General features: G+C 49.8%; 1 protein-coding gene across 1 annotated transcript; it reads left to right on the top strand.

Annotated features, from left to right (window-relative positions):
• Positions 1–56583: 56583 nt before the first annotated feature.
• On the top strand, positions 56584–178976 carry LOC138565942 (zinc finger protein 345-like). The gene is made up of 7 exons (XM_069643048.1): positions 56584–56709; positions 63696–63779; positions 124950–125039; positions 128745–128828; positions 134234–134326; positions 151507–151581; positions 172380–178976. The coding sequence occupies exons 2-7, from the start codon at positions 63701–63703 to the stop codon at positions 173933–173935; spliced, it is 1977 nt and encodes a 658-aa protein (XP_069499149.1). The 5' UTR covers positions 56584–56709; positions 63696–63700; the 3' UTR covers positions 173936–178976.
• The last annotated feature ends 109382 nt before the right edge of the window (positions 178977–288358 follow it).

Genomic DNA, 288358 nt, shown 5'->3' with positions numbered 1-288358 from the left:
ACAGACAATCCGAATACTGGACCTGGTTTGATGACCAGGATTGGCAATGAGATGAGGGGTGTTTTTATGATACTGATTTGATTTGAGTCATTTGTATAGCGCACCTAAATGGACCAAATCGTGCTCGGGCTCAGATGAAATCAACGAACCGTATCATAGTGTGTATTAATATCTATGACCTCCCCCCCCAAATCAAAGAGGCACAGACGGAAATGCTAAAACAGTGGGATCTATCATACTGAAATATTCGCACCAATATCCTTTATGGATGGTCGGTGACTTTAATGCAAAAATAGGCCTCACACAATCTGCCCACAATGAGAAAGGTATGACCGCCTCGGAACCAGTTTGTGAAAACATATCTAACCGCAAAGGTAGACCATGGGCTAAAATTATTGAGGAATTTGGTCTGCCCAGACTAAATGGTAGTTGTCCAAGTGACTCGCACATGGCACATACAAGAACTGATGGGCATGCAATGTCTACAATAGATTATCAGGGTAATTCATAGAATTTCGCACAAAAGTGGCGCACGCGGCTGGCGCAGAGTGTCCCCGTGCGATACACTGCGCCAGCCGCGTGCAAAAAAATCCTTTTCATCGCACAGCATATTCATGGATTTTAGCCTCAAAAACCAGCCGTGGCGCAGAGTGGCGCAGCGACCCTGCAGCAGCGCCAGTTACGCCCCCAAGAACACCCGCGTGCAAGGAAAAGCCTTCAAAATTCCTAAATCATCACAAAGGGCTGCGCTAACCCTGGACCAGTTCACAGGGCTGCCAAACAGCAAACGCCAAGCGGGGAACGTGTATTCCAGTGGTTCGCGGGAAGTTTCACACGCGATTTTCCTGGGTACGTGTACATCAGGAGAGCGCGGGAAGTAACACACGCGATTCCATCAGGACACATGTATTCCAGGGGTGCGAGGGAAGTATCACAGGCAAAAACAGCAGGGTACGTGCATTTCAGAGGTGCGCGGGAAGTATCACACGCGATTCCATCAGGGTATGTGTATTCCAGGGGTGCGCGGGAAATATCACACGCAAAAGCAGCAGGGTACGTGTATTTCAGGGGTGAGCGGGAAGTATCACATGCGATTCCATCAGGGTACGTGTATTTCAGTGGTGCGTGCGAAGTATCACACGCGATTCCATCAGGGCACGTGTATTTCAGGGGTGCGCGGGAAGTATCACACGCGATTCCATCAGGGTACGTGTATTGCAGGGGTGCGCGGGAAGTATCACACGCAAAAGCAGCAGGGTACGTGCATTTCAGGGGTGCGCGGGAAGTATCACACGCGATTCCATCAGGGCACGTGTATTTCAGGGGTGCGCGGGAAGTATCACACGCGATTCCATCAGGGCACGTGTATATCAGGGGTGCGCGGGGAGCACTACACGTGAATTGCCCGTGTGGGTCCTCCCAGGTGTTCCCTCTACACCCTCCACGGCTCCTGCAGGCGGCCCACACCACAGGGGACTACGCTGCACATGTCCCGCAGGCAGCCCATCCACCATGCCCCCCAGCCAACCCACATGTCACCTTGCACTATTGCCCACCAACGCATGTCCCCCTGCACCCCAACCCCCCCAGCACTTTGGTGCACCCTCCACCAGGCCCCCACTCATGTCTCCCAGCACCACCACCCCCCTGCATCCAGGGGCACCCTCCACCAGGCTCCCACTCATGTCCCCCTGCACACCCACACCCCAGCACAGTGGGGCACCCTCCACCAGGCCCCCACTCATGTCGCCCTGAACCCCCACCCCCCAGCATCCAGGGGCACCCTCCACCAGGCCCCCACTCATGTCTCCCAGCACCACCACCCCCCTGCATCCAGGGGCACCCTCCACCAGGCCCCCACTCATGTCCCCCTGCACACCCACCCCCCAGCACAGTGGGGCACCCTCCACCAGGCCCCCACTCATGTCTCCCAGCACCCCCACCCCTCTGCATACAGGGGCACCCTCCACCAGGCCCCCCACTCATGTCTCCCAGCACCCCCACCCCCCTGCATCCAGGGGCACCCTCCACCAGGCCCCCACTCATGTCTCCCTGCACCCCACCCCCCAGCACTGTGGGGCACCCTCCACCAGGCCCCCACTCATGTCTCCCAGCACCCCCACCCCCCAGCACTTTGGTGCACCCTCCACCAGGCCCCCACTAATGTCTCCCAGCACCCCCACCCCCCTGCATCCAGGGGCACCCTCCACCAGGCCCCCCACTCATGTCTCCCAGCACCCCCACCCACCTGCATCCAGGGGCACCCTCCACCAGGCCCCCACTCATGTCTCCCAGCACCCCCACCCCCCAGCACTTTGGTGCACCCTCCACCAGGCCCCCACTCATGTCTCCCAGCACCCCCACCCCCCTGCATCCAGGGGCACCCTCCACCAGGCCCCCCCACTCATGTCTCCCAGCACCCCCACCCCCCTGCATCCAGGGGCACCCTCCACCAGGCCCCCCACTCATGTCTCCCAGCACCCCCACCCCCCTGCATCCAGGGGCACCCTCCACCAGGCCCCCACTCATGTCTCCCAGCACCCCACCCCCCAGCACTTTGGTGCACCCTCCACCAGGCCCCCACTCATGTCTCCCAGCACCCCCACCCCCCTGCATCCAGGGGCACCCTCCACCAGGCCCCCCACTCATGTCTCCCAGCACCCCCACCCCCTGCATCCAGGGGCACCCTCCACCAGGCCCCCACTCATGTCTCCCAGCACCCCCACCCCCCTGCATCCAGGGGCACCCTCCACCAGGCCCCCCACTCATGTCTCCCAGCACCCCCACCCCCCTGCATCCAGGGGCACCCTCCACCAGGCCCCCACTCATGTCTCCCAGCACCCCCACCCCCCTGCATCCAGGGGCACCCTCCACCAGGGCCCCACTCATGTCCACCTGCACACCCACCCCCTGCATCCAGGGGCACCCTCCACCAGGCCCCCACTCATGTCCCCCTGCACCCCCACCCCCCAGCACTTTGGTGCACCCTCCACCAGGCCCCCACTCATGTCCACCTGCACACCCACCCCCCTGCATCCAGGGGCACCCTGCACCAGGCCCCCACTCATGTCCCCCTGCACCCCCACCCCCCAGCACTTTGTGGCACCCTCCACCAGGCCCCCACTCATGTCTCCCAGCACCCCCACCCCCCAGCACTTTGGTGCACCCTCCACCAGGCCCCCACTCATGTCTCCCAGCACCCCCACCCCCCTGCATCCAGGGGCACCCTCCACCAGGCCCCCCACTCATGTCTCCCAGCACCCCCAGCCCCCTGCATCCAGGGGCACCCTCCACCAGGCCCCCACTCATGTCTCCCAGCACCCCCACCCCCCAGCACTTTGGTGCACCCTCCACCAGGCCCCCACTCATGTCTCCCAGCGCCCCCACCCCCCCTGCATCCAGGGGCACCCTCCACCAGGCCCCCCACTCATGTCTCCCAGCACCCCCACCCCCTGCATCCAGGGGCACCCTCCACCAGGCCACCACTCATGTCTCCCAGCACCCCCACCCCCCTGCATCCAGGGGCACCCTCCACCAGGCCCCCCACTCATGTCTCCCAGCACCCCCACCCCCCTGCATCCAGGGGCACCCTCCACCAGGCCCCCACTCATGTCTCCCAGCACCCCCACCCCCCTGCATCCAGGGGCACCCTCCACCAGGCCCCCACTCATGTCTCCCAGCACCTCCACCCCCCAGCACTTTGGTGCACCCTCCACCAGGCCCCCACTCATGTCTCCCAGCACCCCCACCCCCCTGCATCCAGGGGCACCCTCCACCAGGCCCCCACTCATGTCCACCTGCACACCCACCCCCTGCATCCAGGGGCACCCTCCACCAGGCCCCCACTCATGTCCCCCTGCACCCCCACCCCCCAGCACTTTGGTGCACCCTCCACCAGGCCCCCACTCATGTCCGCCTGCACACCCACGCCCCTGCATCCAGGGGCACCCTGCACCAGGCCCCCACTCATGTCCCCCTGCACCCCCACCCCCCAGCACTTTGTGGCACCCTCCACCAGGCCCCCACGCATGTCCCCCTGCACCCCCACCCCCCAGCACTTTGGTGCACCCTCCACCACTCCCCACTCATGTCTCCCAGCAACCCCACCCCCCTGCATCCAGGGGAACCCTCCACCAGGCCCCCACTCATGTCCCCCTGCACCCCCACCCCCCAGCACTGTGGGGAACCCTCCACCAGGCCCCCACTCATGTCTCCCAGCACCACCACCCCCCTGCATCCAGGGGCACCCTCCACCAGGCCCCCCACTCATGTCTCCCAGCACCCCCACCCCCCAGCACTTTGGTGTACCCTCCACCAGGCCCTCACTCATGTCTCCCAGCACCCCCACCCCCCTGCATCCAGGGGCACCCTCCACCAGGCCAACACTCATGTCCCCCTGCACCCCCACCCCCCAGCACTTTGGTGCACCCTCCACCAGGCCCTCACTCATGCCTCCCAGCACCCCCACCCCCCAGCACTTTGGTGTACCCTCCACCAGGCCCTCACTCATGTCTCCCAGCACCCCCACCCCCTGCATCCAGGGGCACCCTCCACCAGGCCAACACTCATGTCCCCCTGCACCCCCACCCCCCAGCACTTTGGTGCACCCTCCACCAGGCCCCCATTCATGTCTCCCAGCACCCCCACCCCCCTGCATCCAGGGGCACCCTCCACCAGGCCCCCACTCATGTCCCCCTGCACACCCACCACCCTGCATCCAGGGGCACCTTCCACCAGGCCCCCACTCATGTCCCCCTGCACCCCCACCCCCCAGCACTTTGGTGCACCCTCCACCAGGCCCCCACTCATGTCCCCCTGCACACCCACCCCCCTGCATACAGGGGCACCCTCCACCAGGCCAACACTCATGTCCCCCTGCACCCCCACCCCCCAGCACTTTGGTGCACCCTCCACCAGGCCCCCACTCATGTCTCCCAGCACCCCCACCCCCCTGCATCCAGGGGCACCCTACACCAGGCCCCCCACTCATGTCTCCCAGCACCCCCACCCCCCTGCATCCAGTGGCACCCTCCACCAGGCCCCCACTCATGTCTCCCTGCACCCCCACCCCACAGCACTTTGGTGCACCCTCCACCAGGCCCCCACTCATGTCCCCCTGCACCCCCACCCCCCAGCATCCAGGGGCACCCTCCACCAGGCTCCCACTCATGTCTCCCAGCACCCCCACCCCCTGCATCCAGGGGCACCCTCCACCAGGCCCCCACTCATGTCCCCCTGCACACCTACCCCCCTGCATCCAGGGGCACCCTCCACCAGGCCCCCACTCATGTATCCCTGCACCCCCACCCCCCTGCATCCAGGGGCACCCTCCACCAGGCCCCCACGCATGTCCCCCTGCACACCCACCCCCCAGAACTTTGGTGCACCCTCCGCCAGGCCCCACTCATGTCTCCAGGCACCCCCACCCCCATGCATCCAGGGGCACCCTCCACCAGGCCCCCACTCATGTCCCCCTGCCCCCCCACCCCCCAGCACTGTGGGGCACCCTCCACCAGGCCCCCACTCATGGACCCTGCACCCCCATCCCTCAGCACTGTGGGGCACCCTCCACCAGGCCCCCACTCATGTCTCCCAGCACCCCCACCGCCTGCACTTTGGTGCACCCTCCACCAGGCCCCACTCATGTCTCCCAGCACCCCCACCCCCCTGCATCCAGTGGCACCCTCCACCAGGCCCCCACTCATGTCTTCCTGCACCCCCACCCCCCAGCACTGTGGGGCACCCTCCACCAGGCCCCCACTCATGTCTCCCAGCACCCCCACCCCCAGCACTTTGGTGCACCCTCCATCAGGCCTCCACTCATGTCTCCAAGCACCCCCACCCCCTGCATCCAGGGGCACCCTTCACCAGGCCCCCACTCATGTCCCCCTGCACACTCACCCCCCAGCACTGTGGGGCACCCTCCACCAGGCCCCCACTCATGTCTCCCAGCACCCCCACCCCCCAGCACTGTGGGGCACCCTCCACCAGGCCCCCACTCATGTCTCCCAGCACCCCCACCCCCCTGCATCCAGGGGCACCCTCCACCAGGCCCCCACTCATGTCCCCCTGCACCTCCACCCCCCAGCACTGTGGGGCACCCTCCACCAGGCCCCCACTCATGTCTCCCAGCACCCCCACACCCCTGCATCCAGGGGCACCCTCCACCAGGCCCCCCACTCATGTCTCCCAGCACCCCCACCCCCCTGCATCCAGGGGCACCCTCCGCCAGGCCCCCACTCATGTCTCCCTGTACCCCCACCCCCCAGCACAGTGGGGCACCCTCCACCAGGCCCCCACTCATGTCTCCCAGCACCCCCACCCCCAGCACTTTGGTGCACCCTCCACCAGGCCCCCACTCATGTCCCCCGGCACCCCCACCCCCAGCACTTTGGTGCACCCTTCACCAGGCCCCCACTCACGTCTCCCAGCACCCCCACCCCCCTGCGTCCAGGGGCACCCTCCACCAGGCCCCCCACTCATGTCTCCCATCACCCCCACCCCCCTGCATCCAGGGGCACCCTCCGCCAGGCCCCCACTCATGTCTCCCTGTACCCCCACCCCCCAGCACTGTGGGGCACCCTCCACCAGGCCCCCACTCATGTCTCCCAGCACCCCCACCCCCAGCACTTTGGTGCACCCTCCACCAGGCCCCCACTCATGTCCCCCAGCACCCCCACCCCCTGCATCCAGGGGCACCCTCCACCAGGCCCCCACTCATGTCCCACTGCACACCCACCCCTCTTCATCCAGGGGCACCCTCCACCAGGCCCCCACTCATGTCCCCCTGCACCCTCACCCCCCAGCACTGTGGGGCACCCTCCACCAGGCCCCACTCATGTCTCCCAGCACCCCCACGCCCCTGCATCCAAGGGCACCCTCCACCAGGCCCCCCACTCATGTCTCCCAGCACCCCCACCCCCCTGCATCCAGGGGCACCCTCCACCAGGCCCCCACTCATGTCTCCCAGCACCCCCACCCCCCTGCATCCAGGGGCACCCTCCACCAGGCCCCCCACTCATGTCTCCCAGCACCCCCACCCCCTGCATCCAGGGGCACCCTCCACCAGGCCCCCACTCATGTCTCCCAGCACCCCCACCCCCTGCATCCAGGGGCACCCTCCTCCAGGCCCCCCACTCATGTCTCCCAGCACCCCCACCCCCCTGCATCCAGGGGCACCCTCCACCAGGCCCCCACTCATGTCTCCCAGCACCCCCACCCCCAGCACTTTGGTGCACCCTCCACCAGGCCCCCACTCATGTCTCCCAGCACCCCCACCCCCCTGCATCCAGGGGCACCCTCCACCAGGCCCCTACTCATGTCCACCTGCACACCCACCCCCCTGCATCCAGGGGCACCCTCCACCAGGCCCCCACTCATGTCCCCCTGCACCCCCACCCCCAGCACTTTGGTGCACCCTCCACCAGGCCCCCACTCATGTCCGCCTGCACACCCACCCCCCTGTATCCAGGGGCACCCTCCACCAGGCCCCCACTCATGTCCCCCTGCACCCCCACCCCCCAGCACTTTGTGGCACCCTCCACCAGGCCCCCACTCATGTCTCCCAGCACTCCCACCCCCCTGCATCCAGGGGCACCCTCCACCAGGCCCCCACGCGTGTCCCCCTGCACCCCCACCACCCAGCACTTTGGTGCACCCTCCACCAGGCCCCCACTCATGTCCGCCTGCACACCCACCCCCTGCATCCAGGGGCACCCTGCACCAGGCCCCCAGTCATGTCCCCCTGCACCCCCACCCTCCAGCACTTTATGGCACCCTCCACCAGGCCCCCACGCATGTCCCCCTGCACCCCCACCCCCCAGCACTTTGGTGCACCCTCCACCACTCCCCACTCATGTCTCCCAGCACCCCCACCCCCCTGCATCCAGGGGCACCCTCCACCAGGCCCCCACTCATGTCCCCCTGCACCCCCACCCCCCAGCACTGTGGGGAACCCTCCACCAGGCCCCCACTCATGTCTCCCAGCACCCCCACCCCCCTGCATCCAGGGGCACCCTCCACCAGGCCCCCCACTCATGTCTCCCAGCACCCCCACCCCCCTGCATCCAGGGGCACCATCCACCAGGCCCCCACTCATGTCTCCCTGCACCCCCACCCCCCAGCACTGTGGGGCACCCTCCACCAGGCCCCCAACCATGTCTCCCAGCACCCCCACCCCCCTGCATCCAGGGGCACCCTCCACCAGGCCCCCACTCATGTCCCCCTGCACACCCACCCCCCTGCATCCAGGGGCACCCTCCACCAGGCCCCCACTCATGTCCCCCTGCACACCCACCCCCCTGCATCCAGGGGCACCCTCCACCAGGCCCCCACTCATGTCCCCCTGCACCCCCACCCCCCAGCACTTTGGTGCACCCTCCACCAGGCCCCCACTCATGTCTCCCAGCACCCCCACCCCCCTGCATCCAGTGGCACCCTCCACCAGGCCCCCACTCATGTCCCCCTGCACACCCACCCCCCAGCACTTTGGTGCACCCTCCACCAGGCCCCCATTCATGTCTCCCAGCACCCCCACCCCCCTGCATCCAGGGGCACCCTCCACCAGGCCCCCACTCATGTCCCCCTGCACACCCACCCCCCTGCATCCAGGGGCACCCTCCACCAGGCCCCCACTCATGTCCCCCTGCACCCCCACCCCCCAGCACTTTGGTGCACCCTCCACCAGGCCCCCACTCATGTCTCCCAGCACCCCCACCCCCCTGCATCCAGTGGCACCCTCCACCAGGCCCCCACTCATGTCCCCCTGCACACCCACCCCGCTGCATACAGGGGCACCCTCCACCAGGCCAACACTCATGTCCCCCTGCACCCCCACCCCCCAGCACTTTGGTGCACCCTCCACCAGGCCCCCACTCATGTCTCCCAGCACCCCCACCCCCCTGCATCCAGGGGCACCCTACACCAGGCCCCCCACTCATGTCTCCCAGCACCCCCACCCCCCTGCATCCAGTGGCACCCTCCACCAGGCCCCCACTCATGTCTCCCTGCACCCCCACCCCCCAGCACTTTGGTGCACCGTCCACCAGGCCCCCACTCATGTCCCCCTGCACCCCCACCCCCCAGCATCCAGGGGCACCCTCCACCAGGCCCCCACTCATGTCTCCCAGCACCCCCACCCCCTGCATCCAGGGGCACCCTCCACCAGGCCCCCACTCATGTCCCCCTGCACACCTACCCCCCTGCATCCAGGGGCACCCTCCACCAGGCCCCCACTCATGTCTCCCTGCACCCCCACCCCCCTGCATCCAGGGGCACCCTCCACCAGGCCCCCACGCATGTCCCCCTGCACACCCACCCCCCAGCACTTTGGTGCACCCTCCACCAGGCCCCACTCATATCTCCCAGCACCCCCACCCCCATGCATCCAGGGGCACCCTCCACCAGGCCCCCACTCATGTCCCCCTGCACCCCCACCCCCCAGCACTGTGGGGCACCCTCCACCAGGCCCCCACTCATGGACCCTGCACCCCCATCCCTCAGCACTGTGGGGCACCCTCCACCAGGCCCCCACTCATGTCTCCCAGCACCCCCACCGCCTGCACTTTGGTGCACCCTCCACCAGGTCCCACTCATGTCTCCCAGCACCCCCACCCCCCTGCATCCAGTGGCACCCTCCACCAGGCCCCCACTCATGTCTCCCTGCACCCCCACCCCCCAGCACTGTGGGGCACCCTCCACCAGGCCCCCACTCATGTCTCCCAGCACCCCCACCCCCAGCACTTTGGTGCTCCCTCCATCAGGCCTCCACTCATGTCTCCAAGCACCCCCACCCCCTGCATCCAGGGGCACCCTTCACCAGGCCCCCACTCATGTCCCCCTGCACACTCACCCCCCAGCACTGTGGGGCACCCTCCACCAGGCCCCCACTCATGTCTCCCAGCACCCCCACCCCCCTGCATCCAGGGGCACCCTCCACCAGGCCCCCACTTCTGTCCCCCGGCACCCCCACCCCCCAGCACTGTGGGGCACCCTCCACCAGGCCCCCACTCATGTCTCCCAGCACCCCCACCCCCCTGCATCCAGGGGCACCCTCCATCAGGACCCCACTCATGTCCCCCTGCACCCCCACCCCCCAGCACTGTGGGGCACCCTCCACCAGGCCCCCACTCATGTCTCCCAGCACCCCCACCCCCTTGCATCCAGGGGCACCCTCCACCAGGCCCCCCACTCATGTCTCCCAGCACCCCCACCCCCCTGCATCCAGGGGCACCCTCCGCCAGGCCCCCACTCATGTCTCCCTGTACCCCCACCCCCCAGCACAGTGGGGCACCCTCCACCAGGCCCCCACTCATATCTCCCAGCACCCCCACCCCCAGCACTTTGGTGCACCCTCCACTAGGCCCCACTCATGTCTCACAGCACCCCCACACCCCTGCATCCAGGGGCACCCTCCACCAGGCCCCCACTCATGTCCCCCGGCACCCCCACCCCCAGCACTTTGGTGCACCCTTCACCAGGCCCCCACTCACGTCTCCCAGCACCCCCACCCACCTGCGTCCAGGGGCACCCTCCACCAGGCCCCCCACTCATGTCTCCCATCACCCCCACCCCCCTGCATCCAGGGGCACCCTCCGCCAGGCCCCCACTCATGTCTCCCTGTACCCCCACCCCCCAGCACTGTGGGGCACCCTCCACCAGGCCCCCACTCATGTCTCCCAGCACCCCCACCCCCAGCACTTTGGTGCACCCTCCACCAGGCCCCCACTCATGTCTCCCAGCACCCCCACCCCCCTGCATCCAGGGGCACCCTCCACCAGGCCCCCACTCATGTCCCACTGCACACCCACCCCTCTTCATCCAGGGGCACCCTCCACCAGGCCCCCACTCATGTCCCCCTGCACCCTCACCCCCCAGCACTGTGGGGCACCCTCCACCAGGCCCCACTCATGTCTCCCAGCACCCCCACGCCCCTGCATCCAAGGGCACCCTCTACCAGGCCCCCCACTTATGTCTCCCAGCACCCCCACCCCCCTGCATCCAGGGGCACCCTCCACCAGGCCCCCACTCATGTCTCCCAGCACCCCCACCCCCCTGCATCCAGGGGCACCCTCCACCAGGCCCCCCACTCATGTCTCCCAGCACCCCCACCCCCCTGCATCCAGGGGCACCCTCCACCAGGCCCCCACTCATGTCTCCCAGCACCCCCACCCCCTGCATCCAGGGGCACCCTCCTCCAGGCCCCCCACTCATGTCTCCCAGCACCCCCACCCCCCTGCATCCAGGGGCACCCTCCACCAGGCCCCCACTCATGTCTCCCAGCACCCCCACCCCCCAGCACTTTGGTGCACCCTCCACCAGGCCCCCACTCATGTCTCCCAGCACCCCCACCCCCTGCATCCGGGGGCACCCTCCACCAGGCCCCAACTCATGTCCACCTGCACACCCACCCCCCTGCATCCAGGGGCACCCTCCACCAGGCCCCCACTCATGTCCCCCTGCACCCCCACCCCCCAGCACTTTGGTGCACCCTCCACCAGGCCCCCACTCATGTCCGCCTGCACACCCACCCCCCTGCATCCAGGGGCACCCTCCACCAGGCCCCCACTCATGTCCCCCTGCACCCCCACCCCCCAGCACTTTGTGGCACCCTCCACCAGGCCCCCACTCATGTCTCCCAGCACTCCCACCCCCCTGCATCCAGGGGCACCCTCCACCAGGCCCCCACGCATGTCCCCCTGCACCCCCACCACCCAGCACTTTGGTGCACCCTCCACCAGGCCCCACTCATGTCTCCCAGCACCCCCACCCCCCTGCATCCAGGGGCACCCTCCACCAGGCCCCCACTCATGTCCCCCTGCACCCCCACCCCCCAGCACTGTGGGGGAACCCTCCACTAGGCCCCCACTCATGTCTCCCAGCACCCCCACCCCCCTGCATCCAGGGGCACCCTCCACCAGGCTCCCCACTCATGTCTCCCAGCACCCCCACCCCCATGCATCCAGGGGCACCATCCACCAGGCCCCCACTCATGTCTCCCTGCACCCCCACCCCCCAGCACTGTGGGGCACCCTCCACCAGGCCCCCACTCATGTCTCCCAGCACCCCCACCCCCCAGCACTTTGGTGCACCCTCCACCAGGCCCCCACTCATGTCTCCCAGCACCCCCACCCCCCTGCATCCAAGGGCACCCTCCACCAGGCCAACACTCATGTCCCCCTGCACCCCCACCCCCCAGCACTTTGGTGCACCCTCCACCAGGCCCCCATTGATGTCTCCCAGCACCCCCACCCCACTGCATCCAGGGGCACCCTCCGCCAGGCCCCCAGTCATGTCCCCCTGCACACCCACCCCCCTGCATCCAGGGGCACCCTCCACCAGGCCCCCACTCATGTCCCCTGCACCCCCACCCCCCAGCACTTTGGTGCACCCTCCACCAGGCCCCCACTCATGTCTCCCAGCACCCCCACCCCCCTGCATCCAGTGGCACCCTCCACCAGGCCCCCACTCATGTCCCCCTGCACCCCCACCCCCCTGCATCCAGGGACACCCTCCACCAGGCCAACACTCATGTCCCCCTGCACCCCCAGCACTTTGGTGCACCCTCCACCAGGCCCCCACTCATGTCCTCCTGCACACCCACCCCCCTGCATCCAGGGGCACCCTCCACCAGGCCCCCTCTCATGTCTCCCAGCACCCCCACCCCCTGCATCCAGGGGCACCCTCCACCAGGCCCCCACGCATGTCCCGCTGCACCCCCACCACCCAGCACTTTGGTGCACCCTCCACCAGGCCCCACTCATGTCTCCCAGCACCCCCACCCCCCTGCATCCAGGGGCACCCTCCACCAGGCCCCCACTCATGTCCCCCTGCACCCCCACCCCCCAGCAATGTGGGGCACCCTCCACCAGGCCCCCACTCATGTCTCCCAGCACCCCCACCCCCCTGCATCCAGGGGCACCCTACACCAGGCCCCCCACTCATGTCTCCCAGCACCCCCACCCCCCTGCATCCTGTGGCACCCTCCATCAGGCCCCCACTCATGTCTCCCTGCACCCCCACCCCCCAGCACTGTGCGGCACCCTCCACCAGGCCCCCACTCATGTCTCCCAGCACCCCCACCCCCAGCACTTTGGTGCAGCCTCCACCAGGCCCCCACTCATGTCTCCCAGCACCCCCAGCCCCTGCATCCAGGGGCACCCTCCACCAGGCCCCCACTCATGTCCCCCTGCACACTCACCCCCCAGCACTGTGGGGCACCCTCCACCAGGCCCCCACTCATGTCTCCCAGCACCCCCACCCCCCTGCATCCAGGGGCACCCTCCACCAGGCCCCCACTCATGTCTCCCAGCACCCCCACCCCCCTGCATCCAGGGGCACCCTCCACCAGGCCCCCCACTCATGTCTCCCAGCACCCCCACCGCCCTGCATCCAGGGGCACCCTCCGCCAGGCCCCCACTCATGTCTCCCTGTACCCCCACCCACCAGCATTTTGGGGCACCCTCCACCGGGTCCCCACTCATGTCTCCCAGCACCCCCACCCCCAGCACTTTGGTGCACCCTCCACCAGGCCCCCACTCATGTCTCCCAGCACCCCCACCCCCCTGCATCCAGGGGCACCCTCCACCAGGCCCCCACTCATGTCCCCCTGCACACCCACCCCTCTGCATCCAGGGGCACCCTCCACCAGGCCCCCACTCATGTCCCCCTGCACCCCCACCCCCAGCACTGTGGGGCACCCTCCACTAGGCCCCACTCATGTCTCCCAGCACCCCCACGCCCCTGCATCCAAGGGCACCCTCCACCAGGCCCCCCACTCATGTCTCCCAGCACCCCCACCCCCCTGCATCCAGGGGCACCCTCCACCAGGCCCCCACTCATGTCTCAATGCACCCCCACCCCCCAGCACTGTGGGGCACCCTCCACCAGGCCCCCACTCATGTCTCCCAGCACCCCCACCCCCTGCATCCAGGGGCACCCTCCACCAGGCCCCCCACTCATGTCATGTCTCCCAGCACCCCCACCCCCCTGCATCCAAGGGCACCCTCCACCAGGCCAACACTCATGTCCCCCTGCACCCCCACCCCCCAGCACTTTGGTGCACCCTCCACCAGGCCCCCAAGCTACAAAACCATTATATTAAAAAAAGACAGTCACAAGTGTGTCTCCCAGCACCCCCACCCCACTGCATCCAGGGGCACCCTCCGCCAGGCCCCCAGTCATGTCCCCCTGCACACCCACCCCCCTGCATCCAGGGGCACCCTCCACCAGGCCCCCACTCATGTCCCCTGCACCCCCACCCCCCAGCACTTTGGTGCACCCTCCACCAGGCCCCCACTCATGTCTCCCAGCACCCCCACCCCCCTGCATCCAGTGGCACCCTCCACCAGGCCCCCACTCATGTCCCCCTGCACCCCCACCCCCCTGCATCCAGGGACACCCTCCACCAGGCCAACACTCATGTCCCCCTGCACCCCCAGCACTTTGGTGCACCCTCCACCAGGCCCCCACTCATGTCTCCCAGCACCCCACCCCCCTGCATCCAGGGGCACCCTCCACCAGGCCCCCACTCATGTCCTCCTGCACACCCACCCCCCTGCATCCAGGGGCACCCTCCACCAGGCCCCCTCTCATGTCTCCCAGCACCCCCACCCCCTGCATCCAGGGGCACCCTCCACCAGGCCCCCACGCATGTCCCGCTGCACCCCCACCACCCAGCACTTTGGTGCACCCTCCACCAGGCCCCACTCATGTCTCCCAGCACCCCCACCCCCCTGCATCCAGGGGCACCCTCCACCAGGCCCCCACTCATGTCCCCCTGCACCCCCACCCCCCAGCAATGTGGGGCACCCTCCACCAGGCCCCCACTCATGTCTCCCAGCACCCCCACCCCCCTGCATCCAGGGGCACCCTACACCAGGCCCCCCACTCATGTCTCCCAGCACCCCCACCCCCCTGCATCCTGTGGCACCCTCCATCAGGCCCCCACTCATGTCTCCCTGCACCCCCACCCCCCAGCACTGTGCGGCACCCTCCACCAGGCCCCCACTCATGTCTCCCAGCACCCCCACCCCCAGCACTTTGGTGCAGCCTCCACCAGGCCCCCACTCATGTCTCCCAGCACCCCCAGCCCCTGCATCCAGGGGCACCCTCCACCAGGCCCCCACTCATGTCCCCCTGCACACTCACCCCCCAGCACTGTGGGGCACCCTCCACCAGGCCCCCACTCATGTCTCCCAGCACCCCCACCCCCCTGCATCCAGGGGCACCCTCCACCAGGCCCCCACTCATGTCTCCCAGCACCCCCACCCCCCTGCATCCAGGGGCACCCTCCACCAGGCCCCCCACTCATGTCTCCCAGCACCCCCACCGCCCTGCATCCAGGGGCACCCTCCGCCAGGCGCCCACTCATGTCTCCCTGTACCCCCACCCACCAGCATTTTGGGGCACCCTCCTCCGGGTCCCCACTCATGTCTCCCAGCACCCCCACCCCCAGCACTTTGGTGCACCCTCCACCAGGCCCCCACTCATGTCTCCCAGCACCCCCACCCCCCTGCATCCAGGGGCACCCTCCACCAGGCCCCCACTCATGTCCCCCTGCACACCCACCCCTCTTCATCCAGGGGCACCCTCCACCAGGCCCCCACTCATGTCCCCCTGCACCCCCACCCCCAGCACTGTGGGGCACCCTCCACTAGGCCCCACTCATGTCTCCCAGCACCCCCACGCCCCTGCATCCAAGGGCACCCTCCACCAGGCCCCCCACTCATGTCTCCCAGCACCCCCACCCCCCTGCATCCAGGGGCACCCTCCACCAGGCCCCCACTCATGTCTCAATGCACCCCCACCCCCCAGCACTGTGGGGCACCCTCCACCAGGCCCCCACTCATGTCTCCCAGCACCCCCACCCCCTGCATCCAGGGGCACCCTCCACCAGGCCCCCCACTCATGTCTCCCAGCACCCCCACCCCCCTGCATCCAGGGGCACCCTCCACCAGGCCCCCACTCATGTCTCCCTGCACCCCCACCCCCCAGCACTTTGGTGCACCCTCCACCAGGCCCCCACTCATGTCCCCCTGCACCCCCACCCCCCAGCATCCAGGGGCACCCTCCACCAGGCCCCCACTCATGTCTCCCAGCACCCCCACCCCCTGCATCCAGGGGCACCCTCCACCAGGCCCCCACTCATGTCCCCCTGCACCCCCACCCCCCAGCACTTTGGTGCACCCTCCACCAGGCCCCCACTCATGTCCCCATGCACCCCCACCCCCCAGCACTGTGGGGCACCCTCCACCAGGCCCCATCTCATGTCCCCCTGCACCCCCACCCCCCAGCACTGTGGGACACCTGCCAGCAGGCCCCCACTCATGTCCAACTCATGTCCCCCAGCACCCCCACCCCCCAGCACTGTAGGGCACCCTCCACCAGGCCCCCACTCATGTCCCCTTGCACCCCCACCCCCCAGCACTGTGGGACACCCTCCACCAGGCCCCCACTCATCTCCCCCTGCACTCAGGTCCTGACAATCCTCAATCATGGCTGTTATGGCCAGCCTCCCCAGCCAAAAGGCCCAACCAAGTATCCCATCCACCCACATAGAAAAGGCAATTACATGATACACCCCAATCTAAAGTATGTAAATGAACACATGTCCGTCACATACACACAATGGTTGCAAGTGAATGTGAAAACCCATATCATGACATGCATGAAACCAATGAGACGATACCACACATCAAAGTATGAATCCAAAAAATGTATTTAAAAAAACATGAATGGGAATAAAATGAAAAAAGCAACAGTGGGGATGAAAAAATGAAACCTGCATGTCCCTTTTGAAATCAAAAACAAGAAATCAGAATCCAAATGAATGTAGACCTAAATCAAAGTAAAAAAAAATGTAAATCAAGGGAAAAACCATAAACAAAAACATTGCTCCATGGTGAAACCCCCTGTGGAGGCTCACCCATCCCTTCCGCTGCAGCCGTGGGGCTTTGCTCCACAGCACCGTCTCCGCCCTCTTCTTCACTTGCCGCTGTGTAGAAGGAGACATAGAACACAAGCATCAGGGTACTGTACAATGGTCCCCTAGACAGGAAGCAATAGCAGATGAGTGGTACTGTCAAAGATCACTTCCATCATGTCCCTCCACAACACATGGGTCAGTGCAGGCAAGACACATGCAGTAACAGGCATGGCGCATGCTATGTACATTAGCATACATTGGAACTCACATGCATCATGGGTCATGCCTATCACATGCACACACTTCACCGTAGTTTCATCCATCTGGCCTTGTACACCCCAGACACAGTGGATACAAGGATAACTAGGCTGCATCATTGAATCTGAACATTGTCACAGACATGTGTCATGCATCCATGGCATTCACAAGTCACAAACACGCAGGTCAGACACACAGACATGGACACCTTACATGTACATGGCATCATCACCCATCCCTCACCCCCACCCATGTCCAGGAACACAGACTGGCATGCTCTCATGTGTCCATTCCGTGTAGGGCTCCCCATGTTGCTTTTAAACACATGCACCAACCATGTGGTACACACATTACTGGCCTCACATGCATGACCATGATGTCCCTGCACACATACATGCGTACATGGCCTATGTCACACATACAGGCAAGTATCAGACAACCAGCACACTGCAACATGCCCCGTCTCACACAGCAATGCTTGGCCACTTACCACTCAACTCCAGACTGGTCTGCCTCTCAAGGATCTGGGCTTGGTGCGCTGGGCATACGCTTTCCAGGGCCCTCAGCTGGATGGTACTCATGCGGCCCCGGCCCCCCTCCACGAGGTGCCGGGCCTTCAAGAGGGTCCTGACCTCAAGTCCTCCCAGCGCTTCTTGACTTGCTTGATGTTGCGGGTTGCCACCCCCTCGCGTTGATGGCAACCACAAAGTCGTCCCAGATCCTGTCCCGTCCTTCCTTGTTGGCGCGTGATGATCCGAAGAGGGCATCATACTGCCCCAGGACTTGCTCCACCAGGACACCAACTTCGGTGGCAGTGAAGCTGGTGCCCCTCTGCCTCTCTGGCCGGGGGTTGCCAGTGGTGCCAGATGTTGCAGTGCCCGACATGGCAACCCCAGAGGCAGGAGTGGGTGGGCAACTGGGTCCTGGGGCTGGGCTGTGGAGCGATGGTATACCAGTCGGGAGTCTTCTATTCCAGCAGGGGTGGACAGAGCAACTGGACCCCTGCAGATGCGCAGGCACAAAATGGAAGGGCACAGTGGCAGCAGGCAGGCAGGCAGCAGCAGATGGCTCGTGGGAGGCTGCTCGGGGTTCTGGGGGGCAGTAATTCGGCCTTTTGGGCAGGAGCGTGGTCTTCCGTGTGTTTTCGTGTGGCCAGCTTGATATTGGATGCATGTGACAGTGGGATGTGGAAGCCTGATTGGCAGATGTGACATTGTTAGGCGGAAACCTGTGCAGTTCCCTGCAGATTTAGGACTACAGGTGTTTGGCAGTAAACCCACTTGGTAGCAGTCTGTACCACACAGATTCACTTGGTAGCTGTGGATGAGCAGTCAGACTTCCCTCAAGAAGAGTTAGGCAGTATGTGGAGTATACAATCTAGGGCAATCTACACAGTAGAACAAGCAAATACGGAACAAGGCTTCGGTGTAAAGATATAAAGGTATTTATTTATAACGACACATCTACAGAAAACACTCTGGCGCTAATATGGCAAACAACTTCAATCACAATACTATACGAAGAAAAAGATCCATCCCCCTAACAATAGTTCGACAAGTCTAGGTTTACCGGCATCACTTATTTACAGACAGAGGTTTATGCTTTAACCTAGATGGCACTCTAGTATTCGTTAGGTAGGGAGAGAAAAAATAAGACAGGTTATGAAGTCAACTCGGTACCAATACTTTACGGACAAATGCAAGGCAAGTAAGGCAGGGTCTACTGCAGATCACAAAGTTCAGAGGCCAGGCCCACTCGGAGAGAGGCAAGGCGATATGTCCCAAAGTGTCTCAGTGGAAATGCGCTTCGAGTCTTTATCGCAAAGTGTTATGGAAATTTTGGAACCAGTTCAGAACCACACGTTAAAGAAAGCTTGGAGGCGACCCAATGGAAAGGCGAGGATTAAGACACCTCACTCTATCCGGCAGAAAGGGAAGGCAGGCGGACACGGTACCTTGTTTGTGGAGAGACAGCTCCGGTGGGGGCAGTTGTTCCTGGTGGTGGATGCACGTCGGGTCTTTGCCAAGAGTAGAGATGATCTCGTTGTTGAAGAAAAGTGAAGTCCGGTGCACCACAAGGGAAGAGACCAACCGCGGAGTGCTCCGTCACAAGGCACCACCTTTTGGTCACGGTACAGGGGTAGTGGCTATCCGGTTGCCGAGGTGCTCTGCACGGGCAATTCGACCACTGCTTCCTGGAGTGAAGAAAAAGCAAAGGGGACTGGTTGTTCCCACCAGTCAGGGGAAGAGACTCTCCGGCAGGGAGATCTCCTCTGTCGTCGGGAAGTGGTGAGTCGGTTCCGCAGGGCTCCACCGGAGGTGTCGTCGTTGCAGGTCGGCTCAGCGTTACCCTCGTCGGATTCTTAGGTCCTGTGGTGACTTCTGAAGATCCAGGCCCAAAAGCCCTGCTTTTATGCAGAAAACCCCCATTCATTCAGCCTAGCTGTCAATCAACACACGCTAAGTGGTGAGCGGGGAGGCTCACCACTTGGGCCAATCACACCAGAGTGCGACCGGAGTTGGCAAGGCAACTCGGTCCAGGGTGCCTAAACCCCCTCCCACACCCCTGTGGTAACCCAGACAGAATGGCACCACTTTGGAGGGTTTCTGTACAGAAGCCCGCCAAAAGTGGAACAAAGGGCTCAACCTTTGGTTTAGGAGTCACAGAGACGAACACAGACGCCATTTTAAAAACTGAGTTCTGGCAGAAAATACCATCCGATAAACTTATTTAAGATAAGTAAACTGGTGGTATGTTAGAGATTAACAAGGAAAAGTATCAATCTCCAACAATGGGAAGAATCCCATAGGGTTATGTTCGGGGTCGGACATAACAAGTAGTTTCCACTGCCACCAGCCAAAACTCGACGAGGGGGGACGGGACAGTGCCCCCTCGAGTAACAGACCTAGGAGTAATCGAATTACCCCTACTAGCACGTCCACAATAGGATGGTTTGTACTAGTTCTGTTAGTAAATTTAGGTCTAGTAAAGCCAATGGTGACTTTACATGCCCGGGGAGACAGTAGTCAGTCCCCGGGTATGGAGTCTATGATGGAGGTCCGCTAGGACGCCCCAGTGTTACGGCACGTAGGGTGCGGTGTAACACACATAGAAAAACATATGAGACCCTATGGAGTAAAAGACCCCATAGCCCATAGAACACATGGACATTCAAAGGAATTACACACCTTCATGTCCAAGAGTGGGAGAAAAAGAGTCTCACTCTTGGCAGGATGGAAAAAAACAAACTCCAGAAATCCAGCAAAGCTGCTGGGGGACTCACTAGGTTAGGAAATTCAGCCTAAACAGAGAATTCTCCCTAACAGACATGGATGCCAATCTGAACACTGCGACAGTTGGCAGAGGTGTACACATGCATGCAAGTGTGGTGGTGTGTGTGCATGTGTAGTGCACTCCCTGTGTTGCATAAGATGTCTGGCTCACCTTTGCCTGCTCATGATGTTGTATGTGTATGGATGGTGCTGGCAGTTGTGATATGGCTGTGGAATGGCTCATGTGTGAAAGTTGAAATGACATGTGTGTTGGCGATTGTGATGCCATGTCTGAGGTTTGCCAATGCCACTCATGTACAACTGTCATGTGTGTATGTGTCCATTGTACAGTGCCCTGATGCCTGTGTTTTATTTCTCCCTGTCTGCAGCATCAACTGATGAAGAGGGCAGAGAAGGTGCTGTGGAGCATAGCAGCGGGGATCGCACCGCCAGCCGGAGACGCAAGGCCCAGCTCCCCTCCTAGGTTGTGATCTCGTCGGGCAGTGAGGAGTCCGGTGCCGCGTCCCAGGCTGCAGCTGCCGGGGGGAGGTCCAAGAGGCGGAGGTCGGAGTTGGACTCTTCGGCAGCAGAAGGGGCAGCTGGGACCCCACAGGGCCCAACGGGGGAAGATGGCACGGAGTCATCCAGGTTGGTGGGGGGTTTGGTGGAGGAGGAGGCCGTGCAAGTAACAGAGACGGGGTCAGGAGGTGGGGATACCACTGTTGCTAGTGGTGCAGTGCAGGACCAAGGACAGGAGGCAGCACAGGTCACCGCGGAGGTGCCTGTGTGCAATCCTGTCCCTGATCCTGTCACTGCATCATCTTGCACCAGCAGGGATGCCTACTTCCAGACCCGTTTTCAGGCAGGGAATGAGCTCACGACAACTGGCATTCCTCTGCCTGCGGGCGTGGCTATCCGGGTCCGGGATGAGCCTGTCCTGACTGGTGTGGCGTTGCGTCAACGGGCCATGCGAGTTGACCTGCAGTCTTTTCATGAGGAGACTGCACGTCATCTCGAATGGCTCGTTAACCATGTCGGCCTACTGGGACAGGTCACCCAGGCCGGATTCCTCCGTTTGATGGGGCTTGTTCCGACCCCCTCCTCAACTGAACCCCCTATGCGCCAATCGTCCTCCGTGCCATCTTCCCATCCATTAGTCACCTGGGGGCCCTGTGGAGCTGCCTCTGATGGTGCGGCCAAGCTGGTGGCGGAGGCATCCCTGCCACAGTCGGGAATCGGACGTCCAGCAGGGGTGGCCACATCAACGACTGCACCCCAGCCGGTGGAGGATGTGCAGGCAGCAGGAGCCAGGGCACGGGAAGAGGCACAGCAGCAGCAGCAACGAGGTGGGAGCCATGATGGCTCGGGGCCTTCAACATCGGAGGGGCAGGCATCGGCCGGAGGGCAGGAGGACCCAGGAGGGGAAGTATCTTCCGTGTGGCAGCGGTTGGGCCACGCCATAAATGCGGAGCGGCAGCGGGCGGAAGAGGCACGGCTCACGATGGTCAGGGCGGAGAACTCCATGCGGAGGGCCCTGAGGCGGGCCGAGTGCCTCGAGGCAATCCGCAGGGAGTTGGAGGTGAACATGTCGACAGCCCTGCGGACCCTCGGGGCCATGGAGGAGGACCGCCTCCAGTGTTAGGTTTCCTTTGGTTTTGCATTTTTTTTGGACCTTTTGGACAATGGGCCACATTTTTGTATATAGTTTTTTGTATTAGTTAGTGTTATTAGATAGGTTTCATTTCTTCAGTTGGGATCATGGACCCTGGATTGTTTCTGTATATAGTAGACTGTTGGATTTTCTATTTTTTTTTAGGATTTACCCACTGTTAGGGAGAATTCTCTGTTTAGGCTGAATTTCCTAACCTAGTGAGTCCCCCAGCAGCTTTGCTGGATTTCTGGATTTTGTTTTTTCCATCCTGCCTAGAGTGAGACTCTTTTTCTCCCCCTCTTGGACATGTATGTGTGTAATTCCTTTCAATGTCAATGTGTTCTATGGGCTATGGGGTCTTTTACTCCATAGGGTCTCATATTTTTTTCTATGTGTGTTACACCGCACCCTACGTGCCGTAACACTGAGGCATCCTAGCGGACCTCCACCATAGACTCCATACCTGGGGACTGACTACTGTCTCCCCGGGCATGTACAGTCACCATTGGCTTTACTAAACCTAAATTTACTAACAGAACTAGTACAAACCATCTTATTGTGGACGTACTAGTAGGGGTAATTCGATTACTCCTGGATCTGTTACTCGAGGGGGCACTGTCCCGTCCCCCCTCGTTGAGTTTTGGCTGGTGGCAGTGGAAACTACTTGTTATGTCCGACCCCGAACATAACCCTATGGGATTCGTCCCATTGTTGGAGATTGATACTTTTCCTTGTTAATCTCTAACGTACCACCGGTCTACTTTTCTTAAATAAGTTTATCGGATGGTATTTTCTGCCAGAACTCGGTTTGTAAAATGGCGTCTGTGTTCGTCTCTGTGACTCCTAAACCAAAGGTTGAGCCCTTTGTTCCACTTTTGGCGGGCCTCTGTACATAGACCCTCCGAAGTGGTGCCATTCTGTGTGGGTTACCACAGGTGTGTGGGAGGAGGTTTAGGCACCCTGGACCGAGTTGCCTTGCCAACTCCGGTCGCACTCTGGAACGTTTTGGCCCAAGTGGTGAGCCTCCCCGCTCACCACTTAGCGAGTGTTGATTGACAGCTAGGCTGAATGAATGCGGGATTTCTGCATAAAAGCAGGGCTTTTGGGACTGGATCTTCAGAAGTCGCCACAGGACCTAAGAATCCGATGAGGGTAACGCTGAGCTGACCTGCACGACGACACCTCTGGTGGAGCCCTGCGGAACCGACTCACCACTTCCCGACGACAGAGGACATCTCCCTGCCGGAGAGTCTCTTCTCCTGCCTGGTGGGAACAACCAGTCCCCTTTGCTTTTTATTCGCCACAGGACGCAGTGGTCGAATTGCCCGTGCAGAGCGCCTCGGCAACCGGATAGCCACTACCCCTGTACCGCGACCAAAAGGTGGTGCCTTGTGACGGAGCACTCCGCGGCTGGTCTCTTCCCTGGTGGTGCACCGAACTTCACTTTTCTTCGACGACAAGATCATCTCTACTCTTGGCAAAGACCCGACGTGCATCCACCACCAGGAACAACTGCCCCCGCCGGAGCTGCCCTCCACAACAAGGTACCGTGTCCGCCTGGCTTCCCTTTCGATCGGTTCGAGTGAGGTGTCTTAATCCTCTCCTTTCCGTTGGGTCGCCTCCAAGCTTTTCTCATTTATTGTTCTGAACTGGTTCAATCTGCCAATAACAATTTGCTACAAAGACTTGAAGGCCTCTCCACTAGAGGCTTTTTGGGACATATCGCCTTGCCTCTCTCCGAGTGGGTCTGGCCTCTGAACTTTACGCTCTATTGTGATTCCTGCCTTCCTGCCTTGCATTTTACCCGTGAAGTATTGAACTGTGTTGATTTCGTAACCTGCCTATCTTTTTTCTCTCCCGTCCTAACTAATATTAGAGTGCCATCTAGGTTGAGGTATACACCTCTGTCTGTAAATAAGTGGTGCCGGTAGAGCCTAGACTTGTCGAAATATTGCTAGGGGGATTGATTGTTTCTTCTTCGTAGAGTAATTGTGTTTGATTTGTTTGCCGTGAAAGTGCCATAGTGTTTTTGATAGATGTTTCGTTATAAATAAATACCTTAATATCTTTACACTAAGCCTTGTTGCGTGTTTGCTTGTCTTGCTGTGAAAATTGCCCTATTTTGTATACTCCGCATACTGCTCAACTCTGCTTGAGGGAAGTCTGACTGCTCAGCCACAGCTATCAAGTGAATCTGTGTGGTACAGACTGCTACCAAGTGGGTTTACCGCCAAACACCTATAGTCCTAAATATTTTGCAGTGGTCCCAGAGGGAACTGCACAGGTTTCCGCCTAATACCCACGGAGCAATGGTTTTCGAATTTAATTTTCCATTGGATTTTCTTTTGTGAACTGTGACTTTGGACACCTTTCCTTTGGATTATGATTTGTGGTTTTACATTATTTCACAGACATGCTGCTTTTTTTTGTCAATTCCCATTTTCGTTTGTTTATTTTTGATTCAATTTATGTTGCTTTTAATACATATTTTTTCTTCAAACTTCAATGTCTAGTATCATCTCATTGGTTTCATACATATCATGATATGGGTTTTGACATTCACTGACACCCATTGTGTGTATGTGAGGGACATGTGTTCATTTACAAACTTGCCATTGGGGTTGTGTCATGTAATTGCCATTTCTAAGTGGGTGGATGCAATACTTGGGTGGGTGTTTGGCATTTGGAGGCTGCCCATAGGGGCCAGGGATCTAGATTGTGATGACATGTTGGCTGGGAGACATGGGTGGGGGCCTGGTGGAGGGTGCCCCTGGATGCAGTGGGGTGGGGATGCTATGAGACATGAGTGGGGGCCTGGTGGAGGGTGCCCCTGGATGCAGGGGGGTGGGGGTGCTGGGAGACATGAGTGGGGGCTGGTGGAGGGTGCCCCTGGATGCAGGGGGGTGGGTGTGCAGGGGGACATGAGTGGGGGCCTGGTGGAGGGTGCCCCTGGATGCAGGGGGGTGGGGGTGCTGGGAGACATGAGTGGGGGCCTGGTGGAGGGTGCCCCTGGATGCAGGGGGGTGGGGCTGCTGGGAGATATGAGTGGGGGCATGGTGGAGGGTGCCCTGTACTGCTGGGTGGTGGGGGTGCAGGGGGACATGGGTGGGACATGAGTGGAGGCCTGCTGGCAGGTGCCCCACAGTGCTGGGGGGTGGGGGTGCAGGGAGACATGAGTGGGGGCCTGGTGGAGGGTGCCCCTGGATGCAGACGGGTGGGGGTGCTGGGAGACATGAGTGGGGGCCTGGTGGAGGGTGCCCTGCACTGCTGGGTGGTGGGGGTGCAGGGGGACATGCGTGGGGCCCTGCTGGCAGGTGTCCCACAGTGCTGGGGGGTGGGGGTGCAGGGGGACATGAGTGGGGGCCTGGTGGAGGGTGCCCCACAGTGCTGGGGTGTGGGGGTGCTGGGAGACATGAGTGGGGGCCTGGTGGAGGGTGCCCCTGGATGCAGGGTGGTGGGGGTGCTGGGAGACATGCGTGGGGGCTGGTGGAGGGTGCCCCTGGATGCAGGGGGGTGGGGGTGCTGGGGGACATGAGTGGGGGCCTGGTGGAGGGTGCCCCTGGATGCAGTGGGGTGGGGGTGCTGTGAGACATGAGTGGGGGCCTGGTGGAGGGTGCCCCTGGATGCAGGGGGGTGGGGGTGCTGGGAGACATGAGTGGGGGCTGGTGGAGGGTGCCCCTGGATGCAGGGGGGTGGGTGTGCAGGGGGACATGAGTGGGGGCCTGGTGGAGGGTGCCCCTGGATGCAGGTGGGTGGGGGTGCTGGGAGACATGAGTGGGGGCCTGGTGGAGGGTGCCCCTGGATGCAGGGGGGTGGGGCTGCTGGGAGACATGAGTGGGGGCATGGTGGAGGGTGCCCTGCACTGCTGGGTGGTGGGGGTGCAGGGGGACATGGGTGGGACATGAGTGGAGGCCTGCTGGCAGGTGCCCCACAGTGCTGGGGGGTGGGGGTGCAGGGAGACATGAGTGGGGGCCTGGTGGAGGGTGCCCCTGGATGCAGACGGGTGGGGGTGCTGGGAGACATGAGTGGGGGCCTGGTGGAGGGTGCCCTGCACTGCTGGGTGGTGGGGGTGCAGGGGGACATGCGTGGGGCCCTGCTGGCAGGTGCCCCACAGTGCTGGGGGGTGGGGGTGCAGGGGGACATGAGTGGGGGCCTGGTGGAGGGTGCCCCACAGTGCTGGGGTGTGGGGGTGCTGGGAGACATGAGTGGGGGCCTGGTGGAGGGTGCCCCTGGATGCAGTGGGGTGGGGGTGCTGGGAGACATGAGTGGGGGCCTGGTGGAGGGTGCCCTTGGATGCAGGGGGGTGGGTGTGCGGGGGACATGAGTGGGGGCCTGGTGGAGGGTGCCCCTGGATGCAGGGGGGTGGGGGTGCTGGGAGACATGAGTGGGGGCATGGTGGAGGGTGCCCTGCACTGCTGGGTGGTGGGGGTGCAGGGGGACATGGGTGGGACATGAGTGGAGGCCTGCTGGCAGGTGCCCCACAGTGCTGGGGGGTGGGGGTGCAGGGAGACATGAGTGGGGGCCTGGTGGAGGGTGCCCCTGGATGCAGACGGGTGGGGGTGCTGGGAGACATGAGTGGGGGCCTGGTGGAGGGTGCCCTGCACTGCTGGGTGGTGGGGGTGCAGGGGGACATGCGTGGGGCCCTGCTGGCAGGTGCCCCACAGTGCTGGGGGGTGGGGGTGCAGGGGGACATGAGTGGGGGCCTGCTGGCAGGTGCCCCACAGTGCTGGGGGGGGGGTGCAGGGGAACATGAGTGGGGGCCTGGTGGAGGGTACCGCTGGATGCAGTGGGCGTGGGGATGCTGGGTGACATGAGTGGGGGCCTGGTGGAGGGTGCCCTTGGATGCAGGGGGGTGGGTGTGCGGGGGACATGAGTGGGGGCTTGGTGGAGGGTGCCCCTGGATGTAGGGGGGTGGGGGTGCTGGGAGACATGAGTGGGGGCCTGGTGGAGGGTGCCGTGCACTGCTGGGTGGTGGGGGTGCAGGGGGACATGATTGGGACATGAGTGGGGGCCTGCTGGCAGGTTCCCCACAGTGCTGGGGGGTGGGGGTGCAGGGAGACATGAGTGGGGGCCTGATGGAGGATGCCCCTGGATGCAGGGGGGTGGGGGTGCTGGGAGACATGAGTGGGGGCTGGTGGAGGGTGCCCTGCACTGCCGGGTGGTGCGGCTGCAGGGGGACATGAGTGGGACATGAGTGGGGGCATGGTGGAGGGTGCCCCACAGTGCTGGGGGTGGGGATGCTGGGAGACATGAGTGGGGGCCTGGTGGAGGGTGCCCCTGGATGCAGGGGGGTGGGGGTGCTGGAAGACATGAGTGGGGGCCTGGTGGAGGGTGCCCCTGGATGCAGGGGGGTGGGGGTGCTGGGAGACAGGAGTGGGGGCCTGGTGGAGGGTGCCCCTGGATGCATGGGGGTGGGGGTGCTGGGAGACATGAGTGGGGGCCTGGTGGAGGGTGCCCCTGGATGCAGGGGGTGGGGGTGCTGGGAGACATGAGTGGGAGCCTGGTGGAGGGTGCCCTGCACTGCTGGGTGGTGGGGGTGCAGGGGGACATGAGTGGGACATGAGTGGGGGCCTGCTGGCAGGTGCCCCACAGTGCTGGGGGGTGGGGGTGCAGGGGGGCATGAGTGGGGGCCTGGTGGAGGGTGCCCCTGGATGCAGGGGCGTGGGGATGCTGGGAGACATGAGTGGGGGCCTGGTGGAGGGTGCCCCTGGATGCAGGGGGGTGGGTGTGCAGGGGGACATGAGTGGGGGCCTGGTGGAGGGTGCCCCTGGATGCAGGGGGGTGGGGGTGCTGGGAGACATGAGTGGGGGCCTGGTGGAGAGAGCCTTGCACTGCTGGGTGGTGAGGGTGCAGGGGGACATGAGTGGGACATGAGTGGGGGCCTGCTGGCAGGTGCCCCACAGTGCTGTGGGGTGGGGGTGCAGGGAGACATGAGTGGGGGCCTGATGGAGGGTGCCCCTGGATGCAGGGGGTGGGGATGCTGGGAGACATGAGTGGGGACCTGGTGGAGGGTGCCCTGCACTGCTCGGTGGTGGGGGTGCAGGGGGACATGAGTGGGACATGAGTGGGGGCCTGCTGGCAGGTGCCCCACAGTGCTGGGGGTGGGGATGCAGGGGGACATGAGTGGGGGCCTGGAGGAGGGTGCCCCTGGATGCAGGGGGGTGGGGTGCTGGGAGAGATGAGTGGGGTCCTGGTGGAGGGTGCCCTACAGTGCTGGGGGGTGGGGGTGCTGGGAGACATGAGTTGGACATGAGTGGGGGCCTGGTGGAGGGTGCCCCTGGATGCAGGGGGGTGGGGGTGCTGGGAGACATGAATGGGGGCCTGGTGGAGGGTGCACCTGGATGCAGGGGGGTGGGGGTGCTGGGACACATGAGTGGGGGCCTGGTGGAGGGTGCCCCTGACTGGTGGGGGGTGGGGGTGCAGGGAGACATGAGTGGGGGCCTGGTGGAGGGTTCCCTGCACTGCTGGTGGTGGGGGTGCAGGGGGACATGAGTGGGACATGAGTGGGGGCCTGCTGGCAGGTGCCCCACAGTGCTGGGGGGTGGGGGTGCAGGGAGACATGAGTGGGGGCCTGATGGAGGGTGCCCCTGGATGCAGGGGGGTGGGGTGCTGGGAGACATGAGTGGGGGCCTGGTGGAGGGTGCCCTGCACTGCTGGGTGGTGGGGGTGCAGTGGGACATGAGTGGGACATGAGTGGGGGCCTGCTGGCAGGTGCCCCACAGTGCTGGGGGGTGGGGATGCAGGGGGACATGAGTGGGGGCCTGGTGGAGGGTACCCCTGGATGCAGGGGGGTGGGGGTGCTGGGAGAGATCAGTGGGGTCCTGGTGGAGGGTGCCCCTGGATGCAGGGGGGTGGGGGTGCTGGGAGACATGAGTTGGACATGAGTGGGGGCCTGGTGGAGGGTGCCCCTGGATGCAGGGGGGTGGGGGTGCTGGGAGACATGAGTGGGGGCCTGGTGGAGGGTGCCCCTGGATGCAGGGGGGTGGGGGTGCAGGGGGACATGAGTGGGGGCCTGGTGGAGGGTGCCCTACAGTGCTGGGGGTGGGGGTGCTGGGAGACATGAGTTGGACATGAGTGGGGGCCTGGTGGAGGGTGCCCCTGGATGCAGGGGGTGGGGGTGCAGGGAGACATGCGTGGGGGCCTGGTGGAGGGTGCCCCTGGATGCAGGGGGGTGGGGGTGCAGGGGGACATGAGTGGGGGCCTGGTGGAGGGTGCCCTACAGTGCTGGGGGTGGGGGTGCTGGGAGACATGAGTTGGACATGAGTGGGGGCCTGGTGGAGGGTGCCCCTGGATGCAGGGGGTGGGGGTGCTGGGAGACATGAGTGGGGGCCTGGTGGAGGGTGACCCTGGATGCAGGGGGGTGGGGGTGCTGGGAGACATGAGTTCTGGCCTGGTGGAGGGTGCCCCTGGATGCAGGGGGGTGGGGGTGCAGGGGGACATGAGTGGGGGCCTGGTGGAGGGTGCCCTACAGTGCTGGGGGGTGGGGGTGCTGGGAAACATGAGTTGGACATGAGTGGGGGCCTGGTGGAGGGTGCCCCTGGATGCAGGGGGGTGGGGTTGCAGGGGGACATGAGTGGGGGCCTGGTGGAGGGTGATCTACAGTGCTGGGGGTGGGGGTGCTGGGAGACATGAGTTGGACATGAGTGGGGGCCTGGTGGAGGGTGCCCCTGAATGCAGGGGGGTGGGGGTGCAGGGCGACATGAGTGGGGGCCTGGTGGAGGGTGCCCTGCAGTGCTGGGGGGTGGGGGTGCTGGGAGACATGAGTTGGACATGAGTGGGGACCTTGTGGAGGGTAACCCTGGATGCAGGGGGGTGGGTGTGCAGGGGGACATGAGTGGGGGCCTGGTGGAGGGTGCCCCTGGATGCAGGGGGGTGGGGGTGCTGGGAGACATGAGTGGGGGCCTGGTTGAGGGTGCTCTGCACTGCTGGGTGGTGGGGGTGCAGGGGGACATGAGTGGGGGCCTGCTGGCAGGTGCCCCACAGTGTTGGGGGGTGGGAGTGCTGGGAGACAGGTGTTGGTAATCAGTAGTGCAAGGTGACATGTGGGTTGGCTGGGGGGCATGGCCATGGTGGATGGGTTGCCTGTGGGAAATGAGCAGGGGTGCAGGGTAATCCCCTGTGGTGTGGGCTGCCTGCAGGGGCCGTGGAGAGTGCAGATGGAACACCTGGGAGGACCCACATGGCCAAATCACGTGTAGCACTCCCCGGCACCACCGAAATACACGTACCCTGCTGAAAGCGTGTGTGAAACTTCCCGCGCACCTCGGAATACACGTACCCTCCTGAAATCGCATGTGGATCTTCCCGAGCACCCCGAAGTACACATACCCAGGCCAATCGCGTGTGGAACTTCCCGCGCATCCCGAAACACACGTCCCCAGGCCAATCGCGTGTGGAACTTCCCACGCACCCTGAAGTACACGTACCCAGGCCAATCGCGCGTGGACCTTCCCGCGCATCCCGAAACACACGTACCCAGGCCAATCGCGTGTGGAACTTCCCACGCATCCCGAAACACACGTGCCCAGGCCAATCACGTGTGGAACTTCCCGTGCACCCCGAAGTACACGTACCCAGGCCAATCGCGTGTGGAACTTCCCGCGCACCCCGGAACACACGTACCCAGGCCAATCGCGTGTGGAACTAACCGTGCACCCCGAAGTACACGTACCCAGGCCAATCACGTGTGGAACTTCCCGCACATCCCAAAACACACGTACCCAGGCCAATCGCATGTGGAACTTCCCGCGCACCCCAAAACACACGTACCCAGGCCAATCGCGTGTGGAACTTCCCGCGCTCCCAGAAACACACGCACATGCTATTTTTCACACAGCGGGTGTCCGTGTTTGTTGGTACCCCTTTGCACCTCATTTGAATGAGGTGCAAATACAGCTATGATGAATAGTCCACTGTATGGACATTCATCATAGCTGTATATGGGTGCTTTTTGTTAGCGCACATTTTGGCGCACATTTATTTCAGGCGCAGGGACGCTACCGCCTGCTTTCTTGTGGCATACTTGTTTGGCCCTGTGCGCGTCTTTCACCGTGCGCTGGTTTGCCCTATTCGATTCCATGAATACGCGTTGTATATGAGCGTGTGGGCATTCCGCGCACTTGCCTCCTGTACTTCCCCCGTGACGCCCATATTTTCACGCGTTGTTCCCCATTCCGAGTGTTACGCCCCGTGTTACGCCTACTTTTGTGATGTGCGCAGCGCTATGTGAGATTTCGCAGTGGCCGTTGCGCACGCCGTTGGATGACCTGTGCGCCAGCGTGCGCCGCACACTTTTTCAGCGCACATCTGTTAGGCGGAAACCTGTGCAGTTCCCTCTGGGACCACTGCAAAAGATTTAGGACTACAGGTGTTTGGCAGTAAACCCACTTGGTAGCAGTCTGTACCACACAGATTCACTTGGTAGCTGTGGCTGAGCAGTCAGACTTCCCTCAAGAAGAGTTAGGCAGTATGTGGAGTATACAAAATAGGGCAATTCTACACGGTAAAACAAGCAAACACGCAACAAGGCTTCGGTGTAAAGATATAAAGGTATTTATTTCTAATGACACATCTATATAAAAAAACTCTGGCACTATTACGGCAAACAACTTCAATCGCAATTACTATAAGAAAAAGATCAATCCCTCTAACAATAGTTCGACAAGACTAGGTTCAACGGCATCACTTATTTGCAGACAGAGGTGTATGCTTTAACCTAGATGGCACTCTAGTATTCGTTAGGTTGGGAGAGAAAAAGGCAGGTTAAGAAATCAACTCGATACCAATACGTGTAAGAACAAAGATGCAAGGCAAGAAGACAAGAACCACTGTAGATTCCAAAGTTCAGAGGCCAGGCCCACTCGGAGAGAGGCAAGGCGATATGTCCCAAAAAGTATCTTAGTGGAAATGCGTTCGAGTCTTTGTAGCAAATTGTTATCGGCAGATTGGACAAGTTCAGAACAACACGCTAGAGAAAGCTTGGAGGCGACCCTATGGAGAGGCGAGGATTTGAGACACCTCACTCTATCCGGCAACAAGGCAAGCCAGGCGGACACAGTACCTTGGTTGTAGAGAGACAGCTCCGGCGGGGGCAGTTGTTCCTGGTGGTGGATGCACGTCCGGTCTTTGCTAAGAGAAGAGGTGATCTCGTCGTCAAAGGAAAGTTGAAGATCGTTGCACCACCAGGGAAGAGACCAGCTGCGGAGTGCTCCGTCACAAGGCACCACCTTTTGGTCACGGTACAGGGGTAGTGGCTATCCGGTTGCCGAGGTGCTCTGCACGGGCAATTCGACCACTGCGTCCTGAGGCAAAGAAAAAGCAAAGGGGACTGGTTGTTCCCACCAGTCAGGAGAAGAGACTCTCCGGCAGGGAGATCTCCTCTTTCGTCGGGAAGTGGTGAGTCGGTTCAGCAGGGCTCCACCAGAGGTGTCGTCGTTGCAGGTCGGCTCAGCTTTACCCTCGTTGGATTCTTTAGGTCCTGTGGCCACTTCTGAAGATCCAGTCCCAAAAGCCCTGCTTTTATGCAGAAAACCCCTGTTAGGCGGAAACGTGTGCAGTTCCTTCTGGGACCACTGCAAAAGGTTTAGGACTACAGGTGTTTGGCAGTAAACCCACTTGGTAGCAGTCTGTACCACACAGATTCACTTGGTAGCTGTGGCTGAGCAGTCAGACTTCCCTCAAGAAGAGTTAGGCAGTATGTGGAGTATACAATATAGGGCAATCCACACAGTAGAACAAGCAAACACGGATCAAGGATTCGGTGTAAAGATATAAAGGTATTTATTTATAACGACACATCTATAGAAAACACTCTGGCACTAATACGGCACACAACTTCAATCACAATACTATACGAAGAAAAAGATCAATCCCCCTAACAATAGTTCGACAAGTCTAGGTTTTACCAGCAACACTTATTTGCAGACAGAGGTGTATGCTTTAACCTAGATGGCACTCTAGTATTCGTTAGGTAGGGAGAGAAAAAAAATAAGACAGGTTATGAAGTCAACTCGGTACCAATACTTTACGGACAAATGCAAGGCAAGTAAGGCAGGGTCTACTATAGATCACAAAGTTCAGAGGACAGGCCCACTCGGAGAGAGGCAAGGCGATATGTCCCAAAAGTGTCTCAGTGGAAATGCGCTTCGAGTCTTTATCGCAAAGTGTTATGGAAAGTTTGGAACCAGTTCAGGACCACACGTTAAAGAAAGCTTGGAGGCGACCCAATGGAAAGGCGAGGATTAAGACACCTCACTCGATCCGGCAGAAAGGGAAGCCAGGCGAACACGGTACCTTGTTTGTGGAGAGACAGCTCCGGCGGGGGCAGTTGTTCCTGGTGGTGGATGCACGTCGGGTCTTTGCCAAGAGTAGAGATGATCTCGTCGTCGAAGAAAAGTGAAGTCCGGTGCACCACCAGGGAAGAGACCAGCCGCGGAGTGCTCCATCACAAGGCACCACCTTTTGGTCACGGTACAGGGGTAGTGGCTATCCGGTTGCCGAGGTGCTCTGCACGGGCACTTCGACAACTGCTTCCTGGAGCGAAGAAAAAGCAAAGGGGACTGGTTGTTCCCACCAGTCAGTGGAAGAGACTCCCCGGCAGGGAGATCTCCTCTGTCGTCGGGAAGTGGTGAGTCGGTTCCGCAGGTCTCCACCGGAGGTGTCGTCGTTGCAGGTCGGCTCAGCGTTACCCTTGTCGGATTCTTAGGTCCTGTGGCGACTTCTGAAGATCCAGTCCCAAAAGCCCTGCTTTTATGCAGAAGACCCCCATTCATTCAGCCTAGCTGTCAATCAACACACGCTAAGTGGTGAGCGGGGAGGCTCACCACTTGGGCCAATCACACCAGAGTGCGACCGGAGTTGGCAAGGCAACTCGGTCCAGGGTGTCTAAACCCCCTCCCATAGCCCTGTGGTAACCCAGAGAGAATGGCACCACTTTGGAGGGTCTCTGTACAGAAGCCGGCCAAAAGTGGAACAAAGGGCTCAACCTTTGGTTTAGGAGTCACAGAGACGAACACAGACGCCATTTTAAAAACCGAGTTCTGGCAGAACACACCATCCGATAAACTTATTTAAGATAAGTAAACTGGTGGTATGTTAGAGATTAACGAGGAAAAGTATCAATCTCCCACAATGGGAAGAATCCCATAGGGTTATGTTCGGGGTCGAACATAACAAGTAGTTTCCACTGCCACCAGCCAAAACTCGACGAGGGGGGACGGGACAGTGCCCCCTCGAGTAACAGACCTAGGAGTAATCAAATTACCCCTACTAGTACGTCCACAATAAGATGGTGTGTACTAGTTCTGTTAGTAAATTTAGGTCTAGTAAAGCCAATGGTGACTTTACACGCCCGGGCAGACAGTAGTCAGTCCCCGGGTATGGAGTCTATGATGGAGGTCCGCTAGGACGCCCCAGTGTTACGGCACGTAGGGTGCAGTGTAACACACATAGAAAAACATATGAGACCCTATGGAGTAAAAGACCCCATAGCCCATAGAAGGTTTATAGTCATAATATCGAAAAAATAATGTCGAATTACAAAAATGTTGAAAAAAAAATGTCGAATTCAAAAATGTCGAAAACACATACATATAATAGAAAAAGTCATTAATTCGAAAATAAAATGTCGAAAAAAAATCGAAAAACCAATGTTAAAATAACTATGTAAAATATCACATATACTAACTTTTTTTATTGGGGGGGTTCCCCCAAAACCCCCCATCCCAAACCCCTACCCCAACCCTTCACTCCTCCCCATCCCCCCCAACACCCCCATGGATATACCTTTAATTTTTTTTAAAAAGTATTTAATAAAACATTAATTAAATAATTAATTATTAAAAAACCCCATCACAAACCCCTACCCCAACCCCCCCTCCTCCCCATCCCTTCCACTCACCATGGATATACCTTTAACCATATAAAAAAATATGTTTTATAAAATATAATCAATTAATTATTTATTTAAACATTATTTCGAAAAAAAATCGAAAAAAATTCTACATTTTTGTAATTCGACATTTTTATTTTCGACATTTTTTTTTTCGACATTTTGACTTTCAATATTATTGTATTCGACATTATGACTGGACACCCCCATAGAACACATGGACATTCAAAAGGAATTACACACATTCATGTCCAAGAATGGGAGAAAAAGAGTCTCACTCTTGGCAGGATGGAAAAAAACAAAAACTACAGAAATCCAGCAAAGCTGCTGGGGGACTCACTAGGTTAGGAAATTCAGCCTAAACAGAGAATTCTCCCTAACAACCCCCATTCATTCAGCCTAGCTGTCACTCAAACACGCTAAGTGGTGAGCGGGGAGGCTCAACATTTGGGCCAATCACACCATAGTGCGACCGGATTTGGCAAGGCAACTCGGTCCAGGGTGCCTAAACCCCCTCCCACACCCGTGTGGTAACCCAGACAGAATGGCACCACTTTGGAGGGTCTCTGTGCAGAAGACCGCCAAAAGTGGAACAAAGGGCTCAACCTTTGGTTTAGGAGTCACAGAGACGAACACAGACGCCATTTTAAAAAGCCGAGTTCTGGCAGAAAATACCATCCGATAGACTTATTTAAGATAAGTAGACCGGTGGTGCGTTAGAGATTAACGAGAAAAAGTATCAATCTCCAACAATGGGAAGAATCCTATAGGGTTTCATTCGGGGTCGAATATAACAAGTAGTTTCCACTGCCACCAGCCAAAACTCGACGAGGGGGGACGGGACAGTGCCCCCTCGAATAACAGACTCAGGAGTAATCGAAGTACCCCTACTAGTACGTCCACAATAGGATGGTTTGTACTAGTTCTGTTAGTAAATTTAGGTCTAGTAAAGCCAATGGTGACTTTACATGCCCGGGGAGACAGTAGTCAGTCCCCGGGTATGGAGTCTATGATGGAGGTCCGCTAGGATGCCCCAGTGCTACGGCACGGAGGGTGCGGTGTAACACACATAGCAAAACATATGAGACCCTATGGAGTAAAATAGCCCATAGAACACATTGACATTCAAAGGAATTACACACATTCATGTCCAAGAGTGGGAGAAAAAGAGTCTCACTCTTGGCAGGAAGGAAAAAAACAAACTCCAGAAATCCAGCAAAGCTGCTGGGGGACTCACTAGGTTAGGAAATTCAGCCTAAACAGAGAATTCTCCCTAACACTCGCCCCCCCAGACTAAGGGACAGGAAGATTTAATCCACTCCTGGATGAATCTCATACCTCTAGTCGATGACATACATCCTAGAGAGACCATCAGCATTTTGGTGGTGACACCCTGACCTGTGCTCAATGGTGAAATCAAACCCTTGCAGGCAGATCGACCATCTCAATAGTTGTGGGTTTTCCCCTTTCATTTGCATTAATCATCTCAAGGGTTGGTGGTCAGTCTGAATGACAAAAGTAGCACCATACAAGTACGGCCTAAACTTCTTCAGAGACCACACAATAGCAAAGCACTCTCTTTGATTGTTGCCCACCTTGTTTCAGGATCCTTCAGCTTGCGGCTGATAAAGCAAACGGGGTGCTCCCTACCTTTCCCATCCAGTTGACTGAGTACGGCACCTATCCCTACATTGGAAGCATCTGTCTGCACAATGAAGTGTTGGCGGTAATCAGGAGCTCTGAGTACTGGGGCTTGGCAAAGAGCCTTTTTCAGGTTTTCAAAAGCCTGATTGCACTCCTCGTTCCATCTAACCTTTTTAGGGAATTTGGGCGAGGAGATGACATTCAGTGGAGAAGCTATGGTCCCATAGTTCTCTATGAAATTCCTGTAATACCCAGTGAGGCCTAGGAAGGCTCTCACTTGGGTTTGAGTAGAAGGTGTTGTCCAATTTTGCACAACTTCAATCTTACTGAGCAAAGGCCTTATTTCTCCACCTCCTACCTCATGTCCAAGATAGACTACCTTACTCTGTCCAATTTGGCATTTACTCGCCTTTATGGTCAGATTGGCTCATCCAAGAGCCTGCAAAACATCTCTCAGGTGGGTTACATGTTCTTCCCAGGAATTGCTGAACACTGCGATGTCATCCAAGTATGCCATGCAGAAGTCCTCCATCCCATTCAGAACCTGGTTTACCATCCGTTGAAACGTAGCAGGTGCATTCTTCAATCCGAAAGGCATTACCTTAAACTGGTATAAGCCAACAGGGGTAGAAAATGCAGTTTTCTCCTTGACATGGTCTGACAGGGTTATTTGCCAATAGCCTGACGTCAAGTCAAAAGTGCGGAGGAACTTGGCGGCGCCAAGTTTATCCACCAACTCATCTGTTCTTGGCAAAGGGTGGCCATTAGTCTTGGTGACTGCATTAAGAGCTCTACAATCCACGCAGCATCTAAGCTCTTTAGATCCAGCCTTTGGTACTAACACAACTGGGCTAGACCATGGACTAGTAGAGGGCTCTATTACCCCGAGATCGAGCATCTTGCTGACCTCACCTTTGATGTGGGTTTGTACGTTCTCTGACTTTCGGTATCCTCTGATTTTGACTGGCAGACAGTCACCAGTGAGTATGTCATGCTGGCCCCAAGGGGTCAAGCCTGGTGAAAACGTGAACAGAGAGGCAAACTGATTCAACATAGATTTGCACTCTTCTTGTTGCTCGGGTGTCAGATTTGAAGAGACAGTTACTCCTTCAACTTTTTTGTCCAAAGGTAAGCCTTTGAGGAGATCCGGAAGAGCTTCACTCTCTTCTTCTTCCTTGGGTGATGCTAGAAGCAATGCCCCTACATCAGGTCTTGAGACATACGCTTTGAGTCGGTTGGTGGGGAAGACGGTCGGAGCCTCCTTGGGATTGCCCAAGTCCACCAGATAGTTGACCTCTCCGAGCTTACCCACAACTCTGAAGGGTCCCATCCATTTGTCTTGCAAGGCCCTCTGCCTTGTTGGGATCATAACGAGAACGAGCTGGTCTTGAGCGAACTCAACCATGTTAGCCTTTTGATCGTGCCAGTGCTTGACCAATGCTTGTCCAGCTTTCAAGTTATCGCTTGCTTCCGTCATCATGTGCGACATTCTCCTCCGGAGACCTATCACGTAGCCAGTCACTCTGACTGGCTTGGGGGAAGGATCACTCTCCAACCCCTCCTTAATCAGGGCTAATGGACCTCTGACGGGATGACCATAGAGAAGCTCGAAAGGAGAATAACCTACTCCCTCCTGAGGGACTTCTCTATAAGCAAAGAGAAGGCATGGTAGTAGAAGGTCCCACTTACGCTTAAGGGGTTCCTCTAAAGCACCTATCATGCTCTTCATGGTTCGGTTGAACCGTTCTACCAATCCATTGGTTTGGGGGTGGTAAGCTGTTGAGAACTTGTAAGTAACTCCGCAGGTTTTCCACATGGTTTTCATGTAGTGGGACATAAAGTTTGACCCCCTGTCAGAGATTACTTCCTTAGGAAACCCGACCCTAGTAAAAATACCAAGGAGGGCCTTAGCCACAGCCGGAGCCATAACAGTCCTCATAGGAATTGCCTCAGGATACCTAGTAGCATGGTCTACTACAACAAGTATAAACCTGTTGTCTGAGGAGGTTGGAGGATCAATGGGACCAACAATGTCAATCCCTACTCTCTCAAATAGGACTCCCACAACTGGGAGAGGCACTAATGGGGCCGCATTCTTGGAGCCAACCTTACCAGAGGTCTGGCAGATGTGGCAGCTCCTGCAGTGTTTTTCCACTTCGGCCCCCATCTTCGGCCAATAGAAGTAGAGGGAGAGCCTTTCCTTAGTCAAGTGACCAGCTAAAGGAATCTCGTGGGCTAACTGCAAGAACTGTGGTCTGTTCTCTTGGGGTACTACAAGTCGTTTGTAGTCTCCAGGTGCAGACTCGGTCGGTTCACTGTAGAAGAGGCCATCTTCCCAGTGCAACCTGTATTTCCCAGGCTCTTGCCCTTCAGCCTGAGCTTCTGCCTGGTGGCGAAGACCTTCCAGAGTTGGACATTCTCTCTGTCCCTTACTGAAGTCTGCCCTGCTGGGTCCACCTTCTGCCAGTAAAGACTGCAGCTCATGATGGTCAACAGGATCCAGATCTCCAATGAGTTCCTGGCCTTCCATTAGCTCTTCCTCAGAGTCTAACTCTACCACACAGGGTTGTACCTCCCTCTCAGCCTCAGCTGGAGGTGGAGTTACGGGTGTAACGTTGGACAACCACGGGGAAGTCCTCGTTGGCTGCACCGAAATGCTGGCCGCTGGTTTCGGGGTAGAAGTTTTAGGTTTCCCTTTCGCTTCTGATTTCTTCGAGTCAGCTGCCGACAATTCCAGTGGAGCAGGAGTGATTTCTTTCTTCATCATCTCCTGGAGAGTACCACGCATGGTCCTCTCTCTTGCGGGTCTTGTTAGCTCCTGTAACCGTTTACTAGGAGGTCTGGGAGTATGCGATACAACTCTGAGAGTTTTCAAATCGTTACCCAACAGTACGCGTCCCGGTACCTCACTCTGTATGCTGACAGGTATCTTCACAGTCATGTCGTTACACTGGATGAGAACTGGTAATTGGGGAAGCATCTGCACAGGCCCTCCAGCTAACTTGGTGAGGCGTTTGGGTGCCTTAGCAACATCCTCAGCCTGAAAAAATGATTTATCCACCACAGTTATGCTGGCTCCAGTGTCCCTAATGGCAGGAGTCTCCTGACCATTCACCTGGATACTGTCCTTATAATACTCTTTAGTATTATCTGGGATAGAATTATAGACATCTAAATTCTGTTGTTCCCACAACCCCAGAGATACTAAAGAAACTCTGGCTGAAACTCCAATGGGTTTGTCAGCTAGCAGTAGAAAGTTTCCACTTACCATTTGGACTTCCTCCTCTGGAGCGAAGGCTAAGGAGACAAGCTGGACCCCTGAAGGTTTACCCTTACATCTGGGATCTCCTTTCACGTGGTCAGTCGAGCCACAAACAAAGCATTTACCGAATGCTTTCTGGAATGGTGGCTTGTTCTGGCCTCCTTCCGGTTTGGCACCAAAAGACACACTATTCTGCTGCGGTTTTCCTTGTGGCTTACCCTTCTGGTTTTGTTTGGGGCCCTCTTTGGAATTGGAGTTATTCGAATTCTCTTTCGAGTCTTTTTTAGGCTGTTCTCCCTCATCCTTTTTCTGAGTTGCCCCAGAATCCTTATGAGTAGCCCTGTTGGCAACCCATAAGTCAGCAGTATTAGCTAGCTTCCGGGAATCCAATTCCTTCGAATCAGCCAAGTGCTGTCTGAGCTCAGGAGAACAGGCATCATAAATAGACTCCAACATAAAGAGATTCTTCATACCCTCATAAGTTTTCACTTTGTAACCTTTAATCCATCCCTCTAAGTTTTTCAACCCTTCACTCACCCAGGTAGCCCAAGGGGTACCATCATGTTTTTTGAGGGTTCTAAACCTCTTAGGATACTGGGAAGGGGTCTTCCCGAACCTAGCTATCAAAGCTAGTTTCACACTTTCGTAATCCGTCTTATCCGCCTCCCCCAACTCCATTACCACATCAGTCGCAACAGGAGGGAGCCTAGAGAACAACCAGGGAAGTAAATCATTCCCGGTGATGTCCTGAGCCCATGATTGTACTCATACAGTTTTAACCAATCCAACACATCCAATCTCGGTTCATACATACCCACTAATTCCTTCGGCATCCGGGGTCTTTTGGGACTGGAGCTCCTAGAGGAACCAGAGGAGAGTGAAGCATTTTCCACAGACAACTATTTCATCTCTAACTCGTGATTAAGTTCTATTTCCCTGAGTCTTAACTCAGCTTGCTTCTGCTCAGCCTGGGCATTCATCCGTCTGAACTCGAGCTCTTGGTTTCGTTCAGAATGAGCCATGAACCATTTGTATTCTAATTCGAGCTTCATTTTTTCATTTTTTCAAGTTCAAAATAAGCAGGGTTACATGTGGGACCTGGTATGGGCCCCGTAGGTACAGCTGATAAGGCAGGTAGAGGAGCAGGGGAGACAGGTTCGTTAGCCTCTCCTTCCTCTTCAGCCTCTTCATCACTATCATCAGAATTATGATTTAGATCAACACCATTACTGTCATCTACATTTGCTGGAGAAATTGGTTCCTCTGAACCCGTACCCAGACTTTGGTTCGCCAGCAATCTCTCTATCAGTTCTAACTTCTTGCCCCTTACAGGAAGATGCTCTTGCCTACAGAGAGCTTGTAACCTCTCAGTATTTTCACCTGACAAGGATTCTTGACTGTAAGCTTCCATAGTAGACATGTTTTTGAAAGTTGCTTTTTAGTGCTAAGCTTTGTGGTTAGTTATCCTAAAGTGTCGAAAAGCACTCTGTATACTCGATACAAATCCCACCGCTGTACACCAGTGTTAGGCGGAAACCTGTGCAGTTCCCTCTGGGACCACTGCAAAAGATTTAGGACTACAGGTGTTTGGCAGTAAACCCACTTGGTAGCAGTCTGTACCACACAGATTCACTTGGTAGCTGTGGCTGAGCAGTCAGACTTCCCTCAAGAAGAGTTAGGCAGTATGTGGAGTATACAAAATAGGGCAATTCTACACAGTAAGACAAGCAAACACGCAACAAGGCTTCGGTGTAAAGATATAAAGGTATTTATTTCTAACGACACATCTATATAAAAACACTCTGGCACTATTACGGCAAACAACTTCAATCGCAATTACTATGAGAAACAGATCAATCCCTCTAACAATAGTTCGACAAGTCTAGGTTCAACGGCATCACTTATTTGCAGACAGAGGTGTATGCTTTAACCTAGATGGCACTTTAGTATTCGTTAGGTTGGGAGAGAAAAATGCGGGTTAAGAAATCAACTCGATACCAATACGTGTAAGAACAAAGATGCAAGGCAAGAAGACAAGAACCACTGTAGATTCCAAAGTTCAGAGGCCAGGCCCACTCGGAGAGAGGCAAGGCGATATGTCTCAAAAAGTATCATAGTGGAAATGCGTTCGAGTCTTTGTAGCAAATTGTTATCGGCAGATTGGACCAATGCAGAACAACACGCTAGAAAAAGCTTGGAGGCGACCCTATGGAGAGGCGAGGATTAAGACACCTCACTCTATCCGGCAACAAGGGAAGCCAGTGGTACCTTGGTTTTGGAGAGACAGCTCCGGTGGGGGCAGTTGTTCCTGGTGGTGGATGCACGTCCGGTCTTTGCTAAGAGAAGAGGTGATCTCGTCGTCGAAGGAAAGTTGAAGATCGTTGCACCACCAGGGAAGAGACCAGCCGCGGAGTGCTCCGTCACAAGGCACCACCTTTTGGTCGCGGTACAGGGGTAGTGGCTACCCGGTTGCCGAGGTGCTCTGCACGGGCAATTTGACCACTGCTTCCTGAGGCGAATAAAAAGCAAAGGGGACTGGTTGTTCCCACCAGTCAGGGGAAGAAACTCTCCGGCAGGGAGATCTCCTCTATCGTCGGGAAGTGGTGAGTCGGTTCAGCAGGGCTCCACCGGAGGTGTCGTCGTTGCAGGTCGGATCAGCTTTACCCTCGTTGGATTCTTTAGGTCCTGTGGCGACTTCTGAAGATCCAGTCCCAAAAGCCCTGCTTTTATGCAGAAAACCCCCATTCATTCAGCCTAGCTTTCAATCAACACATGCTAAGTGGTGAGCGGGGAGGCTCACCACCTGGGCCAATCACACCAGAGTGCGACCGGAGTTGGCAAGGCAACTCGGTCCAGGGTGCCTAAACCCCTCCCACACCCCTGTGGTAACCCAGACAGAACGGCACCACTTTGGAGGGTCTCTGTACAGAAGCCCGCCAAAAGTGGAACAAAGGGCTCAACCTTTGGTTTAGGAGTCACAGAGACGAACACAGACGCCATTTTAAAAACCGAGTTCTGGCAGAAAATACCATCCGATAAACTTATTTAAGATAAGGTTACCGGTGGTACATTAGAGATTAACGAGAAAAAGGGTCAATCTCCAACAATGGGACGAATCCCATAGGGTTATGTTCGGGGTCGAACATAACAAGTAGTTTCCACTGCCACCAGCCAAAACTCAACGAGGGGGGACGGGACAGTGCCCCCTCGAGTAACAGATCCAGGAGTAATCGAATTACCCCTACTAGTACGTCCACAATAAGATGGTTTGCACTAGTTCTGTTAGTAAATTTAGGTCTAGTAAAGCCAATGGTGACTTTACATGCCCGGGGAGACAGTAGTCAGTCCCCGGGTAGGAGTCTATGGTGGAGGTCCGCTAGGACGCCCCAGTGTTACGGCACATAGGGTGCGGCGTAACACACATAGAAAAACATATGAGACCCTATGGAGTAAAAGACCCCATAGCCCATCGAACACATTGACATTTCAAAGGAATTACACACATACATGTCCAAGAGTGGGAGGAAAAGAGTCTCACTCTTGGCAGGATGGAAAAAACAAACTCCAGAAATCCAGCAAAGATGCTGGGGGACTCACTAGGTTAGGAAATTCAGCCTAAACAGAGAATTCTCCCTAACAGCGCATTTCAGGCAGGTAACTATATCTTCTACACAAGGACCCAGCAGCACAGGTAAAAGATGAGTGAAATAATAAAAAATGTGCTCATATTGTCGTCTCTCTTATTTCCAAGTGGAGTATTCATATTGATATTTTGGAGAAATTCACTTGTTGCTAGCGAATACGCAGTATCCTCTACTAATATTACCCCGACCCCACCAGGTGGAACGACCATGTCAGGTGGACAGGAAAGAACTGCAAGCACAGTAAGGCATAGCTCTCAACCATTTGTCTCGCAAAGGCGGGTGAAATCACCCGATTTTGTTTCTGGCGGGTGAGACTCCCATTGGAATGAATGGGCGTGCAGGAGTTTTGGCGGGTGAGTCAGCCCTTTGCAAGGCGGGTGACACCCGCCAAAAGCGGGTGAGTTGAGAGCTATGGGTAAGGAGAGGTAAGCACAGTGTTGACACAGACACTGCTCAAGTGTCTAATAACATGTGGTCCAAGCACATGACCAAAGTAGGTAAGGAAACCACTGGGGAGAGTTGTTATGCTTGCTCATTAATCCCTTATGCCATGAGTGCCTCCAGAACGTTAATAGCAAATTAAATACCAGCAGCAAGGGCACAGTGCCTGATGTACCTGTTTATGGTAACAACTCGAGGAAGATTTCAAGGGAAAACTGCGACATTGAGATAGATGTCTCAAGCGGCGTTTCTGTATGCTCGTTGGTACATATCAATATGCCATCATTGGTTGTGCCACGGATAGGATGTAAAGTTTGATGTCTTCCTGAAGATGGACACTAACAAAAGGAAGAAAAGGTCAGTGGAGGAAGAACACCAGGAAAAGAGAAGAAGTTGGTGTAAATAAGTAGAGTGAAAAGAAGAAACTATTTCTCAGAAAAATCAGAAGCAGCTCTAGATGAAGTGTCACCAGAACATAGGTTATTCAGCAGAACGCAAATGTTTTTTGCATCAGTAGTTCCATTTCTGCAGACATATACGAATGCAAAATGGCTGCAAATTACCCGATGGGAGCCGATGATGACAATTAACTCTACAGTGAATGGGTTCAACACCATAAAAGAAGAGCTCTGAACAGTAAGGTTGATGGTGCTCCAGAATAGATATGTTCTGGATCTGCTCACAGCAATCGAAGGAGGAGCTCCTGTTGCACATTCATACCTGCCAACAACGAAGATAACGGCACATTGACCAAAGCGGTAACCCAGCTATCTAAGATGCATGCTAAAATGCAGGAAGAAGCCAAGGGGACTGGAAAGGACCAGAGCTGGATATCATACATGTGGTCATGGATGCCATCATGGCTGTCAGATGTGATGAAGGCAATAGTTCACTGAAAAAGTGACTTTTTTGTGAAAAGAATACTTCCCAATTGTAACTAAGTAGTCCATATTATTAATGCAGCAATCCTAAAATGCTAGGAGAATAAATATGCATGCAAAAAGCTCCTCTGCTTCAGAGAAAACACAGCAGCAGTTGAAAAGAAACCATTTCTCATCTCACTGTGTTCCCTGGGAAGCGCAGAGCACGCAGTTCAGAGATAAACATCTGACCTGCTCCACCATGGCCTGCAGTTTCATCCATGCACATATGAATCAAAAAAGCATGTGATCTGGCTTTTGTTATACCTGCCCTTTGCAGTGACCTCTGCTCTCAACTGTGTGTAACTGGTATGCATAGAAGGATAAAAGATGTTGTATTTTGCAAGATTTTAATGCCTAAAAAGGCCTGGCATGACACTTATCTGGAGGCATATCTGTAGTACTGGGAGGGTGCATCCGGCTGCTGTGGCCCATATGAACTGTACCTCTGAAAATTAAGAGAATATATCCAGCAACAGCAAGAAGTGCTTGTCATACTGGATTGTGCCAAGGTCCACGCTTCTCCACATGTTTATCTAGGTCCAGGAACCAGATTTTCTCACTCAGTCTGGCCTTTGTGTTCATGGCCCTTGGTGTACCATGTGTGCGATTACCAGTATGCTTGGTATCAATACTGGAGACACCGCGATCCTGGGCCCTCTTAGCAGGACGTCTTCTGCCCCTACCGACAGGTCTGCTCTTACTCTCCGCGGGCCTGCCGTGAAGGTTTTAGTGTCGGCCGTGTACCGAGCCTGTTCCCGGGAAACGACTTCCACTGGCTGCCATTAAGTTGCTCGACCACCTGCTGCACTTCGCTGTGTCAGTGGGTTGCTTCTGCGATTTGCACTAGGGATATTATTTTGGAACAGCCGTGTTGCACACCATCAGTACCAGTGCATCTACTTCTGGAGTTTAAGCTTCTGGATCATGTCCCTGAGCCGCGAGAGGTAGTCTGCCAGGTTACTGACCCCCGGCTGGAACTAGAATATCACTCTCTAATCTCGAAGCTGTAGCATGCACCGTTTCAGCCTTAGCCATGGTCGCAGCACTGGACCATTCAGGATCAGCAGTAGCGGCTTGTGATCTGTCACTACAGTGAAAGTGATGCCCCTCCCATAAAACCGCCAGTGCTTCCCTTTCTATCTGGGAGTAATGTTTCTCCATGGGTGACATCGCTTTGCTTCCATACGCCAAAGGTGTGCACACTCCATCACCTTTTGTCTGCACCAGTACCACCCCCAGGCCTACGGGGCTTGTGTCGACCTATATCTCCATCGACCCCATGGGATTAAAGAACGCCATCTTGGATTCCACTGTCAGAGATGCTTTGGACTGTTTGAAAGCCTGCTTGCCCACAGTCGACCATGCCATTCTCCTTCCTTTTTCAAAAGGGCTCTGATGGACTCTGTAACTGTCACCAGGTTTTGGATGAACATGCCGCAAAGGTTCACCATTCCCAGATACATACATGCCAACCCTCCTGATTTTGGTACCCACCTAAAATAATGATAACCCCAATGCAATCCTAAGGGAAAAATAAATGTTCCTGATTGCTGTGGTGAAAAATCCCTCTCAGGGGTCCCCAAATGTTGGCATGTCTACAGATAGCTCCTCACTTTCGACGGGTTTGTCGGTGGCCAGAAGTCCGTTTTGGCTGCTACCTTTTGTGGATTGGGTGAGATCCCCTCCCCTTCGAATATGAAGCCAAAGAATTGTACTCAGGAATAGAAAAAAGTGACACTTTTCACTATGTAGCGGGGGGCCTTTTTCCCTGTTTCGCTGAAATATGGTTATCAGGATGTGCAGGTGTTCCATTTTGGTCTTTGGGTAGATCAACATGTCATTGCTGACATTGGTCACAGCTGTTAACCCTGCTAGCATCCCCCTGATGGCAGATGAAACGCTGATGTCCAGCCTTTTATATTGGAACAGACCAATAAGGGAGGAGAACATGGTGATGGATCTCAACTCCTCATGCAGAGGTACCTAGTGATACCTTGGTCTCATGTTTATGGTGTAGAATACGGCTGCCCGTTATAGGCCGGCTAATATATCATTGAGTGTGGGTGCCATTCCCTCTTAATCGCTCTGTTGGGGAGCTGCATATCCACACATATTGTAACCTCTCCTTGCTGCTTGGGCTTCATTGCGACTATGATCGCTGACATCCAGGGTTTGGGCCCCTGCACTCGTTCATTGATATCGGCCTGTTCCTTGAGTAACACCTGCTCTACCTTTTTCCTGAGCTGGAAAGAGATGAATCTAAGTCGCAGCACCACAGGCTGGATTGTTACATCCACATGTAGCCCCCACTTCTTGACCTTTTAGGCAACGTATGCCTTAGAATAGGTTGTTGTATTCCCTACACAGCCTCTACACATCTGTGAGATATACCTCAAAGGTGAAATGCACCAGGCAAAGTATTTCCACTATCAATGTATTCAGGTGGGTGTCTTTCGCTTCTCTGGTGACGTAGAAGGTTGCTGGCGTGCTTTGGTCCCTGTAGGTCCCCATCGCCTGGAATGCTGACTCCACGGAATGGGTGTTAGGCTCCTGTAGGTGAAAATTCTTATTTTTGGAGGTGCGAGTCTTGGTGTGGTGCATAGCAAGGTGTACTGGGCTACCAGCATGACATTGACAGATGCCTCAATATCAATCAGCGCCGATGCCTAAATAGACATGATAGATATGGCTGCCATCTCCTCTGTTGTGTTCCCAGTGCTAGCACTGAGATAAAGAATACTTCTTCGATGTTGCTTTCATCTATGGAGCAATTTCTGCGTCTAGGTAGTATTCAGTCATTGATGCTGTGTCAGGTTATGAGTGGTCCTCTGATAAGGCGGACAGTTTTGCGGTTCTGTCCCTTGGTGGTGGGCATCTTGGGGCTGTCCCTATCGACCATGGGGCTCTGCAGACATTCACAAAATGCCCCAGTTTTCCACAACGGCTGCACTGGTGACCAGATGCTGGACATCCTTCACTGTATGGTAATGCCCCTCTGCAAAACATGCATGGACGTCGGTTGTCCCCTTTCCTTTGTGGACCCTGTGTTGGGTGAGGTTTGGTGTTCTTATATCTCATGAACCTCTGGGGTGACGTGTTGATCGCTTGCACTTCCTCTATCTTGAGGCCTTTTATTGCATCCTCCATGTGGATGGCCCTTGATCCGGCAAACTCCTGTGTCTGCCCCAATTCCAATATTCTCATCAGCAGCAACCCTGATTACTTGAAGATCTGCTTTCACACCTCATTGAAACTGCACTTTTGTATGATTTGCCCACGCAGGTACCCTTTCTCGTGCAGGAATGCGAGGATCACCGCTAGTAGTCGGATCTGAGTGAAGAAGCCATCTAGTGACTCATTGGGCCCTTGCACCACTTGTCCGAGTTGAAAGCGTTCGTAGACTATGTTGGCTATTGGGGTGAAATAGTTGCTTAGGGCCCTGTCCGCATCATTAAAGGAGCCATCGACCTGTGGAAGTGTCTTAAAAGTTTTGTGCACCTCGCTTCCCCCGTAGAACAGGAGCATGGCTTTCTTGCGTGCACCATCCAGCACGCCAGCTACGTCGAAGAACATTTCTAGACTCTCCACCCATAGTGTCCATTTGTGCCCTATCATTGCTGGGGCACCTTATATGTCAAATTCAGGGTTGGGGCTACTGTGGAATTGTGGGGTGTGAGGTTGGTGATCCACCTTTGGCGGGCGGCCGTGTGTTTGCATCGCACTCTTCTCTGGGGTGGTGGATGACAACACCATGTCCTCCTCTTCCCTGCCGTTCATCTCAAAGTGCCTCCCCCGTACATAGTGTTGTACCCTCAGGGTGAGCAGGTGGCAGCGATCTATGGATCCTTGAGCAGGCATTTCTCTTGTTCCTAGAGGTCCAGGGATCACTGGGTAGGTGTCCCCCTTGGTCCATCGTGCAGAAAAGAGAGCCACCAGTGTCTTTGACCAAAAAGTGTATTAATGGTCACTAGGTGGTGCTCTGGCATGTCATCTATGCCTCCTGGGCTGGAATCCTTGGCCTGTAGCTGTTGCCAATTGAGCCCCACCACACAAGCACTCTTCTTGTAGAGCCGTGACTGGGAGCTTCACCTCTGTGTGAGGAAGGAGAGGCCTGTGCTCCCGGTGGACTGCCTGGGAAGTGTGCGTTCAGCATCTGCAGCCCTGCGTGAGTTGGGATGGCCTCGGGTCTGTTCCTCCGACGAACAGATGCTCTGTGCATCAGACTCTTCAGGGTCGGGTGTGATGGTGTGAACCTGGATACAGTAGCTGGCTGGAGTTCAATGACATTTTTCTTCAAACCCCTCAAATCAATGCACAATCTCACAGTTCCATTGGCTTTCCTTGCCACTACAATGGGGCTCCCCCATTCTGATGCCTCTATCGGTTCGATCACTCTCTCCTTCTCCATTTGCTCAAGTTCCACTTCCACCTCTTTCCTAAGAGCAAGAGGTACTGTGCTTACTTTTCCTATGACAGGAATAGCATCATTTCTCTGTCTGATCTTATTCATAAATAGTTTCAGATGCCCTACCTCGTTGGCAAATATTTGTGGCACTCAAGGGGAGATTTCTTTATTCACGGTAACACATTTGACTCCACTCTGAAAATGTTCACTCTCCTTGCTTTTTGCCCTAGACCCATTCACAACTGGTGTGTATGCAGGACATTTAGCGTTAGGATCAAGCTTGATTCCAAATGCTGCTTGACTACTCCATGAAAGTTAATCTCCACCTTCATTATTCACATACACCATGCCAGTGGAGCCCCGGCCCTGAAAATTCCCTTCAGCATGTATCCCCCCAATTATGTGTGTAGGATTCTCTCCGTAACCATTAGATTTGAGAGTGGAGCCCCGGCCCTGAAAATTCCGTTCAGCATGTATCCCCCCAATTATGTGGGTAGAATTCTCTCTGTAACCATTAGATTTGAGAATTGCTTCATTTAGAACGCAATATTTGAATTTAGACAGCCAAGTGTCTCTCCCAAACTGATTATAGTCAGCGCCACTGTCTAGTAACATCAACACCATTGATGGTGACCAAAGTTCTGGTCAATCTTATCCCATCACTGCTTTCAGGAACTCAGTCGCTCTCGAACTGTCATAGTAATCTGAATTTGAATCTCTATCGTCACCAGAGGTCAAAGTGGGAGGGAACTAAAGGGTATAACGTACCCTTACTTTTCTTCGTTATCCATCATCGTTCCCTTACTTTAAGTGTCCTGGTACACCGCTCCAGGACGTCAGGGCAGACCGCATTTGTGAGTTTCATCTTAAACTTTTCTCCTGCTCTGTTTATTTGAATAGATTGCCATTCCAAAAGCGCTAAAACGCCCAGCTCGTCAACGATCTGCCTTTGAATTCCTATAGGGAGAGGGGTCTTTGCAAGTAATGTGGGGGAGGGGGGGTCTCTGTCTCTATTGTCATGGTAAGAGGAAGACCGGATGGGTGGGTGAATAGAAAAGGAAGGCTGCATGCTTTGTGGGTAATGAAGGTAATTTAAATGCATTTTCTTGTTTCCTTCATCCTTCATAGCACTATTGTAAAAGAGCATCTTGGAGTGAAGGAACCGAAGGACCCAGGTACCTGGTTTGAATTGGGGGAAACGGTTGAGTGGTGGCGAGTATAGGGTCTGGGTGGGGGAGAAGTTACATAATTTCTCTGCTTTTTTTTTTACACTTCGACCGTCACACTCGTTCTTTGAACATTCCCAGGTTTACTAGACATCCTGCAACACTTCGCCAGATGTCCTCTAAGCCCACACAGGCGACATTTCACATATCCTGCTGTGCACTCCTTGGAGTTAGTGAAATGCTGGGTAGTCCTGCACCTAAAACATGTCGTCTGTTGCTGCCCTGGCTGGAGCCCCCTCCCCCTTACCTCATCACCATGTGTTATAGGGGCCTCAGGCCCTGCAGGAGTACCACACAATGAGACACCAGGTTAGGATGGTAGATAACTGTAAAGGAATAAAGGGGACGAATGGTACACGCTCACCATGGTGACCACGTACCACTCGTCCCCTTTCACTGATGGGACACGCACCAACACATTGATGACACAGTCACCACACTGAGTGCTTGACATATTAAACTTCAGTATCCCTGCTTAAAACCCATATTTGTATTTATTGTTTTATATAGCGCCTTAATCCATCTCAATAACTGTCCCTGCAGCCTTGAGACCATTGTTATACTGGGTTGAAAGAAGCTGCATGAGACTGGGTTATGAATAGCACAGCAATGTGATGGAAGAGCAGCCATGCAGCTTAAGGGACCAACAAATTCCTTGCACAAGTGGAGTAACATGCTCCAGATCTGGCAGGTGTGCTGTGGGTGAACGGTCAATAGATAGCTAGCACCCGTGGTACTAGTACTGCTGCCTGGGCCGGGTTGTAGAGATATCGCGAGAGCGCGCGCTCTCGCGAGATCTCGCCGCGGACCTTAGTTCCGCCCCCGCGCACTTCGCCCGCACTACGGGACGAGCGGAGGACGCGACAAGAAGCGCCCTGCTGAGCCCTCCTGATACGGGGCCCGCTCCTTATTAATCTGGAACGCAGACATTAAGGCCATATCCTCCCAGCCACCTTCAGCCCGTTGGCTATTATTATTAAGCCACACATGTTGTGTGTATCCTGCATGAAACTTGTGAGAGAATAAATACGACGTTACAAGACCAGTGGCTCCTGTCCTTATTACAAGTAATTTACTACATAAATTGGCGACGAGGATCACCACCAGAACCCACAGAGGAGCATGCAAGGAGCAACGCCACCGCCACCATTTCTCCAAACTCCAGGTAGGCCTGCCATCCCATGGCCACAATGGCAGCCCCTATTCACAACATATGTGGAGGCCCTAGGTGGGGCAGGGTTCTCAGCGGCAAGGCGCAGGGCCATGCTACTAAATGCCCTGGGAGTGGAAGGACAGAGAATATTCGAGAGTCTCACCCCGATACCGGTGGCTGGCGACAATGACTATGTTTTCAAGGAAGCGGTCAGGAGAATCATAAAAAGGTTTGCCAGTAAAGAGAACACAGTGCTCCACCGGATACGGTTTTACACGCGAAGGCAAGAAATGTCTGAACCAGTTGACGATTACGTCACCAAGCTGAGGAAATTAGCAGCGCTGTGTAATTTTGGCAACAATGCGGAGAGTCTCATATGTGATATGTTGGTCGTCCACACTAACAGTCGGAAAGTCCAAGATAAGTTTATTGTCGAAAAGGAACTGCAGTTGGAGAAAGCGATTGAGATCGCCAGAGCAGTCGAGGAAACGGCGGGAAGACGAAAGGATCTTACTGGGGCCCAGAGTTCCGCAGAAATACAAGCAGTGAGTTTCCATGCAAAAAAAGAAAGGCCGGCAACCGACACGAGAGAAGGGAGAGGGAACAGGAAAGAACCCCTAAAGTGTCACAGGTGCACCAGCACCAAACACCTGGCGTTTAACAGGGAGTGCCCAGCCAGAGACAAGGAGTGCTCCATTTGTAAACGCATTGGCCATTTCTCTATTGTTTGTCGGTGGAGGAACAGGAAAGTCTCCAGCCTTAATGCAGATCGCAATACGGAGAAAGAATCATTCTCAGAAGATGAAGGAAGACCCACTGTCATCATGGTTAACAGCACAAGAGCAAGGAGAGAGAAACCTCACTGCATGCTCAAGATTGATGGCATGGAAACAAGGGTCATGGCAGATTCAGGGTCGGACCTAACGATCATTCCCCTTCGCACGTACAAGGACATGGTGGGAAAGGAAAAGGTGCAAGTGCTAATAACGAAGCACAAACCCACGGTGTTTGGAGGGGCGTCAGTTGAACTGTTAGGATACATCAAAGCCAAAGTAGAATTCAAAGGAAGGGAAACCACAACCAGGGTCTATTTCAGTCACGAAGGCCCAGCAGTGCTAGGGTGGGACGACCAAGACAAGCTGAAAATCAGACTGGATCCCAGCACCGAAGATCATGTCCTGTCAGTCAGGGTGACGACCGGACCTGTTGTCAAAAGCGACTACCCAACACTTTTCTCAGAGGAGCCGGGGCACATCAAGGGTTTTCTGCACAAAATAGTGCTCAAAAGGAATGCGGTCCCTGTAAAGCACCGAGTGAGGCCAGTACCAGCCACGGCAAGGGACATCCTTAGAAGTCAGTTAGAAAAGATGAAAATGGAGGGTATCATAGAAGAAATCGAAGCATCTGAATGGCTGAGCCCTGTCGTGCTTATAAAGAAACCCCAATCACAGGAACTCAGGGTATTCATAGATCTACGCAGCTTAAACTTGGAAGTCATCACAGATAACTACCCTCTTCCAAGCATAAATGAACTCATTCTGTTAATGAAAGAAGCCAGAATATTTTCAAAACTGGACATGAGGAATGCATACCACCAAATACAGCTACATGAAGAGTCGAAACCCCTCACGGCATTCATCACTCCATTTGGCACATACCAATTCACCAAAATGCCATTCGGGTTGTCATCAGCAGCGTCGGCTTTCCAATGCATGATGGATGTTTTGCTAAAGAAAGTCAAAAACGTTGTGTACTTCCAGGATGACATCCTCGTGTATGCGGAGGATGAACAAACGCATGACGCCACGTTAAGAATTGTCCTAAACAAGCTACAAGAAGCAGGGGTGCGGTTACGGTATGAGAAATGCCTGTTCAGAGTGAAAGAAGTTGAATACTTAGGATATAAGATTTCAGAAAAAGGTATCAGTCCCAAACAGAATCTCATGCAAGCAATCATTAAAGCACCGGATCAAACAGCAAAGAGGAAGTAAGGTCATTTCTGGGGCTGGCTGAGTACTATGCGAAGTTCATACCGAAGTTTTCCGAGACCACGGCACCCCTTCGAGATTTACTCAAAAAGGGCTCGGAATTTGTATGGCAAGAACCCCAAAAGACGGCGATGGTGAATATAAAACAGCATATCATAGATGCACCATGCCTTCAACCGTTTAATCCGGCGTGGGTAACAGTCGTCACCACCGACGCCAGTGCTTATGGGCTAGGAGCAGTGCTAACACAAAAGAAAGGTGACACTGAACACGTTGTGGCCTTTGCATCGAAGGCATTATCGGAGGCGGAACAGAACTACTCCACCATTGAAAAAGAGATGTTGGCCTGCGTATGGGCAGTGGAACATTTCAGGACGTATGTATGGGGCACCAAATTCAAGTTGGTGACTGATCATAAGCCCCTTATCCATATGCTCAGCCCGGGAGGCACAAAAGTATCCACGCCCAGATTGGCACGCATTGCAGCCAAGCTGCAAGAGTACACGTTTGAGATCCAGCATATCTCAGGCTGGAAAAACTCACAAGCTGACTGCATGTCGAGACTGCCGGAGGGTAAGGATAAAGCCACCACGTTCCTTCATGGAGAATGCATAGTTGCATCCATCATGGACTTGAGAGCGCCAGATTACCTGGAACTCAGTGAGAGACACTGGGAAGAGGAAGACGGGAAAGACCCCACCATGGCCATGATTCGCAAATGGACCAAGGAAGGTTGGCCAAGTGAAAAGGCGTTACCCGAGGGCATGAGACCCTACTGGAAGGTGTCAGACGAACTATCTGAAACGGAGGGGATAATTATGAAGTCAGACCAGATTATTCCTCCCACAGGAATGAGAAGAATCATCCTATGTAGAGCCCACGCGGGCCACTTGGGAAACACCATGACCCGTCGCAGAGTGAGAGAGGCCTACTGGTGGCCATCCATGGACCAGGAAATTCGATCCATGATAGAACGTTGCCATGAATGTCTCAAAAGCGACAAGAGACTTAAGGTCCGCCAAGCACCCCTAATACCCACGGAAATTCCAGAAGCTGTGTGGTCAAAGGTTGGCATTGACTTCATAGGGCCTTTGGAAGCAATGGCACCTGAACACCGGTACGGCATAGTACTGGTCGATTACCTATCCAAGAGGGTGGAGGCTGCGTTCGTCCGGAACATAACCACGGCAACCGTTATAGAAGTACTTACAGAAATTTTTCAGAGGGAAGGCCTCCCCAAGGAAGTAGTCACAGACAAAGGGGTGCAACTAGTCTCAAAAGACATGGAGGAATTCTTAAAAAGGAATCACATAAAACAAAAGAAAGCGGCCCTATATCACCCCCAAGCAAATGGGCTTGTAGAGAGGGCCAACAGGTTCATAAAAGGCGCCATCCAATTGGCAACGGCTTCGGGCATGGACCCGCTCAAAACCACCAAGGAGGCCATAGCGGCCCACAGACTCACACCAAATGGGATCACCCAAATATCCCCGTTCAAAATGTTGAGAGGGAGGAGTGCGGCATCCACGCTGATTCCACCATGGTTGTCGAAAATACGAGAAGATGAAGCGGTGGACATGGCAGAAGTAGTCTGGAGAATCGAAAGCAATAAGACACGCATGAAGTCATGGAGTGATCGGAGAAGAAGAACCAAACAAACGTCTGACATAGGAAAAGGAGACCTGGTTAAAATCCAGTTACCGAAGAAAGATCAAGTCACAGGGTCTCGGTTTAGCCGACCCATTAAAGTGATTCACAAAGGAGCAAATCATGTTCGCACGGAAGACGGGCGAGCGTGGAATCTCGAAAGAGTGGCACTATACCAGAAGACTCGAGGAAGAGCGAAGACCCCGGAGAGATCACGAACGGAAACCGAAAGAGACCACGGAGCAGGTGAAGAAAGAGAACCAGAAGGAGACGACAGAGAGAGGGTGGAAACCGAGGTCGAACCAGAAGCACTGGGTGCAGATCCCGATCAGGAGCAACAGGAGAATTGCACCCGAACTGATGATCGGCCCAGAAGAGAACACAGAAGACCGGTGAGATACAATGACTATGTTTTACAATGATTTCGCTGTGCATTGAAAAAGGGAGATCTCGCCGCGGACCTTAGCTCCGCCCCCGCGCGCTGCGCGCGCACTACGGGTCGAGCGGAGGACGCGACAAGAAGCGCCCTGTTGAGCCCTCCTGATACGGGCCCGCTCCTTATTAATCTGGGACACAGACATTAAGGCCATATCCTCCCAGCCACCTTCAGCCCGTTGGCTATTATTATTAAGCCACACATGTTGTGTGTATCCTGCATGAAACTTGTGAGAGAATAAATACGACGTTACAAGACCAGAGGCTCCTGTCCTTATTACAAGTAATTTACTACACGGGTGCTCATGGGAATACTTGTAAAAGTAAGGCACGTGGTGAGTATTTATATTACTTTGGAGGTGACTGTTGCCATGGCTACGGGCGTGTCCGCGTGTCACTGGGGATGAGTGACTGCTCAGGATTGTCGCGCATGCTCAGGAGAGTCGTGCCTGCTCAGGAGTGTCGCGCATGCTCAGGAGAGTCGCGACTGCTCAGGAGTGTCGCGCATGCTCAGGAAAATGGCGCTGGCTCGGGAGTGTTACGCATGCTCAGCAGAGGAGTACGTGCTCTGGGGAGGTGCGCATGCTGTGGGGTAGTTTTCCGCATGCGCAGGAGAGTGAGGACATTCGGGAGTTTTGCGCATGCTCAGCAGTGTCGCGCGTGCTAAGGACAGTTGCGTTTGCTCAGGAGAGTCGCGCATGCTCAGAAGAGGAGCGCGTGCTCAGCAGAGTCGCGCATGTTCGGGAGACTGGTGGCTGCTCGGGTCAGTTGCGCATGCTCGGGAGAGCGGACCTCCAGATTCGCGCATGCGCAGTAGGGAGCTCCCGAGCGCGAGCCGAATGGCTGCCTTGAGTTCGGGCATCTCCGGGGTGCGAAGCCCGTCCTCCCCTTTGTCAGCCGAGGCTCCATCCCCGGGCGGGAGCGCACGCCCCCGCAGCGTCCTCTAGGTGAGTGCTCTGCGCTGGCAGGCAGCTGGGGGAGGGGCGACCAGGTGTGCAGAGCCTCCCGTCACTGCATAGCCAGTGCGCATTACACAGCAGGCCCTGCCAGGTTACAGTGCTCCACTTCATCCTGCCAATATCTGGGGCACAGGTCTCAAACCGCAGCTCTGCGGGGGCTCTGCACTACGATGCCCAGGATCCCTCAGCATTGCCTATGCAGGCAAGGGCTGATGGGAGTTGTAGGCCAACACATCTGGCGAGACAAAGGTTGCAGAATAGTGATGTGGCCTGTGGGAGTGGATGCTGTGAACACATGTCCTTCATGGGTCAGGTTGGTACAGCACATGTAAGGAACATTGTCAATGTGTTTGGACGTAATCCAGTATAGACCACTGTAAGGCATACCTACATACACAGTATGTAAAGGGATTGACGAAGAGCACCCAAAGTGAGGGGGCAGCAGGGGAGGAGAGTAGCACAAAAAACTTGAGTACATTGAGGCCCCCAAAGAAAATGGAATCAAGACATCCATAACAGGAATAACAATAAGGGACTCACACAGAGAAGGAGAGCTAGAGACCCCCGAGAGCATGAAATCAAGACATCCCTAGAGGGAATGACAACAAGAGACTCACACAGAGAAGGAGAGCTAGAGACCCCAGAGAGAATTAATTCAAGACATCCATAGAGGGAATGACAACAAGAGACTCACACAGAGAAGGAGAGCTAGAGACCCCCAAAGAGGATGAAATCAATACATCCATAGAGGGAATGACAACACAAGACTCACACAGAGAAGCAGAGCAAGAGACCACAAAGAGGATGACATCAAGACATCCATAGCGGGAATGACACCAAGGGACTCACACAGTGAAGGAGGACTAGAGACCCAAAAGATAATATAATCAAGACATCCGTAGAAGAATAACAACAAGAAATTCACAGAGAGGAGCGCTACAGACCCCATACAGAATAAAATAGAGACATTAGGGAATGACAACAAGAGACTCACACAGAGAGGGAGTGCTAGCGACCCCCAAAGATAATTAAATCAAGACATCCATAGCGGGAATGACAACACAGGGCTCACACAGAGAAGGAGAACTAGAAACCCCAAAGAGAATAAAATCAAGACATCCATAGAGGGAATAACAAGAAGAAACTCACTCAGAGTAAGAGAGCTAGAGACCCAAAGAGAATTAAATCAAGAAATCCATAGAGGAAATGACAACAAGAGACACAGAGAAGGAGAGCTAGAGACCCCAAAGAGAATGAAACCAAGGCATCCATAGTGGGAATGACAACAAGAGACTCATTCAGAGAAGGAAAGCTAGAAACCCTAAAGAGAAAAGGAATGAAACTAGACATCCATAGACTGAATGACAACAAGAAACTCACACAGAGAAGGAGAGCTAGAGACCCTAAAGAGAATGGACTCAAGACATCCATGGAGGGAAAGACAACAAGAGACTCACGCAGAGAAGGAGAGCTATCAACCCCAAACAGAATGAACTCAAGAAATCCATTGCGGGAATAACAACAAGAAACTCATACAGAGAAGGGGAACTAGAGACCCCCGGAGAATGAACTCAAGAAATCCATAGCGCGAATGACAACACGAGACTCACGCAGAGAAGGAGAACTAGAGAACCCAAGGAGAATGAACTCAAGAAATCCATAGCGGGAATAACAACAAGAAACTCATACAGAGAAGGAGAACTAGAGACCCCAGAGAATGAACTCAAGACATCCATAGCGGGAATGACAACAAGAGACTCACACAGAGAAGAAGCGCTAGAGACCCAAAAGAGATTAAAATAGAGACATCCATAGAGGGAATGACAACAAGAAACTCATAGAGAAGGCGAGCTGGAGACCCCAGAGAGAATGAATTCAAGACATCGATAGAGGGAATGTCAACAAGAGACTTACACAGAGAAGGAGAGCTAGAGAGCCCCCGAGAGAATGAAATCAAGACATCCATAGAGGGAATGACAACAAGTGACTCACACAGAGAAGGAGAGCTAGAGACCCCAAAGAGAATGAAATCAAGACATACATAGAGGGAATGACAACAAGAGACTCACACAGAGAAGGAGAGCTAGAGACCCCAGAGAGAAAGAATTCAAGACATTGATACATGCAATGACAACAATAGACTCACACAGAGAAGGAGAGCTAGAGACCCCAAAGAGAATGAAATCAAGACATCCATAGCGGGAATAACAACAAGAGACTCACACAGAGAAGGAGAGCTAGAGACAACAAAGAGAATATAATCAAGACATCTGTAGAGGGAATAACAACAAGAAACTCACAGACAGAAGGAGCACTACAGACCACAAACAGAATGAAACAGAGACATTAGGGAATTACAACAAGAGACTCACACAGAGAGGGAGAGCTAGAGACCCTAAAGAGAATGGAGTCAAGACATCCATGGAGGGAAAGACAACAAGAGACTCACGCAGAGAAGGAGAGCTATCAACCCCAAAGAGAATGAACTCAAGAAATCCATTGCGGGAATAACAACAAGAAACTCATACAGAGAAGGAGAACTAGAGACCCCAGGAGAATGAACTCAAGAAATCCATAGCGGGAATGACAACACGAGACTCACACAGAGATGTAGAACTAGAGAACCCAAGGAGAATGAACTCAAGAAATCCATAGCGGGAATAACAACAAGAAACTCATACAGAGAAGGAGAACTAGATACCCGAGGAGAATGAACTCAAGACATCCATAGCGGGAATGACAACAAGAGACTCACACAGAGAAGAAGCGCTAGAGACCCAAAAGTGATTAAAATAGAGACTTCCATAGAGGGAATGACAACAAGAAACTCATAGAGAAGGCAAGCTAGAGACCCCAGAGAGAATGAATTCAAGACATCCATAGAGGGAATGTCAACAAGAGACATACACAGAGAAGGAGAGCTAGAGACCCCCGAGAGAATGAAATCAAGACAATCATAGAGGGAATGACAGGAGACTCACACAGAGAAGGAGAGCTAGAGACCCCAAAGAGAATGAAATCAAGACATACATAGAGGGCATGACAACAAGAGACTCACACAGAGAAGGAGAGCTAGAGACCCCGGAGAGAAAGAATTCAAGACATTGATACATGCAATGACAACAATAGACTCGCACAGAGAAGGAGAGCTAGAGACCCCAAAGAGAATAAAATCAAGACATCCATAGCGGGAATGACAACAAGAGACTCACTCAGAGAAGAAGAGCTAGAGACCCCAAAGAGAATATAATCAAGACATCTATAGAGGGAATAACAACAAGAAACTCACAGACAGAAGGAGCACTACAGACCACAAACAGAATGAAATAGAGACATTAGGGAATTACAACAAGAGACACACACACAGAGGGAGTGCTAGCGACCCCCCAAAGATATTAAATCAAGACATTCATAAAGGGAGTAACAACATGAGACTCACAGAGAAGGAAAGCTAGAGACCCCAATGAGAATGAAATCAAGACATCCATAGAGGAAATGACAACTAGAGACTCACACAGAGAGGGAGAGCTAGAGACCCTAAAGAGAATGGAGTCAAGGCATCCATGGGGGGAAAGACAACAAGAGACTCACGCAGAGAAGGAGAGCTATCAATCCCAAAGAGAATGAACTCAAGAAATCCATTGCGGGAATAACAACAAGAAACTCATACAGAGAAGGAGAACTAGAGACCCCAGGAGAATGAACTCAAGAAATCCATAGCGGGAATGACAACACGAGACTCACACAGAGAAGGAGAACTATAGAACCCAAGGAGAATGAACTCAAGAAATCCATAGCGGGAATAACAACAAGAAACTCATACAGAGAAGGATAACTAGATACCCGAGGAGAATGAACTCAAGACATCCATAGCGGGAATGACAACAAGAGACTCACACAGAGAAGGAGAACTAGAGACCCCAGGAGAATGAACTCAAGAAATCCATAGAGGGAATGACAAAAGGAGACTCACACAGAGGAGAGCTAGAGACCCCAAAGAGAATATAATCAAGGCATCCATGTAGGGGAATAACAACAAGAAACTCACACAGAGAAAGAGAGCTAGAAACCCCAAAGATAATGAAACCAAGACATCCATAGAGGGAATGACAAGAGACTCACACATAGAAGGAGAGGTAGAGACCCCAAAGAGAATATAATCAAGACATCCATAGAGGGAATAACAACAAGAAACACACAGAAAGAGAGCTAGAGACCCCAAAGAGAATGAAATCAAGACATCCATAGCGGCAATGACAACAAGAGACTCACACAGAGAAGGAGAGCTAGAGACCCCAAAGAGAATGAAATCAAGACGTCGATATTGGGAATGACAACAAGAGACTCACAGAGAAGGAGAGTTAGAGACCCCAAAGAGAATGAAATCAAGGCATCCATAAAGGGAATGACATCAAGAGACTCACACAGAGAAGGAGAACTAGAGACCCCAAAGAGAATGAACTCAAGACATCCATAGAGTGAAAGACAACAAATGACTCACACAGAGAAGGAGAGCTAGAGACTCCAAAGAGAATGAAATCAAGACATCCACAGCGGGAATGACAACAAGAGACTCACACAGAGAAGGAGCGCTAGTAACCCGAAACAGAATGAAATAGAGACATTAGGGAATAACAACAAGAGATTTACGCAGAGAAGGAAAGCTAGAGATCCAAAAAGGAATGCAATCAAGACATCCATAGAGGGAATGACAACAAGAGATTCACACAGAGAAGGAGAGCTACCGGCCCAGAAAGCAAGCTCTTCTTCTTACCCCACAATAATGTGAGGGTTAGGGCAAAGGACTGGCAGAGAGAGAAGTGAGGAAAACACTGTGAGAGAAAGAGTGACCGAGAGAGAGAGAGCAAGACAATTGAGAAAGAAAGAGACCAAGAGAAGCCCACGCAGAGAAGGAGAACTCAGACCAAGAGACTCCTAGAGAGAAAAGCAACAATGCACTGTGAGAGAAAGAGTGACCGAGAGAGAGAGAGCAAGACTGTGTGAGTCCGCAGGGAGAAAAAGACCAAAGAGAAACTGAGAAGAGCCCACCACCCCCATCACCCATAGAGAAAGAGAGCAAACAACTACAAGAGAGAGGACAATGCCCTAACTAGTGCTGGAAATGAAAGGTAAAGTTCTCTGAGAGTGCCACCCCTTCTTCTGAGAGGGAGAATGGAGTCAAAGGGATATAGACAGTGCTAAGGGCCGAAGCACCCACCCAGGTCCATCAGCCTGATCTCAAAGAAGCTAATCTCTGCATTTTCGATTTATAACATACTCCCCCTAACAGAAAACTGTTTGTAAACCACACAACATATATACGCCTCTGGACAGGTTATGACCACATTAGGTTTGGGCTGTTTCCTGACAGAGCCCCTTAGATTAATCACTCAGTTTCACTTACTCCTACTTATTCATGGGTGACAAAATATCTCACAGTTACAAATGTCCTGTTCTGTGGACAAGGACCAGGTAGGCTGCAGATCAGACTCCCACTCTTGGACTCAGCATTCCAGTGGCTCCTTCTTCCAAATGTTTTGTGTTGTTATCTCCTGAATAAACTCAGAGAAGCATACAGGCTGCAATGTACATGCTGTGCACTATCATGGTGTTTGTTATTCCCACCTGATGGCACTCGCTGAGACCAGGGAGCTGCAATGGGATCCATGTCATTTCACGGACAGTAATTACTTCCATGTAATTTAATTGGAACTAATTACTTCAACATTTTACTTTGATTGTTTTCTTTTTTAAACTGGGCGCCCCATGTCCCTCTTCACCTTCATTACTATCCATCCCCAAACCCCTCCCCACCCTTTGTTACCCTGTAACTCACAAATATCTATATTATGCAAAGTCATTTCCAAGTAATTACTTCAAAGTAAATTACCTCAAAATAATTAACTGTCGTTGAAACCATGGTATACGGCTGGAATGAACACACTGTGCACTGTCAGAATGTCTAGGCCACTCACTGAGGCCACTGTGCTAGGATTCCCATGCTGTGTACTATGAAGCTGTGGTGGGGTTTAGCATTCACTCGCATGGACACTCAATGAGGCCCGCAAACTGGAATATGCACAAAGTGCAGTGTCAAACTCTCATTGTGTTTGGCCTTCTCTCCAGAGGACACTCACTCATGCTTGGGAACTGGAATGTACACACTGTGCACTGTTATGGTGTACATTCTTGCAATATTAGGAGGGACAAATATTCCTCTGCCCATTCCTTGCCTGATAGGATGCGGTAGTACAGCATTTATCATGAGAGTGAAAGAATATGCTTAGCTAGAAACATTGCAGCATGTAAGCCAGCCAGGAGACAAAAACTGAAGTTGCAAGCTACACTCCAGCCACAAAAAAGTCACTCGCCACCTCAATTCAATACACACAGCGTGCTATTTCTCACTCACCAGGAGTCAAATATCACTCGCCAATGCCTAGCGGCGAGTACACATTTTGCACTATGATCTATGCTCCATTGAGCTCCCCGGAATGAGGCAACATCTGCCTCACTCTATACCCTCTCTCTTTTTTTCTTTTCTTCTCCCCTCCTTTCCCACTCATTCTCTCTCACACATAGTTTATCCCACATTCCCTGAGGCGCCCTATCATACTCTATCTGACATTTTCTTTCCCCTACTCTTCCCCCTTTTCCACCCACTCCTCCACACCCCCTCTGAAAACCTCTTGTGCTTCTGTCCTTCTCCCTGCCCCACATCTCTCTCCTTCTCGTGGTCTCTGTCTTTCTTTCCCTCATATTCTTGATCTAAGTCACTTGCATTTATAGATATGTGAGTCTCCAGTTGATGTTACATGTTATAGTTTGTATATGAGTTTAGGGGAAGGCCAGTGGTGCACATTAAGAGTGAGTGTTTAAATGTAGAGCTGATGCCCCCTGCTAGCATTTCACTCTAACCAATATATGCCAGCCTGGCAATGTTGTTTTCAATATTCCTCTTTCTTTCTGTCCAGGAACCATGAAATGTGCAGGTAGTGATAGTGCTGTGACATGTGATGGTGTTGAAGACGGAGAAAATATGGACGACTTCAACATGGGTGAGAAATCAAATTTAAGAAAAATAAATTTTCTTTTTACTTTACAGTAACAACAAGGAGACCACACTCTCACAGGGGCATACACTAGAAATCAATTAAGTCTTTGTGCAGTGGTTTAGGGGTGAGGGATCTTTGTATTCTTACATTCTGATTTTGGGGCATGTTGGCTCTTGTATTCTCATGCAAAGCCTCCCTCTCTCTTTTGTTCTTTCTCTGTGCACACACTCCCATTTTGGACATGAAGGGAGAGAGAGACTGAAACCCCTTTCACTCCCTCTCCCCTTTTCCTTGAATTTGGTCTGCCATAATTTTCTCCTATTCTGCTCCCCTGCCTTTCTCATCTGTTGTGGCCACTGACTAGGAGCGAAAAACATCCTGCGCCAGAAACCTGCTACCAGGCTATCAGGCCGATTCATGGAATAATTAGCGCGGCGCAAGTGGGCAAAAACGTGCGAATCGCAGTGGAATAGCGAAAATCGCAGTGCAAGTGCGAAAATCGCACGAAAAGCAGCGCACGTCGATTCATGGAGGTCCGTGCGCGAGAAAACCAGCGGATGTGCGATAAAAAGTGCACCGTGCACGTTGGCGCACAGGCCATCTAACAGCGTGCGCCAGGTCACAGCGAAAATCGCACAGGCCACAGCGAAATTCGCACATAGCGCGGCGCACGCAACAAAAGTAGGCGGAACACGGGCGTAACACTCGGAATGGGGAACAACTTGCAAAAACGTGGGCGTCACGGGGGAAGTACAGGGCACAAGTGCGCGGAACGCCCACACGCTCGCCTACAACACGTATTCATGGAATAGAATAGGGCAAAAAAGCGCACGCTCAAACCAGCGCACAGGCACAAACACGACCGCCACAAGAAAGCAGGCGGTAGCGTCTCTGCGGCTGTAAGAAATGTGCACCAAAAGGTGCGCCAACAAATAGCACCCATATACTGCCATGATGAATGTCCTATACTGTGGCCCTCCAGGACAAATGACGTGCAAAGGGGTACCCACAAACACGGACACGCTGACAAAAAATACGTGTTCGTGTATACCGGGGTGCGCGGGAAGTCTCACACGCGATTTGGCCGGGTACGTGGATTTCAGGGGTGCGCGGGAATTTCCACACACGATTCCATCAGGGTAGGTGTATTTCAGGGGTGCGCGGGAAGTTCCACACGCGAATAGCCTGGGCGCGTGTATTTCAGGGGTGCGCGGGAAGTCCCACACGCGATTACAGCAGGGTACGTGTATTTCAGGGGTGCGCGGGAAGTTCCACACGCAAATAGCCTGGGCGCGTGTATTTCAGGGGTGCGCGGGAAGTTCCACACGCGAATAGCCTGGGCGCGTGTATTTCAGGGGTGCGCGGGAAGTTCCACACGCGAATAGCCTGGGCGCGTGTATTTCAGGGGTGCGCGGGAAGTTCCACACGCGAATAGCCTGGGCGCGTGTATTTCAGGGGTGCGCGGGAAGTCCCACACGCGATTACAGCAGGGTACGTGTATTTCAGGGGTGCGCGGGAAGTTCCACACGCGAATAGCCTGGGCGCGTGTATTTCAGGGGTGCGCGGGAAGTCCCACACGCGATTACAGCAGGGTACGTGTATTTCAGGGGTGCGCGGGAATTTCCACACGCGAATAGCCTGGGCGCGTGTATTTCAGCAGTGCGCGGGAATTATCACACGCGATTTGGCTTGGTACGTGTATTACAGGGGTGCGTGGGAAGTTACACACGCGATTAGGCTGGGTGGGTCCTCACAGGTGTTCCCTGTACACCCTCGACGGCCCCTGCAGGCAGCCCACAAAACAGGGGACTACCCTGCACACCTGCTCATGTCTCCCACCACCCCCACCCCCCACCATCCAGGGGCACCCTCCACCAGGCCCCCACTCATGTCTCCCACCACCCCCACCCCCCAGCAGTGCAGGGGCAGCCTCCACCAGGCACCCACTCATGTCCCTTATCACCCCCACCCCCCCGCCACCAGGGGCACCCTCCACCAGGCCCCCACTCATGTCTCCCACCACCCCCACCCCCCACCATCCAGGGGCAGCCTCCACCAGGCCCCCACTCATGTCTCCCACCACCCCCACCCCCCTGCCACCATGGGCACCCTCCACCAGGCCCCCACTCATGTCTCCCACCACCCCCACCCCCCAGCAGTGCAGGGGCAGCCCCCACCAGGCCCCCACTCATCTCCCCTATCACCCCCACCCCCCCGCCACCAGGGGCACCCTCCACCAGGCCCCCACTCATGTCTCCCACCACCCCCACCCCCCCAGTCACCAGGGGCAGCCTCCACCAGGCCCCCACTCATGTCTCCCACCACCCCCACCCCCCCCAGTCACCAGGGGCAGCCTCCACCAGGCCCCCACTAATGTCTCCCACCACCCCCACCCCCACCATCCAGGGGCACCCTCCACCAGGCCCCCACTCATGTCTCCCACCCCCCCCACCCCCCCAGTCACCAGGGGCACCCTCCACCAGGCCCCCACTCATGTCTCCCACCACCCCCACCCCCCACCATCCAGGGGCAGCCTCCACCAGGCCCCCACTCATGTCTCCCACCACCCCCACCCCCCACCATCCAGGGGCACCCTCCACCAGGCCACCACTCATGTCTCCCACCACCCCCCAGCAGTGCAGGGGCAGCCTCCACCAGGCCCCCACTCATGTCTCCCACCACCCCCACCCCCCTGCCACCATGGGCACCCTCCACCAGGCCCCCACTCATGTCTCCCACCACCCCCACCCCCCACCATCCAGGGGCAGCCTCCACCAGGCCCCCACTCATGTCTCCCACCACCCCCACCCCCCTGCCACCATGGGCACCCTCCACCAGGCCCCCACTCATGTCTCCCACCACCCCCACCCCCCAGCAGTGCAGGGGCAGCCCCCACCAGGCCCCCACTCATCTCCCCTATCACCCCCACCCCCCCGCCACCAGGGGCACCCTCCACCAGGCCCCCACTCATGTCTCCCACCACCCCCACCCCCCCAGTCACCAGGGGCAGCCTCCACCAGGCCCCCACTCATGTCTCCCACCACCCCCACCCCCCCAGTCACCAGGGGCACCCTCCACCAGACCCCCACTCATGTCTCCCACCCCCCACCATCCAGGGGCAGCCTCCACCAGGCCCCCACTCATGTCTCCCACCCCCCTGCCACCATGGGCACCCTCCACCAGGCCCCCACTCATGTCTCCCACCACCCCCACCCCCCAGCAGTGCAGGGGCAGCCCCCACCAGGCCCCCACTCATCTCCCCTATCACCCCCACCCCCCCGCCACCAGGGGCACCCTCCACCAGGCCCCCACTCATGTCTCCCACCACCCCCACCCCCCCAGTCACCAGGGGCAGCCTCCACCAGGCCCCCACTCATGTCTCCCACCACCCCCACCCCCCCAGTCACCAGGGGCAGCCTCCACCAGGCCCCCACTAATGTCTCCCACCACCCCCACCCCCACCATCCAGGGGATCCCTCCACCAGGCCCCCACTCATGTCTCCCACCCCCCCCACCCCCCCAGTCACCAGGGGCACCCTCCACCAGGCCCCCACTCATGTCTCCCACCACCCCCACCCCCCACCATCCAGGGGCAGCCTCCACCAGGCCCCCACTCATGTCTCCCACCACCCCCACCCCCCACCATCCAGGGGCACCCTCCACCAGGCCACCACTCATGTCTCCCACCACCCCCCAGCAGTGCAGGGGCAGCCTCCACCAGGCCCCCACTCATGTCTCCCACCACCCCCACCCCCTGCCACCATGGGCACCCTCCACCAGGCCCCCACTCATGTCTCCCACCACCCCCACCCCCCACCATCCAGGGGCACCCTCCACCAGGCCCCCACTCATGTCTCCCACCACCCCCACCCCCCAGCAGTGCAGGGGCAGGCTCCACCAGGCACCCACTCATGTCCCCTATCACCCCCACCCCCCGCCACCAGGGGCACCCTCCACCAGGCCCCCACTCATGTCTCCCACCACCCCCACCCCCCCAGTCACCAGGGGCACCCTCCACCAGGCCCCCACTCATGTCTCCCAGCACCCCCACCCCCCCAGTCACCAGGGGCACCCTCCACCAGGCCCCCACTCATGTCTCCCACCACCCCCACACCCCACTAACCAGGGGCACCCTCCACCAGGCCCCCACTCATGTCTCCCACCACCCCCACCCCCCAGCAGTGCAGGGGCAGCCTCCACCAGGCACCCACTCATGTCCCCTATCACCCCCACCCCCCGCCACCAGGGGCACCCTCCACCAGGCCCCCACTCATGTCTCCCACCACCCCCACCCCCCCAGTCACCAGGGGCACCCTCCACCAGGCCCCCACTCATGTCTCCCACCACCCCACCCCCCCAGTCACCAGGGGCACCCTCCACCAGGCCCCCACTCATGTCTCCCACCACCCCCACCCCCCACCATCCAGGGGCACCCTCCACCAGGCCCCCACTCATGTCTCCCACCACCCCCACCCCCCCAGTAACCAGGGGCACCCTCCACCAGGCCCCCACTCATGTCTCCCACCACCCCCACCCCCCACCATCCAGGGGCAGCCTCCACCAGGCCCCCACTCATGTCTCCCACCACCCCCACCCCCCACCATCCAGGGGCACCCTCCACCAGTCCCCCACTCATGTCTCCCACCACCCCCACCCCCCAGCAGTGCAGGGGCAGCCTCCACCAGGCCCCCACTCATGTCTCCCACCACCCCACCCCCCTGCCACCATGGGCACCCTCCACCAGGCCCCCACTCATGTCTCCCACCACCCCCACCATCCAGGGGCACCCTCCACCAGGCCCCACTCATGTCTCCCACCACCCCCACCCCCCAGCAGTGCAGGGGCAGCCTCCACCAGGCACCCACTCATGTCCCCTATCACCCCCACCCCCCCGCCACCAGGGGCACCCTCCACCAGGCCCCCACTCATGTCTCCCATCACCCCCACCCCCCCAGTCACCAGGGGCACCCTCCACCAGGCCCCCACTCATGTCTCCCACCACCCCCACCCCCCCAGTCACCAGGGGCACCCTCCACCAGGCCCCCACTCATGTCTCCCACCACCCCCACCCCCCACCATCCAGGGGCACCCTCCACCAGGCCCCCACTCATGTCTCCCACCACCCCCACCCCCCCAGTCACCAGGGGCACCCTCCACCAGGCCCCCACTCATGTCTCCCACCACCCCCACCCCCCACCATCCAGGGGCAGCCTCCACCAGGCCCCCACTCATGTCTCCCACCACCCCCACCCCCCAGCAGTGCAGGGGCAGCCTCCACCAGGCCCCCACTCATGTCTCCCACCACCCCCACCCCCCAGTCACCAGGGGCACCCTCCACCAGGCCCCCACTCATGTCTCCCACCACCCCCACTCCCCAGCAGTGCAGGGGCAGCCTCCACCAGGCCCCCACCCATGTCTCCCACCACCCCCACCCCCCAGCAGTGCAGGGGCAGCCTCCACCAGGCCCCCACTCATGTCCCCTATCACCCCCACCCCCCCGCCACCAGGGGCAGCCTCCACCAGGCCCCCACTCATGTCTCCCACCACCCCCACCCCCCCAGTCACCAGGGGCAGCCTCCACCAGGCCCCCACTCATGTCTCCCACCACCCCCACCCCCCACCATCCAGGGGCAGCCTCCACCAGGCCCCCACTCATGTCTCCCACCACCCCCACCCCCCCAGTCACCAGGGGCACCCTCCACCAGGCCCCCACTCATGTTTCCCACCACCCCCACCCCCCAGCAGTGCAGGGGCAGCCTCCACCAGGCCCCCACCCATGTCTCCCACCACCCCCACCCCCCAGCAGTGCAGGGGCAGCCGCCACCAGGCCCCCACTCATGTCCCCTATCACCCCCACCCCCCCGCCACCAGGGGCACCCTCCACCAGGCCCCCACTCATGTCTCCCACCACCCCCACCCCCCCAGTCACCAGGGGCAGCCTCCACCAGGCCCCCACTCATGTCTCCCACCACCCCCACCCCCCACCATCCAGGGACAGCCTCCACCAGGCCCCCACTCATGTCTCCCACCACCCCCACCCCCCTGCCACCATGGGCACCCTCCACCAGGCCCCCCCTCATGTCTCCCACCACCCCCACCCCCCCACCACCAGGGTCACCCTCCACCAGGCCCCCACCCATGTCTCCCACCACCCCCACCCCCCAGCAGTGCAGGGGCATCCTCCACCAGGCACCCACACATGTCCCCCTGCCCCCAGGTCCTGACGATACTCAATCATGGCAGTAATGGGCAGCATACCCACCACAAACACCCAGGCAAGGATTGCATCCACCCACATAGTGAATGCAATTACATGATACAACCCCAATGGCAAGTATGTAAATGAACACATGTCCGTCACACACACATACACAACGGGTGCAAGTGAATGTCAAAACCCATATCATGACATGTATGAAACCAATGAGAAAATACCACAAGTGAAAGTTAAAAAAACATGTATTAAAGATGAAAAATAAGTAAACAAATCAAACATACAACAATGGGGATAACAAAATAAATGGTCCATGTCCGAGAACAAATGTAAAAATAAAAAAAAAAAAGTAATCCAAAAACAAATGTTGTCCAAAGCAATGTCATGTGGAAGGAAAATAATGAAAAACCATTTCCTCATGGTGAACACAATAATCAATAAAAAAAATGTTTCTTCAAAAAGCAAACTATATACACGAATATTCCAGGGTCCATGAGCCCAACACCATAAATGAAACCTACTACTACCTAATGAAAGAAATATATACAAAAAAGTGGCCATTGTCCGAGCGGTCCAAAAAAATAAAAATGAATAAAGGAAACATAACACTAACTAACTAAATAACTATATACAAAGGCAGCGGGCAAGTCCTGCGGCTCACTCGGTGATGTTGCTGGCCAGGGCATCATCGAACTCCATGTCGATGTCCTGGAGGCGGGACTCTGTCCTGGCCCCGAGGTCTCGCAGGGATAACCCCATGTTCAGCTCAAACTCCCTGCGAGCTTCCTCGAGGCACTCAGCCCGCCTCAACGCCCGACGCATGGAGAACTCCGCCCTGACCATGGTGAGCCGCTCCTCTTCCGCCCGCTGCCGCTCCGCACCTATTCGCTGGACCAACTGCTCCCACACGGAAGACACCACCATCCCAGGGTTGCCCTGCCCTCCGGCCGATGCCTGCCCCTCTGATCTTGATGGCCCCGGGCCATGATGCCTCCCACGTCGAGCCTGCTGCTGCCTCCGACGCCACTGCCTCTGCCAGCACGACGGCATCCAGGCTGGTGGAAACCACCGACGCCGTCATGCACGTGCCCTGCCTGATGATGCTGTCACATCTTCCATCTGCTGGGGTCCAGTTGCTGTGTTGTCCACCCCTGCTGGACCTCCGACTCCCAACTGTGGCAGGGATGGGATCCCCACCGAGCTGGCTGCATTGGTCGGGGCAGGTCCACAGGGGGCCCTGGTGGCATCTGGGCCGGAAGACGGCAAGGAGAACGACTGGTGTATAGCCTGCACAGAGGAGGAGAGGGCCGCCAGATTGGCCAACACATGCAGCAAACCCCCGAACATGGCCGATCCCAATTGGGCCACGTCGGCACGGTGCACTTCGTGATGACGTGCGTGCTCCTCCCGGGAAGCATGCACGGCATCACGAATCACAGCCGTGCGCATCGCGACCCCAATCAGGACCTTCTCCACACGGCCAGGGGTTCCCACGTCCGCAGGTGGAGGGGAGTCAGGTGACATGGACATCCCCTCTACCTGCGGACGGGCCTGGGACGGGGCATCCCTGCTGGTGCATGGTGGTGCACTCACAGGGTCAGGGACAGCGACATGCACAGGCCCCTCCACGGTGACCTGTGCTGCCTCCTGCCCCTGGCCCTGGACTGCACCACTTGCACCAGCAGGGATGCCCCCACCAGGCCCCATGTGTGCCCCAGTGGCGGCCTCCTCCTCCTCTGTGCAAACCACCAACCTGGATGGCTCCTCACCGTCTCCCACCGTAGCAGGCCCCTGTGGGGGCTCACCCACCCCTTCCGCTGCAGCCGTGGGGGCATCCCCGCCGCCTTGCTCCACAGCGCCGTCTCCGCCCTCTTCTTCACTAGCCGCTGCATAGAGGGAGACAAAGAACACAAGCATCAGGGTACTGTACAATGGTCCCCTAGACAGGAAGCAATAGCAGATGAGCACCACTGTCAAAGTACACTTCCATCATGTCCCTCCACAACACATGGGTCAGTCCAGGCAAAACACACACAGTAACAGGCATGGTGCATGCCATGGACATTTCCATGCATGTCCAATGGACTCTTGAAACATTCAATGATATGTAACTCACATGCATCATGGCTCATGCCTATCACATGCACACACTTCACCTCAGTCACATCCATCTGGCCCCAAACACACCAAACACAGCGGATACAAGGGTAATTTTGCTGCTTCACTGAATCTGTGCATTGTCACACACATGTGTCATGCATCCATGGCATGCACAAGTCACAGACACGCAGGTCAGGCACACAGACATGGCTACCATATATGTACCTGGCATCAGCACCCATCCCTCACCCCCACCCATGTCCAGGTACAGAGACTGGCATGCTCTCATGTTCAAAATCTGCATAGGGCTCCCCATGCGGCATTTGAACACATGCAACAACCATGTGGGTCACACATCACTGGTCGCACATGCATTACTATGATGTCCCTGCACACATACATGCATACATGGCCTATGGCACACATACAGGTAAGTATCATAGAACCAGCACACCGCAACATGCCCTGTCTCACACAGTAATGCTTGGACACTTACCGCTCAACTCCAGACGGGCCTCCCTCTCAAGGATCTGGGCGTGGAGCGCTGGGCGTACGCGTTCCAGGACCCTCATCTGGATGGAACTCATGCGGCCCCGGCCCCCCTCCACGAGGCGCCGGGCCTTCACAAGGGTCCTGGACCTCAAGTCCTCCCAGCGCTTCTTGATCTTCAGGACGTTGCGGGTTGCCACCCCCTCCGCGTTGATGGCAACCACACAGTCGGCCCAGATCCTCTCCCGTCCTTCCTTGCTGGCGCGAGACGATCCAAAGAGGGCATCATACTGCCCCAGGACATGCTTCACCAGGACACCAACTTCGGTGGCAGTGAAACTGGTGCCCCTCTGCCCCTCTGGCCTGGGGTTGCCACTGGTGCCAGATGTGGAAGTGCCCGACATGGCAACCCCAGAGGCAGGTGTGGGTGGGCAACTGGGTCCTGGGGCTGGGCTGTGGAGCGATGTAATCCCAGTTGGGAGTCTTCAGTTCCAGCAGGGGTGGACACAGCAACTGGACCCCTGCAGATGGCTGATGTGCAGGCACCAAATGGCAGGGCACGGTGGCAGCAGGCAGGCAGCAGCAGATGGCACGTGGGAGGCTGCTCGGGGCACTGGGGGGCAGTAACTCGGCCTTCTGGGCAGGAGCGTGGTCTTCCGTGTGTTTTCGCGTGGCCAGCTTGATACGGAGTGATTTGGCACGTGAAAATCCTGCACGTCAGCGTGAAATCCGAGGAAAGGCCCTTAGCGCGTAAGCGCGTCAGCACGTATACGCGATTCTATTGGACCAGAGTCCCTCAGCGCGTAAGCGCGTCTGTGACGTGACCCGCACGGGTGTTCCCCACTCAGCACGTGATGACGGAGCACACTTGGAAATACTGCACGTCAGCGTGTAATTGGACAAAAGTGCGCGTACACGCGATTGGCCTATGTACGTGTATTTCATGGGTGCGCGGGCACTTACACACGCAAGTACGTCAGCGCACCTGTATCCCGTGGTGCGTGGGAATTTCCACACGCTATTGGACTGGGAACTGGATTCCAGGGGTGCGCGGGTCACACGCTCGCCTAGAACACGCGCAAAGCATAAATTTGCGCACTTTAACAATAACAAGCTCAGACGCCAGGATGAACATACCGTTCCTAGCAGCAGTGGCAGTGGGCTACCAAAGGAGGAGGAGGAGGATAGTCAGGGCCAGAATATTCACACCCAGAACCAGCCTTTTCGGGATGCCTGATGACCAGGTGTATGGGAGGTACAGGTTTCCACCACACATAATACTGGACCTGGTGAGTGAGTGGGAGGATGACCTCACATCACCCACCCTGTGCTCCCAAGCACTCAGCCCCCTGGAGAAGGTCCTCAATGTACTGCACTTCTTAGCCACTGGATCATTTCAGCGGACAAGTGCCATAGTGGGTGGGGTGTCACAGGCCACCCAGTCACGCTGCCTACACCAGGTCTTGAACATCATCACTGCACGCCCATCAGTCCGCAGGCACATATACCTGCCCAGAACACCTGCAGAAAGGCATGCTGCCGCCCTGGATTTTTACGGTGTGGCACGATTCCCCAAAGTGCTAGGTGCCATCGACTGCACCCATGTGGCTCTACGTCCCCCCAGGGCATCTGAGCACATCTATAGGAACCGCAAGCACTGGCATTCCATCAACGTGCAGGTAGCATGTAATGCCAAGGGAATCATCACCTCAGTATATGCCAACTATCCCGGGTCCACCCACGACAGCTTCATTTACCGAATGTCCACCCTAAGACGGGACCTAGAAGCTGGGCGGCATGGCGATACATGGCTGCTTGGTGAGTATGTATGCCACTGCACATGCATGCATGTTGGATACTGAGCAAGGTCACAACCCCACCAATGATACCAATCACCACCTCCACAGGGGACAGTGCCTACCCTCTCAGCCCCCACATGATGACGCCAATTCGGAACCCCACCACGCCACCCGAGGTAAGATATAACACAGCCCACATTACGACCCGGGGCATAGTGGAGCGCACATTCGGATTGCTAAAGTCACGCTTTCGCTCCCTTGACCGTTCTGGCGGCCAGCTGTTATACGCTCCCCCAGTAGTGTGCAGGATCATAGTGGCAGCATGTGTCCTGCACAACGTTGCAACACGCCGGGGCCTGGCCGTGGACATGGTGGTGGCCCCACATCCCCAACCACATGTACAGCCGCTGCGCATGGGAGGGGAAAGGGCACGGGGGGAGGTAGCCCGTACACAGCTAGTGGCTAATTACTTCACATAGAAATCACACCCCTGTGGAGTGCACACTGCCCTGGCACATTCCATCTGACAATCAATGATGACTCAACCTGACACTGATCCTGAATGTCTGGAGAATGAACCGTGAATACCATATCAGCCTGAGATTGTTCACCTGGAAGTGTCACAATGTGTGCATCCCTACCCACACAGACACCACCAATGCAGTTTTGTGGAGTTACACATTCAAGCAGCTAAAAAGAATACCCACTTGCAAAATGCAACAAGAGGACAGTGCCATGTCAGCCAACCCAACCCCAGCACCGCCACACGACACACCGTGCCATGTCATGCTATTTGCAGGTAAACAAAGTAATCCCCACAACATGACACTAGTGTCACTATGGACACTGTCCCTATTAGAAACCTCCAACACCTGAAATGCTCACAGCAATGCCGGACCAACAACATACTTGAGCACGTACTACCATTAACATGACATCACAAATGTTACATATTAGTAGTCTCACCACCTGGAAATGCCTGCACTCCCACCACTACCAACTGTGCAGTGTTGGCGCCATGTAGAGTTGTAGGTGCACTGCTGCCAACATGGACCCCATCTCCAGACTAGAGGTCCTTGTGTAGACATGAGGAAGGGACCTGCAAATTGGGAGGTAGACACAGAAGATGAGTTACACATCAATGCAACATGCAGTGTACAACACAACAGCAATATGCACTAGGAATGTATACACAGTATTGACTACAGACTGGCCACACAGCTCATGGGAGTCCAACGTCACTGTGTAATTCACTGTCACTTGGGCACACCCTTTGCAAGCCCATGGAAACGGGAAGCAGGAGGGGTGTGTGTGACTCAAACCCAAGCATCTGAACCAAATACATTACAAGCCTGCATGTTCCCAGCCACAATGCAGCGTATGCCCACAGGAACCACGGAAGCCAACAAATCGTCCCAAAAAAATAGGGAATAAAATAAATATAAATAAAAATAAAAATAAGAAACAATCAAAAATGGCCATTGATGGGCCCGGGGGGGTTGGGGAGGCCACCCAGGAGGTCCGAGGACAGGATGCACACCAGAACCCACCTGCGTGGATCCTGGGAAGATAAAACACCTCCATGGGCTCATGGCCCACACGGCTACCCTATTGTGGGAGTATCACTGCTGTCGCTACTATCACCCTGTGCAGCTGCATCCGGAGGTGGTTGCACTATGGGAGGCAGCCCACGCAAGGCCCTAGTCTGCTCCTCCATGGCTGCAAGCATGCGGGTGTGGTAGGTCTGGTTCTGGAGGATGAGTGTGCGGAGGTCCCCATGCAACAACTCACGGGATGCCCGGACCTCCGCCCTCGTTGCCTGCATCTCAGCTGAGAGCGTACGGGTGAGACGCTCCAGCTGCTGTTCTGTCCTTTGGTTTGTTGAAGCCTCAAGCTCAACAAGAGTCGTCCTGAGGTGAAGGAGCTCCTGCCTCAGGGCTTCCCTGTGGCCCTGGGACTCAATGGAGATGGCCTCCTGCAGAGTCGCCAGTGCCGCCCGCCTGTCCCTGTTGGACCCCAACATGTCCTCCCTGTGTGACTGGCAGATGGAGTCGGTTGCCTGCTCTAGTCGCTCCATCAGCCTTTCTGGGGGGACAATGGAAGTGGCCACCCTATCCATGGCCTGAGCCATCATCTCGGATGATGCAGCCTGTTGGGTTGCCATACCGTAAATGGATTGCTCCCATGCGGTATTGCCAGGTGGCGTACGGCCACCACGTCGGCGGGCACCACACCTGTCTGGGGCAAGGCGAACTGCGCCTTGCTGTGCCGGCACTGCCTGAGGCTGCAGGACTGCATTCCCCCTCTGATCTGCTGGCCCAGGAACAGGATCAGATGTCGCGGAGTGTGACCCTGCATCCGTAACCACCAAAGGCGTAGCTGCCAACACTGACATCCCCATGGAGGGTTCTGACCCTGGTGCAGGTGGGTGAGACAGAACAGAATCCCTCCCTGGAACACTCACCTGCGACGGCACGTAGGTCTCATCCGAATCAACACCTGAGTACAGCTCGGGGGAGGTGCAGCCAGAGACACCCCTTGAGAGCACGACCTGCAGCACTTGTGGGTTCTCCCCCACCAGCACACCACGTCCCTCACTGGTGGTTGGTCGGCCCTCGGACCCCTCCTGGGTCTGCACCATCTCCACAACCCCAGCAGTATCAGGTGCGTCTTCCCCTGCAAAGACATGAAAACAAAGAAATGGAAACAGGCATTAGCACCATGGCACACAATGAGGGCTGAGAAGCAAGAGAACCAGTACTTGATTGACACATGTCCCACATGACTAAAACCCTCCCATGCATGCACCCTCACTGCGTATGAAGTGCAGGCAAATGGCACACACTGATGACACCAAGATGGAAGATGAACACATTTTCTGCATGCTGCCTGGCAGTGGCATCACACATTGGCCTGTGATTGCCAGGTGAAACACACATGCCATCACACAGATGGCATGTACCATTGCTATTGAGTGAAGATGGAGAGGAGGGCAGCACCTATTCATTCAGTCCAGTTCCCGCATGTAATTGCTTTTCTAATTCTAACAGGTCAGATTTTTCACCTGGAGCTGCCAGTCTGAAATGGTCCAATTGCACAGGGACATGTGTGTACAAATGATATCCAGGTAACAAAGTCACTCCACTTTACCATAGCCATGTCAGACATGTGACTAGTGGACAGCGACATGGCTAGTAAAAGTGGGGGAATGCAAACAATCTGACTGAATGAACAGTGAAAAATAAGCAACTATGTTGTGGCAAGGTGACACTTCAAGGGCAACTGGCGTGCAGTTGGGCTAGATGTCTACTGTTGGCAGAAGGGATACTGCTATGGCCAAATGCAGCTGCGCAGGAAGTATTGCATGAAGCACATGGCTGACCCATACGACTCAGGCGCACACACTCTCACCTGGCACACAAACAGAAGCCCTCACACACACACCATGCACATGGATGACACACACATGCATGTGCACTCACCGGACAATGCCTCGTAATCAGCCAGATCTCCCACGCCTTGGATCTGTTCCTCCGTGACGTAGGTCCCAGCGACTGACTCATGTGGAGTGAGTTCCATGTCTACTACTGGAGACCCACCTCCAGTCACTAGAGTTGCGGCATGACTTGAGGCCAGCTTACTCTTTGCCCTGCGCTTTAGGTCATTCCAGCGCTTATAGAAATCATTGGCTGTGCGCCTCACGATTCCAAGGGCACTTACGATGTCCGCAACGGTCTGCCAGTGTGCCTGACGTTGTGCAGGTGTGGTCTTGGATCCTGCAACAATGACCATCTCGTTGTCATGTCCGGACACATACTCGACAAGTGCATTCAGTTCGTCATCCGTGAAGCTGGGCTTCCTGGACGGGCCGGACTGTGTAGCCGTGTCTGGGGCATCAGCCTGTGCCGGACGAGCACTCTTCCTCTTCCGCTTGGAAGGTGGTGGTGATCCTGAGTGTCCTGCGCCGCTCTGGACACTAGGGGCAGGAGCCCTGGTGGACTCTGTATCAGGAGTGTGGGATTGCACACTCAGCATGGGAGTTGGTGCAGGCATTGGCTCTAGTGTGATGGTGTCAGGGGGAATGTCAGCAGTATGGACTAGGACCGACACTGTCCTGGCTGGGTGTGTGAGGGCTGGGGTGGATGGAGCCGCAGCTGCCCCTGCAGCCTCTCCGCCCTGCCTCCTTGGTGCAGCAGATGACCTTGCTGCCCCAGATCCACGTGGCATGAGGGCATCAACGTGCACCAGCGCACGTGTCGTAGCCCTGCTGACCTGGAAGTCAGCCATGGAGTCAGCCAGGTCTGGTGCCACAATGGGCTGGTCCAACAAGGGCTGAGCATGGATGGTGTCAGCCACATCAGCCTCAACGGGAGGGGGGGGGATTATGGGTGCCCGTGACTGGTCCTCCACACATGGGGGGACAGGCTCACCCTGCAAGTTACGACCACGTCCCCTACCGGATCCACCACGGCCACCACTTGTGGCTCTTCCACCTTTGCCACCCTTACGGAATCCTCGCCTCCCAGCCATGGCACTGATGTTAATGTGCGTATGGGAGTGGATGTAGACTATTGTCCTGGGCAATTGGGGGTCAAAGGGGTTGGGTACCAGATGGTAATTGTACCCTAGTGCTCTAGCAAGGCTGAATGTAACCCCTGGGGAAAGATGACGGGTCACGCAACGCACAGGAGGCCCAAAAAAGGGAGATGACGTGCACGCAACCCCTCCTAGACCACGTGTGCAGAAAGAAAAACCTGCACTACGCTGTGGCACCCAGTAACACAAGAATGAACGTATGCGTGTCACACGCAGCCTAGAATGACCTCTGAAGGGGTAGGCTACACACGGGGCAAGCACAGATGTTAGATACGTGCGTGACTCACCGTCTGCCAGGTAAATGAGCGTGAAAAATGAGCGCGTTTGGTTGGCAACACCCCGCCAAAAGAAGATATGTACGCTGTCTGAGGAGACAGGACAACAGTAGAAGGGAACACTGTTTGAGGGAACAGGCCCAGGTAAACCAGTACAAGAGAAAAAATAGAAAAAGCTGTCAGAGGTAACAGGGAGTACGAACTTGAGAAGCCGTGAAGTAAATCGCGTGTGAAACGACAAGAAGCACAGAATTCACCCACTCGCTCTCCACGAAAAGCAGTACAAGGAATTGGTGTTCTACACGTACCTTATATGCAGGCCCACACGTACAGCGTCACTTACGCGGCGTGTACGTGCTAGGCCCATTCCCACCAATTACACGCTTTGTCACTTCTGCGTGTAGGTCCATTTGCACCAATTACATGCTTTGTCACTTCTGCATGTATGTCCATTTGCACCAATTACACGCTTTGACACTTCTGCGTGTAGGTCCATTTGCACCAATTACACGCTTTGACACTTCTGCGTGTAGGGCTATTTCCACCAATAACACCCTTTGACACTCGGACGTGTCACGCAACTTTTTCCTACGCGTGCACGTGACTTCATATACGCGCATACGCGTTTACGCGCTAAGGGCCTTTCATCGATTTACACGCAGACGTGTGGGATTTTCACGTGCAAAATCACTCACTACGTATCAAGCTGTCCACGCGTTTACACACGAAAGACCACGCTCCTGCCCAGGAGGCCAAATTACTGCCCCCCAGAGCCCTGAGCACGCTCCCACCTGCCATCTGCTGCTGCCTGACTGCCTGCTGCCCACGTGCCCTGCCATTTGCTGCCTGCACATCAGCCAGGGGTGCTGTTGCTGTGACCACCCCTGCTGGAACCAAAGGCTCCCGACTGCTTTTCCGTCGCCCCACAGCCCAGCCCCAGGACCCAGTTGCCCACCCACTCCTGCCTCTGGGGTTGCCATGTCGGGCACTACAACATCTGGCACCAGTGGCAACCCCCGGCCAAGGAGGCAGAGGGGCACCAGCTTCAGTGCCAGGGAAGTTGGTGTCCTGGTGGAGGATGCCCCTGGTGGCTGGGGGGTGGGGGTGGTGGGAGACATGGGTTGGACATGGGTGGGGCCCTGCTGGCAGGTGCCCCACAGCGCTGGGGGGTGGGGGTGGTAGGAGACATGGGTGGGGGCCTGGTGGAGGGTGACCCTGGTGGCGGGGGGGTGGGGGTGGTGGGAGACATGGATGGGGGCCTGGTGGAGGGTGCCCCTGGTGGCGGGGGGGTGGGGGTGATAGGGGACATGAGTGGGGGCCTGGTGGAGGGTGCCCCTGCACTGCCGGGGGGTTGGGGTGGTGGGAGACATGGATGGGGGCCTGGTGGAGGGTGCCCCTGGTGGCGGGGGGGTGGGGGTGGTGGGAGACATGGATGGGGGCCTGGTGGAGTGTGCCCCTGGTGGCGGGGGGGTGGGGTTGATAGGGGACATGAGTGGGGGCCTGGTGGAGGGTGCCCCTGCACTGCTGGGGGGTGGGGGTGGTGGGAGACATGGATGGGGGCCTGGTGGAGGGTGCCCCTGGTGGCTGGGGGGTGGGGGTGGTGGGAGACATGGATGGGGGCCTTGTGAAGGGTGCCCCTGGTGGCGGGGGGGTGATAGGGGACATGAGTGGGGGCCTGGTGGAGGGTGCCCCTGCACTGCTGGGGGGTGGGGGTGGTGGGAGACATGAGTGGGGGCCTGGTGGAGGGTGCCCCTGGTGGCTGGGGGGGTGGGGGTGGTGGGAGACATGAGTGGGGGCCTGGTGGAGGGTGCCCCTGGATGGTGGGGGGTGGGGGTGGTGGGAGACATGAGTGGGGGCCTGGTGGAGGCTGCCCCTGGATGGTGGGGGGTGGGGGTGGTGGGAGACATGAGTGGGGGCCTGGTGGAGGGTGCCCCTGGTGACTGGGGGGGTGGGGGTGGTGGGAGACATGAGTGGGGGCCTGGTGGAGGGTGCCCCTGGTGACTGGGGGGGTGGGGGTGGTGGGAGACATGAGTGGGGGCCTGGTGGAGGGTGCCCCTGGATGGTGGGGGGTGGGGGTGGTGGGAGACATGAGTGGGGGCCTGGTGGAGGGTGCCACTGGTGACTGGTGGGGTGGGGGTGGTGGGAGACATGAGTGGGGGCCTGGTGGAGGGTGCCCCTGGTGGCGGGGGGGTGGGGGTGATAGGGTACATGAGTGGGTGCCTGGTGGAGGCTGCCCCTGCACTGCTGGGGGGTGGGGGTGGTGGGAGACATGAGTGGGGGCCTGGTGGAGGGTGCCCCTGGATGGTGGGGGGTGGGGGTGGTGGGAGACATGAGTGGGGGCCTGGTGGAGGGTGCCCATGGTGGCAGGGGGGTGGGGGTGATAGGGGACATGAGTGGGGGCCTGGTGGAGGGTGCCCCTGCACTGCTGGGGGGTGGGGGTGGTGGGTGACATGAGTGGGGGCCTGGTGGAGGGTGCCCCTGGTGGCTGGGGGGTGGGGGTGGTGGGAGACATGGGTGGGGGCCTGGTGGAGGGTGCCCCTGGATGCTGGGGGGTGGTGGTGGTGGGAGACATGAGTGGGGGCCTGGTGGAGGGTGCCCCTGGTGGCGGGGGGGTGGGGGTGATAGGGGACATGAGTGGGGGCCTGGTGGAGGCTGCCCCTGCACTGCTGGGGGGTGGGGGTGGTGGGAGACATGAGTGGGGGCCTGGTGGAGGGTGCCCCTGGTGGCTGGGGGGTGGGGGTGGTGGGAGACATGGGTGGGGGCCTGGTGGAGGGTGCCCCTGGATGCTGGGGGGTGGTGGTGGTGGGAGACATGGATGGGGGCCTTGTGAAGGGTGCCCCTGGTGGCGGGGGGGTGGGGGTGATAGGGGACATGAGTGGGGGCCTGGTGGAGGGTGCCCCTGCACTGCTGGGGGGTGGGGGTGGTGGGAGACATGGATGGGGGCCTGGTGGAGGGTGCCCCTGGTGACTGGGGGGGTGGGGGTGGTGGGAGACATGAGTGGGGGCCTGGTGGAGGGTGCCCCCGGTGGCGGGGGGGTGGGGGTGATAGGGGACATGAGTGGGTGCCTGGTGGAGGCTGCCCCTGCACTGCTGGGGGGTGGGGGTGGTGGGAGACATGAGTGGGGGCCTGGTGGAGGGTGCCCCTGCACTGCTGGGGGGTGGGGGTGGTGGGAGACATGGATGGGGGCCTGGTGGAGGGTGCCCCTGGTGGCGGGGGGGTGGGGGTGATAGGGGACATGAGTGGGGGCCTGGTGGAGGCTGCCCCTGCACTGCTGGGGGGTGGGGGTGGTGGGAGACATGAGTGGGGGCCTGGTGGAGGGTGCCCCTGCACTGCTGGGGGGTGGGGGTGGTGGGAGACATGGATGGGGGCCTGGTGGAGGGTGCCCCTGGTGGCGGGGGGGTGAGGGTGATAGGGGACATGAGTGGGGGCCTGGTGGAGGCTGCCCCTGCACTGCTGGGGGGTGGGGGTGGTGGGAGACATGAGTTGGGGCCTGGTGGAGGGTGCACATGGTGGCTGGGGAGTGGGGGTGGTGGTAGACATGGGTGGGGGCCTGGTGGAGGGTGCCCCTGGATGCTGGGGGGTGGTGGTGGTGGGAGACATGAGTGGGGGCCTGGTGGAGGGTGCCCCTGGTGGCTGGGGGGTGGGGGTGATAGGGGACATGAGTGGGGGCCTGGTGGAGGGTGCCCCTGCACTGCTGGGGGGTGGGGGTGATAGGGGACATGGGTGGGGGCCTGGTGGAGGGTGCCCCTGCACTGCTGGGGGGTGGGGGTGGTGGGAGACATGGATGGGGGCCTGGTGGAGGGTGCCCCTGGTGGCTGGGGGGTGGGGGTGGTGGGAGACATGGATGGGGGCCTTGTGAAGGGTGCCCCTGGTGGCGGGGGGGTGATAGGGGACATGAGTGGGGGCCTGGTGGAGGGTGCCCCTGCACTGCTGGGGGGTGGGGGTGGTGGGAGACATGAGTGGGGGCCTGGTGGAGGTTGCCCCTGGTGGCTGGGGGGTGGGGGTGGTGGGAGACATGGGTGGGGGCCTGGTGGAGGGTGCCCCTGGATGCTGGGGGGTGGTGGTGGTGGGAGACATGAGTGGGGGCCTGGTGGAGGGTGCCCCTGGTGGCGGGGGGGTGGGGGTGATAGGGGACATGAGTGGGGGCCTGGTGGAGGCTGCCCCTGCACTGCTGGGGGCGGGGGTGGTGGGAGACATGAGTGGGGGCCTGGTGGAGGGTGCCCCTGGGGGGTGGGGGTGGTGGGAGACATGGGTGGGGGCCTGGTGGAGGGTGCCCCTGGATGCTGGGGGGTGGTGGTGGTGGGAGACATGGATGGGGGCCTTGTGAAGGGTGCCCCTGGTGGCGGGGGGGTGGGGGTGATAGGGGACATGAGTGGGGGCCTGGTGGAGGGTGCCCCTGCACTGCTGGGGGGTGGGTGTGGTGGGAGACATGGATGGGGGCCTGGTGGAGGGTGCCCCTGGTGGCGGGGGGTGGGGGTGATAGGGGACATGAGTGGGGGCCTGGTGGAGGGTGCCCCTGCACTGCTGGGGGGTGGGGGTGGTGGGAGACATGGATGCTGGCCTGGCGGAGGGTGCCCCTGGTGGCGGGGGGGTGGGGGTGGTGGGAGACATGGATGGGGGCCTGGTGGAGGGTGCCCCTGGTGGCGGGGGGGTGGGGTGATAGGGGACATGAGTGGGGGCCTGGTGGAGGGTGCCCCTGCACTGCCGGGGGGTGGGGGTGGTGGGAGACATGAGTGGGGGCCTGGTGGAGGGTGCCCCTGGTGGCTGGGGGGTGGGGGTGGTGGGAGACATGGGTGGGGGCCTGGTGGAGGGTGCCCCTGGATGCTGGGGGGTGGGGGTGGTGGGAGACATGAGTGGGGGCCTGGTGGAGGGTGCCCCTGGTGACTGGGGGGGTGGGGGTGGTGGGAGACATGAGTGGGGGCCTGGTGGAGGGTGCCCCTGGATGCTGGGGGGTGGTGGTGGTGGGAGACATGAGTGGGGGCCTGGTGGAGGGTGCCCCTGGTGGCGGGGGGGTGGGGGTGATAGGGGACATGAGTGGGGGCCTGGTGGAGGCTGCCCCTGCACTGCTGGGGGGTGGGAGACATGAGTGGGGGCCTGGTGGAGGGTGCCCCTGGTGGCTGGGGGGTGGGGGTGGTGGGAGACATGGATGGGGGCCTGGTGGAGGGTGCCCCTGGTGGTGGGGGGGTGGGGGTGATAGGGGACATGAGTGGGGGCCTGGTGGAGGCTGCCCCTGCACTGCTGGCGGGTGGGGGTGGTGGGAGACATGAGTGGGGGCCTGGTGGAGGGTGCCCCTGCACTGCTGGGGGGTGGGGGTGGTGGGAGACATGGATGGGGGCCTGGTGGAGGGTGCCCCTGGTGGCGGGGGGGTGAGGGTGATAGGGGACATGAGTGGGGGCCTGGTGGAGGCTGCCCCTGCACTGCTGGGGGGTGGGGGTGGTGGGAGACATGAGTGGGGGCCTGGTGGAGGGTGCCCCTGGTGGCTGGGGAGTGGGGGTGGTGGTAGACATGGGTGGGGGCCTGGTTGAGGGTGCCCCTGGATGCTGGGGGGTGGTGGTGGTGGGAGACATGAGTGGGGGCCTGGTGGATGGTGCCCCTGGTGGCGTGGGGGTGATAGGGGACATGAGTGGGGGCCTGGTGGAGGGTGCCCCTGCACTGCTGGGGGGTGGGGGTGATAGGGGACATGGGTGGGGGCCTGGTGGAGGGTGCCCCTGCACTGCTGGAGGGTGGGGGTGGTGGGAGACATGGATGGGGGCCTGGTGGAGGGTGCCCCTGGTGGCTGGGGGGTGGGGGTGGTGGGAGACATGGATGGGGGCCTTGTGAAGGGTGCCCCTGGTGGCGGGGTGGTGATAGGGGACATGAGTGGGGGCCTGGTGGAGGGTGCCCCTGCACTGCTGGGGGGTGGGGGTGGTGGGAGACATGAGTGGGGGCCTGGTGGAGGTTGCCCCTGGTGGCTGGGGGGTGGGGGTGGTGGGAGACATGGGTGGGGGCCTGGTGGAGGGTGCCCCTGGATGCTGGGGGGTGGTGGTGGTGGGAGACATGAGTGGGGGCCTGGTGGAGGGTGCCCCTGGTGGCGGGGGGGTGGGGGTGATAGGGGACATGAGTGGGGGCCTGGTGGAGGCTGCCCCTGCACTGCTGGGGGCGGGGGTGGTGGGAGACATGAGTGGGGGCCTGGTGGAGGGTGCCCCTGGTGGCTGGGGGGTGGGGGTGGTGGGAGACATGGGTGGGGGCCTGGTGGAGGGTGCCCCTGGATGCTGGGGGGTGGTGGTGGTGGGAGACATGGATGGGGGCCTTGTGAAGGGTGCCCCTGGTGGCGGGGGGGTGGGGGTGATAGGGGACATGAGTGGGGGCCTGGTGGAGGGTGCCCCTGCACTGCTGGGGGGTGGGGGTGGTGGGAGACATGGATGGGGGCCTGGTGGAGGGTGCCCCTGGTGGCGGGGGGGGTGGGGGTGATAGGGGACATGAGTGGGGGCCTGGTGGAGGGTGCCCCTGCACTGCTGGGGGGTGGGGGTGGTGGGAGACATGGATGCTGGCCTGGTGGAGGGTGCCCCTGGTGGCTGGGGGGTGGGGGTGGTGGGTGACATGGGTGGGAGCCTGGTGGAGGGAGCCCCTGGATGCTGGGGGGTGGGGGTGGTGGGAGACATGGGTGGGGACCTGGTGGAGGGTGCCCCTGGATGCTGGGGGGTGGGGGTGGTGGGAGACATGAGTGGGGGCCTGGTGGAGGGTGCCCCTGGTGGCTGGGGGTTGGAGGTGGTGGGAGCCATGGGTGGGGGCCTGGTGGAGGGTGCCCCTGGATGCTGGGGGGTGGGGGTGGTGGGAGACATGAGTGGGGGCCTGGTGGAGGCTGCCCCTGCACTGCTGGGGGGTGGGGGTGTTGGGAGACATGGGTGGGGGCCTGGTGGAGGCTGCCCTTGCACTGCTGGGGGGTGGGGGTGCAGGGGGACATGAGCAGGTGTGCAGGGTAGTCCCCTGTTTTGTGGGCTGCCTGCAGGGGCTGTGGAGGGTGTACAGGGAACACCTGTGAGGACCCACCCAGCCTCATTGCGTGTGATAATTCCCGCACACCCCTGTAATACACGTACCTGGCCAAATCGCATGTGAGAATTCCCGCGCACCCCTGTAATACACGTACCCAGCCGAATCGCGTGTAGAACTTCCCGTGTACCCCTGTAATACACGTACCCAGCCAAATCGCGTGTGATAATTCCCACGTACCCCTGTAATACACGTACCCTGGCCAATCGCGTGTGATAATTCCCACGCACCCCTGTAATACACGTACCAAGCCAAATCGTGTGTGATAATTCCCGCGCACCCCTGTAATACACGTACCTGGCCAAATCGCATGTGAGAATTCCCGCGCACCCCTGTAATACACGTACCCAGCCGAATCGCGTGTAGAACTTCCCGTGTACCCCTGTAATACACGTACCCAGCCAAATCGCGTGTGATTATTCCTGCGTACCCCTGTGATACACATGCCCTGGCTAATCGCGTGTATAACTTCACGCGTACCCCTGATATGCACGTTACCCACTTTGCGTTCCTTGTTTGGCAGCCCTGTAGACTGGTCCAGGGTTAGCGCAGCCCTTTGCGATGATTTAGCGATTTTGATGGCTTTTCCTTGCGCGAGGGCGTTCTTGGGGGCGTTACTGGCGCTGCTGCAGGGTCGCTGCGATACTCTGCGCTACGGCTGGTTTGGGAGCCTAAAATCCATGAATACGCTGTGCGCGGAAATCGGTTTTAGGGCATGTGCCTGGCGCAGACAATCGCACGCGGACACTCTGCGCCAGCCGCTTGCGACACTTTTCTGCGAAATTCTATGAATTACCCTGTATATCTTTTTCTTCCATTATTGTCCCTCGTCCCGCTTTAGATGGAACAGCTGATCACCCTAATGTAGCCTGCTCTGACTGGGCAGTTTATAATGGTCTATGGTTTATGTTTCAAGTTGGTCTCGTAGGACCAATTGTTCTTTGTAGGAGGCCGGGGAGGGGAATTATATGACCTGTTTGTTGCAGGTAAAAGAAGACCTGGGTTAATGTTTTATGTCATTTATTTATTTGACAAAACTTGAGATAAGCAGTTCAAATACTTTTATGGGGATCTGAACTCACTTACGCAGCCCCAGTTAAAATACAGAACACCCACCTCTCCAAGCTGCACTTGGACCCTTGCCTGGGCACAGCAGGCCTACAAAGACTTCGACCCAGAGTGGCTGGCCCTCCTAGGCCCCCCCCAAGTTCAAAAACCACCAGTCCCGTACAGACACCCCACACACCTCAGGCACTGCAGCTATCACCAAACCTTCCTCCATCCTCCCACCTCTCCGCAAGCCCTCACCTGGCATTCCCACCTCCAACATCCCTCACACCACCCTAGAAAGCACAGAACACCTTGCTTGTGCACTGATAAATGCTTGCTCAATCTGTCCCCAGGCCCCTGACATTCATTGAGAGGACTGAGAAGTGATGAAATCAGTTGTAAAATGTGGGTGTGCATTTATAGCCATAACAAAGGTAGATGGGGAATGGCTAGATCCTCAATAGCAGCCTTTAGTTATCGGATGAGGGACGGGTTCTGGGAGGAATTGTCAAAGAGTCGCAGGGTTCATAAGAATCAGAAGTCAGCTTGTGTGAATGACTGGAGCGAATTCTGCGCGGGACTCAGCGGTATTCTCTTGTAGGGGCCACTCTATCCCAGAGTGTGCACATTTATGATGCAGGTTTTCCAGTCCTCTGTTGTGAAGAACTTGATGGGTGAGGCACATAGCCTTGAAGCTGGATCATTGCCCATGACATAATGACTTCTGCTTGATGGAGTATTAGGATGAATCATGGCCAAACCGCCTACTCAGCCATCACACTTCTGCAATCCAAGAGTGAACCCAAAAATGAAGGTAAAACGAGATATAACTCCTTTGCCGTTTCTGGTAATGTGGTCCGAGGGCAGGCTATACTCCCAAGAAGGGTGTGAGTGCGAAACAATAGCAATCCAAAGAACAAAGTATACATTGCAAAATAAAGGAATGTCCAATCAAGGTCCCATACAAAATGTATATACTTTAATTAAACACTCCATATGCAAAAATCACTAAACAGAATACACTGCCAAAACCCACCCCTGTGGAAAGAATGGAGAATACGTAATGATAGAAAGACGCAACACGCTGGATAGTGAAAAAGGGGTGAAAGGTAATCAATTACCACACTGTGCTTAAAAGGGGTTAAACGGGACCTAACCCATCTCTAGGACCTGAAGTTGGACCCGGGCAGAAGGTAGGAGTCAATAGCACCTTCCCTCTGTACTTGACCTCATGTGACAAGCGCTTGCCATACATCTGGGATGGCCTTGGGGAACAGGACCCCCAGGAGGATGGGACCAGGCTTGAGGGGGAGGACTGTTTGAGTGATCTGTTCGACAGTGGTTAAGCATGACTTCTAGAATTGTTGATTTTTTGGGCATGTCCACCACATGTGAAAGAAGAAGCCCGGTCTGCCACACCCCTTCCAGCAGGTGTGATCGAGAGAGTGGTTCATGGGATGGAGCCTGAGAGGGGAATAGTACCAGCGCAGCAGCACTTAGTATGCACACTCTCTGTTGGTAACACAGGTGGAGGATGTATGTGCTCGGGTTCAAATGTCCACCCAAGTTTGGTCTTCGATCGGATGTCCCAGGTCTGCTTCCCATTGGGCCATGTATCGGGTTTTTGAAATGAGAAAGTCTCCCAGAAATCGTCTGTATAGAGTGGAGATCCTGCCCCGAATTGGGAGGTCCTTAAGAGGCCGTTTGGAGGGTTTGTGGGTGAGAACACCAATGCCGAAGCTGAATGTATGTCAATCTGTCCCGTTCCTGGAGTCGGAACTTCTCCTTGCATTGTGCAAACGTGCAGGGAAGGTCTCCCACATATAGCTGATCTAGGGTCTCAAGGCCTCCCGCAATCCAGTTCTGGAAGTTCCGGGGGGTTCGTTCCGGGTGAGAAGGTTGGATTATGGAAGATTGGCGATAGGGGGCTCAGGCCCTTTGGGATTCCCCTATGTTTCAGTGCCCAGTCCCAGGAGTTCAGGGTGTGCTTGGTCGCCAGCAGGAGTCCCTCCGTGCCTAACATTGTTTTTGAGGGGATCCTGGCCTTCTTTCCTCTCCAGATGAATTGGAGCATTTTCCTCTGTAGGTCGTGGAGGGCGGGGCCAGGGATCCCTCCCAACAGGGAGGGAGGAGCAGGCGTAAAGAAACCTTGGGAGTAAGTTCATTTTGCAGGCCATTATGCGTCCCATCAGGGAGATTTCCAGTTCTTTAAAGAGCTGGGGAAGTTGGTTTGATATGTGTTTTTGGATTCGTGGGTATAAAGACCCCCAAGTAGGGAATCGCCCTTGCCTTCCATGTGATCGGGCACATCTGAATCAGTGTCTCTTGCTCCTCTAGGGAGAGGCCCACGCCAAGGGCCACCGATTTATTGAAGTTAATAGAAAAGTCAGTGACCTCCCCATAGCTAGATATTTCAGCCAAGGCATGTTTTAGTGAGGAGCGGGTGATCTGCGTATAGGGCAATTTTATGTTGGGATGGGCCAACCTGGGGACCCTTGATATGGTCATTCAGTCTGATTTTCTAGGCGAAGGGTTCCATGATGAGTGCAAATAGCAGCAGGGACAACGGGCAGCCCTGTCTGGTACCGCTGGTCGGGGGAATTGGGGCGTAGAGCGAGCCATTGATTCTTAGGAAGGTTTTAGGTGATTTTTAATTGGCCAGGACCATTGCTGGGAACGCCGGGCCAAACCCAAAGGCCTCCAGGGTGAGGCTCATGAAATACCAATCCACCCTGTTGAATGCCTTGGTGGCATCTAGGGCAATCCACACCAGTTCCTTAGAGCCCCCAGAGGCGAGGTCCACCAGATCCAGGGTTCTGCGGATATTGTCTCCCGCCGATCTGTTCATAATAAAGCCTGTTTGGCCAGGGTGGATTACCTCGGTTAATATGCGTGCCAGGCGGTTAGCGAGGAATTTGGAGCACAGGTTAGCGTCAATGTTCAGAAGGGCTATTGGCCTATTGGCCTATAGGAGGCCGGATCTCTCGGGTCTTTCCCTGGTTTGGGGAGGAGAACTGTGGTTGATTCCTGCATTGAGGGATTCACTGTGCCTGTTTCCCTGAAGGAGTTGAAAAGCGTTACGGGGGGGAGGGGTGGGGGCTCAGTTGGGGTTTGAAGATGTTATAGAACCTGGGGGAGAATCCGTCCGGAGCCCGGGATTTAAGGGATTTAATAGCTTCCTCAACCTCCTCACCTGTAATCAGTGCTTCCAGGTTCTCTCTGGCCGAATGTAGTAGCTGAGGAAGGGCCGCTAATTGCAGGTATTTTCTTTGCTTAGTCTGGTCTCGCGGTGGCGCCGTCATGACCTGAACCATGTGGTCCGCCGCTAGCTGTTGTTTTTTAGATTCTGCGTATTGTATTACTGCATGTGGATCACGGAGCCCTTTAATGGTACTGCTGCACTTTGCCGTAGCTAGCTTGGCCACCAGCAGCTTGTTCGCCTGGTTGTTTTTCACGTAATAGAATTGTTTAGCTTTGGTCAACAGCTGTGCTGTGTGTTTGGCGTAGTGGGCCTCTAATTTCTTCCTGGCGATACTATTTTGGGGGACCAGCCTTTTTCTTTGTGGGCTTCTTCCTCTGTTTTAAGTTCTTCTTCACGGGCCAGACGGGCCTGTCACTTGTTTCGATGGAATGATACTCCTTGTGCGATCAACTCCCCTCTGATCACCGCTTTCAGGGCGTCCCAAGTGTTTGCCGGGAGGTATCTTCGGCCGGGTTTTCCCTGAGAAAGGTTGTGATTGCAGTAGCGATCTTGTCCCGTAGTGGCATTTTGTTGAGGATCGGATCGTAGAGAGTCCATTTATGTGGCGCATTAGGCTTAGATTCATGTGCCCGGATCTCAAGGATTACCGGGGCATGGTCAGACAGGATCCGTGGTCCGATGGATACTTTGTTGGCATAGGCAAGCATCTGGGGGGACGTTAGGAGGAGATCGATCCTTGAAAAAGTTCAATGCACATAAGAATAGAAGGAGTAGTCTTTTACGGCGGGATGAAGTACTCGCCACAAGTCCACTACTTCCAGGGATCTAAACAGGCGCAGCAGGCTGAGTGCATGAGTGAAGTCTCCGGGGGTGGGAGGACGAGATTTGTCTTTTGTGGGGTCTGGTACTCTGTTAAAGTCTCCCCCTATTATAACTTGGCCCTCTGTGAAGGGGGCGAGGGAGGATCCCAACGAGACATAGAAGGCTGCTTGCCCGGAATTATAAACAAATTCAGAGTTTCGAACACTGTATATCAAAACTGGAATGGCCGACAAAACTATCAAAGAAGGACAGACATAAGTCCTACCTAAACCAGAGTGAAAGGAAGATGAATGCTCTGCAGCAAAGACAGCAAAATGCATGAAATCACAGAAACCTGTATTATCTGAGCAGACAGATGTCCTATGATATATTTTGGGAGTGAGAAATGAAGGAGCCACAGAACGGTGGGGAGTTACAACGCCACAAAGGTGGGAAAGAAAGAAGTGTCTTTTCAAGTAATCCTGGAGGGATTGGAACATTTAAAAATAAGAGACCATTTTCTTTATTAACCCATACAGAAGATAATTATAATTTTACCCGAAGGACCTGATAAGAAGATTGTGAAGATTATAGCATGATGTACAAGTTTGGGCCAGGCAGATGCCCATACTAAGGCTATTGTGCAAGCCTCACCTTTTTCTTTTAGTTAGGAGATTTCAAAAGTGGTAGTGCCAGTTAGTTGGTTAGGATTTGGACATGGTCATGCACCCTTAGCTTTAGTTTTGCTCAGTAGGGAACTTCACTCATAGCGATAGGGCTAGTTAGGCTTTTTTGGTTTTTATTTAAATAAACATTGTTAACTATAACTCACTGTAGTCCGGGTACTTCTTCTGGTTCACCACAATGTGTATAGGAGTCAGCTTTTAGGAGCCTGGTGCTCAGCTGCAAATTGTTTGCTTGTCAGAGGTTAAGGGAAAGTTAGAGGCAAGCAAGTCCTTTCTTACCCAGCCTGGATTCTTATCTAAGCCATCAATTTTGAAAAGGCATGACAGGAGTGCTGGAGCACACATAATGACTAAGAGAAATGCAAACACAGCGCTCGCTTCTCAACATGCTAAAAGGAAGCCGACGGTTATCCCTGCCATCACTACAGGGGCTAACACACTGATTAACGAAATCGCAAACCTGCTATCTACATTGAGCTGGTCTCCCCTCTGTGTATGATTAATGCTGAGCATATCCCTGTAGTTACTACATCTCTGATATGATAGGTTATTAAGAGCGCGCTTAATACCCAGAGGTTTCTAAGTGCGGACCCGGGGATCAAACCTGTGGCGCTCTGTGTCGTCTTGCTTCCAAGGCGAGCACGTTGCCCCTAAGCTATCCTCCTGCTACCAGAGCTCCCCCTTTTGAACAATGCTAAGACAAACAATGGCAGGACGTAAGGTAAGACTACTGACCCAGCCCAACCAACAAACTCCTACCTGCCGCATATCACAAAAGAGCTTCTGCCTTCAGATATGGAAAAGAATCCTTGAGAGTCAGCACAAGAAGCATGGTGTAACTACCAGATTATAGACTTAATCAGAGATCCCTCCCTCAAGTATTTGCACTAACAAATATTTACCTTTGGTAACTACGGATATTGTATTGAGCAGCATGCCACAGGACAACAGTAAGGAGTCTGCAGGTCCAGAGACAGAGCTTAATAATCAGAAATGTATCCTCTCTGACAAGTCTCGGACCCCGAGCCAAATGATTGCAAGCAGAAACACCAATAGCAGGAGCAGGACAAAGCCTGGCGCAGTGTGCTTCTGATTGAACTTCGACTCCACTCTCTTCTTTCTCTCCTCACATCTCAGACGTCTCCAAGAACTCCCGCTACCAGCTGCACATCCTCAGAGGCATACATCCTTTTCTCACTTTCCCACAGAAGCTCACTGTCTCCAGAGCCTTGGTTCTCTCTAGGCTGGATTACTGCAACAGCCTCTTTCTTAATCTGGCTTCCTCGACTCTCCGCCCTCTGCAACTAATCCAGAACAGGACTGCAAGACTTGTCCTTGGCCTCAAGCCCATGGACCGTATCTCTCCAGCCCTGAAATCTCTTCATTGGCTCACGGTGGATGCAAGGATCAAGTTCAAGACCATCTGCATCGTCCACAATGCCTCCTAGGGCTGGGGCCTGCATTACATTCAACTTTCGCTTACAAAATACCTTCCTTCCCAAACCCTTTGCTCAGCTACCTCCAACTCACTAAGGGTCAAACGCTTCTCCAGGCAGAGTGTGGAGGGCAGCTCTCCTCTGCTGGTGCCTCCCTCTGGAATGGCCTCCCTGCCCCTCTCAAACTTGGGCCGGACCACCTGAAGTTCCGGAAGCAGCTCAAGACCTTCCTTGTCTCCTCTGCTTTCTCTCTCTCTCTCCTGCACACCTACCTGCCTGCTTCGCAGACTGGATGCTTGTCTACCCCCAGAGTCTCACTGGCTACCAGGCTCCTCTATGATCAGTCTCCACCGCCCTGCTTCTGGGCCTACCGTGCACTTCGGTGCTGTAACTGTAACCTTTACAGTCCCCTGCATCCTTGCACTAACCAGAGCTGTGCTGCCCTGGCTGCACTTGCTCAGAGCAGTTGCTGCGATTGCACTTCCCACCTCCCTCTCCCTGCACTTTGCGCTGTCCCACTTGCACTATCTGAATGACACAAGGCCTAGTAAGATAGTTTGTCTTGTCCGCCCCCTGTCTTCCCTACCCTGTCTTGTTGCGCCTCGAAACACTTGTGTACATGTGCGTTATAAATGACATATATCATATCTTATCCTATTATTGAAATCCAAACGGAATTACTTAACAAAACAACTAAGGAAACTGAGTCCGCCTTTGGATCTAGTTCCTTTTATGCAACGGGAGCCAGCCCTTTAGCAGAGTTCACCACAGAACTTGCAGATTTCAAACAGAAGCTAAAATTCAAATATGGCATATTAACTTCCGGCTGGTGCTACTCGCTAAAGCTGGATGTAGATTGGAAATTGATACCAGCTACCAAGCACGCACCATCACATCCCTCCAGTAAGACCTTCCGAGGTGTGTGATTACCTTCCAATCCCCTATCCTGCGCTAATCTAAGAGGGAGTGAAGCAGTTAACTTGATCTCAAACCCAAATGTATGGAATTTAAAACACCAGCAAGGCCATTCTGCTCGAAAGTCTGAAGATAATTTTTGGAACAAAACCAAGGATGGGTGCAACCGGGCTCCGTACCGAGGGACAATATGCTGTCACTGTCCAATTGGTCAGAGCCGTAAGCACCAGAGAACAGTGAATATCACAAAAATAACTCCTATAACCAAAGAATATGGCGACTTACTGAAAAACAAATGTGCACACTGGCTAAGGTACAAGAGGGGCAGCCTCTGAATAAAATGGTCAGACTTAAAGGAAGTTGACAAACTCCCTCATTACATCCCAAGCAGACACTTATTGGGATGTAATAGGATTACTACTTTGATCTGAGAAATTTGCTGAGGTTATTGAATGCATGTTCTAACCTTCAACAGAATAATACATTCAAATGCGTTGAACCTGACCATCACTAATTCATCCGACCTCTCCTTTTGCGAATTAACCAAAAGCTAATACTGAGAAACCACACCCCCACGGACCAACAGCTCTAGAGGCAGGGGAAGCTTTGCCGTAGTTAATTTAATTGATCTAGAACTAAGTGTCTCGCCACCTGCTAGGGATCACTTAATTCCTTCCCTGAACATAGACAGTAGGAATTTGTAAAACCCTGAGGCGAGAATTTTGGATGCTTCTTTCCTTTTTATGAAACATATGTGGCCTTAAATGTAAAATGGAGGACCCAGAATAACTGGAGTTTGTCACTTGCTTTGAGATTATATGCCTGCAGGAAACATGGTCAACAGAGCCAATCTTGAGGGCTATACAGCAGATCACACTCCTGCGATATAGGGCCCTAAAGGTAGACCTAGCAGTTGTATTAATTGTATGGATCAAACAGACCGTGAATGCTTATTGTACTATTCTTGAGGTTGACTCCCTGACATCATGGTACTTAGAATGCACATCCCTAGAAATAAGACTTATTTTTTGGTAAATGCGTATCTGACTCATGAGTGAACAGCATTGGATGTGTTTGAATCTACATTAGCACCCAGGGCGGGGGAGGCAACCAATCAGGATGCTTGTATCGGGGGCTAAATCAAACAACCCATGCTCACGTTTCAAGTAACCTGATGGCTGCTTCCCTGCACTGCAATATTCCCGCTCCACCCTCCACTCCATCCCCTCAGGTCTGTCCATTCCCAGCCTCTACCCCACTTACATGCTTCCTTCGGTGGTGGCGGGCACACTGCGACTTCTGCGGCTCTGTCTTCCTGCTGGCTACCTGAGGTATGTCTTAGATAAAAAAAAAGTCTTGCACAAAGTTAGAGAGTTTGTAGAAATCAATTGTATGGTCACAAGCTGTGAAGCCTGTGAAAAGCAGAGTTGTAATTAACTCTAAATGTAAGCTAATGCAATTCCCAACTGAGAAGAGCACAGCTAACAAGACAATGAGGTAAATACCCCAAGTCTAAACAGTACCTCTGGTTAGAAGAAGAGTGGTCCAGCTCGATTCTGTCATGTTGCAGCGGTGCAGACCCTGGGTTCCTGAGCCTCAGTTTTTGGGACAAGAGGGAGGCCGTCTGGAGGGCTCCTGCAGTGGGAATTTGGTGGTCGTCAGAAGCTATGGGCTCTTTTTGGTTCAGTGGCACTTCACGGTTTGAGCGCTCAGTAAACATCGCTGTCACGGATCTCGGAGACCGGCTGGGCTTCTTTCACTCCTTGAGTCTTGCACTCTGGTAAGGGGACACAATCTCTGATCATACTGCTTCTGGAGGGTCCATAGGAGACTCCGGGAGCTTCTGGCCAGATTTCACTCAACTACGGATTTCTCGACCCCTGGCACTTGTGGAGTGCATTTAAAGGCCCCAAACAGAAGTCCCTTGAACATGAATAGCAAAACCTTTAACACTGAAACAAAAACGGCCTGGCTTTTGTTTTTGTTTTTCAAGTAAAGTTAAATAGCCATGTGGCAACGGGCCTACCTGTCATAACCAATGGACAAGCAGCATTTTAATTTACAAAAGAAGGCAGAATCAAAGATCCCTGTCACATGGAAAACAGGATTTTTAAACATTGAAAACAAAAACAGCCTGCACATGTGTGTGCAAATAAAATTGGCTTAAAAAAAGCAAAAGTGGAAAAAATATCACTGCTCACAGAAAAATGTCAGGAAAACAAAACATGATGCATGGGTTGACAAAAGCAATGCATATTAAGTTTCACCTGCAAAACTCCAGTAACATTTGAAGAGCCACATTGTCTTCATGGAAAATGTCAGCCCAAGGCAGACCCTGTTTCTGGCTGTGGGCAAAACTTCACAAAGGAAAACTTCCACTTCCAGCCTCGATGTCACATCTCCTATCTAACGACCACCCGCAATAAAAATGTCCTGCTAAAGGCGTTGAAATTCAGTGTTCTCCAGACCACCTGGCTCTGAAGGCAGGGTCTTCAAGGAAAGTCATCCTTGGCTGGAGCATGACAAATATGTGTGAAAATGGAGGCAACTACTTCAAAGTGCAAGCTTTCAATTCAAAGGAGACTGATGAAAGGTACAGGTTGACCCAGTGAAAACAAATGGCCGGAAGCAGAAATTGACATTTGTCCAACAGGAAGATTCACAATTAAGTTAAAAGGACTATTATCATTTAGGCCTTTTTCTCAGCAACCATAATGTGGATTGATTTAATTTTTGTACCATTTTATGTCATTTATATGCGATTTGGGCGATATAAAATGCATCTACCTGGATACTGTAATGGCCAGTTAAACTAGGTTTCTGGCTTATTTGAACATGTTCCAAATGAGAGAGTTGGTGAGCGGGTGGACAATGAAATTAGGGATATGCTCAATAACATACATATTCATAAGTGTATAGCTTTTTATGGAAACTGCAGAAAGGTGCCACATGGCCTTGCTACATCGTACAGATTTGATGGTCGGCTTATCTAATTCTCCATGATTAACTAAATCAGAAAATATGTTTAGTAAGGCAGTTGCTAGTAGAGTTATGAAGTTGTGATACAGAACTAGTTTTTACAAAAAAGTTGAACAAAGGATGATGACAAATTGGAATAGACATATGTTGCTCCAGACCCCTAAATCAATCCTGACTTGGAGGCTGGGTTTGGGCTGAGAGAGAAGGGTAACTGTCCGATCCTAGTGGCAGGGATTATTGCAGGATACTTCCCCAAGATGGTAAAATGTGTGGTGTCATCGCTGCTATATAAGGGGGACTGCTCTAGGACAGAGTGTCATGTTGCGCTGACATACATTCTGGAGCCGCTGAAAACTGAGGTGACGGTTCGTCACATTTTCCTGCTTGTTCACCACCACAGACTTTCCAAAGATGGCCGCTGGCACTGTTTATACTACATTCAGCCCACGGCTCCCCGCTTAGCAACCCTCCCACTCCTGCTCTGGATGAGACGCTCCTTTCTTTCCTTGCCTTCCCATTTTTACTCTGCCTTCATTGCCTCAATTGGCTTACTCTGCGCTTTCCTTCCTCTTTCCTCCTGGATTTTTGCTTGCTCCGCCTCCTTTGACTACAATCTCGCTGCTCAGTCTTCCATTCAGCTGATGGTGCCTGTGCTACCTTTTGGACTACTCCATCTTTGAAAATAACGCTGTGTCAACGTGTTTTTTTTTCTGCCATCAAGGCTTTTTCCCCACCTTGGGCTTTCTCCCTTAAGAGCCCCCCTGCAATATTGGTTGTGCCCATCAAACAAGCGCAGTGGCCTCCTACGCAGCGAGACCCTATCTCTTCTCTGGCAGAAAGACTGCCAAGACAAGAAAAGAAAAGAAGAAAGCACGAAAAAAATGGACGAACAAGGAACACCTTCTGCATCTTCAGATGTGGAACCAAATAAACCCGATACTGGTGAGAGCATGCAACGCCAAAGGATGGCATCCTTGGATCAGTATCAGGAGTTGGCCACTGCTGTTTAAGGACTGACTAACTCACTCGTGAGATGCAGAATCTACAGACAGAAAATTCAAATTTAAGAAGACTTCTGACTACTCGGGTAGAGCTGATGCGCGATCTCCCGAATTTGTGCTTTTCTTTTGGCAAATACGATGGATCCCCTCGTAAGCTCATTGAATTTCTGGATGCCTGTTTGGTATACTTTACCTTCCGACCTAGGGTATATCACACTGATCAGGCTAAGGTTGGTTTCCTAATTTCGAATCTGCTAGGTAATGCATTGGCTTGGGCAACTCCATTGGTCACAGCAGCTAATCCTGCATTACTGAATTACTCCATTTTTGTGCGTAATGTTCAAGAAAGATTTGAAAGACCAGAAGTACTCTTTTCCACTTATGAGAGGTCAAACAGATGTAGAGACCTATGTCAGCAATTTTCAGCGTATGGCCACTGATGCAGGCTGGCCGGAATCCGCGCTACAGACCATATTTCAGAGAGGCCCTAATGAGGATCTTAAGGATGAACTATCTCGTGTAGCACTTCCTCCCACTCTCCAAGAATTGGTTTCTTTCACTTTACAACTCGAATTCCGCATGGCTGAAAGAAAGGTTGAACGTCGAAAAATGAGAAGCTCCTCAGACTTACCTCCTTCCTTAAATCCTCCAGTCGAAAAAAACAAACCTTTGGAATAACCAATGCAGATTGGTGCTATGCGTGTTCCATTATCTTCATCCGAACGCAAGAGAAGAGACTTAGGACAGTGTATTGTATTGTACTGTGGGACAAACACTCAATTGCTTCGCAACTGCCCAGAAGTCACTCCTCATACACAGGGAAATTAACCACAAACCTAACTGGGACTATGGTCCGAGGTTGGCTCAATAGTCTCTGTTACAGTACCACGAGAGGCAGAAGATAACCGTTTGATGGTTTTCACCATCACTCTACAAGCAGATAACCAGCACCCTTTTGAAGTATTAGCACTTCTCGACTGCGTGGCAGCTGGTAATTTCATTGAGTTGTCCTGGGCAAATGACAAACAGATCCCTACCAAGGTGAAGACAGAACCCATACCCATGCAAGGAGTTGATGGTGCTCGCTTAGATTCTGGACCCATTACGTTGGAGAGTCAACCATGGTTTCTCACAATTTTCGAACATAAGGAAGACTTGACTTTCGACCTCATCTGCGCAGCACATTTTGCCATTATTTTGGGCATACCGTGGCTGCGAAAACATAATCCACTTAACAACTGGTCCAAGAATACCATATCTTTTCAGCCAGAACACTGCTACCAACAGTGGGTCAAAGAACGTAACCAAGGAAGTTCCCGAAACAGCAATGCCTAACACCTTACCCGCGTCAATGGTTGTGAGTGATCCCAGTAGATATCAAGAATTCACAGACGTTTTTGAAAACCAATGTCCCAAGGAACTACCTCCACACCGACCAGAGAACTGTGCCATTGACTTAACACCCAACGTATCAGTACCATTTGGAAGGATGTTCTCGCTATCCAAGTCAGCGGCAGGCGCCTCACTATTCTTTATCCGTAAGAAGTGTTCTAAAGAATTATGAGCGTGTATCGATTACTGTGGTCTTAATCCCATCACCGTCAGAGACAGGTATCCCATGCCTCTCATCAGGGACATCCTAGACGCGTTCCAGGGAGCCTCTACATTCACCAAACTCGATCTACGCAGCGCCTATCATTTACTATGTGTACGCAGGCGTGATGAGTGGAAAACAGACTTCAGAACACCCTTGGGACATTTCGAGTATCAGGTGATGCCCTTTGGGTTAGTGAACGCCCCAGCAATGTTCCAGAGGTTTATGGTTAAGATCCTCTCTGAACTCCTCTTTCGATTCATGCTCACCATGTCTCGAAAGTGCTCATGAGGTTACGCCTTCATAAACTCCTTGCCAAACCTGAAAAATGTGTCTTCGAAGTCTCTTCAGTTTCCTATCTGGGATGCATTCTCTCCAAGGATGGAAATCCAGATGGACGCTCTTAAGACCAGTACCATCATGTTATGGCCTCAACCACAATCTGTAAAGCACATCCAACGCTTCTAAGGGCTGCCAAATTTCTATAGAAAATTCATCAATAACTTCTCGAATATAGTCTTGCCCATCACAATGCTACTCAAGAAGAACACACCGTTTGAATGGGACACTAATGCCAATCAGGCTTTCTTGAAACTCAAATCTCTGTTTTGTTCCGCTCCCATTCTTGTTCAACCCAATCAAACCGCACCCTTCATCGTAGAAACAGATGCATCAGCCAGAGCCATTGGTGCTGTACTTCTTCAGATGGGAATGGATCAGGAGGAACATCCAGTTGCTTATTACACTCGCACTGTTACACCTAGCGAATCCAACTATTCTGTGTTGGAAAAGGAGCTTCTAGCTATAAGACAAGCCTGTTTGGAGTGGCGCCACCTCCTTCAAGGAGCCAAACATCCCTTTGAAGTTTGCACAGACCATTGTAATCTCAGAGTACTCCAACAGATGGAATGTAACAACTCCTGTCATGCATGATGGGCCTACTATTTTTCCCAATTTGACTTCTTCATCACATACCTCCCAGGTAATCTTAACATCTTTTCGGAAAGTCAAACACGCAAAAAAACGCAAAAAAAAAACAAGCTCAATTACCCCTCTTTTAGTCCACCTCGGACTTGGGTCTGGGAAAAGGAGATGAGGTTAGATTATCTATTTCATCTATCTGAGAGGCACATAGAACAAATGTTGTTTTCAAAAGAGTAAGCAGAGTACAAAACACATTTTTAATCACATCAATTTAGTAACACAAAAGAACATGGTGGGTGCTTTCCACAAGACACCTCACAAGTTTAAAACACATTCGAAGAACTCAGAAATGAAAAAGTCCAGCAAAAACACATTTTTTCTACTAGTGGTGTCTAGAGTTGGTATAGTGACAGTTGTAACAGATCACCTTGACAAACTGTTTTCAAAATGTTGGTTATCTCACACAATGTTTTAGGGGAACAAACTAAATATACACAGCGTGAAAGTTCTAATGCTGTAGGGGGGAGACACATGAATTGTAGTGTCTACAGGATGTCTACATATGTTTTGGCCCACAGATTTACATCAACACCATCCCTGGGTTTTGCTGTTCTAGTTATGGCCCTCTTCAGGACAGTATATTGCTTCTAAGGTGACAGAGAAGTTCACAAAAACAAATCCCCGGATTTTGCACAGTTTTTCAGGTACTATAAAGAATGGAAAAACAGAATTTGTGTTAGTGCTAGGTCTACAAAGGTACATGATTAAAAACTCTTTTGATAGAAGTTCGTGTGTATTTGGGCTCTTTTGTTGCCCATCGCTGGTTGGACTAAAGGTCGATTACTGTAGCAGAGAAATTGGAGGGTCACTTTCTCTTTGTGTGTTGCGATACGCAACTTAAACGAACAATTTTCGGCTTGTGACAGGCATCATGCCGTTGTTGTTTCCTTTCGTCAAGGGGTTTCCTTTTTTCATCGTTTTCCATACCTATTTGTGAAAAAGGATCATATATGTAATAGTGGATTATATCCTGGGTTAAAGGGGAACACAAAAGGGAGGGGGCGTGTGGCTCTTTCAATGCCTCGATTCTCCCCACTTTCTGAGATCATGAATGTACCATTTTCGAAGTGGGTTTACCTTGTGGTCAGTTTCAATGGTTTCGGTGATCCTTCGGTTCACAGCGACTTCTTGCTGTCTGCGCGCGAGGGGAATGATTCGTCTTTCGCGATGCCGCAGAGAAGTTATTTTGCCGTTCCGTGTTCACGTGTCACGTGACTGCACGTATACGCGTCTGGTCTACGTTTCACTTTAGATTTGATGTGCGTCTGGTCCCTGCGGCCATCTTGAGGCCGTATGGGAGTATTACAGGCGCTGGTAAATGCAACTGATATATCATATTTACTGTTTGAAAACATTACTTTCAAAATGCATTTATTGCGCATGATTGCACATTCTAATTCAAATTGATCATATTAAATGGTGATATCCTGCTGCCACCGATGTGGATCGTGAATGTTTCTTTTTAGGGGGATTCTTCGTGTTCCTGGGTGTTCAAAATCATTGGACATTGAAACCGTTTTTTCTAGAGCTCCCATCATTAAAAAACCATGGATAAAGGGCTGTTGGTCCAGAAGTCAAAAACACGGTGGCATCAGTTTGTCTGTTGAATGATAGTTAAACAATGCTTAGAAGAAAATGCCCCATTCGACCGCTGAGTTTAAGCCATTTTTGACTGTGTATAAATCGAAATTCCATTTCTGTTCACATTTATGTAGTGCCAGATCTCTATTTCCTCCTCTCTTTGAGATCTGGACCGTTTGGATAATGAACCAGAACATTTCACATGGTTTGTGTTTCAAACGGAGGTAGTGAGCAACCAGGGGTTTGTTCGGTGTTTGATTTCTGATGTTGGTTCGATGTTCCCCTATACCTGTTTTTCTATTTCTTTTTGTTTTGCCGATTTGAAGAACTTCGCACGGGAACTGGATTGCATATACTACCCATTTGGGAGCTGCAGTTTGTAAAAGATTTAAGTTGCCATGTTCTTCCTCTCAGGTTGACATTTTTCAAGTTTTTTGTTAATGAACAGACAGAGCAGTGGCCGCATCTAAAGTGCCCCATAACAGGTGGTAGATCCCAAAGTGTTTTTTGTGCATCCACTTTCTCAGTTGCCTGTGGGTACGTATGGACAAGATTGTCTCTTAGGTTTTTTTGTCTTTTGAAGGCAAATCTCGGGGGGGGGGGCTCGGTTGAAGTCTTCTGTTTTTATAATGTGACAGTTTTTTAGAAACAGTTTCCGTAAGTCGTGGCTGATAGGGCTAAAGGTCGTGACACATGTCATCTTTTCCAAAGTTGTTTTGTTCGGTGGGTTTAGGCATGTTTCTCGATTTCTATTTTTCGCTCTTTTATATGCCACATTTATTTGTTTCTTAGGATAGCCTCTTTGTTCTAGGCGTTTTTTGAGTTGTTTCCCATGCATCATATAATCGTCCAGTTTGGTGCAATTGCGACAAACTCTTAAAAATTGGCCAATAGGAAGGTTAGCCTTCAAACCCAGTGGGTGATAGCTGTTGTACTCCAGTAGGGTGTTTTTGTCCGTTTTTTTCCTGAAGAGATTTGTAATTAAGGACGATTATAAGATGCATGGGAAACAACTCAAAAAACGTCCCTGGAAACATTTGTCTACTGTCTTCATAGTGGACGTACTGCCTTCGAATGGTTGTACAGCCATCATGGTCACGATTGATTTTTTCAGTAAATTGGCACACTTCTCCCCGCTACTAGGAACACCCACCACTCCTCTCACAGCTTCAGTATTTCTACGTGATATTTTCAAACTGTATGGATTACCACAGACTGTGGTTTCAGATAGGGGTACCCAATTCACTTCCCTATTCTGGTCCACACTTTTTATACCTCTTGGTATCCGTCAGGCCTTGTCATCAGGTTACCGTACTCAGAGCAACGGACAGACAGAAAGGTTAAACCAGAGCCTTGAGCAGTACATCCGATGTTTCACCCAAAAAGAACAGGACAACTGGCACACTCTATTGCCCATGGCTGAATTTACGTATAACAATTCTGTTCATACAGCCATTAAGATGAGCGCCTTCTTTTGTACATATGGCTATCATCCAAAACACGTCCAACTACCGTGTACCCACCTTTGCAAGTACCTTTGGTGGATTCTTTACTCAAAACCCAGGTTAAAACTAATAAAGAAACCTATGAAAACCTTGAGGGGAGCAAAAGAAAGAATAAGAACTTTGCAGACAGAGGATGCAGGTAGTGTCCAGACTGGGAAGTCAGAACAATGATATTGTTGTCTAGTAAACATCTCCCTGGATGAATTTGTCCCTCCAAACTGTCACCTCATTTTATTGGACCATTTAAGATCCTTTCTAAGATCAGTCCAATCACCTTCAGACTTCAACTGCCTCAGTATCTCCTTCGACTACATCCTATTTTTCACTCCTCCCTGTTAAAACACTATGTTCCGGATCGTTTTCCGGATCGTTTTCAATGCAAGAAAGAAATAAGCTGGAAGATCAAGGAACCAGATACGGAAGAATATGAAGTATCTCAAATCATCGATTCCAAATACTAGCGGGGCGCTCTTCAATACCTAATACATTGGAAAGGATATTCCGAAGTAGAAAGATCTTGGGAATCTCAGAGACATATCAACGCTCCTCTTTTGATCCAACGATTCCATCAGAGCATCCCACGGAAACCTGGTAACCCCACATTGAGGAGGGGTCATACTGTCATGTCGCGCCAACATTCATTCTGGAGCCGCCGGAAACTGACATGACGGTTCTGTCACATTTTCCTGCTCGTTCACTGCCAGGGTCTAGTCTTTCTCAATATGGCCGCCGGCACTGTTTATACTGCATTCAACCCGCGGCTCCCGGCATTGCAACCCTCCCACTCGTTTATTTCCTTGCCTTCCCGTTTTTGCTCTACCTTCATTGCCTCTCTCAGCTTACTCTGCGATTTCCTTCCTCTTTCCTCCTGGATTTTTGCATGCTCCTCCTCCTTTGACTACGTTCCATTCTCCTCAGTTTTCCATTCAGCTACTGGTACCTGTGCTACCTTTTGGACTCCTCCATCTTTGGAAATAACGCTGTGTCAACGTGTTTTTTTTGTGCCATCAAGGCTTTTTCCCCGCATTGGGCTTTCTCCCAGGAGAGCCCCCCTGATATATTGGTTGTGCCCATCAACCAAGCTTGGTGGCCTCCATCGGAGAGAGACCCTATCTCTTCTCTGGCAGAAAGACTGCCAAGACATGAAAAGAAAAGAAGAAAGCACGATAGAAGGATGAACAAGGAACACCTTCTGCATCTTCGGCTGAGGAATCAGATAAACCTGATACTTGTGAGACAGAGACAGACAAAAAAAGGAGAAAAACAGGAGGACATAGACAGACCATCAGGAAGCTCCTGAAACTTACCATCTGACACCTGTAAGGAGACACCTGAGGAGATTGCTGAGAGTGCACCTGGGTGGAGCTGTCTATTTCTAGGTAGGCCTCAGAGCTGACTGGGTCATGTGGTGGAGAGCGGGAGGCCATCTTTGAGAGTGGAGTGACCAAACCCCTGCCCTATCTTTCCAGAGTGTCCTGAGATGCAGCTGGCTTTCCTGAACCTTAAACGGAGGCTTGCTATGTAAGTACAACTAAGCCCTGAAAAACCAAAAGGTGGGAGGAGTCTGCTTGTCTTGAATCCTTTCCTTTTATAGTTGGTGTGGGGGCAAAACTGTAGATCCTTAGCCTGTGTAACCAAAAATATTAATTTAATTAATTCCCCAATTTGCAGAACACTACGGGTGACTTTTGTTAAAAATCAAAAACTATAGCCTATAATTTAATGAAGTAATCCTTGTTGTCCAGCAGACCCGACTTCTTTAAGGAAGAGGGGTGTCTTTGTTCTTAAATCAGTCCAACCTTTTTATCCAGCTTCCTCAACACAGGCCTTTCAGTAAGGGGGTCTGAAATCCAAAATTCCCCAAAGCATTCCTATTTTTCTGTCTGACTTCCCAACATAGAAAAGCAAAGAGATAAATCACCCAGTGTTTATTTTAAACCAAAAGTTTGGGCGAAATTATATTGATCAATGTAATTATTGTATGAAGTGAAATTTACAGAAAGTGAATAATTGTGATTGTGTCTTTTTAACTCACTATTGTGATTTATTTATGCTGAGAGAAGTTAATTGTGTTGTGCCACGGATAACGCGTTTTTGACATTTTCATGCTAATTTCTATTACTTTTAGTTTAAATAAATACCAATATATTTCCTGTACACCGGCCTGGTTCTTTGCTCATTGTTAGTTCAGGGGCGAGGGATCCAAGGAGCATGATATGTGTCTGAGATGGGCCTAAAAAAAGAATCTATTAAACAGTTTGTTGAATAACCACTTGAGTGGGAAGGGAAGGGAATGCTTGTGTTGAGGGTGGCTTCTCAATAAACTATTACACGTTTGGTTCTTGCAGCAAATTCCCTTGAGCAGTACTGATCGCACTTTCAGTTCCCCAAAGGGTGAAGATCTCTTGAAGGACTTCCTGAGCTAGTTCCCACTTGTGGGATACTATGCTCTGCCTGCTCAGAGCATCCGCTGCTGTGCTCTCCGGCTAGGTGAACTGCTGACAGAGATTCCTTCTTGTATTGGCCAGAACCAGAGCTGCATTGCCTCTCTGCACAGTGGTAGTGACCCTACGCCTTCTCTCTTGTTGAGGTAGTACATGGCCACTTTGTTGTCCGTCATTATCAGGACATTCTTTCCCTGTACAGAGGGCAGAAAGGCCTTCAGCGCTAGTCTTATCGCCCTCAGCTCCAACAGGTTGATGTGTAGATTGGACTCCGATGGAGACCAGCGACCGCTGATTGTTAGATCATTGGAATGGGTTCCCCACTCTGTGAGTGAGGCATCCGTCACTACTGTTATCTCCGCCCATGGTTGCCAAAAAGATTCTCCCATGAGGATATTGGGGGTCATTCCGAGTTTGGAGGTAAGTAACGTCCCTTACCGGCATGGCGTAAATAGCGTGTCCGTGCTGTCACCAGTCCGCTAATAGAGGACTATTACGACTTTACGGGCACGAGCTTTACGCCATGCCAGTAAGGTATTTTGCGCCATGCCGTTAAAGGCACCAAAAATGCCCTTAGCGGCATCAAGCATAGCGCAGATAACACTACCGACATTGTTCAAAACGTTATTAGCGGTCACTGCAATTTACGGTGACCGCTAATAAGCGGAACCGGAAGTAGCGTCATCGCACAGGATCGGGAAGGAGCACGGCGGCCATCTTTAAAAACAGAATCCATTGCCATCCTCACCACACAGGACACCTGGGACTCTGCTTATTTTTGCAAAGCATCCACCTCCAACACCACTATGCCTAAGACCCTGAAGAAGGGAGCTGCCCGCCTCAGAAAAGAACGGTTCAATGAGGATGAGCTGCAGATGCTGGTGGACACACTGCAGGAGCATGCAGCCATAGTATTCTCTACCAACATGAAGAGAGAGGCAGTGCTAAAGAAAAAAGAGACCTGGGCACTTGTTGCCCAGAAGGTCAGTGCCGTGGGGAACACCCCACGCACAACAAAAGACTGTCACAAGCGCTGGGACGACCTGCGATTAAGGGTACGCAACATCCCCTCTGTGAACCGCAACCAGGCCATGGGAACAGGAGGAGGTCCCAGTTCCCCGATAAAGCTCCCCTCATGGGAGGACATCTGCGCAAGCATGATAGGAATGGAAGGCATTGAAGGTGTTGGCAAGATTGAGTGTGGCGCACTACATCGGGCGATGGAGGTGAGTGTCCAAACTAAACATTGCTATGTCAATTCTGATGAAAGTCAACCAATATGTCTGTTCAAAGAGTCAAGCCATGGTCGCCCAAACACACACACTCCCACCAAAGTAGGCTGATGCATCACAGACACATGCAGATGCCTGTTGCAAGGCAATAACGTACATGACGCATACCACACAAATTTGGAAATGCCACGAGTCACACAGCGTGCATGGCCAAAATACTATGCATGTCAGATAGCACTGCTCCTGGGCAACATGAGTGACGCCGACGTATGCCTGCATTAACCACCCATGTATCAATTTTCCTAATGTATGTATGATGCCTATCAAAACATCACTCATGCCGTCCCTCTCTTCGACCCCCACAGGCACTGACCATGACAGCGATGGCCAGGACGCAACCCCTGCACACGCCACACCCCGGAAGAGGTCCCGGGATGACAGCAACTGCCCTTCAACCTTGAGGGGCCAACCGAGGGGGCGCTGTATACCAACATGCAAGCCACCCCATGTACCCATTGCACCGGTGCCACCAAGGCCCGTGGAGGATGAAGCACCACCACCCCCTCCACCCATTGCTCAGCCTGATGACACATGCGAGGCGCCACATTCGGAGGAGTCGAGTATGGCTGGGGAGGTGGCAGCCACAGCACTCCTTACTGTGGAGGACACACAGGCGTACATCTTTTGGATGTGGTCCATACCCCAACTCCACCGGCATCCCCCCAAGTATCGTCGCTCGATACAGAGCAGGCCACCACCCCAGAGCAGTCTGGTCATGACCAGACCGAGGGACAATTCAGTCCAACAGGGGCTGACTACCTCCACAGGTGCACCCGCAGGGCCGCAGCAGGCTGACCTACTTACTGCCCTTGTGCGGGAGTTCGTCCAGGACAACCGACTGGCCAGGGAGGAGTGGCGTCAGGACTTAGCTGCACTAGGCAAGTCCATCACGGACAACACTGCCTCCATGGTGAAATCATTCACTGAGAACACCAGCCGCCTCTGCGAGGAGGTCTCGGCCATCCGGCAGGTGTTAGGCCGCATAGCAGATGCAATGGAGGCAGGGCAACCCGCTACACAACCACAGCAGGCGGCCACAGTGTCTTCCTCTAGTTCAACGCAAACAAGCCCACTCTGCAGGTCGGGCCATACCCTGCGCCGGCAAGACATGCGGCCCCTGGACCAGGGAATTCAAATGAATTGTCAGGGCAGCCTCATGTAGGCTCTGGAGACTCTATGGGACTTGTGTGGGGGAGTTTGTGGGGAGAGTGAGGGGGTGTGGGGGAGTTGTGAGGGGAGTGAGATGGGGTGAGGGTGTGTGGGGGAGTTGTCCAACCATCATGTCACCCTCTGCTGCCATGTGTCCAGCCACATCTTCTTCTTCCCCTTCATCATCACCAGGTGGTAGCAGTTCAATGTCAGGGGATAGGGGCATGTTGCGGCGGGTTTGCACATATTGTGCAGCTTGACACATGCCATGATGATCTTGGCCACCTTCTCATGCCTGTAGAGGAGTGCCCCACCCGACAGGCTGAGGCAGCGAAACCGTGCCTTCATCAGGCCAAAGGTCTGCTTGATGTACACACGGGTACGAGTATGGGAACGATTCTAGTACTCCTCGTGCCTGTTCTGTGGGTTTTGGACAGGGGTGAGGAGCCACGGCTTCAAGGGATAGCCACTATCACCTGCATGAGAGGGAATTAAAGTTAAATGTCATGTGAATAATGATGGACAGCTGTACTAGTCACAGATGCCGGCAGATTATGGCTGGTCACATGCACATGTCCCTGGTTGTATGCAAGCCATTTTTGGCCCTCAATGTGTCCTGTGCCATGGAATAATGGTGTGGGTTGCATCTTCAAGATGATACACGGTGTGCTCTGCCGTATTGTAGCTCATGCATTGTGTACGCATAGTGCTATGTTTGTGTGAATTTAGTGATTTTTTGTGTTGTGTAGGATTTTCTGATGGTGAGCATTGGCAGTAGGCTCTGCAATTTGTGGCATTGTGCGCTGATGTTTCCCATGGTGACGTGCAGCATTCCTGTGGTTGATCTGGGATATTGGGCACAACAATGTGTGAAGATCTTGCTTGCGTCACCTTCCATCTGCACCTGTTTGTAGTGGTATACTTTGTGATTGCGGTAAACCACCTCCATGGCATGGAGTCCACCTTTTGTTTCTAGTATCTCCTGGGGAGTCCATGGTAGAGATATGTATTCCGTTGTGTGCTTGAGGTGGGCATCCGCCACTTGCTTCAGGATGCAAGTGAATGAGGGTGGGGATATGCCATGCATGTGCCAAACTGTGTGCTGATAGGTGGCTGTGGAAAGGAGGTGGAGCACCGACAATACCTTCAGTAGAGGGAGGATGGCGGAGCATATTTCAATGAGGCTGACAGTCGTGTATCATGTCCACAATGGTGTTGATGGTGTCCCGGTCCAGATGGTACAGAGTGTGTTTGTGCTGCGGGGTTGGGTTGGAGGGACTGGCTGTGATGTTTGGGATTGGGGGCTGCATGCGTGGTTACGCTGGCTGCACTGGTGGGGCATGCAGGGCCTGTCTCACCCTGCTTCTCCTGCTGCATCTCCTCTGTGGTTCCTGCTGTTGTTGTTGCTCGTGTTGCAATGCATGCATGTCCTCCAGCTGAAGTGTTGATGCGGCTATTGGATTGATCTTGGTGTGGTAAGGAGTGTAGTGTGTGGGTGTGCTTCTTTGGTAGTGGGCCAGACTCCATTGCCTCCCCCTGTGCTGATTGTGTGCACCTGTGGAAGTTGGGATCACTGCACATGGCATTTTCCGGTAGGTCTTCGATGCCGGTATTTACGGCATGCCGGTAACCACTTTTAACGCCTTCATGAAGCCGTTATTTGCTTGTCCGCTTACCTTGTGATCTCCTCCAGTTTACGGCATGCCGCTATTGCCGGCACCCAGCGCCCAGACCGCGTGCCCGTGCCCAGACCGCTATTAAGGGCACTGTACTTTACGATGCTGCTAATAGCGGTTGGGCTGGTCAGAATAGCCTGTAGCGGTAATCGATGCCGGTATCCATTTACCAGCATCGTTGTTCCCTTAACACCAACCTCGGAATGACACCCATTGTCATTGCAAGCCCACCCTAGTAGATCCTGAGAAACTGTGCTCGGGACTTGCAGAAGATCCGACATATTCCCCGAGAATTGGGACCACTGAGTTCTGAGGGCCCATTGAAGAGATCTCATTCTCAGTCGAGCCCCTGGCACCAGCAAAATTCAGGAGGCCATGAGGCCGAACAACCTCTGAAAATCGTAGGCCGATAGACACTCTGGAATTTTGTTACCATCTGCAAAATGTGGAGAGCTCTCACCTCGGGAGGCGAAGCTTTGCCCGAGGAAATATCCAGGACTGCTTCGATAAACTGGAGTCTTTGGAATGGTATCATATGGGATGTCTTGTAATTGAGGAATAAGCCCAGCTTGTGTAGGGAGTGGCAGGTGATTGCAAGATGTTCCTGAGCTTGTTTGAGGGAACAAGCTCTTATCAACCAATCGTCCAGGTAGGGGTAGACGTTAATCCCCCCCTCTCCTGAGATTCGCTGCCACAACCGCCATCAGCTTGGTGAAAACACTCAGGCGTAAGTCAGCCCAAACGGCAGAACTCGAAACTGAAAGTGAGTCGCCAACTGCGAACCTCAGGTACTTTCTGTGCTTGAGATGGATTGGCACATGAAAGTAAGCACCCTGAAGGTCCAATGATACCAACCAGTCTTGGAGTTGGAGAGCCTGAAGGATCTGAGAAAGGGTTACCATCTTGAACTTGTCCTTCCTGAGGAACTTGCTCACGCTTCTCAAGTCCAAGATGGGTCTCAGCCCTCGGTCCTTCTTTGGGATGAGAAAGTAAGGTGAGTACCAACCCTTGTTCCTCTCCGCTACACACGATTCTGCCCGACATCGCCACCGCCTATTATCCGCATCTAGATCAACTCTAAAGCGTCGAACACACTCGCACTTATTCGTAGTGAGTTTCACTTTGATGTCAACAACTAGTATTCCTCTCACTACGTGTGCGCAGGAAACCCGGCGTATCAAATTTAGCGTGCTGGGTAACTGTAGCAACGGTTTCCCAGCGCTCGATCCACAGACCGCGGTGGAAGCCGCACACAGTCTGCGTCCTACCCGTCCGAGACTTCCAGGTATGTTTGCAACATACACTTGTTATCTATGAATTTAAAACCCCTAATGCGATATGTCTCTCGTATTTTACGAGTAGAACGTCCTTTACTAATGGACAAAGACGCATACCCTAACCATAAACCTGATCTAAGCACGAGCATGCGGGCCACTAAACACTTGCACGCAATAGTCACAACAAAATTGTACGGCCGTAACATCCACTCGTGCAGCCATTAGTCTGCAACCGTGAGAACTCGGCCGTAGATTAAATATGTACTCATCCATAAACCACCGTGCTTTTGTCCCAATATGTTATTTTTCTACATGAATCATTGAGCAACATATTTTCAGCATTTATGTGTGAAACAAAATGCTCTAGACATATATATATTTTTATATGTGTATATTCTGAAATGGAACACCGCGATTAGACAGAGTTCCGATTTCACTCACATGTAATGACAGGTTGTCTATATCACATGGTATGGATTCCAACTTTTAAATAGTATCTATCAGAGGGTGCCCCAGCATTGGTTGCTTGTTCTCTTTTGACTCCACCAATGCTCCACCACTTAGATACCTTTATTTACCTTTCACGACCCTACTAATAATCTTGATCTACTGTACTCTAAACTACACCACTGCAAGACGAAGAAGACAAAAAAGTGTCTATTCGAATTGGAGTTACATATAAAGTAAGTTCTAATCATAACACGAAACGCTTCCTTACCCATATCCACCTATTGGTGTACCATTGAAGAATATGTAATAAGTTAGTCATTCACTTGTTGGGATTATAGGACTATGTGTCCTGTGTTTTTTATGTCTATAGGGACCCCCCTAGGACTGCTACACTGCTACACTGAGACCCAATGCAACTACCTAGGATCGCTTACTGACAATAAGAGACAGTAAGCCCCCCCAAGTGCAATTACTTAAATAATTATCAATGTACTTAATAAAAGCAACCACACTAACCCAAATGTGGTTTGTCTTCATGTTAGGCAGAATCCTGTGCAGTGCCCTTAAGGACCACTACACACAATTAAGACTACAGGTGGTGATACAAGTTTTACCTTTGGTACAAGCCTGTACTACTATGTCATAGTGGTAGCAGTGGCGGAGCAGCCAGGCTTATCTCAAGAGTGTATGAGCAGTAGCAGAGATTACACAAAGAGACCACAATTACTGTGGGCCTCATTACACGGTAGGTGGTAAGGGTTTACCGGTACCGGTATTGTACCGGTAAACCCTTACCGCCCTACTACGAGGTCCCTTTGCGGGTTGGGGAATTTAACGCCTGCTTTTGGCAGGCGTTAAAAACCAACCCGCAAAGGGACCAGGGAGCTAATTACAGTACCGCAATTTGCGGTGCCGTAATTAGCGCCTTCCCCATTCCCATAGAGCCCTATGGGGCAAAAATGGCAATGGGGAAGGGCAATGGGGGAAGAAGGAATAACCCCCCCACCAACCTTGGAATAGAGCGGTAATTCCCCTTTCCACCAAGGCGGTGCCGGTATTTTACCGGCATGGACCAAGGTGCTATCACCAATCAACCTTGCGCTTTGCACCTAAGAAACTACAGACTGTGCTCTAGAACTCCCCGTATCACCAGTTGTATGCAGAAACCTTCCACCCTGACCAAATTACTGTAATGAGGCCCTGTGACTCAAGCAAACACTGACTCAAGGTTTCAGGTAGAAACATATAAGTACATTTATTTTTAAACCATCCGTTATAAACACAACACTTCTATTAAACTTCAATAAAAACCACACGTTAAATATACTACAACTAACCAATTCAGTTTGTACAGTAAGTCTCAAGGTAAGTACCCTGTGTTTGAATGAACTGGTGTTAGGCACAAACCACGTTACCGCAAATACGATTGGGAGCACTTTTTGACAGTTCGGTCTACTAAACAAACGCGTATCCGTGACATGTAATGCTACCGGGGTAAAAACACACTTAGAACCTGAGATACCCAGAGAGAGTTGGAGGCAAAAATCACAGGCAATATTTTGGTTAGGCAGGCAGAATCAAGAAACACTCAGAGACAGGAGTTCAAAAGTCAAAGGGCCGGAGCCAGGGTCGAAATACACCGGGGCCAGTTGCCGAAGATCACACGGTCAGACAGTTCACGATTCAATGTAGCCAAAAGTACTTCGATATTGTCAATGTTCGGAAGCAAAAGTTATAAGAAGGAAGGAAGACAAGGGCAAGCGTTGAAAATGAAGAAGAGGGATTCACCCAGTTTCCTCAACAGAACACAGTACCTTGATCCAATGGTGCAGCTGGTGCCCTGGCAGTTGTTCCTGTTGGTTTCCCGCAGACCCACGATTCCTGGAGCTTCGTTGAGAAGGAAGGACGTCTGAAGGGGGTCTGCACCACACAGGGATGAGGCCGACAGCAGCGACACAGAATAAAAGGTGTGCTCCTTAAAAACAGGAGAGGCTCTTTAGGTGGGTACCCGGACCACTACAGCAGTGTGCAGCGATTTCGACCACGGAAAAGAGGATCCTCTGGCTGAAGAAGATGAGCTGGTTATCCCCACCAAGCTCAAGGGAAGAAGACTCCAGACTGGATCTTCTCTGAGTCGTTGAAGGGCAGATAGCTCAGGACTGCAGCAGGGCTTCACCGGGAGCAGCCATTGTTCTCTCCGCTTCTCTTCGGTTCCTTGTAGTTCCAGTGGTGACTCTCTGACCTCTAGCCCAAGAGACCTGCCTTTTATGCGAAAACCCCCCATTCACACAGCCTGGCTGTCAATCACCCAGCAGGGGGGTTGTCCAACCCGGACAACTACCCTGGCCAATCATGACAAAGTGCGACTTGGGTTTCCTAGGATACCCTGTACAGGGGGTGACTACACCCCTCCCTCACATTCAGCCGACCTAGACACCCAGGCGCCTTGAGGAGGGCTTCTGAGCAGAAGCCTGCCAAAAGACAGTGAACAAAGAAGTTGGACCTAGTTTGCAGCGCAAAGTAAAACACAAGAAGGACTTTAACAAAAAGAAATGGTGAATAAAGGCAACCGGAGCCAAAAGAAAGACGATTTGGTCAAGCGGGTTTATGTTCGAGGCTAATATAATAGCCAAGAACAGTACCATGTTTATCTAGTATAATCGTGGTAGAAAAGTTAGGGTAGATACCACTGCCACCAGCCAAGTCTAAATGTTAAAAGAGCGAAACAATGCTCTAGGAGGTACAGATAAAAAGGGATACGAGTTAACCCTTTCCAGTACTCCATGGAAGATGGGGTGTACTGGATCTATGGTAGATTGACTAAGTAAAGTTGATGTTAAACTTACCCTTTTCTGGGGGACAGTAGTCGCCTCAGAAATGGAGTCAAGGGAAGTCTCAAAGACAACCCTGTGCCCTGGCACTGAAGGTGCTGTGTGACACACACAAAGAAGGGGGCTACTGAAGTGGTGTACTTCAGAGTCCACACTCACAAAACAGATGGAAACACATAGCAAAACACAGGTAAGAGTGGGGGAAAAGCTCTCACTCTTACCAAGTGGAAAAAAATAAACTCCAAAAGTCCAGCAAAGCTGCTGGGGGACTCACTAGGTGAGGGAAATTAGCCATAAATGAGAATTCTCCCTAACACTTCATAATTAGGTTTGGCCTCGACTTACCTCCTTGTACTAAAGACAGGAGTTTGTGGAATATATACCCTATTGGATTGTCCACCAGAAAGCATTATTTAAAACGTTCACACTGCAACAACTGTTTCAACTTGCCAAGTCAACAACAAGACCATCACGAATTGGCTTGTGGACATTGGTCCACCCCAATTCATATATTCCCCTGAAGAAGTTCCTGAAACTAAACCCTAAGGGAAATAGGAATGAAACATGTTGGGCATTTATAGATACTAATGTAAAGTATCTCAATAAGTATTAGAAATACTGTGAAAGGTGCACTTTAGGTACTTTTTTGACTAAGGCATCTAGATTTAAGTAATCTGTTAATGAAGGTCTCAGATGTTGTATTTGTGTGGCCTGTTCTAACAAAAAAGGAAGGTATAAATAATCTGATGTCATTTTGTATATATGTACACTTGATGTAAACAAAGTATCTAGAAGATAGAGATACAGATTTACAGCACAATTTGCACATTGCCAGTTGTTTGGTGATTAACACTTAGCACTTTTTTGAGCACTAGTCACTTTGTTTGTTTTTATATGTCAGCTTTTATGTATTTGTTTTTAAACATTACAGTTTTTATTAAAAAGTACTCGTTTTAACAGTATTACTAATGAAGTCAGGTTGTATTTTCCGTGCACTTCCACTTGCCATTGTTTGAACTGTTCTTGCAATTGTGATAACCCAAATACTATCCAGTGAATTGCTGTTTTTGGTCTTATTCAAGCTATGTCAGGTTTGCTCCCTCGGAACCTTTAGCTTTAGCTGACTTCCCTCTAATTATTTCTTTGCACATGTTCTCCTGCACCTTTCTCTAGCAGGGTTACAATTTCCTGCACGAGGAGCGGATCTGGAATTTTGACAGAGTTGGCTCCCGGTGGATGATCCTGAGGCCTTTTTAGGAAGGGAAGGCAGTAACCTTTAGCTACTGTTTCCAGTGCCCAAGCATCTGAAGTGTTGCCCCGCCATTCATTCAGATGCTGAGAGATTCTGCCTCCCATCGGGGTCTTGTGTGCTAAGGCCTCAGAGAGATTTGGAGGGGGCTGCAGGAGCGGCTGAGGGCAAAGATGCTGCTGCTGAGGCTGATTTCGCACCTCTTCCTTGTCCACTACGAGGAACATTTCTTCTACCTTTCTGTGCGGCCTTTCCTCTTCCTCTACCAAAAGAGGAGTAGTATCGAAAAGAACAACCTATCCAGGAAGATGAGCCTGAATAAGGTTTTTGAGGCTGTCACATAGATGTGCTAAGTGACTTAGTTGCCTCCTTGGAGGTCTGCAGTTTTTCTAAGCTCTCATCAGCTTTACTGCCGAACAGCCTCAAGCTGTCGAAAGGCATGTTGAGTAGGCTGGCCTGCACATCTGGGGCAAACCCAGACTTCCTCAACCACGCAAATCTGTGCAGTACTGTGCTCGCAGCCCTGGATCTGCTGATGCTGTCAACAGTATTCAATACAGATTGGAGACATTCCCCCATTGCCTCCTTCCCATCTTTCACATTATTCAGAAGCCTTCCCTTTCTCCGCCTTCTGGAATATGATCAGCCGCTGCCGTTACACAATCCCACAAGGTACAGGTAACATTTGCTGATTTAAGGGCCATACTGCCTGAGGAAAATACCTTGCCGGCCCAAGCGTCCACCTTTTTATCCTCTCTATCTGGGGGCATAGATGGATAAGCTGACAGTCTTGTGGAAGTAGCAGCTTTTAACACTAGACTTTCTGGTGTAGGATGCTTACTCAGAAAATCAGGGTCATTGCCTGATGGTCTATACTTTTTTGGAAGGTCTTTATTGACTGCTGCAACAGACTCAGGAGTCTTCCCAATTTGTAACCACTATTCTTTGGAGAGCCCTATGAAAGGGAAGAACTGGGTCTTTTTGGGGGCCCTGGTCCAGGATGTCAATCATATCATCCGGTTCAAAGGTTGGTAAAGACCTACCCTAACCCATATATTCAACAACTCTGTTCATCAAGTTCCTGTACCCAGAATCTGCATGTTTCTCAGGATCAGGTTTTTGAAACTCTAACTCAGGTGACGTATCAATGCCACTGGTAGAGTGAAGGGTATCACACAGGTCTCTCAATCTTGACTCGGGGTCAATCAATTCCTCTGGCACATCTCTAGTACCAAACTTGACTCCAAAAGAAGATATTCCTTCTTCTGAGACACTTTCTTCCTCATATATCGAGGACATAGGGCCTCATTACCAATGTGGCGGTAAGGCAACAACAGCGCCGGTAGTGCTATCGGCGCTGTTATTACCATACTGCTACATTACGAGTTCTGCTTGCGGGTGCCGCTCTGCACACCTGGTCAGACCAGGTGTGCAGAGCGGCACCCGCAAGCAGAACTCCTGATTGCACCACCATCATTATAAACGGTACCGGTGCAACCATGCACCCCTATGGGGCAGAATGGGGAACGAGAGCCCGGCCATACTGGCACCCGCGAATGGGCAATTCCCGGCCCATTCAACTCGTAATGGGCTGGTAATGTCCCATTCGCGGGTGCCGGAAGCGAGTTTGGCGGTAGCCGTGCCCTTGTTAAGGGCACGGCAACCGCCAAACTCATAATGAGACCCATAGACTTAAAAAAATCAGATTTAGGTAAAGGTGTATACCTTTTTTTCTGTTCAGGAATTTGTCTCGAGGGAATTGAAGGATTCTTCGAAATCGTCGATGACGACTTCGATAAAGTAGCCAATTTCTCTTTCTGCTTCGGTGTCGAGGTAGTCGGCGTCAATGGCGTCGATTAACTCGTCAAGTGCTTTGACGATTTATGTTTCTTTGCCATTACTGGGGAACCACTTGAATCTCGAGAAGCCTTCGACAATTTAACGTCGGGTCGAGATTGTCGAGTTTCCTCCTTACTACTGGACTTAGCCTTAGTAGTTTCTGACTCTCCTGCGTCGTCCAAGGGAGCGACCGGGGTCTGGCTTTTTCAAAGTTTCTTTGAGGGGGTCGGGCCACATTCTCAAAGACCATCATTTGCTTTTTGAATTCTTCCCATTTTCTTGGGGAATCCGACCTAGTCAGACATCTTACCAATTCGGTAGATGTGTCAGACAAAGAGGAAAGAGATCTGTGTCTCCTCTTCATCTTCTTTCAGGAAGAAGATGAAGAACGCCTCGATCTACTACGTGATCGGGAACTCTTGGAATGCTTGTGCCGATCCTAATCTCTCGATTCAACTGATTTTTTATGTTTTGAAGAGGCCTTTGAAGACGTCTTCGAAGAGGCCTTGGAAGCTTCCCACCTCACCGCCAGTTTACCTTTTCTCTCACGAAGAGCTTTCTCTGTCATCGACTGACAGGAGCCACAGTCCCCAGTCCGATGGTCTGAACCCAGGCACCAAAGACAAATGCAGTGGGAGTCAGTGATTGACATTTTAGAGCCACAGTCGACACATTTTCTGAACCCCGTCTTGGGAGTAGAAGGGGTAGAAGAAGACAACATTTTCTTGAAGAAAATTCGAAGCGCGCCGTTAACACGAGAGTGAAACAATCGGAAAAACGGAACTGAAGCCAACAGGCACGGCACGAGCTACTTATACTGATGGAGACGTTGATGCGGTACAGAGCCTGTCGAAGGACATCGACGCTACGACCTTGTACACGGCGCCCTCAGCCGAGAATTCTTTTCCGAAGCAGCGAAGCTGGTGAGATACGAATATCATAAGATGAGGAATATGTGGGAGGACACAATACATTCTAAATTAGAATTCTCCCTAACGGTAACGCCACTGGGGCCCATCGTAACTTGGTCCCCGGCCATTACCACCCGATCCGGCCAGCCGGCTCAGGTCTTATTGCTAAATTAACTTCATTGTCTGAGGTAAAGAATGCAGACAAACTGCGCTAGGGGTGGTTGACACATTTTCACGATATCCAGAGGGGAATTTCCTATTGTTTACAGCTGCAGAGGTGGTAATACATAATTGAAAAGGAGTGTGGGAGCCCCTCTACTGAGAAGGAACATGGGTCAAATACCCAGTTCTGTGGAATTTCTTCTATTCAGCTTGGTCTACAACCCCATTTTAGCTTACTGCACCCTTCACAGAGGAGACATATCTATTTGCATATTGGCCTTTGTTTCACCAACAAGGGCATTTCAGCACTGAAATGCTAGGCATCTCTCTTCTGAACAAGTGGTAATACATATGCTTGAAGACATCTTTGCCACACATGGCGTTCCTCAATGATAAGGTCAGACAGCAGTTCACCGTTTCAGGGCCAGGAGGTAGGAGACTTCCTCAATAGGTCCATATTTACCCAGGAGACAGCCAATATGTAATCAAAAGGAGAGTTTCAGCGCTGAGGACCTTGAGACATGCCCATGATAATTGTTGGGTGGCCAGGTGCTCCTGTGAGCAAGGTGTCCAGCCCTTTGAGGTACTTCCCCTTTGAGGCCACCGCTTGGAACGCGACTAGAAAGGAAGGACCCATGGGCAGGCATGTGCATCGCCTGCAGTTGCAGCTGTTTTAGAAGAATACGACAATCTGGAAGGACAATGATGAGGGTGAGAGTTCAAGTACCAATATCCATCAACAGTGAACAAGAGTAGCCAATGCCAGAGGCCATAATGTAATGGAAAGGGAGGGCAAGAGGATGCCTCCATATACAGACTACATCGGAGAGTCAGCGATCACTCCCTAGATATCCCAAGAGAGATCAGCGACATGTCACTGCTAAATTAAGAGGCTATGCAAAGTTTGTTGTAGGTGAAACATTATTTTATCACGTGTGATGCCCCGGGTCACCGGACGTCCTTTGTTAGAGGAAATGGTGGCAAGAGATTGAATAAAGAAGCCTGACCCCCTTCCGGAAGTGGTGGCATGATTGCCGGTGTCCCATGCCCATCTCAATCTACTGCCTAGGTGCCATTCGCCTGGACCTGCAATACATTAAGAGCCTTGATTGTTGTTGCTTTTTGCTGCCAGACTTTCATTGAAGCAGATGAATTATTCCCCTGAATTATTTGACCTGACATAACCTTGCACCAAACTCTATCTCACAGCTGAGTTACAGCAAGTCATGTTTTGCCCGCCGCCGCCCGTGTCCAACTCTCCAGCATTGCCAGAAGCAGGCCTCATTTCTGTCTGACTTGCTGAATGAGTTCCTAGAGGCCTACGGCCTCATTCCGAGGCTGGCGGTAAGGGTTAACGGTCACCGTTAATGGCAACGGTGACCGTTAACACTTACCACCATATTCCGAGTTCCCTTTTGCGGGTTGGCATTTAACGCCTGCTTTTAGCAGGCGTTAAAAATCCAACCCGCAAAGGGACCTTGGAGTAAATTACGGCACCGTAATTTACGGTGCCGTAATTTACTCCTTCCCCATTCCCATTGAGCCCTATGGGGGCAGGAATGGGGATGGGGAACCGGTATGGTGAATGGGGAATTACCGGTCCCTCCAACCTTGGAATGGACCGGTAATTACTCCATTCACCATGCCGGATTTCCATGGAGTAAATAGCTCCATGGTTGCTTACCATGGTGCTATTTACTCCATGGATAGTGCCAGCCTCGGAATGAGGCCCCTAGGGCCTCATTACAACCCAGGCGGTAAGTTACCGCCTGGGCCGTCACTTTAACACCAAGGCGTAAACTACGTTTACGCCATGGTGGTTGGCGGACGTACCGCCCCATTCCGACCTTGGCGGGGCGGTAAGTCCCCAATCCCCATTTACCCTTCCCCATTCCCATTTTTGCCCCATAGGGCATAATGGGAGTGGGGAAGGCGTTAATTACGCCACCGTAAATTACGGTGGCGTAATTAACTCCATGGTCCCTTAGCGCCATGGATTTTAACACCTGCTAAAAGCAGGTGTTAAAAGCACCATGGCGCTAGGGGACCTCGTAATTGGCGGTAAGGGGTCGGCGCAGCTAACGCTGGCGTAAACCCCTTACCGCCAGGGTCGTAATGAGGCCCCTAGTCTTTTACTGGCACAAATGCAAAGTGTTGCAAAATGGTGTATGTCTTGCTTTCCTGTCTGCTTGATAAGGATTCTGGGTGATGTCTGTGATGGGCCTAGCAGGCACATAGACGTGCGTGTCTTGCATTGCATGTTGCAAACATTAATTGGACACAAACTCTCTTTTCGAGGTCTACGTATGTCGTGTGTGTTTGAAAACTGAAATGGATGTCAGAAATTCACAGTGCCAGCTTGCAATTGAAAATTGACATCAGTTTGAACTAGGCTGTGTGGCCGACATAGTGGCACATCTGTACATAAGTGTGGGCTCAGAGGAGTCAGCTGCTACCTGGCCCCTCCCCAAAGCCTTGCCAATGACTGAGCTGATTCCCAACATCTACCAGGACAAGGATAATGATGTCAGCTGGAAAACACCTTAATCTCAAAATGTGGAGAGCTTCCTGAAGGTTTTGGATGATGCATTAATCAATCTATTTCGTAAACCAGTGTTAGGCAGAAACCTGTGCAGTTCCCTCTGGGACCACTGCAAAAGATTTAAGACTACAGGTGTTTGGCAGTAAACCCACTTGGTAGCAGTGTTTACCACACAGATTCACTTGGTAGCTGTGGCTGAGCAGTCAGACTTCCCTCAAGAAGAGTTAGGCAGTATACAGAGTATTCAGAATAGGTCAAAAGGAACACAGTAGAACAAGCAAACACTGACCAGAGCTTGGTGTAAAAGAGATATAATTATTTATTTAAAATCACATCTAATAAAACACACAGGCACTAATATTAAGCAGTTCAAAAACACGGTCACTAAAAGATATACACTCCCTTAAAAGAATATTAGACAAGTCTTAAGTAAAGCCCCACTTATTTTCAGACAGCGGTGAGCGCTTAACGCAGATGGCACTCTAATAATTCGTTTTAAAACGGAGAGAAAGGCAGAGTATAAATTGAAACAGATCCCAACACTTTCACAAGAACACAGCAAGAGAGGAAGGCAGAGTCAAACCGTGAAGTTAGAGTTCAGAAAGCCAGATCCACTTTAAGAGGATCAGAACGAAATGTGTCCAAGGTCACACAGTTGAAAAGTGCACAAAAGTCTCGAAAAGGTTCAGAAAGAGTTGGACCAAAAGAAAGGGACCAGTTAGATGGTCAAGGCAGCCAGCCCAGTCCAGAAGGTTAAGGGATTATTATTACCTTATAGCAATCTTTAGAAAGGGAGGCCTGGCGGACACAGTACTTTAAAGTGGTGGGAATACTCCAGCGGGGGCAGTTGTTCCTGGCAGCAAGTCGGTGCTTCGTCCGGAGGAAGAGAGGATCTCGTCGGGGAGGAAGACAGGAGTCCGTTGCACTGCCAGGGAAGAAACCAGCCGCGGAGTTCTCAGTTAAAAGGAGCGGTCCTTTTTGTTCGCGGTCCAGTGGTAAGTGGCTATCCGGTTGCTGGGGTGCGTGGCACGGGCAATTCGACCACAAGATGTCCTGGGATGCGGGGAAAAGAAGGTAAACTGGTTGTGCCCACCAGTCAGGGGAAGAAGACTCTCCAGCAGGGAGATCTTCTCTGTTGTCGGGAAGTGGTGAGTCGGTTCCGCAGGGCTCCACCGGTGGTGTCGTCGTAGCAGGTCAGCTCAGCTTCTCCCTCGTCGGATTCTCGGGTCCTCTGGCGACTTCTGAAGTTCCAGTCCCCAAAGCCCTGCTTTTATGCAGCACACCCCCATTCACTCAGCCTAGCTGTCAATCAAACATGCTAAGTGGTGAGCCGGCCGACTCACCACTTGGGCCAATCACACCAGAGTGCAACTTGAGTCACCAAGGTAACTCAGTCCAGGGTGCCTAAACCCCGTCCCAAACCCCCAGTGGTACCCAGACAGAGTGGCACCACTTTTGGAGGCTTCTGTGGAGAAGCCCGCCAAAAGTGGAACAAAGGGCTCGACTTGGGTTGGAGTCACAGAAGAGAGCACAAACGCCATTTTAGAATCGAGTCCTGGCAAAAAATACCAACCGGCGAATTAATATTAAATAAATAAACCGGCGGTATGTTCGAGGCTATGAGAATTAAATAATTAAAGTTGGTAGCCTCGAACAATGGGAAAATCCCATAGGGATATATTCGCGGTCGAATATAAAAAGTAGTATCCACTGCCACCAGCCAAAACTTGATCAGGGGGGACGGAGACGTGCCCCCTCGACTAACAGACCCCGGGGCAATTGAATTGCCCCGACCAGTACGTCCACAATATGATGGTTTGTACTGGTTTCTGTTCATAATTTGGGACTGGTAAAGCCAATGGTGACTTTACCTGCCCTGGGAGACAGTAGTCAGTCCCAGGGTATGGAGTCTATGGTGGGGTGTCACTATGACACCCCTGTGTCACTGCACGTAGGGTGCTGTGTAACACACATAGTAAAAACACATGAGACCTTATGGAGTAAAGGACCCTATAGCCCATAGAACACATTAGCAGTCAAAGGAACACCATAAATCATGTCCAGGAGTGGGAGAAAAATAGTCTCACTCTTGGCAGGAGAAAAAACAAACTCCAGAAATCCAGCAAAGCTGCTGGGGACTCACTAGGTTAGGAAATTCAGCCTAAACAGAGAATCCTCCCTAACAACCAGTTGCACAGTTCCAACATGTCCTTCTTCAGGGAAACAGGCACTAGAAGGAAATGTCCTGCCTGCCAGGAGGGTATCCGAGGAAGAACTGAACACCTCCCAGCTGTGATCATTTTAGCATTGAAACTTCAATACACTCAAGACCCTACCACGAAGGAATCCGCAGCAGCATTCACTCTTGAAATAGTAACACCGTCTAGCATTGTTCTAATGGGATATCCTATAAAACGTGAGTACCTTGAGTAATCGCACAAGGAAAGACAGATACACAACTTAATTGACTACAACATGACCTAGGATTTGAACTAAATATTTATATGAAATTTAAGCGTGTCATGAATGCAAACTGTATTTGTCATTTTGTAAATATTTTGTACTATTGTACTATTGAGTGTAGGATGTCATTGCCGTGAGGGAAGCAAGAAACACATATAGCCACTGTGCAACTTGCTTGTAACATAAACTGATTTAATTATCGGAAACATTGATGCATCTTTCATATTTTGAGTTTGATTTTGTTCTCCAAATATGACGAGCGCTGACTACTTGTCACTAGGGAGTTCTTTTTGCACAATGCATGAAGGTAGTCTCTTTGAGGTCTGACGGGAGGATAGTGGTGCAGCAAGGAGCCATTGCTCAATCTTGCATCACACTCTTTAGGAAAGAATTTTAACTTTGGTGTTAGTTTTAGCCCCCTTTTCAATTCCTTACCTTTTTAATTTATCTAAATGGAATTTAGGGATTCCATATAAGGGGACCAAAGTCGCCCATTTTAACAGTTGGTTCAACCTCTTTAATTCCTTTTCTACCAACCATTAACTTTCCCCAAGATGTTCCACACTTGCAATAGATGGTTTAAAAATTCACAAAATAGTTGTGTTAACACACACAAACTTTGTTCTCTTTTTCATCTGTCCCTGTACAGGAATGGTCAAATATGAAGTTTGCACACCACCACGATGTGTGACGCCCATTTGTGATGAAGAGAGAGAAAATGTAGAAGATTCTGACTTGGGTGAGGAAGAAATGTTTTGCTTTTTACAACATAATCTTAACTATGCCTAATAACATCCTGATGGTTCCCAGAGCTTGATGCAAATTAGCAGGAGGCGTTGCCAGACCTATGCCCTATCCTAACAAAAGACACTGACAGCTTAGTACCCAAAACAGTAAAACAGACTGTAGAGAGAGCACCAGTAACAACCAGAGCACAACACTGACCAATGGGGGATATAGCCAGCCGAAAACAAAACACAACCAAATGCAGACAGTTGAGATTCCAAATCTTCATCCCAAAGACACTGCTATCCCGTAGCCAAACTCTAACAACCTAAAGACACTTCTAGCCCGGAGCCATGCACTGACATTTTGAACACACTGCAAGCATAGAACCCAATACTAACATCCATGTGACATTGCAAGCTCTCAGCCTGTTCATATGGATTTCTAGAATCTGGCCTAGTTGACAGATTTTAAGAGGCCACCCGAGTTAAAGTGAACAGGGATCTCTGAGAGGTTAGCCACAACCCAATAACGGTGGGTGGATGGACAGTCGAGGCTTAGCCCCTGGAGAGTTTGAGTGGGGTCAGGGGCCCTCAATGAGTCCACTCAGAGTGGCACACAATCACTCAATGTAGACAGTCAGTTATAAAAATACATGTATGTAATTTAGGCCATTAGAAAACGAAGCTAGTACGTAGTACTATCATACAACACTCTATGATTCAAATACATGCAATCACCAGTATGTTCACTTCTTATGCTGCATCAAATAACTGAACCAAACAATGCAGCTAAGTAATGCAGATGCAGAGGTAGGATGGGAACCCGTCGCAAGCACAATGTCCTAACTTTAGAAGTCCAAACCCTAAGATGAATGGGGCATTGAGCCCAAAGGTCACAAGGTCCAACATAATGTTCTCATTGGTATGAATTCTATGTACGAAGGCTGTGATGAGCTTGTGTTGATGACTAGTTCAACTATTTCAAAGTTCTAGAACAATTTTCCCAAGAATAAGACATTTCATTCCTTTCATCCCGACGCAAGGCTAACCCAGGGACAGGATACTCAATCCAGGTCCGACGAGCAAAGGTGAATGGAGGAGAGACAGGAGGCAAAGGAATTTGTTCCCAGTGTTCTTCTATGGAGGGCAGGGGCTGACAGCACACTGATCCTTACTTATCCCCCTAACTCAGAATTTCCATCATCTGGGGGCTCCCTGTTTGCCCTTTGTTCTGGTGAGAGGTGCACAGGAGTTGCAGGTTTGATGATTCTTATGGTTGGGTGCAAATGCAAGATGCAATCCCTAACGGGAAACAAATGCTGTATCTGGTAATAAAATTGCGGCAAAAATGTCGCTGGTAAAATAAAATGCGCCAAAAATGCTGTGGTTTGACCCGGTAAAAGTGTACCCCGTTATACCATTTAAGGGGGGGTGGGGGTTGCGGGGGTGTCCCCCGCTCACCTTAAATGGTATAATGGGTCCGAGGGTTGTGGGGGTGTACCCCGCATCCTTTACATGATTGTGGCGCAAAAAACCACAGCATTTTTGCAGCGATTTTAAGACATGGGGCCTCATTCCGAGTTCGGAGGTAACCACGCCGCTATTTGTGGCATGGCTGCCCCCGAACTCGTCCAAACTCCAGCCTGGTGAATGGAGTAATTACCGGTCTATTCCGAGGTCGGAGGGACCGGTAATTCCCCATTCACCAGGGCCCTTCCCCATTCCCATTTGAGCCCCCATAGGGAATGACGACTGTATTCCCTTGTTCCCCTCCCGCTGTGAAGCGCTTTGAAGCACTTCACCTATGTATATGCGCTTTACAAATAAAGAATTATCATTCCCTTTGGATTTTAGACCTCCTAGTGGAAGGCATCCTTCCAGTCGTGGTCCCAAGAGCTGCTCCAGCACAGGGTCCCTTGAAGATAGTAAACTGGAATTCGGGGAGAAGGTGACTTGTGGCACGGAACGGCAACGCTTCTGGCAGGTAACCCATGAGGGACCTGGTCAGTCCAGCAAGCAGTCCAGGCACACTTCCGAAGACTCTAAAGGGCTGGATCCTCAAAAAGGCATCTAGGTTCCGAGGACTGAAGCTGAGCTCAGGGTCTTCGAAGATCAGGCAGAGGAGCTGGGCTTCACCGGGCCGGACACTGCAAAGGATGCTGGGTTATCAATGGTCTGCTCTTCCTCCTAACTGCAGAGGCCATTCTTTTATGTAAATTCCTTGCTGAAAGCAAGTTCCAGCCCATCAATGGCAAGGCTCTGCACCAGGGACAACTACGGGTTTCACATCTGCCCCAGAAGCAGACTTTCTGGCACCAAGGATGTGGACTGGGACTAGACAGTCCCAGCCCCCCTCCTGGGTCACATGCAGACACAAAGGCTGAATAGCCCGCGAGAGCGGCAGCATTCCCAGGCAAATGCATGACCTTATAAGGCCTTTCCTGGCCTGAGAAGGCAGGAAGAAGGCCAAACTCCAACAAGAGAAAATCTCATGGCGCTGCCATTTTGGGGTGCTAGCCACATTTAGTAGTCATAGGCGGTAAACACGAATGTGCACACCAAAAAGGATGCAAAAACAGCCAAAATGTAACTGCTGCCAGAAGCTTGTCTTTGGGCACATGTAAAAGTAACCAAAAGCCTAATGTAAAACCCTACAGTGATACAAAAGTATCCTTCTTGCAATGCATTGTAAGATGTGTGTAAATGTAAAAATACAAGAATGCAAAATGGAAACTGTTTGCCAGCACTGATAGTCTGAATGACTGGTCAGTTTCACCATAACAATGAGCAACAGGCAGGGGAAGTGAAAGGGAAGCCTTCACCTCCCTTCACAAAGTCAGGACAGGATCAAAAATAGAAAAAAGAATGGGGGTCCATAGGAAACTATGGTGGGAAAGTTCCAAAAAGAAAGTCTTTCCTAGCACAGGCCAACATTTATTTTTATTTAATTTTAATTTTTTTTTAACCTTTGTATGGCACCTATACAGCAGGAAGTGTATCCAAGTGCCTAAAGACAAAAGGGGATGGGGTTAGGGGTACAGGGGTTGCCATGTGTTGGTAGGGGAGAAATAGGGTTAATTATGTTACCCGCTTCGGACCACCAGTGGTTTGTACAATACGAAATCCTAGAAAAGAAAGGTCCATGTAATTTTGTGGTCTCACAGCTGGATCGAAGACAAAAAAAATAAAATATATCACATTAACTTATTCAAAGAGTGTAGAGTAGCTGCTGCTGAAAACACCTTATTAACGATGGCCACATTAATGACCGATGCTGACAAATAATCTCACCTCATTTCTGCTGAACTAACCCCTGATCATCACGAAGATCTGTTGAACCAGTTCCCTGATGTGTTCTATGATCAGCCCGGGAGAGTTGCTTCCAGGTGCGCTCTGAGTCTTGTGAGGCTTCCAAGGGCCCTACTGCACATGGGGATAAGAAAGAAAGAGTACAGCACATAGTTAACTTTAGGGATAAAGTTGAGCGATATGAGTTGTCAATTGGTACATGACGTAATCGAGCGATTCCTTTTATTGGAACTACAAAGTGTCATTTTAAGGGTGTTTGGTTAAGACTCCTCAATGCGAACGCTCCTTCACTGTGCAATATGTGCCAGCCAGGCAACAGTGTTTCTAAAAAAGAGTTGTATAAAACATAGACATTCTACATTGATTTGTACAAAATGTCTCATATACTTCTTTCTGTATTTATTCAGGAAACATGAAACGTGTGGGTGCTGATGGTACTGCAATGTCTATTAGCAATGAAGAAAGAGGAAATGAGGATGACTTTGACCTGGGTGAGGAAGAATGTTTTTGCACAAAATATCCTGTAATCATTGTTAGGCAAGATTGTATGCAGTACTCTTTGGGTGCACTACAGCAACCCTGACCTCCTGGCAATAGAAACCCAACCTTTGGGATAAGTCTGCTCTACACAGGTTGGTAGCGTGTGGAGCAGAAAAGCTTATCTCAAGAGGGGTCAATGTAAGCTGTAGCGGAGTTACACAGAGATTCACAATGACATTTATTCAAATAAACACTTACACACAAAGTTTCTTGATGAACTAATTATTAATTTATTTATCAGTCAGTTAGAATAAGCCTTCAGAAGAGAACAAACCACAACAAACAACACACAAGTATACTCTAAAAATACACACTCTTAGTTTTCTAAATCAGCAAATACCCATTGGGGATGCCACACAGGCACTACCGACGCCCGCAGGTGGCTTCAGTAGCTAGGGCACTCTGGACATTAATATATCACTGTTGCATTTAGAATATTCTTGGGAGTGGTGTTAAAGAGAAGAGAGTTCAGAATAAAACAAGTATTCACACAGTTATTCTTAAGTAGGTAAGTACTTTCAATACAACCCCCCCCCCCCAATGCAAAGTCAGTTAACCCTTTCCTGGAAGGAAGGCAAAACACATAAGCAGAAGAGAGAAGAGTCATTCAGGGAGCCTAGGCCAGCCAATGTTATGTTAGCAAAAGTCAAGGTGAACTGAAGCACTTCTTGCAGGTAAGTAGAAAGTCTTTTCCAATGTTTAAAAACTCTTTGTAGAATAGAAGAAATCAAAGTAGGGCCACAAGCTGATTAGGCTTGTGAAGTAAAGAAGCTACAAGCAACTCTGCACATGCAACCAATCAAGTCTCCAACGAGGACAAGTGGCTACTCAACAAGAGGTAAGTTCTCTTAGTCTTACAGTACCTTTAAGTTGAAGAAAAAGTGCAGCAGATGACTTCTGTTCCTGTGCAGCTCTGCAGATCTCGCTGTTCCTGGGCCTCAGTCATGGGGACAAGAGGGAGGACTTCTGGGGACTTCTGCACTGTAATGCAACGGTCACCGCTTGCAACCGGAAAACTTCAAACAAGTGGCTGTTCGGTGTTTCTGCTCCTCGTGTCTACCACAAATAGCAACACTGCGGTTCCTGGCTGTCGAGATGGGCTTTCCTTGCATCTGGGGTCCCACACTCTGTTGAGGGGCTCGGGCTTGGTCGGTCCTGCTTCCTGGGAGTCTAGAGGATCTTCCTGGAGCTCTTGGCCAACTTAAAAGCAATGCACATGAACTGGTGTTCCTCTCCCTGGCTATCCGGTTCCAGCAGCGAATGCAGTGGATACTCGACCAGCTTTGAGAGGATGTCCAGGTGGCTTACATTGGAGTTGATTGGTCCCTCTAACTCAAAGGGAGAAGTCGTCCTTGCATGGGCTTCTCTGTCGATACAAATCTGGAGTTTCAGCACAGCGGCAGGGCTTCACCGGGCAAACCAACGGTCCAGGAGTGGCAGCAGGCATCCTCTTCAAGTTCTTCTTCGGATTCTTTCGTCCAGTGGTCGACTCTGTCTTCCATGCCAAAAAGCCTCACCTTTTCTCCAGCATGGGGTCTGCCATGGATTCACATGCTCATGAATACTCCCCGTCGTCAGGCTGGGAATCCATAGTAAAGAAAAAATCAGTTCCGGTTTCCCTTCTGAACTGTCTTTCTCCTAACAACCAATCACTGGTCTATGGGTCATACTGCCCCCAACCAATGACTGCCCTGTACCTAAGCTCCTCCTTTGGCAGCCATCTTCATATTTTTACCGCACGTTCAAGTGTTGGGAATCCTCGTGCTATAGCTCTCGAGCTTTTACTGCGTTTGCATTTTTTCTTAGACTTTGCTCTAATTTTTTCGGTCAATTGAGCCTCAAGCTCCATTGATCCATCATCTGACTAACAGGGACCCTTTCGGACCGTTCTACGACCCTCAAGGGCGATTTTTCATTGAGTTCCCTTCTTGAAGGATTCCATAAAATTCCTGGAGGCCTACGCCGCTTGGACATGGCTGAAGATAGAGGAGACTCAACGCCTCTGTTCAGGATTTGCCCTGGATACGGCCTACGGAGCATTTTCCTACACGATGGGCACTCCCTGTGCCTCTACTGCCTGCATACCGACCAGACGCACATGGAGGAGGCCTGTGCGTTCTGCATGGATATGGTTCCCCTCACCATGAAGGACCGTCGTGAGCGGCTTTCCAAGTGGCTCCAGTCGGGTAAGTCCCGGTCACCCAGCCAAAAGAAGAAATCTGAGTGGTCTTCTAAGAACTTTAAGGTCCGGCGACGGGGGCCCAACAGAAGGCAAAGCACCGCAAGTCTGCGGGCACCGGGAGCGCCATTGGGGCGGGCTCCTCTGTGGCCAGGGCGGGCGCAGCATCTCCTGCACCTTTGACCACGAACCATCGGTCCGGCTCGGCGAAGAAGAGTCGGAGCACCCGGGTAAACTTCTGGAGAAATCCCAGTCAGCTCCGACGGAGAAGGCCAAAAGGGAACGTGATGCTGACCCTCCCCCCACGGCGAAGGCCCCAAGCGTGACCAAGGTCGTGAAGGCCCAGGTTCACCCGGCGAAACCTCCATTGGAGTGGTGGCATCCCTGGCGAAGGCCGTTGATGCAGGTTCACAGGCAACGGCCTCCAGAGCGAGAGTTTCCCTGCCGGCCAGGTGGGAATCATCTTTTCTGCCCGTAGAGAAGACACTGGTGAAGACGATGCCGGTCATCTCCCCGAAACCGTCTCCCTGATCGAGAAGGAGGGGTGGGGCATGGTAGTCCTGCAAGGCACAGACATCTCCTCCCAGGAGGAGCTTGCTGTTCTTAAGACCTCTGTGGATGAAAAGTTTGTCAAGGCCAGGTCCTCCGGGAGGGACCCCGACGAGGCATATGTGGAGAGCAACGAGGAGGAGCCAGGCGGTCAGGATCCGGACATCATGCCACTGCCGCCGTCCCCTCTGCTGCAGCCACCGCAGCAGCCACCGCCGCCTCCGGCAGACATTTCGGTGGACATTCTTCAGGCTTTGCACACCCTCTGCTCAGAGATTCGGACAAGGATGCCCCTGTCGCCGGCGGGAGGCTCTGCAGAACCTGGGCCGTCAGCAGAACCCCTACACAAGAAGAGGAGAGCTCATCCCCCACCTCCTTAGCATCCATTACCTCCCTCCCCTCCACTGAGGGACGAGACGGGGGAGGGACGAGCCACACATGGCTTTGTATCAACTTTCTCTCTTTCGGAAAAACCAAGCATGCCATCCCGGAAAACAACTTCAGATCCGCTTTCCAAGCCTTGGTCCTCTCCCACTTGGAGGTTTGAAATGCGCTTTTCAAATGCCTTTCAGCGACTACCATGGCACCCCTGAGATGTGACCTGCATGCTGCAGCATGACCCATCAAAGGACTCTGCAAATTCTACCAAATCACCCCAATCCTCATTGAACTGCACAGGTTCACGATGCAAGCCATATCATCTTCAATTCATGCTGCATTATCTACGTGCTCAGCATCTCCGGATGCCTGCTATCCTCCAGAAGTAGGAACTTGTGCAAACTTGAACTACGCCGGTGCAGGAAGGAAAGTACCAGTAGACAGGTCTTCTCTATCCATGCTCCAAGATTCGGGAACCTCCTCCCCATCAACATCAGACTCGCCACCTCGCTTCTACAGTTGTGGATGAGCCTCAAGACCTTCCTCTTCAAGGAATGGCTCCTCCCTAACACCTAGGTCCATACACATTCCACTCGCCACCCTACCTGAGACTGGGTGGTCTGCTCCCCAATGTTCCCTCCCCTGGTGCTTGTAGATCCCTGCCCTCCCCTTCACCTGTTATTTTCCAGTACACTTGTTTTTCTTATTCCTCCACCATGTTGTTCCCCCTATGATTGTAAAAGACTCAGTTGCTTCCAGAAGCTTGGTCTGTTCTCATTAAATAACCGATTAACAAAAACAATTATAATAGTCAGATTTAGACTGACCGCATAAGACATTTATAGTTAGTTGCCGTAAGCTAATCCAGCGAAATTCCACTTTGCTTTGCCCTCCGTCATGTACCTAGGATTTCAAGTCAGAAAGGTGCTTGTTCAAAGATGCACAATTTGGAAGTATTCAAAACATCCAGACTTCCAAGATGAAGATGGAATTGTGAGCTTCCCAAGGTCTGGTTGCGTATTATCAGTGCTTCATTTCAAGCTTTTCAACCACCTCTGTGCCGGTCAACCGGTATCTGCTGAATGTTTCCGCAGCACGGTATGAACTATTGTTACCTCCATTCCTGAGACGCGCACTCTGGATGTCCACGACTACCTGAATTTGTGGCTACCTGATTCCAAAAGATTGATGACGTATTGTGTGTTCCCACTCTGAACTTTTGCTGGACAGGCCTCCACTAAATAAGACACAATACACATATGTTTGTGTTATCTAAAATCATGTCATCGTCCTGATGAAGGCCGCTTAACTACTACACCACAGTTGGTGACGAGACGGCCGAAACACTGTGTCGACTTTCCATTCCAGCAACCATCAGCACTGCTTGAACTAGGACAGGCCCTGTATATCTAAGGAAATGTATTAGAGAAAGACACTGTCACTCAACAGTGTCCAGATTTTGTGTCTAAAACAAGATTTTGTTTTATGTTTACTGAATAAACCACTGTGTTGACGGCCTTTCTGTGTCTGCCCAAATGAATGTGTATAAATGTATTGTCTAGAAATGTGTTCCAAGTAAAGAGAGATGTATACAAGATTGGCTAGTATCCAAGCAATTAAACAGAGTTTTTATGAAAAATAAAACAGTCTGTATGATACTGGCTACAAAATGAATCAAGAAAAGAGGGGAGTGTGACTATATATAGCCTTGGCAATTTTCTTTTTGTTTATCAAAATGGAAGAAATACTCCAGGTGTTGTCTGTGGCTTTTGGCTGAGACCCAACAATGTCTTTAGAATCTGTCGGAAGGATCAGAGGTGTTCATAATGCACATCCACAAGGAGATCAGCCGCAGAGGCTGTGAGTGATGGGGCCGAGGGATGTCTTGCATCTTGTAAACTGTAGAAGTAATCACTTGAAGCAGTGGACAGACTGTTCTAACTTTTTGTGTTCAGTTTAGATCCTGAGGAGGCGATTTTGATTAATCCAGTTTTGTACCTGATGGCGTGTCTGGGGTCTTTGTGGGCTGAGTGGGCTGAGTGAAAACATTGTTATGATTTTCTTCTCTGGTGTTTTACACCTTTTAATGTTTCACCCTTTTTTTTAGATTGCCTCATGCTACATCTTGACAGCTCTTTTCTCTCCTTTTTATGTGCCAGTCTGTCTCCGGTGTTTCTCAAAATCATTGTGTAAAACATACACCCTTTATGTATGTGAAAACATGTATTTTATTCTTTGTTTTCTGTACAGGAATTATCAAATATGAGGTTGGCACACCACCTGGAGGTGACGAGACATCCCTCAGCGATGAAGAGAGAATTCATATGGAATACTCCGACTTGGGTAAGATCTATTTATTTACAACATAATCAATAACGTTCCTATAAAACCTTTGGACAATGACAGTCCAGTATCATATAGGAATTTTCAATATGTGGTGCCAGATTGGTGTCAAGAACCGATAACACCCAGGAAACATGCCAAGCTCAGAGGGCAGCACTGAAAACAAGCACTTACTGACAGTTTAGAGCAGTGGTCTTCAAACTTTTTTGGCCAGGGCCCCCCTGAGCAAAATTTGGGCAGGTCGGGACCCCCCAGAAATGCCAAATGGACAGTATATATTGTGCGCCGTCACCTGCTCCCATCAAAGTCGCTGGGCTCCCTCATCCCACTCCTACCCAGTCGCTGGTCTCTCCACACCCCATCACACACCCAGGGCTCTCCCCACTCTGCTCCCATCACTATCCCATGGTTCCCGCCCATTGTGCTCCCACCATAGTCCCTCGGTTCCCCCATCCCGTTCCCAACACAGTCTGAGGGCCAGTGGCGGCTGGTGAATCTTTTTTAAGTGGAGGGGCATTAAGGAGAGGTTCGGGGGGGGTTTCCCCCTGTGAATTGTTTTTTAAATAATAGGTTAAAATGTTGCATTGTAGAGCATACTTTTAACAAAAAATGGGTAAATAGCCAAACAGTTTGCAATTGTTGCTGGGAGTCCAGGGGGCAGGCATTGATATTTTATTTCTATCGCGCTCGTACACAAGTGTTTCAGAGCGTGACAAGGCAAGGGAGGGGAACAGAGGAGAATAAAACAGCGATCTTACTAGGCCCAGTGACATTAAGAACGCGCAAGTGTGAGGGGAAAAGTGCATGGAAGGGGGGAGAAGTGGAAAGTGCGAAGCAGAGGAGAAACAGATAAATAACAATAAATAAATAATAAAGGCAACAAACAGTGGTAGTGCAGCCAGCAATTTGCAAGTGCTACGTTTAAGGCAGCAGACAGGGTAGGTCTGATAAGTGCAGGAAGAAAGATGGTTCTCCTCAAGTTTTAGAGTGGCAGGGCGCTGTTCCAGAGGGAGGCCCCAGCCGAAGACGGAGATCTACCCCCAGCTCGTTTCTTTGATAAACAGACACCAATGATTAACTGATAGTCTAAAGCCCAGCACTAACAGGAAGCCTCCGTTGACAGCCTGTAGACCACCACTAACAAGCATCCAATAACTCTCTAGAGACCAGCACAAATAACTAGCTGCAACTGACAGCTGAGAGTCCTGCACAGCCTAGGGACCAGCTCTAACAGCAAGCATCCAGAAACATCCATCTCAAGCCGAACACTGCCAAGGAGGGGGCAGTGCTACCTGGGAATCTGTTGCTAACAACTAGGAAAACTGCCAAACCAGAGCCCTAACCCACAGATAGTACCAGCCCAAAGCTAAACAGTAAAAACCCGGAGACACTGCCAGCCCGGACCCCATCACTAACAATCAGGGAATATTACCACCCCATAGTCTAGCACCAGCAATCTAGAGACCAGGCTGACCAGCCTGAGAGGTATATTTTCTATGAGGGGAACTTGTAATGCTGTTGTGTTTTTTGTGTGTGAGGGTAGCCTGCCCTCTCTGTGTTGTACATGTTACGTTATGCTAACTTGATTTACAGCGCGCAGCGCTGCCTTTTTCATGGTTTCCAGGCGCTCTTGTGGCTCAGTAAGGTAAAGAGGATGGGTTGGTTAGTGGGGAAACAGGGATAGGATAGATCTTGTGCTCAACTGTTGATGCGTGCAGAACCAGAAGTAACTGGTGTCTTGTGCACATGAGCTATCTTGGTGTGCCTATTGTTTCCAGATCGGCCACGTTCAGTGTTTGTGTCGTTTGATGTTGGAGGTTATTGGGTTGGTGATGTGATTAGGGGGTACAAAAAATAGGCAGTGTGGGTATTTTAGCTGGGTTTTTTGCTTGACAGTCTAGGCTTGCATGGTAAAGGTGAGGTGTGGGAGTGAGGGAGTGTTAAGATCATATGTCAGGGTTACTCATAAAGGAGACTCTGGTAGGCCGCAGGTATTCTTCAAGTGAATTTAATCAAGTCACATCAGCTACCTTAAGGAGATAGAGAAGTACAGAAGGGAGCCCACTGGTTCCCAGCACCCAGGCTACATCTTCCAAGTGCCTTGGGTGGAATCACATTCACACTAAACATTCCAGTCTCTCTCCTAGCATTCCACTCATGACATCATGCCTTGCATTCATAGCACATGCATTCAGGAAGCAGGGACCAGGCAGGAAAGTCGATCATAACACCTCCTTCCATCATACCACAGGCAAGCACACTTTGCAATCAGACAGCATCGTACACAAAGGGCCTCATTACGACCCTGGTGGAACGGGTTAAACAGCGCCGTAAAAGGCTGCAGCGCCGTTCAACCCATTCCGCCACATTACGAGGTCCCTTCGCGGGACACGTTAAGCACGCCTGGGAAAACCAGGCGTGCATACCGGGTCCCGCGAGGGGAAGAGGGAGCAAACAACGGGCCATCTCGTAATGGCCCGTTGTTTACTCCCTCTCCCATTCCCATTCAGCCCTATGGGGGCTGAAATGGGAATGGGGATGAACCGTGTCCGTGTCCTCGAGTGAGGAATTACCAGGTCATCCGAACTCGGAATGGTCCGGTAAGTCCTCATTCCGAGGACACGGACACGGATGCGGTTTTGCCGGCAGCCATGCCGCCAATAGCGGCACGGCTACCGGCATACCTCGTAATGAGGCCCAAAGTCACAACATACCTCCTTCCATGACCACAGACAGCACTGCACACCATGCAACTGCACATCTGGCACAAGCATATCTGTTTAACCAGAAAGGAATGACCGACCAACCAGGCGTAACTAACACACAGGTGACGGCACCACACCAACATAGCAACCAACCACAACCATCACAGCAAACACTTAGACACCTGCCACCCACCACTGCCACTGACGGGTGACCAGCCTGCCAGACTGAAGCGCTACCAGTTGTTAAGATAATATCTCAGGGTTAGACGCCCTGAGCCTTCAGTGCCAAACTCCAACTGAGGAGGCTGCCCGCCACTGGACCAGCTGAACACTGGCACAAAGAGACATTTGCCTCGCCCTCCAGAATCATCTGAAAGTTAATCCAGGATGATTCCAGCAGACAAAAGCAGAAATAAAAAGGAACTATACTAAACCTAGGTGGGGCAATGACAAACAACCAAGGATGCCTGCACACTATCACATCTGCACATATCCACACCAACCAACCCAACCTAAGGATAAGATAAACCACAGAGAAGGCCTCCACCGAAATGGCTAACTCCTTCTACTACAACCGGAGCCATTCCCGGCCAGCAACCCACCAAGGGTGGCCTCGTCACACTGGTCTCTAACCCACACATAAACACACATCAGTTCATGCAAACTAGGCAGCCTGGGTAGCTGTACATTCTTCACACTGTGCCGAAAATAACAGACATTACTTTCTCCTCACCTGAAGGGACTTGCACGCAGCTATAGCATCACGGAACTGAACTTCACACGTTACTGCCAACACTTACAGCTCTGACTGTTTCTTCCGTCACTGTGTGGCTTGGCATTGGAAACCCTTCAAATGTTGCTTCACAAATATGAAAGGGGAACTTGAATCACAAGCAACATCACATCCATCAACTTCTCCTGCTATGCAGAGCATGTCGCAAGGTCCTCTCTTCTTGCACGTCACCCCGACACAAAAGCTCCTTTCAGCTGCTTTGATGAGCATGCATCCAACTCTGCTTGCATTCTATGGTGACGGACGGGGGTCTCGCCATCACCCACTAAAGCTGCGCTGACGTCACTAGACTGTGTGTGGCTGGGACCAGAACGGAGCTCAGCTCCAATGGACACCATAATCCCGACACACTGCTAAGGTGACATGGCTCCCATTAAATACAACAGGGATACCAGTCCTCTAACGAGTTGTGTTTTCTAGCAGGCACTCAGAGATAGCAACAGTCTACCAAGCGCTATGGCAGCTCAACAGAACTAGTCCTTGAGACACAATCTCTGCGCCAATTTGCCATTTAGGATACTGGAGGACCCCAAACACTGTCAGTGGGGCCCCAACTTTTCTGTCATCTTTTCTCCACTCCCTGGGTGCCACACTTTGTTCATCCTGGGTGCAGAACTGTGTTCCCCTTGTGTGCTTAGCAAACAGTCGCCCGGGGTGCCAGCAAAACAGTGTAAAACAGTCTCTGGCACCTTTACTTGCCCTGGGTGGTGGGTACTCCTTTTTGTGGGGCAGTGGGCACCCTCTTTTCCTTTTCGCCTTTGCTTCCCATGCTGCTCCCCCGCAGCAGTCTCCTTTCTCCTCTCTGGCACACATACGCACAGGTACCTGTCTTTTCCTGGGTTCTCCTGGGTCCTCATCAAAGACCAGCTAGTCGCCAGTTGTTAAGATCATATCTCAGAGTTACTCATAAAAGATACTCTGGTAGGCCGCATGTATTCTTCAAGTTACTTTAATCAGGAAGCAGCATAGATCATCAGGTCACATCAAGTACATTAAGGAGATAGGAAAGTACTGGCTCCCAGCACCCAGGTTACATCTTCCCACTGCCCCGGGTGGAATCACTTTCACACTAAACATTCCAGTCCCTCTCCTAGCATTCCACTCATGACATCATGCCTTGCATTCATAGCACATGCATTCAGGAAGCAGGGACCAGGCAGGAAAGTCGATCATAACAGGGAGAGAAAAGGCAAAGTGGTTAATGGGTTTTGGGTGGTCTCTGGGTTATTATTTTTGTCTGTGATTTCCTTGCTTTTCTCGCGGTTCCTTGTTCCAGGCTAAACGTATTCATTATGTCAAAAAAACCTGGTTTAAAACTTGTTTCCAAAGCAATGCTTTTGCTAATTTACGACATTTTACCTAATCTGGTGTCATTCTTAAATCGCTGGGAGGTGTATTCCAGCACCTTGCTGCTGCCCCTGAGAATGACTAGTGCATAGGGCACAACCTTTTCAATTAAGGCTTCACCACTCCTTAATCCTCTCTCGCCTCCTGAGATTTTCAATTTTTCTGCTAAATAGTCAGATGTCTAGTAGAAAAGTGCTCTATGCGTATGACTAAGAAATGTGTACCCAATTGTCTGCTATATAGGCAGCCAATGTAGGGTTTTTACTTGGACTAAGGTGATCATATCTTCTTGCCCCCACAATTAGCTGGGCAGCTGCATTCAAAACCGCTTTTAGAGTGGCTAATGAAACTCCGGGAAGACCCATTAACAGTGAATTAATAACATCTCAGTGGGACATTGGCAAAGATTGAAAGAGAATGAGGAAGTGTACATCCGTAATAAAAGGTTTCACTGCTCTCAATTTGAAAAGATGAACATTTGCAGCCTTTGCCATAACATTTATATATGGTAAAAGAGATAGTTGACATTTTGTTGTTATTTAGCCCCTAGAGATGATAACGCAATTGCGTATTAATTGAGCTGAACTTGTTTTCAGCTACCTGCCTGCCTTGACTAATTGGAAACTGTGTATTTCAAGCTAAGCCTCAGATGAAGATCTAGTTAAAGCTCAAAACACGTGTCAGGCTGTCTCTCTATCCGAAATAAATTCAAGACTACTATTTCTAATTTGCAACTTTCTTGGCGCAGCGTGACTGGGACTCCTCCTTTGTTGAACTGTTTTTCTACAGTGGCAGAATATTGGCAGTATACCCACACCCCCTAGTCACCCGCAGCCCTGTGCTCCCTTATCTTCTGTTCGTTACAAGCGCTGTGGATACTTGACTTATCCTGCCAACAGTTGTCCACTAGTTCTTTGTTAAATTCTTATTAATTTATTTATCTGTCAGTTATAAAACATTCATTAGAAGGAGGCAATTATATAATAACACACAAATATACTTCAATACTATTTTGGAATGCTTTTCAAGAGGAGTAAAAGGCAAAGATTATAAGAACATAAAAGTTTACAATTATTCTTAGACAGTGTAGATACTTTGGGCCTCATTACACGGTAGGCGGTGAGCCATGGCGCTATTAGCGCCATGGCTCATGCCGGTAAAATACCGGCACCGCCTTGGCGGAAAGGGGATTTACCGCCCCATTCCAAGGTTGGAGGGGCGGTAAATCCCCCTTCCGCCATTGCCCTTCCCCATTCCCATTTCTGCCCCATAGGGCTCTATGGGAATGGGGAAGGCGCTAATTACGGCACCGCAATTTTGCGGTGCCGTAATTAGCTCCGAGGTCCCTTAGCGGGTTGGATTTTAACGCCTGCAAAAAGCAGGCGTTAAATCCCCCAACCCGCAAAGGGACCTCGTAGTAAGGCAGTAGGGATTTACCGGTACCGGTATTTTACCGGTACCGGTAAATCCCTACCGCCATCCGTGTAATGAGGCCCTTTGAGTTCACCAGAAGATTCAATTCAATAGGCTAGGCCAAAGTGAATGGGCTAAAGTCTTGGATAGGATAAAGCGGTTCTGGTAAGTAAACGGTAAAGTCTCGGCACAAGTTCTCAGAAGTAGTTTGTAAAAATAAGAATCATTTGTTGGGTCACAAGCCCCAGCACCCCACATAGGGTGGTGTGTCCTGGACCGACAAAAGAAAAGGTAAGTAAGATAAAAGCTATCTTACTATTCTTACGAGATGTAGTTCTCACAAGAGACTGCATTTAAACATCAAGAGAAGTCCAAGGGATTCCTCAGGGACACTGCACCCAGGGTGGTGGGTGTAACAGAGCAAAAAGCAGACGCCTGTATTACACATATGATGTTTACCACACTCCATAAAACAGTGAAAATAAAAATCCCAGTCAGAGAAACAGAAAAAGTTCCACTCACTCATGAGATTAAAATAAAATAAAGTCCAGAGTCCAGCAAAAGTGATAGGGGACTCTCAGGTTACAAGGAATTAGCACAGCAACTGAGATTTCTCCCTAACAGCGCACCAACCTCCTTGTTACTTTCATATTCTCCCTCCTCGTGAGGTGCCCATCCTCCTACTTACTTTCATAAACTACCTTCTTCGGACGTGCACCACCCTCCCCCTTTCATACCCTCCTTCCTCGTGAGGTGCACCAACCTTCCCCTCAATTCCTCCCTTTGAACTCTCCATTATATTCCTCCTCCCAAATGCTCCTTCAACAATCCCCTCCTTAATTATTCCTTCCCCCTCCTCTTCATGTTGATGAACCTTCATAATACCACGTTCCACCTCCTTCTCCCTCTCTAACCCCCAACCTGCTCCTTCTCTTTAGACTCCTCCTTTTCTCCAAAACCCTCCATCTCTCCAAGCGCCTCTCTCCCTCCAGAAGCGTTCTTCTCCAAACCGTCTTCAAGCACCAAACAGTACCTACTTGTCTAAACCCCCATGCCTTCTAATTCTGAGTCTGGCTTCATATAGGCAGTTGAGCCGGACTCTCTGCGAAGGTCTGCATCTGTCATGGAAAATGGACGAGAAGCTGGGATTGGCTCAGGCCACTAGGTTCACCTGAGCACACTAGTTGGCCAGGGAAGCAGATTAAGCCTTTAAGTGGTTGGGCCACCATCTCGGATGTCATATGTGCCATTTCCGGGTCCTGCCGGGAGCCGTGGGAGCTGTGGCGTGCTGCTTGACTGAGGCTGGCACTTGGAAATGTTTGTAAATGTGTGGTAAGTTGTTTAGGTTCTCCCTCTTACATTGTGATTGCTCAGCTTCTGGAGAATGACCTGCTGGTACTGCTTGGACCGTCGGTAATCCTAAACAAACCCAACAGTAATTGTTTGCAAAATGAACCTTATGTTTCTCTGGGACATCTAAGAGTCCCCTTTCTTAAGGGGAAACTGTCAAGAGGATGGTGCTTTCCAGAAAGGGAGAGGCACATGGTACTCGGGTCACTGAATAGCTAGAAATAAGGAGGGTTTCTTTCTTGAACCAGATTATCTCTTTGATGTTTCTAAGGAGGACAGGGTCATTGTTACAGTTCCTGCAAGTGAGCCCTGCCCTAAGGAGTAGGGCAGTGGGGGATACTCCAAATACTGTACTCTCTCTCCCCTCTCTCCCTCTGTCCATCCTTGCATCTCCCTCCCCCCGATGAGCTCTGGTTTGTCACTCCAAGGGCAAAAGTCTGCAACCTGTGACTGCGTTGGACTTCAACGCTAATAATCCATGACCCTTGCTGGCTGGAGGTGATGGGACATGTAGTCCAAAACCTCTGGAGAGCAAAACATTTCAGAGTCCTTTGCATGGGAATGCTGTAAATACTTTAGGAAGTGAAATACATCTTTCATTTTGAAATAGACTCCCAACTTTTGGCACATACCCGTGCATAAAGGAATATCAGTGTGGATGTGGGACCAATCGTGGGTGTTAGGAATGTGCATCTCAAATAGCCTCCTTCACAACCCCTTTTCAGTATCACTTACGGGCCATTACTGATTCTGCTGGGCATTAATGTACATGGTGCAGAAGCAGTGCGATTCCCCACTATACCAGATCCATTCCCATCCCCCAAATAGCGATGGAAATTGACTTTTGGGCGAGTACCAAAAGTGCAAATGCTGATGTTCAGAAGTATCAATTGATTTAACAAAATATAGAGGAGAGCTTCAATTCAGGGGAACATCAATGTCCCATTTAATATAATGAAGTTGCGTTTTCTTGACAGTTCCTGTTAGCCATCACTCGTCGCAGCCTGGCAGTAGTATTTATAAATATCCGACATTGATTTTTGGTTTTGGCGTATATTTGTGGTGCTTGCGGCACAAAATTGCAGAAACCATTGTTCTGATGCTTGTTAATCTGCTTAGAATCACATGCTGTGCATATAGTCCGACATCCAGTGGTCACCATGGAGTATTGCATCTTGTCTTTCGAGAATCGAAAGGGGCGGTCGACATGGGCGTGCCTGTAACACTATCCCTAACGTGACGTATAGTGTACCCAAGATCCCTCACGCGTCGATGTGCCTCAGATTGGTTTTTTCCTCCCAGCATATTGGTCGCCTTATGTAGAGCTTGTCCAGAGACATTGCTAATTGTTCCATCGACCTTTGGTCGAATATATTATATTATTAATCAAGATCACCCTGACCATCCTCCCTATCGACGGCTGTTCCGGATCTGAGCCGAAACCTCCACAGACCTTCGACAGACGGTGATCCAGTCGGCATTGCCGACCACATGGGCGGGCCTTGCAGCCGGCCTACACAGTAGGGAGAGTGGGGTCGGGGTGGACATTTCTGTAAAATCTGAGAATGCCTTTCCCTTTCCTCCCTCTTTCCTCTCTGGTCTTCATCACTTGCCTTATCCTCAGCTATGGAGAGGAATCCCTTTAGGTTTTTCCCCATTTGCAAGGGCAAATTTCCTTGGAGAGATAAGCATCTACGATATAACCGTTGTTTGCCTCTCGATCACGACGAAAAAGGTTGTGCGGCTTGCAAGCTCCTCTGTTTGAAGACATTGAAGGAGCGCCGTGTCAAGCCGTGGGCGGCCTACGGGATGCCGAAGGCTGAGTCGATTTCTACCGCTGCCACAACCGCCGATTGCAAAGAGGGCATCAGTGACGAGCAGGCTTCTGACTCTGAGGCTGTTGACCTTTCGGCAGAGTGCTCCCGCTCTGCGTCGTCTGTCCCCGTCCCTGCCAGGCACAACTCAGCCACTGCTATGGGGAAGGCACACCCTGGCAACAAAGACTAACACTCTCAACTCACTAAACACACAACCCCCGGCCAGTCTCTGATAAGCCGAAGCGGACCACAGTGCCAACGGGCACACCGGAAGTTTCGGCCGTGCCCACCGACCGTCAAGATCGGCAGCCCTGCCCGCAGCCTGCAGATTAGCCTAGCGCCCGGGCACTCTAAATTGAAGGGCGCTACACCCAATATTCCAAGAACCGTCGAGACGCATCGTAAGAAGGCGTCCGCCGACGTCAAGGCCCAGGTTCCGCCAAAGACTACACAACCACAGGCCCAGACTACGCGCCTCCCTATTGCGGAGGATGTTACCGAAAGCATTGAGAGAATTGTTTCGGCGAACGCTCAGAAGCGACAGTCAAAGGATTCGACGATGCCCACAGGGAAGCCCAAGGATTTGTCGAAATCCAAAGATAGGTTGAAGGAAATACCGGAACCTTCCGCCAAGCCTAACGAGAAGCACAGGGACATGCAACCTCTTGTCAGTCCCTCGGGAAGAGTTTTCAGAAGGCGAAGAAGGTATTTCTTTGGCGTTGAGACAAACATCTCAATGTTTGGCATCAGAGGATTGTATACAAGAGGCCTTTCCACCTCTAGACCCCTCTAGGTCTTCTGTTTGGACTAGGGAAACATTTGAGAGTTGTATGGTGAGGCTTGACAGGTTTGTAACCCTTTCAGAGCAATCCACCCCCAAAAGACCAAAGAAGACCTTTTGATCCCTGTGGCTAAATTTCCAAGACTCTTTGATCCCTCTCCGGAGCAGGATGTGTACATTTACAACCTCACTGAGGAGGAGGTTCCTGCAGACACTCAGGATAATGATCCTTTCATTGACCCTGAGGATATACATGACCCCACAGAGGGGTGGGAGGAAAACCCGGATATGGGTGACCCTCAGCCTTGGCAGTCTCCAAATCCTTCACCAGATCCTGATGTCCTGTGTTTAGATTCCCCCCAGACCACTCCAACTAGACAACCCTCTCCAGTGGATGATCAAATGACGTTTAACGCTATGGGCCTCATTACAACTCAGGCGGTAAGGGGTTTACGGCGCCGTAAACAGCACCGACCCTTACCGCCTGAGTACGAGGTCCCTTAGCGCCATGGAGGTTTTAACACCTGCTTTTAGCAGGTGTTAAAATCCATGGCGCTAAGGGGCCATGGAGTTAATTACGCCACCGTAATTTACGGTGGCGTAATTAACGCCTTCCCCACTCCCATTATGCCCTATGGGGCAAAATGGGAATGCGGAAGGGTAAATGGGAAAATGGGGATTTACCGCCCCGCCAAGGTTGGAATGAGGCGGTAAATCCGCCAACCACCATGGCGTAAACATAGTTTACGCCATGGTGGTAAAGTCACGGCCCAGGCGGTAACTTACCGCCTGGGTCGTAATGAGGCCCTGTGTTGCGCAAAGCGGCAGACCATTCAGAGGCTGACTTTTTAGAGGACATTCTTAAAGAAAAACAACCGGCCAGCCAAGGGATTCCTCTTCTAAACTGAATTAAAAAGCATCTGGCTCCCTCGTTATCAACACCTGCCCTCACAAGAGCAGTTAATCCAAGGATAGAAAAGCTTTTTTGGCCCTCCCCTCTGATCCCCTTTACATCAGAGGTCACTCCACCCCAGACTCACTGGTGGTGACCACTACAAGGAAAAGTTAAGGGGTTACCCTGTCAACCGGGGAGGCATCCCCTGACAAAGAGTGTAAAAGACTCTACGCCCTAGGAAAGAGGATCATGGATGCAGCAGCTTTTTCTACAGGCATTGCTAACAATACTACTTTGTTAGCCAGCAACGCAGATGCTCAATGGGCCATGTTACAGGAAGGCCTGCAGGAGGTTCCTGAACCACTACGGACTTGTCTTCTGTCCACAGTAACCGAGGGCAGACAAGTAAACCAAAGTATACTGAGACAGCGGGTCGATCATTGGCTCAGGGCACCCACCTAAAGAGACGTGTGGCTAAGAAACTCTGGGTTTCACTTATTAATAAACCATTGGAAGAATCCAACCTATTTGGAAGAGCAGTCGACAAAGCTCTCGACACTGCAAAGAAGGAGCACGACACCCTTAAGACGCTAGATCAAATCACACAAAAGCCCTCCACAAGGCGAGGAACTGGGTCCAGGCGCCTTTATCAAAACCAGTACACCTCGGGAAATAATTGGTTCTCTCCACAAGGAAACAGCAGATATACCACACCGTATCCCCAAAGGGGTCAGCGTTGTGGGAAAGGAAGCAGCCGGAACTCTACCCCCAGAAGCTCCCCGGCCTCAGGTTCAAAATAATCCGAAGATCTGGGTCCTCTCCCATGCCTCCCCGGTCGGGGGCCGGCCAATATCATTCCTTCAGGCATGGGAGGGAATAACTACCGACCAGTTGGTACTGTAGACCGTGGCCCACGGGTACTGTATAGAGTTCTGCCGGTCCCTATAGTTCAGACCTCCACGAGCAAGATGACTGATGCCAAACCATCTTATCCTTCTTCAGGAAGTCGAGACACTACAAGAAAAGGGAGCCATAGAGGTCGTACCTCTTTCACAGGTAAACAAAGGTATTTATTCACTATACTTCCTTATACCCAAAAAGCATCTCACCATGCACCCTGTATTAGATCTGCACCCAGCGAACAAATTTTAAAGCCACAAAGGTTCTGCATGGTCACTCTGCAGGAAGTAATTCCCCTGCTCTAACAGGGGGATTACATGGCAACACTGGACATGAAAGATGCATACTTTCATATTTCAATGTTGCAGGCGCACAGAAAATACCTCAGATTCATGATACAAGACAAACACTATCAATTCAAGGTACTACCCTTCGGCATAGCCTCCACACCAAGAGTATTTACAAAGGTACTAGCAGTGGCAGCAGCACACCTGCGCAGGCAATTCATCCCAGTTTATCCTTAGCTCGACGACTGGCTCATTACAGGGGACTCCTACGAAACCTGTCTGTCAAATACCCAAAGAACAATAGATCTTTTATTCAGTTCCAGCAACGCGAAGAAATCCAGCCTAGACCCCAGTCAGGTCAAGCAGTTCCTAGGGGCTCTAATTCCAACAAAGGACGGCCTTGTCTTCCCCTCCAACGAGAGGGTCCAAAACATGCTGTTTCAAATCCCTCAATATGTAGCCAGTCGAGAGGTGATGGTACACAAAGCGATGATACTGTTGGAAATGATGGCGTCATGTATTTGGTTTCTCACGCGCACTTGCGCATGCGTCCAATGCAGGAGTGGCTCAACAGCCAGTTGTGTCAGGCCAGCGGACAATGGGACGATCTAGTGGTTGTCTCGTCAGCCCTCATTCTCTCGCTACGGTGGTGGTCGAGGGAAAACCTCTTGAAAGCGAAATCCTTCACCCCCCCTGCAGTGGAGGCCACTCTAGCTACAGACGCATCTCTCAGAGGGTGGTCAGCTCACCTGCTTCAACAAACAGCGCACAGAGTTTGGTCGTCAGACATAGCATCCAACCACATAAACCTGTTGGAACTGTTAGCGGTATTCAAGGCGCTGAAAGCTTTTCAAACTCAACTGCAGGGAAGGACGGTCCTGATCCTCACAGACAGCACTACGGCCATGTACTAACTGAACAAACAAGGGGCACTCACTCTCCAGGGCTGTCCAAACTGTCCCAGAACATTTGGAAGTGGGCCCTCAAACACAACATGTTTCTGCTGTCTCAACATGTTCCAGGGGAACGCAATCTTCTGGCAGATGTACTCAGCAGAGATTTCCCACTACCAATAGAATACGAATGGCGATTATGTGAAGACATAGAGCCTCATTACGAGTTTGGCAGTAGCTGTGCCTGTTTTACAGGCACAGTTACCGTCAAACTCGCTACCGGCACCGCCACCCGCGATTGGGCACTAACCGGCCCATTACAAGTTTAATGGGCCGGTAATTGCCCATTTGCGGGTGGCGATATTGCCGGGCTCTCGATCCCCATTCTGCCCAGTAGGGCAGAATGGGGGTGGGGCGTATGGTTGCCCCGGCGCCGTTGATAACGGTGCCGGTGCAATTATGAGTTTTGCTCGCGGGTGCTGCACAGCCCGCCAGGTAAGACCTGGTGGACTGTCAGGAACCCGCGAGCAGAACTCGTAATTCGGCAACACGGTTTGAACGGTGCCTTACCGGCACTGTTCATACCGTGACCGCCAACATTATAATGAGGCCCATAGTCTCCAACGTTTTAGCGGAATGGGGTTTTCCAGAGATTGACTTGTTCTGGAGAACGCTCAATGCCAAGATTACGGCTCCAGGTATCCCCAGAACCGTTCCAAGGGGAATGGACTCTGGATAACGTGGTCAGGGAAATTTATTTACACCCCCCCCCCCCCCCGACTCCCCTACTCAACAAGATACTGGTGGCCCCCATTTGGGCCCGCCAACCATGGTTTGCTCATCTGATGGAGATGTCTCTATCTCCTCCGATGAAACTGCCTTGCCTGTACAACATGTTGTTGCAAGACAAAGGTGAGACACTTCACCCATGCCCGCAGTCATTGAACTTAGCGGCCTGGCTCCTGAAGTCATAGGGCCTCATTACGACCCTGCCGGTCCGGAAAGAACGATGGGGGTAAAACCGCCGCCACTGTTCTTTCCGGACCGGCTGATTAAGAGTCCTGCAGGCGGGTGGTGTCACACTTAACATTACCCGCCTGCAGGCGGACATGGAAACACCGGCTCTGTCATAGATGGAACCAGTGTTTCCATTGTCCCCATCCCCATGGAGTCCTATGGGGCTTCATGGGAATGGGGACTTACACAATTCCGCCTCTGGAATTTCCGGGTCACCGGGGTCATAATGCCCCTGTGATTCTGGGAATCACGGAGGCGGAATGGTAATACGAGTCCGGCGGTAACCTGCTGGTTTTTCCGGCACGGTTACCGCCGGACTCGTAATGAGGCTCATTGAGTTTGGGCACCTGCAACTCCCTCAGAGATGTATGGACATACTCAGGGAGGCAAGATAACCTAATACTCGATATTGCTATTCCAGTATAAGTGGAAGCGTTTTGTCATCTGGTGCCACTCTAAGAGCATCAACCCCATTGACTGCTCTCCTACACATATTGTGTTGTACCTGACTCATTTACTTGACTCAGGCCTGGTCTTTAACTCTCTAAAGGTTCACTTAGCTGCTCTTTCACCCTACACTACATCACAACAGAAGGTCTCATGGTGGATGATACCAGTTATTAAGGCTTTCATGGAAAGAGTAAAGAAAAGTCACCCTCACATTGAGATGGGACCTGAACGTGGTGTTGACTAGACTTAAATGGTCTCCTTTCGAGCCCATGCATAAAGCAAGTCTCAAGGATCTCACCTACTACTGTTCCTTCTCACATCCCATCTCCAACTCCGGGTATGGCTTGATTCTAAGCAGAATAACAAGCATCAGAAGACATGCATTACTCACCGTAAAAGCATTTCTGATGATTGTATCTGCTTGGATTCACATGCGCCCACCTTGCCTCCCCGCTCGAGTGGAAGGAACATAGACGTCTTACTACTTTCTCTCTTTTCTGAACTCACGATGGTCATCGGCTCCATCACGGCAGAAATAATACAATCGGAGGGACCTCGACGCGTGAGGGATCTTTGTTACACTACACGTCACGTTAGGGATTGCACACCCATGTCGACGTGCCCTTTCGACTGCCTTTTCAATAGCTATTACTTCCATTAGGAGAGTAAGTGAAATACAAGCGCTCTCAGTTCTAGACCCCTTTGTAACAGTTCACAGAGATAAGGTAGTTCTGCGCACTCACCCTAGGTTTGCGCCCACATTCATTTCAAAGTTCCATGTGAACCTATCCATAGAACTACCAACGTTCTTTGAAAACCACTCAAACATGGGAGAAAGAAGCCTGCACACACTTAATGTACGCAGAGCAGTCATGTTTTACATGGAAAGAACTTGACCGCTAAGAAAGACAAATCCGTTTTACATTTCAGTGGCATCAGTTAGAGAAGGAGACCCGGTCTCCAAATCCACTATCTCTAGGTGGATTGTCAAATGCATCACACTCTGTTACACTCTTGCTAAAAGAGAACTGCCCTACAAGCATAGAGCTCATTCTACTCGGGCACTGGGGCTTCCATAGTATTAATTGCAAAAGTTCCTCTAGAGTCTATTTGCATAGCGGCAACCTGGAGTTCTGTACACACCTTTACAAAACACCATTGCCTAGAAACTCATTCTAGGCCTGAGTCTCAGGTGGGACAAGCAGTACTAAGACATCTTTTCACTCCTGTTCCTTCTCACACCCCACCTCCAACTCTGGGTACGGCTCGCTAGTCTATGCACAGCACGTGATTCTAAACAGATTAACAAGCATCAGAAGACATGCACTATTAAACGTAAAAGCATTTCCGATGATTGTATCTGCTTAGATTCACATGCGCCCTCCCTGCCTCCCTGCTCGGATGGAAGGAACACAGACGTCTTAATACTTTCTCTCTTTTCTGTACTCACGATGCTCATAGGCTCCCTCACGGCAGAAAAAATACAATCGGAGGGACCTTGACGGATCTTTGTTACACTACACATCACGTTAGGGATTGCACGCCCATGTCGACGTGCCCTTTTGATTCTCGAAAGATGCAATACTCCGCGATTACCACTGGATGTCGGACGATAGGCACAGCCTGTGAATCTAAGCAGATACAATCATCAGAAATTCTTTTACATTAAGTAGTGCATGTCTTACAGAAGAGGGAGAGGGAATGGGGGTTCTGAACTGAGAAAACTGAGAATATCTCGTTGGCATAGCAACAGGCAATGCCATGGCATTAGCCCCCCAAATCACTAAAATTGTTTTTTCCAAACTCCTCTACCGTACTACCCAGTGAGAAGTTCTCTGACAATATTTGCTCCAATCAGAAGCTTTATAAGAAGCAAGTCAGGTCTGGGCTTTCTATTTCCCAGCCGCACAATGATTTCTTATTGGGCTATTTTGGGGCTACTTTTGACGGAAAAGAAATTTTGTTGTCCTCCTGACCCACCCCAGGTCCACTCTCTCTAAGCCCACCCACTCAACCAGCCCTACCCACACTACTCCCCCCACCCTGCTCTGGCTCGCTCTACCCTTACCCATCCACCCCACGTCCACTCTCTCTACCCCACCACTACCTGCACTCTCTCTACCAAACCCATCCACTGTGACTCCACTCCCTCTACCCCAAACCACCCCAACCCCTACCCACCCTACCTCAACTGTCTCTCTTTCCCCACCCCACTCTCTACCCCCACTCAGCCTTCCCTCACTCTCTTTACCCCCCACCCACCCTATCCCCCTCTCTACCCCTCTCATCCTTCCTCTCACCCCCTTGCTTTATTTCTTACCCTCAACCTTTCTAGCTCTATTCTCCTTCCTTCTCATTCTCTTGCACACCTGCGCCCCTTATACCATCTTCCTTTGGAACCTTGTACTCTCCCCCTTGGACTCTTGTGCCTATAAATGCAAAATGCAAAGAACATCAGTAAACACCCAAACTATTGGCTTTGCCAATGCTTGTTATATAATTTATTGTATTTCTCTTTCTGTCTGTTTCCAGGACCTACAAGATATATTTCCGATTCAACATCTTCCAGTGATGAGGAGGGAGAAAATATGGACAAATCTGACTTAGGTGAGCAAGAAAGTGCATTCTAAAACCATATTCCTTAATAATTTTACAATACGAACCAGTAGAAACTGCCAGTGAAAATCCCATCACTAATAACCTGGAGACAATGTCAATGTAGAACCCAACACAATTATAGAGTCTCCCATACCACAGCTCAACACAACCATAGATTACACCAGCCCAGTGCCAAGCAGTAACAAAGAGGCGGCACTGCCAGTCCAACACTAACAACAAAACCAGCTCAGAGCCAAACACAGCAAGGGACACTGCAGACCGGGAGCAAAACACTGACCACCAAGAGACACTGCCATTCCAAAGCCCAAAACAGTCAGAGACATTGCCAGCCCACCATTGAACGCAACCAGATTGTACCACTACTCACCAATAGCGCTACATTACCTGCCAGGGAATATGGCCAGCTCAGTACTCAATACATCTATAGACACTACCAGACCAGAGTACAGTACATCTAGAGGCACTGCCAGATGTGAGTACAGTACATCTAGAGGCACTGCCAGATGTGAGTACAGTACATCTAGAGGCACTGCCAGATGTGAGTACAGTACATCTAGAGGCACTGCCAGATGTGAACCCAACACAACCACAAAACAGATATTGGGCCTTATTACGAGTTTGAAGGTTTGGAGGACCCTCCAAAATCGGGTCCAGGTCCGTGGTCCCTGAATGGGGAAATACAGGGCCATTCTGACTTTGGAGGGCCCGGTATTTCCCCATTCAGGGAACCCGGACCATCCCCATTCCCATTTGAGCCCCCATAGGGCTCAATTGGAATGGGGAGCATGCTAACAACGAGCCCGTTAATGAAAAGCCTGTTGTTAGCATGCTGGTCCCCTCGCGGGACCCGCAAAGGACGCCTGGTCTGACCAGATGTCCAGAGAGGGTCCCGCGAGGGGACCTCGTAATGAGGCAGTATGGGGTTAACGGCGCAGGTACCTTTACCGGCGCTGTTAACCCCTTACCGCCTCACTTGTAATGAGGCCTATTGACTGCTAAGAGGCAAATGTTGACAACCAGGATAAACTGCTTATCCAGTGCTACACATTAAAAACCAAGAGGGGCAGCCAGCAAAGCCCATCACTCAAACCAAAGGATTAGCAACAAGGGGACACTGACAGCAAAGAGCTCAACAATAACAAACAAGGGATTCGGGACGGGGGAATTGTGACATTCGAGAGGTTGGTGGAGGAATTCAACCTCCCTGTCACTGACCGATACCGGCATATGCAATTAAGTCATGCTCTACAGCGGTATTTGCCTAACCTACGGGACATGGCAGACTGCACCCCCATAGAGAGGAACCTGGTACTAGATAGCATAGTGATGTATAATGTTCTCACCTTGTTTGCCACACCGGAGCTATTGAGTCTAAAATCTAAATGGGAAAGGTATGTGGGAGAAATACTGCCTGAAGACTGGATAACAATCCTAATGTACCCGAGGGAAACTGCCATTTCGGCCAGGTTACGCCTTATCCAGCTCAAAATACTGCACAGAGTCTACTATCCACGGGTTGCATTGTATAGATGGGGTAAAATCACAGACCTGAATTGCCTGCGCTGCCACCAGGAAGAGGGCACCTTTTTCCACATCATATGGGGCTGTCCACACATCACGCTATACTGGCAACGCTGCTGTGACACACTTAGTAAGGTACTGGGTCAGACTGTGCCCAGAGATCCGAAATTGATGTTGCTGGGTGTCGAGGAAGAGGGTGAGATGTCTCGCACCGACAAGCTACTATTTGCAACCACCACAGCACTGATCAAGCGCAACATTGCCAAGCTATGGGGCTCGGATGTAACCCCTGAGCATGCTCAATGGATAGAAGATGTAGAAGCATGCATTGCGATGGAGCGAAGAGTATATGCGGCCAGAGGATGCCCTGGGAAAGCGGGGAAAATATGGGAAAAGTGGGAGAATGCACAATAAAACTTGCATGACACAGGCCAGTGGCCAGTATGTAATGGCAAAGCAAGAGTGTATAAGTAATTGTTAACATATCCTTATGTTGTTGAAAGACAGACCTTATTTTCTTTTATGTTGTTACTGGTGATTGCACCCCCTCAGGGTCACTGTTCCTTTTGTGTATTATGTAATAAAATCAATAAAAATTGTTTGATCAAAAAAACAATAACAAACAAGGGACACTTCCAGTCGACAACCTCACACCTGAACTCCAACTCTTGCAAGCGGGAAACTGACAGTTCAGAGTCCAACACAACCAACGACACAGGCAGCCTGAGGGCTTCCCAGGCTATGATATCGGCTGAGAGCCCACGGGGCATTGAGTGGAGACACTGCCAGCCTATAGCTGATGATGACACGTCCAACTTAGTGTGCAACACAAATAAACAGGTGGCACAACCCGCCCCCGTCTGAAGAGTAGTAGTTAGTGACCAGGGCATGTTAGGGTGAGATTGAGTGAAAGTGCTCTCTCAAGGTAGGGCACAATAGGATGGCAGAGACTCTGGGCCTCATTACGAGTCCAGCAGGAACCCTGCTGGTGCTTCCGGCGGGTTGCCGCCAGACTCAAACTGTTACTGACACCTGACTTCCCGGTTACCACTGGGAGATTACAAGTCTGGCTGCCTGGGAAGTCAGGCGCCGGTAAAATGTAAGTCCCCCTGATGTAAAGGCTTGGTGCATAGAAGGTCTGATAGGCATAGAGACAAGGGCAGGACCCGGTGGTGAAGTGGGTAGGCCAGGTCCAAGGACAGAACAGGATAACATGTCTAATCCTACAGATTAGGAGCCTCCCAACCCATCTTCACCACCTGAAGAATCCAGAGACAGTTGTCGGACTGCACAAAGGACTTGGTTGGGAGCACTGATAGAAAAGCTGTCAGAGTTGGCCAGGTTGAAACGCTGACAAATGCCACAACCTGAGAGGGAGATCTAAAATACAAGTGATTTTCTGTTATTTTGAAGATGGGAGACTTTTGTTTTTATTAATAAACATCCGTCAAGAGCTTTAGTTGGTGTCCGCTACTTGTGTGGGTTTCACCTGGCATTTACCTGACATCTGCAAAGCATTAAAATTAGACTATATCAGTTCTTTTTGTGTTTGGAACCTATAATAACCAATGCAAAGCTCCCTAGGCGATTGCTCATAGCATATATCCTCCGCCCTGCAATATAGCACACTAAAGCCCGATATCCTCCGCCCTGCAATATAGCACACTAAAGCCTGATGTCCTCCACCCTGCAATATAGCACAATAAAGCCCGATATCCTCCACCCTGCAATATAGCACACTAAAGCCCGATATCCTCCGCCCTGCAATATAGCACACTAAAGCCCGATCTCCTCCGCCCTGCAATATAGAACACTAAAGCCAGATGTCCTCCGCCCTACAATATAGCACACTAAAGCCCGATGTCCTCCGCCCTGCAGTATAGCACACTAAAGCCCGATATACTCCGCCCTGCAATATAGCACACTAAAGCCCTGAGCACCTGTGCTGCCAGTGAGCCTTCTGTACACGTGTACACCAAAAGAGATGCATGAAGATTGCACAGAATTCTCTCCCCTTTCTGTCAGAACTGTAGAATATTAAATTGTCAATGAAGGACTATTATAGAAGGTATGTTCTGATGTACATATATGCAACGCTGCTTTCATTTTAAGGGAAGTGTCTGGCAACACATTAAATTGCAGAGTACATATGCCTCCCATGTTGGAAGAAGATAGTCCTGGACAAAGAGTACCTGCTTCCAACAGCTCACAGAAGCAGTTAGTCTGAGAGAGCGAGTACCTGCTTCTGGTATCTGGTATCGGCCTTAATGCCAGCAAGACAGAGATCCTCCTCATGGGCACACCTTCATCCTCCTTTCCTGTCACTCTCTGGCCGGCCTCCCTTGGCCCTCCCCCTACCTGCGAGGCTAAGAATCTCTGGGTCATTTACGACTCCACGTTATCCTTTTCTGCCCACATCTCTGATGTCTCTAAAAGTTCCAACTTCCAACTGCACCTCCTTAAAGGTATTCTTCCTTTCCTCTCCTTCCCCTCTAGGCTGGACTATTGCAACAGCCTCTTTCTAAATCTGCCTGCCTCTACTCTCCGTCCTCTGCAACTCATCCAGAACAGGACTGCAAGACTTGTCCTTGGTCTCAAGCCCTGGGATCATATCTCTCCAGCCTTGAAATCTCTGCACTGGCTCCCAGTGGCTGCAAGGATTAAATGTAAGACCCTTTGCATTGTCCACAAGGCTTTCTGGGGCCTGGGTCCAAAATCCCTTCAACTCTCCCTCTGTAAATACCTTCCCTTTCCAGCTCTTCGCTCCTCCACCTACAACTCCCTCAGGGTCAGTCGTTTCTCAAAGAAACACGCTGGGGTAGATCTCTGTCTTCGACTGGGGCCTCCATCTGGAACAGCCTCCCTGCCACTCTGAACCTTGAGGAAAACCCTCTCTGGTTCCGGAAGCACCTCAAGACCTTCCTCTTTGATTCTGCTTTCTCTCCTCCTCTCCCCTGCTGATCTGTTCTGCTTGTATATCGTGCAACTGGTTACTCTCTGATTTCGGGCCCAGGTACTTGCCCAACATGCCACGCACCCACACTGCCACCTGGCAACCCTTGCACTTGGGTCTGTATCTGTAACCCTACAGTCCCCCCCTCCTTTTTCTCTGCACTTATCAGACACCCCCTGTCTGTGCCTTAAACCTTGCACTTGCCACTTGCTGGCTGCACTACCACTTGTTGTTTTTATTCCTTTGCTCAGCACTTTCTACTTCTCCCCCCTGCACATCCCCATTCCCTCTTCCCTGCACTTTGCGTTTTCAATGTCACTGGGCCTAGTAAGATCGTTATTTTTGTTCTCCCTCCTTTGCCTTGTCACACTCTGAAAAACCTGTGTATGGGCACGATACAAATACAATATCACTCAATATCAATCAATCAGAAGCAGTTAGTCTTGGAGAGTGAGTAGCCGTTTAAAGACCCTCTTGGCTGGACGCACATTCATCTGAGAAAGTCAGTACCTGCTTCCAGCACCTCTCGAACACCGTTAGTCTGGGAGAGTCTGTGTCTGCGAGTTCCTGTTTCCTGCCCCTCTCTGCTTGAAGCATCTTAGTTTGGGAGAATGAGTACCTGCTTCCAGCACCTCTCGGACGCCATTAGTCTGGGAGAGTCTGTGTCTGCGAGTTCCTGTTTCCTGCCCCTCTCTGTTTGAAGCACCTTAGTTTGGGAGAATGAGTACCTGCTTCCAGCACCTCTCGGACGCCGTTAGTCTGGGAGAGTCTGTGTCTGCGAGTTCCTGTTTCCTGCCGCTCTCTGCTTGAAGCACCTTAGTTTGGGAGAATGAGTACCTGCTTCCACCACCTCTCGGACGCCGTTAGTCTGGGAGAGTCTGTGTCTGCGAGTTCCTGTTTCCTGCCCCTCTCTGCTTGAAGCACCTTAGTTTGGGAGAATGAGTACCTGCTTCCAGCACCTCTCGGACGCCGTTAGTCTGGGAGAGTCTGTGTCTGCGAGTTCCTGTTTCCTGCCCCTCTCTGCTTGAAGCACCTTAGTTTGGGAGAATGAGTACCTGCTTCCAGCACCTCTCGGACGCCGTTAGTCTGGGAGAGTCTGTGTCTGCGAGTTCCTGTTTCCTGCCGCTCTCTGCTTGAAGCACCTTAGTTTGGGAGAATGAGTACCTGCTTCCAGCAACTCTCGGACGCCGTTAGTCTGGGAGAGTCTGTGTCTGCGAGTTCCTGTTTCCTGCTCTTAGTTTGGGAGAATGAGTACCTGTTTCCAGCACCTCTCGGACGCCGTTAGTCTGGGAGAGTCTGCGTCTGCGAGTTCCTGTTTCCTGCCCCTCTCTGCTTGAAGCACCTTAGTTTGGGAGAATGAGTACCTGCTTCCAGCACCTCTCGGACGCCGTTAGTCTGGGAGAGTCTGCGTCTGCGAGTTCCTGTTTCCTGCCCCTCTCTGCTTGAAGCACCTTAGTTTGGGAGAATGAGTACCTGCTTCCAGCACCTCTCGGACGCCGTTAGTCTGGGAGAGTCTGTGTCTGCGAGTTCCTGTTTCCTGCCGCTCTCTGCTTGAAGCACCTTAGTTTGGGAGAATGAGTACCTGCTTCCAGCACCTCTCGGACGCCGTTAGTCTGGGAGAGTCTGTGTCTGCGAGTTCCTGTTTCCTGCCCTTAGTTTGGGAGAATGAGTACCTGCTTCCAGCACCTCTCGGACGCCGTTAGTCTGGGAGAGTCTGTGTCTGCGAGTTCCTGTTTCCTGCCCTTAGTTTGGGAGAATGAGTACCTGCTTCCAGCACCTCTCGGACGCCGTTAGTCTGGGAGAGTCTGCGTCTGCGAGTTCCTGTTTCCTGCCCCTCTCTGCTCTCTTGGAAGAATGAGTACCTGCTTCCAGCACCTCTCGGACGCCGTTAGTCTGGGAGAGTCTGTGTCTGCGAGTTCCTGTTTCCTGCCGCTCTCTGCTTGAAGCACCTTAGTTTGGGAGAATGAGTACCTGCTTCCAGCACCTCTCGGACGCCGTTAGTCTGGGAGAGTCTGCGTCTGCGAGTTACTGTTTCCTGCCCCTCTCTGCTCTCTTGGGAGAATGAGTACCTGCTTCCAGCACCTCTCGGACGCCGTTAGTCTGGGAGAGTCTGTGTCTGCGAGTTCCTGTTTCCTGCCCCTCTCTGCTTGAAGCACCTTAGTTTGGGAGAATGAGTACCTGCTTCCAGCACCTCTCGGACGCCGTTAGTCTGGGAGAGTCTGCGTCTGCGAGTTCCTGTTTCCTGCCGCTCTCTGCTTGAAGCACCTTAGTTTGGGAGAATGAGTACCTGCTTCCAGCACCTCTCGGACGCCGTTAGTCTGGGAGAGTCTGTGTCTGCGAGTTCCTGTTTCCTGCCCCTCTCTGCTTGAAGCACCTTAGTTTGGGAGAATGAGTACCTGCTTCCAGCACCTCTCGGACGCCGTTAGTCTGGGAGAGTCTGTGTCTGCGAGTTCCTGTTTCCTGCCCCTCTCTGCTTGAAGCACCTTAGTTTGGGAGAATGAGTACCTGCTTCCAGCACCTCTCGGACGCCGTTAGTCTGGGAGAGTCTGTGTCTGCGAGTTCCTGTTTCCTGCCCCTCTCTGCTTGAAGCACCTTAGTTTGGGAGAATGAGTACCTGCTTCCAGCACCTCTCGGACGCCGTTAGTCTGGGAGAGTCTGTGTCTGCGAGTTCCTGTTTCCTGCCCCTCTCTGCTTGAAGCACCTTAGTTTGGGAGAATGAGTACCTGCTTCCAGCACCTCTCGGACGCCGTTAGTCTGGGAGAGTCTGTGTCTGCGAGTTCCTGTTTCCTGCCCCTCTCTGCTTGAAGCACCTTAGTTTGGGAGAATGAGTACCTGCTTCCAGCACCTCTCGGACGCCGTTAGTCTGGGAGAGTCTGTGTCTGCGAGTTCCTGTTTCCTGCCCCTCTCTGCTTGAAGCACCTTAGTTTGGGAGAATGAGTACCTGCTTCCAGCACCTCTCGGACGCCGTTAGTCTGGGAGAGTCTGTGTCTGCGAGTTCCTGTTTCCTGCCCCTCTCTGCTTGAAGCACCTTAGTTTGGGAGAATGAGTACCTGCTTCCAGCACCTCTCGGACGCCGTTAGTCTGGGAGAGTCTGTGTCTGCGAGTTCCTGTTTCCTGCCCCTCTCTGCTTGAAGCACCTTAGTTTGGGAGAATGAGTACCTGCTTCCAGCACCTCTCGGACGCCGTTAGTCTGGGAGAGTCTGTGTCTGCGAGTTCCTGTTTCCTGCCCCTCTCTGCTTGAAGCACCTTAGTTTGGGAGAATGAGTACCTGCTTCCAGCACCTCTCGGACGCCGTTAGTCTGGGAGAGTCTGCGTCTGCGAGTTCCTGTTTCCTGCCCCTCTCTGCTTGAAGCACCTTAGTTTGGGAGAATGAGTACCTGCTTCCAGCACCTCTCGGACGCCGTTAGTCTGGGAGAGTCTGTGTCTGCGAGTTCCTGTTTCCTGCCCCTCTCTGCTTGAAGCACCTTAGTTTGGGAGAATGAGTACCTGCTTCCAGCACCTCTCGGACGCCGTTAGTCTGGGAGAGTCTGTGTCTGCGAGTTCCTGTTTCCTGCCCCTCTCTGCTTGAAGCACCTTAGTTTGGGAGAATGAGTACCTGCTTCCAGCACCTCTCGGACGCCGTTAGTCTGGGAGAGTCTGCGTCTGCGAGTTCCTTTTTCCTGCCCCTCTCTGCTTGAAGCACCTTAGTTTGGGAGAATGAGTACCTGCTTCCAGCACCTCTCAGTTCTCTCTCTGTGCTTCAGGTGATGCTTCCCTAAAGTCCTTAGCGCTTCGCCATCGGTGTGGCAGTAACGCTACATTGTAGATGCAGCCGCGCCCTGACTTGCATTAGCAGCATCTTTGCTGCTTGTGGTGCATGGGAAGTGGGCAGGGGCAAGATGTTTGCTTTTTCTGCAGTTCTTAAAATGTATCTTATATAGTACACATGCCGCATGTGTACCACTCATAATTAGCAGCATTTAGAACATGGCAAGCATTTTCTCCTGAGATGACTGTCTGCTAAAACTTGCCAGATGCCCGTACTTCTCTTGATGTCATTTTGATTGTTTTTGGGAAGGGATGTAATTGAGACATAGAAATACAGCAATGATTATTGCCACCCGCCTGGTCATGAATGGCGGATGGCATGAGCATGAGGCTCGGTGGATTCTGGCAGACCACGCAGAGATGGCAGCATTTCCACCTGCAAGATAAGTTGGTGCGAGCAGAGCTGCACGCAGTTTCCAGCACACAGATCATGTGCTCCAGCTCTGTGTACTCTTCTGCAGAGACATGAATGTGAGCCCCTCTATGATTTTACCATCACCTCCAAACCCATAATGACATCACACAAGTGAACAATGCTGCTGAACTTATTGCCATCTACGCAAACCCTGTGGCAACAGAAGACCACCCTCTGGACTGTCTGAAACAGCCCCATGCGACACAAAAGTGAAACACCTGCAAATTGCAATTAAACTGTGTTTGTAACAGGTATTTCAAAACCATTAAAAAAAACAAGATACGTCCAAAGGCTGGTAAAAAGACTGAGTGGGCACTAATAGCACAGGAAGTTGTAAAGAAAGCATCTAATCACATGTGCAGGCCACAGAACGGTGCACAGCTAGTCAGAAGTCACTGCTAGCATGAGACCGCTTGAGCCATCTAAAGGTGACTTCACAGCCATCAGGACTTGAGAAGATTCAGGGGCATAAAGACATGCAGGACATGCATGCCGCTTCCGGGCATTTCAGTGGGTAAAGCCCCACCATGCAGAGACTCGATATGTTCAAAATACTGATCACTCCCCGCGTCATATAGGAAGACCTTCAACCACAAATTCCAATAAGAACTTCCATACTGCCTCTGGCGAAACGACTGTACCTATATGGCTGTAGCAAATGGCATTTCTCAGCACTTTCTGAAACATGTAATGCTTGCCTCTCTCAGATGACTCTACACCCACATCTCATGCCCGAGATCTCACCGTACGGGTCCTAGTAATCAGACAAAGAGTTAGGAGCAAACCAGTATGGCCTGTCTCGGACATGGCCTATTCCTGATGGTTCCAGGCGTTTCTGCTCTCCATGTTATCAGCTCAGGATTCCGTTATTGGGGTTCCTGTCCCTAAACCTTTTCCTGGCATTCTTGTTCGTTTAGACTTTGTTGCTTGTCACAGGGCCTTATATCGAAGTCCTCCTACAGCTGCAACTCGTTCTTGGTGTACTACCCTTAGTAGCTCATATGAATACAGGGCAGAGGGGTGCACCCAGCACCCCATTTTGTTCTTGTGTGTGTTCTCTTATCCAGAATGTGTGTTGGGGAGTAGTTTGGTAACATCTACGTGTCCGAGAAAGCAGCCACTCTATGTTGTAGTGCTGCTATGGGTTATGTGTTGCGCTCATCCTGTTGAGGCGCCTCCTTCCCTCTACGTTAACATTATGCAGCCGCGCCAGCTCAGAAGATCGTGTCTGTCACGCCGTCTTTGCGGTCTTTGTGAATTCCAATGGAGGTGGATAAATGGTGTGATTGGAGGGACAGCGGTTTGTGACTGGAACTGGTTGGACTACTGAGCGGTGCTCATCTCTCATATGCCGGGTACATGCGGATGAAGCGGAATAAACTACCTCTGAGTGTTTGTTCCATCCTTAAAACATTGGCAATAAGCAAAGCCTTTACCCACGCTGAAGTACAGGGGGCCCTGCTAGCAGCGAACACATTATTGGGAGGCTTAGTGTGGAGTCAGGGAACGTGACATGCATCACTCCTTACCCCTTATCGCCTAGCGGGGAAATGTCCATAGGATTCGTGTCCAGTGACATTTCAGCATCTGAGATGGTGGCTTATTGTTAGGACAGTTTTTCTGAAGTCCAACTAAGGGCTTAGTAAAACCATTCGACTGAGGCAGTACAGACTCGTTATAAGGCTGTACCACCTGAGTGCCGGGTAGCGTTGGCAGAGCAGCCGTGCTTATCTCAGGAGGGCTTAGTAAAACCATTCGACTGAGGCAGTACAGACTCATTATAAGGCTGTACCACCTGAGTGCCGGGTATCGTTGGCAGAGCAGCCATGCTTATCTCAGGAGGGCTTAGTAAAACCATTCGACTGAGGCAGTGCAGACTCATTATAAGGCTGTACCACCTGAGTGCCGGGTATCGTTGGCAGAGCAGCCGTGCTTATCTCAGGAGGGCTTAGTAAAACCATTCGACTGAGGCAGTACAGACTCGTTATAAGGCTGTACCACCTGAGTGCCGGGTATCGTTGGCAGAGCAGCCGTGCTTATCTCAGGAGGGCTTAGTAAAACCATTCGACTGAGGCAGTACAGACTCATTATAAGGCTGTACCACCTGAGTGGCGGGTATCGTTGGCAGAGCAGCCATGCTTATCTCAGGAGGGCTTAGTAAAACCATTCGACTGAGGCAGTGCAGACTCATTATAAGGCTGTACGACCTGAGTGCCGGGTATCGTTGGCAGAGCAGCCGTGCTTATCTCAGGAGGGCTTAGTAAAACCATTCGACTGAGGCAGTGCAGACTCATTATAAGGCTGTACCACCTGAGTGCCGGGTATCGTTGGCAGAGCAGCCGTGCTTATCTCAGGAGGGCTTAGTAAAACCATTCGACTGAGGCAGTACAGACTCATTATAAGGCTGTACCACCTGAGGGCCGGGTATTGTTGGCAGAGCAGCCATGCTTATCTCAGGAGGGCTTAGTAAAACCATTCGACTGAGGCAGTACAGACTCATTATAAGGCTGTACCACCTGAGTGGCGGGTATCGTTGGCAGAGCAGCCATGCTTATCTCAGGAGGGCTTAGTAAAACCATTCGACTGAGGCAGTGCAGACTCATTATAAGGCTGTACCACCTGAGTGCCGGGTATCGTTGGCAGAGCAGCCATGCTTATCTCAGGAGGGCTTAGTAAAACCATTCGACTGAGGCAGTGCAGACTCATTATAAGGCTGTACCACCTGAGTGCCGGGTATCGTTGGCAGAGCAGCCGTGCTTATCTCAGGAGGGCTTAGTAAAACCATTCGACTGAGGCAGTACAGACTCATTATAAGGCTGTACCACCTGAGGGCCGGGTATTGTTGGCAGAGCAGCCATGCTTATCTCAGGAGGGCTTAGTAAAACCATTCGACTGAGGCAGTACAGACTCATTATAAGGCTGTACCACCTGAGTGGCGGGTATCGTTGGCAGAGCAGCCATGCTTATCTCAGGAGGGCTTAGTAAAACCATTCGACTGAGGCAGTGCAGACTCATTATAAGGCTGTACCACCTGAGTGCCGGGTATCGTTGGCAGAGCAGCCGTGCTTATCTCAGGAGGGCTTAGTAAAACCATTCGACTGAGGCAGTACAGACTCATTATAAGGCTGTACCACCTGAGTGCCGGGTAGCGTTGGCAGAGCAGCCATGCTTATCTCAGGAGGGCTTAGTAAAACCATTCGACTGAGGCAGTGCAGACTCATTATAAGGCTGTACCACCTGAGTGCCGGGTAGCGTTGGCAGAGCAGCCGTGCTTATCTCAGGAGGGCTTAGTAAAACCATTCGACTGAGGCAGTACAGACTCATTATAAGGCTGTACCACCTGAGTGCCGGGTATCGTTGGCAGAGCAGCCGTGCTTATCTCAGGAGGGCTTAGTAAAACCATTCGTCTGAGGCAGTACAGACTCATTATAAGGCTGTACCACCTGAGTGCCGGGTATCGTTGGCAGAGCAGCCGTGCTTATCTCAGGAGGGCTTAGTAAAACCATTCGACTGAGGCAGTACAGACTCGTTATAAGGCTGTACCACCTGAGTGCCGGGTATCGTTGGCAGAGCAGCCATGCTTATCTCAGGAGGGCTTAGTAAAACCATTCGACTGAGGCAGTACAGACTCATTATAAGGCTGTACCACCTGAGTGCCGGGTATCGTTGGCAGAGCAGCCATGCTTATCTCAGGAGGGCTTAGTAAAACCATTCGACTGAGGCAGTACAGACTCATTATAAGGCTGTACCACCTGAGTGCCGGGTATCGTTGGCAGAGCAGCCATGCTTATCTCAGGAGGGCTTAGTAAAACCATTCGACTGAGGCAGTACAGACTCATTATAAGGCTGTACCACCTGAGTGGCGGGTATCGTTGGCAGAGCAGCCATGCTTATCTCAGGAGGGCTTAGTAAAACCATTCGACTGAGGCAGTGCAGACTCATTATAAGGCTGTACGACCTGAGTGCCGGGTATCGTTGGCAGAGCAGCCGTGCTTATCTCAGGAGGGCTTAGTAAAACCATTCGACTGAGGCAGTGCAGACTCATTATAAGGCTGTACCACCTGAGTGCCGGGTAGCGTTGGCAGAGCAGCCATGCTTATCTCAGGAGGGTTTAGTAAAACCATTCGACTGAGGCAGTACAGACTCGTTATAAGGCTGTACCACCTGAGTGCCGGGTATCGTTGGCAGAGCAGCCATGCTTATCTCAGGAGGGCTTAGTAAAACCATTCGACTGAGGCAGTACAGACTCATTATAAGGCTGTACCACCTGAGTGCCGGGTATCGTTGGCAGAGCAGCCATGCTTATCTCAGGAGGGTTTAGTAAAACCATTCGACTGAGGCAGTACAGACTCGTTATAAGGCTGTACCACCTGAGTGCCGGGTATCGTTGGCAGAGCAGCCATGCTTATCTCAGGAGGGCTTAGTAAAACCATTCGACTGAGGCAGTACAGACTCATTATAAGGCTGTACCACCTGAGTGCCGGGTATCGTTGGCAGAGCAGCCATGCTTATCTCAGGAGGGTTTAGTAAAACCATTCGACTGAGGCAGTACAGACTCGTTATAAGGCTGTACCACCTGAGTGCCGGGTATCGTTGGCAGAGCAGCCATGCTTATCTCAGGAGGGCTTAGTAAAACCATTCGACTGAGGCAGTACAGACTCATTATAAGGCTGTACCACCTGAGTGCCGGGTAGCGTTGGCAGAGCAGCCATGCTTATCTCAGGAGGGCTTAGTAAAACCATTTGTCTGAGGCAGTACAGACTCATTATAAGGCTGTACCACCTGAGTGCCGGGTATCGTTGGCAGAGCAGCCATGCGTATCTCAGGAGGGCTTAGTAAAACCATTCGACTGAGGCAGTACAGACTCACTTTAAGGCTGTACCACCTGAGTTCAGGGTAGCTTCGCCAGAGAAACCAGGCTTATCTTAGGAGGGAGCGAGGACTGTAGAATCAGTACAAAGAAGTTGCATTATACATATGGTCTAAAGAAAACACTGATACACTATGTATTGTAGAAATAAACTGTTTATTTAAATACAAGTAGGCCCAGATAAATCTAGGGGGAAATAAGTACTAACATATTATATAACCACATTTATAAAAATACAACACTATGCTTGAAGGTGCATAGACCAAAGCATATAACCTAATTTGGAACACCTAACAGGAGTGCTAGGGAAGTCAAAACCAATAGTTACTTTTAGATTACTTTCAGTAATACCAGGTTAGTAGACCCTATCAGTTGTACCGTGGCGCTCAGCAAGAAATCGCACAGGCATATCAACTGGAAAATGTACGTTTCTGATCTAGTGAAACACAGATACTAGGAACAGTATAAACCTATAACTCTGATTCAGGATAACAGTTATTCTAGGGGAGTTGGACCTTGGGCTGTAATATTCAATTACAGTTGCTTTTCAATTCACAGACTAAGGGAAGCAATAACTCTAACTTATTTTAGGAAAACACAGTTATACTCAAGGTAAGTAAAACCTACACACTTTCTACAGGAGCTAAAGGCGGGTGTAAACAAAGACTCTTTTTGTGCCTGTCTAAAACAGACCAGGGAAAGCAAAACCCAGTGTTACACGTTATGAATGACTCAAGGTTATTCTAGGTAGGTAAAACCTAATGCAGACTTATTCTGGACAGGCTAACAGCAGGTCAGGGGAAGCAAGACCCAGTTGGGGGACACTCATACATTTATCCTAACAGGAATAGTGAAGTGAAACCAGCAGCATTACTTTTGGGCGAAGAGGCACAACCAATTCACAGGTGAGTAATATACCCTTATATCTACTTTTCAGAATGGCAGAACATTTTTAAGGCAAGTAAAACAACCTTAAATATACTTTTAAGAATGGCAGAACATTTTTAAGGTAACTGTTCACTCGCAGAGTTACAGTTACCAACCAACTCTTTTACAAGTAAGTAACTTTTAAACACTTATGGCCTCATTACGAGTATGGATGGCATGGCTGCCTCCATACCAGGTTCCAGCTCTGGGTTCTGTGAATGAGGAATTACTGGGTCATTCCAACCTTGGAGTACCCGGTAATTCCTCATTCACAAAGCCAATCCCCATTCCCATATGAGCCCCCATAGGGCTAAATGGGAATGGGGATGGAGCTAATAACGGGTCCGACCAGACGTTCTGTGCGGGTCCCGCTAGGGGACCTCGTAATAAGGCATCCCGTAATGAACGGTGCCGGTCGCGTACCGGCATCCTTCATTACGGGAGCGCCAGGGTCATAATGAGGCCCTTATTCTCTTTTCTAAGCAAAAGGCCCAATCATTTAAAAGTCTTTCCCTTATTCTTGGAGCATGAGTGTTCTCAGTGGCAGAAGTGGGGTCACTAGGGTCTAGTGTCCAACAGGCAATTTCAGGATAGGTTCTTAAGTAGCAAAAGTCATAGTTCCTCAGGAAGACTGTTCAAACAGGTGAGTATTCAATTCCCCATTGAAGGAACCCGGTATTGGAGCCCGGTTTGGAGGTAGCCATGGTGCTAATAGCACCATGGCTACCTCCAACCTCGTAATGAGGCCCCTAGGCTGGAATGAATGGGAAAATCCTGCATAAAAGGCACAGCTTTTTGGCTTGGAAGGCAGAGTCGACCACTGGACGAAGGAATCCGAAGAAGAACTTGGAAGAGACGCCTGCTGCAACTCCTGGACCCTTGGTTTGCCCGGTGAAGCCCTGCTGCTGTGCTGAAGCTCCGAATTCGCCTCTGCTAGACATGCCCTGTAAAGACTACTTCTCCCTTTGAGTTGGTGGGACCAATCAACTCCAAGGTAAGCCCTTCTGGACATCCTCTAGATGCTGGTTGCATTTCCACTGCAGTTGCTGCTGGAACCAAAGTGCCAGGGAGAGGAACACCAGATTGTGTGCTTTGCTTTTAAGTCGGACCCGAGCGTTAGGAAGATCCTCCGGACTTCCCTGATGCAGGTCTGACCAAGCCTGAGCCACCTCAACAGAGTGCTGGACCCCAGAGGCAAGGAAAGTCTGAAGTGGTATCCGAGAACCGCAGTGTTGCTATTTGCTGTCAGATGCGAGGAGCTGAAACACTGAAGGACTGTTAGGCAGAAACCTGTGCAGTTCCCTCTGGGACCACTGCAAAAAGTTTAAGTCTACAGGAGTTAGCAGTAAACCCAATTGGTAGCAGTCTGTAAAACCCAGATTTACCTGGTAGCTGTGGCTGAGCAGTCAGACTTCTCTCAAGACGAGTTAGGCCGTATTTGGAGTATACAAGATAGGGCAATTTACACAGTAGAACAAGCAGACACGGATCAGAGCTTGGGTGTAAAGATATATAATTATTTATTTAAAAAACACATCTATGGAAAACACACTGGCACTAATATGGCAAACAACTTCAATCACAGTTACTATAAGTATAGATCAATCCCATAACAATAGTTCGACAAGTCTAGGTTCAACTGCACCACTTATTTGCAGACAGAGGTGAATGCTTTAACCTAGATGGCACTCTAGTATTCGTTAGAAAGGGAGAGAAAAAGGCACGGTATGAAACCAACTCCGTACCAACACTTCTACGAAACAAATGCAAGGCGAGCAAGGCAGGGTCTACTGTAAATCACAAAGTTCGGAGGCCAGGCCCACTCGGAGAGAGGCAAGGCTGTATGTCCCAAAAAGTATCACAATGGAAATGCACTTCAAGTCTTTGTAGCAAAATGTCACAGAAAGGTTGGACCAGTTTTAGAACAAAAAGTTAAGAATGTCTGGAGGCAACCCAATGGAAAGGTAAGGATTTAAGACACCTGACACTAACTGTCACAAGGGAAGCCAGGAGGCCCCAGTACCTTGACAGTGAAGAGACAGCTCCGGCGGGGCAGTTGTTCCTGGTGGTGGATGCAAGTCGGGGCTTTGCCAGAAGATGAGGTGATCTCGTCGTCGAGGAAAGTTGAAGATCGTTGCACCACCAGGGAAGAAACCAGCCGCGGAGTGGTCAGTCACAAGGCACCACCTTTTGGTCACGGTACAGTGGTTAGTGGCTATCCGGTTGCCGGGGTGCTCAGCACGGGCAATTCAACCACTAGATGTCCTGGAAACGAAGAAAAAGCAAGGGACTGGTTGTTCCCACCAGTCAGGGGAAGAAGACTCTCCAGCAGGGAGATCTCCTCTGTCGTTGGGAAGTGGTGAGTTGGTTCTGCAGGGCTCCACCGGAGGTGTCGTCGTTGCAGGTCAGCTCAGCTTTACCCTCGTCGGATTCTTAGGTCCTGTGGCGACTTCTGAAGTTCCAGTCCCAAACGCCCTGCTTTTATGCAGAAAACCCCCATTCATTCAGCCTATCTGTCAATCAAACATGCTAAGTGGTGAGCGGGGCGGCTCACCACTCGGGCCAATCACACCAGAGTGCGACTTGAGTTGGCAAGGCAACTCAGTGCAGGGTGCCTAAACCCCCTCCCACACCCCCTGTGGTACCCAGACAGAATGGCACCACTCTGGAGGGCTTCTGTGCAGAAGCCTGCCAAAAGTGGAACAAAGGGCTCAACCTTTGGTTCGGAGTTACAGAGGCGAACACATACGCCATTTTAAAAACCGAGTCCTAGCAGAAAATACCAACCGGTGGATTTATTTAAGACAAATAAACTGGCGGTATGTTAGAGACTAACGTGAAAAAGTATTAGCCTCCAACAATGGGAAGAATCCCATAGGAATATATTCGAGGTCGAATATAAAAAGTAGTATCCACTGCCACCAGCCAAAACTCGACAAGGGGGACGGGACAGTGCCCCCTCGAACAACAGACCCAGGGGTAATCGAATTACCCCTACCAGTACATCCACAATAGGATGGTTTGTACTAGTTCTGTTAGTAAATTTAGGTCTAGTAAAGCCAATGGTGACTTTACATGCCCTGGGAGACAGTAGTCAGTCCCAGGGTATGGAGTCTATGGTGGGGATCCGCTAAGGACACCCCAGTGTTACGGCACGGAGGGTGTGGTGCGGTGTAACACACATAGCAAAACATATGAGGCCCTATGGAGTAAAAGACCCCATAGCCCATAGAACACATTGACATTCAAAGAAATCAACCACATTCATGTCCAAGAGTGGGAGGAAATTCAGCCTAAACAGAGAATTCTCCCTAACAAGGACCACTGAATTGTAGTTTGCCCATTGCTACCGCTGACCGTCCCATTGCAGAGCAGGAGTCCCCAGACGTCCTCCCTCTTGTCCCCACGACTGAGGCTAAGGAACAACAGGACATGCAAAGCTGTACAGGAACAGAAGCTAGCTGGAACCATTTCTTCTAACCAGAGGTATTGTAAAGTCTAAGAGAACTTACCTCTTGCTGTGTAGCCTTGCTAGCTCTCAGTTGAGACCAGTCTTGGTTACCTTGCAGAGTTGCTAAAGCTTTGCACCTCACAAGCTCTCAGCGTGTGGCCTTTCAGGTGTTCTATTTTCAACAAACATTTTTACAAACATTGTGCAAGACTTTTTACCTACCTGCAAAGAAGATCTTCAGCTCCCCTTGACATTGTGCAATTAACATTGGCTGTCCTGGCTCCGTGAGAGACTCCTCTTTACCTTTGACTCTGTGCTTGTTATTTGCCATTGGAAGGTTTCCTTAAAAGTACTTACCTGTTTATGAGTTATTTGTTAACCTGTGTTCTTCCTCTATTCTATCTTTTTCAACATACTCAGTATTGCTCTAAATGTACCAGTGATAAATCAATGTCCACAGCGTCCTGGCTATTTAAGTCACCTGAGGGTGTAGGAAGTGTCTGTATGCCACCCCCAACGGGTATCATCTGATTTACAGAAACTAAGAGTCTGTTTTGAAGTACATTTGAATTGCTACATGTATTGCTCCCTTCTGAAGAAGGCTTTACAAGTGCCTGTGAAATAAATAATAGTTTTATCAAGAAACCTTGAGTCTAAGGGCCTCATTACACGGAAGGCGGTGAGCCATGGCGCTATTAGCGCCATGGCTCATGCCGGTAAAATACCGGCACCGCCTTGGCGGAAAGGGGATTTACCGCCCCATTCCAAGGTTGGAGGGGCGGTAAATCCCCCTTCCGCCATTGCCCTTCCCCTTCCCCATTCCCATTTCTGCCCCATAGGGCTCTATGGAAATGGGGAAGGCGCTAATTACGGCACCGCAATTTTGCGGTGCCGTAATTAGCTCCGAGGTCCCTTAGCGGGTTGGATTTTAACGCCTGCAAGAAGCAGGCGTTAAATCCTCCAACCCGCAAAGGGACCTCGTAGTACGGCGGTAAGGGTTAACGGTCACTGTTGCCATTAACGGTGACCGTTAACCCTTACCGCCGTCCGTGTAATGAGGCCCTAAGTGTTTATTTGGATAACTGTATTGTGAAACTCTGTGTCACAACATTACTGCTCACACTGACCCCTCTTGAGATAAGCCTGGCTGCTCGCCCACACTACCAACCTGTGTAGTTCAGACTTATACCAAAGGTTGGATCCCTATTGCCAGGAGGTCTAGGTTATTGTCGTGCACCCAAAGGGTACTACATACAATCTTGCCTAGCATCACTCAAAGGAATTTCCCACCCTGGATGTCAGGGGAAGGAACAAGAAAGGACAATGGGCACTAAAATGGTGAAAAAAACAAGACAGGTGCCATTTTGGTAAAGTGAGCACCCATGGGTGCCTTTACTGGGGCTGTGCAAACGGCCTGCGGTAAAGGTGCACCGGATGAATAAAAGGTATCACTGCTATGAGCAATTAAAGGCAAGTTTGCCCTTGTAACATAATTGTTACATTAAAAATGAGAAAGGGGATACTAAGTATCTCCCCAGCACTCCACATAAGGTGGTGGGGAGGGGGGGTGCTAGTCTCACTTATTAAAATGTAAAAGAGATTCAAAGATCCTTTCTACTCCTGGGAACTGTAGTGCTCACAAGGTTAGCCAGAGAAAGTTAAAAGGGAATTCCCTAGGGCAACGCAGCAACAATAGGCACTTATTGCCAAAAAGCTGTCAGACACTGTGGAGCGTTCTAAAGAATGAGACCAATACAAAGAGTCAAAGAATCTGTGGGTGTGGGAAAAGGTTCCCACTCACAGAGGTATAAGGACAAATGATCCACCAGGAAAAGAAAAACGTTCTGGGGGTTGACACAGGTCAGGAAGATTTATCATTACTATGAAAATCTTACCTAACACTTAGGGCCCTAAAGAGGACCTCCAACACCAAATGACTCAAATAACAAGTGGCAGAGCTGCACTCCTAGCGTGATGTAACGCTGGTGCAGCTAGGGACGTGGGTGCAACTAGGGACGTGTCATAAAGACATGCAATGGAATAAGAATAGGAACCCTGGCAGTAGATGGCTGGCACGTGTGATGTATGCCAGACTTGTCTATGTAGCAAACACCTTCCACACTAAACATAATGATTCACAAAGCATCAGAGCTCAGGTTTCCTTACGAAATTATGTATCTCCCCGTGTTAAACACTTTCCCTCAAATAGAGATGTGTGTCCCCTCAGCCCCGGTTCCAAGTATGGATTTAGCTTAATTTCAAGAAGGAAACATTTCCTGTCTGCGTGTACATTTGGTTGCTTTATATTGCATTCATGAGAGAGCGAGAGAGAGAGCGAGAGAGAGAGCGAGAGAGAGAGAGAGAGAGCGAGCGAGAGAGAGAGCGAGAGAGAGAGCGAGAGAGAGAGAGAGAGAGAGAGAGAGAGCGAGGGAGAGGGGGAGGGAGAGGGAGAGAGAGAGAGAGAGAGAGAGAGAGAGCGAGAGAGAGAGCGAGAGAGAGAGAGAGAGAGAGCGAGAGAGAGAGCGAGCGAGAGAGCGAGCGAGAGAGAGAGCGAGCGAGAGAGAGAGAGAGCGAGAGAGAGAGCGAGAGAGAGAATATATGTGTTTTGAACGGTTAGCATCCAAAAACTATATTGAAAACTATATGCAAACTCTAAAAGGATGTTTTAGATCATTAAACTGTAATCGTTGCAGATTTTATGAACCTGCTTCAGTATCATTTGAGGTCCAGGTGGACACTTGGATTCACCCAGAATTACCCAGGGTGTTGATGGGAATTGAGGACAGGAATTGGCAGTACCATGGCATGAAATAATAACTGAACCTTCTGCTCCTTTCAACAGGGAATACCAGGTACGTGCAACCAAAGCACAGAAAATGGGGCATGCCGAAAAAGACCAGAAATCACACAGAAGAAAGACAATCCCAATCCACTGAACTATTTAGGGAATTGACACAGTCACACGAGAACCAAATACCTGGAATATGTACGGACTGTGGGAAAACATTCACACTTCCAACCGGCCACATGAAATCCCATAAGTGCGCAGACTGTGAAAATAGCTCCATCAGGAACTCTCAACTTCACCGGGAAAAAAAGGCTTTTACTAAGCAGGAAAGGTTCAGTCGCAGCATTCAGAGCAGCGGCCAAGGAATCGAGGGTGTCAGTAAGACTTTTGACTGCATAGAATGTGGTAAGCAGTTTAGGATGGCTTCACACCTGATGTACCACCAGAGATCTCACAGAGGGGAAAAGCCCTTTCAATGCACACAGTGCGAGAAAAACTTCACTCGGAGGTGGTACCTCAGCAAGCACCAGTTGACCCACAATGGGGAGAAGTCGTACAAGTGCACAGAGTGTGAGAAAAGCTTTTTTCATCCCTCTGCTCTGATACGGCACCAGAAGACCCACAGTGCTAGGAAGCTCGACAATTGCACAGAATCTGGCGAGCAGCTTGGGATCGAGTCTAAAGCAAGTCAGCTGCAGAAGAATCGCATAGTGTGGAAGCCTTACCAGTGTACAGACTGTGAACTAACCTTCACTCGCATCTCCAGCCTGCACACCCATCAGAGGGTTCATACTGGACTGAAACCTTTCCCGTGTTCAGAGTGCGAGAAAAGCTTCACTCACAAGTCACATCTGTTAAAGCATCAGAGGATCCACACTGGTGAGAAGCCCTATGAGTGCACACAATGCGGAATACATTACAATCAGATGTCAACTCTGAGGGAGCATCAGAGAGCCCACTCAGGGAACAGACCATACCACTGCACAGAGTGTGGAAAAAGCTTCAGTCGCAGAGCAGAACTCTATAGACACCACTGGACCCATACTGAGGAGAAACCCTACCAGTGTACAGAATGTGAGAAAGGCTTCACTCACAAGTCAGATCTGTGTGCACATCAGAGGATCCACACGGGAGAGAAGCCCTATGAGTGCACGGAATGCAGAAAGCACTTTAGGCGAACGTCACACTTGATTGATCATCAGAAATCACACACCGGTGAGAGACCATACCAGTGTACGGAGTGCGATAAACGGTTCACTCACGGCTCATCCCTAAAGAAGCATCTCCAAAAAATGCATACTGATGGAAAGCCCTACGAGTGCACAGAATGTGGTGAGTGCTTTAGGGAAGAGGCAAACCTGGACCAACATACAAAATCCCACAAAAGTGAGCGGCCATACCGCTGTACTGAATGTACAAAGAGCTTTACCCGGAGGTCTGACCTCATACGTCACCAGAGAATACACACTGGGTTAAAGCCATACAAATGCACGGAATGTGGTAGGCGCTTTAATCGGTCATCAAACCTCAGCCAACATCTGAGAGCCCATAGAGGAAACCCGAGGCAGAGGAATCGTGCAGAAAAAAACACTGAAAAGAAGGCTGGCTGATGCAGAAGTTCGTCAGTGCGTTTTGCATGCAGTACTGCAGAAACACAAACTAGTACAGATAATGAAGGAACGTCATAATCTTATGTGATACACTAATACCAACTGTGTGATGCAAATCAAAGATGGGCAAACAGATGTTGACAAAGAGAAAAATATAAGTATGTTGTGTAATAGAGAATTGGTTCATAAAGTGAAGAGGCAGACAATTAAGAAATACTGATAAATCCAATCAGATTTATGCATGTTGTTGAGTAGGAAACCACGAAAGTGTTAATGGGCTTATAATATGGTGTTAATCTTCCGTTCCAAGGGGCTATAATGGGGGGTAACGGCCCAGAGCCCAAGTTATCGGCCTGAGAGAACCGAGGGCACTAGGCCGTTATCCCCCGTTACAGCCCTTTGAACGGGGGATTAGCATTGTTAGCACCTCGGGTTACCAAAGCAGTAACTTAAAAAAAAGTATTTTCATTCATTCAACAGAACACTGCGCGCAACACGTTGAATGAAGGAAAATACTTGATCAAGATTGACGCAATGGTTATAGTAGGCTGGGCTGCATACGGAGACCCTCTTCTATAACTATGGCGGCCGGAGAAGGGAAGCTACTGTGGTACTGCAACAATCAGGTAAGTGGGGAGGGGGTTGGGACGGAAGGTGGGGGAAAGATGGGGCCCCACGGCAGGAGAGGCATCCTGCAGGTTCTGTGGAACGCGGGCTGAGCTTACAGGTTTCAGCCCACGATCTGCAGAACCTGATTGGCTGCGCTCACCCCGCCCTGGGTGCTAATATAAATATAATCCTCCAAGCACCAAAACACACGCAGCCTCTAGGGCTAAGACCATAACAACTCCAGAAAGAAGCTATCTCAGACAGAATGTAGTCTCCTTCAGCAATTTGTAATGTCCCGACAAGGTTCCTTTTTTTGGTGTGCGCCTATCTACACAAATGAATCAGCCTGGAGACATTAACCAGGGCTAGAAAATGTGCAGATCATTATTACAGTGTTCCTCGACTCAGAATCTAATCAGCAACCTGGATACACTTATTCCAGGGCAACCAGGGTAGTTAGCCAGTGCCGCCACACTGACATCACTATTTAACATGCTCCACATAGTCAGAAAGCTGCAGGTCTCTAATTCTAGAACTAAAAAGTGCAGATGCTGCAAGACAACTTAATATTCCTGCGCCTTCCTCCAACTCCTGACAAAGTCTCAGACACGCATGCTGATGTGTTCCCACAGAGCTGGCATGTCCTCCACCCACCTGATAGGTCTTGCTGAAGGCAATTGTGCCCAGATCTGTACAAGTCACATACTGCAATGACAAACCACACTGATTAATAACTGGGTGTGGCCCCCAACTGCATTTGGGTGCAGCCCACATCTACCGAACAGCTGAGTTGCTTGCGTGCAATCAGGAAGTGGCTTTAGACTTACAGTTCTCCTAAGCAGCGTCATAGCAGTCATTGGTGTACCCATGATTTGTAACCAGCTAAGTTGACGACCACTGGAGGGCCACATTGAGGGGACCTTTGCTGCCCGAGTACCAGTATATAGAGAGAATGGGCCTTATTCCGAGATTGGAGGTAGTCATGGCGCTATTTGCGCCATGACTGCCTCCAATAACGGGTCCGGCACCGGTTTGGTTCAATGGGTACTTACCGATGTAGTCTGACCTTTGCGGGACCAGTAAATCCCAATTGAAAAAGCAATTCCCCATTCCCATTTGAGCCCCCATAGGGCTCAATGGGAACGGGGAAGGCGCTAATAACGGTACTGCAATTTGCGGTACCGTTATTGGCTCTGAATCCCCATAATGGGTCCCGTCCATAACGCCTGGTCAGACCAGGCGTTAAAGGAGGGACCCGCTAAGGGAACTCGTAGTAGGGCGGTAAGGGATTACCGGCACCGGTCTCCTTATCGGTGCCTGGTATCCCTTACCGCCCGACTCGGAATGAGGCCCACTGACCGCTACGTACTTAACAGTCCCTATCTGGTATGCTCAGACCACTCTGTAATCCTGTTTTGAACCTGTGCCTTAGTATGTAGAAGGCCTCACGACACAACAGGTCCATATAATTTCATGAAATTTCAATGTCAATCTGTTTTCAGATGAAGATAACGAAGGAAGTATAATTTAGGATTAATTATTGGATGCGGTACATAATGCTACACATGGAGAGTGAAACAAATATAAGGCTTACGCTGTTTTCAGGGTGCCATCTTTAATCTCAGCTGCTATTTGGGCTACAGCAGCTCGCGGTTTTAAACATGGCTACATTCGTTAAAGGGAAAACGCATGCAGCGCTTCATAATTACCCACTATGAATCTAGAACACTTTGCTGTGGTGAATACCTGAATTTCATGGTAATCACCATTTTGCTCATTTTCTGGCCCTGTGTTGCTATTATGATGCAACCAGATTTACTGCCATCTGCACTTCTTCGCTGGGGGCCAATCGCAAGTTGGTCAAGTGGCATAAACAGTATTGAATACACGTAAGGGGCTCCAAAATGCAACTGACAAGAATGGTTTGAATTGATTAGTCCACACCTGCCTTTAAACCAAAGAAACTGGCATTTACTTGAAAAGGAGTACATGTGAAATTCAGACATCTCCTTATGATGTACATGGGGGACAACCTCATCCCCCCACCACCCTACACCCATGCCCATAAACTCCAAATGAGAGATGGACGCCTCTCCCACCCCAGTCCTCATGAAGCGTACCACCACCACCACCTTGGACTCAAAACAAACCAACTTTCAAATGAAACTACTCCTGTTGCTGTTCACTCCATATTTTCAAGTTTTCCACAACCCTCACTCCCATTCCCCCCAGGTGCCCTTTCACTGGTCGCTAAAATGCCCAAGGAACAGTTGTAGGCTACAGCACACAGAGTCCATTTGAAGGTTTTTAATCTTTTCGATGAGTTATGTTTTGTATCACTCTTTAGGGAACCTTTGATGCACTTTGAAAAGTTAAGGTTTCTGAAGTTTTACTGCTAAATAAATCACATAATGGAGTCAACAAACCCTCCACAGGATTAAAGCTATTAGAGCTGTGAACTGACATACAGGGCCTCATTACGACCCAGGCGGTAAGTTACCGCCTGGGTCGTACCTTTACCACCATGGCGTAAACTATGTTTACGCCATGGTGGTTGGCGGATTTACCGCCCCATTCCGAGGTTGGCGGGGCGGTAAGTCCCCATTAACCCATTTACCCTTCCCCATTCCCATTTTTGCCCCATAGGGCATAATGGGAGTGGGGAAGGCGTTAATTACGCCACCGTAAATTACGGTGGCGTAATTAACAACAAGGTCCCTTAGCGCCATGGATTTTAACACCTGCTAAAAGCAGGTGTTAAATCCTCCATGGCGCTAAGGGACCTCGGAATCAGGCGGTAAGGGTCGGCGCTGTTTACGCCGCCGTAAACCCCTTACCGCCTGGGTCCTAATGAGGCCCACAATATTCAAAAGAATTCACCTGCTATATAGAATAGAATTTCTAAACTTAGCTACCATATGCAATATTTTCTAATATTGTTTTCAACGATGTAGAGTTTAGCCCAAGAAGTGTAATACCTTTTGTGTGGGGTTGGCCTGCTCACTCTTTTCATTCTGTAATCTGTTTTTGGTAAGTTGTTTTTGTCATCCGTTCTGAAGGGACTAGTCATGTAGGACTAGAACAGACATATTGAGAATGAAAACAGAAAGGTTTTGGTTTGATAACAATTGTCTAGAAGAAAAAGGATATTAGCCAAAGTTATAAATTTCTGGAACTCTCAGTGCGCAATCTGGCCTTGGTGAGGTCAGATTGCCTTCCCTATGGGACACCTCTGGAAGACCATCGGATCCAACCATGTTCTTTACTGTGGGTTCTTGTAGCCAAGGACATTTCAACTTTGGCCAGAGCAAGTTCAGGGAAAGCCATTGTCAAACCGCCTTAATGGAACAAGACTCTGGCAATTCTGGTATCCTATGATTTATTATTGCATTGAAATACAGCAACACGCCCAGAGGAAGTACCAAAACTGCACTTCTGTAAGCGGTAAAAGGCAGACACGCTATGGATGGACTGTGCCATTTCAATGAGGCATATTGCGCCTTTCCTCTTATTCAGCTTTTTAGTTGTGCAGGGATAGTCAGCTTCTGCCCAGAGCGATATAAGCTTAGGCATTTTTTTGGGCCACCTATTGGCACCACCAATGGAACTCCCCCAGGGAAATGGGGGTTGCTCTAAAGGGACTTGAACCTGAGGTTGCCGGGTCCACAGAGGTTACTTTAGGAAGCATTTAACTTGCTATGCAATTTGATTTGCTAAATCCATAAATTGTGTAGCACATTTTCAAGACTGATAACCTGTTGTAAAATGTCACTTACAGCAGGTACAATGGCATTTGAAAGAGCATTAGTGGAAGGTCTGTACGAAGAAAACATCTACAGGTGTGAGCTGAAGAAGTTTGGATTGCCGATTGCATTTGTGTGCATATGTCTCCTTTGTGTTGTGCCAAGAGTATGTTTCTTAAAGCCTGGCTGGTAAACCAATGGCACAAGCTCTCACCACCGATGGCATTGAATGAACGAGAGCGCGGGGTGCTACTTGCCATCATGGAAAACTGAATGTACTATTACATTTCACACCAGAAAGACACTCTGCAGCTGTGGATTTAGGGATGGGAATTTGATGAGGATGTGACATTGAAACCAAAATAGTTGTTTTAGTGATTGTTTTGTGTAAAAGGGACCTGAATACCAAGGAATGGCCACATGTGTGTGAAGGTAATGATATTTAATTATTTATAGCTAGGATAATATGTGTGTAGACCTGATTGGAACAATGTTTAGTTCATATAACTGTGAATATTTGTGTAGGCCTGACAAGAACAATGTTTAGTTCATATAACTGTGAATATGTCTGTAGGCCTGTTAGGAACAATGTTTAGTTCATATAACTGTGAATATGTGTGTAGGGCTCATAGGATCAATGTCCAGTTCATGAATTGATTTGACATTAAATTGCCTGGACTTTTTTTTAATGAACTTGTTGTTCCCTCATTGCACGGTGCTTTCTCATTGATGTACTGGTCCAAAGTGCACTTGCTTGGGTTACACGGCTTAACTGTCTTTCGGCACAGGTTGCATAAATGCATTCCACCCCCAAGTCTTCCCTCTAGCGAGCTCAAGAAGTCCCAGAACTATGACCCAATGGGTAATGACATGGGTGAGGATGACTTCTGACATACTTTAAACTCTGTCCACCCTGCAAGGGCAGGCAATAGTGCAGTGGCCCCAGACTCCTCTTAAGCCACCTGCTGGGGGGCCATCATTGGCTCCACTGCTTAGTGTCTTTCTGTCTTCAGCAGTATCACAACATCCTGCTGTTCTCTCTCCTTATCATCCGCCAGCACCCGTTTGGCTGGCTTTCCTTGATGTTGGGCACCAGCACCTCCTGGGCAGCTTCAACCTCCGTATACTAGTCCATGTTGTTCAGGAACTGTTGGAGTGTCTCTCGAGGTACCACAATCTTCTCCGTATTGGTAGCCAAATCATCCAATTGTGTCTCGCCAGCTCCTTCGACCAGCTCTGGCCGAAGGTGGCCTTGCCTCTCATCTCCCCCTTCTCCAGTGCTCCTGCACCTTCCATCTAGACCTCCTCAAGCAACATCTGCCACTCTCTGCCCTTTTGGAGCAGGAGGGAGTCATGTTTTCTAACTATGCAGATGACACTCAATGTGTCATCCTGCTGACTGGCTTTTATGCCACAGATGAAGGTGAACTTAATAGAGTCTACTCTCTGAGTGCGAATTGGATGGACGGCAATGATCTCTCCCTCAACAGAAGTAAAACTGAGTTTGATGACTGTAGGCACTGCATCAATGCTAGCAAAGTTGCGCCCTGACTATTGCTGCTTTATACTTGGGGAAGTGAAACTTTATCCACAGGCAAAAGTAAAAATCCTAGGGGTTACTCTTTATCAACTATTGAATATCGGATGTCACATGGTTTGCCTTGCCTCAGCAGCTGTTTATTATATGAAGCTGCTGGCGCACCTGAGACCTTTCATTTTCCAAGATAACGCTGCAACCATAGTGAGAGCTATTGTTTGTTCTAAGATAGATTGTACTAGTACTCTGGTGGGCCTACGTAAGGCAGACATCAACAGACTCCAGGTCGCCCAAAATGGAGCAGTCCAAGTCGTAGTTGGTCTCTCCGGCCGTGACCATGTCTCAGCGTCGAGGCGGCTCTCCATTGGCTCCCGGTGGAAACTCCAATCCGCTTCCGCCTTTTGGTCATTACATTTAAATGCAGATCCGGCCTTCTGCCCCTGTAAAAGCTCAACGGTAAAAAGGTTAATAGCAGATCCCTTTAGTCCAATAATCAGGACCGGCTGGTCACGCCTAGATGGAAAACGAACAAGGTTGAAAATGGAGCCTTCTTCGCTGCAGCCCCGAAGGCTTAGAACTTGCTCCCTTCCGAGCTACGCGGTCTTACCTCCCTGAGTCTTTTCAGAAAAAAGCAGAAAGCGTGGCTGTTTTCATAACTTGATTGGATGCCTCCCTCGCCTCCCTCCTATCTGACGATTTCTGTGCTCTGCCCTCACCTACTTCTTCCTCCATGCGCTACGTAAATATAATAAAGTAAAGTAAAAGCAATGTCTTCCCCTCCTCAAGCTGCATCTCCCCTCCTCAAACTCTGTCTTCCCCTCCTCAAGCAGTCTTCCCCTCCTCAAGCTGCATCTCCACTCCTCAAGCTGTCTCTTCACCTCCTCAAGCTCTGTCTTCCCCTCCTCAAGCAGTCTTCCCCTCCTCAAGCTGCATCTCCACTCCTCAAGCTGTCTCTTCACCTCCTCAAGCTCTGTCTTCCCCTCCTCAAACTGTCTCTTCACCTCCTCAAGCTCTGTCTTCCCCTCCTCAAGCAGTCTTCCCCTCCTCAAGCTGCATCTCCCCTCCTCAAACTCTGTCTTCCCCTCCTCAAGCAGTCTTCCCCTCCTCAAGCTGCATCTCCCCTCCTCAAGCTGCATCTCCCCTCCTCAAGCTGCATCTCCACTCCTCAAACTGTCTCTTCCCCTCCTCAAGCTCTGTCTTCCCCTCCTCATGCTCTGTCTTCCCCTCCTCAAGCTCTGTCTTCCCCTCCTCAAGCTGCATCTCCACTCCTCAAACTGTCTCTTCACCTCCTCAAGCTCTGTCTTCCCCTCCTCAAGCAGTCTTCCCCTCCTCAAGCTGCATCTCCACTCCTCAAACTGTCTCTTCACCTCCTCAAGCTCTGTCTTCCCCTCCTCAAGCAGTCTTCCCCTCCTCAAGCTGCATCTCCACTCCTCAAACTGTCTCTTCACCTCCTCAAGCTCTGTCTTCCCCTCCTCAAGCTGCATCTCCACTCCTCAAACTGTCTCTTCACCTCCTCAAGCTCTGTCTTCCCCTCCTCAAGCAGTCTTCCCCTCCTCAAGCTGCATCTCCACTCCTCAAGCTGTCTCTTCACCTCCTCAAGCTCTGTCTTCCCCTCCTCAAGCAGTCTTCCCCTCCTCAAGCTGCATCTCCACTCCTCAAACTGTCTCTTCACCTCCTCAAGCTCTGTCTTCCCCTCCTCAAGCAGTCTTCCCCTCCTCAAGCTGCATCTCCACTCCTCAAGCTGTCTCTTCACCTCCTCAAGCTCTGTCTTCCCCTCCTCAAGCAGTCTTCCCCTCCTCAAGCTGCATCTCCACTCCTCAAGCTGTCTCTTCACCTCCTCAAGCTCTGTCTTCCCCTCCTCAAGCAGTCTTCCCCTCCTCAAGCTGCATCTCCACTCCTCAAACTGTCTCTTCACCTCCTCAAGCTCTGTCTTCCCAGCCTGGCTAACAACTCTGTCTCACCCCATAGCCCCAGACACATCCTGCAAGTTAAAGGTGCCTACAATAACAAACAAAAAACAAATGGATTCCCACACCCCACACAATGAGAAAGAATTCCTAAAATACAAAAACAGTAGCAAAAGTGCCTGACTAACACATAGGAAAAGTTCCCAGGATAACAGAAGGGGCCTCATTACGACTTTGGAGGCAGCCATAGGGCTGCCCACAAAGTCGTGTCCGGGTCAGGGTTCCCTGAATGGGGAAATACCGGGCCATTCCGAGTATGGAGGGCCCGGTATTTCCTCCTTCAGGGAACCTGGGCCCGGTCCTTCCCCATTCCCATTGAGGGCTCAATGGGAATGGGGAGGGAGCCAACAACGGGCCCATTACGAACGGAAAAACCAGACGTCCAGAGCGGGTCCCGCGAGGGGACCTCGTAATAGTGCGGAGTGGGTTTAATGGCGCCGGCACCATTACCGGCGCCGTTAAACCCAATCCGCACAAGTTATAATGAGGCCCAAGGTTTTCTAAAAACACAGCTAAGGAAATAATTGAAAGGTGTTAGGAAACCTCTTTGTATTTTCTGGGCTAAGCATAGGGAAGAGGCAACAGGGAAGGACAAGAGGGTCTCAGAAGGGGGTGGTGATTGATGCACCAGCCGAGAGCAGGATTTCAAAAAAATACAGAACTTTATTGGAAAATTAACATAGCTAAAAAGTACATAGGGGGGAAATTAAGAAAATTAAGTCGACTGTAACCACTGCCCCAAATTGAGGCAGCTTAATCTGGACATACATTCCATACATACAACGTTAGGGAAAAGATAAATGAAACAACATACACTGCGGTAAATTCATTATATAATGGGTAGTGCTTATTGTGCTGTACTGTACTTACCATTGTCCTGCCAGTGTAGTCTCCGATTAAGAGTGGACATTTACAACAATACGATAATGTACAGGCCACTTATCAGGAGACCAGTACAGTGGGCCGGCCTTTGCTAAAAGCAAGACAAACTTGTTCTAAAAATGGTTGAGTGGACGCGTCCCAGGTTGCGACTGCGGAACAGGCAGATGAAAACCGCAGAATGTGTAGGATACCCATCACACTACCATGCTCTGTGATGCAGCAATACAGGCGAGTGGCGCATGGAAGGCATCCTACACAGGAGTGGTGTTCATCGGGCCCTGCTCACTGTAAGGGCTGCACACGCGCATCAAAGTGAGGTGGGTGGACCCCGGCCATGCAGATTCAGGAAGTACCCACGCGAGGACAGCAGGCCAGACACACTCCGCGACAACACCGTGCAGGCACATGAGGTAAGAGTGATGGCTCCGCCCCCTGGGAGTGGGAGTGGGAGTGTCTGAAGAATAAAAGACCACCTCATAGTAATTATGTAAAACCCTGCCAGAGAGGAAACGGTATAAACCACAGCCAAGGAAGAAACAGTGCATAGGAGGCCCTCGAAAGGTACTGCACCTCAATGGAAATTATGCAATTTCATCGGTTTTGTTGTGATGAATGAGAATCATCTTAACTTAACTGATCCAGCGGCCACTACTCACTCTGCAACAATTAGGATAAAAGACCCAGTCACAGGGACCATGGCCCCTCTCCCTCCCTCACAAGTAAATTACCTGATCCCACTGGCCACGGCCAGTAGCCAAGTTGCAACTATTAACCAAAAGACCAGTAGTTTCTGTGGACCCCCTCTCCTTCCACCTTTCATTTCAGCGATAGTTTCCTCTGGCAGTTTCCTGCAGAATTTCCTGATTATCGCGGTTGCACACAACTGCGCAAAAAGGAGCTATGTATATCCAATTGCCTCCACTCTTTCCCCAGGCACACTTTCCTTTCTGACTGTCTTTCTATATTTTTCTGGTATTCCTGAGGAAAGACAAAAATAATCTGACTGAAAGCAGGCTCTGCAGCCCCCCCAAAGTAGCCACATCACTATCTTGTCCTCGCTGCCTTCCTCATGCCTTCCCTGAACCACCCCTGCCTTTCCTCCAAATACCATTTTGAGCAATTTGTTTAGCTTCCGGTGGGACTACCCCAGACAGAAAAGCCTCTGTGCTGCACTGCACATCGGGAGACAAACAGGAATGTACAAATGTGTCTCCCGTAGGAATCATTTGGGCAAATCCAAATGGCCTATCTGCAAAATGGAGAACGACTAAGGGCCTGGTTCATAGAACGTTTTCCTATGGGATGGTGCGATTATAAAACACTTCCATGAATCAGGCCCTAAGAGAGCTCTTATATTTACCCACAAGTGCAGCAGGAGGGGAAGCCACCCAGTTAGCAATTTGGAGAACCCCCAAAGTAGATTTCTAGCTAAAGTTCAAGAATCAGCAGGTATGGCAGAATGGGTTGCAGGGTGAGCTCAAAGCCCATACGTTCCTATGGCGATAAACAGTGGGGGCTAAAAAAAACTCACTGCTCCTGGATCCAGGCTACCTTGCAGAATGGAACCAACTACGGTATCGGGGTCTGAGGACAAGGGCATAGGTACTCAAGGTACTGTCATCTGCAAAAGTGATCTAAGATTAGTTGATGCACAGGTAAAGGGATTAGATCTGGCTAGTGGTGGTTGAGATCTCTGAATGGACTGAAGCATGTAATGAAGGCATGGTATCAAAGTAAGACAGGCATAAGTGACCACAGTTCAGGGGTCTTTATTGAACTTTCAAAGAGGTGTGATAAACCTAAATCTAAGGTGGGTGCAAGCTACGACCATCAAATAATAAAAGATGTAGTCCTAGTGGAGTTGTGACAAACAAAAAAGGGCCTATACTAAAAAAAAAAATATTGCTAATCCTTACTAGTAGCTCCAAATAGTGTGGGGTATGGTTCATGAAAATGAAAGAAGTGTTCACAAAATGATAATCAGGATACTTGCACCGTTGGCCTCCCTTCCCCACATTTTCAGCACGGGCACCGCGGTTCACTCTGAGCAAAGCACACACTCTGGTGTCTGCAGTACGAGGATATAATGTCAGTTCCAATATCAGGGCCTTCTGTGCTCAAGTCTCTTTTCCGTCAAAGTCTCTTGTTTTAGACAGCCTGATGTGCAAAACAAAAACGTAGACAATCCCTTTCGTCTTATAACTAAACCATTGTGGAGGTTTCTTCCTGGATCCCTGTTAGGCAAGATTGGATGCAGTAACCCTGTGGGAGACTACACCAGTCTTGTCCTCTTGGTATTAGGTAACCCTCCTATTGGTATAGGTCTGTACTCTACAAGTTGGTAGAGTGACTGAGCAGCCAGACTTATCTCAAGGGGTAATTGTGAGCTGTAGAGCTGTAGCAATGAAATCCACACATGCACGTATCCAAATAGCACACTCAAGGTTTTCTTAGTAAAATAATTATTTATTTAACGGTCAGTTTAAAATAAGCATTCTATAAAAAGGGCAATGTGCAAGAATAAGAATACACTTCATAATATGTTCTCAGAATCAAGATAAGCAAGTAGATACTCTTTAGAGATGCTTCATACACACTTCCTATACGCTGGGGTGACATCAATTTCTAGGACAGTAATGGCATCTATATATCAGTAATTCACTTGGTAGAATTCTGAGGTTGGTAGAAAGGAAAGGTTAATGGAAGGAAAAAGGTTAACAGGTTCTCAGAGCATGTGAATCTGCATGTGAGTAAATCTCCCAATGAAGTCTAGATAAGAACTTCCCCAGCAATATTAGTTAAACACCAATGCATCACCTATGAGGGACAGTTAGAATCAACGTCAATGGTTTAGAAGAGTCTGCAGGGAGCCTGGACAGCCAAAGTCAATTTGGAGCAAAGTCTATGGAGCTGAGGCACTTCTTAGATAGCAACACGTCTTGCACAAAGTTAGAGAGTTTGTTGTAGTAAATCACTGTTGGGCCACAAGCTGTTACACTTGTGAAAAGTTAGAACTGGAATCAACTCTGGAAAGGCAGCTACTGCACGTCTCCACTGAGAAAAAAAGCTATTGACAAAGTGGTAAGTGCCCCTTAGTCAGAACAGTACCTTAACTTAGAAGAAGAGGATCCAGCTGGTTGCAGAGCCTGTGTTCCTGGGCCTCAGTCGTGGGAACAAGAGGGAGGATGTCTGGAGGACTCCTGCAGTGCAGTTCAAAGGTCAGCGGCAGCTACAGGCTCTTTTCAGTTCAGCAGCACTTTGCAGTTTCAGCTACCGGTAAATAGCACCACCGCGGATCTTGGACACTGGATGGGCTTCCTTCACTCCTTGAGTCCAGCACTCTGGTGAGAGGACCCGAGCTTGGGCTGCCCTGCTTTGGGAGGTTCACAGGATCTTCCTGTGGCTTCAGTCTGGCTTAAAGACATTGCACTTGACTACAGATTTCTCGACCCCTGGCACTCGGTTCAAGCAGCAGCAAAGAAGTACAGCCAGAAAAATTCGTCTTGGGTTAGTTGGTCCCACTAACCTAAGGGAAGAAGTCGTCCTCTCCGGAGCATTTCGAAGTCGATTCAGAAAAGGAGTTTCAGCACAGCAGCAGGGCTTCACTGGGCAGTTCAACGGTCAAGGAGGATGCTGCAATCTTCTCTTTACGATTCCTTCGTCAGATGTTTCTTCCATTGGTCGACTTCATTGGCCTAGCTGTCACTCACACATCAGCAGCCAGCCAATCATGACTAGGTGTATTCAGGTTACCAAGGAGACTAAGGACAGGGAGTTTCAGGCACCTCCCTCACTTCCTGCCCTGCCAGACACACTGGAGCCAGAGGCGAGATTCAGTACTGAAGCTCGCCAATGGCAAACCAAACAAAAGGGTTAAACCTGGTTTGGAATGCAGAGTAAAACCCAGGAAAGAACTCACAAACAAGAAATGGTGAAAAAAGAAGACCGGGCCATTTTGACCCAATAGGTGTTACACTGCAGCTGAGGATTCAGCCTGCTGTAGAAAAGCACAATGGTAGGAAAATTAAACCACTGCCACCAGCCATTTAAAGTAGTGAGTGTAACATAAAAAAATGTTACATGAGTAAGTAGGAAAAGGGGCTACTAAGTAACCCCCCAGCACTTCATATAGGATGGGATGTGCTGGGCCTACATAGGAAAAAGGTAAGTAAAGTCAATGGCCCTCATTACAACTCAGGCGTTAAGGGTTAACGCCACCGTTAACCCTTAACGCCTGATTCCCACCTTAACGCCTGCTTTTTGCAGGCGTTAAGTTCCATGGTGCTAAGGCACCTTGGTGCTAATTACGGCACCGTAGTTTACACCATGGTGGTAAAGTTGGTGCACTTAGCACCTCAGTTGTAATGAGGGCCAATTTCACCTTACTACTCTGGGGAACAGTAGTTCATTGAAGGTGCTGTGTGTCACCATATACAAAATAGATGCCTATGGAGTTTGCCAGACACCAGAAACAAAGCAAATACAGAATCCAAATCAGATCAAAATACACGAGAGAGTGAGAATAAAAGGCTCACTATCTCCAGGCTTAAAGATCCAAAGTCCTAAAGTCCAGCCAAAGAGCTCGGGGTCTCTAAGGTTGGTACAGAAATGAGAATTCTCCCTAACAATCCCCTCAGCTGGGCTCAGATCCCCTTTTCCTTGTAATTCCAAAACAATTCCTTCTTGGGTGACTCATTTATCCCCGGATCCCCCTCAGTCGGGCTCAGATCCCTTTTCACGTTCAGCTAGTCTACCTCAGCCGGGCTCAGACCAATTGTAAGTTCACTTTTCCTTTTTGGGTGACTCACGGTTCACCCCGGACCACCCTCAGCCGGGCTCAGATCCCACTTCATGTTCAACTAGTCTCCCTCAGCCGGGCTTGGACCATATACTTATAGAAGCCTTTTGATTGTGCACAGGTTTTTGTTGGAACCGTCGCAGGACCACTTTGATTCAAAGTTTCTTTCTGACAATGGGCCTCATTACAAGTATGCCGGTCCGAGGACTACGGTACCGGTAAGCTTGCTGGTACCATAGTTACCGGACCGGCAAACTATGAGTTGTGCTCGTGGGTGCCTTTCTGCCCACCAGGTCAGATCTGGCGGGCAGAGCGGCACCTGCGAGCACAGCATTCCGCATGCACCGGCACCATTCACGAATGGAGCCGATGCATGTGGCTTCCTGATTCCCTATAGGGTTCAAATGGGAATGGGGAAGAATTCTTATCTGTGCCCTGGATTGGGCAATTACCGGGGTCAGCCGGGGTTGCCGGAAGAAAACGACTGTCCACCAATCGTCATAATGAGGCCCAATGTATTTTGAATGAATTGTGTCCTCCCACGTATTCCTCATCTTATAATATTCGTATCCCAGCTTCAGCTGCTTCAGAAAACATTCCAGAGGGTGCTGTGTTTGAGACCGCAGAATCAAAGTCCCTCGAGGGCCGCCGTCTGGCGTCAACGTCATCCGCTGTATAAAGGGCTCGAGCAGCACCCGTTACCTCAGTTCCGTTTTTCCGACGCAACTGCTTTGTGTTACGAACGGCACATCAAGAATTTCTTTGACGATTTCCTAGTCTTCAACTCCCTCCACACCCAAGACAGGGTTAAAAAAATATCTGAAGTGTGGCAGGAAGATGTCTATAACCGACCCCCATCAGAATTGCCTCTGTTGCCTCAGCCCAGACCATCGGGTTGATGAGTGTGGGTCCTGTCAGGCCATGTCAAATAAGGCTCTTAGGGAACGCAGAGGTAAGCTGGCGGTGGGGGAGGAGAAATATAAGTCTTTGAACAGACAAAAGGATTTGGATGAATCCGGTAGAAATTCTTGTCACGAGTCGAGGAGGTCGAGATCAGAGAGTCGCTCGAGGAAATCTTCCTTGTCTTCGACTAAAAAGTCAACAAAGCGACGTCATAGGTCTTCTTCCTACTCGTCCTCTTCTGAGAGGAGAGTAACTTACCCATCAAAGCACGATTCCCCAGAAAAATGGGAGGCCTTCAGGGCTTCGATGCTTAAAATATTCCAGAAAGTGGGCCCAGACTCCCTCGAAGTTGTCGCGTGGTGATCATGCCTCTACGCACTCTAAAAGTGACACCGGAAAATCAAGATCTAAACACGCAAGGGTTGACAAAGAGTCGAGTGTCTTCAAGGGAAAGTTCCCCGTCGCCTCGCACTAGGTCTAAGCCTCCGGTGCATTAATCGGGACTAGCGGAATCGGCATCGACGTCGAAGCCAAAACTCGACTCAACACCGTCGACGACCATAGCGTCGAGACCGCTGACGAAGATGACGTCGACACCTTTAGCTGGATGGAAGCCTCCTTCGACAGCATCGAAACCTCCTTCGACACCGTCAAAGCCAGCGTCTACCCTATCGACGCCTTCGACGCCTTTATCGATGCCTTCTTTTATACCAAGACCCAAGTCGACGCCATTGTCCAGGCCTAGGCAAATTCCACCTTCTTTGCCTGAAAAGACTTTCCACCCTCAACCTCAACAGGAATTTTTTAGATCCATGTCATCTATATATAAATAACATTCCTCTGAAGAGGATGACACTCCAGCTGGAGTTAGATTTGGAGCCACAGAGGTTCCTGAAGAACTAGTGGACCCACAGTCTAAAATAACATACCTTTATGACTGTCTCCAAAATGTCAGTGGCTTAGACACTTCACCTGAAGTGGATTTTGAAAGGCCATATCCTACAGATCATGCTGATCAAAGTTATAGGAATCTTATAGGAAGGGTCATTGATTTTATGGGTTGGAAAGCAGGTTCTCCAGATTTTCCTTTAAAAGATTCTGTTCTCCCATTCCATAAAGCTCTGCAAAAAAGGGTAATGGTAAATTGGAATACTCCTGATTCGATTGCAGCAGTAAATAAGAAACTGGTACCAAAATATAGGCCAGCTTTATCAGATCCAGAATATTTATCCAAACATCCATCTCCTGAAAGTCTAGTAGTGCAAGCTGCAACCTCCATTAGGCAATCAGCTTACCCATCAATACCACCAGACAGGGACGATAAAAAAGTTGATGCTTGGGCCCGGAAAGCTTTTTCTTCAGGCAGCATGGCCCTGAAATCGACTAATGTCACTTGCACATTAGCAAGATTTACTTGTACCCTGTGGGACTGCATGTCATCAGCGGCTGAACGCATCCCGGATGGTGAGGAACGGGATGGTTTCCTGGCTATAGTGAAGGATGGTAAAGAGGCTATGGAGAAATGCCTTCAGTCAGAATTGGACACTGCGGATAGTATAAGCAGGTCCAAGCATCTAGCACGATCTTGCGCAGATTCGCATGGCTAAGGAAATCTGGTTTTGCACCTGATGTGCAGTCTAGATTACTTAATATGCCTTTTGACGGCTTGAGGTTGTTTGGCAGCAAGGCGGACGAGAGCTTGGAGAAGCTGCAGACCTCGAAAGTGGCAGCAAAATCACTCAGCGCCGCTATAAGGCAACCTCAACAACACTCTTATGCAGGCTCATCTTCCTGGAAGAGTCGCCCCTTTCGCTTCTATTTCTCTTTTGGAAAAAGGAGAGGGCAGCCAAGTCAGAGAGGCCAACAGAGAAAACCCTTTTGTGGTGGAAAAGGGAGAGGTACTAGATCAGCCACAGCAGTGGCTACTACCTCCTCAGCCACTGCAAAGCCACTTTGAGGTCTTAGCCCACAAAACCCCAGTGGGAGGCAGAATCACTCAGTATCTTGACGAATGATGGGGCATTACGTCAGACGCCTGGGCACTAGATATAGTGACCCATGGTTACTGTCTACCATTTCATCAAAGACCTCAAAATCATCCACCGGGAGCCAACTCTGTAAAAATTCCAGACCCGCTCCTTGTGAAGGAGATTTTAACCCTGCTAGAGAAAGGTGCAATAGAACATGTACCTGTAGCGGAGAGGAACAAGGGCTGGTACTCCCCCTATTTTCTCATCCCCAAAAAGGACGGAGGATTGAGACCCATCTTGGACTTGAGAAGCTTGAACAAGTTCCTCAGGAAGGACAAGTCCAAGATGGTTACTCTTTCCCAGATCCTTCAGGCCCTCCAGCTTCAGGGTTGGTTGGTATCACTGGGCCTTCAGGATGCTTACTTTCATGTGCCGATCCATCTCAAGCACAGAAAGTACCTGAGTTTCGCAATAGCTGGTTCTCATTATCAGTTTCAGGTTCTACCATTTGTGCTGACCTCCGCTTGAGGGTTTTCACCAAACTGATGGCAGTGTTGGCAGCGAGTATCAGAAGAAGGGGGATTCACGTGTACCCTTATCTGGACGATTGGCTAATTGGGGCGAGTTCATCAGAACGAGCCCAGGTACATCTGGCATTGACCTGCCACTTCTTACACAGTCTGGGCGTCTCCCTCAATTACAAGAAGTCACAAATGTTTCCAAGCCAAAAACTCCAATTCATCGGAGCGATCCTGGACACTTCCTCAGGGAAAGCCTCGCATCCCGAGGAGAGAGCTCACCACATTCTGCAGATGGTAATGAAGTTTCAAAATGCCCAACATCTTCCGGCTTTCGACTTTCCAAGGTTGCTAGGCCTCATGGCATCCTGCATTTTTCTGGTGCCAGGGGCCAGATTGAGGATGAGATCCCTTCAGTGGGCCCTGAGGACTCAATGGTCCCAGTTTTCGGGGGAGATGCCAGACCTTCTACAAGTCCCGACCAAAGTGGCTCAAGATCTCCTATGGTGGGCTTGCAAGGAGAATATCCTCAAGGGGGAACCTTTTTGGCAACCATGGCCGGAGATAACGGTACTGACGGACGCCTCACTCACCAGGTGGGGAGCCCACACCAACGATCTGACAATGAGCAGTCTTTGGTCTCCATCGGAGTCTAAACTACACATCAACCTTTTGGAACTGAGAGCAATCAGACTAGCGCTGAAGGCTTTTCTGCCCTCTGTTCAAGGATAGAATGTCCTGATAATGACGGACAACACACTGGCCATGTATTACCTCAACAAAAGAGGAGGCATAGGATCACTTACACTTTGCAGAGAGGCAATGCAGCTCTGGTTCTGGGCAGTGCAAGAAGGAATCACTCTATCGGCAGTTCACCACACCGGAGAGCTAAACATGATGGCAGATGCTCTGAGCCGGCAGAGCACAGTCTCCCACGAATGGGAACTAGCTCAGGAAGTCCTTCAAGAGATCTTCGCCCTTTGGGGAACCACTCTAGTCGATCTGTTCGCGACCGGGGCCAGCCGGAAGTGCGAACTGTATTGCTCAAGGGAATTTCCCCCAAGAGGACCTCATAGTGGACTGGGTATTTCGACTCCTTTACGCATTTCCTCCAGTCCCCGTGATTCCTCACATAATCAGGAGGTTGAGAAAGTTCAGTAGAACCATGATCTGAATTGCCCCGGAATGGGCCAGGAGGTCATGGTACCCGGACCTTCTGGACATGTCCATCTGCCCTCCAATACATCTTCCACAAAGAGAGGATCTTCTCTTGCAAGAGGAAGATCGGGTTCTCCATCCAGAGGTCAAGACACTCAGTCTTCACGCATGGTTTCTGAGAGGCTAGGATATAAGGATTTGGACGTCCTAGATGACATAATGGAGAGTTTACTTTCGGCCAGAAGGCCAGCATACTCCAATAGTACTTTCCTTTCTCTTACACTTAGCCAGTTTGGGGCTCCAAGTTGGAACTATAAAAGGTTACCTGCAGCGCTATCTATCTTTAAGTGCTCCTCGGAAGAGGTGTCCTATTTTAAAATGCCTTTAGTCATTCAATTCTTTAAAGGGTTGACAAATGTATACCCTCCAACACCTTTTCAGGTGCCCATCTGGGATTTAAATCTAGTCTTAAAATTTCTCATGTGTGCTCCTTTCGACCCTTTACATTCTTGTCCATTAAGACTGCTCACTCTTAAGACAATTCTGTTAGTGACTATAACATCAGCCCGCAGGGTAAGTGAGTTGCAGGCACTGTCCTGTAAGCCTCCTCACACCATTTTCCATAGGGACAAGGTTATTTTAAAAGTCAAACCATCTTTCTTGCCTAAAATAGTGTCTGATTTTCATCTGTCACAAAAGATTGTCTTACCTTCCTTTTATCCTCCACCTCACGCTAGTAAGGAAGAGGAAAGGTTGCATAGACTGGACCCAAAAAGGGCTTTCAGTTTCTACATTTTCAGATTGGCAAATCTCAGACAATGTGACCAACTATTCGTTGGATATACTGGGCACAAATTGGGCCTTGCAGTATCTAAACAAACTCTATCCAGATGGATAATTCTAGCAATCTCTGAATGCTAAAAACTAGCTGGAAAAGAGCCTCCGGATGGATTAAGGGCTCGTTCAACTAGAGGGATGGCAACCTCCACGGCTCTTCAGAGGGGTGTCCCGGTGCAGGATATTTGTGCTGCTGGTCGCCAATGCACACCTTTGTAAAGCATTACTGCTTCGACTCTACTTCATAAAAAGGAGGACTATTTGTAAAAGCTGTCCTTCATTCAGTCCATAATTAAAATTTCTAGTACTCCCACCTCCAAAATTACCACTACTATGAGAGTCTATCATAAAATGAGGAATACGTGGGAGGACACAATCCATTCGAAGTTACTTACCAACTGTAATGTTCTTTTGATTGGATGTTCCTCCGACATATTCCTCATCGACCCTCCCATCCTACCCCTCCATGCAGTCTACGCCAGTTGCACTCTAACTTCCTTAAGAGCCTGAGGACTTAAAACCTGATCAGCTGATGCGACCATGAACACTGTAAAAACAGAACTGAGGTAACCGGCGCTGCACGAGCCCTTTCAACAGTGGATGATCTCGACGCCCGACGGCGGCCCTCGAGGGACTCAGACTCCGCAGTCTCGAACACAGCGCCCTCTGGTGAAAAACTTTTTTGAAGCAGCTCAAGCTGGGATGTGAATATCATAAGATGAGGAATACATGGGAGGAACGTCCAATTGAAAGAACGTTACAGTTGGTAAGTAACTGGTTCTTATTTAGTTCGATACCCAACAGCGACCTTTGACTGAGCACCCCCTCGGGCGCCGGACCATGCTGTATTTGGTATCTGCTTTAGCTTTCCACTTTTCATTCACTCGTTAAGCTTCCAATTGTTTGTGCCGCTTCACACATGCGCTTCAAACACAGTCCTTTGTAGAATTCTTCATACAGTGTTGCCGACTCACCGGCTCTGCTGCTTCTACTGGCGTGGCTTTCTTGCAGATTCCAAAAAGAGTACCACTGCAGCAATCACTCCTCCCGGCCTGGTTCATTGACACAGGAGTGCCCTGGATACCTTTGATGCACAGCGTAGGTCTGCTCAGCTTCAGGTCCTTGTCTTAGGCTTTTTACTTTCCAAGGCTTATGTAAATAGCGGTTTCTAGAAGTCAAAGGTACTTCCCTCCTTGCAACCCTCTCTGGTCTTGCTGCCTTTCTCCTCATTCTAAATCACCACCTTGGAACTGCTGCTTCCTCATGTGCTGTTCCTCGAGCAGAGTGGGCTTTCGTGCTCCGCCTTTTATCCATGTGGGGAAGGGTGATAGGAGTCAGGTGTGTGTATTTATTAGTAATTGGCTGACCTTGCCTGACTAAGGTGTTGGGACATGTCAGGTATACGGCTCTGGTGTTAATTTGTTGTTGCTCATTATGAAATGTCAGTGAAAAAGTGTTTGGGCTTCATTACACGGATGGCGCTAAGGGATTACCGGCATCGGGAAGGGCACCGGTGCCGGTAATCCCTTAGCGCCATACTACGAGGTCCCTCAGTGGGTCCCGTCCTTAACGTGTGGCCAGACCACACGTAAAGGAAGGGACCCGCTGAGGGACTTCAGGGCAAATAACGGTACCGCTAATAGTGGTTCCGTTATTTGCTCCTTCCCCATTCCCATTGAGCCCTATGGGGGCTCAAATGGGAATGGGGAAGGGCCTTGGTGAATGGGGAATTACCCCCCCACCCCTGCCAACCTTGGAATGGGGCGGTAATTCCCCCCGGTAATCAGTAAAATACCGGCGGCAACCATGGCTCTATTAGCGCCATGGTTACCGCCGTCCGTGTAATGAGGCCCTTTGTGTTGGAAAAGGGAGATGGGGTTGAGCTTCCCAGTATCCTGCTTGGTAGGATGGGGAACAGGTGTTACAGGAAAGGAGATACCCAAAAGCCCCTATCCAGGTGATCCTCCCGCACTGGTCCACCCCCAGGAACTGATTCCAGTAGCGATGACTGTATCCTGGACACCTGGATGACAGATCCCCGGGGACTAGTGAGTGAGACACCGTCAGGTTTCTCACAAGCCCAATACCCAGCCTGGGAAATGAGCTGGGGGCAGATCTCTGTCTTCAGCTGGGGCCTCCCTTTGGAACAGCCTCCTGGCCACCTTAAAACTTGAGGAGAACCATCTCCGGTTCCGGAAGCACCTTAAGACCTTCCTCTTTGCTTCTGCCTTTGCACATCTTCTCCCCTGCTGATCTGTTTTTCTCTCTCGGCACTGTGCACCTGGCCACCCTCTGTTCCTCTTGGGCCCAGGTACTTGCTCACCATACCTCCCTCCTGCACTGCCCCTAAGACTCTCCTTGCAGTGAGGTCTTTATCTGTACCCATAAAGTCCCCCATTTTGTTCTGCACTTATCAGATATACTCTATCTGAATAATCATGCACTTGCCGCTTGATGGCTGCACTACCTTTTTTCACCACCTTTTTTATTTATTTATTGCACTTATTATTCATTCTGTTTCTATCCTTGCTCTGCACTTTCCACCTCACCCCCTCCCTGGCACTTTACCCTTTTCCCCTTTCCCATGCACTTGTGCGTTCTAAATGTCACTGGGCCTAGTAAGATCGTTTGTTTTTGTTTCTCCCTTGTTCCCCTCCCTTTGCTTGGTCGCGCTCTGAAACTCTTGCATATGAGCGCGATATAAGTAAAATATATCATTTCATACCAGACGAGGTGACCTTGACAAAGAAGGCACCTAGTCAGATGATCCACAAGATGATGTACACAGCAGCAGTAACACAAGCAGAAGGACCATGCTGCAGGCCCCAGCAAGGGTCACAGGTCATCCAGGGGAGTAGGGGGGTTGAGCCAGCCACTACGAAAACATTCCTACAAAGAAGACAACAGATGGGGGCAGCCTAAGACATCTTACGACAGAGCTGAGGCAGAGAAGCTAGCAGCCACTCAGGTTTCCAGGACAGGACAAGGAGAGACCCTCCTTCTTTAGACACTTGGGTCAGAAGGATGTTACCAGCAACGGCAGAGGCAAACTAGGGCTTTAAACCAGTTTTGCTTTAAAGGCAGCAAATCAGGGGGACTAATACTGAAGTCACTCTCGTCATCAAAAGGAAGCTGGAAACCATGGAAGCCAGCAATATATTAAGGGGGCTGTCATATAGTCAAGTGGTGTCCAAAGAATCCAAACACAATCTTAGATAAAAACAGGCTTTATTTAACACAAAGAACGTCCGTCTCTTTGGGGTCAAACAAAATGTCAGGACGATCTTTTGTCGATAATTCCACCAGTTTAAGGCATCATTCAAAAGTGATTTTGGGACTCCTATCAGTCAATCACAGTCCCTAGGTTTTGTGCTCCCAAGGTACTCCAGCTTGTCTCTTGTTGTTGAAAGACCAACTCCAATCCTTCTTGCAGGTCCTTTAGACATTGGCCTCATTACACGGAAGGCAGTAATGGTTAACGGTCACCGTTAATGGTAACGGTGACCATTAACCATTACCGCCTTACTACGAGGTCCCTTAGCGGGTTGGTGCTTTAACCCCTGCTTTTTGCAGGCGTTAAAAACCAACCCGCTAAGGGACCTTGGTGCTAATTACGGCACCGCAAAATTGCGGTGCCGTAATTAGCTCCTTCCCCATTCCCATTATGCCCTATGGGGCAAAAATGGGAATGGGGAAGGGCAATGGTGGAAGGGGGAATTACCGCCCCGCCAACCTTGGAATAGGGCGGTAATTCCCCTTTCCACCAAGGCGGTGCCGGTAATTTACCGGCATGGTCCAGGGTGCTAATAGCACCCTGGATTACCGCCTTCCGTGTAATGAGGCATGTCTCCACCAAAAGCTACATATACAGCTGGAGTTTATCTTCCACTTGGATTTCCCTGCTCCAGTTTTGACAGTCAAGCTGAAGAGTTCCTTCTCACTCCTTTTCCTTCTGTTACGATTACTTCCCTCTGCACGAACTCTATATTCCTCTAATCCTGATCCTCCTCCACACCACATTATATACTTGGTCCTCCTCCCACTGTGGGTTTAACCCCTTCCACTATACATCCCTCCCCTATTCCCTGACTGGGGCTAAACAGGTCATCTACTCCCTTCCTGGTCTCGCTTCTATCTGCCACAGTAGCCCTTGGTGCTTTCTCTAGGTTACCAGCATCCCCTTGACTATCACCTGATGGTTTTCTCCTACCATCTCCATCGTACCCCCTCCTGCTGCATTTTCTCCCCATCTTGCCTCCAGCCTCTTCCAATCTTCCCTTTCTTTCTCCAAACTTTGTCCACACACGCTTTCCTGAATAATCAACTGGCCCCCAATTCCTTTCACAACCTTATCCAAACGCCATTACCTCCCCGTTTTACTCTAGCGGATACATCCGGGGGGCATGCATGGGGATTGAAATTACCGGGAATGACTTAACTCTTGCTTATAGCTTAGAGGAGTCTGGTTAGTTTGACACTGACAGCTACTAGGAGTTACTTTCACTCCCCAGGCCAACTTGTGCCATACAAACATACCTATGTGGCATTGACTTTGTGTTTTGAAATATGTATAAAAGGAGCAATGGCTTGAATCTAGAAGATGTGTAAAGCATAGTGGGTCATTTATAAATCGTGGGCCTCATTAAAAGTATGGCAGTCTGGAAATAAGGATGCCGGTAGCAACGTACCAGCACCCTTTCCGAACTGCCATACTACAACGATGCTTGTAGACGTTCAGATCCCCCGGTAGGCCTGACCTGCCGGCTTGTCAGGCCCCTACCAGCATGGTTGTCACAGAAGCACCGTTAGCAACGGTGCCAGTGCTTCCATGTACCCATAGGACTCCACGGGAATGGGGTTTTACTGCTCCGCTGCCACTTATGCTAACCCGGTGGGAGTAGGATATCAGGCAGCGGAAATGGAGTTACAGGGTTGGCAGCACCCCGCCGGTGGCAGCGGTTTGCCGCCAACCTCGTAACGAGGCCCATAGTTTGCATCTTGGATTGCCGCCAACCTCGTAACGAGGCCCATAGTTTGCATCTTGTGTTAGAGTTCCATTTGCGGTCTACTACGTATTAGCTCCTGGTTCACCAGAAGTAGCTGTTTCCTACTGGATGCCTGATAACCTGGAGCAGCTTTTAACTTCTTTTCAATAGATGTATATTTCTGTCCCTCTGTGTGTTTATCCCGTCCGTAGATATAGTTGACGTCTTAGCATGTGCTCTGAGCTGCCAACAGTACCAAGCCTCCTGCTTGTACAATTCTATTTCCCCTATCATGTGAGATAGTTTGTGCCCATAGTAAATCGCATTACCATATGTAATCAGCCACTGCAATGTAACTGATATCCCAGGAGAGATTCCCTCCAGTTTCCATGCAGAACTGACTTGTATCATCACATGCGACAAGTCACCTCGCTGTGTTACTGGGCATGGTTATGTCCTGAACAGGGATTTGTCATAGCTGTGCAGCATTCTGGTCTTGTGCAATTTGTGCCACGCAATCATGGCTTCATATGGCTCAGCTGTGTCATGTCTGTAATCAATCATTGCTGAAGTTCTACATGGTTTGGGACAAGCTGAGTATTCAGTGCTCGTAGGGAAGCATAACGTGTTCAGCAGCCACAGCTTTTTGTGGTTGAATCATCCCCTTTCTCACTTGAAGCCCTAAGTGCTTGACATAGGAGGTCATTACAACCTTGGTGCTAAGTGCACCAACTTTACCACCATGGTGTAAACTCTGTTTACACCATGGTGGATGGCGGATTTACCGCCCCATTCCAAGGTGAGTGGGGCGGTAAATCCCCATTTCCCATTTTCCCTTCCCCATTCCCATTTTTGCCCCATAGGGCATAATGGGAGTGGGGAAGGCGCTAATTACGCCGCCGTAAATTACGGCGGCGTAATTAGCACCATGGCGGGTTAGCGCCATGGATTTTAACGCCTGCTAAAAGCAGGCTTAAAATCAGAATCAGGCGTTAAGGGTTAACAGTGGCGTTAACCCTTAACGCCTGAGTTGTAATGAGGGCCATAGACAGGTAACATTTTGATGGGTTGGCCTTAAGTCCTGCCTTCCTGAGGTATTGTGTGATCAGATCTAGATACCGCATACAAGCAGCCCAGTTTGTACTGTATCCCTCGATGTTGATGTGTGAACCCCCATGATCACACAGTCAACATAACGAAGGGGGAATTGGGGAGCGACTAACAACAAAGCAGTTGATTGTCACAGTAATGAGAGTGTAACACACATTCTCGTTTTACTCCATGTGCTCTTTTCATTATCTGGGGTATTATATAGTTTTCTTGCAAGTTCATCAAAGGTTGTGTGAGGAAGTGGCTGTTTCTGGGTTTGGGGAAACATTTTTACAGCCGGAAGACAAGGGAGAATGGCGGCGTCCCTCACCACTTTATCAGTGAGGGCATTCCCTTTTGCAACATTGTCTCCATCTCTTGGAGATTGATGGGTGGCACACTTCACTGCCACTAGTTCAGTAGGTGGTACTCAGACGGTCATCTACATCTAAAGTATTTTAATTTGTGTGCTAGCCATAGTAAGAAACCCATTTTTGCCTTAAGTGACCATAATTGGACAACGCCAAAGGCGTAGTGAGAATCGGTGTACATTGTAACTCTGACCTTGTGGCAGACTGTGTACTCTAGCTAAAATGATCACATCTGCAACTTGAGCAGAATATGTATTAGATCTTTCCCCTTTTGTAATGGCTTGGCAGGTGAAGAACGATGGTCTGGAGGGTTGGCCAGAGCAATGCTAGAGGTTAGGATTAATTCTAAACGTCCCAGGCTCCTCCTCTTTTGTTTTTCCTGGTTTCTTTACTGAAAGCATTGATGTATTGCTTGAACTGCCAGTCACAACAAAAATGCCTGCTTTCAGTAAGACATAATAATAACTGTAATCCCATTCGCTGCCTAGGGTTTCAGAGTGTACTGAGGGCTCCTTCAAAGGGGCTGTGAATGATAAATAAATGCAAATAGGCTTTGCATTTCAAATTAATCCTACTTCATTTAAATGCTGTGACCACAAACCCTCAGGTACCTAACAATGATCAGCTCACCCTCTCTCGGTGGGGGGGGTGGGGTTAGGGGGGTGTCTGGTAGCTTTTGTTACAGTGTATCCAACAAAATTTCTCAATGTTCATAGGTAATATCTAAGAGCACACCTTCTGATATGCAGTAAATCGTGTATCCCATTGTATACCATAGGTCAGTCCCTAGCAAATGTACTGGGTACAATGGGCTCAGTAAGAATACAGGATAATCTGGATTACATGAGATTGGTTGTATCTTCTCATTGTACAATTACAAAGGGTGATAGGCTTTATTTAGTTGAGACAGGAATGCAGTTTGTTGGTATAAATTACATGAATACAATCTTGAATGTGGTCCGTTTTGGTTTTCTTTTCAAACAAGCAGTCAGGTTTGTACAGTATTTAGGATTCTAGGCCAAATTTCTGCTTTTTGTAGGTTGCATAATAAAAAGCCTGATTGCTTTCAGCTGACGTTATACAGCCCACCAATAGCAAAAAGATGACATTGCTTTGCTCCCCACCCACACCCTCTCTGGCCGGATATGTTTAAAAGTGGGGGCTTTCAACCCCCGAACCACCCTCCCTCAGTCCCTGTCACTTCCATCCCCACACAAGACTCCCCTGAACCCAAACACACACATACATGCAACACACACGCACACAAACACAAACCCATTCTCCCCTGATTGCGCTACCGGATCCTGGTGTACCTCTCAGTCCCTGCACGCACATGTGTGTGGCAGTGGCATGACAGTTTGATTTAGAAAGATCGAATAGAAAAAGACTCTTTTGACTTAAAACTGTATTTACTGCAATGCATATTATTTTGAAAGCATTCAACTAAAGGAGTTACAGGCGAAGAAATAGCCATCATGGCCTATTAACCAGTAGTTGCTGCCACCTGGGCATTCTCTAACTGACAACCGTGCTGTAAATTACAGCTTCAAGGAAAACCACACAATAACACAGTGGGAAGCTTTGATGAACCCATCATGACCTCACTAGTGTTCATCAGGTTTACCCTAGGGTGTCCCTCATCCCAGGGAAAGCCTGGGTTGAGGTACACCCCATAAAACATTCCACGGAAGCCATACTCCTGAGTGGAAAGGGGCTGCTAATACTTGCCTGGACACCCCCAATCCATGGTACTGTCTTCAGCCACAGCACTCTGTGATGAAGCCTGCAGTCATCACTGATTCCCAGCCTAATGTCTTCTTCTACCATGTGGCCAGGGGAAGGCAGCCGCTCTCTGATCCTGAACGTGGGGGTGATATTCTGAGGGTGGATCACATGGGAGAAGTTGCCGTCAAGGGGGAGTGGGCACTCCAGCAGGAGGTAAGTGGTGTTCTTCCCTTTCTTGTGAGCAAGATCCCTTAATTCCAGAGTTTTTGATGGCATGTTGTCGTTATTCAGAACCCTTTCATTATAAAGACCTGAAACCTACTATTATCAAATATTTCAAACACAACACTTTTCACTCTTCATATGTGCATAAGTGTAACGCATATTTAACATCTAATGTTATTTAAATAAAACTGTCCTATAATGTAATTTAAAACCATCTGAAATGTCCTTAAACTCCAAGTCCCATAAACCCTTAAGTACTGGGACCACAGATTCAAAATTGAGTAAATGTGACACCAAGTACAACATGCAGTCTAGTTTTCAGGATCAAAGTCAGCTGCGCGGGCCATCAAAACCTTGAAATCATCTGCAAGTATCGGACCATAGAAGGAGAGTGGAGAAAAGCTGTAGAGTGCGTGAAGTGGGAATCAAATGCAGAGGCAGACTCAAGGAGACAAACTGTGGGGAGAGCAGGAAATGTTTGCTGGTAACTGTCTGGATGCATTTAGGACTGGAGAAGAGGAACTCCAGTATAGTCGTATTGGTTGCCCTGGAGGTACCGCTGAAGGCGAATGGTGCACAGCGGGACCGGAGGAGACGCGGTCTTGCTGAGCGGCTATGGTTCCATCAGCAAATGAATGAAAAGGCGCAGCAGGTACAGAAAGTGACTCTGCAAAAAAGGTGAGGCCTGCCCGCCGAAAACTCTTCGCCGCAGCTGCACATAACACTGGTGACTCAACATAAAAGGGTAGGAGGTCTGAGGATGTGCCAACTCATTAATGAATGCTTGGGAAGTATTTTTGAATACCAACCAAGTAGAATTGAAAAGCAAAGGCAAATGCTGTACAATTCCCCTAATATAAGCTGTCAATTTGGGGAAATCTGGAACACGCATTGCCAAGAGCCAATATATATTGATAGAAAGGTTGACAGACAGAATTTGAACAACCCCTCATATACGGGATGTCAGTATGGGGGGAAATTGGAGCAAGTAATAACTGAAGTACACAAAGTGTTTTTATTGATGAAGTGCAACTGTGTTATATCGAAGAGGAATGTTAATGTTACAGAAATATTTCATGAGAAATACACATCAGGTAGTGAACCTTTTTTGGAAGAGATACATGGCAGGAGAGTACACCAGGTGCTCTGCATGACCCACAAGGGAGATATGTCTGGTATGATATGATAAGTAATTTATAATGCGCCTGTACACAAGTGTTTCTAGGTGTGACAAGACAAGGAAGGGAGGACAAAGGGACGGCAAAAAAATGATCTTACTAGGCTTTTTGTCATTCAGATCATGCAAGTGCGGGGCAGGGGCAGCAGTGCCAGGGGTAAGGGAGAGTGCAAAGTAACTAGTAAGTGCAGCCGGGAGGTGGTTTGTAGGCTCTGGTAGGAAAGCAAACCAGGATATGTTGAGATTCAGTTAATAAGTTTCCTGGCAGGAGAGTATACAAGTGTTAGGAAAGATTTCATGTGTAATTTTCCCTCCAGTTATGTACACCCCACATTATTGCTGATCTTTAACACCATAGCCTGACTTTACCAGAGGAGCCCAGCCTTCTGTTGCATTCCTCTGGGCTTTTTCGCTCACTTTCTATGGGGAATCTGACCTGCCCTTAAGACAGTCAGTACTGGGAGACTTTGTTTCCCTTAGTCCGTTCAATGTTGCAACTTTCCTGCAACATGTAACAAGTGTACAATGTACCTTCCAGTACAGTACACTTGGGTCTATTAGCCATTTCCAAAGGCCCTAGATTCTCTTGAAGGATTTTTTAGGAGAAGTGCAGATGTGCCGTGGACAGGGCTGGTGGCAGCTTATCAATTCGTATATTTGTAACCCCTTCCTGCCAGGTAAACTGTGATTACCGCGTTTGGCATGAATAGGTGGCCTAGCTCCAAAATGGCCTGCCACAAGGTTCTTTGTCCTGTCCTTTGGCCATCTTGCCCCTTCACCTTCCTCAGGTCAAGCCGACCTGGGTCATTCCTTATTTGGGCATGCATTCTCTCCGTGAAACGCCAAGCTTTTGCGTGGCTTCTGCATGCCTTGTTTGTGTACCTCCAGGATGTGGGCTGGAACGTCTGGTTCCAATACATTCCCTGGGTGCTAGAGAGTCTGGAGTGCTGTGACCTATCACGTCCACGTATGGTATGCCTGTATGTGAGCAGATCTCCCATTGGGTCCTCTTCGTTTTAGTGCAAAGGAGATTCTGGATAACAGAAGGCCCCAAACACCCATATCATGTCGATCTCTGGAGTTCTCACTGAACGAAGGATAGGATCCAAGTATCCTGAAACTAGGAAACCGAGTTGAGGAACAGCTGGTGACCCGCTGGAAGGTTTGGCACCCTGAGCCTGCTGTCGTCCCATGGGAGCCCTCTGCATCTGGTCGTCCTAGAAGGTCTGCGAAGACGCTTTGACCCATTAGAATAGTGGGACCAACTAGTCTCGGCACCTTCATTAAAACCTGCATGTAAGCCTTCTCGGAAGTGTCCCTAGGCCAACCAGTGGGCTGACCAGCTTACGCAGACTCTTTGCCCTGATACCGCCGCTGTTTCGAGGAGGCCCTCGAAACTTGGTTTATCACTAGCTCTGTGTTCACGGCATACTCACATCAGATTTTGTACACTTGGCATTCCCAGGTCTTAAGTGAGATGAGTGCGCCAGAACCGGAGTATACATGGTTACCGTGTCGCCCAGCCGTGGTGATGAACTTTGCAGGTGCGCTGCATTTGTGCCCCTCTTGCCGCTGATGCCTGCTGCAGTGAAACTGGCCTGATCCATCCACCAGCAGCGGAGAAATCGCTGCTGTCCTGTTTGGGAATCATCGCTGTATCTTTGCCGTTGAAAGCCGCAGAGCCGCCAAATTGCTGCACTTGAACCTACAACCGAAGTGGACTCGACTGCCGAAGTTTGGTCTAGAGTGCACCGGGAATCAGTGAGTAATTGCAACCCTAACCGGTGACCCCTAGCACCTCCCTCCATTTTTATGCACAAGTGGCCACTGGGGGCACCTCTCCTTTCCACTGCTAGTCCGAACTAGCGCACTATTCCCAACTCTTGGTATCAACTCTGCCCTCAAGTGGAGACCCTCCTCGAAAAGTGGGAACCTATTCTTCATCGGCTCACCCACCTTCCTGAGTTGCTACAGCCCCTTGAAGATACCCCGTTTTGCTCATTTGAACTACCGCGTGCGCTGGCATTGCATGTACATTTGAGCATTAGGCTCCACTCTTCTTAGGGATTGGACTGCCTCTTAGTTAGGAGTGTGTTGGATGTAGAAGGGACTAAATACTATTTGCACTGCCTGTTTTCTTCCCCTTTTAGGTTGTGGACCCATTATGTGCATTAACGCTTTAGACTCCAAAGGTCTTGTATATATGTATTTAGATAGGATTGTGTTGGCTTAATAAGTATTACTGTGATTTAATTTGTGTATTGAAACTCAAAGGCCTTGAAATAAATGTATTTGTATTTTTAATATATCTTCACCTGACTGGGTGTGATTTGTAAATGTCCTTTACTCTGTGTGCTCATTGAGATCTTTCAGTCACCCTCGCCCCTCCTGAGACCTAGGGCCAGATCACGACTTTGACGGTAACGCCAGCGGTATTACCGCTGGCGGTATTAGCCCTACCGCCAAACTCCCCGGCACTAATAGCACCGGATCACGAGTGCGGCGATAATGTAATTCCCCATTCCCCATTGAGCCCATTCGGGAATGCCCCATTCCCCATTGGGCTCAATGGGGAAAATGTGCGCTCTTACCGCCGGCGGATTTCCCGCTGGCGGTAATATCGCGAATTCTCGGTGGATTTCTCCCCAGCTCAGAGCTACAGTGATATCTGCCAAAGTCCTGATTTGGCGGACCCTTAAATCCGTCAGTAATAGCGCGACCGCCGGATTTAAGGGTTACCGCCAAAGTCGTGACCTTGATTGGTCTGGCTTGACCAGAAGTTTACCCTGTTCCAAGAAACTAGGCTGACCTCCTGAACCTCTAACCACCAGGTCACAGTTCAGAAATCCATTTTAACAACGTGGAAATCCATTTTCTAACTGTTGTGTTAAAGAGAAACATTGTCATATTAAGTTGTTGTTTAAATTGAACAGTTTTGTCAACCAGAAAATGTGAAAAGACTTTCCTTTTGCCATACTTCAACCAATATTGGAGAAAGGACATTTGTTTAAACATCCGGCAAATTAGGAAAGACTTTCTTTTTCTATATTCAAACCAGTGTTGTGGGAGAGACATTTGTTTTGCTATCCTAAGGAAAGTATTAGGTAAAATAGACATTTTTATTGCCTTTGATAAACTATTGTTGAAACAAAACATTTTGAACAATTTTCCTGAAACTATTCAGGCGAAGGGAGACAACTCCTGGACACAAGGATTGTTTTGTTGAAGTTATATATTTAGGTTTTTGCAAATTGTTGAATTGAAACATTTACCTTGCACATTTTGATTGTTTATGTTGGTGTGAGGGTCAGATATAGTTTGGACACAGGGTGAGCCTGCTTTAGATTTAGTGTCATAGAAAGGGACATTCACTTTAGGATAGGGAAAGACAGGTCTTTATCCAAACCCCTTTCTGTAAATAAAAATGGCAGATGTTTAGAATATTACGTCTTTGTTTCCGCCTCTCATTTCTGACGGCTCACAGCTCCCCTCAATGAACCTGCACTAATATGGAAAGGCCATATGTACTACCTGGTGACCCAAAGAGCAGACATGACTTCACACACAAAGGATATAAGTAGCCCCTATTCCGATTGGGGAAAACACAGACAGGCTCAGGCGAGACAACGGGTGTTGTTTGGTGCCAGACTATGGAGACACATTGTGTGCCAGTTAGAGCCCTAATATGGAGATGTTAAAGGGGACATCTGCCTCTTCAACATTATCAAAGACTGCGCTGAATCCCTGGCTCCCCTCATCACAGTATTCATCAAGGCCTCTTTTACCACAGGTACTGTCCCATCCAGCCTAAAGGAAGCCTGGTTCCATCCCCTTCTAAAAAAATACATCTCTGGATCCTACTTCCAAAATAACTACCACCCTATCACCACCGTCCCCTTCCTTCTCAAGATCCTAGATAAAGCAGCCCACAACCAGACCCAACACTTCTTAGATCCGAATGTAATCCTAGGCAAAAAGGCAATCAGGTTTCCGGAAAGGCCATGGCACCGAAACCCCCCTGCTAGACCTTAAAAATCAAATAACTGAGATAATTGATACGGGCGAACCAGCCCTTCTGCTGCTATTGGATCTCGATGATCAGAAAATCCTTACCTCCCATCTCAGCAACGCAGCTCACTTCTCCAATCGAGCCTCCTCCTGGATAACTTCATTATTGGAAGGCAGAGCCACGAAGGTCTTCTCGGATCAGCCTAACGCAGTGCCCGCCACCATCCACTCCGGAGTCCCGCAGGACTCCTGCACAGCGCCTACTCTCTGCAGTCTGTTTACAAAGCCACTCTTGGACAAACTGGACTCCTTAAGCATAGCTTACACTAACTATGCCAACGATACAACGAGAAGTCGTCCTCGCTCTCACCGGATCCTATGACCAAGATTCAGCAGCCCTTCAAATGTATACCACCATTCAAACCTGGATGACTGCCAATAGGCTGTGCCTCAATGGATACAAGACAGAGATCATCCTCATAGGCTACAAACAAACCCTGTCCAGACTCAACCAAAATGACTCCAACTTCACCATCGATAACACCACTATCCCTGTCTCCTCCTCTGTGAAGACCCTTGGAGTCTTCCTAGACTACACTGTCAATGACACGACAGGTCAGTGCCATTGCTTCCACCTCCGCCCAGACCACTAAACTAATAACTGGCATTAAACCATTCCTAACCAACCAAAACTGCCTCTCCATCGATCGAGCCACCATTGGAGCTAAATTAGATTACTGCAATGCTCTCCTAGCAGGCACCTCATCATCAAAAAATCTAAATAGGCTTCAAATACTCCAAAACAATGTGCTCAGAGCAGCTTTTAGAATCCCCAAAAGAGATCACATCACGCATGCTAGACGGGCCGGCCACTGGCTCCCTGTAAAAGAGAGAATCACCTTCAAGAACCTCACCTTAACGCATAAATGTTTAAGCCTCTCCGCCCGCCTTACCTATCGGAAACTATCACCAGAGATTCCTCCTCGCATCCAAGAGAAGCCATTACGCCAACCAATTATGCATCCAACCCATCAAAAGAGCCAAAGCAGGAGGGATTGGTTTTCCTCACCTAGCTCCCAAACTCTAGAACGCCCTACCCAACGCTCTCAGGGCTGACACCTCCCTCACTGTATTCCACAAAAGGCCTCAAAACCAAACTCTTAAACTAACACACAGCCCCTTCCCTCCCCTTCCGCCTCCACTTCTGTACTCTGCTTGCCCCTGTACTTCCTTGTCACCATGTATGCATATCCTGCCTCACAGTCATGTAAATAGGTTTTTCTCTGTAACCAGCAACAATTTAATTTGTCTGTAACAGCGTCACGATGCCTCAGGGCTGATGCACGCTTTATAAATGTTAATTAATAAATGTATTGTTTGTTGGTTAGTGCCTTAGTATGGTGATGCACTGTGTGATGGGTCCCCCTGAGTATGGAAATGCACTGCGTAATGTTTGGTACCTGAATATGGAGGTGCAATGGGTGTTGCTTGCTGCTTGAGTATGGCAATGCACTGTGTGATGCTCGAGTATATAGATGCATTGTGTGGCTATGGGTATGGCAATGCACTGTGTGATGCCCGAGTATACAGATGCATTGTGTGGCTATTGGTATGGCAATGGACTGTGTGATGCCCGAGTATACAGATGCATTGTGTGGCTATGGGTATAGCAATGTACTGTGTGATGCCCGAGTATACAGATGCATTGTGTGGCTATTGGTATGGCAATGCACTGTGTGATGCCCGAGTATACTGGTGCATTGTGTGGCTATTGGTATGGCAATGCACTGTGTGATGCCCGAGTATACAGATGGATTGTGTGGCTATGGGTATGGCAATGCACTGTGTGATGCCCGAGTATACAGATGCATTGTGTGGCTATTGGTATGGCAATGGACTGTGTGATGCCCGAGTATACAGATGCATTGTGTGGCTATGGGTATGGCAATGCACTGTGTGATGCCCGAGTATACAGATGCATTGTGTGGCTATTTGTATGCAATGCACATTGTGATGCCCGAATATACAGATGCATTGTGTGACTATGGGTATGGCAATGCACTGTGTGATGCCCGAGTATACAGATGCATTGTGTGACTATTGGTATGGCAATGCGATGTGTGATGCCCGAATATACAGATGCATTGTGTGACTATGGGTATGGCAATGCGCTGTTCGATGCCCGAATATACAGATGCATTGTGTGACTATGGGTATGGCAATGCGCTGTGTGATGCCCGAGTATACAGATGCATTGTGTGACTATGGGTATGGCAATGGGCTGTGTGATGCCCGAGCATACAGATGCATTGTGTGACTATTGGTATGGCAATGCGCTGTGTGATGCCTGAGCATACAGATGCATTGTGTGACTATTGGTATGGCAATGCGCTGTGTGATGCCGAGCATACAGATGCATTGTGTGACTATTGGTATGGCAATGCGCTGTGTGATGCCCGAGTATACAGATGCATTGTGTCAGATGCATTGTGTGACTATTGGTATGGCAATGGGCTGTGTGATGCCCGAGCATACAGATGCATTGTGTCAGATGCATTGTGTGACTATTGGTATGGCAATGCACTGTGTGATGCCCGAGCATACAGATGCATTGTGTGGCTATGGGTATGGCAATGGGCTCTGTGATGCCTGAGCATACAGATGCATTGTGTGACTATTGGTATGGCAATGGGCTGTGTGATACCCGAGTATACAGATGCATTGTGTGGCTATTGGTATGGCAATGGGCTCTGTGATGCCTGAGCATACAGATGCATTGTGTGACTATTGGTATGGCAATGGGCTGTGTGATGCCTGAGCATACAGATACATTGTGTGACTATTGGTATGGCAATGGACTGTGTGATGCCTGAGCATACAGATGCATTGTGTGGCTATGGGTATGGCAATGCGCTGTGTGATGTTAGTGCCAGTGCATGGAGATGTAGTGAGTGATGTTTGCTGCTAGACCATCATTTTAAGGCTCACAAACATGGTGTTAAGACGGCCTGGGAAGTCCCAAAATACACAGAGGTTCTGAAGCCAGTTCAAACCAGGCTCAATAACGGAAATAGACAAAGTGCAGGCAAAACCCAGCTTCATTATCATCAAAATAAAGCGGGGACAGCAGAAGCATAGAATTATTGGTACTTCAGCGTGCTTCTCAAAAGCAATGGTTTATAGATTCAACATTTGTCATAAGTGACATCAGGCTGTTATCTTAGTTACCAAAACCTATGGTATGTGGGGATTGGTTAATAGTGGTGACTACATATACATTCTATAGGTGTTACATCTCTATTAATATTTCTTAAAATGGAGGACATTCTGATAGTTGATTTTCTGAGTGAACATACAACAGACAGTGTGATTCTGCATTTACGCTCTCAAGGAGTCAAAACCTCATTACTAAAGATAGCCCGCGTTTTACTTCCAAAGGGGTTCGATTGTCGCGAACACCTGATAATGGTGCCATATCGTCCTCCTGTGGGAGGCCCCAGGAACCGGCCTCACTCGACCCCCCAACTCTGCTCGCCTTCTAGTGAAAGACCTCCTTGTAGGACCATCTACTCTGTCATCCAGATGCTCTGAAGGCTTGTTGAAAATTACATTCAAGAACCCGGGCTCTGACAAGCGTATATTTACGCATAACAATATGTCTGTCAAAACAACTGAGACAGATAAGGGATCGCCGTCTGTTGGCTGAAGAGAGAAACAGAGCAATGAATAGCCACAAAGATCTTTGCGAAAGATTTCATTCTGGAACACAAGAGGATCGGTACACCTTCCCTATGGTAGCGATATTCACGCAGAAGGGCTGGATATTTTGTGCTTGTAGAAAACCTGGCTTCGTAAGGCCCCTTCCCTCCACGGGTATACTATCTTATTTACTCCTGCTTACGGGGGCAAAAGAGATTGTTCAGCGGTGGGATTCGTCACCTTCATGAAAAACGAGACAGGGCTAACGATAGTTTCCTTTGAAAGCCCAAATCCTTTTATACAATCAATCTGCCTAAACAAAACTCTCGATAAAAAATCTCTAGCAGCTGTTCTGACCCCCGACCAATTCTTAGTTCTAGTGGAAAGTTCCATCGATCACTGGATGAGTCAGTTTGATCCAAACTTCACCATTGTGGGAGGAGATTTGAACTGTGGATGTATTGAAAAAACAACTGGCCTTCCGCCGCTCCAGTGGGATCTTTGGATCTCGGGGGATGTGAGAGCTTGCGAATTGTGGACCTTGATGTCAGATTGTGATCTTCACATTCTTAACGGTCAAACCGGTCAAACAGTCAGTGATCTGCCTGCCAAACCTATGTTGTGTAATGGGCCTCGTTCCAGTATGCTAGACTACCTTTTGGTTTCCAGCCTACTAACTCAGGAAATTGTATCCTTGGAAGTAATCTGAAAAAAAACCAGCGACTATACGCTATTAAAATGTACATAGAAGGGTAGATACAGTCGGTGACGGGATCTTTTACTGTGATCCTAGACACTCTCCATGGAACCAATCGCCTCTGTAGGACTGAATGCAAAATAGCTTGGTTTTCTAAGAAAGCCATTGGTATGGTACTGCAAGGAGATGGAATAAACTATGCCACGCTCCTTGCGGAATTCAAACGACCTACCAGAGCAACCCTGTCATTGGAGACAGGGCACAAGCATCTTCCAAACAGGATAATTAGCCTGTAGAAAAAGCTCTTAGATAAGGACATAAAGACGATTGTACGGAAGAAAGGGCCTCAGCAGCTAATCCTAGTAAAAAAAAGAAAACAAAAGTTTCAAAACTGGCTGGCATCACATAAAGCAGAAATGATACAACAGGATGCAGAACAGATGCTTAAAGCACTTACCAACAAAGATGCCAGATCGATTTTAACCGACGTCGCTAGGTGATAATGACCCCCGTCTCCACGCCGTCACGGAAGTAGCTTGGACGGATTTCTACCAGCAACTGTTCAAACCAAGGGACAGTTCTCCAGAAAGTTTCAACAGAGATTCCCAGGCAGGGTTGGTCCTTCCAGCTAGACCACCTTCACTTGGAACTCTTAATTAAAAATAGCAAATCAGTTCTGAGCCCCAGGGCCCGATGGGATTTCCAACTCCATGATAAGGGAGCACCTGAAAACTGGATTCCTTTCATATTCAAGTTGTTCAGCCAAATCATGAAGGCGGGCATGATACCAGATTCATGGCATTCTGCTATAGTAGTTCCGATCTACAAGTAAGGATGTCAAGCTAATTGCGGCTTTCCTCTTAAAACAACTCCAAAGTTGGATCAAGGAGACCAAAAGAGAAGAACCTAGGCAGACAGGATCCGTGAAGGAGGTTGGCACTGAGTTAAACCTCTTGATCAACGCTAAAGCCTTCAACAAGAATTTCTTTTTTACATGGCATTCATAGACATCAAGAAGGCCTTTGACAGTGTTGATCGCCAGTGCCTGAGGGCAAAATTGGAGGCATGGAAATTCCCGATAGACCTACGTGATGCCATACAATCCCTTCATGAATGCACTAGCATCAAGTGCCGTCTTAGTGCCCACGGTCTACTGTCTCGGTCAATTGATACTTTTGAGTACCTGAAACAGGGTTGCCCGTTGGCCCTGACATTTTTCAGTTTGTTTCTCTATGACCTCAAAGAGGCTTGGTCTAAAATAAGACTGTTTCTACTAAGATTCGGCATAGAACCAGTGATTAACTTGCTCTTTGCTGACGACATGGTACTCCTTGGTTTAACTCCAATCGGACTGCATTGTAGTATCAACGCCTTTGACGAATATCTGATGGCAAACAGACTTGCCATGAATTCTGCAAAGACCACCATCATGATACTGGGAGACCATGGCCATGGTCCGAGAAGGGTGCACTAGTGGATTATTAGGAAAAATGCCCTAATATTGGCAGGACAAGTCACATACCTCGGATCACTCATCAACAACAGCAAGACAGATTTTCTGCGCCAGAAAGGCTTACGAACTAAATTAAAGATTCTGATTACCCTGGGGAGATTGATACACAAAAAATATGGGAAGTGTTCCATTGAACCCATTTTGACCTTTTCCCAGGCCACGTTATCTCCCGTCTTAATCTACACAAGCCAAAGTGACTTGGAAATCCCTCACACTTTACCGAAAATGCTGGTTGACCGACACACCTAAACTTTTTCAAATATTGGAAAGGGCATTGAAGGAGAACCAAAACACCTTTTGCAGGAATCGAAAAGTTGTTGCTGAAGCTTGTTGGAACACGTTGAAGTTAAAATAGAGGATTTGGTTAACAACCCGGCAAGGGTAAAATTTAAATTGTGGTGGGATTATTGGGTAAAGACTATTGATGAGAAAAACCAATCCAGACTAGAGATTGCAATGAGAGGAGAGCATAAGTCCTGGGGGTCTCTACCCAACTACTTACCAACATTCCTAAATAGTTGCTATAGGACTCAGTACATGCAGTTCAGGATGAACTTTTACCCAACTCACTAGATCCTGCCAATCTACAACCAGCATCGAAGTTCAGAAGACTGCAGGTTTTGTTACAAGGACGGAACAACTGAGACCTTGAAGCACCTTACACTTTCAAGCACAGGACTAACGGAGATGAGGACATTATTCTTTGGCTCCCTGTTACCAGAAAGGCATACATACGAGGCTATGGTCTTCTGTCGTCTTTTACAGTGTGTTGATTTCTTGCCTGGGATATTTGCCCTTGTGAAGTTTCTGAAGGTGAGCCTTCAAGTCGACGCTGGATACTCACCTGAGAGAAACCTGTCATAAATTGTGGACACATGAGGACAGAAAAAGAATTTGAACCTTTGTTTTTCTTTAAGAACTAAGAAACTTGGACCATGATTGAATTAAGTTATTTTAGGAAGGATTCAGTTATGACAAAAGGTTTGAAATAAACCAAATGTTTAATTAAAAAAATAAAAATGTGGGTAACGCTTATTTGATGGGCTCTCCTGCGACCACCTCTAAATGGATAACAGTAGAAAGCCATCATCTCCATGACTGGCTGGCACCTTGCTTCATGGGTGGTGTAACATTCGAGATTTTCATTGGTTGTCTTCTTACTAACCAACTTTGCACAACGGACAGATCATCAAGTCATGAGCCAGACAGGAGTAGGGGGAGAGAGGTCCATGGATTGCTTTCCTTTCAATTAAAGAAGATACCATGCCTCATTTCTAGGCATCTCGTATCTGTGGAGAAAGGCATGCGTCCTATCTGTGTTTGTGCTAATGAATAGACAGTGTTCTCGGACAGTATTTGGAATTATTTCACCCTTCATTTATTGGGAATATTGACACAAGTGTTATGTTTTTTATTGCCACTGGGAACACTTTTCAGTAATTCTTCATCAAGTTGTTTGACTTGTAGTTATCCTGCACCTGGCTTTCAAAGGTTTGTTGTTTTCTTATAACACTTTAATTAATCTGGGAGTATTATTTTTGCTTCCTGGGAATTTCTATCTCATGCTTTCACTGCAACATTTTGACCCTTCCTTAATTTGCAGTAACCGTGGCTGTGGTTGCCAGCTCCTGCCTAAGCTCTGCATGGATCTATATTTTTATAATTACAGCATTTTGAGTTATTCGGAATCCTTGAGACCTTTCGTTTATGTAGAAGCAAGTTGTGGCTTCTATTTCCCTGTCGTGAGCTGAGAGGCTTACTTGGTGCCTGAACCTCAGGAGGAGCTGGAGCGTCTCCCCACTGCGGGAGCAGTGCCCCGCCTAGAAGTACCCCAAACGGTACACCCTGATGGAAGGTAGGCCACCCGGGCTTATTTCGCTGCATTTTTAATCCGGAATCTTGAATCTGAATTTCATCTCTTTACCCTCCGTATCCCTTCCACAATTGTCGCCTGCACCCCGGATGCATATCTACATCTTCAATCCTGCTGATGGTGGCCTGGATTACACCTAGTGTCATTTTCTCCATTACATGCCACGAAGTTTAGGCTGCTGCAAAATAGCTGCACGCCATTATTCATCGCCTTCTTTGCCTTAACCCACAACAGGTTCAGAAATTCGACCTGATCGGGCACTTGCCTCTACTTCCCAACCAATTGCAAGACAGCAGGCTCAAGCCGGCCCACATACGAAGGCACACGCATTAAGGCACCTTTCCCTGTTGTGAGCCTGTCTGGAGCTGTTCGAGCCAAGTGCCAGGAGTCTTGCTCCCCTATTAACAACATTGCTTCTCCATGCCCACCGCGGTGTTCCTGCTACCTCTGGGTAAGCTGTCCCTTTCGCTACTCATCAACCTCTGCTCCGCCTGATTTCATCTTCATGATGACTGTGGCTACGTTACCCATAATCACCAGTTGCACCTGCAAACATTGCCCTTCCCAACTGTCCGTGAACCATTATATTGCGCCACATAACAGTTGCCTGCAAAGTACTTATCAGCAGCTCCAGTCATCTGTATTTACCCTTATGGGCCCTATTGGTTATCTATCAATGCGAGACATTTCTAACTAACAATGGCGCTATGCCGTCCAGCTCGTGGTTGCGTGCCACATTCACTACCTGTTGTTCAACCAACATTTCCTTTCCCTGTTTCTGAGGGCGTCTATTTATTATTTGCTCCCGATGCCACTGATATAGCGCTGCTTGCTGCCCATAAGTCGCCTAGTAATGACATGCATATACTTAATACTGCTGCATAATGCTGAATGTAAACATTTACATTCACATTTGCAAACCAAATGTTTACCAGACTCTTGGCGTTCGTCCGTGATTATCCCGATTTATAAAAAGGGTGATCGCATGGACGCCAAAAGTTATCGTCCGATAGCGTTATTGGACGCTCCTGGGAAGTTGTTCAATAAGTTGGTATTAAGAGACTTCAATCTCTGGTCATCTGTAGCCTGTCAACGTGATCCAGCACAAACTGGCTTTGTGGCTGGTCTGGGTACTAGTGTTAATTTACTCACTTTAAATGCTATTCGACAACAAGCCCAGTGTAAGAGACAGCCTAGATACTTTGCATTTGTGGATCTACATTCCGCCTTTGATTCGGTTTCAAGACCTAAACTCATTAACAAGTTAATCAAGGCGGAGTGTCCCTCTACTCTTATAGACATCATTTTCGCATTGCATTCAAAAACTAAGATCTTTGTAAGATTAAATGCTGAAGGTCTTTTATCATCCCCTGTCCATACGTATAGAGGGTTAAAGCAGGGGTGCAGCTTAGCGTCAGCCTTGTTCAACTTCTTTATTAATGATGCTCGTTGGATTTTTACTAAAATAGTGGCTGACGCTCCAAAGCTAAATGGTGTCAAAATTAATGCATTATGGTATGCAGATGATCTTGTGCTTGTGTCAAAAACATCTAGTGGCCTACGTAATCTTTTGTCAGTGCTCTGCAGCTACTTCAAAGAAAATGAATTAATTGTAAATACTGCCAAAACACAGATTGTCACGTTCATCCCTAAAGGTTTACGCAAGCACTTGTTAGAATGGCAAATTGAGAGAATTCCCATAAAGATAGTTCCAAATTATGTTTATTTGGGTGTTATTTTTGACGGTTGCCCTACATTAGACTTACAGTTGAATAAAGTTAAACAGAAGCTAACTATGGCAATTTGTCAAACTCGAATAATTGTATCCAAGTATGGCAAATTTTCACTCAAAGCAGCCCTCCTATTTTGGAATCAAAATGTTGTCCCAACTATTCTTTATGGTTTGGAAACGCAAATCTTACCAACTGGATTTCTTAATCAATTAGAATCCAAATTTTGGCGAGCCATTCTGCATTTACCGCAATGTATTCCCGGGGTGATGATGCGATATGAACTGGGCCTAATTTCATTAATTGCCCAACATAATTGGCGCTTATGCGCCTTATTTCGTAAATGTTTGCTTTCAACACAAGATAATTCTGCCTTGTCATCTATCTCCAGTTACATACTAAACTCAGTAGAATTGTTTCCGAAACAGTGGTCCTCAAATGTTCTCTCTATCATGGTAAAGGCCGATATTTCACTGAGCCTTTTATTAGATCATCCAGAGAGAGCAAAGAAGAAAGTCCACATGATGGACTGGATTGAGACCCGAGTAAAGTGTTTAACCTACAAAGATTTTGACTCTGCAATATTTGGACCTAAATCCTATAAAGACACTGCCTCGTATTTGTGCTTGGCTCCTTCCTCTGCTATTAGATCTGACATCCTGAGGCTGCGGTTTAATATCTGGCCCACCAGGGAAGTTAAACTAAGAAGGAGACAAATTTCATCAGACCTCAATTGGTGCAGGTTTTGTCAAGATACAGCAATTGTTGAAACCTTGCAACATTTACTATTAGAGTGCACAGCCCCTAAACTTTCAAGTTTAAGAGGCATTGGGCCTCATTACGACCCAGGCGGTAAGTTGCCGCCTGGGCCGTGACTTTACCACCATGGCGTAAACTACGTTTACGCCATGGTGGTTGGCGGACTTACCGCCCCATTCCGAGGTTGGCGGGGCGGTAAGTCCCCAATCCCCATTTACCCTTCCCCATTCCCATTTTTGCCCCATAGGGCATAATGGGAGTGGGGAAGGCGTTAATTACGCCACCGTAAATTACGGTGGCGTAATTAACTCCATGGTCCCTTAGCGCCATGGATTTTAACACCTGCTAAAAGCAGGTGTTAAATCCGCCATGGCGCTAAGGGACCTTGTACTCAGGCGGTAAGGGTCGGCGCTGTTTACGCCGGCGTAAACCCCTTACCGCCTGAGTCGTAATGAGGCCCATTCACTTTGCCAAATATTTTGCGTACTTTGCACAAATAGACCCAAGTAACAGATGGGTCGCTCTGGCTGCAACTGAATGTATGGGCATAAGGATTGCTACCATTAATTTTCTAAAATCTCTAAATATGGAATGAACGATATACATCATGTTAAATTAATTGTTAACACTCTAAAATTGTGAAATTTCGACTTGGAAGATGGTTGTAATTGTAAATGCTTGTTTTACTGATTTATTGCTCTTATTTATGAAAGAATGGATTTCTGTAATATGTATAAATTAAAAAAGTTGTTGTAATTGCAACTATATTCAATAAATAAAAAAAAAAAAATGCTGAATGTACTATCCCTAAACCAACTGTATTTAACAAACTTCTCTAAAATGCATTTAGCGGCCTCATACATGCTGTGCAAACTCAACCTTTGCTGCCTCTACGTGCTATGGCATACGAGTTTAGCTACCTTTAACATGATGTTACAAACTGTATTAAGTGGCTTACTACGTGCTCTGCTAATCTCTCTCAGTTCCCATTGACGTGTTGTGCAAAATGATTCTGCTGCCTTTCTGATTGTGCTATGCTTACATGATCCTAGTTGCTTTGAATGTGCTTTCTGTGGCTACACAGTGCTTTCTTGGGTCTGCCAAGCCATATTTAGCTGATTTACTACGTGCTGTGCCTAAACTTTTATAGTTGCCTCTCACGTGTTTGCCAAATTGATTCTGTTACCATTTGATTGTGATTTGTTAACATGACCTCAGTCGCACCCACATAACGGTACAAAACGATTTTAACTGCCCATTACATGCTACGTGCCATGCTAAAAATCTTCAGTTGCTACCTACAAGTGCTGTCCCAAAACGACGTTGTTGCCCTCTTATGTTCTATGTTAACACGATCTTAGTTGCATTTTACATAGTGCTCCATAACAAATGGACCGAGGAATTGTCTTATCGCCCATTGATACCACTATACTTGCTCCCTAAGTATAGACCTAATAGATCTCCCAACCTTTAGCGCAATAATTACATTAAAGTACAGCTCTATATACTACAGTACTTCTTTTCCTCTGTGCCCCACGACCGCTTAATATGCTCCTGGCCCACTTAGCATTACCCTCACAGATGTTATTCACACTCCTCACCATACTATCTTGGCACTTTTACATGCTGCCGATTTACAGCTCCCTAGCTCCACTACACCCACCTCTCCCACTGGCAGGATGGCAAATCCTGTTAATAGTCGCTCTCTGAATCAGCCACCACCACAGGTATCTCTTCACAAAGCGACACTGTTGGATGGTTCCAGGCAAATGACACACTACTTAGTGACTCACCCACTAATCCTTATCTAAATTCACCCACCTTATAGCTTGAACACTTTTTTAAGAAACCTCGACCTAATCAACCTTGCGCTTTGCACCTAAGAAACTACAGACTGGGCTCTAGAACTCCCTGTATCACCAGTTGTGCGCAGAAACCTTGCACCCTGACCAAATTACCTACTCTGAGTCACAGTCACTCTGAGCCTTCAACATCTCACTCTAAACCTATTCCCAACATCCTACCACATACTCCTAAAGTTATGCCTATTAAGGGTGCACTAATCAATGCGAGGTCCCTCCCTGCTCGTGCATTGGACATTGCAGATCTTATCAAGACTCAAGACCTTGACTTTATCACCATAACAGAGACGTGGCTCCATGCAGCCTCTGGACCACTTCTCTCGCTTGCCATACCAACAGACTACGCTATCACTAGATGTGATCGTAATACCTCACAATCTAGAGGGGCGGAGTTGCTTTTATTCATAAAAAATCACTGGGTCTTAGAGCGATGCCTAGCCAAAAGTTTCCCTCATCTGAGATACTTTCAGTCAAGCTTCCCATTTCTCCTAATCAAACTGCCACCTTACATCTCATTTACAGACAGCCTGGCCCGGCAACATACTTTAGGGAAGACATCACTTCCCTATTAGTAGAGAACTCAAAAACTAAATCTCAAATTATCCTATTGGGTGACTTCAACTTGGGTTTCCAAGATCTGAACTACCCCATTGCGGCTAATCTTGAGAACACTTTAACCGACCTGGGGTTCTCTCACCACATTTTTGAACCTACTCACATTAAAGGGCGGACACTTGACTGGTTAGTAGACTCCAATTGCAACATTAGCCTTCAGACCAATGCACCATGCTCTTGGTCAGACTATCAACATAGACGCTATTCAATGCCCCAAACAATCTGTTGTTCCGGCCATGCCCACTAGAAATAAAAGGGATATAACACGAGACAAACTTCTCCCACTTATTCTTCCCTCCCTTAGCAAAGCAGCTGCTTCATGTTCTGATCCTTCGATTCTAGCAGAAACATATAATCATGTTATGCTCACAGCACTGAACTCAATCGCCCCAAATCAAACTTAGGAAATCTAAACTTCGTGCACACCTCAACGCATGGTTCACACCACATCTGAGAGTGCTACGAAAAGAAAAACACAATGCTGAAGCACACTGGAAAGGTCATCCTTCTGATGCCCATAAGGGCGGTCTCATCATCGCTTCCATTAATTACAAAGAGGCCATCCTCTAGGCCAAAAAAGACATTTTCAATAAACATATAACGCAAGCAGAATCTAACACCAAAGGATTATTTAAGATTCTGAAGGAACTTGAATTGCCTGATACTCCCCCTGATTCTTGCGTTAAAGACAGCAAATGGTGCTCAAACATACAGAAAGTACACTTGGACAAAATTGCAGCACTCCAAACTAAAATCAAAGCTAAGCAAAATTGTCTACTGACAGACAAGCAACTTAATACTCCTACGTCTGTAATCCCACAGGCCACTCCTAAGATCAAACCTTTCAGCTTCTCCCCACTCTCTATCACTGAAGTTGAATGTATCATTAATAAAATCAAAACTTCCAATTGTCAAGGCGATTCGTGCCCAGCCCCCATTGTCAAGGAGGCCTCTCACGAGCTAGCCCCATTCATTACTGCCTTCATAAATTCATCCTTCAAAACAGGTACCAGACAACCTTAAGGATGCCTGGGTTATCCCTCTGCTTAAAAATTCTTCCCTTGATCCTAGCTTACCTATCAACTACAGGCCTATTACCACTGTCCTATTCATCCTCAAAATATTGGACCGTGCCGCTTACCTCCAGATCCAGGACTATCTGGAAGCTAACAATCTTCTTGGTTTAAGGCAATCGGGATTCCGGCCCAGGCATGGGATGGAGACCGCCCTTATCGACCTAAAAACACTGATTGGGGTACTTAAAGACAACAGGAAAATAGCCTTGCTACTATTACTTGATTTTTCAGCAGCATTTGATTTGGTTAATCACCACATCCTTTGCCCGCACCTCATATCAGCCGCCCACTTTTCTGACAATGCCACCGCCTGGATCAGATCCTTTTTAAGAACAGATCTATTCAGGTTTTCTCTCCGTCAGCATCTGCTGAGCCTGCTCCTATCAACTGTGGTGTACCAAAAGGGCCTTGTGTGTCACCAACTCTTCATAATGTGTTTACCAAACCTCTGTTGGATGCGCTTGACTATCTGGGTGTCTCGTAAACTAACTATGCCGATGACACCCAGATACTCATCCCCATCACGGGTGATTATGCAGTGGACACTCAAGCCCTGAATGACGTCTACTTGGTTATCCAGGCTTGAATGGTACAACATGAGCTTTGCCTCAATGATGACAAGACTGAGCTACTTATTCTGGGCTCACACCAACGTCTCAATAAACTTGACCCCTCCTTCAAGTCGTTCATCATTGATTCCAACGTCATCAAGGTCTCTTAGGAATCTACCTCGATTCTACACTATTACTATGCAGACAAACCTATGCTGTCATTTCAACATCTGCATATACATGTAAACTTATTTCTGCTTGTAGACCATTTTTGACTACTCCAAATTGCATTACCTTGGCTAGAACACGTGTCATGTCCAAGATCGACTATTATAGCGCCCTTTACCTAGGGACTAGTCAATCTAACCTCAACAAACTTCAAGTAATTCAGAATAATGCCATCAGAGCAGCATTAAACATACCTAGAAACCACCATATCTCTAACCACAGGCACAATCTACATTGGCTTCCTGTTCAGCATAGAATCTCCCTGAAATCACTTGCCTTGACTCACATGTGCCTTACCAACCAGGCACCTATCTCCTCAGCCAACCGACTTACACCGCACACTTCCACCCGGCCCATGAGAGCAACCCAAGTGCACAGTTTACACATCCCTAGGTTTAAACTACAAAAAGCGGGCGGCGCTAGCTTCCCGGTTCTTGCCTCTAAGCTATGGAATGCCCTTCCTAATGCTATTAGAGCCGAGCCTTCCTGCCAAATCTTCAAAAACAAAACTAAAGGTTGGCTCTCAGCACAAAACATATGAGACATCTGATATCAGACTATGGTTCTCGCCACTCTCTCACACATCTTAGAACTCTGATGTATGTATATAATGTGTGTATTCCTCTTTGCTTCCATCTCTTGTATGTAGATAATTTAACGTCCTGTGCATACTCTCTTGTTGGAACTTCCTGTTCTCCTATGCTCCACTGGTTAGAGGAACTGTCTGCATATCCCTCGTGCCTGTGCATGCCGCATGCTATTCTATATTGTATATATTTGCGTCTTCCTGAGCCCTACCTGCATGTTTACTTTAAGTTGGTAGAGTCTTCTATTCCATGTATGTAATCGTAACTTTGCCTCCTATGATATGCGCCCAGATGCTCTTTGGCCCAGCACGCTATATAAATAAGCAAAATACAAATACAAATATACATTTTGGAAAAGATGGCTGTCCATTACTGCTGCTTATCTATGTTAATGAGCTATATTCATGTCGTTCATGTTGCATTCAGCTGATACATTACTTAAGTGAGTATTCTTCATGTTTTATGGATGCTATGTTAATATTCTTCATGTATAAGTGCATATGTTACCTAGTATCTGCATTCTTCATGTTGAGTTTACATTTGCTTTGTGTCTAATGCAGGCACATGTATTGTCCCAAAATTAATATGGTTACTCGTGCCAGCTTCAGCTTACATTCCCCCCACTGGTCGAGTCCTTGATCACGCTATTCTCCCCCACATAGGGCTCTTTGGGCAGCCAAATCTTAGCTAACCCCTCATACAGCCTGTATGTCTAACATGTTTGGCCACGCTCCAGGTCATTAGCAGCATTCCCCATTGGAATCACAAAATACCCAGTGCTCGGTGTAATTGTTCTTGAGAACAAATACATTTTGATCCTGGGGGAGTGATAGGGCTTTTCATTGCTTGGGAATGGGAGAGGCCATCTGTTTGGGTATACTCGAGTATGTGAGCATCCAAATACATTACTATTTTCATTCCTAGTGCCCTTTTTGGCTTATTGCAATTCTTAGAGCACAGAAGGCAAACAGTACTAGTACTAAAATGGTCATCAGTATTTTGAATGCATTAACCAAGCAGGAGGGGATCCACAATAACAGGCAATTAAACCAGTCATCATCAGCAATATCTTCTACCTCAGCCAACATTCTGTGTGTATTTCTGTTAAGGTGACTATGGCCTCTGTGAAGGTTCCATTCTCCTCATCGTGGCTGGGTGTGTACGTGTAGTAAGAAGGCCCAATATCTGCACACACGCCCCCCACCATGGCGTCATCAGACCAAGAGCATACCTGTTCTGGAGGGCCATGAGGCTTATTGGCCTCAGCTCTTTTCATATGGCATTAAATCTTTGTCCTGTTACTTTATTGTCTGCAACAGCACCCAGGGGGTTACTTGCAGCCATTTTGCATTCATTGGGTGGGATGACAAACCTGTGGATAATGGAAGGCGCTGGGGGGATTCAATAGCCCAAGGATATAGCAGTTATGCTTAGGAATTGGTTCATGGTCAGATCTGAGGAGTCATATTGGTGTTTATATTTTTTTGCTTTATTGGTGCTTTTGCAATTCCACAAGGCAATTTAGAAACATCATAGTGGCAGAAATTGCCAGTTGTTGAACATTGGTGACTGCAAACAGCCGACGCGCGTTTCGACCTAAGTCTTTTTCAAGACTGTGAAGTGTGAATTGTGGTTTAGTGCAGAGATTGGCGCAGTGACATTTGTATGGATCACAGGTGGATTTAGAAATGTCAACATTGATAACGGGTACCAAGTAACATGCAAGAAGAACAAGAAAGCGCTATCAGATTAACAAGATTCAAAACACAATCGCAGCAGACAACACCAAGACCACGCACCTAGTAACTAATCTCTCCAAGCATATCCTTTCGGATCATGACATTGAAATCCTTAACAAAGGTCTCTCGTTCGCTCCAGCAAACAACAATTCTGTGATGCGCACATAGATCTGTTCAAATATACCAGGAAGCTCAAACTAAAGAAATGTTTTGCCAAACAAATAAAATGGAAACCGGACAGGACCATACCAGTACCATTGAGTACCATAGATATGGAAAACCTTGAATATACTCACCTCTTAACAACTTTGGAGCATCCCCTTAACATGGAAACGCAGACCATGCACCAGACCTTGCAAGAATTAGACATTGAGGAAAGAAATGTGAAAATACCAGAAATGAAGCTCAAATCGAAATTCACTCCCATCCTACAAGGTGACAATGCCATTGAAATCTTTAGCTTGGCGGTCACAAGAGACCTCTAAGCATTAGAAGACCTGAAGAGGACCAAACACCCAAGAGGAAGAGATAACATTACCAATCAGGAAAGACTGGCACTGAAGGAACCACAAGACAACCACCAAATCATAATCAAGGAAGCTGACAAAGGTGGCAATGTTGTCATCATGGACAGAGGAGATTATGTACAAATGGCCCTCAACCATCTTACCAGCCCTGGATGCTATGATACTATCAAGACAAACCCAACAAAGGAAATCCTAATGCAAGCAAACACATTGTTGACCAAATGGCACAAACGTGGACTCTTGTCGGACGATGAAATGAAATATCTTCATCTTAGACATCCCAGGATGCCGACCATTTATTTTCTTCCAAAGATACACAAAGAATTCCATACCATACCTGAAGGTCGACCCATACTGAGCGGAATGGGATGGTTAACAGAGCCACTCAATCAATACATTAACAACGTTCTAGCACCGGAAGTACCGAAGATACCGACCTTTCTGCGCGACACCATGCACACCCTCTTAGTCCTACAAAACATCAAGTTTGAACAAGGACTACTTTTTGGTAACGCTGGACGTTAAAGCCCTCTACACATCCATTGACCACAAACTAGCTCTCAAAGCCATAGAATTTGCCTTTGCAAAAGCCTCAGCCTCTTTTTGGTCACATTTGGAACTTACGAAGGAACTCTTGGAATTTTCGCTAACCAACACTGTCTTCCTATTCGACCAACATTACTACAGACAAACGAAAGGCATCGCCATGGGGGCTACATATGCCCCATCAATGGCCAACCTTTTTATGCATCACTATGAACAAGTGCATGCTTTTGTGAACAATGACTTCTATCAACTAATTCACACCTGGATGCGCTACATAGACGACATCCTTATGATCTGGTTCGGAACCATGGAACAACTTGAATCATTCAAACACGACCTGAATCACAACAACTTTGGCATCGAACTGACAGGAACCTCAAGCAGCACTACCATCGATTTTTTGGACATTACCATCAGGCCAGTAGGAACAGAACTAATGACAACAACCTACAGGAAACGACAGAAGTGAATTCAGTATTACACGCAACCAGTTGCCACAAGAAATCCGTAATCAACAATGTTCCTAAAGTTGAATTCCTACGAGCTAAAAGGAACTGTAGCTCTCTGTCTACCTACGGAGAGGAATACACAATCCTCACCAGACGGTTCTCTGAAAGGGGTTACCCAGAACAATCAATACAAGCAGCCGAAATGATGGCAAACAAGAGAGAACGCAGCACCCTATTGACTCCCAAGGAACACACTAGAGGAACAACTCCAAATGATAACAAACTGAGATATATCACCCAATATTGCAGTGATAGCTACCAAGTACAGAGGATACTGAAAAGACATTGGCACATTCTTTCAATCGATGAAGACATCAGAGCATGGATACCTGACAAACCAAGTATGACCTACACTAAGGCCAGAACTCTTAAGACCATCTTAAGCCCATCCTTCATGGAACCAATTCCTAAAACAAATGACAACTGGCTCACAAGCAACAAACCCGTAGGTTTCTATAAATGTGGAATGTGCTCCATGTGTAAATTCGCCACCACAACCAAAAACTTAAGATTCAGTGAAACCGAAACACATGTAATCAAACAGTATATCAACTGCAAATCCAAATATGTGATTTATGCTATTATATGTGTATGTAATCGCAAATACATTGGAAGTACCAAGAGGGAACTCAGAATAAGAATCAGGGAACATCTCAGCTCCCTGCACTCGCAAGAAACCAAATACCCACTGGCCCTCCACTGGCAAGAAGAACACCAGCTTGATATCAAGGAAAACATCACCTTCGTGGGACTTGAATCAATAGCATCAGACGCAAGATGTGCCCCCTGTTCGCTCCAGGGCTCCTCCCCCTCACCCCGTCCCCGGAGCGTGGCTTGCTACCAGCCCAATGCTAGCTTATCATGCTTGCATTTACATTAACCCTCCCTGAATCTTGCTTCCTTGACCCACCTGATTACACAGGTTGGATGCACCTCGTACATCTCTCCAAGCATCAGCTTTCTCTGCCCCATTACTATCACCGACTCCTTAGAGACAGACTGGTTTATCCCCTCTTGACATGAGTCCTTCCCCCCTTGCAATCAACATGTATGTGTTCACTCCTTCGCCACTGGGGCCACCCCCCAACGGCATTTATATTCCACCCTGCTTCCTCGACTAAATCTTACAGGGTTTTCACTTCCAAATTTGCTCGCTTCTATTTTCCTTTTTATCATGTTCTACCAACACGCATTGTCAGCAACAGACTGGACAGTTTACCTTTATCAGGCATTCGCAGGACAACCAATCAGGGCCACCCATTCAACTTCCAACCAGCTTGCTTCTTCCGCGACCAATCATATTAAGCTGTGCATATTAACCAGGAAGTTCTCTAATCCGTTCCCACCTACTCTTCGGGAAACAGGATCAACGGTCCCCTCCGCCGTTCGCGGCACCAGGTAAGACCATGGGCCATCCCGGCATGCCCACCACACCAATCAGATGCCCCGACCACGCGACTGGGCTCTCCGAGCCCCTACACGACACGGGACCACCTCGATGACCGCACCTCTCCTGCGGTCCCGGTTCACCCGACTTTACCTCCTCATTCTTCTGCCCGCACCCGTATGGCATTAGCACCGCGCCACCGGACTCTTCCTTCATCCAGTACCAGCGACAGCTCTGACACCCCACTATTATCAGAGGGGCTACTGCCCTTGCACTCGACCACTGCCATTGACCGCATCGGTCCAATTTTGCCCCAGCACCTCTTAAGAACCTAGGGATTCGCCAGCCACATTCCCCGAGTCCACCATCAGCCGCGCTGACTACCTCACTTGCCCGTCACTACCACAACTTGTACAACTGGCCTCACAGGCCCCCGCACTGCCTCCCATGCAATCATAACATGAGCCCCTGTCCCCATTATTGCCACTGGCTGCATCCTCATCCCACCATCCGCACGGCTCTCTTGCCGCTCCTCCGACTCTCCGTTCTCTCCCCAATCAGGTCCGCTCCTGGACCACCTTCAAACGTGTTCTCCAAGCAATTCTCAGTGCATCAAACCTCATCCATAATAATTTTTTCACAGATCAAGCTAATCAGCCCCACTGGCACCCGGACACGGGAGGACCAGCTACCAGCCTTAATCAGAGCGCACCACACTACTTAATTGGGTAAGCTCCACTACCCTTCAACCCATTGCCTTACTAATTCAACTGGCTCTCTCCCTCAACTAACAAATTGCTCTCCCTCTTTCTCTCCCTTGGTACTTTGCTCGTGTGCTATTTTAACAAATGTGACTATCTGTTATCAATGTAAATATGCATTAACTGATCACCATTGTACTTCTGTTATAAACCACTTCACTGTCACTCACCTTCACCTCCTAACGGCTCAAACTCTTACCTTGTTCTTTACCATGACTGACATAATCATCTCATGCATTACCATCTCATTCATAATTACATGTGTTCTTTATTTGATTTTGCTATCAATGTTGAAATTTCTAAATATACCTGTGATCCATACAAATGTCACTGCACCAATCTCTGAACTAAACCACAATTCTCACTTCACAGCCTTGAAAAAGACTTAGGTCGAAATGCGCGTCGGCTGTTTGCACTCACCAATGTTCAACAACTGGCAATTTCCGCCACTATGATGTTTCTAAATTGCCTTGTCGAATTGCAAAAGCACCAATAAAGCAAAAAGTTATAAACACCAATACGACTCCTCGGATCTGACCATGAACCAATACCTAAGCATAACTGCTATATCCTTGGGCTATTGAATCCCCCCAGCGCCTTCCATTATCTGCAGGTTTGTCATCCCACCCAATCATTCAGCCAATTGGGAACACTGGAGTTGGCCCCAGACGAACCAGGAGCGAGGACTTCCAAGGACTTTTAAATTGTGTATCTTTGCTGGCCACATGTTATGTGTGTGGTCCCAAGGTTCTGCAGTGCAGCATTGCTTCGTGAGGGTATACAGTGTTCATAACGGCCTACATTTCCAGATAAATAACAAAGCAAGCCCTCAGGGAAAGGCAAGACTACTTGCTTCCTCAGTTCTCAGCGCCCTAGGAGACAGAGACTTCTGCAATACTGCTCCCAAAGGCAGTATGCAGCATGCTCGCAGGGCTCCTGTACATTACAGTAAGGGTAACAACCTTCCCTGCAGTCATTAAGCTATAAGATGCTTTGAGAAGTGAGGGGCATATGGAACTCAGCCATCTTGGCTATGAGCCCCTGGTCATGCGACTCTTCCGGTCACGTGATAGCAACAACAGGAACCAGCTGCTAGCGGCAACAAGCAGGAAAGCCGGTTATTTGAATGCACCGTGAGTCATCTCCATGCAGGCACTGGAGGAATCATATATGCACAGGAACACTGCACTAGCATACACGGGCAGCAGTGTGCACGTCTTTGGTGGGCATGGCGGTGGGGCCACCAGAGCGCAAGATAGCGTGCCAGCCACTTGTGACATTGGCAGGCCAAGGCTTAATCACCTCAGTGGCACAGGTGAATTCAATCAGAGGGCAATGTAGAGATTAGGACGTTGTTAGTGAAACACGAGGAGGGGTGAAAGAAAAGAAAGGCAGAGGGAAGTGGAGGGGGAGGGAGTGGGAGGGTGCAGAACATCAAAGGGGAGCATGGGAGAACAACTTTCAAAAGTTGCAGACAGAGAGAGCAAGAAAGAGAGAAAGGAAGGACAGGAGCTGACACATCCATTGTCAACTAGAGAAGGGTAGGGGGAAGGAGGCAATTCCAGAAGGAGGCGGTGGTCACAGGAGACAAAGCAAGAAGAAAGCAGTGAAAGGAGAACAAGTGGGACTAGGAGGAAACTACACTCAGAGGAGTAGGCGGGCAGACAGAAGGATGCGAGCCCAAAGAGGAATTGTGCTCAAGAACTGGGCAGGAATGGTTCTTCAGAGCAGGGGAAAAGGTGGCCGTGGAAGGGCTCTTCTCGCTCCAGACTCCAGCGATAACCAGAGACTAAATGAGGCAACTGTTCATGAAGCCTGAGAATTAGGAGCAACAGAGACAGCCCAGTGTTTTACGAGGGACCAGCTAAAGACTTACAATGACTGGCAGGTTCCGGGCTGGAGGTACCTGGTAGCAGAACTTCCCAACGAATCCCGCACCAGCCTAAATAGCCACAGATGCTTGGGAGCACTATAACAATCCAATACCAAAGACTAGACATGGGTTGAATGGCACAGATTGAAAACCACAGTCCCAAGGGATTTGGATTTGGGAAAATAAGTAAGAATCCCAGTAATTGGCCCCGGCATTGCCCATTCTGAAATCACAATCCCTAAAGAACCCAGAATTGGAGTGGGGGAGTCTGTTCCCCTCTCCTCCGTTACAACCATTGAACCTTCCAGGGCCGCATCCACGGTAAAGTGTGACTCTAGAGCCGGATGACTATGCGCACATTCTGGTATGGCAGTGTCTTGGAAAGAAGATGGAAGCAAGGCCCATATTCTATATTCTATCCAATACTGTACTCCAGCCAGCGAAAGATATTGCACTCTAGACACACGTGCATGTCCAATGGGAAAGTGAACAACTTTGCACATTTGATCGCAAGCCTCCAATACTGTGTTTACCTTATCTCTTATACATGCTATTGTAGAAGCACTGTGTGTAACGGAACAGCTTTACACAAGTGAGTCTAAATAGGCACGTTTATACAGCTGTGCTTCTAACAAATCTAAAAAACTTGCAAAAGGACTAGGGTTTTTTTTTAAATGGAGAGATTTAAGACAGTGCCCTATACAAAATGTTTAAGTTACAACAAAATGGTCTTAACGCCTCTCAAAGGCTATCCCTTACAGATCAACATTCATCTACGGGGAGGTACTATGAACTGGACTCCTCAATTGCAACAAATGATACTTCAATCATGTTATGGAAAAATATATATGTCTTTTTATTAAATGCATACAATTAGATTAAAAAACAGTTTATTGAGAAAAAATTATTTTTTAAAAATTCATAAAAAGACGGTGAACAAGCCGTCAGCCGTCAGCCGTCAAACCTTCTAATATTCTGAACAAACACAATAATACATAAACAATAAAACAAGTGTGTCAACCAAGTTTATGCTAGACAACCAATTCTAGACAAAAAACTCGATGAGAAAAATGTGGAAGGAAAAAAGGGAAACCTTATACCAATAAACAACAAAAACCGAATACCACAGAAAAAAAGGGGGGAAGAGACTGTTACAATTACAGAACAAAACTAATAACTGTATACCAGAACAACCATATGACATGAAAAAAATGTGTGCAACAATAACATATAAGATGAGACACACCTTTGGTGTCAAATCTAAAAAAATCGTTTCTGCACTGAAACGCTTATTATGATGCTAAGTTCAGAACAGCTGCGAATGTCTTATTAAACTTGTGATAGCAATCTCACAATGAAAACATTAGCCCGACATGTTTCATTCCATTGACCTTGGATAGGATAGGTGGTGGGAAATTCTTCAGGGGGTGAAGTTACAACATCAAGTAGCATGTCAATTACTAAATAAGATGTCGTATACAATCTGTGCCACTTGAAGCAAAGAGAGGAGAGCAGTTCATGTAGAGTGACTTCTTTGTAAGTAGTATTTTATGGGCCTTAAGAATTAATTTACAACTTAAAGGCTTACCTGACTGCCAACTTGTAAATAGTAGCAGGGGTAGTCACATGGTTTGTTTGGATGGAGGGTTTTCTCTCTAAAAGAAAGTTAGGAAAAAGGCGATTTTTTAAACGTGATAAAAAATGACTAGTTATGATATAGCCTTAAAACTCGTTTTTTTTAGTAGTCGAGAGCAGAGTTGACAACACTCTACTTCGATATTGTGTATCGCGGTACACTCAACAGGATTTTGTAAATGGCCCCACAGTGTGATCAGGAACTACTGATGATATTAACTCTCTTGTTTTACTTTTTGAGCATGGGGAGGGAGGAAAGATCTATTCTAATTAATCCGTACCACAGCCCAACTAAAATACCGGCAGAGGCAAGCTAACCCGAGCCCTCAATAGGTAACTAGCGCTGAAACAACAGAATGGGGGGCAAAAAAGAGGAACATGCACAGGTCTGACCTGTCGATGCGGTCCTGAGCGCTTACAAGGCTCTCGTGTGAAGGATGGTAAAGCCGCCTCAAGAAGCGCCGCGTAGTACAGAAATGAATTCCGAAAATGTAAATACTGACGTGCACGCGTTCCTTGTTCCGCCTATAGACAAAAATAAAAACGCGAGAACACACGTTCAGTCCAACAAGAAAAGGAAAATAATGCGAGTATCAACTCCGCACTTCAGAGCTAAATACGGGCGACATGTAAACAGTCCCAATGTAAGCTTCTATACTCACAGTGTAGATTCAACAATTGGTGGTGGTGCTCTCCCGGTTATCTCTTCAATGACTGCAACGCGACTCCGTAGCTGTGTGGTTCCACAGCACTTTTCAAACTGAAACAGGCGGAGCATGGAAACTGAAAAAGAGAGTGAAATACCACTGTCCATATGGATGTCTGCCGGGGGCCATCTTGGACGGGGACAGACCTGTATTTAAATTATGGTACTCTTCATGCAACAGCACTAGCCATTACCACAACCTGATGTTAACGGTCCTGGATATTATTAATAATACATTTGGGAGGTCGGCCGTAGTGCAAAAAAAGGCTTCTCCAAATTATAACAGCATAACTCATAGTCTATTAAGACTCTATAGTGCATATGTATCCTATAAATACAATAAAGGAACATACTACAAAGACAGGCACTGGGGAGGAAAAAAACCAAGAGTTCGACAATTGTTCTCAAATGTCTATCACAGTCTGTCCCAATCGATAGATTCGTTGAAACCTGTCTCTACGGAATTACAAAGATAAATCAATCTTTGTTCTGTGTCAAACAGTTTTTTCTTATTAGCCATTGTATTTTCTTTAAGAAACATCTGAGACAGTACACTCCACGTAAACGACTCTGGCAAATGATCCATGGACAAAAATTGACCCACCATCGGGGCTGTTATGTTCTTATTTCTAATACAACTTTTATGTTCTATATTCCTTTTTTTTATTTTTCGTTCCGTCATTCCAATGTACATTTTTGGGCAGGGACACCAAATCACATAGACTACCATTTTAGAGTTACAGTTAGTAAACTGTCTTTGTTGCCAGGGTTTTCTCAAACCTAAGTCAATCTCCTTTGTGCGTTTCGTGCTGGAACAGCAACTACAATGTCCGCAGGGTGTGTGTCCGATGGGTTTTGGCAAACCCCAGGATTCAGTCAAGGTTAACTGGGGTGATTGGACAGAAATATCGTTTCTGGTTACCAAATCTTTAATATTTGGGCCTCTTTTAAATGTACATAGAGGTTTTTCAATAGGGCATTTGCCAGCATCTAGAATATGCCAATTACGCTTAATAATGGCATTCACTTTATTTTCTCAATAAACTGTTTTCTAATATATCTAATGCATACCAGTCAGATAAGTATCGCTAGGTCTCAGCCGAGATTAAAATTAATGCATAAGAACGGAAACCCTCTGATTTGGTCTTGCTTTTGAGTTTCCTGTTATATGACGTATTAAACAGAAAAGGTTTACATTCTGGATGCTGTGAGTAACGAAAATATGAAATAATTGCCTTCATGGGGATTCAGGTTCTCTTAGTCCAGGCCCTCCCTCCTTCACAGCGGGTTGGGTACGCCACCATCCGCAGGCAGGCCGGAAAAAGCTGGCTAAAAATAGCTACCACTTTGAGCAAGTTGAAGTTGGTGAGACTACACCACGCGTGCATCCCTCTTGCCAGTCCTCTGTGCATCCGTCAGTGACAGTCCCACACCTCAACCCTACGTCACCAACTGGCCACACCCAGTTCTTGATTACGCCACTGGTGGTTGAATATGGTTATATGCTTAAGTGGGGTTGGCTGAGTGGGTGTTGTGAAGGAGCCAGAAAATGGACTAGGAGAACATGAATCACCATGAAGGTCATTGGCCCTCATTACCCCCCCCCCCCACAAAGTCTCTGCGGGATCGCAAGTCCCTTCATGTCATCAGCCTTTGCAATACAAGAAACAACACACCTGGCAATACAAGCTTTGGCCACTTTATTAACAGGGGAAGGCCAACCGTAAGTAACAAAAAGTTAAAAAGTTACTCTGATTTTCTAAATGGTTTAGTTCTCTCTAATTAAAATGTGTGATTTCTTGATGCATCCAGATTATGCAGGATTTCCTCTGCTGCGGAAGTATGCGGTCTGGGCTGAAACATGGTAAGGAGGTTTTCTAGATTTAGATGGAAAACGGAAACAACCTTTGTTAAAAAAAAAAAACAGGGTACCGTGCGTCGCATTACCTTATCTTTGTGAAAAATTCAATAGGGTTCACTTGATGAAAGTGCTTGAAGCTCTCCAATCCTTCTAGCTGATGTAATGGCTATTAAAAAGGCTGTTTTCCATGGTAAAATGTATTTCCAATTTGCAGGATGCTAATGCCTCAAAAGGTTTGTGCATTACAGCCAAAAGGACTATATTCAGATCCCACTGAGGTGGTGATTCTTGATAGGGTGGATGCAAACATTGGGCCTCATTACGACCCAGGCGGTAAGTTACCGCCTGGGTCGTATCTTTACCACCATGGCGTAAACTACGTTTACGTCATGGTGGTTGGCGGACTTACCGCCCCATTCCGAGGTGAGTGGGGCGGTAAGTCCCCATTAACCCATTTACCCTTCCCCATTCCCATTTCTGCCCCATAGGGCATAATGGGAGTGGGGAAGGCGTTAATTACGCCACCGTAAATTACGGTGGCGTAATTAACAACAAGGTCCCTTAGCGCCATGGATTTTAACACCTGCTAAAAGCAGGTGTTAAAACCTCCATGGCACTAAGGGACCTCGGAATCAGGCGGTAAGGGTCGGCGCTGTTTACGCCGCCGTAAACGCCTTACCACCTGGGTCCTAATGAGGCCCATAGAAAGCCTTCAAAGTGTCTCCGAATAGCTTTATTCGAGAGAGAAAATTATTTTTGATCTCTATTCAAATAAGCAACAATAGTAGACAAATAAGGCTTGCAAGTATCGACGTTAACTACTGTAGATACTAAATAGGACATGAAAGACATAACATCAACAACTGATGCTTTGAAAAGGTTGAGACCGCAGTCTAGAGCACATTGGTAGAACCGCAACCATGCATTGCTTTCGTGCTGATGCTTTCCTGGAAGCGGTCATAATCTTGAGGTTCTGTTATGTTGATTTATACGTTGCACCGATACCACTCAAGGGCAGTCTCCAAGCGCTCACGTGGTTCTGCAAGGAAGAAGGCAGGGTTGTTTAGTGAGGGAAGCATGATAGGAGAGGTTCAGAACCAGGAGAAACTGGCATCTGTGTGTATTGGCTTTTAGTTGGTAGATTGTGTGCACTGGCTTGTATATTTACTGGTAAGAACCAATACCTCGGATGTTTTCTGTGTGGCTGTTTGTTGTGTTGTGCCTCTGTGTTTTATGTGTAGATTGCTGGTATTTAGGGTTGTGCGTACTGGCTTGTATTCGTGCGGGTAAGGTCCAATGCCTGGGATGTTTCTGTGTGACTGTTATGTTGCGGTGTGTATGAGTGTTTTATGTGTAGATTGGCAGGTATTTAACGTTGTGCGCACTGGCTTGTTGTGACCGTACGGGTAAGGTGCAGTGTTCAGGTTTGTTTGTTGTAAGTGTGTGTTGCTTGTGTTGTGTAAGAGTTTTAGGTATAGGTTGGCTACCCCAGTGGGCGTTTATAGTGTTTGGTTGGTGTATTTGAGGAAGTAGAAGTGGGGTAGGTTAGTGCTTTGGCTTCTTGCTAAATGTGATGCATGCTAATCCTCACAATGATGTCTAGATGTGATGCATGCTGAACTCTGCAATTCTATCTAGATGTGATGCATGCTCATCCTCACAATGATGTCTAGATGTGACGCATGCTGAACTCTGCAATTCTATCTAGATGTGATCCATGCTCATCCTCACAATGATGTCTAGATGTGACGCATGCTGAACTCTGCAATTCTATCTAGATGTGACACATGCTCATATTCACAATGATGTCTAGATGTGACGCATGCTGAACTCTGCAATTCTATCTAGATGTGACACATGCTCATATTCACAATGATGATTCTATCTAGATGTGACACATGCTCATATTCACAATGATGTCTAGATGTGACGCATGCTGAACTCTGCAATTCTATCTAGATGTGACACATGCTCATATTCACAATGATGTCTAGATGTGACGCATGCTGAACTCTGCAATCCTATCTAGATGTGACACATGCTCCTATTCACAATGGTGTCTAGATGTGACGCATGCTGAACTCTGCAATTCTATCTAGATGTGACACATGCTCATATTCACAATGGTGTCTAGATGTGACGCATGCAATTCTATCTAGATGTGACACATGCTCATATTCACAATGATGTCTAGATGTGACACATGCTGAACTCTGCAATTCTATCTAGATGTGACACATGCTCATATTCACAATGGTGTCTAGATGTGACGCATGCTGAACTCTGCAATTCTATCTAGATGTGACACATGCTTATATTCACAATGATGTCTAGATGTGACGCATGCTGAACTCTGCAATTCTATCTAGATGTGACACATGCTCATATTCACAATTAAGTCTAGATGTGATGCAAGGCTATTCTTCACAGTTCAGTCTGGATGTGACGTTAGCTAATCTTCACAATTTGTCTAGATCTGACAGAGGCTAATCTTCACAATTCTATCTAGATGTAATACAAGGCTCATCTTCACAGTTCTGTCTAGATGTGACGCAAGCAAATCTTCACAATTCTACCCCATCCATAACTGAACTAATGCAAACCATGGCTGACTAATGCAATAGGCTTGATGCCAAGTATAGTTACCTTACACACAGAGGTTAGTTTCAAAATGGCTACCTTATACTAGTGAGGTGAATGTGGAGTATGGCTGATAAGCATAGGTAGCTTTTACCGTATCTGCCATTGCATCCCCTATCTGGGCCAAATTGGGATACAAAGGTCACAACAACAAAACACCTAGATTTGGAATATCTGGCAATTGATTATCTTGAGGACACACCTACATTTGGGAAACCTGGGAAGTAAGCCCAGAAAGAGAACTCTCCAGTAATGCAAGATACAGCGCTAACACAGTAGGCCCATGCGCCAGATATGCCTAGCTAGCATAAGTGGCCTATATGCCAGATATGGCTAACTAACACAGTAGAGTAAAACACATAGGGCCTCATTACACGGTAGGCGGTGAGCCATGGTGCTATTAGCGCCATGGCTCATGCCGGTAAAATACCGGCACCGCCTTGGCGGAAAGGGGATTTACAGCCCCATCCCAAGGTTGGAGGGGCGGTAAATCCCCCTTCCGCCATTGCCCTTCCCCATTCCCATTTCTGCCCCATAGGGCTCAATGGGAATGGGGAAGGCGCTAATTACGGCACCGCAATTTAGCGGTGCCGTAATTAGCTCCGAGGTCCCTTAGCGGGTTGGTATTTAACGCCTGCAAAAAGCAGGCGTTAAAACTCCAACCCGCTAAGGGACCTCGTAGTAAGGCGGCAGGGATTTACCGGTACCGGTATTTTACCGGTACCGGTAAATCCCTACCGCCTACCGTGTAATGAGGCCCATAGGCTAGGTATGCCCTTAAGCCTTTGTTCCAAGGGCCAATGGATATAGAAAAACAAAAAATAGGGACAAATACATAGATTCAACTAATTAAATACAATGTTTATAACATATATTTAGGCTGCATCTGCTTACAAGAACACAGATGAACATGGTTATAAACATGATACACTTATGAACACTGCAATATAAAGTGCAATGTGCAAACTAAGTGCAAAAAAGCGCTCCCTAAATGTTAAAATCCGATATATAAAGAAACACTGCTCACTCCTGTTCAATCAGGGGCAAATTGCCTGCTCCTAATTGATTCACAATCTAAAATCTGAATGACACCTATTGAAATACCTTGGAGGTAACAGTATTTGTTAGGGAGAATTCTCCTTTCTGTGCTAATTCCCTTCTACATTAGAGAACCCCAGCTCTTTTGCTGGACTTTAGGACTTTTAATCTTTATCCTGGAGTGAGTGAGACCTTTTTTTCACTCTCTATATTTTTATCTGATTTGTTTTTTTTTGGTTTTGTGGTCTGACAAACCCCATAACCATCACCTTTTGTATTGTGACACACAGCACCTTCAGTCATTTGGATTTCTCTTAAGGTTTTAATACATTCTCTTGGGTAAACTACTGTTGCCAAGAGTAGTAATGTGAAATTGACTTTACTTACCTGTTTTTCCTTTGTAGGTCCAGTACAGCCCATCCTATGTGGAAGTACTGGGGGTTACAAAGTAGCCCCTTTTCCGACTTACTCAAGTAACATTGTTTATGTTACCCTCACTATATTCAATGGCTGGTGGCAGTGTGTTAATTTTCCTGCCATTGTGCATTTTTATCGCAAGCTGAATCCTCAGCTGCAGTATTGCACCCATAGGTGCCCATTTTGTCAAAATGGCCCGGTCTTCTTTTTTCGCCATTTCTTGCTTGTGAGGTCTTTCTTGGGTTGTACTCTGCGCACCAAACTAGGTTTAACCCCTTTGTTCATTTTCCCTTTGGCGGGCTTCACTGCTGAAGCCCGCCTCCAGCTCTAGTGTGTCTGACAGGGCAGGAAGCGAGGGAGGTGAAAAGGTGAGGTCTCTTGAACAGAAGGCAGAGTCGACCACTGGATGAAGGAACCGAAGAAAGAAACTGGAAGAGAAGGTTGCTGCACCCTCCTGGCCCGTTGGTTTGCCGGGTGAAGCCCTGCTGCAGTGCTGAAGCTCCAATTTTCTTATTGACTAGAGAAGCCCGGAACGGATGACTTCTTCCCTTGGGTTGGTGGTTCCAACTGACCCAAAGACAAATTTTACTGGAACCCCTCTCCCTGCTGATTGTGGGGTCAGGAACACCAGGAATAAGTGCATCATCTTTAAACCAGACCCAAGCTCAAGGAAGATCCCGAGGACCCTCCCGAAGCAGGACGACCCAAGCCTGAGCCACCTCAACAGAGTGCTGGACCCCAGAAGCAAGGGAAGCCCACAAGGTGTCCAAGAACCGCAGTGGTGCTACTTGCCGGTAGCTGAAACTGCGAAGTGCCGCTGATTTGGAAAGAGCCATTGCTGCTGCCAACCTTCAAACTGCAGTGCCGGAGTCCTCCGGACAGCCTCCCTCTTGTCCCCACGACTGAGGACCAGGAACCCAGGAACTGCAGGGCTGCAACTTGAACAGAAGCCAGCTAGATCCTCTTCTTCCAACCTAAAGTACTATCTAGACTAAAGGAGTACTTACCTTTCTGGTCTGTAGCTTGTTTAGTTTAGTTTATTATTTGTATGGCTTGCCATACCCTGGAGTATCAGGGCGCAAACAGACAAGGATATGCTCAACTTAGTTACAGATACATAGAAATCAGATGAAAGTACAGATGCGCTGAGCTTGGTTACAGATATGCTCGGCTAATTGCAATTACAAGGAAACGGCAGGAAGTGTAGACATAGACATCAGCAATATTACAGTAAGCAGATACGAACAGGGAGAAATCAAGGACAGGGGAGCATGGAGCATGCTCCTTCCTGGTCCTGTTCACGTAATATATAGTTATATACAGTTATGTACAATGTGACACGTGGAATAGTTAACTGTCATTGGCTCTCAGCCACCCAGTGAGGTTTTGTCTGAATTTTGCGAAAGGCTGAGGTTCTCTGACGTCATGGGGGAGGGAGTTCCATAACTGCGGAGCCTTGACCGGGAAGCTATTTCCTCCTATAGTGGCAAGTTTGAAACGCGGAACCTGGACGCAGTTTGCGTCGGCTATTCTGGTATGTCTGGAAGAAGTCCTTTTGCGTAATCTATCCATGAGGTAAGGTGGAGCTTTGTTATTGATACATTTGTGGGTGAGTGAAGCGATTTTGAGATGAATTTTGTCTATGGTGGAGAGCCATTTGTATTCTCTTCTTGTAGAGGATATATGCTCATTTCTATTAATCTTGAGTGCTGCTCTCAAGGCATTGTTCTGGAGCACTTGAATTTTGTGGATGGTCTGTTTATTTGCTCCAATGTACAGTCCATTACAATAGTCTAATTTGGATAGTATTCAGGCTCTGGCAAGTGTAATGCAACTATCTGTGGAGAGGAATTGTTTGCTCGCTCTGATAAGTTTGCATGTGTATGCTGTGGCAGAGGCTAGAGAGTTAACTTGTTTGGTAAAGTTCATGGTGGCGTCTAGGTAAAATCCTAAGGTTTTTACTTCGTGAGCTACTTTTATGTTGTTCCCATCGATAATTAAGTTGTCGTAATCAGGGCTGGGTTTAGATATATATGTAGTGGTGCCCAGGATGATAAGCTCAGTTTTATCATCGTTCAGGCATAATCCGTGTGTGGCCATCCATGCCTGAACGATGATATAGATCCTGTTCACTAGGGCCAGGTCCTTGGCGTAGTCACCTGAGAGCGGGAGGAGGATCTGGGTATCGTCTGCGTAGTTGGTGTAGGCGATACCCAGATGATTCATTTCATCGAAGAGAGGCTTCGTGAAGACAATGTAGAGTGTGGGTGGCACACAAGACCCTTGTGGCACTCCGCATGTTATGGGAATTGGATCTGCTGAGGCTGATGGAGCGAAGACTCTCATGGTCCGATTACTCAGGAAATCTTGATCCAAATTATGGCCTCTTTTGAGAAGTGGGCTGCCGAGTCGAGGTGACTACAGAGGACTGTGTGGTCCACTAAGTTGAATGCCGCTGATAGGTCCAGGAGGAGAAGTAAGGCTGCTTGGCCATTGTCTCTGCAATCGTCTATTTGGGCCTTGAGGTCTATTAACGCTGTCTCAGTCCCATTTTGCGGGCGGAATCCTGATTGACGGGTTCCAAGTAGGTGGTTAGACTCGAATTGACTTGAATTTGCAGGTAAACATTTTTAGAAGAAAGGGCACAGTCGAGATGGGCCTGAAGTTAGTGGGAATGGCAGGGTCAAGGGTTTGCTTCTTTAGTAGTGGCAGTACCCAGGACTCTTTTAGGTTGATCGGTACTGAACCTGAGGTAAAGGAGGAGTTAATTAGCTTGGTAATAAATGGCGATAGTTCTCTCGCAGCATCCTTGATGAGTTGTGCTGGGCATCTGTCTCACTGGAGACTTACAGTAGCTGCTTTGTCTGCAGAGTTGCTTGCAGCTTTGCTTTCACAAGCCCCCAAGCTTGTATTCTAGCAGTGATTATTTTCTACAAACTCTCTAAATAACATTGTGCAAGACGTTTGTGTTATCTTCAAGAAGTGCCTCAGCTCCCTAGATGTTTTCAATTGACATTGGCTGTCCTGGCTCTCTGCAGACTCTTCTGACCCCTTGACTTTGTGTTTATCTGTCCCTCATAGGTGGTACATAAGTTACTTGCATTGCTGGGAAAGTATCAACCTATACTTTATTGGGGGATTCACCTGTTCAGTTAACTTGTTAACCTTTGTTTCCTTCCCTAACCTTTTCCTTTTTCCACAACCTCAGTATTGCATTAAGTGTTAAAAGTGATATATCAATGTTCACAGTGTCCTACAATTGAAGTCACCCCAGGGTGTAGGATGTGTGTGTGAGAGACATACCAAAAGGGCATCTATTTACTTAACTTAAATCTGAGGAAGTGTTTTTTAAGTGTATTTTATTGTTGCATATTGCCCTTTCTAAAATAGGCTTATTTTAAAACTGACAGTTAAATAAATCATTATTTTACTAGAAAACCTTGAATATAAGAGTTAATTGAATGCTTGTCATTGTGGATCTCTGTGTTACATCTCTACAGCTCCCATTTACCCTTCTTGAGCTAAGCCTGGCTGCTCAGTCACTCTACCAACTTGTGTAGTACAGACGTATACCAATAGTTGGGTTTTTTATTGACAAGAGGAAACGGCTGATGTAGTCTCCCACAGGGTTATTACATACAATCCTGCCTAACAGTATTCCTCTAGGTTCACAAGTTAAGAATGACCCATTTTTGTTCTTGGATGATGATGAATATAAGGGGCCTCCTTCCGAGGTTGGTGCTAGTCATGGCGCTAGTACTGTGTCTGCCCTGGTTCAATGGGTACTTACCGTCTAGTAAATTATGCTACCGTTATTAGCTCTGAAGTCCCTTTGTGGGTCCCGTCCTTAACGCCTGCTAAAACCAGACTTTCAGGAAGGACCACCAAAGTGACCTCGGAATAGGGCACAAAGGGATTACCGGCACCGGTGTCATTACCGGTGCCCGGTATCGCTTTGCGCCCGGGTCGTAATGACCCCCAAGGTCTTATATAGCCACGAAATGTATTCGTAACTGAATTGTACTGACTATTAACAAAGCATTACAAGTGAATGACAAAATCAAAGAGGAGTTGCATTTGGCAGAATCAACTTTTCTTAATGACAACATCATACAAAATACCAAACATACATTGGAGGTGATTTAAAAACAGCATGAGTTTGCAAAATCTTTGTGCCTTTGACAAAACGGTTGCATTTGCCAATGCTTATATTTAACAGGACCTCAGTGAAGGGCACACAGAGTGGTTCTAAATCCAGTGACTGGAGGCAGAAGTGTAAAAACACCAGTAGTTTACATCTCCAAATAATTAACTCAGAATGCTTTGAAAAACACTTGAGTGCAAAGTATGATGAAAGTGAGCTGAAACAGTTCCCACAATGAGGCGTTAGCTTGATTTAACTGAACATGCGCCATTCCGATCCACTTAGTTGAACGCTTGCATGAGCGTTCGCTGTGCCTGAGTAAGCCCAGAGAAAGAAAGGTAACTTGCATGACAATCCCAACAATCGCCCTACTTAACACCACGAGAAAACGACCTCACAATTGGAATATAGTTCCTGTATTTCTTAAGTCGAAAGGGTTTGCCTGCGAGCATGCATTACACACCTCGTCTTTGAAATCACAGAGAATCACACGAAGGTCGTGGTCCAGAGCATGGGCAGAGTTATAACAAGAGCCCGAACAAAGCGTGGCAAACATTTGCATATTATTTTAGTTCAGCACACATTTGATGATTGCAAGCACTAACAGTGTTACGGAAAAACTGGACACTGTCCCCTTTAAGGAGAGAGAAGGAGAGAATAGGGGAAGAGTCTGGGGAGGGAAGGGGGAGAGGAGGGGACAAGGAAAAAGGGGATTTTGGTGAAAGAGAATAAAGAGGTTAGACGTGAAGCCTGGTGTCCGTGGTTTATTGATTGCATGCACGTATTAAGAAGGTAACAACTGGTGATGAGTTAGAGGCCCACGTCCGCTGTCTCGAGGAGGAGGAGGCGCAGATAGGAGAGATGACGTCAGCCTGCCGCAGGCACAAGACCTGTGCTGCCGGCGACGGAGAAGGCTGACACTAGTGGCGTAGGAAGCAGCACAGCCTGTGGAGGTGGCCGACGACATTGTCCGGAGACGGTGGGGGTGACCGGAGGACTGCCGGAGGACAGTAGCAGACCACATGACCCCAAGAGGTATTCAACGCAAGCCATCCAGCCAGGAGTGTGGAGGACTGCCGGTGGACGCAGGACGGTTGCCGAAGGTACGCCGATAGAGCAGAGAGCTCAGGAGCTGCGACGGATGGAGAAGCAAACCCATACACCCTCCTGCAGCGCGGACATGGAGGAACGCGGCCACGTTGGAGAAGAAGCCAACCACAGCTCAGCAGTAAGAAATAATCACATCCGATCACCTCTGCACACAATACATGTGCAGACACCTCATACTAACCCACTAGAAAGCGAGGATTGCAACTTAATAAAGGTGCAATCCTGCCGACATGCAGCAGGACTGCATCTTCCCATAAACCAACTTGAAAGCAATGATTACAACATTCCAAATGCGCTGACCACTAAAAGCTGCACGTGGAGTGCCAAGACAAGTGCCTCCATTCTAACTGGAGTCCACAGACAGGACGCCGCACACCATACGTCAAGTGGCCCAAAGGCAAACAGGCCGCCTAAGCCAACACACCAGCCGCCCCAGGGCAAACGCGGCCTGCATACCCAATCCCACCCAGCAGCGCCAGCCAGTGACACCACGTGCCGAAAGTCCACTGTGCATGCACCAGTGGGCTGCACATCATCCACGACATCAGCACGTGCGCATGAACATAACGAAACCCCAACAGAAGAGAGGCAGGGGCACCAGAGACGTCCCAGCACCCCACACATTGACAGCCAAGAGCACCACAGCGCCGAGAGGGTGGAACACCCCACTACTCGGCACAGCACCCCAAGCAAAGGAGACACCATGAAAACCAATACACACAGTGAGAAGAGGCAAATACGTCCCAAGCAGGAGCAGGAGCAGCAGACGCAGCTTCACAAGTTGAGGCAGGAGTGGCCCCCACCAACCTGGTGTCCTTCTGACGCCGCCCAAAACCTTTTCATCTTGGAAACACAAGAAGATCAAGGCCAAATTTGGGAGGAGTGGATGGATGAGTTGGAATGTTTTATGAGAGCAGTAGGGAATCAGGACGCACCCAACAAACTGGACATATTCACCAACCTTGTAGGGAAGGAGATGAAACCTACCAACTTCTCACCACCGCAATTAATGGACAGTTGGTAGTCCTCCCCAACAGAGACTATGAACGATATACATTCAATCATTGCACCCAGGCACCCCATGAGACAATCGGACAGTTCATACTGCGTCTCCAGAGAAAGATAATGTACAGTGACTTTGTGATTTTTAATGATGATAAAGCCATCAGTCTAAGGGTGATAAAAGGGTGTGTGTCCTCACAATTTAGGAAACACCTGCTAAAGAAACCTCTCCCGCTGCAGGAAATCGCTGTACTTGCAAGGGTCTACGAACGGGTCGATGCACAAGCATTCAATATAGAGAAGCCAAAGAAAATAGACAAGGTTGCCGCCATAGTCACCAACCCACAAGGGCAGGCCCGGCCGCTCAGCACACCATCCTGCCAAGACACGTGGAACAGTATCTGCTGAAGCCCAACCGGAAAGACAATGCTATAGATGCTGGTTCGAATTTCCACACAAGGACCAATACCCTGGCATCGACCAAATGTGCATGAGGTGCGGCCCAGAAAACCACTTTCAAATATTATGCTGGGAAAGGGCAGAACTACTGCCGGCATACAGAACGCCACCACAATCGACTCCCACCAGGAGATATGACTCGACAAAGCCACCCAACCCACGCCCGTACCCAGAGAGAGACAGTGCAAGGACCAGTCTCAACAGAAACACAGCAACATATGCAACACACCCTGGGTTCATCTGAGCCATGGAAAACCTACAAGTTGACACGCTCGACAGAGTCTTCGACACCCCGGAGCACCTCTTCCGTGCACAACCCTGCCAAGGGAAAGACCAAAGATGGGAGTTCTCCACAGATGACCCATATGAGAACCCTCCGACAGAATGAGAGCCACCAAACGCAGAACCATACTACGAATATGACTGGTACAGCAGGGAATATGTCTGGCTCATATATGATACCTTTGATGATAGTACGGCCCCAAAGGTGCACATTCGGGGACTCCACACACCATTCCTTATTGACACTGGAGCCACTGTCAATGTGATGAATGAAAAAACCTACAAGACCATGGTGGGCACTTATCCACTACATCTCAAGCTCGCATTTTCCAAAGGGGAGCAACCCTTCCACTACAATCCAAAGGACAATTCTTCAGCGACCTAGTGCACAGACAACGCATCCCATCACAATTCATGTCATACATAGCTCTGTGACCAGGAGATGTCTCCTCAGTTACAAAATGGCCACCGCCTTACAACTCATCACCATTCAGTATGACCAGTCCGAGATGATCCAGGGTCTCCCACCACAGACACAAACCATGTCCCAAAGAGCATTGGCCATAGATGAACTGAAAACAATGTTTCCTGACCTATTCAAGGGCTTAGGCATGCTGAAGGACACAGTCAGCAGACTTCACATTGATCCCACGGTACAGCCCGTACCGCAACATCCCCGAAGGATAGGATTTCATCTACAAGCTAAAGTGACACACAAATTACAACTATTGCTGGACGATGACATCATCGAAAGAGACGAGGGACCCACCCCCTGGGCGTCCTCTTTGGTAGTTGTTCCAAAGTCAGATGGGTGCCTACGTCTCTGTGTGGATATGAGGATTCCTAATACCGCAATCAGAGGGTGAGACATCCTGGGCCTAACATCGAGGACATCGAGGACATGCTGGTCAGACTCAACCAGGCCACCCGGTTCTCAAAGTTAGATCTGAACCAAGGGTACCACCAGCTGGTCATCGACCCACGTTGAGGCCGATAACCTTTACGAAACACGAAAGCTTATTCTGCAATAAGCGGCTAAACTTCGGAACATCCTCGGTCGCCCAGATATTCCAGGAAATAATACGCAGGTTGATAGCACTAGTCACCAACACTTTCAACTACAGTGACCATATCTTAGTGTTCGGCATCACTCAAGAACACCATGACGACACACTGAGACAGGTGTGCACTATCCTCCACGAGGCCAGCCTCACCCTTAACGGCTCAAAATGCACCATCAACAAGCATAGCCTGTGCTTCTTTGGACATATCTTTTCTGACAAGGCATCAGGGCAGACCCTATCAAAATCAGTGCCATTGTCAATCTGGAGGCCCCGAAGGACGTATCAGAACTATGATCCTTCCTCGGGATGGCAGGATATTGTGCCCGATATTTACCACATTATGCAGCATTAACCAGCCCACTTAGCTTCTCAAAAAAGACCTCCCCTTTACATGGGACAAACACTGCCAAGAAGCCATCCGCACAATAAAAAGAGAACTGGCAAACAACCGCCAGCTGGTATACTTCAACCCGTAGAGCGATACACAAATTACAGTTGACCCCAGCCCAGTCGGCATCATCCTAGCCCAGACCGACCCAAACCGAAAGACTGAAATGTGCACAGTAGCGTATGCCAGCAGAGCGCTCACCTCCATCGAGCAAGCCTACTCCCAAGCAGCATGCGAAAGCCTGGCTGCGGTCTGGGCATGCAAGAAGTTTCACCACTTCATCATCACGAGAACATTTGTCCTCATAACAGACCATCAAGCACTCCTTTTGCTCTTTGGGAATCCCAAAATGAAGATGCTGCCACGCATAGAATGGTGGGGTATTCGCCTACAAGAGTACAACTACACCATCGTTCACAAGCCAGGAGGTGAAGACAACCCTACAGACTACCTGTCACAGCACCCCGAAAGCGCACCGGACCATAATATGCAGCTCAAATCATACATTGCATACTTATCCCTAAATGCCCTTGCCCCTGCCATCACAAAGGACCTGTTTGCCAACAAGAGTAGGACTGACCCCATGATCCAGGCTGCCATCCAACACGCAAATACCAGCAGATGGTGACAAGTGACCACGGAATGCTTTGAAAACAGGGAGGTGGACAGGAGAGACCTCCAGAGAATGATGAGGATACAGAGAGAACTGGCCATAACAGAACAGGGGACACTACTGAGAGGAAATCGACTAGTGGCCCCCAAGAGTCTCCAGAAAGCCCTGGTCATTATAGCACATGAAGGACACAGGGGTATAGCCAATATGAAGAAGATCCTACGTAACTAGTTGTGGTTCCTGTATATGGACACAATAGTCGTGAACAGAATAACACACTGCCCACCATGCCTGGTGACAGCAGCGAGCACCCCCCCAGTTCCACTACATGAATGACCCTGGCAAAGGGTGGTGATGGACTTTTATGGGCCCCTGGAAGAAGGTGGCCATCTACTGGTGGCCATGGACGAATACTCTCGTTTTCCCATGGTAAAGCACATTCAGTCCACAGCATTCCACCAGGTAGTGGCCTTAGTGGATGAGCTATTCAGTGAGTGGGGTGTCCCCAACGTCGTAAAGACGGATAATGATCCACCATTCCAAGGACAAGAATTCAGGAAGTTTGCAGCACACTTAGGATTCCACCATCAAAAGATCACGCCACCGTGGCTGTAGACCAACGGCATGGTGGAACGATTTATGGCAACCATAAAGAGGACACGCCAGAAAGCTGCCGCAAATCTGGCCTCCATGCCCCGAGCTACAGAAATACCCCTCATCTGGTCGAATCCCGGCAGACTCATGATGAAATACAAACCACGGACAGGACTACTGCAACTGGAAGACTACACCTCGGCCGAAGAAACCAAGATCAGGGAACGGGAGGCTGAGAAGAGGAGGAAGGCCAAAGATGGACGGATAAAAAGAGGAAGGCCAAAGAACATCCCAGTAGGTGAGGTCGTACTGGTCAGACACACCAACGGAAAACCGACTCCAGATATAGGCCCAAACCTCTCATGGTCACTGAAGTCAAGGGGCCAATGATCACAGCCACTGGAGAGAGTGGAGAGGTAACCAGAAACACCTCATTCTCCAACAAGCTATTCCAGGGGGACCCTGATGAAGAGACTCCTGCGATGGGAGAGGAAGCAGACGAAGAAGAACCCCGGACAGAACCGCCCGAGGATCTCCTGCCAAAAGCACCAGATGAGGACCCCAGGGACTTACACGGTCGGCTCCAGTGAACCGTACGCAGTCCCCCGCCTCATCGAACAGATGTAGGCCACGAACTCCCATGATAAGTAAGAGGATTTGGGGTGTTACTTTAAGGAGACAGAACAAGAGAATAGGGGAGGGACCTGGGGTTGGAAGCGGAGGGGACAAGGGAGAAGGGGATTTCGGAGAAAGAGAATAAATAGGTTAAACATGATGCCTGGAGTCCGTGGTTTATTGATTGCATGCACGTATTAAGAAAGTAACAAACAGGGGCACTGTTCTGTATTTTAATATTTTAATACAATTTTCACATGCTTGATCAAATAAATGATCTGTTATGTTATGTTATGTTATTTTGCATTTATATAGCGCCTTATATACCATTGGTATGGTCTGAAGGCGCTGGTAGGTTGAAATGTTTTAAGAACGTTAAAAGCGTTCAATGCATACTCATTCTTCACTAGAGAAAAAGGAACCCATGAAGATAAACACAGAGTATAAAAGAGGTGCTTCAGTGATATGATATGATATGGCATTTATAACGTGCCTATTCACAAGTGTTTCACTTGTGTATAGGTGCGTGGTAAGACTGCAGTGCAGTCAGTGGTAAGACTGAGCTGACAAGTGCACAACCTCCTTATATGTTGTCAGGCGTTGGCAAACCCAGATAAACCGATTGATCCAGAACAGATAGCGATGTGTTTTGACTGCTTAAAAGGCACCTCAGGACTTAACTCGGCTAGTTTATGTGATCATCCCTCGGTTCACGTGTCTTTTGTTTTGCTCTCCCCACTATGAGCATGTTGAAATAGATTGACAGTGGTGTGTAGTGTAAATCTAACTACCAACATAACAGGGACCATAAGATAGTTGCCCAAGATCACAAAAAGTAGAATAACATTGATACTAGACTGCAGGTCTGTTGATGTCAATGCAACCCCATCCTCAGAGCACAATCCAAGACATTTGGGGAGCAAAGAAACACTTCCAGCTAACAAATAGCTGCCACTTCTTAGGGTAAACCCCATCTCAACAGGGTTCTCTGAGATGCTGCCTAAACACTACATTTTTAACAGGAGAACGTCTCGGGTGTAATCCATTAGACTTGGAAGAATGTCAGCACATCTGTTCTAGAAACTATCTGAAAGTGCGTTATGAGATTAACCCCAACACTACCCGTGAATGTGAGGACTCGAGGAAGCTTGCGCAGTACAGGTAATAGAAGCAAAGAAGAATCACAGCAATAGTAATAGTGCCCAAAGTATCAGATGTGCCCGCTGGCTGTGCATGCCTGGGCAGGCAGGGGGGCTCATGCAAGCTTCTCAGAAGAGCATGGTGCAGGTAGGTGCGAAGCTCCTACATGCCACCCAGAAAATTATTATTCCAATGTAATTCACAGTTTATTGTGCTTTTTGAAAGATGTGTTGGATCTTAAGTACAGCTGTGAAATGTAGCTTCATTATTCTAGACAAAGGGAACAGGTAAAATAAGGCAACATGCACCATTCTCTTGAATGAAACCTCTGCCCCTTCCCTTATCCACTGGATTCTGTCATTCCTCCTAACCCCTGTCTCAAGCTCGATTCCTGCCACTGCAGGTCTGCACCTCCTGCATTCTCCATTTCTTTCATAACAAGCCCTTTTCTGAATTGCCTTACCATGCCTTTGCCACAAGTTTCCCTTTTAAAAAAAAAAATAAAAGTCTTGGAAATGGTACCTGCAGGGCTGGTTTCTTGGATTTCGGTTCCTACAAGCTGGGCTTCACATCTGTTAATGTTCCGCTTTGACTTTACGGTGTATGCGTGCCAAATGTTGGCTTTCCGAGGACCCCGAACCAGTTTTCATTGTACCATCGAGAGTGGATGGATATGCGCACGCAGAAGGACTTTCCTGTGGTGTTAGCTGCTGAGGAAGTGATTTTCGGGAACTTGCATGAAAGAGGTTGGGTCATCTCAGTGTATATGATGCTGGTATTTCTTGAAATATGGTATGGCAGGCTCTTGTAAATCCCCATGGGGCTGCACAATGAATCCATCTGTCAGGTTTTATCCTGATTTGATCTGATAGATAGGCCCTTAGAAAGCAGCCTGCACGTACAGCAGGTGCTGCGTTTTAAGACTGTCCCCACACCACCCCAGTGCAACCCATTCTACGTCACATGGGAAACAGAGGCTGGCTCTGGCTCCACACTGCTGGGTTAATTAGACAGAAACTTGGATGTTGTAGCTGCAACTGTATGGCGTGGTTGGAAATTAAAAAAGCAGTTTGTGCCGGGAGTTAGTGTTGTTTTTGTGTCATGGGAGCACACACAGTCACCTGTTATGGAGACATTAGTCCTAGTATTACAGTCTTCAAAGCAGTACTTTCCCATTCAATGATGGCCGCTAGATTTGGCTTGTTTCCAGAGAGCTACTTTAGAGACAGTCATCCAGAATGGCTGCCTACATGGAAGAGTTCCGAGATGGGCAGGAATGGGTGGGTTTAGCCATACAGATTACATTGGCTAGGGGCAGGGAATGGGGGGATGACAACTGTGTATCCCTCCTCAAATGCCATCTCCATTGCAAAAGCATTACGGACCCTCATTCAAAGCCCATATTTGAAGCTCTTATTTTAATGACAATAGTTTCAGCTTTGAAGGTACCACTTTCAGCACCTCCTAATAGCCCAAACTAAAAATGGAGAATCTTAAAAAAGACTGGGGAAGTTTTGACTAAGAAAAAGTATATACATACTGAACCTATAGACCTAGGGCCCTTTAAGACAAGGTAGCAATACTTGCAGATAGATGGGGAGGCAGAAGTTACTCAAACATCAATAATTCAACCGACTCAGGAAGTTGGCAAAACTTGGTCTGTTTTATTTGCAATTGTCTAAAACAGTGAGTTACAACGGACATCAACGGACGTTCGCTCAATTTATCTCAGCGCATATTATAAAAAACACAACTTTTATAGTAAATACTCATCATAAGTGAAGTTACACTACATGGCAAACTACAAAACCTACTTGGGGATGTGATAGGCTTAGAGGGAAAATCTAAGTATATGTTCCATACTGATGGGGGAAGTGATTGGATCTCTATTGTCAGGTGGGCAACTAAGCCCATCCCAAGTGCAAGTCATCTTTTGTGTCACACTAATACTCAACACTATTGGTTACACAAATTATAGGGCTCTATGTTACAATGCCCTCTACCATTGGTTTGGCACCCTTATACCCTTCTGGAATATTCCACATGCTAGCAGCACACAGGCTACCATACCAGGTGCAGGGAGGGTCTGCGTGATCATGCCTCCCCTACCAATTAGTCCAACATCTATCATCACTCTTGCAGTCTGCCAGACAATTAAGGCTTTGAACTTGGCCTTGTAGAAGCTCTCTGTGCCTGAGAATAAAAGGGAGTATCTTCTTGGTTTCAGTGTAGCTCGACCCAATGTCTATTTTGATCTGACCATGTGACTTGGAGACCACGTTTGAGCTTCTTGCTGCATTTAATTCTATTTGTTTGTTTCTATCTATTTTGTTTCTTTCTCACGTTCATGTAACTACTGCATGGACAACCAGGCTTGCGGTGGCCTCAACTTCTTGATGCTGGGCCAGCCAAGCATTTCTTGAATTTCTCCTCCGCCATCAGTAATTTTCCAACTGCGCCACACTCAAAACTCTTTTCAATCACGCAGTCTCAGGCCCTGCTAACGTGCATCGTGGAGTATCCAGGTTCTATACATTTCTATGTATTATACATTGGCGCATCGCTGCAAACCATTCACTAAGTAGCCGGCCTTAAAATCACTTTGTCCACTTGCGTAACTGCGTCTGTACAAGTGTCAACTGATTTGCATTTTCTGTAGCATGAAGATCTTCATCTCGAGCCCGAAATGTTGCTCACCTTTGACACCTCTTCAGATCTTATAGAACGCCTATGCCCTTTTATCTCGTGCACTTTCTAGGTGCATCAGCTCTACTCTGCATGACGTCACCAGTCTTCTCATTAACTCATTTTCACACTTCTTCCAGCACTTTATCCAAAAGGCCATTACTTCTTCCTGAATGCATATATGGTTTTCTCAATAGGCATCCTCACTGGTACTGCACGTGTCTCAATTTGTGCCTTCCAACATATAGGCAACATGGGGGCAGGGCAGAGGTTTTGGTGGGGGTACTTGACTCCACCTCTACACTCCCCCCTCTGGGTGATTCATCGACCACTCTCTCATCAATCTTCACCTCAAGACATCCTCGTCTGAAGAAGTGCTTCGTTGGGACCCATATCTTTACGACTCCTTTCAGTCATCCTGCTGATTTCACATGATCATCAACACTCTAGGTCATAAGTATGCATTGTCCATTGGGATACAAGAACTAAGTTCCCTCTGGTGCATGTATGCTGGCCTTTACGTAGTCTCTGATTTGTTCATTTGTCAGCTCTTTAGGTTCGAATCATGATTTGACATCAATCACAATCTTCATACCTACTGCTTTCTTTGCAGTCTTCTTGCGTTGTGCGATTATTATCCTAATCACACAGAACCCATACATGATCATCACCAACAGGGCTCCAAGTAACTTGAAAAATTTTGCCATCCATTGTGGAACACACGTGAATATTGACCCAAACCAGCTTTCATCACCAATATCTTCCACTACTTGCTCCATATTGATGTGTAGGTTTTTCAGCAATGTTATGGCCTCTGTCAAAGTGCCATTCTCGTCATTGTGAGAAGGTATGAATGTGCAACATGATTCTCTGATTTTGGCACAAACACCTCCATTCATAGCTGCGATCATGTCCAGGACATATCTTTTCTGAAGAGTCATCAGTCTTATGGCTCTCAGCTTCTCCTTGATAGCATTGAAACCCTTTATTAAGGTTTTGATCATCTGCAAATATCCCATCTGGTTATTTGTAACCATTTGGCATTCGTCATCACCTGGTTCCTGGGTATAAAGATTGTCGTAAATATTGCTGAAGTCTGACTGAACAATCTGTGTTCATATGGAATGGCATCAAAGGCTTCTATTGACTTGGCTGAGAAATAGTTCTCCCTCTTCATTCGACTCAGGAGATCAGTAGATCTCTTCTTCCTCAGGTGAGTCTGCTTTTGGAAATTCGCCAATGTTCAGGTCACACTTCGGGATCACCAATGCTGGAACATGGACAATCACTATAGAACATAATCCTCCCCAATCTCTGGGCAGCTTCATGTAAGCTCTGGATCCACAGGCCCAATAGTGATCCATTATCACTGCTGTCCTGTCCTTCATTCCTGGCACATCAAAGATTTGTCTGCATTGCTGATTCTCTCCAACTTTCCTTGCGCCATTCTTTCTGAAGCATAGTTCTGCACTAGCCAAAGGCACTATCTGCAATGGACCTCCTTTGCCTTCGACCCATGTCAAAAGCTTTGCAATACTTGGCCATAGAGGTTTTCCCAATCGTGACGCATTTTCTACAGCTGCTTTGTGCGAGCCCTTTACTGCATGTGCTTTTCATATGACCACGCCTTCTTCCCAACCATCTGAAGAAAGCACTGTTCCCCAGATCTGTATCTTACCTCTTTCTTTGCAATTTTGAACCTCTTCATCAGTTTTTCCTTGACAGTGAGTCTTCCATTTATTTCCCATTTAATTCCTTCTCCCTTCATACCATGCTGTTCCTATCTTATCACATGATTTCTTGAGTGTGCTCTCGCTCTTGTCTTTATATCTTGCACATAGTCATCTTCATCGGGTTCTGACCATTCTGTTACCCATATCAAAGACGCTGTTCAGCCCTGGATATGATATTTATTCTAAGGCAGAGTGAAAGGTGAGTAAGGCAATAAGCCGTTTGAACATCTATTTTAATAGCTATGAATATCTTAGACTTTCCTATAGCATACGGCAGGAGTGCACATACATAGCAATCTTCATCAGAAGTTCTCTTTCCCACCTCTTTCATGTGCTGATACCACATTTTGTTACACAATGTCCAAATAATCTTTTCATTCATAATCATCCTCATGGGTCTCTTTCATTGTCTCTCTCTCTCTCAGAATCTGTATCTGGCGTACAGTAAAGATATCTATAAGAGTTCTTCCTGCATAATGATTTCTAGGGACTACTGCTACAGGACCAGGTGTCTCCACATAAGCTACTGGAGTGGGGAGAATCTCATAGGGCCTTGGATGCCTCACAATGTTTAGTTCTGCCAAGGTAACTAGAGTGAGAAGAATCAAAGGGACCAAGGCTTTCTTCGGACCAATGAAATATACAGTATGGATTAGCAGAATCAGAAAAACAATGATAAACGTAGAACAAGCATATATTATGCACCAATACATGAGGCTGCATCATCAACACCTCTCCACTCATCGTTGACTATGCTCACTTTCTGGACCTGCAATATGCTCTATGGGCCACATGTTTGCCTGTGATTACTTTTTAAGGAAGGAAAAACTTGTTTTATTCAGACAAACTTGCCAGATGCTCCGCTAGCTGCTGAATCTGCTCTATGATTTCCACAAATAACTGGCCGATCACTGGACGGTTTATAGGATCTTGCATTAACACATAAGTGTTGGTGTTCCTCCAAACAAAATAAGGATGAACTTGAAGCAAATAGTCAAATATCATAAAAAGTAGTTTATGGGCATCGACGTTAGACAGGACCATCTGTAACTTCAGTAAGATGCTCAGGTAATAGTCTGATCTGCGTCATTATTGCTGCCAATAAGTGTCTAATAGTCAGGCCATTCTTAGGATCCTGGATAAAAGAACGTATGTCAGTGCTCCTCCCAATTAGAGCCGGGAAAGTTCTGAGTATAAATATGAAGATAGCAAGAAGTAGTCTGTGTACATCAGCATCGGACAGCATCATAGGCACCTCCAAAAAGAAATTCCGTGAGAAATGAGTCAGGGAACTGTTCCCTCTTCCAGTCGTTGAATACAAGTCTGGCATATTTTGCTTGCTTCTGCACTCCACAGTCCAATGTCAGCAAAGCTCCTGTGGCTCAAAGACAATATTCTTTTTCACTCCTTGCTTAGCAGCTACAAAGAGTGTCTCAGGGGAGCCACAGTCCAAATGTACACTTTTATCTGTCTACTGGACAGTCTCTGCATCCTTCTTCCCCAATCAAGTCTGCACATGCTGACTTCTTCTCCTTTACTTGCTTCCGAATGGATTGGGGGTGCTGCAGCCTCTCCAGCGTAGACTTTCACATCTCCTTGTTGAATCCAAGCTCGTCTTCCTAGGACTTTAACTGCTGACAGAGTAATATCTTCTACTACGAAAGGGCCGCTAAATCTGGACTTGCGCAACTTTCGTGTAAAGTTTCTAATTAAAACTTGGTCTCCAGCAAAAAATTTTGGTGAACATGGTTCTTTAGCTCTGATTGCTGTATGGTCTTCATCTGTATTCTGAGGGAGACACCGCGTGTGCTTGACTTGTTCTGAAATGACAGAGAGATACTAGCAGTCATACATGTTAGGTACGCACGTAGCTCATCGCCTAACAATTCTGCAGTTTTCTGGGCATCACTCCTCATCCTCAGTGGAGGAGTTAGAGGCGTTCTCATTCGCCTCCCTGTGACTAACTCGTGGAGTGCGAGGTGGTGGTCAGATCCGGGCTGGTTTCACAATGCATATAATGCAAGGGGCAGGCACTGCAGCCAGCCCTTTTTCAGTGTCAGTTTCAATGTAGCTATTCTTTCTTTGAGAAAACTGTTGAGACTCTCACATATCTCGTTCACTTGCGGGTGATAACCAGAAGAAAGCTTGTGTTTCATACCAAGTAGTAAGATAATTTGCTCAAATACCTCATTCACAAAATGGGGGCCATTATCTGATCTCAGCACCTCACATACTCCCCATCTGGGAAATACTTCTCAGACTAAAAACTTTGCAGTGCAACTGACATCAGTATGTGACCATGGACCGGTCTCAATACACCTGGAGAAGGGGCACACCACCACTATCATATACCTATATCCTTTACAAATCTGCGGCATATCAACATAATCAATATGAAAATGCTGAAAAGGACCATTTGGTTGAGTAATTACTCCTCTGACTGTTCACAGCATGTGCCCAGCAGTAAACTTTTGACATATGATGCAATTTACTACATAAAAAGCAATGTGTTCTAACAGGTTCAGTACGAACCAGTCCTGCGCAATTGTTGCTGTGAGGCTCTACCTAGTGACATGCGCAGGGTAGTGTAGCTGTTCTAACGCCACCCTTAATAAGGTTATAGGCATCAGCGGTTTACCAGTTCTGTCTTTTCACCACAGTGCCTCGGAAGGGGATGAAGAACACCCCTCAGTGTCCACAGGTCTTTTTCTTCCTGTGGCACTTCACCATGAATTTCCATTAGCTGCGTTTGCGATTAAGTGATTAAAACTTTCATTCACAATTATCATCACAACCATTTTCTCTTTCACATCAGTTGTTTCAAAACTCATTGTGTCCGATGAATATGCAACCCTCTTTGCTTCTTCATCTGTGGCTTGATTTCCGCGCAAAATAAAGTCTGTCCTTTTAGTGTGCACTCAACTATTGCAATGGCTACAGGGAGTTGTAGTGCTTTAATATGCCTGTCCAATAAGGCAGCATGTTGCATCAGAGTGCCGTCCACTCTGAGGTAGCCCCTCCTTTTCCAACGTGCTAGCACTGCATGCACGGTTTACATCACGTTGCCGGATACACCCTACACTGTTACTTCCTGGTCTGTATGTTTCTCAAGCCCGACAATCAGCACCACTAATTCTGCAGCCTGTGCTGAAAAGTGAGACTTAGTCTTGCACTTGACATTACTTCAAATTGCCCATTAGCCTTGTGCCTTACTACAGCAGCACCTGAATGTCTTTCTCCATCAGTTTGATCGATCCTTGAAGAATCACCAATAAAGAGAATCTTCCCTGCTGGCACAGCATTTTCCTTTACTCTCGGGATCACGTCATAGAATTCCTCATAATTTGAGCAATCATGCACTTGTTCATCCTCTGTCAGTGGTTCAGCTACAAACGTGGCAGGGTTCACCATTTTACACCAGACTATTTTAATCGCGGGATTCGATATAACCACCTCCTAAGTGGAAGCTCTATGAGATGTCAGTTTACCCTTGGATATCGCCAAAACAGCAAACAAAGCATGTTCAACAAATAACGTCATGGAACACAACATTATTATGGTTGCAGACTTCTCAATAGAGAAACGTGGCTGCTGCCAATGATTGTTCGCAAGGGAAGTGACCCCTCATTACTGGGTCCAAAATCCCATTGTATTATGCTAAAGGCTTATACCCCAATGTAGTTCCCTGCGTAACCACTGCTGTCATGACTGTTCCATTTGTGTGTGAGAATAAAAATAACTCCTCAGAATAATTGGTAATCCCTAAAACTGGCATTGTGAATCTTGCCTTTTTTAATTCATCAAACCCCGCCTCCAGTTCTTCAGTCCAATACATTTTTTCCTGAATCACCTGTGCCTTTTTCAGGTCTTGCAGCAATGGTTTTCTGTATTAACTATAATCAAATATCCATGCCCTGACATAATTACACAATCCAAAAAACAGTTGCATTTGCTTTATCATGTGCGGTTTCGAGGTTTTCAAAATCGCCTCAGCTCTTTCAGGCGTAACCTTCTTTCCTTCATGTCAAATTAACTGACCCATGTACAACACCTCTTCCTGGCAATACAGCAATTTCTCTTTGTCCACCTTATATCCTTTCACTGCTAGAATAACCATAAGCTGAATCGAGTCACATCTGCATTCTTCTTCTGATGTGCTAAATTCCCAAATATCATCTACGTATTGCAGCACAATGTTTGGCAATTTGATATTGCTTAGGTCCATCTGCAGGACACTATTGAAAATCTATGGAGACTCTCAATACCCCTGGGGCAAACATGTACTTTTCAGCTTAGTCTGATGAAACGTAAATGACGTAAGATATTGGGAATGTTTATGCAATGGGATTGAGAAAAACTCAGTGCTGCTTAATCACACCTTTTTGTCTTTCATGCGTACATCCACTACTCTGTTGGTGCTTTGTGTTTAAGTACAATTCTTATCCATCTTTCACAGGATGCAGCATTGATGTTAATTTTTATGGGTGGTGGCTTCGATGTGCCTGGCCAGCATATTGTGTGCGTTAGTGTGTGGAAGAGCACAGGTTGTTGTGCATGCCCTTGTGATCCGAGTTGGTGTTTATGTTTGGTGTTATTGTGAGGAGAGATGTGTTGTGAAGTGTTTCTTTGTGTGTATTGTGTAAATGTAAAGGAGGGTGAAGTGTTGTGCATTGACGGCTTAGGCAAGAAGGAAGGCTGTGATGTCATGTGGAGTCTTGTCCTCTGAATGATAGAATGTATGGCTGAGGGTTCTAGCCCAGGCAGTTAGGAAGCCCCCTGCCTGGGTGATGGGAGCCAGTGTTTTGTCCTAACATGTATCGTACTTGTGTCTATTTAACTTGCTTGTAAAGTACCTTGACAATCTAGTAATAACCCAATAACCCTTACAAGTTATTATTATTATTATTATATTATTAAGTAAACCTAAGAAGGCTGAAGTTCACTTTGTAACCAGATACACTGTCTGATCTTGGGCGAAACCTGTCCGTACTTTGGGGGCTATATACTGGAGGATAAGCTGTCTCCCACCCCTCTTGAGAATTGTCCATTTTGCACATACCCTTGGCTCCCACACGTTTGCGCGATGTTCCCTGTCATTCCACATCATCAACATACAGGAAGGAGTCTCCTAACTTGCCTTCCCTGAAGGCCTTGATTATCATTCTGCATATTCTGAAAAACCACCTTGGTTTCCCTGATTATTCAGAAAGCCTCCTCTCCCACAGACGCCTACCCTGCCTCTCAGCATAAACCTGTTCGCTGCTTGATCCGACTGCCGTTGGTTATTCACCGGCGGCATACCTGATACTTGCTGGCCCCTTCTATCGCATATTTTGACAGCTTTTTCTGTACTAATTTAGCTTCCAAGAGCTTCCTAGCTTCCTACTCTCTCTCGATTTTTCTCTTGCAACAATTGGCAGTGGTGTGCAATGGTCAGCTGTATTTCTGGCCACGGTTTTGCCTTCTTACCCACCAGCTTCTTGAGCTATCTATGTACCTGATATGGCAACCCCTGACATAATATATGATAAAATACAGGTATAGAATTTCCCCACGGCTCTCGAGTTTCCAAAGACCACTGCTCTTAAAAATTCGGAATGCAAGCAAGCAGATCCTCCCTTTTCTGCATCTTACGTGCCATGATAGCTCCCATATCTGAGGTATCAGTATACTGTACCCTAAGGACTTTCCAGACTGCCGCCCTACAATTATTAAACGGCACCCTATTGTGTGCTGTGTTCTGTGCTTTGACACTTGCGTATCCTGCTCTTGTCCAAATGTCATCAGCCCTCTCTGCAAGGATAGCTGCTAGAAGACCCTTAATTGTCCCTATAGCTAATGCGTTTCCTCCTGTAATTTTTGCCAATTCATAAATCCATTTTCTGGTGCCCAAAGTCAGACTCTGGAGCTTACACTTTAGGTTATCCTTATCCATCTGGAGTCACAGGATATAATGCGCTCTTTGGGCAAGTCCAAATCCGACCACTGCACTTCCTTGTCTACCTGAAAACACACCTCGGGACCGCACACACTACCCTCCTCCCCACGGAAGGTTTCCTTTTCTTCGTCTCACATATCTTGTCCCCAACTCGTATGACTATCTTCCTTCTTGTCTCTGTTCCGAGTCAGCCTGTCCAAAGAGAAGGCTCTATGCTCGAGGCTGAACAGACCTCCCTCCTTGTCTCACAATTTGGCAATTTCATATCGATCATCTTTCCCTTTACTTCTGGATTCACCTTTTGCCCTCATCTCTTGATAGGCCTTTTCGTTTCTGTCTCCAATATCTCCTATCTCAAAATTCTCCTTTGATTTATTCGAGAGTCCTGGCATAGGTTCTTGTGACAGGAGGAACTCCTCTATGTCCTCCCATGCCACTACTGGATTTGGTTCCTTTAGCTCTCTTTCAATGGGATCAATGTTGCATGTCCTCTGCCTTCTCTACTGTTGCATTTCCTCATCAAATTCTCTTTTTTTCTTCACTTCCTCCCTAATCCTTTCCTCTTACTGTGTTTTTGCTTCCATTCATTCATTTGCCCTACGCACCTCGTCATCTCTGCGTCTTTGCATTCTGTTATCTCTTAATTTCTGTTCTTCCTTCTCTTCTCTAGCCTGTCTCGTTCTTTGATTGCTCTCTGTGTGTTGTCATATTTTCTTTGCTCCTCCGTTCTTCCTTCCTTTCTTAACTGCTCTTCCTGATACATTTGCTGTTGTCTTAGTCTACTCTTCTTTTTAGCCTTGTCTTCTCTCAATCGTTTCTCTCATTCCGTCTTTTTTATCCTGCTCGTCTTGATCTTCCCCTTGCCATACTTCCTCAATGCTCTTCCCATCAAGTTTGAGCGATATCTGACTGCCCATCCATTTGTTCTATATGAGCGCTATCTTGTCAGCTTTATCCTTTTCTCGTTTCCATCTTTTAATTTCTCGTTCTATGGGCCTCATTACACGGTAGGCGGAGAACCATGGCGCTATTAGCGCCATGGTTCATGCCGGTAAAATACCAGCACCGCCTTGGTGGAAAGGGGAATTACCGCCCCATTCCAAGGTTGGCAGGGCAGTAATTCCCCCTTCAACCATTGCCCTTCCCCATTCCCATTTTTGCCCCATAGGGCACAATGGGAATGGGGAAGGCGCTAATTACGGTACCGCAAATTGCGGTATTGGTTGGTTTTTGCGCCTGCGAAAAGCAGGCGTTAAATTCCCCAACCTGCAAAGGGACCTCGTAGTACGGCGGTAAGGATTTACCGGTACCAGTAAAATACAGGTACCGATAAACCCTTACCGCCTACCGTGTAATGAGGCCCTATATCTAGAGTCATACTTGGTAGTTCACTTCTCTCTTTGTCCCGTGGGACTTTAGAGATCACATCCCTTTCTGGAGTTTTTTCTGGACTCTCATCACTACTATACGCAGGCAGCTCATACGTCGGATAACTATATCCTGCTGCTGCTTTAAGCTACATTAATGGATACACTCCTTCGTCTTTCATGCTATCGTCATTTACTTCAGGTGCGCTGGGGGGAGAAGAAGGCTCAACACCCCCCTCGTTACACTGGTTAAGCACATCCAGTCTCCAGGAGGCAGGTCTTCCCTTTCCTCCTTGTACAATTTTCCAAATCACTGGGCTAGCTAATCTTTTTTCTAACTTCTTTCCTGTGTACGCTGCATGCAGGTATGTGGCCATGTGTTGTTAAACCACTTTTGACAGTGATCCCCGTTGTGGCCATGGCATGAACATTGTATCTGCTGCGTCCTTTACCGATTCTGCACTATATTGGGTAAGCATGGGTGTGTGTTTTGGCAGCTGTTTACACAGGTGCATGAGCGGAGTAACATCTTCCATCATGACTAGTCCAAATCGACTGTCAATACTTACCGTTATTTTACACTTTTCATAAAAATCATACAACAGAAGCGGGCACCAATCGTTGCAGCGCCAAACCTCTATATCTCACTTTTCTTCACTCTACCTGTTTAGTCAATACCTTTGACAACTAAATAAATGATCTCAGCCTTTTACCTCAATCTATTAATTGTTGCTCGTCGACATTTCATTATTTCCTTAACACATATATCACATACAATATAGATAGATAGACAGACAGACTGGCCGGCCCCACATATATCCTTGCCAACACTCCTCGTGGCTACTCTTGCCCATAATAATGACTCTGATCGGCGTGTGAATTGTTTTCTCTTGAAGATCTATCTGTTTGTAGCCAATATATCCTTTTGGATTTTAGAACAACTCCTTCTAGATGTCCTTGACATAGGATTCTGGGCTTATTTTATGGATCACTCCTCGTCCACAACTAAATACTTCTACTCAACTCTCTTCGCCATTAACTCGAAAACCCCACCAACCCTCTGTTACTTTCTCCCCATTATCACTTTCTTCATTTAATAAACAGTTATTTTTGCCACCTCTCTCAATCTACTCACCATTCGCTTTTCAGCTCCTGACCCTTGGGATCGTCTCTTCCTCAACTGCCCACCATAGCCTTCAGATCACTCAGCTCCCTGTTTAAATGGGGAGGGGAATTCTGTGAAAGAGGTCCCACCTGCTTCGTTTGCCTTGCAAGATTTTTTGTTCTTGGCTGCTATCCACAGGAAGCCTTCCAGTCTTCCAGCTAACTGGCGGAGGACATCAGATATTTCCAAGACCCTTAAACACCTACTGGTTCGATGGACCTTGAACCATCATCTCTCTACTACCACATGAACCCATAGATCTAGGGCCCATTAATACGAGGTAGAAATACTCAGAGATAGATGGGAATGCAGAAATTACTCAAACATCAATAATTAAACCTATTCAGGAAGTTGGCAAAACTTGGTCCGTTTTATTTGCAATTGTTTGAAACAGGGAGTTACAATGGACATCAACAGATGTTCGCTCGATTTCTCTCATTGCAAATTATAGTGTTTTTCCATTCCACCTCAAACAGAAGTTTGATTCTTTCTCACGTTCATGTAACGACTGGATGGACAATCAGGCTCACATGGCCTCAACTTCTTGGTGCTGGGCCAGCCAAACCTTTCTTGAATTTCTCCTCCGCCATCAGTAGTTTTCCAACTGCGACACACTGAAAACTCTTTCCAATCACGGGGCTCAGGCCCTGCTGAAGTGCATCGTGGAATATCCAGGTTCTATACATTCCTATGTATTATACATTGGCACATCACCGCAAACTATTCACTAAGTAGCCAGCCTTAAGATCACTTTGTCTACTTGCTTTACTGCATCTGTACAAGTGTCAACTGATTTGGATTTTCTTCAGCATTTCTATAGCATGAGCATCTTCATCTCGAGCACGAAATGTTACTCACCTTTGACACCTCCTCTTCAGATCTTATAGAACGTCTATGGGCCTCATTACACGGACGGCGGTGGACCAAGGTGCTACTAGCTACTAGCACCTTGGTCCATGCCGGTAAAATACTGGCACCGCCTTGGATGAAAGGGGAATTACCGCCCTATTCCAAGGTTGGTGGGGCGGTAATTCCCCCTTTCCCCATTGCCCTTCCCCATTCCCATTTTTGCCCCATAGGGCATAATGGGAATGGGGAAGGTGCTAATAATGGCACCGCAAATTGCAGTACCGTAATTAGCTCCCTGGTTCCTTTGCGGGTTGGTTTTTAACGCCTGCAAAAAGCAGGCTTTAAAGTCTCCAACCCGCAAAGGGACCTTGTAGTAAGGCGGTAAGGGGTTAACGGTCACCGGTACCATTAACGGTGACCGTTAACCCTTACCGCCGTCCGTGTAATGAGGCCCTATGTCCTTTTATCTCGTGCATCTTCGTGCATCTTTTCTAGGTGCATCAGCTCTACTCTGCATGACGCCACCAGTCTTCTCTTTCACTCATTTTCGCACTTCTTCCGCGACTTTGTCCAAAAGGCCATTACTTCTTTGTGAATGCATATAGGGTTTTCTCAATGGATACCTTTGTCTCCAGGATTTTCTGCAGTATAGGCATCCTCACTGGTACTGTACCTGTCTCAATTTCTGGCTCCCAACATATAGGCATCATGGGGGAAGAGCTTTTGGTAGGGGTACTTGGCTCCACCTCTACAATACTTGCCGGCAGACTTTGTTAGCCAGACACATTGGATTCCATCCCAAAGAGGGGGAAACTGGAAAAAATTGGTTACTTTTTTTTCTGATTCATCCTCCATTTCTGAATCCTCATTATTACTGGGCTGGAGGAAATCAAGGAAGGAGAACTAACGGAAGGCATTTTTTAAGAAGAGGCAGGTGAAGACAAAGCAGACGAGGGGAGTTCCAACCACAACAATTTGTTCCACCCCCACAGGCAGTGTTGGAAGTGCACTAACCAGGTCCTACACTTCATCAGCCACATCCTATGGAGACAAGTAGAAATGCCCTCCTCGGTGGTTAATATTTCTAACAGAGTATTGACCCAAGAAGAGGAGGATGTACTGAAGTTGGGCCTTTTTCCGTACAATTCGCCTTCATGAATTTTTTGATGGCCATTCAATTGTCAAAGGAGATCCACGTCACACCCCCTTTAGCCGCTTATTTATTTTCCTTCCTTCCAATAATGATTTCCAAAGAGCACCTCACCTTTGAAAGAACGGTGTTGAGAGGTTCTCAGGCATTATTTCAAGGTAACAATTGGATAAGAGACTGGAATTTTAGTAAAAAATATAACGACATTCCTTCCTCATTACATAATGATGCCAGTATCGTTATTATGAGCGCAGACAAGGGTGGAGGGGAGGTGGACATGGACAGTATGTTTTGTGATACTGAGGCACTCTGAATTCTTAATCAAGAGGATACTAATGGCATTTTGCAGGGTGATACTACTGCTTCCATTCAGGCTCCGATTATAGAAATCACCAAGCCAGGATTGGAGACAGGATTTCTTACTGTGAAAGAGTATGAATTCCTTAACAACACTAACCCTAGGACTCCCCTGTTTTATATTTTACAGAAGATACATAATCATTAATCAAAACCCCGGGTAGACCGATTGTATCTTTATGCAATACGGTTTTGGAACCTCTGCATAAATACATTGATTTATTTTTAAAACCATTGGCAATGGAAACTACTGCTTATTTGTCAGACACCACGGATGTCATGAACATTATTGAAGGTTTCCCATTTAATACTGACTATGACCTCTGGATGACCCTAAATGTGGAATCGCTAACATTCCCCAAGGTGAGGCTTTGTGTGTGTAAAGATTTCATTAATAAAAGAGTGCAACCATATAATGTTCCTACCAACTTCATTTTGGAACCATTAGAAATAGCACAAAATGTCTTTCTGGTTAAAACCCAATTCTATATTACAGATTAAAGGAACAACTATATAGGCATGATTTGCCCCCAATGTAGCTCATCTGTATATGGCTACGTTTGAGCAAATCGTTATTTTCCATATGTCTAATCCTTTCACTGCAGCCTTGCGGTTTTATACAAGGTATATAGACTATGTATTGAACATCTGGAACACCAGAGTAGCCGACATTGATGAATTCTTTGATTGGATTAATAGCTTCAACTCCAATCTCAGATTTACTTTGGCTAAAAATGAAGCCTGCATTCCATGTTTAGATATTGGGCCTCATTACGACTGAGGCGGAATGGGTTAACGGGCTCCGCTAAAGGAGGCGGACCCGTTAAACCCATTCTGCCTCATTACAAGCTCCCCTCGCGGGACCCGGTAAGTAACGCCTGGTCAAAGCAGGCGTCCTTACCGGGTCCCGCGAAGGGAAGAGGGAGCAAACAACGGGCCGCTCATAATCGGCCCGTTGTTTGCACCCTCTCCCATTCCTATTCAGCCCTATGGGGGCTCAGATGGGAATGGGGAAGGTCCGGGCCCGGGTTCCTGGAGGGAGGAATTACTGGGCCCTCCAAACTCGGAATGGCCTGGTAATTCCCCATTCTGGGAACCCAGACCCGATTTCGGCAGCAGCCATGCTGCCAATAGCAGCATGTCTACCGCCGAAGTCGTAATGAGGCCCATTGTCATTAAGGAAATATATATGCACTGGGGGGTTAGTCTCTACAGAAATCCCACCGATCGCAATACAATTCTACACTACCAAGGTTTCCACCACAAAGCCTTGAGACAGAATGTTCCCCTTGGGCAGTTTCTCTGAATCAGGAGAAACTGCCCTTTTTGGTTCAAGATTTTAGGAGAGAAGCAGACATTTCTTTCAATAGGTTTCTCCAAAGATGGTATCCAATACACATTTTGTGAAAATCTAAAAAAAGGAGCAAGAACTCTGGTGAGATCGAACCTCTTGGAGAATTGTCACAATACGAAGGAGTCCACAGGGACTGTATGTGTTCCATCTTTCAGCCCTTATAGCAATGCCATTAAAAAGCTTATACTGAAGAACTGGCACATCCTTCAATTAAAAAATCCTGAGCTGGAGCCGCCTTTGTTTGCATTCAAACAGGACAAAAATATTAGACAACATTCGGTAAGTGCAGACAGGGTCAGGACTAAACCACAAATTAATTTGACATCTCTTGTAGTTTTGCCACCTGTCACAGGGCACTATCCATGTAGACATGGGACCACGTGTAAATTCACTATGGTGAAACTGGGTGTCGAGGTCAACCATTGGGAAGGCACATTAAATTCCATAGCAAAAGTACAAATGTTGTCTATGTTATTCAATGTCCTTGCCTTAAGTTGTACGTAGGCAGAACGACTAGGCAAGCAAGCGTGAGGAACATTGTTTCAAAATCAGAAACCAAACTATGTCAGCTCGATTGGTGGAACATTTTTTTACAATGGCCATTAATGAGGGCTCTTACTGAGAATGACATCCGATGTTGGGCCATTGATAAGTTATTGGCATCAGACAAGAGAAATGTAAAGCAGCTACTCGCACGGAAATGACGATTTTGGCTGCATAAACTGAATATCTATCAAACTGTACTTTATTTGCAAGAGGAATGGCAACCCTTGTTTTTGTAATACTCTGTTGGGGATTGGGACCATTCCCTGTGGTTCACCTCTAGTTTAGCTAGTTTCATTTTGTTTTTTCTATGATGTAATGACTTTGTCTTTGTCTCAAATAGAAACAAATTAAGTTGTTTTGCCAATTTCTTGTCTTCCTTTTTTTCCTTATGAATTATAATTTCTTGTTCTTTTCATGTTTGTTTTGTATTTGCTATTGTCTTACGACAAAAAGATATTCTATATGTTTCCACTCTTGTTTGTTATCAAATGTATTATTTTGAGTTGGAATGCTTCACAGTTTTTTCCATTTCCTTATTTGGAATTTTTTGAGGCATCATTGGGTATCCTGGTCCCCTGGGTTATTCATTGCTCTTCATAATCATTCAGGAGTATTTGTCATGAGATTTCACTTCTGTAAAGACTGGTGGGGGGTTATCTGTACTCCTGCCATCTATATGGCGGAGTAGAAGCACAGAGCCACCCCAGCCAAGATTCTCTAAGCGGTAGCAATGGACGAGCAATCAAGGCTTAAGCTCTCAGGAGGTGATGCAGGCTGGTTCCTAAGGACAGCGTAGTCCCCAAACCCTCACAAAGGAATGTCCACACACTATGTTAGTAATAACACAGTTTCTTTATATAAATAAGGTACAATTTATATACACACAAAATAACACACTTTGTGCTCAGGCAATACTATAATGATAAATATGTACAATATCTATGTGGTGCCATAGTTAACTCTTGACTCCATTAGAATGCATCAACTGCTGACAGTTGTAAATGACATACGGGTCTAATAGCAATGTGAACCAACACCAGACAGAGGAGGGAAACAAGTGGTTAAACAATTGGCAGAATACTTGTCCCTACCAAAGACACAGTTCTGTGTGAGGATCCCACCACCTGGGTAACTTGTAAATAAAGTATATTGACAAGCCCAGTCCATATATTGTTTAGCAGAGTCTTGTTCCCTTCTAAAAATATTCTACTACCCCATTGTACCTGGTTTAACAGAGTTTTTCAATGGGTCGTCTACGGATCCTTCTTGAGTGAGCTCCCTTTAAGGCAGGCGCCACGGGTCGTCGAAATTCCTGGAAGAAGGTGAAGAAAAGTTGTTGAGTCAGCAGTTTCGGTCCTTGAGGTGCTCGTCGATGATCAGTCGGGGACGTCCTGCGAAGATGAGGCCTGCGGTGCACCTCGATGACGAAGGTTTGTTGCTGCAGAGAATCAATGAAGAACGTAGGCCCAGCAAGGGCGTCGGGTCGTCAGCGTTTGGCGTCAGCGATCAGGCCTCGACCGCGGTTGGCTTTCGGATCTTCATCAGCATCTTTGTGGACTTTGGGTGGCGGGAAACCCACCAGCAGATTTTCCCTGGTTCGACAGCGACCATGACTTTCTCTGGCGGGACAAAGCGGTGGAACGTGATGAGCAAGGGAGTCCTTGATTTTAAAGTGTTTTAGGCAATGGAGCGTTGCAGCTCCAGTCAGTGAGATTACAGCGGTCCTCCGAACCTCGGTCAACTGTGATAGTCGTCGATGGCCTCGACGTCCTGGCGCTACACTTCAGATTCCTCGGCGGTCCTTGTCTCCTGTCAGCAGCCTTTCGAGGACTGACTTCCAGGAAGCGTTGGAGAAGGTTAGCTGGTGCACGATGTTCCCTCGTAGCTCGGGAAGAGGTCTCCTAGCCAGGTCCTCCCTTAGATCTGTACTTGGAGACATGACAGCTTTCAGATTGCATCGAAGGAAAGCAGCAGCAAAGCCTTCTTCTTCCAGCTGGGCTTCAAGGTTAAGCATCAAGTTTCGCCTTCAGCTTCTGAGCAATTCCAGTAAGTGAGATGTCTCCGGATATACTATTCTGTCTCTCATTTACAATCATTCAGAGGGGCATTCAGCAGGCAGCTAATCAGGCTCACGGTGAATTCAGGCCATTCTTCTCTATCCAGACACTCACAACAAGGAATGTGGATTGGGACAAGAACCCAGCCATTCAACACTCCACTATGCATTCATACCAGTTTGGGCAGGGCTGTCTCATTCATTGTGTCACACACTAGAAGCAAGACACCCATGACATGAAATGTATATTGGCCACACACTCCATTCACCCAAGTCCCACCCCAAGGGCGTACCCACAACATACAGTCATTGGGAATGCTCCAGCCAGTCTGGCCCAGACTTCCCCACAAACCATGCATGAAACCTCCACCCAACAGCCAGTCAGGCTGACAGAGTCAGGGCTTCCCAGGACTTTGGGAAAACAAGGTAACAGGCAATAGAAAGCAAGAGGCCACTGGGGCCATCTTGTCTCCTATCAGTAATCAACCGATTTCAATGGCAGGGCCTGGGTATCCCAAAATGGAGAATGCTCAGAGCAACCGTCAAATTCAGCATGGAGCTACCACCAGCCCATACCCTGCTCTGTGGGCCGCACACAGGTGCCCAAAAATATACACTAGGGGTACAGGGATTTACCACCACCCATGGGTGCCATAAGGGTAGCCCAAGGGTCTGTTCACCAAACCAAAATCAGGAAGAGCTGCACTGGCAGGAGTCCCACATGAACACCTGTGCAGAAAATAACCCAGAACACACATGATAAAAGGAATACAGGACAACTACATGGAGACCCTGTCCCTCCAATGCATTTCCAGCATCACAACTTTCATGCTGTGGAGCTTGCTTTTTTGTCAGTAGCGCACTAGTCTTCATAGTTATATATCACATGATTAATGTATGGCGATCACATGGTAGTATGTCCCTTTGCAGCCACAGTGGCATTCATCTTTTTAGTCCCAAACAGCACTAGGATGCAGACTATATCGAATGTGTTCTTCACGTTGTTTGCTTAATATGGAGCTTGACTGAACGATGCTGGACTAGCCTGGCATTGTTGGTGACTTCAGGGGGTATATTGATATTCATTTGCTACCCAATTGGTTGTGGTTTTGAAAATGTTGGCTTGAATATAGTTTGATGTACATATTTAAGATGAATGGGCACATTTCATTGAATTATTTTGTGTCTTTGCCCTTCCCTTTCGCTTGTGTTGCCAAACAGCAATTTGCTTCTTTCACAGGATGATTGAGTTGTGAAGATTCTTATTCTACATATCGCCATGATTCTATTCTTCATATCTAGTAAGTGCTTGCTACGTTTTCAGGTACACAAAGAAACTTTTCTTTAGGAGAAACATTATATATATCTGTGGATTGGAATTGATTGTTGATACTTTTTGTAGTAATCAAAAACTGAAAAACAAGATAATAAGCTGTTCTGGCCCTCAGGAAGAACACCCTAGCCCTGGCATGGGTGCCTGTCCCTAGACAGCGGATGGTGCAACACCTATCTAAGAGGCATAGGTCAAGAAGCTATCCCTGACACTATACAATGTGTGCAGATTATTGCAAATAAAACACTACGTGTGGTAAAAGCAGCCAAAAAACAGAGGCAACCACCAAATATGAAGGTCTCACAAGAGTGTGATTAGATCTTGTAGTATGGACCGGGCTGTTTCAACTAACATGTGGTAGCTGGGGTCATTGGGATTTAATCTGAATATTTAATCATCCTAATGGCTCCTTTTGTCTGCACGCTGGTGGTTGTCAAAACAAGGAAAATAAAAAAAGATTGTGAAAATCCAATCTTCTTTAGAACTACAAAGCCCAAAAATATGGGGCTTGCTAGCGACAGGGCTCACACTGTGTGAGTCAAAATGGTTTTCACCGTACCCCCTGTCAGTGTCAGAAGTATCTGGTTGTGTTTTGTGTGGGAGGCACAACTGGTATGGTCAACCGGTTTTGATGGTCCACTGGTAATCAGACCATCTTCTTCAGGACAAAATTTCTTCTAATGTACAACTTATGAGTCTTCCTGCTGGCCTCTGGATAGGGCAGCAACGGCAAGCTGATTGGGATTCTAAAAGGAAACACAAGTAACATTGCAGGAGGTGCATTAGTCTACCTCATGCTTCAATGTCCGATTGTAATATAGCCAAAAAATACTCAAAGTCTAGTTGCGCAGCTGGTGAATGCTATGAACAGAGTATGTACTCTGGTGCGGTTAAAAAATAGCCACCATTTTGTGTGGCTTGGCATAGACACCAGAACCTGTGGGTGAGAAGTGAGGAGCAGAAGGGACATTGTGGATGCCAGAATGTAGGCAGCCGTGAGGGAAGAATTGTGAGCCCACTACCGGATTACAGTAGACGCAGATTGTCATTTGCTCCCACCTGTATAAATGAATGCGGTCCAGGAAAAAACTTGTGTTAGTGACAGCAGTGTGGTCAGGATGGAGTCACTGCCTGCAACGAGATGTGTTGCTGGAGTCAGTACGATTATCAAGTGCTGGCAAGACTGACTATAGCTGGATATCACACATGAATGAAAAATACGTGCAGGGGCACATACCTGAGTGGGATCTTGGTCCATAAACTCAGCAAGCCGGCTTGCGGGTGGAAGAAACTGAGTGTGCTGCGAGTGGCTATGGAAATAAATACAGGCTTCCACATGCGTCACTGGGGAGGGCGGGGCCTTTGGTTTTAAGGACACATGGGCCTGGCCAATGGGCAGGCGCATGCTGGAGTGCGTGTGGTACCAGAGCGAGTTGGAAAACCATGGCAGTCAAAGGGAAGGCAGCCACGAGTAATGAGACGTGGTGCCCAGACGTAGTGGAGATCTGGGCTGGAACCGGGGACTTGCTGGGGACAGCCCAGACGCCTGAGTCGTAGTGGTCCCCCCGCCTGCAGCTTGGTGGGTGGCTTGCCCAGCGGACCGCTTGCCTGCCCTGATGACAAAGGAGCCGAGCCTGCACACGCCCAGGCTATGCGGGGAGAGTCGGGAATTTGCTGGGCCCACACGTGGAGAACATCGTCTATTCAGCTCATGCGGTGAGTCCGTTGCCCCATATTGCTGCTGCAGGCAGCCTTGATCCTCGGCAGACCACATCCAACTTGCTCTGCGGAACGGCCAGGGTTGATTTAATCCCACTGTCGGTTGGCCGCAACAACTGAATGTTTCACCCCCATCCTTCCTGCTACTATTGCCGCGGTCGCGCATCTTTGATTTTACTCCTGCATTCAGCGCCGCAACTGTTTGATTCCCATTCTCAGACCCAGGGCAGGACCCCGCCGTATAACCTGATATTGTCAACTAGCAACGGACATTACACGTTCCCCAAAGCCACCAGTTGATTGTTACCTTGGGAGCAGGGGAATCGTCGCTCCCCCTATACTACGTTGGGGGGGACACAGTCCAGTCGGACAAGGATGAGTCCAGCTGAAATGACCAATAATGCTTGCTCTGTTACCATCATCAGTGTTTCCCAATAGTTGACTCTAGATTTTTTGGCGACCTTCTACTTAAGAATTGCATAGAAGGATTCACTGATTTACTTGGATCCCTTGGCCTTTTTCCAGTATACCTGGTCCCATTTCGTGCAACTCAACCGGAGAGGGCTATACTTGCTTATGTTAAACTGTGCTTGCTTATGACATCAGGCAATGGTTTGTGCCGGACCATCAATTTCCCTTGCATTTCTGGACATATAGGTTTACAAGTCCTGTTGATACCTGCTTGTGGGTGGGCTACTCATCTCTGTTTCAGCACCCTAACAACTGCACTCAAGCCAGTTCGCTTCTTTACCGCCACTTAAGGAGTTCACAACCATCCTAGCTCTGACCTCGAGCATACCTACACGCCCTGGGAAACACTGCACATACCCCCCAGTTGGGGTCCCTCTTTCTGAGTCCTTACACAGGATCTGCACACGGTTCTTTTGGACCCCCTCGCCTCCGGCCGAGGTCCCACTTCGATACATATTCCGTAACCAGGCCCAGGTCTGCTCACCACAAACAGTTTGACGATAAATACACTTCCCAGGATCCGGAGATCTCTATCTGCTTGTCCCAGGCCAGTCGATCTAGCACTGTCCCTCAACTTGGGCGAGACGCATGCTCTGTCTGGCCACCCAGGCTCCTCCTGTACGGCTCGATCACTGACCGAGGACTCAGCCAAAACCATGACAAAAGGGGCCGGCGAAAAAACAAAGCTCCATCAACATGTTTGCGAAAGCTCCGTCCAAGTCAACAGAAGCCGCTTCGGAGTCTGAGCCTACCACATCAGCACCTCCTGAATCCGCAGAGTCCCAGAAGATGATGGAATTCATGCTGCAAGTGTTTACCACCCTCCACTCTAAACTTGATGATATAAATGGGACCATATCATCAATCAAAGCCCACATAGAGAAAACCGACGGCCGGGTCACGGAGGCCGAGTCTATGGTGGGTACTGCGGAAGATGACATAGCTGCCCTCTGAACGGAGGTCTCCACACTATCCAGACAGGTGCTTGAGGTCGCCAAAAAGAATGAAGATCTTGAATCGCGCCAAGACGTAACAATCTCCGCATCATTGGGGTCCCTGAAGATAGAACCGAAGGTGCCATGGAGGACTATATCGAATGCACCTTACTTTTGCTACTGCACTCTCCGAAACCCTCCCCACAATTTTCAATAGAGTGAGCCCTTCGTGCCCTGATGGCGAAACCAAAACCAGGTGCGCCTTGGCGCCCAATCATTGCAAGGGTTCTGAACTACTGTGACCGAGATACATTACTGAGGGCAGCAAGGGCTAAAGGAGAACTCTTCCTGGGATCCTCCAGGATACACTTATAGCCTGATTTCTCAGTATCCATCCAGCAGGAGAGTAAAACCTTTCTAGCATCCAAGAAAAGATTGCAAGAACTGGAGGTCAAATACTCAATGCTGTATCCAGCCAGGCTCCGGATCGAACATAAATCAAGTTTTCTTCTTTACTATTCCAGAAGAGGCCTCCAAATTTAGTGATGAACATTTCCCCGGCTGACCACACCTATCCCAGTAATCACGTCTATACTACGTACATCACCGGGAAATATATGTCTGGTCCGAGAGACCCCTGAATCCTGTTGATAGGAATTCTTTGTTTTAACCTTACATTGAATGCGTATCTCTATCCATTCATAGTTTAACCTCATTGTTGTGCTTTGACCACCTGTCTTATCTGCTATCTGCGTTAAGTACCATCACAATCCTTAACTTGTTCCCAGCTCGGAAGCATCGCCACCCAGTCCAGTGCACAGGCCTCCAGGCGTTGATGCTGCTGATTTTGGTTTTGTTGGATGGGAGTTGGGTTATCACTCCTCTGATTGCGAGAGGGCTGTGGGTGAGGATGGGAGGGGTTGGGAGTTATGTTGAAAAATGCTTGACACGCAAAGAAGTGGAGTATGAGATTATTCCAAGATGTATGCACCTCGTTAACAGACACGTTTACTGTTTTTTGGGCTCAGAACCCAGATTACTGATCCAACATCTAGTAATACCCACATTTCTTGTTTACCTTGATGGCTGATAACAACCTGGTCTGCATGAGCTGGAAGGTAAGGGGACTCGGTAATTACAGGAAGATGCGAAATGTAGTTATATGTTGAACGACATGGTGTAAAAATCCTTTTTCTACAGGAGACACATGCTCAAGCTGAGGGTTGTTTAAGATTTGCCAAGATATGGGGCCCCCAAAGATACTACACTGATTACTCATGATTCTGATTCACAAGAGTATTAAGTTTCAATACATTGCGTCCCACATAGACCCCTTGGGGCGTTATTTCCTGCTCTACAGCATACTAGACAATAAAGAGGTTGTGCTACTCAACATTTATGGGCCCAACATAGGTGACCCTGAGTTCTATACGCACCTGGCTTCCCTGCTTGCCGGATTCCCTCTTGTACTGATCCTCTAGGGAGGGGATTTCAATACGATCCTTGATGTGGACAGTGATAGGTCGGGTTCCAAGCCCCGTCAACTTTCCAGACTAGTGCATCACGATTCCAGAATGTACTCCTTTTATTCTTTGGTACACGATTCACATTCCAGGATCGAAAAGGTGTCTCGCATCAGACATACTTATTAGGAATATTACACATGTCAATCCTCCCCAGGACGCACTCAGACCACTCCCCGGTGACCATCTCCCTTAGCTGGGGTACAGATTACAATAGAACTTGATCATGGAGAATGAAGCCACAGTCTCTATCGGACATAGCCTGTAGTGTGGACCTGGAATCTGCCATTGATGATTATTTTGTACTGAATACTGAATACTGGTTTGGTCCACACACAAGCCACCCTTTGGGAATCATTCAAAGCCTACATTAGGGACATATCCATATCCAAAGAATCTGGGATTCTCAGGGTGATCCGGAAGGACATCTCGAAGAGCGAAGCAGCACTCTCATCCCTTGAGGCCCAATACGCCCTGTCACAGTCCTCCAATAGCCTTTCCAATATTGGTATAGAACTTGATACATTCCGCACTCATGCAGAACGGGAAAGGAAATGTATTGATAAACCCTGTCTTGCTCGGAGATATGGAGAGGGAGAGTGGCATGGCCGTGTTCTGACTAGGCTCCTCCACCAGGAAACAGGATCTACTCACATCCCGGCTATAGAGAAATCTGATAGCACCTTGTCCCTTCTTCCGCAAGATATTAACGCAGAGTTCCTCTCTTTCTATGAATCTTTATACTGGAATGATGACACCGTTCCTACGTCTGAGGTCGACGAGTAATTAGACATCCTACCTCTCTCCATTCTCTCTGACAAAACTAGCAGCTGCCTTATTATACCAATTACAGCCAAAGAAAACTCAAAAGCCATCGATTCTCTAGCCTCAGGCAAAGCCCCTGGTTCCGACAGCCTCCCAGTCGAATTTTATAAACAATATAAATCTCGACTGTTCCCCCCACTGCAGGCACTATAGGAGGAATCCTGTGAGGCGGGAACACTCCCTCCCCCTTCCTCCGTGAGGCCATTATAACTGTTCTACTTAAACCGGGTAAACCTCCCACTCAATGCGGGTCACCCCGGCCCCTCTCCCTCATTAACTGCGACGTTAAGATTTATGCTAAAGTTTTAGCCCTGCGATTAACCCCATGCATGTCCTACATTATACACCTGGATGAGTCGGGATTTATCCCTGGGAGATCCACCTCCCTCAACCTGCAGCGTCTGTTTAATATTATCAACCGTATTGACCCAAACACTCAGGCAGTATCGGCTACCTTCCACATGCAGAAGGCTTTTGACTCCGTCTCATGGAGCTACCTCTGGTGAGTACTTAAGAAATGCAATTTTTGGGCCCTGTTTTCGGTCCTGGGTCAAATTGTTATATTCAGATCTGAGGACAGGTGTTCGCTTCCCTTTCGTATAGCCAGAGGCACGAGGCGCCCTTTGATTTTTGCCATAGCCACAGAACCTCTAGCGGACAGGATGCAAAAGATCCATTCTCACCGTGGTCTGAGATTGTCAGGGACGCCGGACATTATTTCCCTATATGCAGATGACGCCTTACTTTTCATTCGCTCACCAGCGCAAAACCTTGCCCCTGTCCTGGATGATGTCATCCACTTTGGACAAATATCGGGACTCAAAGTAAACTGTTCCAAGTCAATTCTTTTTCCACTTACTGATGCCACGCTCCCCCCCTCCCCTCGACCTTATGGGGTTCTCCGGATCACAAACTGAAATCACCTATCGGGGGAGTGGTCGACAGCCAATTTGTTTTCTAGGCTATCTATCAGAAATATTTAACTACGCTTACCAGGAAATGTCTGGGCTGGGCAAAACTGCCAATTTCCCGAGCTGGCAAGATCGGTATTTATAAAAAGATTGTGCTCCCTCAACTTCTTTACCATTTCCTTAACCTACCACTGTGGCCCGGTACAGAATTTTTCCAGTCACTAAACCGCACAATCAACACATTGCTATGGCACTCCAGTGCAGTCCGCCTCAAACTCGACACATTAACTGCTCCCATGGTTGGTGGCGGATTTGGAGCTCCCAACTTTAGAAGATATTGGATGGTCGCGCAGGCGCAACTCGCATCACACTGGTTTATCATTACAAATCCTCCTTCACATATTAGGCTTGAGCATCTTGCAGTCGAGGGTCAGGATATTCGCTCCTTGGTTCTTTCTCCCACATGTATCAAATGTGACCCTCTAGATCCTGTAGGCAGCACGTTCCTAGCTTTGTCTAAAATATGGACTCTGTCCGGCATTTCTCGTCCCTTTCACAGCAGTTTACCTATCTGGAACTTCCTCTCGGGAGCCCCTTGTATTCCCCCGCCGTTAGTACGCCACTGTGTGGCTGCAGGTTTCTAAACCATTCAAGATGTCTTCGACCACGTAGCTTCCTAGAATGGCTGATCCTACCAGAAGCCTTACGGCAGAAATCAACCATCTGGCTTCAATACTCAGGCCTCCGCCTATTTCTCCAGGGGAGTTTTCCGAATGTTCCCACTATACCCCCTTATGACCCTATACTTGCTGAAATCCTGAAAGCTAGTGCTTCCAGAGGGAAGATATCCAAATTGTATGCTTTACTACAGTCCAGAGCTACTCCTCCATTCGATAAACTCAAACGCTCCTGGGCAGGGGACCTGGAGATCGACATGACTGATCAATGCTGGAATCGTATGTGTGCTCATGTATCATTTAATTCCCGCTTTAAACTAATTCAATTAAAAATGCTACACAGATTTTGTTACACCACAATTAGATTACACCGCATGTCACTGGACCACTCCCCCAGGGGCCCCAGGTGCCGATCTGAAGATGCAACATACATTCATATGATTTGGTCCTGCCCTAGCCTGGCTCAATTCTGGGTGGAGATCTGCTCCACTCTGTCTGATGTCCTGGACCACGATATTACCCCATCCCCGCTAAAGTGCCTCTTTCATGAATTCCCTGATCTTGGTTGCGATTCCAAAAAGTTGGCAGGGCTATGCATGCTTCTCGCAGAACGCTGTATACTGCTATGCTGGCTCCGGCCCGGGCGCCTACGCACTCACAGTGGCTCAATGCTGTGACCTGGGCCTCTGACACGGAGAAAGCCTGGGCGGTCCAGCAACCTCCAATGTCCAAACCCAGGAAATATCTGTTCCCCGTTTCGCGCTTACATTTACTCTATCTCAGCCAATGAGGATGATGGACCTTCTTCTCCTACTAACGTTTCCTCCTGAACTAGGGTATTAATTGTTGTATTAAATGTGTCCTTCAAATGTCGTCTGGTGTGAAGGTCCCTCTGCTCTGACTGATTGTTGATACCGCATGCCAACTGTTCTGTCAATACTCTAATTGCCAATTATTATTTATTGCTCGCTCTTCTATTGTTATGTCAAGAACTATAAAGTTTATTTAAAAAAAAGAATTGTCGGCTTTTATAAGGCTGAATACAGTACCACCTTACCAGAGGCAACAATCGGAGAGTGGGAAGCATCCAGACAATGCGTTGTGAACGTATGCAATGATGACCATTGTTGCAGCATCACAAACGGATGGAATAGGTACTGCCCTTTGAAGGTCTGCAGAAGCGGCTATACCTCTGGTAGAATGAGCTCTCAAACCCTCGGGCGGGTCCTTGCCTGCCAATGTGTAACATTCTGAGATACCAAGTATAATCCACGTTGACAAAGTCTGTTTCGAAACAGCTTGTCCTAATTTTCTTCCGGTGTAGCCAATAAAGAGTTGGTCATCCACTCTTAGTTTGGAGAATCTAGAAATATAGAAGGCTAAAGCTCTTCTAGGGCTTAATCTATGGAGCCTCTCTTCCTCTTTACTGGGATGCAGCGGGTGGATAAAACGCTGGCAGAACAATCTTTTGATTTAGATGAAAATCAGATACAGCCTTAGGTAGGAAGGAGGGTTTTACCCTCAACACAACCCTGTCCTTATAGGGTGGCCTGGAGGAGAGTTCCTGCAACTCGCTCACTCTACGTGCAGATGTCAATTCAACCAACAATATGGTTTTGAAGGTCAATAACCTCAATAGGCATGTGTGCAAGAGTTCAAATGGGGCACATATCAGAAATTTCAGTACCAAATTAAGATCCCAAACTGGAACCTGAAAAGTAGAAGGCAGGAACACGGTTGCGAGCCCTTTCAGAAATTCAATCACCAAAAGAATTTTGAAGTAAGAGCATTCTTCCGAAGAGCGCTTGAATATTGAAAGCGCTGTGAGGTAATCTGTAATGGTTCCACTATTAAGACCTTTCTATGCTAATGAAAGCACATCCGGAGTGGAACATAGAAAAGGATCAACATTATTTTCCCTGCACCAGTCGCCAAATTTGTTCCAGCGTCAACGGTACAGAGATTTTGTTGCAAGCTTTCTTGCCGAAAGCAACACCTCCATCACGTCATTTGGGAGGCCCCAATCCTTATATCTCAACCTTTCAGAAACCAAGCGTGAAGGTTGAGAGTGTTGACCTCTGGATGGAGAACCTGTCCCCGCCTTTGCGAGAACAGATTCTCTCTTTGCGCAAGACGTATCGGAGGACAGATGGACATATCCAGAAGGTCCAGGTACCCCGTTCTGCTGGCCCAATCCGGGGCAATTAGGATCATGCGGCTTCCGAACCGTCTCAACCTCCTGATCACTTGAGCAATGACAGGGATCGGTGGGAACGCATACAGAAGTGGAAAATCCCAATCCACCCGAACGCGTCTCCTAGAGCTCCTCTAGGAGGAAATTCCCTTGAGCAGTACCTTTTGCACTTTTGATTGCAAACAGGTCTACCTGAGGGGTTCCCCAAAGGGCAAAGATCTCTTGAAGGACTTCCTGAGCTAGCTCCCACTCGTCTGACTGCTCAGAGCGTCCGCTGTCGTGTTCTCCTCTCAGGCTAGGTGCACTGCCCAGTACCAGAGCAGCATTGCCTCTCTGCACAGTGGTAGTGACCCCCACACCGCCCATTCAGAATATAGTCCTCGCAGGCCCACCACAGAAGATCCAGTGAGAACCTGGTTGGAACCTGAAGTCGGTCTGACATCTTTCCTGAGAATTGGGACCATTGTGTTCTTAGCGCCCATTGAAGGGATCTCTTTCTCAGGCAAGCTTCTGACACCAGAAAAATGCAGGATGCCAGGAGGCCGAGCAAGGATTCTGGGCAGTTTGAAATGTGGTTACCATCTGAAGAATGTCTTGAGCCCTCGCCTTGGGTGGCAAGCTCTTTCCCAAGGATGTGTCTAGTACAGCTGATGTACTGGAGCTGTTGGGAAGGCGTTATCTATGACTTCTTGAAATTGAGGGAGAAGCCCAGTCTGTGTAGGGAGTGGCAGGTGACTTAGAGATGATCCAGAGCTTGTTCGGGAGAACGTGCCCTGGTCAGCCAATCGTCTAGGTAGGGGTAGACATGAACCCCCCCCCTCCTGAGATGCACTGCCACCACCACCACCACCATCAATTTGGTGAAGACCCATGGGCGGAGGTCAATCCAAATGGCAGGACTCGAAACTGATAGTGCGTGCCAGTGAAACCTCAGGTATTTTCTGTGCTTGAGATGGATTGGCACATGAAAATAAGCATTCTGAAGGTCCAATGACACCAACCAATCCTGTAACTGCAGGGCCTGAAGGATCTGAGAAAGTCTAACCATCTTGAACTTGTCCTTCCTGAAGTCCAAGATGGGTCTCAGTCCTCTGTCCTTTTTGGGGATCAAAAAATATGGGGAATACCAATCCTTGTTCCTCTCCACTACAGGCACTGGTTCTTTAGCGCCTTTCTCCCACAGGGTTAATATTTCCTGCACAAGGAGCGGATCTAGAATCCTCAAAGAGACAGTCTGCCCGCCACTGGTGATTCGTGATGCAAGCTCTCAAAGTGGTTTTGGAGCGGTTGCTGCGGCAGCTGATGGGAAGGAAGCTGGAGCTGGCTTTGCACTTTTTCCTCATCCACCACGAGGGATTTTTCTTTGGCTTCTTTGACTGGCCATTCCTCTCGCCTTTCCAAATGAGTAGCAACGATAGGATCGCCCCCTTCATGGTTGTCCTAAAGAACAAAGGCTGAGGTTGCCCAACAGCGGCCCCTAAAGATTTGGTAACCACCTTTGAGGTCTGCAACCTCTCAAGGCTCTCGTCAGCCTTGTTGCCAAAAAGGTGAGACCCGTCAAATGGCATGCTGAGAAGACGAGCCTGCACGTCCGGTTCAAAACCTGACTTCCGCAACCACGCAAATCTGCACATTACCATGCTTGTAGCCATGGACCTGCTGATGCTGTCCGCAGTGTCCAATCCAGATTGAAGGGATTCACGCATGGCTTCTTTGCCATCCATAACGATGGCTAGGAAACATACCCTTTCCTGCCCTTCTGGAATGTGCTCCGCCGCCATGGATATACACTCCCACAGAGAGTACAAAAACATGGCTACGGCACATGTGGAGTTGGCCGACTTCAGGGCCATACTCCCAGCTGAAAATACCTTCCACGCCCATCCTCCACACATTTGTCGTCCCCATCTGGAGGGATGGTAGGGTATGTTACCTTATTTGTTGTAGCCATGGCTGCCCGGACCACCAGACTCTCAGGAGTGGGGTACTTGGACAGATAACCGGGGTCACTACTGGAAGGGCGGTATTTTCTTGTGAGGGATATATTCACCCTGTTTTGTAAAGCCACATGAAAAGGTAAGATTGGGTCTGTAGGTGGACCTTGGCCCAGAATATCTGTAAGGTCATTTTGAACAAATTGAACCCGAGTTCTAGCCAAGCCTAGATATTCCACCACCTTGGCCATCAGGTGACTATACGAAGAGTCAGTATGCTCTCCTGGCTCTGGCCTGACAAGCTCCGTTTCAGGCGATGTTGCAACGTCACTGGCATTATGCAGAGTGTCAACAAGGTCTCTCATCCTGCTTTCTTCAGAAATAAGACATTCTGTGAGTTCCAAACTCAAGGCCAAAATGGGCACCAGATCTTTCTTCTTCTTCAAAAATTGAAGGAAGGGATTTAAAAAACTCTGTCCTTGGCAAAGGAGTAAAAGTTGTTTCAGGGACACTCAAAGGCTTTGATTTGGCGCCTTAATGAGCTTTCACATGATCTGTAGGCTGTGATGAACCACCAGAATTTTTGGCGTCAATGGTTTTGGTGTGGACGTCGACAGTGGTGTCGATAGTAATGACGCCTATGGCGTCGAGGATTCGACGGTTCCCTTCGAAGATTTTGACTTCGAGGGTTGTGGAGGCTTCAACGGCTTCGAGGACCTCAAACGCTCGTCACGTCTCTGGTGACTTTTACTCAACGGAGACCTGGAGGGTTCTCTATGAACCTTCCTTCGACCACCCAGGCTCGAGGGCACGCGTGTCAGCTCTCTGCCGGCTTCCGTAGAAGGCGCAGACTGAGGCTTACCCTTTTCAAATATTTCCAGCATTTTTAAGAGGAATGCCTCCCAATCTTCAGATGATGAATGTTGGTTTGGACACTTTAATTTTTTGGGGTTTTTGTCCGATAAGGATAGCAACCGATGGTGCTGTCTCCTCGATCGCTTCGTCGAGGACGAGTGGTGTCAACCAGTACGGGACCTCAATCGCTTTTTGTCATTCTTATGTAACGCTCACTTGGTATCCACGGGGACGTCAGCCTGTTCTGACCTCTTACGACCTCGAACCCTTCCCTGGAGTCTACTCGACTGGAGACTGGGCCTGAAACACAGGATTGTTAGAGTTTAATTCCCTATTGTCTCTGTGTGCTTGAACCCCTTCTTCCCCGGAGTCCAACCCTTCCCTTTGATCCACAGCTCATCTTGTTTTCTTGGAAAGTGTGCTCTCTGTCCCGCTTTCAGCGCAGGGGTGCGTTGATTGATGCGGGCTTGTTGCTGCCTAGTTACTTCACTGGCAAGAGTCTGACAGGTAAGTATAATGAGTCTTTTGAACAGTTCACTAACTTCGTTCCTTTCCTTCCTTAGATGATGGCCGGCGACCGGGGATGGCGACGTGCTGCTGAGATGAGTAGCGCTGAAGGTGAGTGAGAGCGCGATGCAACCCTTTTGTATTTGTATTGAACTGAGTTCTTTTTCTGTGTCCTTTAGGTGCCGCAATGTTTTCAGCGTGGATGCCGGTTATGAAGAACAAATGCAGTGAATAAGCGCTGTATGCAGCGACTCTAGATGTTTCTTCGCTAACCTGGAGTGTCTTTTCCCTCTTGCAGATGGATGAGACGTTCCAGAGACAGAGTTTCCCCAGAGCAGCTGGGATTCAGGTAAGCGTTTGAAGCTCATACAGTCTTTAAAATTAAGTGAAGATTTGCTGAATGCTTACTAATTCCTTTTTTCTGGTTTTTTCCCTTAGGAAGCAGCGTACCGGGATGGGAATGACACCGCCGAAGATGCCCGCAGAACAGAAGGAGCGATGAATGATGGGCAGAAGCGCCGCAAGGTAAGGATGTTCCTAACGGTGTTCTTGTTCTTGCAGGAGCTGAGCGCAGAAGAAAGATGCAGGCCTACTGGAGACCGATCCAAACACAGTGAGTGTCACGCTGCAGGTGCAGAAAACACAAAGCATGTTTCTAGGCCTGGGCGTGGCTTAAATAGTCTCTGGGTATCACAGGTGTCTCTGGGCTGAACCACACCCAAAAGACTAGACTGCACATGCAGTTCTAGGAACCGAAATATGCGGGGGCATCCATCTTGTCCCCATCAATGCACTACAAGTCCAATCCCCAATGTTATCCTATGGGAGCAAGTGAGTCTGGTGCCACAAGCGCCAAGTCTGACTCCAAGTGGGTCTTTGGAGGGATGGAGGGCCATTTAGGTGATCGTGGCCTGGCTCCAGCCTGACATTTAGGAGGGCTGGGGGACATGAGGGGCAGGAATCATGACATCTTACGTCGAGGAGAACGATCTCCAGAATTGACGGTCGAGGAATGATCGGTTTTAGTTTTACAGGGCAATTTCCCTACCTGTAACTTACGCTTTTGTTCTAGCAGGGCTTTTTCCCATCATAGCCTGACACGCTGCGCAGGAATCAGTGTCAAGGCCCCCCCCTCCCCCCCCCCCCCAAGCACCACAGGCAAGAACGATGCGGATCCGTGATCGACATTTTTGAATCACAGTCCTTACACTTCTTAAAGGTTGTGCGAGGCGTCGTCGGGGTGGAAGACGAAGAAATTGTCGGTATATTTTTGATAAGGAATTGCGTAGCAAATAATTACTAGCGAGGAGCGGCGAGTCTCCGAAGCAAAACCGTTTGTGGAAAAAATGAACTGAGGCCAACGGGCACCGTGTGCTACTTATACACCCAATGATGTCACCCTCGACGGACATCAACTCGATCGACGCATGGCGCCCTCTGCCGAGAATTTATTTCCGAAGCAGCCGAAGCTGGATGTGATTATCAAAGATGAGGAATACGTTGGAGGACACAATACAATTGAAGGAGTCATTTTTTATCTTTAATGCCTTGTGCCAAGACCTCAAGAAAGGGCTCAGATAACATAGCCTTGAGGACTGTGTTGGTAATCTCATTAGCCATATCTGACGGTTCCCTTTGGGTTTCTTCCAGTCTCAAAGGAAATGTTGAAGAATCAGTCCTAGAAGTTTGTTTTGCAGGAATGTGTATATTGGACAATACCGGTCTTGGAACCTGTATACTGGTTAAAACCAATTGTAGAGCAGAATGAGCGAGCCTGAACAGGTTCTGCCAACATTTCCGCAGTATGAAGAAATAATCATGGAAAGATGTCTGGAGTATTGGTCCTCACTGGAGGCACTGTGAAGTATTTTGAAGAATCAAAATCTTCTCAGTCCGAAATTAGATTGATATGCTAATTTTGACTATCTGGTACTGAAGTTGGAATTGTGTCATTAGAAGACTTCCTTCGTTTGTACCTGTTTGGGGAGGCTGGTATCGAGCTAGATTTCGAACGGGAATTTTTATGCCTCTTATGTGAGCTTTTTGCTGTCTTTTACGTTACTGAAGAATCGAAAGGCTCAACTGCAGTTGCCAAAACGGAAACCTGATTTTCGTTCAGTTCCGAGGTACTGGAAGACTTACCTGCAGTAGCCCCCTTGGGTACTGAAGCAGACAAAGGGGAATCAGTTGGTACCGAATCGACCCCTGAGGATTTTGCCTCTTTTTGGGATTGTTGAGGCAGAGGAACTCTTAACCGGCACGTAGTGATTTTGTCTGGGGTGAACAAATCATCCAGTACTAGGTGGATCTTTTCAGAACCTTTCCCGCCGGGGAGGTACTAAAGTTTTCCCACTCAGAGGAACGCACAGGTGTAAGCGCCCAGGGTTTCCCCCTAAACGGTCCTGAGAAGACCCCAGAAATGGGGAGGCGGTCTTCACATGGGTACCGAGGGCTGGTGGCGAAACATGTGCCCAGCCTGCAGGTACGGTCCCTGTCTTACCGATGTTGGCCTCTTTCCTGGTTCGTACAAAGTCCTTGGCTGCCTTCAGAACCGGTCCCAGCTGTGACATGGAAAGAAGATGACTACGCAGACACCTAAGGTTAATTCCACAGCAGAAAACACACAAACACACTGGGTGATGGATACCCAGGCATCAGACGCAGGCACGAGGAGGATCGGCCGCTGACAATTGCTTCCTACAATGGATGATGCATTGCCTGAATCTCATTGTAAATGGCATACCTCGGAGGGAGGCACAGCGCTGTGTAAAACATTTTTTTTTAAATGTATCGCATGGAAAATGTTTGGAGAGGTAAGAGAGTACACCCTAGAAAACGGGGAGTAACAGAGTGCAGCAATTCTGACCCACCCAGTAAATGGAAAAACAAGAACTGGGTGTGGGCAGTGGCGACATAGGGGTGAGGTGTGGGAATGGCACGCGTGAAAGGTAGCACAACTTATAGGTGTACCCCTTAAATACAGGTACCCCCTAATCACGCTCACACCAGATTAAAGTTCATCCTTCGAGGGGAATTAAGGCCAAGAGGCTTGTCTTGCGGGGATAACAATTTCATCTGTCCAAAAATGAGGATGGGGGGCAACGGACTCTGCCCCCCCCCCGACCAGCATTCTGTCCTTCGGTGGCCGGCTCCTCCAGACTGATAACAAGCAGGTGCCTTATATACTGTTCCACTTGGTTACTGGATACTGGCATAGCTCATCCAAAACTGTTTTTCTTGCCTTACAAGGGCCGCTGCAGTCTTCCTTCTTGCATGGTCAGGTTACAAACTACTTCGCAAACTGCTGCCTATGCAGGAATACATTGTAGCTCTTGTTTAGCATAATTTTCTATATTACAAACATTTATATATAAACACACCTTCCCGCCATACTCTCAACACTTCACTCAATATCTGGTCCAGTAATTCTCCTAAAAACCCTGTTTTTCCATAATGTTGTATTTCGTGCATTAAGCATGTACACTCCTATTCTTAGTATACATGGGCTTTTGATGGACTGGAAACAGCTGCTCAGCCACTTCATATGCTCTCTCAGAGCTAGCCTGGCACACGGGCAATGCCTGTAGTGTATTTTTAGCACAAGCTGCATTCACTGTGCCTTGAGATTTTAAAACCTAAGTACTATTTTCATTTAGTGGCTGGCCACGCCTGTGTGTGAATATTTTTGCATGATAAACACTTTCTCAGTGCTGTAGTGCTCAGAGAAGTCTTGCCTAATTGTGAAGCGCTTGGGGGGGGGGCAGGAAGGTGCTAGTTCCTCCCCAACATGCGGTGGGACGTACGCATAATGTAGTCTCACCAACTTTTTTCTAAAAGGGGCAGCTATCTGTTTTAGCCAGCTTTTTCCAGGATGGAGAGCCAGGACATAAGAGAAATATAGGATGTAATAAGAATGGAACATGAAATATTTCTGGATATATGCAAAAATGTACAATCACCGAGGTTGTACTCACTGACGTCTGATTTGGAAATACGATCACATTTTTATACAGTGCTCCAAGACCAACTCCTTCCACTCCTAGGTGCTGTGGTGAAGTGACTGAGAAGTCCTACGGCACTGCTGGGGGGAAAAACAAAAAAACAGATTCTGCTAGAGAGAATCTATTGGGGACGGAGGCTGCAAGCAGAGCACCTGCATAAGACAACTGGGCAGGCCTTTAAGTGGGTCAGGGCTCAGCCCCGGCAGTCTCCCAAAAGATCCATTGAGCCAGGGCCCTGCCAGAGCTCCCTCCGCTCACCAATGCATTCCACTTTATTTTTTATTTCCCGTTTCACTGCCAGGATTCAAACGCGAGCTGTGCCCTTGAAAATACAGCATCACATGCATTGTGCTATTTGGTAGATGTTGAGTTTCATTCAATAGACTGCTCGTCACATACAGCCCATTAGGGGCTTAATGTGGAAAGCAGTCTATTGAATACAACAAATGTAATACAGCACCTTCCAAATAGCACAATGCGGTGCCATATAGTAGGTGTTGGATTGCCTTGGTTTTCTTTGTATTTTATAGAACAGGCAGCATGCCGCTTCAAAGCAGAGGTTTTTTCCTGAGCACTGCCTGCTTAGCCCAACACCAGTCAAGCACTCCGTTAGTTTTTAGAGCCCCTTTTAAAATGCTTGATCAATTTACTTTTTTCCATCCTCCTGCCGGTCCCTCCTCTCCTCACACTTTCCTAGAGTTACCAGTATGTTTGAACACTAGAGCGTCTGTAAACTGTTTTGGAAAAGGCCTTTGAGCAAAACATCCAAGCTGCGAAATCTGCTGCATCTCCAAGAAGCAAAGGACTACAAATCTCCACAAAGACTGCAAAAAATCTCAGCGTGCACGGAAAATCCCAACCTGCAGTGTGCGCCACTCGCCATGGTATCACCCATCACTGTGCTATTTGGGAGGTGCTAGATTTCTTTTGTTTAATTCAATAGACTGTGGCAAGCAGTCTATTGAATGAAACAAAAGAGTCCCACCATTTACCAAATAGCACAATAGGCTGTGACACTGTCTGGTCACCAACAGGGATCAGATTCAGATCTGCTGCACGGAAAAAGTAAATGACCACCATTAGTGTTTCATTGTCCCCACAGCATGCAGTTTCATGCAGGTTCCCCTTCTGAGGCTGCTTCTGAGGCTGCATAAAGCTGCATTGCTGTGGGGACAATGACGCACTAACGGTGGTCATTCAAATGCATATTCTTTCAGCTTATTCCACTACTTGCAAGACATGCACAGCACACTTCAGACTATGCCAATCATTCAGACTACACATCCTCATTACACCCTCCCCCCCGTCAATGTCTCATCCCAATTAAAGCACTGCAACTGGGGAAAAGGGTGACATGGCCTCATTACACGGAAGGCGGTGATCCAGGGTGCTATTAGCACCCTGGACCATGCGGAAAGGGGATTTACTGCCCCATTCCAAGGTTGGTGGGGCGGTAAATCCCCCTTCCGCCATTGCCCTTCCCCATTCCCATTTCTGCCCCATAGGGCTCTAAGGGAATGGGGAAGGCGCAAAATTGCGGTGCCGTAATTAGCTCTGAGGTCCCTTAGCGGGTTGGTTTTTAACGCCTGCAAAAAGCAGGCGTTAAAGCACCAACCCGCTAAGGGACCTCATAGTAAGGCGGTAATGGTTAACCGTCACCGTTACCATTAACGGTGGCCGTTAACCATTACCGCCTTCCGTGTAATGAGGCCCATGATGTCTACAGCAGAGGTGCAGAGTATAAAAGCAGGACAATTCTAGCTGATGGATACAGTGCCTGTAATCAGCAGTGAGAAAACCAGGTGGCAGTGGTAATGCACAGGAGGCGACCGAGAGTTGGGTTGGCGCAGACAGGTGTATGGATGACTCACTGCTTGCAACTGGGAGAACATCAACAGGGCTTAAGTGAGGGCCAGAGAGATCTAGAACAGTAAAGCGACAGGGGTTGCGGTCCAGAGAGCCTGTCCCGAGGCATACACTGAATAGATGCCCCAAATGCCCAGCCGTGTCTCAAGCGACTGCTCTATACACAGATACGTGCACATTTCACATGACAACACATATGCATCAAACTAAATTCACACAAACACACATCAGCAGAACACACCCTCTGAAGATACATCATACATTAGAACACTACTGCTACACAATTGCTGCTCAAAGTATCGTCATGCTATGGCCGTACAAGGCTCCCATCTGCTTACTGCTACCTCACTTGCTCTTGACACAAGCAACCATGGAACAGACATGCACACGTTATCCAGGAACAGCTATCTTGCATTTTCCTTCTGTCCCAACTAACCAATCTCTAGCACCCTTTTTTTCCAGGTCCCATTGCACCAAGAGATCAAACAACTGGCAGCAAAGCATTGTATAAAGCCGAACACCACAACATAAAAGCCAGCACTGAAACCGGAGAGGAAAGTTGCTGCACGCCGGAACTTCAAGGAATAGTTCCTTTTACTTTTCAGACACTATAAAATGAAAGACTGGGGCTTGAGAGAAAGTGCTTCCTGGTGGTACCTGAAAGAGCTCTTAACATCCGTGATAAAGCAACAGCATGTTATAGTTTGAAGGCACATACCAGAACTGAATC

The sequence above is a fragment of the Ambystoma mexicanum genome, chromosome 1p (genome assembly GCF_040938575.1).
Source record: "Ambystoma mexicanum isolate Mex_15411 chromosome 1p, UKY_AmexF1_1, whole genome shotgun sequence".
Taxonomy (NCBI): Eukaryota; Metazoa; Chordata; class Amphibia; order Caudata; family Ambystomatidae; genus Ambystoma; species Ambystoma mexicanum.
This window is presented reverse-complemented; position numbering and strand designations above follow the sequence as displayed.

What these genes read in the sequence shown, in the direction of transcription:
- LOC138565942 (XM_069643048.1), top strand. Translation starts at nt 63,701, where the DNA reads ATGAAATGTGCAGGTAGTGATAGTGCTGTGACATGTGATGGTGTTGAA. An exon ending in TATGGAATACTCCGACTTGG is followed by an intron (nt 134,327 to 151,506) that starts GTAAGATCTATT and finishes GTCTGTTTCCAG; the next exon opens with GACCTACAAGATATATTTCC. An exon ending in TATGGACAAATCTGACTTAG is followed by an intron (nt 151,582 to 172,379) that starts GTGAGCAAGAAA and finishes TCCTTTCAACAG; the next exon opens with GGAATACCAGGTACGTGCAA.